Source organism: Pelophylax lessonae, assembly GCF_965119305.1.
Source record: "Pelophylax lessonae genome assembly, chromosome: 9".
NCBI lineage: Eukaryota > Metazoa > Chordata > Amphibia > Anura > Ranidae > Pelophylax > Pelophylax lessonae.
In genome coordinates, this window is record NC_138776.1 from 7,786,969 (window position 1) to 8,073,825 (window position 286,857).

General features: G+C 47.5%; 2 protein-coding genes across 2 annotated transcripts; both read left to right on the plus strand.

Annotated features, from left to right (window-relative positions):
* Nucleotides 1–24,646: 24,646 nt before the first annotated feature.
* On the plus strand, nt 24,647–25,726 carry LOC309563193 (C3a anaphylatoxin chemotactic receptor-like). The gene has a single exon (XM_082267556.1). The coding sequence runs from the start codon at nt 24,652–24,654 to the stop codon at nt 25,702–25,704; it is 1,053 nt and encodes a 350-aa protein (XP_082123682.1). The 5' UTR covers nt 24,647–24,651; the 3' UTR covers nt 25,705–25,726.
* A 52,265-nt stretch (nt 25,727–77,991) lies between these two features.
* LOC309564159 (uncharacterized protein) lies at nt 77,992–240,252 on the plus strand. The gene is made up of 18 exons (XM_082268787.1): nt 77,992–78,060; nt 85,028–85,174; nt 111,773–111,829; nt 116,797–116,855; nt 116,954–117,119; nt 122,819–122,925; nt 124,821–126,164; nt 148,672–148,816; nt 160,276–160,422; nt 174,175–174,405; nt 197,772–197,914; nt 199,600–199,727; nt 205,161–205,294; nt 210,512–218,077; nt 223,677–223,826; nt 229,125–229,211; nt 236,684–236,743; nt 240,020–240,252. The coding sequence occupies exons 2-18, from the start codon at nt 85,049–85,051 to the stop codon at nt 240,236–240,238; spliced, it is 10,869 nt and encodes a 3,622-aa protein (XP_082124913.1). The 5' UTR covers nt 77,992–78,060; nt 85,028–85,048; the 3' UTR covers nt 240,239–240,252.
* The last annotated feature ends 46,605 nt before the right edge of the window (nt 240,253–286,857 follow it).

Here is a 286,857-nt window from a genome sequence, read left to right on the forward strand (position 1 = left end):
GGTGAGTCTCCCTAATGGGGGCACAGACAGCAATAAACCTGGCAGGGGGTCTAATCCATCTCATAAAAATAGTTTTGCCTTTAGTTTATACTTTAACCCCTTCCTGCTGACCGCACACTTATATGAGGCCTCACTGAAGTGGGCTTTTCCAGTGAGGCCACATATATATGCGTATCTCCCTTTGTGCTGGGAGCATGCCGCGCAGCACGGGTGAAGGGGGAGGGTGAAGGTACTGGAAAAATAAATGGTAATAACAGTATAATTTGTTGGGTAAAAGAAGGAGAAATCGATCAAAGAAGGAGGGAAAGGAAGAAGGAAGGAGATAAAATAAAATTGATTATTGATTGAGGGAACCCGGTTCTACCGCATCTATTGTATCTCATAAATCCTCACCAATGTATTTATTTATAATGTTTGAATTGTGCGGAAGCGTGCGACCACAAAGTCCTGTGGTTTGGAGGTGTCACGAAAGAAATCAGGCCGTGCCTTCCAAAAACTCAGACTGCCGAAAGGGAAGTTTTATACTGTCGGGGAAAACTTTATGACCAACCAGTGCCGTAACATTGCAGTATGAAAAAAAAAAATGCTGTTCTTTACAAACGAAGAATTAGGGAAGGAAGATTTGCTGAAAAATAATTGAAGAAACCATTATACAGAACAGGGAGAAGAAAGGACTTTTTAGGCACCATAATACAGGAAAACATAATTAACCACTTGCCGACCAGCCGCCGTACATATACTGTGGCAGGTCAGTATCTTACGGTGCGCTCGTGGGGGCGCGCACGTACCCATTCACCAGAGAGGAAGCTGATCTGCAGGGCCGGCGGCCACGATTGCCGTCGGGCACCCGCGATGGAGACAGAACGGCAGACCGCTGTTCTGTTAGTAATGAACACAGAGCTCCTCCTATTTAGGATCACAGGTCTCTGTGTTGATTTCATAAGCCCACCCCCACACACAGTTAGAAAGCACCCCCTTTAGTTTCCTTTTCCCCCACAAATAGAGCTTTCTTGCGGTGGTATTTGATCACCTCTGCGATTTTTATTTTTTGCGCTATAAATTTTTCAATTCTGAAAAAAAAAACAATATTTCTCACATTCTGCTATATGACATTTCCAATAAAAAAAAAAAATTAGAAATCAAAGTGTTTTCATCATTTTAGGCCAATTTGTTTTCCGCTATATATTTTTGGTAAAAAAAAATCCAAATATGCGTATTTTGATTGGTTTGCACAAAAGTTATCGCGTCTACTAACTACAGGAAAGATTTATGTCATTTTTATTTATTTATATTTTTAATAGTAATGGCAGCGATTTGCGATTTTTAGCGGGACTGCGACATTGCGGCGGACAGATCGGACATTTTTGACACTTTTGGGGTTACCAGTGACATTACTGCAGTAATCAGTGCTATATATATGCACTGTTACTTTAAAGATGACACTGGTAGGAAAGGGGTCAACATTGTGGGTGATGAAGGGGTTAAATGTAAGCCTAGGGGAGTGATTTTAACTGTGGGGGGCGTGGCTTGTGAAATGACCATAGAGACATGTGTTCCTATATAGAAGGATCACAGGCACTCTGTGATCATTCCAGGGAGAAGAACGATCAGCTGTGTTTACAACATCCGACCGTCCTTCTCTCTCAGCGGGGATCAATCGCGGATGTCAGGCGGCAATCGGAGCTACATGACCTGTACATCGGCTTCCCTGCTGCACAGTGGGGGAGGGAGCACCCTGCAGAGGTGCGTGTTCGCCCCCTAGCTGCCTGCTTGCACTGTCACTGTAATAATGTCGCTGGCAGGGAAGGGGTTAACCCAGGGGAGATCAAAGGGTTAAATGTGTGCCTAGGGGGTGTTTTCTAACTGTAAGTGGAGATGGGCTTGTGGAATCAACACAGAGACCTGTGTTCCTAAATAGGAGGAGCTCTGTGTTGACAACTGAGAGAACAACGGTCTGCTGTGTTTACAACAGCAGACCGCCATTCTCTCTCCACGGGAAGCGATCGCGGGTGCCCGGCGTAAATCGCAGCCACCGGCCCCGTGGATCGGCTTCCCCGCTGGCGAGTGCGCCTCCAGCAGCGTGCGCCCCCAGGATCGCTCACTCGAACTGCCATACAGGTACGGCGATTCGTGTGAACCTGACAACCTGCCGCAGTATATCGATGGCGGCTGGTTGGCAAATGGTTAATGTGGAGAAATGTAAGGTCATGCACTTGGGGGCTAAAAACAAACGCAAACTAGGGGGAGAACCTCTGGGGGAAATCAAGGATGGAGAAAGATCTGGGGGTCCTAGTTGAAAACGGACTGAGCGAGCAATAGCATGAAATCGAGTCCGCAGAAACTGGCTGAAGCATTTTGAGGTCCTGCCTCTTTCTTCCAGAAGAATAGGCAGGACCTCGAAACGCGTCAAAGGGTTTCTGTGAACTTTTTTTATCCATGATGTGATACATTGGGCACTACAGCCACTCCAATGTGATATTCCTGCATCAAGCACTTGTTTGTGAGTACCTTTCTTATACAATAATAAACCTTTTCTACTAAGGATAATGCACTAGGCCGGTGCGCCAGACATCCCTAGTCTTGTGAGGGCAGCAAGGTGGCATTCATCTGATTTAGCCTGGAGGGAGATCCTAGAGTAGAACCTCTTTGGGGCCGAAATTCAAGCGCAGAAGAATTGTGTGGTGTCTTTTTTTGAGCAATGGCATGCAATGTCAAGCTGCAGCTACTAAAGCTGGCAGAATATCGGTATGCAAAAAAAGGGGATATACCCTAGATCGGGGGTTTCTCAATTAGGGTCCCGTGAAAACCTAGGGTTCCTCCTGAGTTTGCTAGGGGTTCCTCCTGAGGTTGCTAGGGGTTCCTCCTGAGGTTGCTAAGGGTTCTGCCTCTCAGATAGGTTCCCAATGACACCATTGTTCCTTTTAGCTATCTGTAAGGGGGTAATTCTTCCCAATGGTGACAAGAGTAAGGAGCATTCTTCCCACTGACTGTCACACTAATGTGTCATGAGTTGTAGATTTTTAATTTTTAGCAGGGGTTCCCCGAGACCAGAAATTTATTTCAAGGGTTCCTCTTTGTTGAAATGGTTGAGAAAGGCTGACCTAGAGATACAACGATAATGGTTCGGTCACATCTGGAGTATTCCATCCAGTTCTGGTCACCAGTCCTCAGAAGGGAGGCGCTGGAGCTGAGGAGAGTCCAAAGAAGGGCAACAAAACTAATTTGGAGGAGCTTAATTAATGAGGAAAGACTACAAAATACTAAATTTATTATCGCTGGAGAAGAGACGCTTGAGAGGGGATATGATAGCGATTTACAAATACCTCAATGGTGATCCCTGTGTAGGGAGGAAGCTATTCCATCTCAGGGAGTGTAAGAGGACACAGGGCCACACAATGAGATAGGAGAAGAAGCGGTTTAACCACTTCCCACAAATCGACGTACCTGTACCTGTGCCTTTGTACCTGTCCCTGTACCTGTGCCTGTATACCTTTACCTGTACCTGTGCCTTTGTACCTGTCCCTGTACCTGTGCCTGTGTACCTGTACCTGTGCCTTTGTACCTGTCCCTGTACCTGTGCCTGTATAGCTTTACCTGTACCTGTGCCTTTGTACCTGTCCCTGTACCTGTGCCTGTGTACCTGTACCTGTGCCTGTGTACCTGTCCCTGTACCTGTACCTGTGCCTGTGTACCTGTATCTGTACCTGTACCTGTGCCTGTGTACCTGTCCCTGTACCTGTGCCTGTATACCTTTACCTGTACCTGTGCCTTTGTACCTGTCCCTGTACCTGTGCCTGTGTACCTGTCCCTGTACCTGTACCTGTGCCTGTGTACCTGTCCCTGTACTTGTACCTGTGCCTGTGTACGTGTCCCTGTACCTTTCCTTGTCCCTGTACCTGTACCTTTCCTTGTCCCTATCCCTGTCCCTGTACCTGTCCCTGTTGCTGTACCTGTACCTTTCCTTGTCCCTGTCCATGTACCTGTACCTGTCCCTGTACCTGCTCGGTACCTGTCCCTGTACCTGTATCTGTCCCTGTACCTTTCCTTGGCCCTGGCCCTGTACCTGTCCCTGCCCCGGTACCTGTACCTGTCCCTGTACCTTTCCCTGTACCTTTATCTGTCATTGTCCCTGTACCTGTCCCTGTCCCTGTATCTGTCTCTGCCCCTGTTCCTTTCCCTGTTCCTGTACCTGTACCTGTATCTGTCCCTGTCCCTGCACCCGTCCCTGTCTGTCGGCTCAGAGAAGTGGTTGTAGACGGATGATAGGCAGCAGCGGGTATCACCCCTGTACCGTTTTTTAGAGCTAGCGGTCGGCTTTCAGGAGATTACAGCCGATCCAGCTCAGCAGCCGTTTAGCCGTTATCCCAGCAAGCGGGAGGGGACACCTTCTGCGGCTCTGCCCAGGTCTCCCGTCCCACAGGGAGACCCGAACCACCAGCATGTCCGCCGGCTGGTTGGAGTCCCGAACAAAGCTGGATTAGGCTTCGATCGGGTCTCCAATCATGTAACCCAAAAGCGACGTCAAGGCGTCATGATGTCATGATGACACTTCCGGTTTACATGCATGTTGACATGAGTCTTTTATATTAGCTTTTCCACTTTGTTTTGTGTGCATTTCTGGATTTGTTATATACGGTATCTCACAAAAGTAAGTACACCCCTCAAATTTTTGTAAATATTTTATTCTACCTTTTCATGTGACAACACTGAAGAAATGACACTTTGCTACAACGTAAAGTAGTGAGTGTACAGCTTGTATAACAGTGTAAATTTGCTGTCCCCTCAAAATAACTCAACACACAGCCATTATTGTCTAAACCTCTGGCAACAAAAGTGAGTACACCTGTCAGAGAATTCCTGTGAGACGTCTGGCGCATGGATATGCGCATGCGCAGGGTATTTCCACAAAAATGACTAACAGGCGTATGCATGCGCGTGAGAATTTGCGAACGCCAATGCGCATGCGCACACACTCAATTACTCTTGGCGCCAGACGGGCTATTTAAAGGGTGCTCATTCCCATTTCCTTTGCTGACTGATCTCCAGCTGTACCCTGTGTCCTGATGTTTCCTGTATGCTTTCCCCGTTGCTGACCTGGCGTGTTCTGGACCTGACCTTGGATTCAGCTTCTGCCTTTCTGTTAACCTTGACCCGGCTCCGTTCCTGACTTTGGCCCTGCACATGACTTGGTACCTCGCTGCCCGCCTGTTGATGACCCCGGCTATTCCTGAGACTGACTCTGTTCCTGCCTCTGATCCTGGCTCTCAGAGCTACTCGAGTGCTTGCCTGGCTGTCTGCTGCACCAGCCTCATACACTGCTGTAAGTTCCAGCCTCCGGAATCCTGACAAGCTGCCTATCCAGAACCATCATATCTACAGAGAATAGCGCACACATGCAAAAGAAATGACTAACAAATATATAAAGGCAATCAATGAATAAAAATGGGGATTTAGTCCCACCATATGGCCATATCATGCTCAAGCCCACCACTACGTCAAAGTACCCCATTGTCAGTGGGTCCTACTGACAAAATGGGTACTTTGATGTAGTGGTGGGCTTGAGCACGATATGGCCATATGGTGGGACTAAATCCCCATTTTTATTCATTGATTGCCTTTATATATTTGTTAGTCATTTCTTTTGCATGTGTGCGCTATTCTCTGTAGATATGTATGTTACTTGGTTTTTATAGCTGCACCAGCTTTAGAATTGCATGTTCAGAACCATCAGCATAAGAAGAGTGCCCCTTTAGTCTGGACCAGTCCCCCGAACATAACTACTGTTCCTGTTTCTCTGGTTTCACAGCCTCCTCTGAGTTGCATTTAGTGATGGACGAACATCGGCCGGGGCGGTTCGCGAACATCAGCCGCAAATTTTCTCAAAAGTCCGCGAACCGCAAGTTCGCGGCGGGCCCCATTGACTTTAATGGGAGGCGAACTTTAAAAACCTTTAGGTCATATTTGCAGCCACAAAAGACGTACTAGCTGTACACAAATAGTCCCAGCACATGGACAATGTCATAACAGAAGTATTGCAATTGGAAAAGTTGCCCTAATTTTTTTTTTTTTTTTTTTACAGCAAAAATTTATTTTTTTTTTTTCTTAAATCAGCCAGAACTGACAGCAGCCGGTAAATACATGTCTAATACATATAGGGTCCATTCACACATCTGTAAAATGGGTCCGCATCCATTCCACAATTTGGCGGAACCTTTACAGACCCATTGTTTTTCATTTCCAGTCTGAAAAATGAGGCATTCACAGGATAAAGAAGTAAGTGTCGGCCTGTATAGGCCCCAAAAAATTAGCCCACATGGATTTAACTGACAGCTAAGAACGTAATATTTGATGGCTGGAGGTACATTAGGCATTCACAGGATACAGAAGTAAGTGTCGCCCATTCCAGGCCCCAAAAATTAGTCCACATGGGTTTACCTGACCGCTAAGAACGTTGTATTCTGTGGTTGAAGGTACATTAGGCATTCACAGGATACAGAAATAAGTGTCGGCCAGTATAGGCTCCAAAAATGAGCCCACATGGGTTTAACTGACAGCAAAGAACGTAGTATTTGGTGGCTGAAGGTACATTAGGCATTCACAGAAAAAATAATTGTCGGCCCTTAAAGGCCCCAAAAATTTGCCATTCAATGGACATGAAATGCCTTTTATGCCGCTGTATGTAGCGAAGCCAAGGACCAGGAATTGCTGTGGGTGGATGGCGGTCTGTCGGATATTTGCGGCCTGGCATGAGGAATTTCAATGAAACATGGTCTACTGGTCACATGTGTTGAATTCCTCAGAGATCCATGCCTCATTAATTTTTATAAATCTGAGGTAGTCTACACTGTCATGAGCTCGGCAAGCGCGCTTATCGGTCACGATCCCCCCTGCTGTGCTGAACGTCCTTTCGGACAGGACACTGGACGGGGGGCAAGCCAACATTTCCATTGCAAATTGTGCAAGCTCTGGCCAGAGGTCAAGCCTGCCCACCCAGTAGTCCAGGGGTTCATCACTCCTCAGAGCGTCCACATCGGCCGTTAACCCGATGTTGTCGTACACCTGTCTGTCTAAGCGTTCCTTGTTGCTGGATCCGGAGTACAGCTGTCGATGGTTCGGCTGAAAGAAGGATCTCATATCTGAAGTGACTGTAACGTTCATGCGTTTTTGTTAATGGATGGATTTTCAGCTGCAGAATTATCACACTCAGTAGCCTTGTAGAGATACTGTTGAATAAACCTATCCAACTCTCAGGACTTCATCACGGTGTACAGCCTGTTATGCAATATACATATACTCAATCAGATGTTTAGTGGAGGGATAGAACATATGAGAATGTATAGATGAGAGACAGGTTTGTATGGTGATTACTAGGAGTAGTATTTAGGAGAGTTGCAGGTGATGGTAAAGCAGATAGGTTCTGATGTCTAGTATAGTGCAGATGGTAAGAGGACACAGATGGAGTATACTTAGACAGAGTAACCTAGTGCAAGGATAGTTGAAGGTAGTCCCAAGAGCTAACAGTCTATGCAGATGGTATGGAATAGATAGATAGATAGTCCAGGTAATTGCAGTAGATGACAGTAGGAGATTGGTTAGTAAGGAATCCCCTGTGGGGTACTTATCACTTAGATAGGTTAGTAGTAATAATGTCCATAGAGAGAGAGGTGATCCCGTAGCGAGATACGGATCAGCGGCGAGGTTCCGGCGTCAGTTCAGCAAAGGCAATGTCAGCAGCTCCGACTTCACAGGAGAAGGTGCGGTGAACATGTGGTTTGAACGAGCCATGAGTGAGAGAAAGCCGGCGATTGAAATAGCCGCTCATAGCGGCGCTCGGCAATGATGTCATCCGGTCTTAAAGGTATATGCGTCTCTTGTGTAACAAGATGGGACGCAATTAGCAAAGGAGAAATATGGAACAAGGGTACCAGAGGTACCAGAACATTACAGTGACCAAGACATCTTCAAACCGCCCTCTTCTTGCAGGCGCTGTTGGATTGCTACCCGCAACTGTCTCTGTGTGACTGGAAATTCCTCTGCCAGCGCACGCAAACGCAGAATGCAGCATTTCCCGCAGCAAGGCCTGGAAGCGCTACATTCTGACCGCCCTCTGTGATTGTGGTAACATTTCCACCATTTTTTGTTTGTACCGGGGGTCTAAGTATGTTGCCACCCAGTACTGGTCCTTGGCCTTTATGTATTTTATACGGGGGTCCCCCTTAAAACACTGGAGCATGAAGGCCCCCATTCGCACTAAACTGGAAGCAGTGTAGTGGTCTGCTTCCAGCTCATCATCCAGGATAATGTCGTCCTCGTTCTCCTCCCCCCATCCACGGATAACACCAGTTATCCCAGAAAGGTTTAAAGCATGCTCTTCTTGCTCCTCCTCACCCCCCCCCCCCCCCAGCACCATCCTCCTCTGACTCCTCTTCAGACTCCTGCTGTTGATTTGTCTCAGATGGAGTAGCACCCACTGGGAATTCATCCAACATTGCAACTTCCTCATCTTCCTGCTCCTGCTCCTCGACGGCTTGATCAATGACACGACGCAATGCACGCTCCAGAAAGAAGGCGTAAGGTATGATGTCACTTATGGTGCCCTGGCTGTGACTGACCAGTTTGGTGATCTCATCGAATGGCCGCAGAAGTCTGCATGCCTCCCCGCATGAGCAGCCACTGGCGAGGTGAAAAAAACCCAAGCTCCCCAGAACGTGTCCTGCCGCAGAGTTCGTACAGGTAGTCGTTAACTGCACGTTTCTGCTGGAGCAGCCTATCAAGCATATGCAACGTTGAGTTCCCTCGCGTCGGGCAGTCACAAATAAGACGCCTGACGGGCAGGTTGTATCACCGCTGAATGTCAGCAAGGCGAGCCATGGCTGTGTAAGATCTTCGGAAATGGCCCGAGATTTTCCTGGCCTGCCGCAAGACGTCCTGGACCCCAGGGTATTTGGCAATGAATCGCTGCACCACCAAGTTCAGGACGTGTGCCATGCATGGCACATGTGTTATTTTGCCCTGTTTCAGCACGCTCAGCAGATTGGCACCGTTGTCGCACACCACTTTACCAACTGTCAAATTCAGCAGTGTAAGCCACTGATCTGCCTGTGAACGCAAAGCTGAAAGGAGTGCAGGACCAGTGTGGCTCTTGGCTTCCAGGCACAACAGACGCAGCACAGCATGGCGACGTCTCACCTGGCATGTGGAATAGGTTCTGGGGATCTTGGGCAGCGCAGTGGAAGAGATGGTAGCAGCGGAAAAGGAGGAGTCAGCCGAGGAGGAGAGGGAGGATGGAGGAGGAGGAGGAGGAGAAGAAGAGGCAGGCCTGCTTGCAATCTGTGGCGGTACAACTAAATCTACAGGGGTGCCACGGGTTACATGCTTGACGGCCGTCAGAAGGTTCACCCAGTAGGCAGTAAAAGTGCTATACCTTCCCTGCCCGTGTTTGCTAGACCATGTGTCTGTGGTCAGATGCATCTTGGCACCAACACTGTGTGCCAGAGATATTTTCACTTGCCGCTAAACATGGCCATACAGCTCTGGAATGCCCTTCTGCAAGAAATATTTCCTGCCTGGGACCTTCCATTCTGGTGTTCCAATGGCCACAAATTTACGAAAGGCCTCCGAGCCCACCAGTTGATATGGCAGTAGTTGGCGGGCTATCAGTTCCGACAAGCCAGCAGTCAAACGTTGGGCAAGAGGGTTATCCGGCGTCATCATTTTTTTCCGCTCCAACATTTGGACCACAGAAGCCTGCCTTTTTCCAGAACAACGTGACAACGGCATCATGGAAGGTGGAGTGGAGGGCAAATGTGAGGAGAGAGGAGAAGGAGAAGGGGCTGGACGGTGAGAGCCTGGAGTGTGGCTTTGTGGGTTCTGATGGTGTTGCTCCCACTGGGCTCGGTGATGGAAGTTTAGGTGCCTTCTTAAGGCGGTTGTCCCTAGGTGAGTGTTGGGCTTACCGAGACTTATGCGTTGATTGCGAAGGCTGCAGATGGCAACACTGGCTTCGCATCGCAAACGTCTTGTGATGGATCGGAAAATAATTCCAGTGACTCAAGCGGAGGGTATGTGGTGGTGTCTTTGGGGGTGCACACAGCAGAGAGTGAAGAGGGTGCAGATAGAGAGGATGAGGAGGGTGCAGAAGAGGAAGGCTGAGTGAGCCACTCAACCAAGTCCGGTGCGTCCTTTGACGTATTTGCACATGGCTTTTGAAACTTCAGTTTGGCTCCGGCCTACTGCTCCTGCCCTACCCCTACCACCCCTGCGTAAGTGTCTGCCTCTTCCTCTGCCTGTCATGTTTTTTAATTACCCTGTGACAAAAGTCTCTAGAAAATAGCAGTATATCTGGAAAAAGGTAGGTAACACCCCACTTCAATCTGTGGTATTGGGGGGCCACAGGTTTATCACACTAGTTCTACAAATAATTGGCCAGTAACTGTTGTCACTGTGTGTAGCACAGTTAACACAGCAAAAGAGACCAAATTTTTGCAGGACTAAAATACAATCTTAGAAAAGTATACTGTTAAATAACACCTCACTTCAATCTGTGGTATTGGGGGGGGGGGGCACAGGTTTATCACACCAGTTCTACAAATAATTGGCCAGTAACTGTTGTCCCTGTGTGTAGCACAGTTAACACAGCAGGAGAGGCCAAATTTTTGCAGGACTAAAATACTCTCTTAGAAAAGTATACTGTTAAATAACACCCCACTTCAATATGTGGTATTGGGGGGCCACTGGTTTATCACACCAATTGTTCAAAAAATTGGCCAGGGAGTTTGGCACTGTGTGTATCAGACTTAACTCAGCAAAAGAGTCAATATTGTTGCAGGACAAGAAATACACTTATGAAAGTATACTCAGATAACACCCCACTTCAATATGTGGTATTAGGGGGGGGGGGGACTGGTTTATCATATCACACCAGTTGTTCAAAAAATTGGCCAGGGAGTTTGGCACTGTGTGTATCAGACTTAACTCAGAAAAAGAGGCAATATTATTGCAGGACACAAATACACTTGTAAAAGTATACTCAGATAACACCCCGCTTCAATCTGTGGTATTGGGGGGCCACAGGTTTATTACACCAGTTCTACAAATAATTGGCCAGTAACCGTCGTCACTGTGTGTAGCACAGTTAACACAGCGAGAGGCCAAATTTTTGCAGGACTAAAATACACTCTTAGAAACGTATACTGTTAAATAACACCCCACTTCAATATGTGGTATTGCGGGGCCACTGGTAGGGATGATCGAACTTTTGAAAAGTTTGGTTCGGCCAGAACACCCGAACTGCCCGAAAGTTCGGGTCCGAATTCCAGAACCCCATTGAAATCAATGGGACCCGAACTTCGGTAATCAAAAAACACAATTTTGAAGCCCTAAAACCCAAAAAATGCCCCTAAAATATAACCTATATGTGTGTATGTGTATATATATATATATATATATGTGTGTGTGTGTGTGTATATATAACCCTATACAGAAGTTCAGATGTCATGCCTGCCTCCAAAGACGCCCAAAAAATGCCCAATAAACGCCTGAAACAAAAACGCCCAGGTGTGTTGTTTCAGGCGTTTTTTGGGCATTTTTTGGGCGTCTTTGGAGGCAGGCATGACATCTGAACTTCTGTATAGGGGTATATATACACACACACACACATATATATATATATATACACACATATAGGTGTGAAAGGAGGGTAACACCATCCCTGCAAATAATTTCAGTAGCGCAGGGATAAGGTTCCACTCCTTTTACACCTATATGTGTGTATGTGTATATATACATATATGTGTGTGTGTATATATACCCCTACACAGAAGTTCAGATGTCATGCCTGCCTCCAAAGACGTCCACAAAAAAAGCCCAATAAACGCCTGAAACAAAAACGTCCAGGTGTGAAAGGAGCGGAGCCCTATCCCTGCTCTACTAATAATTCTAAGAAAAATGATCTTTTTCTTTGTGCGGTCACCCTGACATGGATTAGTTCGGTCACCCTGGCATAGCAGTCAGAGTCAGTTCACCCTAAACTACACTACGGTCACCCTGAAACTTAACATTTTCCCTACAGAAACTAGATTATTGAATCTAACTATAGTGGTATATAGTACCCTAACTACACTAGATATCCCTTTCCTCACACTAATAATTGCTAAATGACACTTTTGCAGCAGGAGTAACAGAACTGCTTCCACTCTCTTCCACAGCCCCTGTATTACAGTGCTAGAGATTTGACGGGCTATGTTATATACTGGGGGGCGTATTCACTACTGATTGGCCTCTGGACCCCCTAGTCACTCCAATCACATTCCTAGCATCCTCCTGCCCCCTCAATTGGCTTTTACTCACGTTTCTGGTCCAATCACGGGCTTTTAAAGCCCAGTTCCTGTCCCATTGCCTTTTTGGCGGTTCTGGTTGCCGAATTCCGAACTTTTACCGCAAAAAGTTCGGAATTCGGCAGAATTTCGAACAGTCAATGTTCGGGTAGAAGCGATGGTCGACCCGAACCGTTCGATCATCCCTAGCCACTGGTCTATCACTCCAGTTGTTCAAAAAAATGGCCAGGGAGTGTGCCAATGTGTGTATCAGACCTAACTCAGCAAAAGAGGCAATATTGTTGCAGGACACAAATACACTTGAAAAAGTATACTCAGATCACACCCCACTTCAATATGTGGTATTGGGGGCCACTGGTCTATCACACCAGTTGTTCAAAAAATTTACCTGGGAGTTTAGCACTGTGTGTACCAGACTTAATTCAGCAAAAGAGGCAATATTGTTGCAGGACACAAATACACTTGAAAAAGTATACTCAGATAACACCCCGCTTCAATATGTGGTATTGGGGGGGCTACAGGTTTATTACACCAGTTCTACAAATAATTGGCCAGTACACTCTTAGAAAAGTATACTGTTAAATAACACCCCACTTCAATATGTGGTATTGGGGGGCCACCTGTCACGATGCTGCACAGTGCACAATAATACTACTAATCCACCATAATATGCTTTCTACAAAGTATATTATACTGTGGATTACCCCCCTTCCCCCCCCCCCCCCTCTATATAGTGCACTGCACAACAATACCAAAAAAACTGCAGCCCTTTAAATTACTTTTGTGGACATTAACAGAGCGATTTGTGTCAGTGCTGCCGATCTCTAACTGTCCCTAAAGCACCGACTGGATACCTGCCCCTAACCTGAAAAGATACTGTAGTAGACCTATACTGAAATACCAGCCCTGAAAAGGACTTTTGTGGATCTTCACAGAGCTATTTGTGTCTGGTAATCTCTCCCTGACGAGCACAGCAGACCTTTCCCTACGCTGGCAAAAAGCAGAATGTGAAATGGCCGACAGCTCAGGCCTATTTATAGGGTAGGGGGACTGTCCATGTGCTGAAATGTTTCAATTGGCTGTCCTGTTCTACCTGATGGATGTGTTATGGGTCAAAGTTCTTCACAATGTAAAAGAATATGGCAGCCGCGAACAACGCCATGTGTTTGCATGATCGGCGGACAGCGAACGAGCAAAGTTCGCCGCGAACCGACCACCGGGCGAACCGCAAGGCCATCTCTAGTTGCATTCCCTGCTGCTGGTTCTGCAATCAACACCCACAGGCACTCGTGTCCCTCCTGTCCCTTGGCACCCTCTGTCTCATGCTCAGTGGGGCCTGAGCAGGAGATATATGAGAGGCTGACCTCGTCAATTCAGTCTCCTCTCAGGTACGTGATAACACCCCTAAGTGAAAATGTCCAAATTGGGTCCAATTAGCCATTTTTCCTCCCCGGTGTCTTGTGACTCGTTAGTGTTACAAGGTCTCAGGTGTGAATGGGGAGCAGGTGTGTTAAATTTGGTGTTATCGCTCTCACTCCCTCATACTGGTCACTGGAAGTTCAACATGGCACCTCATGGCAAAGAACTCTCTGAGGATCTGAAAAAAAGAATTGTTGCTCTACATAAAGATGGCCTAGGCTATAAGAAGATTGCCAAGACCCTGAAACTGAGCTACAGCACGGTGGCCAAGACCATACAGCGGTTTAACAGGACAGGTTCCACTCAGAACAGGCCTCACCATGGTCGACCAAAGAAGTTGAGTGCACATGCTCAGCATCATACCCAGAGGTTGCCTTTGGGAAATTGCTGCAGAGGTTGAAGGGGTGGGGGGTCAGTCTGTCAGTGCTGATGGGGGCCACCCCTGCTCATAGGATAGTCAGTGGACGGGTGTCAGCAGAGCAAGAGAGAGGATACTAGGGAGAGTGTCCTAAAGATAACTAATTGGTCACCAAGTCATCTTAAAGATAAGAGACCCCGTTCCTTTTCATCCAGAGCGGCAGGATGAATCAGCAGCCTGGCTGGTCCATACCCATTGTAAAGCAGAGAAGATCGGAGTCCTCAGCCACTGTGAATAGTTAAAGTTGGAGTATCCCACTATTTCCTTTTCCTATCCCCATTCTACAATAAACAACAAAAACAACCAAATACCACTGGACTGATTATTGGAGTGTGAGCCAAGGAGAATTAAGAACGTGTCTTTACTCATAGTCGTGTGCTGGTAACCGGGGGGACCCATGGAGTGAATATCAAGCAGTTCTCACGGGGGGGGGGGGGGCAGTGTTACAATAACGACCCCAAACACATCTCCAAGACAACCACTGCCTTGCTAAAAAAGCTGAGGGTAAAGGTGATGGACTGGCCAAGCATGTCTCCAGACCTGAACCCTATTAAGCATCTGTGGGGCATCCTCAAACAGAAGGTGGAGAAACGCAAGGTCTCTAACATCCACCAGTTCCTTGATGTCATCATGGAGGAGTGGAAGAAGACCCCAGTGGCAACCTGTGAAGCTCTGGTGAACTCCATGCCCAAGAGGGTTGGGTTAAGGCAGTGCTGTAAAATAATGGTGGCCACACAAAATATTGACACTTTGTGTCCAATTTGGACATTGTCACTTATGGGTGTACTCACTTTTGTTGCCCGCAGTGGCGGCTGGTGCTCAAATTTTTTTTTTTTTGGGGGGGGGGGGGGGGGCGCAAAAAGAAAAATGTAATAGGTATTGCTTGACGGCAAAAAATGCGCTAAAAAATTGCGTGAATTTGAGGTCATGGTACAGGCATGGCACAGGTGATGGTACAGGAGATGGTATAGGCATGGCACAGGTCATGGTAAGGGCATGGCACAGGTCATGGTACAGGCATGGCACAGATGATGGTATAGGCATGGCACAGGTGATGGTATAGGCATGGCACAGGTGATGGTACAGGCATGGCACAGGTCATGGTACAGGAGATGGTATAGGCATGGCACAGGTCTTGGCACAGGTGGTGGTACAGGCAAGGCACAGATGATGGTATAGGCATGGCCCAGGTCATGGTACAGGCATGGCACAGGTCATGGTACAGGCATGTCACAGGCATGGTAAGGGCATGGCACAGGTGATGGTACAGGCATGTCACAGGTGATGGTATAGGCATGTCACAGGTCATGGTAAGGGCATGTCACAGGTCATGGCACAGGTCATGACACAAGCATGGCACAGGTCATGGTACAGGCATGTCACAGGTCATGGTAAGGGCATGGCACAGGTCATGGAAAGGGCATGGCACAGGTCATGGCACAGGCATGTCACAGGTCATGTCACAGGACATGGCACAGGCATGTCACAGGTCATGGCACAGGTCATGAAACAGGCATGTCACAGGTCATGTCACAGGTCATGTCACAGGTCATGGCACAGGTCATGGTACAGGCATGTCACAGGTCATGGCACCGGTATGTCACAGGCATGTCACAGGTCATGTCACAGGCATGTCACAGGCATGTCACAGGTCATGTCACAGGTCATGTCACAAGACATGGTACAGGCATGTCACAGGTCATGTCACAGAAATGTCACAGGTCATGCCACAGACATGTCACAGGTCATGGCACAGTCATGTCACAGGTCATGTCACAGGTCATGGTACAGACATGTCACAGGTCATGTCACAGGTCATGTCACAGGCATGTCACAGGTCATGTCACAGCTCATGGTACAGGCATGCCACAGGTCATGTCACAGGCATGTCACAGGTCATGGCACAGGCATGTCACAGGTCATGGCACAGGCATGTCACAGGTCATGGTACAGGCATGTCACAGGTCATGTCACAGGACATGGTACAGGCATGTCACAGGTCATGTCACAGGCCTGTCACAGGCATGTCACAGGTCATGTTACAGGTCATGTCACAGGCATGTCACATGACATGGCACAGGCATGTCACAGGTCATGGCACAGGCATGTCACAGGTCATGTCACAGGTCATGTCACAGGCATGTCACAGGTCATGTCACAGGTCATGGTACAGGCATGTCACAGGTCATGTCACAGGTCATGTCACAGGTAATGTCACAGGTCATGGTCCAGGCATGTCACAGGTAATGCATAAGGCATGTCACAGGTCATTTCACAGGCATGTCACAGGTATGTCACAGGTCATGTCACAGGTCATGGCTTCGCTGCAGCGGCTTCAATCACTTACCTGCTCTCCTGGGTTGGCTCGCCGACTCGACCGTGACAGTCACTCTCTCTGCCTGCGAGATGTCCACGGCGGCTGCTCCTCTCCTCGAGTCCTCTTCGTGCTGACAGCGGCGGGAACCAGCGGGAAGGTGAGCGGCTTCTCCTCTCCTCAAGACTCCTCTTCGTTCTGCGGCGGCGGGAAGGTGACCGGGCGGTGACTGTGAGTGACTGATGCACGCACTGGCACCCCCCAACCACATCAGCAGGGATGTCCTGAATCATGATTGGTCCAGGCTGGACCAATCATAAGCCAGGACAGGACTAGTGGGGAGTGTCGGGGCGCATTTCTTGCGCCCCGGTGACACCCAGAACGGCCGCCAATCGGCGCCTCTGCCTGGGCCCATGTGGGATGCCAAACCCCCCCCCATAGCCGGCAATGAGTCCGTCGCCCCGTAGTGGACAAAATGGTAATTTTTTTTTTTTTTCTTTGAAGAGGATTTTTTTTTTTTTAATGATTGGGGGGGCCCCTGCACCCCCTATCGGCCGGCCGCCACTGGTTGCCAGCGGTTTAGACATTAATGGCTGTGTGTTGAGTTATTTTGAGGGGACAGCAAATTTACACTGTTAGGCTCCTTTCACACGGCCGCTCCGTGTGTCCGCAAATAATCCAATCCGTTTGCGGATGATTTGCGGACATAATGTAAGTGAATGGCACTGCGGGTGTCAGCGGAATACCACCCGCTGACACCCGATTTTCCTCCATTCAGTTCTGTTCCGTTTTTACAAATGGAACAGAATCCATTTTTTCTTCCGTGTAAAACACGGAAAGGAAGGAAAATCGGATGTCAGCGGTGTCATCCGCTGACATCCGCAATGCCATAGACTTACATTATGTCCGCATATCATCCGCAAACGGATGGGATGATATGCGGGCACACGGAGCGGATGACAGAAATGTCATCCGCTCCGTGGTAAAAAAAAAAAAAAGTCCCGCAGCGGACCTTTCACACGGAGCGGCCATGTGAAAGGAGCCTAATACAAGCTGTACACTCACTACTTTACATTGTAGCAAAGTGTCATTTCTTCAGTGTTGTCACATGAAAAGATAGAATAAAGTATTTACAAAAATTGTTAGGGGTGTACTTACTTTTGTGAGAAGCTGTATGTATATATATATATAGTTTTTTTATATTTGAAGATTTTTGATTAATGTACTTATTATTATTATTATTATTATTATATTAATAAATACATACGATTTATGAAATCTTCTTTGCTGGCTTTTAATGTGGACCTCCGGTCGGGGTCCTTGTGATCGGGGGATGGAGAGCTTCCCTATGTGTGAAAGATTTTGCTGTAGTTATTACAAGTAAAAGAGGAAGGAAGTTGGTAGAAGATTCCCTGCAGTGATATTGAGTCACTGACAGTCGTCCTCTGAATCTCCGATACGGTGCCTGTTCTGCAAATCTCCTCTACAGCCACCACCACCCCTGGGACCACCACCACCACCCGGCACCACCACCCCCGGCACCACCACCACCACCCCCGGCACCACCACCATCCCTGGGACCACCACCATCCCCGGCACCACCACCACCCCTGGGACCACCACCACCAACCCCAGGGACCACCACCACCCCCGGAACCACCACCAACCCCAGGGACAGAGAGGTAAGACTTGCTGCTTAATGGGCCAAGCCGACCACAAATGATATCTGGATTGATGGTTGAACGTCGGTTGGTAGAATCATCTTGTGGCTTCTAAATCTCTGCCTGATCTCAGTGGTAGGGAGTCTCCACAGAGCTAGCCAGCTGTACATTTCCACTAAGTGGAGTCTTCCTTCTCCTGCTGCAAAATAAAAATCTAATAGAGAGAGAGAATCCTTCTTTGTAATGGGCAGAAGAGGTGGACAGGGTTGGGAATGTGAGGTGCGCAGATCTTCTAGTACAAGATATACAGAAGATGACCTTAGGCTGCTGACATGTATGAAAAATAGACATGTGCAATCTTAGACGTGCGCACAGAGCACCCCCAAATCACCCCATTTGCATTAGCATTATCCTGGGGTGGCACCAGGTAGGTGGTTGGGGGTGCTAGTGGTCAGTGTAAATGCCCCCATTATATTAAAGAATAGGTTCAACCCTAGGAACACGTTACACCCGTATTTAGTGTGTAACGTACTTTGCTCCTAATCAACTGCCTCCCACCACCAGAGCCTCCTCCCTGTGACAGCAGGGGGGCACTCAGATGTGTTGGGGGTTTGGGGTGCACACCCTAATGCAATAGGCTGTGCACACCTATGAGTGTGATTTTTTTCGTAACAAATCGAAATTCGAACAGAATTTGCATGATTTGTAGATTCGGATGTATCCGAAACACAATATTAAAAGATTACAAGAAATCCGAAATAAATTATATGAAAAACAACAAATTGAATTGTTTCTTTCGGATGACAGGATGCGATAGTTTGTGTCATCTGTTAATGTTTGAAGCATCTGAAACAGTATAACGACATATCTGAATTGATTCGGATCCATTCGTTTTTATTCCAGTGAATATTCTAATAGGATTCTTTTTGTATTGGGGGTTGAATGTGAGAGACGATTTGTTTAACCACTTGAAGACCAGGCTTATTCTGACACATTTAAGATGTGTATTTTGCTAGAAAATTACTTAGAACCCCCAAACAATATATATTTATTTTTAGCAGAAACCCTGGTGAATAAAATGGCGATCGTTGCAATTTTTTATATCACACGGTATTTGCGCAGCAGTTTTTTATTTTTCGAGGAGACGCCGGGGGACTGAGGAGAAGCCGCCGCTGCAGGTAAGTCTCTCTGCATTAAAGGGGGCATGGCACGCTGGTCACTGCATTGATGGGGGCACGCTGGTCACTCTGCATTGAAAGGGGGCACCCTGGTCACTGCGTTGATGGGGGCACGTTGGTCTTTCTGCATTGAAAGGGGGCAAGCTGGTCACTCTCTCTGCATTAAAAGGGGGCATGCTGGTCTCTCTGCATTGAAAGGGGGCACGCTGGTCTCTCTGCATTGAAAGGGGGCATGCTGGTCTCTCTGCATTGAAAGGGGGCACGCTGTGGTCACTCTGCATTGAAAGGGGGCATGCTGGTCTCTCTGCGTTGAAAGGGGGCACGCTGGTCACTCTCTCTGCATTGAAAGGGGGCACGCTGGTCTCTCTGCATTGAAAGGGGGCACGCTGTGGTCACTCTGCATTGAAAGGGGGCAGGCTGGTCTCTCTGCATTGAAAGGGGGCAGGCTGGTCTCTCTGCATTGAAAGGGGGCACGCTGGTCTCTCTGCATTGAAAGGGGGCACACTGTGATCACTCTGCATTGAAAGGGGCACGCTGGTCACTCTGCATTTAAAGGGGGCACGCTGGTCACTCTGCATTGAAGGGGGCACGTTGTGGTAATCCTGCATTGAAAGGGGGCACGCTGGTCTCTCTGCATTGAAAGGGGGCACACTGATCACTCTGCATTGAAAGGGGGCACACTGGTCTGTCTGCATTGAAAGGGGGCACGCTGGTCCCTCTGCATTGAAAGGGGGCACGCTGGTCACTCTGCATTGAAAGGGGGTACGCTGGTCACTCTGCATTGAAAGGGGGCATGCTGGTCACTCTGCATTGAAAGGGGGCATGCTGGTCTCTCTGCATTGAAAGGGGGCACGCTGGTCACTCTGCATTGAAAGGGAGCATGCTGGCCACTCTGCATTGAAAGGGGGCACGCTGGTCACTCTGCATTGAAAGGGGGCACGCTGGTCACTCTGCGTTGAAAGGGGGCACCCTGGTCACTGCGTTGATGGGGGCACGTTGGTCTTTCTGCATTGAAAGGGGGCAAGCTGGTCACTCTCTCTGCATTAAAAGGGGGCATGCTGGTCTCTCTGCATTGAAAGGGGGCACGCTGGTCTCTCTGCATTGAAAGGGGGCATGCTGGTCTCTCTGCATTGAAAGGGGGCACGCTGTGGTCACTCTGCATTGAAAGGGGGCATGGTGGTCTCTCTGCGTTGAAAGGGGGCACGCTGGTCACTCTCTCTGCATTGAAAGGGGGCACGCTGGTCTCTCTGCATTGAAAGGGGGCACGCTGTGGTCACTCTGCATTGAAAGGGGGCAGGCTGGTCTCTCTGCATTGAAAGGGGGCAGGCTGGTCTCTCTGCATTGAAAGGGGGCACGCTGGTCTCTCTGCATTGAAAGGGGGCACACTGTGATCACTCTGCATTGAAAGGGGCACGCTGGTCACTCTGCATTGAAAGGGGGCACGCTGGTCACTCTGCATTGAAGGGGGCACGTTGTGGTAATCCTGCATTGAAAGGGGGCACGCTGGTCTCTCTGCATTGAAAGGGGGCACACTGATCACTCTGCATTGAAAGGGGGCACACTGGTCTGTCTGCATTGAAAGGGGGCACGCTGGTCCCTCTGCATTGAAAGGGGGCACGCTGGTCACTCTGCATTGAAAGGGGGTACGCTGGTCACTCTGCATTGAAAGGGGGTACGCTGGTCACTCTGCATTGAAAGGGGGCATGCTGGTCACTCTGCATTGAAAGGGGGCATGCTGGTCTCTCTGCATTGAAAGGGGGCACGCTGGTCACTCTGCATTGAAAGGGAGCATGCTGGCCACTCTGCATTGAAAGGGGGCACGCTGGTCACTCTGCATTGAAAGGGGGCACGCTGGTCACTCTGCATTGAAAGGGGGCACGCTGGTCTCTGCATTGATGGGGGCACGCTGGTCTCTCTGCATTGAAAGGGGCACACTATACCTTGATTACTGAAGGCCCCTTTCACACCTTTGTGACCTCAAAGTCACAATTTTTTACAGCGTTTTTGCCGCAAAGCAATGCCTATTACATTTTTCTGTTTGCCCCCCTCCCCCCCCCCCAAAAAAAAATTTTGAGCACCAGGCTTATTCTGACGCTTTAAAAATGTGTATTTTGCTAGAAAATTACTTAGAACCCCCAAACATTATATATATATATATATGTATATATTTTTTTTTTAGCAGAGACCCTGGTGAATAAAATGGCGATTGTTGCAATTTTTTATGTCACATGGTATTTGCGCAGCAGTTGTTCAAATGCAATTTTTTGGTAAAAAATAGACTTTAATGGATTTTAATTCAAAAAAACAAAAAAAAAAAAAAATACATAACCCAATGTTGTGGTAGAATATAAGGCGGGGTTCACACCTGTGTGTTTTTTTCTGCTTTTTGCAGAAACGCACTACAGCCCACTGAACATGGTTTCCTATGGGACACGTTCACATCTATGCTTATTTCAGCCGCTGCGTTTTTGGAAAGGGTCAGGGACTTTTGTAAATGCAAAACAGTGCATTTTGGTTCAATAGACTTCAATGGAGAAGCTGCAGAAAAGAATGTAATGTGTTTTTCCTGCAATTTTCCCACAATTTTGCAGTGATTTATGTGTTGTTTTAATCTGCCCAACAACAACTTGGCCAAAAAAAAAAATGCAAAATGCACTAAACAACTAAAACACGTGTGCAAAAAAACACAAAACTTTTGATTTTATGTTTTTTGGTATTGTTTTTCTATGTAATTATTAAAAATGAAAAAAGAGAAATTAAAAAAAAAAAAAAAACACAGAAAAAATAGATGAAAAACAAACTGCATAGGTGTGACCCAGGCCTGAAAGATGATGTCACACCGAGTATATAGACGCCTAACGCTCCAATCACACCTCTGCGTGTTGCTTTTCAGTGTTTCTGTAGTGCTTTTTTTGCTGTGCTTTCCAGGTTTTTTTTTTTGTACAGTGATTTTGCCCCCCGATTTTATTTACTGCGATTTGCGTTTGGCGTTCCTTATGTTTCTTTTTTTTGGGAAAATTTGTTGTTAGGCAGATTTAACCACTTCTGGACTGGAAGATTCCCCCCCCCCCCCCCTTAATGACCAAGCCATTTTTTGCGATTCGGCACTGCGTTACTTTAACTGACAATTGCACAGTTGTGTGACGCTGTACCCAAATAAAATTGGTGTCCTTTTTTTTTTTCACAAATAGAAACATTTTTAGGTGGTATTTGATCACCTCTACAATTTTTTTTTTTTTTTGGGTTATAAACAAAAAAAGAGCGACAATTCTGAAAAAAAACAAAAAACAAAAAAAAAAAAAAATATTTTTTACTTTCTGCTATATAACATTCCCAATAATAATAAAAAAAATTATGGTGGTCCTTTTTGAAACCATGAATCGTGGTTCCTTCTCTGGTCACAGTTTCTTTGGTAGTGTCCGAACTGTTTGCACCGATGGCACTGTACCTGGCTTTCCTGTTGGAAGCGTGGTGTTGGGGGATTGCAGGTACCTGGGCTTCGGGTTGGTGTCACTGGTCCTGGAGCAGGCCTTACAGAGGGTTGCTCCATTTTTCTGGAGTCAATATACACATCAGCCAGACGAGCTGCTTCGGGTAAGGTGAGCGGTCGCCGATCCTGAATCCATATCTGTATCTCCGGCTGCAGGGTGGTTGAAAAAATGTTCCAATAGAAACAGCTGTAACACATCCTCTCCTGATATGGCTTGACAACCGGTAATCCAGAGGGAGGCTGTTCTGTAAAGACGGCAGGCCCACTCGGTGTAGGAATCCCCGCTGTGCTTTTTGGACTCCCGGAACCGTCTCCTATACGCCTCGGGGGTGGCTGAGTACCGGGCAAGCAAAGCCTCCTTGACTGCTGGGTAGAGGTGAATCTCCTCATCAGGTATAGCTCTAAAGGCTTCGGCAGCTCTACCTGTTAATTTCCCGGCCAGTATGGTGACCCATTCGTCCGTGGGTACTTTGTGTAAGGCACGTTGTCTTTCAAAGTCGGCTAAGTAGCCATCTATTTCCCCCTCCGATTCCTGGAAGCTCTTAAAGGCTGCGAAGGGTACCTTTTTCCGTTCTGTTGGGGCTGGAGTATTCTCCACAGTTGGGCTCACTGGTCTCTGGATCTCCGCCATGCGCAACTGGTATTGTCGTTTCTCCCGGTTCTCAGCGATATCGGCGTTCATCACCTGGGAAATGATGTCTGCAGGAGGATTGGGTCCATACAACGCCAACCGCATACCCACAGTCCGCATCAACTCATCCTCCAGGTTTGGGGCTACTGCTCCAGTCACACCGTCGTTTCAGTCCATTTCTTTCAGCTCGGCCAGTAGTTCCTTTTTGGTACGGTTATTTGCTGGTCGGCCACGGTTCTCCAACAAATCTTTCAAGGTTGACCGCTTCAACTTTCCGTAGCGATTCTCCATCTGCTCATTCCATTCTCGGAACCAGTTGTAGCATCTCCTCTAGGGGAAAAGAACCATCCCACCACTTGCCACCAGTGTAACGGAGCTCCAATACCCAGCCTAGGTATCTCCGCTGTATCATCCTTGGAGCTGAGGAAGTGCTACAATATCCATGGCAAAATCGCCCCCCCCAGTAACTGGACGACACACAGTTCTGGGAGTCAAACTAGAATAAGTTTATTTACTGAAAACACAAACACAAGGGAACTACAATCTAGGAAAACCCCTCCCTCTTCGAGCCATCCCACACACAAAGCTGAACATCCCATAATAACCTACTCTAGCCAGACAGGAACAATAGAACAATAGACTGCAGGTATTTAACAATAACAAACCCCCACCCATCTCCTGAGGGACACTGCTCCCTCACTCTTCCAACACAAACCACACTCTTAGTGTCCATTCTGCTACACCGATCCTAGCACAGGTGCCTTCCCCCCTCTACCATATCACCTTTTCTAGCACAGCCCCCTCCCCCCAAATCCTGTTTCCCCTCCCAACACAAATCCCCCCAAATCACCACTCCTAGCACACCTTTTCAAAATTCCCCTCCTAGAGCCATTCTTACCCCCTGCCGCCCCCCCCCCCAATTACCTTGTCGAGCCCCCACTTTACATGACACTACAGTGCCCAGGGCAGCTTCCCCTCCTGCCCCTGTAGAAATACTGTATAGGACAGATCCGTATTGAAAGTGGACATTGCAGCGGGGGGCAGTTTGTATTCATTTTTTAAACCTCCAGAGGGCCCTGTAGTAGGACTTTATGAGTGAGTGAAGACTATGACTAGGGGTCATTCAGTTTCTCAGTGACTCTGTCTGCTTTGCTCCACAGCAATCAACTTCAATCTTTCTTTTTAATCTTTTACAGGATTTCAGGATGATGAATGAGACCGAGGACTCAGCGTCTGACCCAGAGCAAATCAACCCTCCAGTGTTTACCATCATTGCCATGGTGGTCACCTTTCTTGTGGGAGTCCCCGGGAACTTGATGGTAATTTGGATCACCTCTTGGAATATGAAACGGACGGTGAACAGCATCTGGTTTTGGAACCTTGCTCTGGCCGATGTCACCTGCTGTCTTTTTCTTCCATTGTCCATTGCTCAGTTCTTCTACCATGAATGGCTGTACGGCCCGGCTCTCTGCAAAGTTGTACCTGTCATCGTCCACCTTACCATGTTTGCTAGTGTCTTCACCCTGGTGGCCATTAGTGTTGACCGATGCCTTCTGGTTGTCCAACCTGTGTGGGCTCAAAATAGGCGCAACCTACGAATGGCATGGGTCTTATGCTTGGTTATTTGGATGTTGTCCTTCTTGCTGTGTCTACCTGTTCTAATGCACCGAAAGACGTTCTCACATGAGAACAATACTTATTGTAATTATGATATTGATGAGGACTCACAGATGAATGTTGAACATGTGGATAACACCACAGACCTGGACAATGATTTATCCCATTCAAACCATTCTTTCACTTTTGATCCATATCACGATTTGAATGTTAAAATTACCTACACACGCATGATTTTTGGTTTTCTGATCCCTCTCTTAATTGTTTCCACCAGCTACAGCCTACTGGCTTCTAAGATTAAAAATACCCGACTTTTCAAGGTCAGCAGGAAAACCACCAAAGTGGCTCTAGGCATCGTGGTTGCGTTTTTTGTCACATGGGCCCCCTACCACATAATAGGCGTGTTCACGCTATACATCGATTATCAGTATTTGGAAAGACTGGATGGTCTATCAGTGGCCTTGGCCTACTTGAACAGCTGTATCAACCCGATACTCTACGTCTTCATGGGGAAGGATATGAAGAGCAGGGTGCAACAGTCCGTTCGCAGGCTCATGCAAAATGCCCTCAGTGAAGAGCTTTCTAGAAGTACTGAGCGCACCAGGAGCAAACTCACAACGGAAGACAGCCAGGCTCTCTGAGCTCAATTACCAATGGAAATTTTACCACTTTAGCTGATTTCTTATTTGTAGCGCTCACCCCTGTAGGTGCCGCTGGTTTGCCTCAGGTTATTTTCCCAAAATGCTGCAACAGCACACATCCGCATCCACTCTTCTGGCTCAATGGACAGTCTAGGGCAGTGATGGTGAACCTTGGCACCCCAGATGTTTTGGAACTACATTTCCCATGATGCTCATGCACTCTGCCGTGTAGGTGAGCATCATGGGAAATGTAGTTCCAAAACATCTGGGGTGCCAAGGTTCGCCATCACTGGTCTAGGGGTTGCCTTTTTTTAAATGTATTTCTGAATAGCTTGGGTAGGGCGTAGGGAGCTGTGGGATACTCCGCAAACACAGAACAGCAATCAGAGGACTCTCTCCACTTCATCGCTACTGCTTAGGACAATCCTTCTAGCAATATTCCCCGGATAATGGACAGCACTGGGGCACCATCAGAAATGTCCCAGGCCAGGCAAGCACTAGTTTGGATGCACAAGGGATAGCAGGTGCAACAGTCCTTGGGTCCAGGGCTGGGACAAGGGTTGGGCAGGAGGGGCAGTTGGCCTGAGCACTGTGGTATCATGTAAGTTGGGGGGAGGGGATTTACTTGTGTTGGAAGGGAGCATTTGGGGGGCAGCAAGGGGTAAGTATTGTTCTAGGTGGGGAAATTTGGGGGGTTGCTAAGAGTGATGATTTAGGGGCATTTGTGTTGGGAGGGGGAAGAAGATTTGGGAAGGAGAAGGGATTTGGGGGTAATTTGTGCTGGGAGGGGGGATTTGGGGGAATTTGTGCTGGGAGGGGGGATTTGGGGGTAATTTGTGCTGGGAGGGGGTATGTGGAGTGAGGGGGAGAAGATGTGTACTAGGAGGGGAAATTTTAGGGGTAGAGGACTTGTGCTGGGGGGGGGGGGTGTATTTCAGCAGATGGGCAGATTTTTATTTGGAAGAGGGGGAATTTATGCTTAGGAGGTAAGCATGCAGATCAGTGCTCAGTGTTTTTGTGGGGGGATTTTTGCTAACACAAATGCTCATACATCTTGGGTGGGGGGCGTAGTTTGGCTTGTTCGCCCCGGGCTCTAGATGACCTTGTTCCGGCACTGCTTAGGTCTGTACTCACAATGTCCCTGGATATTTGTATGCCTCCTTCAAATATCAGCCAAATATTTCTCCAACAAACCCTGCAGACTGAATCTTCAATGAAAAAGCTTTTCTTAGCTCTTGAGATTCTTAGCATAACAGTACCCCCCCCCCCCCAGCTTTTCCACAGCTGGGACCTCAATGAACATTGACCTTTGGCTGGGGGCTGCCTAGAAGGGCAGCAGTCTTCAGACTGGGAACTTCTACTCCTGGACAAGACAAAGTCTGCCTCAGGCTCACAACTATTTATACACTTTCCCAGCCACCTTCTAGGCACCCCCTCCCAGGGCTGGATGACATAAATATTTAAACAGCTGATTTGCCTCCTCCAAACTCACTATGTTCTGGAATCCTTTCAAAGGCAGGGGAAAGCAAACAAACCAGAGCCCAGAACAGCCTAAAGCAATCACACACTGCTCCACCAATTACAATGAAACCAACAAGAACTAATTTTACCCAGCTTTCCTAGCTACATATCTAGAAGGGTGCTATGCATCTGAAAACACCCCTTGCCGACCCTGTGCAGACTGATGTTTGTGCAGAAGCTGGAGGGAGTGCAGATTATTATATTATTAGCAGAGCTACATTGGATAAGCCATTATGAAATCGTAATCTGACCATCTTTGAAGTTTTGTGGCGTTGGATGAGGTTCAGTTATAACGGTCATATGGATTTCACCATGAAGACTTTCCATTTTCTTGGTCTTGCCAATATTTTTTTTTTCTGGAACTCTGCCTGACCTCCTCCTAACTACCTAAGAAACTTGCAGATAGGACACATTCCCATTCCAATAACCAGTGTAGACGCCACCATTATATTGGCACTTTTCCACTGCAAGTACCGGCTCGGCTCCACTCGGCCCTGCTTGGCTCTGTTTGTTTTTCCACTGCATGGTACGGTGTTGGAACGGTTCGGTACAGTTTGGTACGGTTTGCTTTTCCACTGAAGTAAAGTGGGTGGGATAACAACGATTCTATGACCAATCAGTGGCTAGTAGTGACAAACAGTCAATGCTGCATGCAAAGGTTTGTGGGATATGGTACCGGTACGGCCCTCTTGGAACCACAACTGAGGTGGTACTGTTTAAGCGAGTCGTACCGTTCAGTTCCATGCAGTGGAAAAGCGCCCCGTACCGTACCAAATCATTCCAACACCGTACCATGCGGTACCATGCAGTGGAAAAGCACATAAGCGAGCCGAACCGTTCGGTTCCATGCAGTGGAAAAGCACAAAAGCGAGCCGACCCGTTGGGTTCCATGCAGTGGAAAAGCGCCATATGACTGCCGTGAAATTGTAACCAGCCTGCACTGGGCGAAGGCTTAAAGGAAGATTGCCAATGAGCACATGTAGTGGATTTTACTGTGACTGCAGGGCTGTTCTTAGCAACCACGGGGCCCCATACAACCAATCCAACAGCCCCCCCAAAAAAGCAAAGTTTCTATGCTTCAGTTATGAATGGGGCTGGTAAATGTAACATATTTACCGAACCCTTTCCCCACTCTCCATCCTGAAGGATCATATTGTGTGCTTGCAGCTGCCAGTGGCATAACTCCCAACATTTTCAATGAGGGACAACTATTAGCAAAAGTATCTAGGCATAGGACACACCCCTTGCCACGCCCTCCTAAAAGAGAATAATAATAATTAATAATAATAATAATAATAATTAATAATTAAAAAAAAAAGATAAGATATATCCTCAAGTGCTTTTTTTCCACTATTATTCCTTTATATTGGCTTTTGAAATTTACAAATGCCGCAATGTAGAAATTGGAGGAAAGGTTTAGCGCTGGGAAACACTTTTTGAAAGATAAATAGTGCATTTTATATACAACTCTATAGATCAGATCAAAATGGGGGACCGATGAGGAGGAAAGAGGGACAGAGGGACTTTGTTCCAAATCTGGGACAGTCCCTTGAAATCCGGGACAGTTGGGAGCTATGCGGTGGTAAGGAGAGGAGGGAGGTTGGTGCACTGCGGGGTAGGGGGCACACAGGGGGGCCTGGGCAGCAGGGGTAAATGTATGGTGCACAGGGAGGGTAATGGGTGTGAGGGGGGTGGGGAACTAATTACTGGAACAGATCCCCTGTATGGCTCTCTCTGCAGTAGCTGAAAGCTGGCAGGAGGGAGAAGAGAAGCATCCATCTTTTAGCTGCAGCAGAGAAAGCTTTACAGGGGATCGGTTCCAGTAATTTCCTCCCTGCAATGCCGATCACCCTCCCTGCCCACATACGATTCACCCGGTTGACTGGGCCCCTCGCCCACATCTGATTCATCCAGTTGACTGGGCCCCTCCTGCTGGCCTGGGCCCTGTACAGGTGGACTGGTGGTACCCCCTTGTGACCTGGATATTTGGATGCCTCCTTTCAATATCAGCCAGACAGTTCTTCAGTGAACCATGCAAACTGAATCTTCAGTGAAATCTCTTTTCTTAGTTTCCAAGATTCTTAGTATAACAGCACCCCCCCCCCCCAGCTCTTTCACAGCTGGGACCTCATTGAACTTAGAATTTCAGCTGGGGCTGCCTAGATGGGCAGCAGCTCTTCAGGCTAGGAACTTCTCCTCCTGGACAAGAACAGGTCTGCCTCAGGCTCCAAACTATTTATACACTCTCCCAGACACCTTCTGGGCACTCTCTCCCAGGGCTGAGATGAGAAGAATCTGGGTTCCAGTAATTGCCCCCCTGATGTGCTGCCCACCCTCCCTGCCCACATCTGATTTACCCAGTTGCCTAGGCCCCTCCTGCTAGCCTTGGCCCCGTACAGGAGGACTGGTGATACCCCCTTGTGACAGAATCGCTTGGCACCCGGATTAGGTGCTTCTGCCAAACAGTGCCTCCTGCCCTCCAAACAGCCCCAGAGCTAATACCAGCCCTGTCGCCCCAAGCATTGTACGCAGACAATATGTTGAGGTAAACTCCAAAAGAAAGACTCTTTATTAAAATTGAGACACATATTTTATATCCTACAGGAGGACATTCCCCCTCTGGAGGATATTAGCATGACAATGCAAACGTCAAACACCAACCCAAAAAAAAAAAATTAACAGTGACCTTAATTAAACAGTGATCCAATTAACAAACATATAACATCCTACAATAGTTTGGTAGCAAGGTGAAGTGGACACAATACTAGCAGACAGACAGAAACAATAGGTGACCAAATTAACAATGAGAATTCACACCTAGGAGGTGCGCAATGGGAAAGACACAAATTTGTGTATTCTGTCCACTAGACAAGTCATCAGAAGACAAACAATGTCCCAGCAGTCTGATAACGTGGAATTCAGTTATCTTCATAGATTTCTTGTGGAATCTTGTTGATAAATGTAGCACTTCCCCCTCAAGGACTGCCAGATATACACTTTTCGGGACCCCCTGAGTTACCAACAGCAACCTTGACATGAACAGTGTCTCACTCTTTCCTCCTTGGCTTGCTCCAATAATCTGTCCAGGGGTATTTGGTTGTTTTGTGTTTTATTATAAATTAGGGATAGGAGAAGGGAATAGTGGGATTCTCCAAATTAACTATGCACAATATTGGAGGACTTCTATCTTCATATACAGCCAGGCTGTTGATTCACCCTGCCACTAAAGGTGAATTTGGGTTAAGTCTCTTTCCTCAGATGACTTGGTGAACTATAGATTATCTTCCAGACACCCGTCCACTAAATATACTACTCCTGGGGTGGCCCCTCTCAGGTCAGGCCCCTTGACACAAGTCCCTGTACTCACGATACTGTTTTTCCAGGGTCTCCAGTGTCTCCCCTTTAGTCAGCTCTCCTGGACCTCTGGATTCAGCTCTGGCCCTCAGGACGACCTCCTGTGACCATGTGCCACTGCTACAGAGGAGGAGGTAGCCACCCCCCTCCCTCCAGGACTCTGCTCTCCAGCCAAAGACCCTGAATGATACTTGGTTCTCTGTTCTCTAAAAGGGGCGGTACTGGGAGGTGGGTAGGAAGTGGGACCAAGGTATGTGCTTGGGGGGTGGGTAGGGGGCGGAGACAAGGGGGGAGTTCCTGCACCTACTCTCTGAAAAAAAAAGCCCTGGCCACCATATTCCCTCTGACCATTAAGCTGTACAAGATTATTATTACACCTTTCCATCCACTCTAGAAGGGAAGCTTTATTGTCCTAATCCAAGCCTCGTTCTCAGCTTCAATTACATTGTTGTTTATCATTAGGGAATGATCTGCTCTCTCCATGGGCCATAATCAGTGGATAGGAATCTTGCCCCTAGTCCTCTCCAAAAGCTCCTGTCCTGGTTAGGTCTTATCCACAACCCATGGGACCGTGTTGGTTTCTGGATGACATGAAACTGCAAGCATGCTGCAAAATACAAATCTAGGATGCCAATCTTTACTTTCTCGTAGAGCTCCAGGTGCTGCTTGGGTGTGCGTTCGATAGCATGTCCATCACTGAATACTGTGGTTCCTGCAGCTAGTCCCTACATCAGTACAGAACATAGGAATTGGCAGGAGGATCCCCAGTCGCTGGCGTAAGACACGCTATCCAAAATACCCTTAAGCAGGCCTTTTTCTTTCTCCAAGAATAGGTGCAGGTACTCCCTCTTCTGAGTCACCCCTTGTCTCCACCCCCTACCCACTTACGAGCACTGTCCTTTGGTTCCACCCACTACCCACCTCCCAGTACCCCCCCCCACCCACTTCCAAACGCTGTCCTTTGGTTCCACCCACTACCCACCTCCCAGTACCCCCCCCCACCCACTTCCAAACGCTGTCCTTAGGTTCCACCCACTACCCACCTCCCAGTACCCCCCCCCCACCCACTTCCAAACGCTGTCCTTTGGTTCCACCCACTATCTACCTCCCAGTACCCCCCCCCCCACACCCATCCACTTCCAAACGCTGTCCTTAGGTTCCACCCACTATCCACCTCCCAGTACCCCCCCCCCCACCCACTTCCAAATGCTGTCCTTAGGTTCCACCCACTATTTACCTCCCAGTACCCCCCCCCCCACCATCCACTTCCAAACGGTGTCCTTAGGTTCCACCCACTATCCACTTCCCAGTACCCCCCCCCCACCCACCCACTTCCAAACACTGTCCTTTGGTTCCACCCACTATCCACCTCTTAGTACCCCCTCCACCCACCCACTTCCAAACACTGTCCTTTGGTTCCACCCACTATGCACGTCCCAGTACCCACACCCCCCCCCCCACCCACCCACTTCCAAATGCTGTCCTTAGGTTCCACCCACTATCCACCTCCCAGTACCCCCCCCCCCACCCACCAACTTCCAAACACTGTCCTTTGGTTCCACCCACTATCCACCTCCCAGTACCCCCCCCCCACCCACCCACTTCCAAACGCTGTCCTTTGGTTCCACCCACTACCCACCTCCCAGTACCCCCCCACCCACCCACTTCCAAACTCTGTCCTTAGGTTCCACCCACTATCCACCTCCCAGTACCCCCCCCCCCACCCACTTCCAAACGCTGTCCTTAGGTTCTACCCACTATCCACCTCCCAGTACCCCCTTTTAGAGTATACAGAACCAAATATCATGTTGTGGTTCTAGTTAATTTGTATAGAATTTGTTAATGATAATTAGAAAATCTGTAAAATAGATTCCCCTGGAATCAGCAGCAATAGACCCCCCCAACAATAGATCCCCCCAAGCAACAATAAATCTTCCCCTGCAACAAGAGAAAAAAACTGTAAAATAGATCCCCTGCAATCAGCAACAATAGCCCCCCAGCAACAATAACTCTTCCCCTGCAACAATCGCCCCCTCCCCCAATAAATCCTCCCCTGCAACAATAGACCCCCCCCAAACACAAAAGCCCCCCAGAAACAATAGTTCCCCCAAGCAACGATAAATCTTTTTTAGCGCCGCAGTTTTTACAACAATAAATCCTCCACTGCAACAGTAGCCTCCTCCCCCCCCCCCCCCCCACCACAACAAAATGCCCTCCAGCAACAATAGACCCACCCCAGCAACAATAGATGCCCTAGCAGAAAGCATCAATAGGCCCTACAGCTCACCCCACTGACCCCAGCACCCTTTTGCAATTGCATACATTTAGTCTGGAGGTGCCGGAACTGCGTTCCCCCGCTTTCCCGCTGAAAAAAAGCCCTGCCCTTAAGTGTAGAAAAGCAGCAACACCTGGATTGGAGTCATTGCCCACCAGAAAAGTGAGCAGTTATCTTCTTGTTTTGCAGGGGCTTGCCATTTTATTTAGTCCAGAAAGCAACCAGGGTTGCTCCAAAGATACCATTAACTGTGATTGAAAGCACATGGACTAAATAAAAGTAGACATTTATCTGAAATGAGTTCATGAAATGGTTTGATATATTTCAGATTTTGGTAGATGATGTCTTTCTGGGACCCAAGTGGTAAAATCTGTTTGCTTGAATTGCCAGGTCTGCAGACTTTCCATGGCCATAAGGCCCCCATTCGTGCTGGGTGTTTAGTCCTGGTGCATGGGGCTCTGGCGTGAAGGGCACAGGTGCAACATCCAGCCCTCACTGCTGGCAGCCGGTCAAGCCTGTCTGTGTTGCTCCTGGACAGGGCTGGATGGGGCATCTAGTGGTATGAATGTTTAGGTCAGTATGCTCTGAGGGATCAAAAGTCCCTGGGCACTTACTGCCTGGAAAATACACTATATTGTCAAAAGTATTGGGACGCCTGCCTTTACACACACATGAACTTTAATGGCATCCCAGTCTTAGTCCGTAGGGTTCAATATTGAGTTGGCACACCCTTTGCAGCTATAACAGCTTCATCTCTTCTGGGAAGGCTGTCCACAAGGTTTAGGAGTGTGTCTATGGGAATGTTTCACCATTCTTCCAGAAGGACATTTGTGAGGTCAGGCACTGATTGTTGGATGAGAAGGCCTGGCTCACAGTCTCTGCTATAATTCATCCCAAAGATGTTCTATCGGGTTGAGGTCAGGACTCTGGGCAGGCCAGTCAAGTTCCTCCACCCCAAACTCAATCATCCATGTCTTTATGGACCTTGCTTTGTGCACTGGTCCAAATCATTTGGTGGCATTTTGGACAATTTCATGCTCCCAACTTTTCTGGGAACAGTTTTGGGATGGCTCTTTACTGTTCCAACATAACTGTGCACCAGTGCACAAAGCAAGGTCCTTAAAGACATGGATGAGCAAGTATGGGGTGGAGGAACTTGACTGGCCTGCACAGAGCCACATTGAGGGGCCAATGGACGGGGCCATGTATTGTAAAATCATGGATGAGAACCTTATTACTCAGCCAGAGCACTGAAGATGGCCTGGGTCGTGAATGAGTCTTCCAGCTTGACAATGACCTAAAATATACCAAAGGAGTGGCTCAAGAAGAAGCACATTAAAGTAATGGAGTCTCCAGACCTTAATCCTTTAGAAAATGTATGGAGGGAGCTGAAACTTCAAGTTGCCAAGCGACAGCCAAGAAACCTTAAGGATTTAGAGAAGATCTGTAAAGAAGAGTGGACCAAAATCCCTCCTGAGATGTCTGCAAACCTGGTCACCAACTACAAGAAACTTCTTTCCTCTGTGCTTCCAACAAGGGTTTCTCCACCAACTACTAAGTCATGTTTTGCTTGGGGATCAAATACTTATTTTACTCACTGAACTGCAACTCCATTTATAACATTTGTATCATGTGATTTTTCTGGATTTTGGTTGATATTCTGTCTCTATCATATAAAATACACCCATGATAAAAATTATACACCCGCCATTTCTTTGTAAGTGGGCAAACTTATACAATCTTCAGAGGATCAAATCATTATTTGCCCACTGTAGGTAGTGTTTGTGCATGCTTGTTGTATATATATATATATATATATATCTGTCACTCTTGTACTGTATTCCTATAATTGTAATAGTTTGTATTACAGCATTTTGTATACTAAAAGCACATTAATACACTTCAGAGGTTTTATTGCTTCCTTGGATTTACTGCAAAGATCCTTAAAGTAGAACTATATGCAAAACGTTTTTTAGATTTTTGGATAGATTAACCCCTGTCAGATTTTCCTTGGGAATTCAAGTTTGTGCTCCCAGCACAGAGACTGGGGTCCCACTGTGAACTCCGACCCCGTACTAACAATCGGGACCTGGGACTGTCGGTTCCAGGTCACCTGATCGCTGTGAAAGCCTCTGATTGGCTACAAAAGTGATCAGTCACTGTGAGCCCGCCCCTGTATTTACTTCCTCTTCTGAATGAAGTAAAAGATACATTGTATCTTCCTCTTCTTGCAGGAGAGGAAATGTAAACACACCGAAGTATGCAAAAAAAAAAAAAATCAAATAAATATAAAAATATATAAAAAATAATAAGGAATAAAATAAGATTAAGGTTTGCCAGGGTTAGTGTTAACCCTGTCACAGTGCAGAACTCGATTTTGGGTCACCTGATCGCTGTGGTAGCCTCTGATTGGCTACAAACTGATCAGTCACTGTGAGCCCGCCCCTTTACTTACTTCCTCTTCTGAATGAAGAAAAAGATACATTGTATCTTCCTATTTTTTAAGGAGAGGAAATGTAAACATACCAAAGTATGCAAAAAAATAAAAAATAAAATAAAAACAAAATAAATATATAAAAAATAATAAAGAATAAAATAAGATTAAGGTATGCCAGGGCTAGTGTTAACCCTGTCACAGTGCGGAACTCGATTTTGGGTCACCTGATCGCTGTGGTATCCTCTGATTGGCTACAAAAGTGATCAGTCACTGTGAGCCCGCCCCTGTATTTATTTCCTATTTCCTATTTGGAATGAAGAAAAAGATAGATTGTATCTTCCTCTTCTTGCAGGAGAGGAAATGTAAACATACCAAAGTATGCAAAAAAAAAATCAAATAAAAATAAAAAAATATATAAAAAATAATAAAGAATAAAATAAGATTAAGGTTTGCCAGGGTTAATATTAACCCTGTCACAGTGCGGAATTCGATTCTGAGTCGCCTGATCGCTGTGGTAGCCTCTGATTGGCTACAAAAGTGATCAGTCACTGTGAGCCCGCCCGTTTAGGCTCCATGTACACGGGACGTTGTAAACGGCCGTTTAGGAGCAGTTGGGCGTTTTTTTCAGAAGCCCCTGAACCCACCTACATGTTATCTTATGTGTCCATGTACACAGGGTCGTTTACAGTCAGTTACAGGCAGTTGAGTTCAGGGATGTTTATTGGAACGCAATTATTTGCATTCGAATGTGTGTTTCCCAGCGTTTCAAATGCAAAAACGGGGCCGAACGCGGCCGAGCGTGATGAAGTATGTTCAGCCACGTTATACGTTTTTTTTTCTTCCATTCAAAATCAATGGTTCCCTATGGGAGCCTATTGATTTGAATGGAAGGCGCACCGCAAGTCGGATCAGGATGATATGACTTGCGGTGCGACTTGCGCTGCGAATATCGTGAGGGGGAACTCCACACCAAAAATGGAAAAAAAAACTGCGTGGGTGTCCCCCCCAGGTTCCAAACCAGGCCCTTCGGGTCTGGTATGGAATTTGAGGCTAGACCCACGCCGAAAAAACAGTGTGGGGTCCCCCCCAAAATCCAGACCCTTATCCGAGCATGCAGCCCGGTAGGGCAGGAAGGGGGAGGGGACGAGCGAGCGGCCCCACCCCCCCTGGACCATACCAGGCCACATGCCCTCAACATGGGGGGGTGTTGGTGCTTTGGGGCAGGGGGAGCTCTGCACCCCCCACCCCAAAGCACCTTGCCCCCATGTTGATGAGGGCAAGGGCCTCATCCCCACAACCCTGGCCGGTGGTTGTGGGGGTCTGCGGGCAGGGGGCTTCTCAGTATCTGGAAGCCCCCTTTAACAAGGGTGGCCCCCCAGATCCCGGACCCCCTCCCTATGTGAATGGGTATGGGGTACACTGAAACCTTACCCATTCAACCCATAAAAGGCAGTGTATGTAAATAACGACAAGAGACGTTTTGGAAAGTTTATTAAAAATCTTCATCCGGTCTTCTCCACTCTGGTCTTCTCCCTCTCCGCTCTTCTTGTCTTCTGCTCTTCTCCCCCTCCGCTCTTCTGCTCTTCTGCTCTTTTGCTGTCCGCTCTTCTGCTGTCCGCTCTTCTGTTCTTTTGCTGTCCGCTCTTCTGCTGTCCGCTCTTCTGCTGTCCGCTCTTCTGTTCTTTTGCTGTCCGCTCTTCTGCTCTTTTGCTGTCCGCTCTTCTGCTCTTTTGCCCTTGGCTCTTCTTCTTCCTCCGGTCCTCCTCAGACGATGTCTCCGGTGATTATGCCGGTCTCCGGTCTCTGCGGCTTGTTATATAGCCATTGTGGGCATGGCCGCCAGGTGACGTCATCAGGAGACCCCGCCCCCTCATGTCACAGATTACGTTTTTTCGGCGTGGGTCTACCCTCAAATTCCATACCAGACCCGATGGGCCTGGTTTGGAACCTGGGGGGACTCCCACGCAGTTTTTTTCCCATTTTTGGCGTGGAGTTCCCCCTCAAGATTCTCACAGCGCAAGTCGCGTGCACCTTCCATTCAAATTAATAGGCTCCCATAGGGAACCATTGATTTTGAATGGAGGCAGAAAAAACGCTGCTAAAAGCAACGTGGCCAAATGTGCAATAACGCCAATGGAAAAAGCTACCGAAAGCACGTTTAACAGCTGCTTTTTACCGGCGTCAGAACTGGCTTTTCAGTCCCGTGTACATGGAGCCATTTGCTTCCTCTTCTGAATGAAGAAAAATATACATTGTATCTTCCTCTTCTTGCAGGAGAGGAAATGTAAACATACTAAAGTGTGCAAAAAAAAAAAAAATTAATAAATAAATATAAAAAATACATTGTATCTTCCTCTTCTTCCAGGAGGGGAAATGTAAACATACCAAAATGTGCAAAAAAAATAAAAAATGAAATAAAAATAAAAAAATATCTAAAAAATAATAAAGAATAAAATAAGATCAAGGTTTCCCAGGGTTAGTGGCGGTTCACACCGGTGCAATGCGGGAACCTTGCGAATACCCTGCGGGCTCCCGCATCGCATCCGACTCGCAGGCAGTTCACACTGCCATATGCGAATCGCTGGGGGTGTCAATACAAAGTTAATGACACCCCCAGATTAGTTTGCATATTATAATTATATATATAGTTATATATTATTAGTATCGTGCAAACTGTCAATTCGGATAGGAATTTTATTCCAAGGGTGTGAAGACCCATGCGATCCGATTCTGGTGCGGACCTAAAAAAGGGTCCTGTACGACTTTGGTCAGAATGCGATGCAAATTCAGGCCATACAATATGATTTGCAGAGCAGTGCGGTGCGAATCACATGCCATGTCCTCCATCGCACCAGTATGAACTTAGGGTCAAGATCGGGGGTCAAAGGTCAAGGTTCTGATCTCAGCACAGAGTCTGGGGTCTCGCCGTCAGCCCCTTACTAACGATCGGGACCCGGAACTCGATTCTGGGTCCCCTGATTGCTATGGTAGCCTGTGATTGGCTATCACAGTGATCAGTCACTGTTAAGCCCGCCCCCATGTTCTCTCTCTCTCTGTGAATAGAGGAGAAAGATACATTGTATCTCTCTCTTTCTCCTTGCAGGGCGAAAAAAAGTGTGTGAAAAGAAAAAATAATAATGATAAATAAAAAAATAAAACAATCCCTAGACTAAGGTTTGAGCTAGGTCAGTGTTTGGGCCAAGGTCAGGGTCAATATTTTTTTGGGGGACAAGATTTTTTTAGATTTTTTTTTTTAATTAGTATCAGTGTCAATTAGTGTCAATGTGTTTTAGGTAGGATAAAAAAAAATGTGCACTATTGTTTCTGGGCTGTGCTATGGGTACAAACAACAAATAACATAAACATATGTAGTAAGGTTGTTCTTTGGTGGAAGAGTATGGTAGTAGCAAGAAATATACAGCTACATATTTAAAAAATTATTTTTCTTTCTTTCCTTTTTTTTTTTTTACAATTTTGAGACATTTTTCCTTTCATAGTAAAAAAAAAAAAAAAAAAATCAGGAAATATCTGTTACCATTTACCACCAAATGAAAGCCCAATTTGTCCAATAAAAAAAAAAAAAACTGTATAATAATTCAATTGAATGCACAAAGAAGTTTTGACAATATGTACAGCCCATGTTTACTAACACGTCAAATTTGCAAAATTGTGCTTAGGTAAATGATTTGTTTTAAAAGAAATTATTAAAAAAAAAGATTTGGTTTATCCTTAGGCGTGAAGGGATTAACCACTTAAGCCCCGGAAGATTTTACCCCCTTCCTGACCAGGGCCTATTTTGCGATTCGGCACTGCGTGACTTTAACGGACAATTGCGTGGTCATGCGACGCTGTACCTAAACGAATTTGACATCTTTTTTTCCCCACAAACAGAGCTTTCTTTTGGTGGTATTTGATCACCTGTGCGATTTTTTGATCATGTGCTATAAACAAAATAAGAGCGTCAATTTTGCAAAAATAACAATATTTTTCACATTTTTTATATGAAATTCCCCCAAAAAAAAATGTAAAAATCAAAGATTTTTTAACATTTTAGGCCAAGTTGTTTTATGCTACATATGTTTGGTAAAAAAAATCACAAAAAGCATATTTTGATTGGTTTGCGCAAAAGTTATTGCGTTTACTAACTACGGGAAAGATTTTTGTCATTTTTGTTGTTTTTTTTTTAACGAGTAATGGCGGCGATCTGCGATTTTTTTTGCGGGAATGCGACATTGCGGCGGACAGATCGGACCCTTGACTGACATTTTTGACACTTTTGGGGGTACCAGTGACATTACTACAGTAATCAGTGCTATACATATGCACTGTTACTGTAAAAATTACACTGGCAGTGAAGCAGTTAACTTTATTGGAGAGGGAGGGGTTACGTGTGTCCTAGGGGCGTGTTTCTAACTGTGATTGGCTGTGGCTACTGGTGTAAGAACAGAGATCAACGGTCCTACATAGTAGAACCTTGTGATCTCCATTCTTACACAGGGAGGATGACAGGCGGCTTTGTTTACATTAGCCGCCTGCCTTTCTTCCGGTGTAACAGAAGATTGCGAGTGCCCGGCGGACACCGGGTCCGCTGGGCACACGCGCGGGGGAGTACGTGACCGCGCGGGAGCGCGCCTCCGGCGGCGCGCGCCCGCTCCCTAGAGCCTCACAGGCTAGCAACATAGCCCTATGTCGCTTTGCCTGTGAGGGGCTGACCACCGACGTAAATCGTCGTGCGGCAGTCGGCAAGCGGTTAAGGTGCTTGAAAAATAAAATAAAGAAAATAAGCGATAATAACTGTTTATTTTGTTGGGTAAAAGATGGAGACATTGAACAAAGAAGGAGGGAAAGGAAGAAGAAAGTAGATAAAATAAAAGAAATAAAAAAAAAAGATGAGGTTGAGGGAACCCGATTCTACCACATCTATTGTATCTCATAAATCCTCACCAGCGTATTTATTTATAATGTTTGAATTGTGCGGAAGTGTGCGACCACAAAGACCTGTGGTTTGGAGGTGTCACAATTGAAGTCACAAATACCTGAAATCAGGCCGTGCCTTCCAAAAACTGCCAAAAGGGAAGTTTATTCTGTCGGGGAAAACTTTATGGCCAGCGCCGAAGCATTGCAGTATAAAAAAAAAATGCTGTCCTTTACAAACGAAGAATTAGGAAGGAAAAAAAGTTTTGCTGAAAAAAAAATTGAAGAAACCATTACACAGAACAGGGAGAAGAAAGAACTCCCCTAATAGGACTTTTTAGGCACCATAATACCGGAAAACATTATTAACCACTATAAGACCGGGCCTATTTCTGACACTTGTTGTTTATGAGTTAAAATCAGTATTTTTTGCTAGTAAATTACTTAGAACCCCCAAACATTTTATATTATATATATATATATATATATATATATATATATATATATATATATATATATATATATATATATATATAATATATATTTTTTTTTTTACCAGAGACCCTAGAGAATAAAATGGAGATTGTTGCAATATGTTTTAACACACTGTATTTGCTGTATCAGCGGTTTTACAAACACAATTTTTTTGGAAAAAATACAATTTTTTAATTAAAAAATGAGAAAATACAGGAAAACATTATTAACCACTATAGGACCGGCCTATTTCTGACACTTGTTGTTTATGAGTTAAAATCAGTATTTTTTGATAGTAAATAAGTTAGAACCCCTAAACATTATATATATATATATTTTTTTTTTTTTTTTTTTTTTTTTTTTTAGCAGAGACTCTAGAGAATAAAATGGAGATTGTTGCAATTTTTTTTATCACACTGTGTTTGTGCAGCAGTCTTACAAACGCAATTTTTTTTGGAAAAAATAAAAAAATTTTAATTAAAAAATAAGAAAACAGTAAAGTTAGCCCAATTTTTTTCTAGAATTAAAAAGGAAAAAAGTTTTGCTGAAAAGAAAATTGAAGAAACCATTACACAGAACAGGGAGAAGAAAGAACTCCCGTAATAGGACTTTTTAGGCACCATAAAACAGGAAAATATTATCAACCACTATAGGTCCGGGCCTATTTCTGACACTTGTTGTTTACGAGTTAAAATCAGTATTTTTTCCTAGTAAATAACTTAGAACCCCTAAACATTATATATATATATATTTTTTTTTTTTTTAGCAGAGACCCTAGAGAATAAAATGGAGATTGTTGCAATTTTTTTTTTTTATCACACTGTATTTGCGCAGCGGTCTTACAAACGCAATTTTTTTTTGGGAAAAAATAAAAACATTTTAATTAAAAATAAGAAAACAGTAAAGTTAGGCCAATGTTTTTCTAGAATTAAAAAGGAAAAGAAAATTGAAGAAACCATTATACAGAACAGGGAGAAGAAAGAACTCCCGTAATAGGACTTTTTAGGCACCATAATACCGGAAAACATTATTAACCACTATAGGACCGAGCCTATTTCTGACACTTGTTGTTGATATGGAAACCCAAAAACTCAAGGGGTTTCAGTAATGCCGATCCACAGGATGGATAGAAAATAGAACCACCATCCGTCTGTTTTTGGCAGACAGGATCAGATGGCGGCAGATTACTGCTCCATAGAGGAGACTGCTGAAGCCGAATTAAAGAAAAAAATTATTTTACAAGCATGCAAGGAGAGCAACAAGCAATACAGAGTATTGTGTAAAAAAATGGCTGTTCTTCTGACTAAGGATTTTCTATTACAATTTATACATTCTAAAGTGGGTGGAACCTAGCTAACTAATTTCTTCTGAAGTCCCATCTGGTGACATTTTGGAGTCTTTTGGTATGCGGACGCCATTCACATAGATGTGTGACTTCCAGTTTCGTTAATTGAACAAATCTTCAAAGACTTGAGATAGCAATCTTGCAAATGATGGGCTGGGCAACTGGTGTGAAACTGGCGGTCTCAAGAACAAGAAATACAGGATGTTAGACAATCAGCTTTATTACAAATATTTTGTGGAAATTATTTTATTTCTGTTTATAACTAAAATGGCTGTTCCCTTTTCCCCATCATTGTTTACGAGTTAAAATCAGTATTTTTTGCTAGTAAATTACTTAGAACCCCCAAACATTATATATATATATTTTTTTTTTTACCAGAGACCCTAGAGAATATGTTGCAATATTTTTTAACACACTGTATTTGCGGTATCAGCGGTCTTACAAATGCAAATTTTATTGGAAACAATACTATTTTTTAAATTAAAAAATAAGAAAACAGTAAAGTTAGCCCAATTGTTTTCTAGAATTAAAAAGGAAAAAAAAGGTTTTGCTGAAAAAAATATAAGAAAACCATTATACAGAACAGGGAGAAGAAAGAACTCCCGTAATAGGACTTTTTAGGCACCATAATACCGGAAAACATTATTAATCACTATAGGACCGGCCCTATTTCTGACACTTGTTGTTTACAAGTTAAAATTAGTGATGTACCGAACAGTTCCCGGCGAACTTAGCATGTTCGCGTTCGCCGCTGCGGACGAACATATGCGATGTTCGGTCCGCCTCCTATACATCATCATTGAGGCCAACTTTGACCCTGAACCTCACAATCAGCAGACACATTCCAGGCCAATCAGCATACCTCCCTCCCACACCCTCCCACCTCCTATAAATAAGCAAGGGCAACATCCATCTTAGATCATTTCTGTGTTACTGAGAGCAGGGAAAGTGCTGGTGCTGCTGCTGCTGTTATAGCTAGGGACAATTCCCGGTCTTGTTAGCCAGTGTTCTTGGTACACTCCTGCTGTAAGGACAGCACCCCAAAAAGCCCTTCCTAGGGCTGGTATTTGAGGTTTTTTTTGGATATATATATATATATATATATATATATTGTCCCCAAAAGCCCCTTTGAGGGCTGGTATTTGAGTATTTTTTATATATATATATATCTATTGTGCACTGCAGTTACCTGCCCGCTGTGTGTGAGAGGCCCCAGACCTACCACAGACTGTACTGTGTGCACACCACACTCATTTCGGGTGGCACAGGCACAGTACCTGGCATTTTAAAAAATATTTTTTTTTTTCCTGTCATAATTGCAGTGAGTGCTGTGTCAGGTCCACAGAGTGCACTGTACCCACTGCAGTGCACTGCCCACCACTGATATATATACGGTGGCACAGCATCTTGTTGCAAATTGAAAAAAAAAAATATTTTTTATTATTGCAGTTGCCTGGGCTGCCAGTGACTGTCAGGTCCACAGCGTGTACTGTGCCCACTGCAGTGCCACTGCCCACCCACCACTGATATATACGGTGGCAGGCATGACTTTTTTTGGATTAGTATCTGGGGGGTCTAAAAAGCGTACCTGTGAAGTTTCAGCTCTGCAGCATGTCCAGAACCAGAAAAAAAAGATCATATAGGTATAAAAGGGGTTCCCACCATCCCTGCTCTACTGAAAAATTATCTTTTTTTCTGGTTCTGGACATGCTACAGAGCTGAAACTTCACAGGTACACTTTTTAGACCCCCTAGACACCAAATCACACAAAAAAAGTTCTTAAAAATTGTCATTTTTGATAGAGAGCCAATTATTGGAAAAATTTAAAAAAAAAAATGTCTTTGGATTTATTGTCTGGGGGGTCTAAAAAGTGTACCTGTGAAGTTTCAGCTCTGCAGCATGTCCAGAACCAGAAAAAAAAATAGAATTAGGGTTAGGGCTAGGGTTAGGGTTAGGGTTAGGGCTAGGGTTAGGGTCAGGGCTAAGGTTAGGGTTATTTTTAGTGCTTAGGGTTAGAGTTAGAGGAGTAGGGGTAGGGCTACTAACTCTAACCCTAAGTATCTCACCGTAACCCTAACCCTATCCCCTAACACTAAACCTAACCCTAACCCTCTAACCATAACCCTAACCCTCTAACCTTAACCCTAACCCTCTAAGCCTAGCCATAAAAATAACCCAAACCCTAACCCTAACCCTAGCCCTAACCCTAATTCTATTTTTTTCTGGTTCTGGACATGCTACAGAGCTGAAACTTCCCAGGTACACTTTTTAGACCCCCCCAGATGCCAAATCCAAAGAAATGTTTTTTTTTTTTTCCAATAATTGGCTCTCTATCAAAAAATTACAATTTTTAAGAACTTTTTTTTGTGTGATTCAGTGTATAGGGGGTCTAAAAAGTGTACCTGTGAAGTTTCAGCTCTGTAGTATGTCCAGAACCAGAAAAAAAATTAGAATTAGGGTTAGGGCTGGGGTTAGGGTTAGGGCTAGGGTTAGGGCTAGGGTTAGGGTTAGGGTCAGGGCTAAGATTAGGGTTATTTTTAGTGCTTAGGGTTAGACGGTTAGGGTTAGAGGCGTAGGGGTAGGGTTACTAACTCTAACCCTAAGTATCTCACCGTAACCCTAACCCTAGCCCCTAACACTAAACCTAACCCTAACCCTTAAAGCCCAGTTCCTGTCCCATTTTGGTCGGTTCTGGTCTGTTTGCGGTTGTTTGCGGTGCGTTAAACGGGGAGTTTGGTATGTCACTGTGAAGCGGGCGTAACCCTTACACTACCTGATCGATACAACATCATACCTGATCGTATACACACACTGGATGTTTTAAAGCACGTTATTCCAAACAATTTAGGAATGTTAGGTGATTTATGCCCTTTATGGAATAAAACCCGACTCTGCGTCAACTATGTAATTTTCCATGGGAGTTTTGTCATGGATCCCCCTCCGGCATGCCACAGTCCAGGTGTTTGTCCCCTTGAAACAACTTTTCCATCACTATTGTGGCCAGAAAGAGTCCCTGTGGGTTTTAAAATTCGCCTGCCTATTGAAGTCTGTGGGGGTTCGCAATGTTCGCCGGTTCGCGAACATTCGCGGAGGTTCGCGTTCGCCGTTCGCGAACGGCAAATTTTAGGTTCGCGACATCACTAGTTAAAATCAGTATTTTTTGCTAGAAAATTACTTAGAACCCCCAAACATTATGTATATATATATATATTTGTTTGTTTTTTAGCAGAGACCCTAGAGAATAAAATGGAGATTGTTGCAATATTTTTTATTACACTGTATTTGCGCAGCAGTCTTACAAACGCAATTTTTTTTTTAAATAAAACATTTTGAATTAAAAAATAAGAAAACAGTAAAGTTAGCCCAATTGTTTTCTAGAATTAAAAAGGAAAAAAAGTTTTGCTGAAAAAAATTTAAGGAAACCATTATACAGAACAGGGAGAAGAAAGAACTCCCGTAATAGGACTTTTTAGGCACCATAATACCGGAAAAAATTATTAACCACTATAGGACCGAGCCTATTTCTGACACTTGTTGTTTACGAGTTAAAATTAGTATTTTTTGCTAGTAAATAACTCAGAACCCCTAAACAATATATATATATATATATATATTTTTTTTTTACCAGAGACCCTAGACCTGTGATGGTGAACCTTGGCACCCCAGATGTTTTGGAACTACATTTCCCATGATGCTCATGCACTCTGCAGTGTAGGTGAGCATCATGGGAAATGTAGTTCCAAAACATCTGGGGTGCCAAGGTTCACCATTACTGCCCTAGAGAATAAAATGGAGATTGTTGCAATATTTTTTTTTTCCACTGTATTTGTGCAGCGGTCTTACAAACCCAATTTTTTTTTTTGGAAAAAATAAACATTTTTGAATTAAAAAATAAGAAAACAGTAAAGTTAGCCCAATTGTTTTCTAGAATTAAAAAGGAAAAAAAGTTTTGCTGAAAAAAATTTAAGAAAACCATTATATAGAACAGGGAGAAGAAAGAACTCCCGTAATAGGACTTTTTAGGCACCATAATACCGGAAAACATTATTAACCACTATAGGACCGGCCCTATTTCTAACACTTGTTGTTTATGAGTTAAAATCTGTATTTTTTGCTAGTAAATTACTTAGAACCCCCAAACATTATATATATATAGATAGATATGTATATCTATATATATTTACGGTAGATATATATATATATATATATATATATATATAGATATATACATATAGATAGATAGATATAGATATATATATATATATATATATAAAGAAAAAAGAGGGGGAGGAAAAGTGGGACTTTATATGAGGTCAGTGCTTTCTATAGTATTAAATCGAAGGAGATGGTATATAAAATATAAGTTTATATTACTACAGGATGAGAGACAGTCATGTAGCATATATAAATAAATATAAATAAATAAATGACCAATAAAGTACAGACATGGATAAGGAAATAGGGATACATATCAAACCATGTATGGGTACAATTCATAGAAATAAATATAGTATCAGATAAGACATGTCATATAATGTACATATCCATGACATAATACATGATAAATATACAGATCAACAATACATATGGAAAAAAAGAAAAGGTCTACATAGCCCTAAAGTCGTTGCTCCTTTCCATAGATAATTCATGATCCGTGTCCTGATCCAAATGAATACTGCATAGCTCTACGCGTTTCGTGGAAATCGCATCCACTCTTCAGGAGCTTTATAAAAACTGAGAGTAGAGACTAGTTAGTCAAAAATCTCACCTAGAAGTAACAAATACACCGATACTTTCCAAAATTTCATATCAACAAAACTGGAAGTCGAATCCTTACATAGCGAATGGAAAAAAGTATTAACAAATGTCAACCAGAAAATTACTAGGAAAAATCTGGGATTCAATATGCAGATGAAGATATTATCCATTGCAGGGATGCACAGGTGGGTATACGCCTGATCCGGGGCTGAGGCGGGTGTGCGCCACATGGTCCAAAGGAGGAGAAAAGGGACAAATTGACCGGGAAGAGAATGGATAGTGAGTAGGTGATTAAGGCTGTATTCACATGTCAGCGTATTGATCGCGGGCAGAATCGCCGCGATTCCGCCCGCGATCCGGAAATCATTGCAAATCGCGGGACGCCTGTGCGTTGCCCGTGATTTGCAATAGCACCCCAAACGCTGTGCGATGTTGCCGCGATCTCCGCCTGCCGAATTGCGGTAACATCGCGCAAAAAAAAATTGCGCCCAAAAAAGTACAAGAGCTTCTTTGGAGCGTAATGCGTCCGGCGATTTCTTTTTGCGCGATGTTACCGCGATTCGGCAGGCAGAAATCGCGGCAACATCGCACAGCGTTTGGGGTGCTATTGCAAATCACGGGCAACGCACAGGCGTCCCGCGATTTGCAATGATTTCCGGATCGCGGGCGGAATCGCGGCGATTCTGCCCGCGATCAATACGCTGACATGTGAATGCAGCCTAAAACCCTTATTTTATCACGTGTTCTGTTCAGAAAGAATAAAGATAAATAAAAATATTATATTATGATGAAGAATTTGTTTACATTATATATTCATAATTAGTGAATAATGAACACGTGTAAAGGAAACCAATTAAAGGGGAGAGAGATAACACACAAGAACATATGTGATCCAATTATGATGAGATAATGGGGAATAAATGAGTCAAGAGGGACTTGGTGCAAAAAAACATATGTGAGCCATAAAAAGTATATATATATCTTTTTTTTTTTTTTTTTTTTTTTTTAGCAGAGACCCTAGAGAATAAAATGGAGATTGTTGCAATATTTTTTTATTACACTGTATTTGCGCAGTTAAAACGCAATTTTTTTTGAAAAAAAAATACAATTTTTTAAATTTAAGAATAAGAAACCAGTAAAGGTAGTCCAATTGTTTTATATAATGTGAAAGATAATGTTACGCCATGTAAATACATACCCAACATGTCATGCTTTAAATTGCGCACGCTCGTGGAATGGCGACAAATATTGGTACCCAAAAATCTCCATAGGCGACACTTTAGAGATTTCTACAGGTTACCAGCTTAGCGTTACAGAGGAGGTCTAGGGCTAAAATGATTGCTCTCGCTCTAACAATCGTAGTGATACCTCACATGTGTGGTTTGAACACCGTTTACATATGTGGGCGCGACTTGCGTATGCGTTCGCTTCTACGCACGAGCTCGGAAGGGACGGAGCGCTTTAATTTTTTTTTCTTAGTTATCTTACCTTTTATTTATTTATTTTTTGTTCCCTTTTACTCCTTTTACAAGGAATATATTTAATCTTTATTTTATATTTATATTTATTATATTTATATTTATTATATACATTATATAATAATTATATTTATTATGAATATGGGGTTTGGTGCCTCAGGTCAAAATTTCTTTCGGGATGATGGCTAAACAGAACTAAAAAGTTCTTTGGGAACCACACACCTATACAATTATATTTATTATTAAACATCCCTTGCAATAGAAATAAGCAGGATAGGTCCTCTTTAATGTGAGATCCGGGGTCAAAAAGACCTCACACCTCACATCTACACTAAAAAGTAAAAAAAAAAAAAGTCATTTTTTTTCATCATGAAGAAAAATGTGCCCTTTAATTCTGTTGGGGGGAAGGGACGTATGAGGTCACTCCGGTCCTCCAAGGCCATAGAGTGGAGTGGAGGGCCAGACTTCCTGCCTGAGAGGACAGCGGACCGAATCGTTTTTTCCACTACCAAGGGCTCCGGTAAGTGGGGAAAACGACCAGGAAGCGACAGGAGGGGGGGGGGCACCTCTCACACCGCCAATAAATGTGATCCTGCGGCGAATCCGCCCCTGGGACCACCTTTATGTTAAAGCGGACTGCCCGCCGTTTAAAAAAATACCGGGGGTAATGGCTGCTATCTGCTATCTGCTGCCATAACTCCGGCATTTATCGTCAAAGTACCGACATAAATATGCGGCGGGCGGTCCGTACGTGGTTAAGCAAAACTATTTTTTTTGTATAAAATACTACAATATTTATTTGTTCATAATCAATCATTAAAAAGTATAAAAAAAAAACCACTTTATTTTAACCCCGTGGTTCAAATCAAGAAATTCCAGGATTCACAACCATTGCCACAATTCAATAGGAAAAGTCTATACAATATATACTCTGTAGATATTTAACCACTTCAGCTCTGGAACATATATATGTATAAATACAGTATATATATATATTTTTTTAGCAGAGACCCTAGAGAATAAAATAGCGAAATCGTTGCAGTTTTTTTTATTTCATACTGTATTTGCGCAGCAGTTTTTTTTTAACACAAATTTTTGGGGAAAAAATACACTTTAACCACTTCTGGATCAGAAAGGATTTGATCCCCTTTTTTTTTTGGTGGCCCATACGAGGAACTGTACTACGGCAGGCAGCCACTCCTGCGCGAATCGCCGTCGTTGTACGTCGGTCGCAAGCTGATGAAAAAACTTTGATTTTTATTTATTTTTTTTTTTTATTGGAAATGTCATATAGCAGAAAGTGAGAAATATTTGTTTTTTTTTGTCGCTATTTTTATATTTTATATTATAAAAAATGTATAGGTCTCATTTAAGGGGGCGTGGCTGGGGGGGTCCTATGGTGTCAAGTGTGTGGAGGGAACCAGGTGAGGAGTACAAAGACAAGTGTGTCTTCCTCCAGTCAAGCATGGTGGTGGGAGTGTCATGGTCTGGGGCTGCATGAGTGCTGCCTGCACTGGGGAGCTACAGTTCATTGAGGGAACCATGAATGCCAACATGTACTGTGACACACTAAAGCAGAGCATGATCCCCTCCCTTCAGAGACTGGGTCGCAGGGCAGTATTCCAACATAACGACCCCAAACACCTCCAAGATGACCACTGCCTTGCTAAAGAAGCTGAGGGTAAAGGTGATGGACTGGCCAAGCATGTCTCCAGACCTAAACCCTATTGAGGCTCTGTGGGACATCCTCAAATGGAAGGTGGAGGAGCGCAAGGTCTCTAACATCCACCAGCTCTGTGATGTCATCATGGAGGAGTGGAAGAGGACTCCAGTGACAACCTGTGAAGCTCTGGTGAACTCCATGCCCAAGAGGGTTAAGGCAGTGCTGGAAAATAATGGTGGCCACACAAAATATTGACACTTTGGGCCCAATTTGGACATTGTCACTTAAGGGTGTACTCACTTTTGTTGCCAGAGATTTGGACATTAACCACTTTACCACCAGAGGATTTTGCTGTCTTACGTCCAGGCCACTTTTTGCGATTCGGCGCTGTGCAAATTTAACTGACAATTGCGCGGTCGTGCAACGCCGTACCCAAACGAAATGTATGTCCTTTTTTTCCCCCAAACAGAGCTTTTTTTTGGTGGTATTTGATCACCTGTGCGATTTTTACTTTTTGCGCTATTAACAAATAAATAGCGTAAATTTTGAAAAAATAACAATATTTTTCACATTTTTTTTTTTTTCCATAAAGAATCTTTATTTTTATTAAAAGATATAGAACAAAGGGTAAACAAAGTGTGTTACAGAAAATTTTCAAGAATACACGTTAACATTTTAGCATTGTCAATAAGAGAATAAACACTGGTGATATCGCATGTCACACTCAAAAGAGGGAAAACAAAGATAAAAACATATGAGCAAACACACTACTCTGACCGTTACACAGGGTCAATTACTAAACGCATGAACCCAACCGGGGATCAAACTACAACATACGTACAAGATGATAACCAGCCTTGATGAAATTACGATTATAGTATAAAGACAATGTGCATTAAAACGGCAAAATAGCATAGAAACAATCACCCAATTTTTTAAGGCATTCTTAAAAGTAGCGAGGTTTGGCCAGGTTAAGGTGTAATGTGTTTTAATTTGCTAACGGATCCATATCATAGTACGGGGTTCCAGCAGAGGCAGTACACCGTCAGCTTAGATGGGGAATGAGATTCGAGTGTGACATCGAAGGGAGCTTATAGTTGAGAGGATAGAAAGAGAGAGAGTAGGGACAGGGGGTTAGGCAAAGGGATGGCAGCAGGGACCTCCACTTCCCCAGGGGTGAGGTCATTGTACAAGTTGTTAAGAACCAGTTGGTCGTTAGTAGGTAGCTTTTAGGAGGTGGCCATAACTGAGGTGTAAGTCACAGATCGTTTGAAGCTGGACCAGCCCTGCCACTTAGTGGCAAAGTCTGAGTATGAATCGTGAGCGATGCTAATCAGCATTTCCATTTGCTCAATATGGTTCAACCTGTTGAACCATTCCTTGATGGAAGGGATCGTGGGTGATCTCCAATGACACGGAATGCATAATTTGGCTGCTGTCACCATGTACATGGCCAGTGACTTTCTATAGCTGTGTCGACGGGAAGGTACCCAGTGCAGTAAGTATTGTGCCGGTGAGAATTCCATGTCTCTTGAGGTGGTTTCTTTGATCAGATCATGAACTTTCGTCCAAAAAGGTCGTAGAGCCGAACACGACCACCAAATGTGTAGCATAGTTCCCTGTTCTATGTTGCAGCACCAGCAGGTATTCGGGACGGTGGGGCAAAATTTATGCAGACAATCTGGGGTTTGGTACCATCTAGTAAGGATTTTGTATCCATTCTCCTGAATCGCAACGCTCATTGAAGCTCTTTGAATGTTTTGGCAGACAGAGGACCATTCCAACTCAGTGAGGGAAAGATCCAGATCCCTAGACCAGGCCTGGACAAAGGATGAGGCAGAGAGCGGGGGAGGAGATAGCAATATGCGATACAAAGCCGAAATTACTTGTCTCTGAGGACCAGTTTTTTCACACAGGGCTTCGATCTCAGTTGGAGACCTCGTCCAATCAGACAAGGTTCGTCGGTGAGTCAAAAAATGGCGAATCTGGAAGAATATCCATAGCTGAATGGAATGGGGTTGGAGATTTTGGTTGAGAGCTTCCCAGGACAGGGGAGAGCCCTTGTGGAAAAAGTGTTTAGCTAGGACTCTTTCGTAAGGCCAGATATCATAAAGGAAGGAACTTGACATCCCTAGAGCGAAAGCAGGGTTCAAGCGAATAGAAGTCATGGGACCAGATGCTAAATGTATTTCCTTGGCTTTGCGCCACGCGCTGTGCAACTTTAATGGGGGGGCTATTAGAGGAGGACTTCTCAGATCTTCCTCTACAACTGAGTATGGGAGCCAGGATAGAACTTGTAAGGGGATGGTCGAAAAAGCATTTTCCAGTTTAATGACTGCTTTGATGGACGAATGAATGTTCCAGTCGACAAGTCTACTCAATATACATGCTTTATAATAAGTATGTAGGTCAGGAAGACCTAAGCCACCGCTCTCTTTGGGAGCCGTGATTTGGAGGTATCTGATCCGGGGCCTCTTGTCCCCCCAGACAAATTTCTGAGAACACGACTTGAAGGAAGTGAAAAATGAGTTTGGGAGCTGCATTGGGATTGTTTGGAGTAGGTATAGGAATTTCGGTAGGATTGACATCTTAAGGAGAGAGGCACAACCAAACCATGATACCTGCAGTGAGCTCCAAGAGCGGAGGGTGGCATTGGCGGAATTTAGGATTGGTTGGTAATTTAATCTATAAATAACGAATTGGTAACTTAATCTGTAAAGGTCCGAGAGGTTACGGGGGATGAGGATCCCGAGATAGGGTATGGACTCAGAGGCCCATTTAAATGGAAAGTTTGAGACACACCGTTCGACTTCCGTCTGGGAGAGGGATACGTTCAGGGCAAAGGATTTGGCGTAATTAATTTGTAAATATGAAAGGGATTTAAAAAACTCTAGGTCATGAAGCAAGATTGGGAGAGAAATGTGGGGTTGGGACAAAAAAAGTAACATATAGTCCGCAAATGCGGCAATCTTGTGAGAAGAGCACGCAATTTCAACCCCCTTGATGTCCGTGTTGGCACGTGTCATGTTAAGAAAAGGTTCTATCGATAGAATTAATAAAATTGGGGAGAGGGGGCACCCCTGACGGGTGCCATTGGATAGTTTGAAGGCGTCCGATAGGTGACCATTGACTCTGACCCTGGCAGTCTGGTTTGTATAAAGGGCTCGAATAGAGGAGAGCATACGAGGCATAATGCCTAAAGACTCCAGGGTAGATAAAAGATAGTCCCAGGCCACTCTATCGAACGCCTTCTCGGCATCTAAGGAGAGAAAGAAGCCTGGAACACCACGAGAGGTAAGCCAGTGATTGTAACGCTCCTGCATTTTATGTATGATGTGGATTTACAGCGGCAGAAATATTCCACTTCAGTAGTCATGTAGAGAAACGCTGAGACACCAATCCCAACTCCCAAGACTCATCATGTGTGGATGATCTCAATTCAGCAAGTAAATACACACACTCAATAAGATGTTCCTAGAGTGACTTATGTATATAGTAACACAGTGATGATAGGCTGAAGAGACAGGTTGGGTAGAGATGGTAGATGACAGACACTTGAAAGGAAATGTTCTTGAAAGTAAGATAGTAGCAGATGGGATGCAGATAGGTTAGCAATCATGTATGGTAGCAGATGATAGAGTAGCAGGTGAACATACAGGAGAGACCAACCCAGTGCAAGAGCAGATGGTAGTAGGCTCAAGAGCTAGCAATTTTAGATAATGCAGATGTAATAATAGTCCTTAGTCTGCAGAGCTAGATAGTGTAAGCTTTAGTATGAAGGTTATAGAGGTTTCCCCTGTGGGGTACTTATCACTAGTAGCAATGTAGCAGAGGAGAGGTTCGGCAAGAGCGGATGATCCGGTAGCGGGATACAGGGATCAGCGCAGCGTGGTTCCGACAGCGAGGTATGCTTGCAAGCATGAGAGCTTCAAGACAGGTTAGCATCAAGGCACAAAGCAGGTTGAACGAACACATGTGAGTCTTAAAGGTGTATGCGCACCTTACCAAAAGAGAATGGTGGGGCGCATACACTTAGGAAAAGAGTAATTAGGGTACCCAAAGGTACCAGAACATTACAGTGATGGATGTTTAAAGCTCTCGTGGTGTTGTCCCTAGCCTCTCTCCCGGGCACAAAGCCAACCTGATCAAGAGAGACCATTGAGGGTAAATGTGGGAGGAGGCGATTAGCGAGGATCTTGGCGAAGATCTTGACATCAACATTCAAGAGTGATATTGGGCGAGAGTTCCCAACCTGGGCAGGGTCCTTACCCTCCTTAGGGATCACCGTAATATGGACTTCCAACAAGGAGGAAGAGTGGTAAGGGGAGTCTGCCAGAGTTCGAAATGCTCGAAGGAACTGCGGTTTAAGGGTTTCCGAGAACATACGGTAATATTACAGGGAAAATCCGTCTGGGCCGGGACATTTCCCAGGTTTCATTTCTTTAATTACTCTGTCGAATTCTTCTTCCGATAAGGGCGCCTCTAGAATCGAGGCATCTGACAGTGAACGAGGGGAGGGACAATAGGTGTCTAAGAAAGATTTCATTGTCTCTTTCCGGAGAGAAGGCATCGTGGGACGATGGAACGAGGGTTGTAGATTGTATAGCGCGTGGTAAAAGGATTCAAATTGTTTGGCTATGGCTTCATTCGAACAGTGTTTCGTGCCTACGTTGTCTTTTATAAAATGGACATTGGTGGATGTTTTCTGTGCCTGTACCAATCTGGCCCGGAGACGGCGACATTTTCACATTTTTTTATATGAAATTCCCCCCCCCCCCCCCAAAAAATGTAAAAATCAAAATTTTTTTAAATTTTTGGCCAATTTGTTTTCTGCTACCTATGTTTGGTAAAAAAAAAAAAAACACAATAAGCATATTTTGATTGGTTTGCGCAAAAGTTATTGCGTTTACTAACTAAGGGAAAGATTTCTGTAATTTTTGGTGTTTTTTTTTTTACCGAGTAATGGCGGCGATCTGCGATTTTTTTTGCGGGACTGCGACATTGCGGCGGACAGATCGGTCGGACCCTTGACTGACATTTTTGACACTTTTGGGGGTACCAGTGACATTACTGCAGTAATAAGTGCTATAAATATGCACTGTTACTGTAAAAATGACACTGGCAGGGAAGGGGTTAATTTTATTGGAGAGGGAGGGGTTAATGTATGCCTGGTGCTTACTGACGTGTGTGGGGGGAGGGGACTGAGTGACACAGGGACAGATCGCAGGTTCAGCTATGCTGAACCCTGCAATCTGTCACTGTTTGTCACTTAGGAGATCCGCCCGCTCTGTTTACACAAGCGGGCGGATCTCCAAACTCGATTCCCCGACGATTGGGGCAGAGCAGCGGCGATCGCCGCCGCTCCTCCCCTGGCCCGACTCCCGCTGTGACTGAATACAGCGGGAGCGAGCCTCCGGCGGCACGCAAACACCGCCCACAAGGGGAGGAGTCCAGCGTCTACGCCGCTGGACGGGAACGAGCCACTGGGCCGCAGTAGAGGCACAGTGAGCGGAGGTAAAGTGGTTAATGGCTGTGTGTTGATTTTACACTGTTATACAAGCTGTGCACTCACTACTTTACATTGTAGCAAAGTGTAATTTCTTCAGTGTTGTCACATGAAAAGATAAAATAAAATATTTACAAAAATGTGAGGGGTGTACTTACTTTTGTGAGATACTGTGTATATATATATATATATATATACACCCACTACACTTTGCCTTTATTCGGGTTTCAGAACAACAACTGAACACGGTGAATAGCGTAAAACTAGAATCTAGCCATGGGTTTTAGACTGCCAAAACTGAAGTAAGGCTGCATCAGATAACTTTGTGGCCGGCACTGGACATGGAGGACTCCTCTATATGAAAACTAAAACTGCGGTTAAAAAAAGTAAATGAGGAAGGAAGTTGGGAAATATAAGGCTGCACTGTAACAAAATAAAAATAAAATCTGCAACTAATTAATCATAATTATGGATGTGACTAACAATAAAGACAGCGCTTGCAATAAAAATATGCAAAAATAATCATAAAATACATTGAATAATGGGCATAAATGAGTGTGAAAAATTGTATACAATAAATAAATTGATTGATGACAGAAAGTGCGCTGGTGCTTGAAAAATTAACCCATAAATTGTGCAATATCTCTAAAAATTGCAATCAGTGCTGTAAAAGTCCACACAAAGTGCAATGTCCTTAATATAAAGTGCTTAGAGTGCTTCAAAGGTGCTGGGGTGCTTCAAACAAAACAGCCAGTGCGGGTGCTTCACTCCCCTACTGCGTCCCCACTCATCAGAGAAGAAGGACCCTCAGCTACTTCAGTCTGAGGGTCAAATGAGCTTGAAACTGATATGAAACAAACAAGATCCCCTTGATGGTAGTGCTCTGTTCCTATGATCACTTAGTGCCGAATCATGAGCAGCTCAAAGAGAACAAATAGCCCACATAGTGAAGTCCATAATATTAATTGACCCATATTCATAAAACTTACAGAATTTCCACATGAAAAGCGCATGTAGAAAAAACGGCTTGCAGGACCGGAGTGCAGCTCTTCTGGGAGCACCGGCTCGCGTGCGTTCCACGGATGCCAGGAAGTGACGTCAATGGCCATGGCGTAATCGGAAATACGTCTACGCGTTTCGCCCCACCTACCAGGCCGTCATCAATAGACATAATTTCCGGTTACCAACTCGATAGATATATACCGGCACTGGAGATGGAGGACTCCTCTATATGGAAACTAAAACTGCGATTAAAGCGGAGTTCCGGCCTCGGGGATGAAATTTAGATAAAAATACCCCCGGGACAGTCAGGGCTAGTACATTCCATAATGGATAGCCTCTGAACTGTCCTAGGTCACACTTACCTTTTAGAAGAAATACTTACCTTGAAAATTTTCTCTCCAGCGCTGTCATCTCGGGTGTGGGCAGCTGAAGCCAGCGCGTCCTCTTCTGCGTCCTCTTCCGTGTCCTCCTCGTTCCAGAATGCCCTGCACCGGCCCCGCCGTCACTTCCGGGGCAGGTGCGTCATCCCTGCACAGCTTCTGGGTATGTTTAGCAGGGAATGCCGCACCTGCACCGGAACGGACAAGCGGGGCCGGTGCAGGCGCATTGACTCCTGAGAGCGATGACGTTCAGCTCCCAGGAGTCATCACAAGCCGAAACAGACGGCGCAGGCCGTGGCCAAAGAGGGAGGAAGTAGAAGGAAGGTGAGTATATTTTCTTAAAAAACAAGGTAAGTAAAGAAAAAAAAAATTCGGGAGTATCCATTTGTTTTTTAGGGCACTTACAGCTAGCGCATAGGCCAAAGTTGTTTTTGAGCCCGGAACTCAGCTTTAATAAAAGTAAATGAGGAAGGAAGTTGGGAAATAGAAGGCTGCACTGTAACAAAATAAAAATAAAATCTATAATAAAATCTGCAACCCCAACTATGAACTATGAAATAATTATTATTCATAATTATGGATGTGTCTTGTTTCAGCCCTGATGAAAGGGGGTTGTTGGCTCCTGAAAGGCGTTGGATACTTTTTTATCTTCCTGTTGTCACATTGTTTTCAACAATAAATGATTATGGACTCTTTACCACTTTGCCGCTGCTCACTAGAGCTCTACTGCGGCAAAGTGGCTCGATAACGTCTGACGACGTAGACCTACATCGCTAGACATTGCCCTCTCTCGGCGGCGCGCGCGCGCCGCCGGAAGCTCGCTCCCGCTGTATTCAGTCACAGCAGGAGTCGGGCCAGGGGAGGAGTGGCGGTGATCACCGCTGCTCTTCCCCGATCGTCAGGGAATCGAGTGTGGAGATCCTCTCGCTTGTGTAAACAAAGCGGGCGGATCTCCTAAGTGACAGGCAGGGTCAGATTGCAGGGTTCAGCATAGCTCAACCTGCGATCTGTCCTTGTGTCACACAACCCCCTCCCCCACACACGTTAGTAAGCACCAGGCATACATTAGCCCCTTGATCACCAATAAAAATTAACCCCTTCCCTGCCAGTGTCATTATTACAGTAACAGTGCATATGTATAGCACTGATTACTGCAGTAATGTCACTGGTACGCCCAAAAGTGTCAAAAATGTCAGTCAAGGGTCCGATCTGTCCGCCGCAATGTCGCAGTCCTGCAAATAAAATCGCAGATCACCGCCATTACTCGTTAAAAAAAAAAACACCAAAAACAACAGAAATCTTTCCCTTAGTTAGTAAACGCAATAACTTTTGCGCAAACCAATCAAAATACGCTTATTGCGATTTTCTTTTACCAAAAAAATGTAGCAGAAAACCAATTGGCCTAAAATGATAAAAAATTTTGATTTTTACATTTTTTTGGGGGGGAATTTCATATAAAAAAATTTGAAAAATATTGTTATTTTTTCAAACTTTACGCTTTTTTTTGTTTATAGCGCAAAAAGTAAAAATCGCACAGGTGTTCAAATACCACCAAAAGAAAGCTCTGTTTGGTTACGGCGTTGCATGACCGCGCAATTGTCAGTTAAAGTCGCACAGTGCCGAATCGCAAAAAGTGGCCTGGACGTAAGACAGCAAAATCCTCCGGTGGTAAAGTGGTTAAAGAGGAAGTAAACTTCCCTGGTTTGGTTGTACCTATGTCAGCCTTCTCAGCGGTGTGCGGGCGCCGCAGGAGGGCTTCGTTCTAAGGTAAGTGCAGTATTTCATAATGAGCTAGTAGGCGATGCACACCAGCTCATAATGCCTTTGTCTTATTTTATCAAAGGTGGGAACAACAACATTTATAATGAAGGTATACTGGACAGACACCAAAATATCCAGTGAACATTTAAAATGAACAGACACACCAAGAGCAGTTTTGAAAAAAAAGCATAAAACAAAACTTTACTGGAAATCAAAGAAGATAAAAGTTCTTTACACATAAAATTTACCATAAAAATGATCGAAAATAGCACGACTTAAACATGCACTCCTATTCCCAATATCCCAAAATATCAAATAATACTCAACTCTGGTAGTTGAATGTCAACAGCTTACACTGGATAGCTGGAGGAACAGGACAATAAGAAATCCTGGCTGCATGCTTGGTCTTTCCACAGCTCCAAAAAACAGCCTATTCCTCATGCTATGGACTCTTTTTATAGTCCTGTATACCAGAGACCACCCACAGGATGTAATCATTCCTCTTGGCTGCTCACAGGTTGATTTGTGAGTGAGGCCAGCAACACATGGTTGCACTCCCCCCCCCCCCCCCCACAACCACATGGTCAATTGGATATGCAGCAGCCATCTTTACACACGGCGTCAAAGCTCACTAAACCATCTGTGGGTGAGAGATATTATTACACATGTATGGGAACATTGGTCATGAATCAGTTAAAAAAAAATCCATAACTGATACACTTGCAGGTTTTTTTTTTTCTATTGTTTCCCCCAGGGTTTACAACCTTTTTAAGGCAAATTTCTGGTGCACTGTTGTTGATTTCCCAAGGAGTTTACCATTGATCCTTGGGTAGAGTGGTCAAGGTTACAACATCAAGCCCAACCAATAGCTCCTATTTGACAAATGAAAAAGCCAAGTCTATCGCCTCCCCAGCCAACTCACCCTCTCACAGTGCTCTCCTCCCCAGCCAACTCACCCTCTCACAGTGCTCTCCTCCTCAGACAACTCACCCTCTCACAGTGCTCTCCTCCCCAGCCAACTCACCCTCTCACAGTGCTCTCCTCCTCAGACAACTCACCCTCTCACAGTGCTCTCCTCCCCAGCCAACTCACCCTCTCACAGTGCTCTCCTCCCCAGCCAACTCACCCTCTCACAGTGCTCTCCTCCTCAGACAACTCACCCTCTCACAGTGCTCTCCTCCCCAGCCAACTCACCCTCTCACAGTGCTCTCCTCCCCAGCCAACTCACCCTCTCACAGTGCTCTCCTCCTCAGACAACTCACCCTCTCACAGTGCTCTCCTCCCCAGCCAACTCACCCTCTCACAGTGCTCTCCTCCCCAGCCAACTCACCCTCTCACAGTGCTCTCCTCCCCAGCCAACTCACCCTCTCACAGTGCTCTCCTCCCCAGCCAACTCACCCTCTCACAGTGCTCTCCTCCCCAGCCAACTCACCCTCTCACAGTGCTCTCCTCCCCAGCCAACTCACCCTCTCACAGTGCTCTCCTCCCCAGCCTACTCACCCTCTCACAGTGCTCTCCTCCCCAGCCTACTCACCCTCTCACAGTGCTCTCCTCCTCAGACAACTCACCCTCTCACAGTGCTCTCCTCCTCAGCCTACTCACCCTCTCACAGTGCTCTAGTTCCCAGCCAATTCACCCTCTCACAGTGCTCTCCTCCCCAGCCTACTCACCCTCTCACAGTGCTCTAGTTCCCAGCCAATTCACCCTCTCACAGTGCTCTCCTCCCAAGCCTACTCACCCTCTCACAGTGCTCTCCTCCTCAGACAACTCACCATCTCACAGTTCACCCCTCCCCAGCCAACTCACCCTCTTACAGTGCTCTCCTCCTCAGCAAATCACCCTCTTACAGTGCTCTCCTCCTCAGACAACTCACCCTCTCACAGTGCTCTCGTTCCCAGCCAATTCACCCTCTCACAGTGCTCTCCTCCCCAGCCTACTCACCCTCTCACAGTGCTCTCCTCCTCAGATAACTCACCCTCTCACAGTGCACCCCTCCCCAGCCAACTCACCATCTCACAGTTTACCCCTCCCAAGCCAAATCACCATCTCACAGTTCACCCCTCCCCAGCCAACTCACCCTCTTACAGTGCTCTCCTCCTCAGCCAAATCACCCTCTCCTAGTGCACCCCTCCTCTCACAGTGCTTTCCTCTCCAGCCATCTCACCCTCTCACAGTGCTCTCCCCCTCAGCTAACTCACCCTCTCCTAGTGCACCCCTCCCCAGCCACCTCACCCTCTCACAGTGCCCCCTTCCCGAGCCAACTCACCCTCTCACAGTGCTCTCCTCCCCAGCCAACTCATTCTCTCACAGTGCACCAGTCCCAGCCAACTTACCCTCTAACAGTGCATTCCTCCTCAGCCATCTCACCCTCTCACAGTGCATCCCTCCTCAGCCAACTCCCCCTCTTATAGTGCACCCTTCCCCAGCCAACTCACCCTCTCACAGTACACCCCTCCTGAGCCAACTCACCCTATCACAGTGCACCCCTCCCAGCCAACTCATTCTCTCACAGTGCACCCCTCCCAGCCAACTCACCCTCTCACAGTGCATTTCTCCACAGCTAACTCACCCTCTTATAGTGCACCCCTCCCAGCCAACTCACCCTCTCACAGGACACTCTTTAGATAACTTGCTCCCCCAGTCACAGGTCATCTATCGCCAGTCACAATCTTCTTACAGAGCATCCCTCTAGACATCCAGCATCAACTTGCCCTCCATCGTTCCCACTCCACCGTCCAATCCACAAATGTCTCCTCTGCTGCCTGTCTCCACCTCTACATTCAAACTGTTCTCCACTTTAAAAATGAGCTTTACTCCACTAATGTACCCGGCAATACAGTGAGGGGAAAAAAGTATTTGATCCCCTGCTGATTTTGTACATTTGCCCCCTGTCAAAGAAATGATCAGTCTATAATTTTCAGATCACAAGGCTAATACCTTTGTAACCAGCAGCAGCTTGATACATTCACTTATCTATAGTTATACATACTTTTTTTAATATCCTAGAGCGGGTATTTATAGACTTTTTAGTTTTTATCATTTTAATGGTCGGTTTATTTTAACAGTGAGAGACAGAATAAACACACAAATATCAGGAAAAACGCATTTCAAAAAACGTATAAATTGATTTGCATGTTGATAAGTGAAATACTGTAAGTATTTGACCCCTTCGCAAAACCTGACTTAGTAGTTGGTGGAGAAACCCTTGTAGGCAATCACAGAGGTCAGACGTTTCTTGTAGTTGGCCTCCAGGTTTGCGCACATCTCAGGAAGGATTTAGTCCCACTCCTCTTTGCAGATCCTCTCCAAGCCATTAAGGTTTGGAGGCTAACGTTTGGTAACCCGAATCTTCAGCTCCCTCCACATATTTTCTATGGGATTAAGATTTGGAGACTGGCTAGGCCACTCTAGGAGGACCTTAATGTGTTTCTTATTGAGCCACTCCTTTGTTGCCTTGGCCGTGTGTTTTGGGTCATTGTCATGCTGGAAGACCCATCCATGACCCATTTTCAATGCCCTGTATGAGGGAAAGAGGTTCTCATCCAAGATTTGATGGTACATGGCCCTGTCCATTGTCCCTTTGATGCGGTGAAGTTGTCCAGTCCACTTAGTAGAAAAACACCCCCAAAGCATAATGTTTCCAACTCCATGTTTGTACATGTGCTTTCTTGGGAAGGGGGACCTTGCGGGCACTGCAGGATTTCAGTCCTTCACAGCATAGTGTGTTAAATTGTTTTCTTGGTGACTATGATCCCAGCTGCCTTGAGATCATTGACTCTGTGTAGTTCTGGGCTGATTCCTCACCGTTCTCATGATCATTGAAACTCCACGAGGTGAGAACTTCCATGGAGCCCCAGACCGAGGGAGACTGACAGTTATTTTGTTATTTGCAAATAATCGCACCAACTGTTTTCACCCTCTCACCAAGCTGCTTGGCGATTGTCTTGTAGCCCATCCCAGCCTTGTGTAGGTCTACAACAGGGGTCCTCAAACTATGGCCCTCCAGTTGCTCAGGAACTACAATTCCCATCATGCCTAGTCATGGTTGTATTAGTCGGAGTTTTACAATGCCTCATGGGACGTGTAGTTCCTTAACAGCTGGAGGGCCGTAGTTTGAGAATCCCTGATCTACAATCTTGTCCCTCACATCCTTAGACAGCTCTTTGGTCTTGGCTAGTGTTGAGCGAACACGGACTGTATTATTCGGGTTCGTACCGGATAATTGGATTTTTGTTACCCGGACACGGACCCGAAAACTTTACTGTATGTTCGGGTTTAAAATCCGTGTTCGGTAATTTTATTTCCAGTTTTGTATATAATGGCGCGCTTTTAATGGCGGGCTTTCAACAGCCAATCAACAAGCGTTTAACTGGTGTGCGCCATCACAGCCATGCCTACTAATGTATTAGGAGCTGTGATTGGCCATCTGAAGCATGTGACCCATGTCTTTATAATTTCGAGAGACACAGCGCGCTGCGTCATTCTGCTGTAGTGTAGGGAGAGAGCACACATCATACGTGCTGGCTGCTGCTGATTAGGGACAGACAGGGAAAAATTGTGCCCTAAAAGAATGCAGGGACAGGTCGGAGTGTAGGCAGGGAAAGATATTTGAGCATTTTAGGGACAGGCTGGAGAGATTAGGCAGGGACAGATAGGAGACACAGGACAGAACAATCATCCATTAGCGATCTACATCGATTTTGCTGTGTGGGGGGTGGTGCAGTGAACGATCTTTTTGCCCTCACTTGAGCCCACTGAGGAGGAGGAGGAGGGAGAAACAAATATATTTTTATCAGTCTGTTGTGTGCAGCGTTCAGCTATATTTTACTACAGAGTGCTGTTCTAATCTGCTATTTAAAAATTAAAAATTTAAAGGGGAATTTTTTTTAAGAGCACTTGCCATGCTCTTAACTACATTTTGCTGCCATTTGCAGCACTCTAGCCCTTTCCATTGTTTTTTTAGAGCCATTTTAGTGCCTGAAAGTTCGGGTCCCCATTGACTTCAATGGGGTTCGGTGTCCGGGTAAAGTTCGAAAAAAGTCCGGGACACGGACCCAGACTTTTTTTTCACATCCAGTTGTCCGCTCAACTCTAGTCTTGGCCATGGTGGAGAGATTGGAATCTGATTGATTGCTTCTGTGGACAGGTGTCTTTTATACAGTGTGGCAGGGCACATGGATCCGTGGTCGACGGAAGATACGTGTCACCGAGGTTCCTGGCCTCGGTGAGATAAGAGCCGGTAATTCTGTGTCAGCAGCAGCTAGTGCTGTTTGACATTTTTTTATTTTAGTGTGGCTGCAAAGCCGAATCCGGGCCGGCTCTTATTGGGAGCAGTTAAGGTATGGGTGGGTGGCTGCTCCCCACGCTCCAGGCCAGGTCTTGCCTGGGGTTTATAAGGCAGACAGTCTAACAGGTGTTTGAGAATTATCTCCATACACCAGAAGGCTGTGGAAGTGAGTGCTGAGGCTGGAAAAGTTACAAGCAGGTGAACTGACCCATTGCTGTGTGTGAACAGCACCAAAGATACACAGGTGAATGGACTTGTTGCTGTGTTTAAAACCTGCCTTAAAAGACTGTCGTTTTCCTTTTTGTTGGGTGTGAGTTAAACACCAAGAAAGACTGTTACTTTTGTGTTCCTGAAGTGTAAATAAAACACTCCTGATTTACTTGAAGAACCATCTGTTTTGCCTCTATACTGCACCCGCAAATCCTACCTACCAGAGCAAATCCCCACATTTGGTGCTCGGATGCGGGCAAGCGCAGTGAGGCTGGCGTAAGACGCCAAAATATTTTTGATCTGCTGAACGTGACTGTATATGTCCTATATTAAGCCTGCTAAGCTGCAGCCACAGGAAAAGATGGAGGAGTTGATAAGGCAGCTTACCCAGGCCAGTTTAGGACAACAGCAGGCCATAGAGCTACAGCGGGAGACTAACCTGCAACAGCAGAAAAGACATGAGGAGGCTATGCGTGCACAGCAGGAGACTAATCAACGGCTGCTGCAACATGTGTTGGCGTTGGAAAAGTCTGGGGTGTCTCGGGGAGTGCATGATGCCCGGAAAGCGGTCCGTGCAGCGATACCCAAGATGGCTCCCACGGATGACGTCGAGACGTACCTCGCCATATTTGAAAAAGTGGCGGTCTGGGAGAAGCTACCCCGTGACCAGTGGGCTGAGGTGGTCGCTCCCTTCCTGGCATCCGGACCCCAGCAGGTGTTTTTCGATTTGACAGATGACCAAGCTGCCGACTACCCGACCGTAAAAGGTGAGATCCTGGCGAGACTGGGCGTAAATGTCTTAGTCCGCGCTCAGCGAGTGCATCAGTGGGGCTACAAAGCGGCCGAACCGGCCAGGCCACAATATTACGATTTACTGCACAGATTGCAAAAATGGCTGCAGCCTGATCTGTTAAAGCCCACTGATATGCTGGACCGCTTATTGGCTGACATGTTTTGGAGGGCCTTGCCTTATCCCCTCCAGCACTGGATCGGCCAGGCTTCTCCTGACAATGCTCTGGATATGGTTGACCTGGTGGAGCGCTATGAGGCCACCAAGAACTTACAGGGATGTACAGGGGGGAGGGGGCCAGTCAAACCCCGGAAATCTCCGCCACAGACCCAACGCTTGGTGGCAATGAGACACACTCAAGACGTACTCCCTGAACGCCCGGCCCCAATAGTCTGCTGGCGGTGTCAGGAGCCAGGTCACGTGAGGGCTGAGTGTCCCCAACAGGACGAGCCTATGGAGACTAACTATGGACACCGCCACTCGTTGTATGCACGAAAGCTATGCGCCACAGGCACTGGTGAGGTGATAGACAGTAACCATCTGTGTCAGGTGGAAGTGGGAGACACTTTGGCGGTGGCTCTGCTGGACTCAGGAAGTCTGGTGTCCCTGGTGAGAACGGCGTTAATACGGCCTGCTGAATATACCGGCCGCAGAGTCGGGGTCGTATGTATTCATGGAGACTTAAAGGACTATCCCACAGCGCTGGTAACTTTGTCTACAGCGGCCGGCAAATGGACCCATGAGGTGGCTGTCGCTACCAAGTTGCCACATGAACTAATAATCGGAAGGGACTTTCCAGGTTTTCCGGCACTGTGGCCTACGGTTAAAGGGTCTGACAAGCCTGAGACAGGGACAACCCTAGCAGAATGGCCTGGTTCCAGTGTGAGGCCAGAGCCCTGGGAGCCTGAGTCCGAAGGGCCCTCGGTAGGGGTGACCACAGCTTCTGTGATAGAGGGGGACACGACCCCACTAAATGTAATGGTGGGAGACGTGGAGGACTTGCCATCCGGCCCTGAGTTGGCAGACCTCAATGTCTCCGGGGAAAATTTCGGGACTGCACAACACCGGGATACGTCCCTAAGCAGGGCCTGGGAAAATGTTGTAATCATTAATGGTAAACCAAAAAACCCTGGGGCTGAATTGATGTTTCCACGTTTTATTGTTCAACAGGAAATGTTATATCGAGTGAATCAAATCCGGGGTGAACTGGTTGAACAGTTGGTGGTGCCCATAGCGTACCGCAAGCTTGTTATGGAGCTTGCCCACCAACATGTTCTTGGGGGACACTTGGGGTGGCAGAAAACACAGGACCGCATACTACAGAGGTTTTATTGGCCCGGTGTGTTCAGAGAAGTGGAAGAGTATTGTAAGTCATGTCCGGTCTGTCAGATAACTAGCCCCCAGCCCCATTTCCGTAGTCCCCTGATACCTCTCCCGATAATTGAGGTCCCATTTGAACGAATCGCTATGGATCTAATCGGCCCTGTTCCAAAATCTGCCAGGGGTCACCAACATATTCTAGTCATCCTTGACTACGCCACTCGCTACCCGGAGGCGATACCCCTGCGACATACATCCGTCAAACTTATAGCTAAGGAGTTAATGGAAATGTTTTCCCGGGTGGGACTGCCTAAAGAGCTCCTGACTGACCAAGGGACACCGTTTATGTCCAAGGTTATGAGAGAACTCTGTAAGCTGCTCCACATAAAACAATTACGTACATCCGTCTACCATCCCCAGACAGATGGCCTGGTCGAGAGATTTAACCAAACATTAAAAAACATGTTAAAAAGAGTAGTTTCCAGGGATGGTAAGGACTGGGACCTGCTTCTACCCTATCTGATGTTTGCAGTGCGAGAAGTACCTCAGGCTTCCACGGGGTTCTCGCCCTTCGAACTGTTATATGGTAGGCATCCTCGCGGGTTGTTGGATATAGCCAAAGAGGCCTGGGAACAACAACCCACCCCCTACAAAAGTGTTGTTGACTATGTCACCCAGATGCAGGAACGGATGGAAAAGGTGATGCCCTTGGTCCGGGAACACATGGAGGCAGCCCAACGAGCCCAGAGTAGGATCTACAATCGACAGGCTAGGGTCCGGAACTTTAACCCGGGTGATCGGGTAGTGGTACTAGTACCAACAGTAGATAGCAAGTTCCTAGCTAGGTGGCAAGGTCCCTATGAGGTGCTCGAAAAGATAGGAGAAGTAAATTACAAAGTACACCAGCCAGGGCGGCGGAAGCCGGAGCAGGTGTACCACGTAAATTTACTAAAGCCGTGGAAAGATAGGGACTTGTCCGAGAACGACAGCCCCCAGCCAGGGTTTCTAGGTGAAAAGGGTCCAGCCCCTCCTCTGGAAGCCTGTGAAGCAGTAACCTTGGTAAAAGCTGCAGATAGCCTGTCCTCCAAACAGGTCCAGGAAGTCAGGGAGTTCATTAGTCGGAACACAGATGTGTTCTCAGACCTCCCTGGACGCACATCTCTAATCCTACATGATATCGTCACTGAGCCCCGGGTCAAGGTCCGGGTAAAGCCATATCGGGTACCCGAGGCTCGGCGACATGCTATTGAGGAAGAAGTACAACTCATGTTAAAACTCGATGTTATTGAAGAGTCTAAAAGTGAATGGGCCAGTCCTATAGTCTTAGTACCCAAACCAGATGGGACGTTGCGGTTCTGCAACGATTTTCGTAAGCTAAACGAGGTCTCCAAGTTTGACGCGTACCCTATGCCCCGAGTAGACGAGCTGATTGAGAAATTAGGCCAAGCCCGATATTTTTCAGTGCTAGACCTCACCAAAGGGTACTGGCAAGTACCCTTAACGGAGTCTGCCAAGGAAAAAACGGCTTTTGTTACTCCTCAGGGCCTATATCATTATAAGGTGTTACCCTTTGGCCTGCATGGCGCCCCTGCCACCTTCCAAAGACTAATGGACATAGTGTTGCGACCTCATCGTCAGTACGCCTCGGCTTACCTGGACGATGTCGTCATCCACAGCCGGGATTGGGAAAGTCATCTGCCCAAAGTGCAGGCGGTAGTGGATGCCCTTAGGAAGGCCGGGTTGACCGCTAATCCAAAAAAGTGTTCAATAGGATTAGAAGAGACTAAATACCTGGGGTATGTGGTTGGGCGAGGAGTCATCAAACCCCAAGTAAACAAAATAGAAGCCATACGTAGTTGGCCCCGACCAGTCACCACTAAGCAGGTCAGATCATTCCTGGGAATGCTGGGATATTATATGAGGTTCATTCCCCATTTTGCCACCTTAGCTGCTCCACTGACAGGGCTACTAAAGGGACGAAAGTCCGTCATGATTCACTGGAATGATAAGGCGGAAGAGGCCTTTTCCGCTTTGAAGTCGGCACTATGTGGGTCCCCAGTCTTGGTCACCCCAGACTTCAAGAAGGGATTTATAGTACAGACCGATGCCTCGGAAGTAGGTCTAGGGGCTGTACTATCACAGGAGGTCAATGGGGAGGAGCATCCTGTCGTGTACCTCAGCCGGAAGCTCACCCCAGCAGAGACCCGATACAGTATAGTGGAGAGAGAGTGCCTGGCTATCAAATGGGCACTCGAGTCTCTTCGCTATTATCTGTTGGGGAGGAAATTTCGTCTGGTGACCGACCATTCCCCTCTCCAATGGATGAGCCAGGCCAAGGAGAGAAATGCCCGGGTCACCAGATGGTTCCTGTCCCTTCAGAACTTCAAGTTCTCAGTGGAACACAGGGCAGGCCGCCTACAGGGAAATGCGGATGCCCTGTCTCGCGCACACTGTATGACATGTGTTCACCCCCTGAGGGTTGAACAAAGGGGGGAGGTATGTGGCAGGGCACATGGATCCGTGGTCAACGGAAGATACGTGTCACCGAGGTTCCTGGCCTCGGTGAGATAAGAGCCGGTAATTCTGTGTCAGCAGCAGCTGGTGCTGTTTGACATTTTTTTATTTTAGTGTGGCTGCAAAGCCGAATCCGGGCCGGCTCTTATTGGGAGCAGTTAAGGTATGGGTGGGTGGCTGCTCCCCACGCTCCAGGCCAGGTCTTGCCTGGGGTTTATAAGGCAGACAGTCTAACAGGTGTTTGAGAATTATCTCCATACACCAGAAGGCTGTGGAAGTCAGTGCTGAGGCTGGAAAAGTTACAAGCAGGTGAACTGATCCTTTGCTGTGTGTGAACAGCACCAAAGATACACAGGTGAATGGACTGGTTGCTGTGTTTAAAACCTGCCTTAAAAGACTGTCGTTTTCCTTTTTGTTGGGTGTGAGTTAAACACCAAGAAAGAATGTTACTTTTGTGTTCCTGAAGTGTAAATAAAACACCCCTGATTTACTTGAAGAACCATCTGTTTTGCCTCTATACTGCACCCGCAAATCCTACCTACCAGAGCAAATCCCCACAACAGGTAACATAGTAAAAAAAAGAAAAAAAACATTTGTGATCATTTAGGGGGCAGAAACTAGGAGTTAAGGCCCGTACACACGTACCGATCGTCGGCATACAAACGTCGGTGGACGAAGGATCTGCCGATTGTACGCGTGTTAGTATGGTGCCTCCGACAGATGTCTGCACACAATCCGCGGACAAAAGTCTTTCTTGCAAACATGAAAATTTTTGTATGCCGACACCAGAACGGACGATTGTTCGCCTGTCAGTACACAATTCGGCCGACAGACCGCAGATTTGCAAGACTGGGCATGCTCAGAAAATAGAAAACACAGGGAAAGTTAACCATTACATGACATCACTTCTGCAGTCGGCGGACAAAATTCTTGTGCTGTCCTTGTGCTGTCTTTGCACTTTTCAGCAGACACCGACATCCCGGGGAGAAAAGAGGAACATTTGTAAGCCGACCATCGGTACGTGTGTACGGGGCTTTACACCTACCCGGTTCTACCCTAACCATTTCATTACCGGCACGTAGTTAACCTTCCCCCACCATACTCCCATACCCTTCCCCTTTATCCCTCCCTCATGATTACCCATTTAGACCGATTGTGGACATTCTTTATCCATGAACAGATTTAAAAATAAAAGGGGGGAGGGGAGCTCGGGGTAGCAGCAAACAAATGCCCATGTAGGGCTCATTCCATTTCTCATCCAATGTCACAATTCTTTGAATTTTTTAAGCAAACGAGACTTTGAATGTAGTTCCTGGCAGGACTTTAGTTCCTCTTGTTGTTACACAAGCCTCTTGTATTTAAACAATATCTACTTATCCCAGATTTCAGGCTTACATTACAGAGAGCTCTTTATCTATCAATCGGCTTTGTTAAGGATCCGGAACAAGATCTCCCTGTGTTACCCATCAGGAACTGGACTCAAACCTTCCCCGGTAATACTTTTACCGTATTTAAAAATGATTAATATCAGTGGTGACCCTGAGCGTACCGTCCATATACAACGGCTAGTGTTCACTATCTTGGTCATGGAGGTCACCCTTTTCGTCACCATAAGGATGAAATGGCTGGTGAACACCATTTGGTTTTGGGACCGTGCTGTGGCCAACATCCCCTGCTGTCCTTATATCCCGTTGTCCATTGTCCCATTGTCTACCTGCCATGGTCCACCTCAACCTTCTCTCCAGTGTCTTCACCTTGGTGGCCATTAGTGTTGACCTCTGTGTTCTGGTTGTCCAACCTTTGTGGGCCAAAAAACAATCTACTTATCCCAGATTTCAGCCTTACATTACAGAGAGCTCTTTATCTATCAATCAGCTTTGCTAAGGATCTGGAACAAGATCTACCTGTTTTGCCCATCAGGAACTGGACTCAGACTTAAGTCTTTGCATATGCTGTATTTAAAGATGACGAATATCAGTGGTGACCCTGAGTGTACCGTCCATATACAACAACCGTCCATAAACAATATACATGTTGCCCATCAGGAACTGGACTCAAACTTTCCCCTTTGCCTTTACTGTATTTAAAGATGATGAATATCAGTGGTGACCCTGAACGTACCGTCCATATACAATGACTAGTGTTCACTATCTTGGTCATGGAGGTCACCCTCCTTGTGGGAATATTCTGGGGCTTTGGGTCACCAGCATGAAGATGAAATGGCTGGTGAACACCATTTGGTTTTGGTTGCTGTGGCCGACATCACCTGTTGTCCTTCTCTCCCGTTGTCCAATGTCCCGTTGTCTACCTGCCGTGGTCCACCTCAACATGTTCTCCAGTGTCTTCACCTTGGTGGCCATAAGTGTTGACTTATGCGTTCTGGTTGTCCAACCTTTGTGGGCCAAAAAAACAATCTACTTATCCCAGATTTTAACCTTACATTACAGAGAGCTCTTTATCTATCAATCAGCTTTGTTAAGGATCTGGAACAAGATCTCCCTGTGTTGCCCATCAGGAACTGGACCTAGATTTTAGTCTTTGCCGTATTTAAAGATGACGAATATCAAGTGGTGACCCTGAGCATACCTTCCATATACAACGACCGTCCATATACAATATACATGTTGCCCATCAGGAATTCGACTCAGACTTTGCTCTTTGCCTTTACCGTATTTAAAGATGATGAATATCAGTGGTGACCCTGAGCGTACCGTCCATATACAACGACTAGTGTTCACTATCTTGGTCATGGCGGTCACCCTCCTTGTTTGAATATTCTGGGGCTTTGGGTCACCAGCATGAAGATGAAATTGCTGGTGAACACCATTTGGTTTTGGGACCTTGCTGTGGTCGATGTCACCTGCTGTCATTCTCTCCCGTTGTCCATTGCTCAGTGCATTTACGATGAATGCTTCTTTGGCCCTCTGTAAAGTTCTACCTACCGTGGTCCACCTCAACATGCTCTCCAGTGTCTTCACCTTGGTGGCCATAAGTGTTGACCTCTGCGTTCTGGTTGTCCAACCTTTGTGGGCCAAAAAAACAATCTACTTATCCCAGATTTCAGCCTTACATTAGAGAGCTCTTTATCTATCAATCGGCTTTGCTAAGGATCCGGAACAAGATCTACCTGTGTTGCCCATCAGGAACTGGACCTAGATTTTAGTCTTTGCCTTTGCCGTATTTAAAGATGACGAATATCAAGTGGTGACCCTGAGCATACCTTCCATATACAACGACCGTCCATATACAATATACATGTTGCCCATCAGGAATTCGACTCAGACTTTGCTCTTTGCCTTTACCGTATTTAAAGATGATGAATATCAGTGGTGACCCTGAGCGTACCGTCCATATACAACGACTAGTGTTCACTATCTTGGTCATGGCGGTCACCCTCCTTGTTTGAATATTCTGGGGCTTTGGGTCACCAGCATGAAGATGAAATTGCTGGTGAACACCATTTGGTTTTGGGACCTTGCTGTGGTCGATGTCACCTGCTGTCCTTCTCTCCCGTTGTCCATTGCTCTGTGCATTTACGATGAATGCTTCTTTGGCCCTCTGTAAAGTTCTACCTACCGTGGTCCACCTCAACATGCTCTCCAGTGTCTTCACCTTGGTGGCCATAAGTGTTGACCTCTGCGTTCTGGTTGTCCAACCTTTGTGGGCCAAAAAAACAATCTACTTATCCCAGATTTCAGCCTTACATTAGAGAGCTCTTTATCTATCAATCGGCTTTGCTAAGGATCCGGAACAAGATCTACCTGTGTTGCCCATCAGGAACTGGACCTAGATTTTAGTCTTTGCCTTTGCCGTATTTAAAGATGACGAATATCAAGTGGTGACCCTGAGCATACCTTCCATATACAACGACCGTCCATATACAATATACATGTTGCCCATCAGGAATTCGACTCAGACTTTGCTCTTTGCCTTTACCGTATTTAAAGATGATGAATATCAGTGGTGACCCTGAGCGTACCGTCCATATACAACGACTAGTGTTCACTATCTTGGTCATGGCGGTCACCCTCCTTGTTTGAATATTCTGGGGCTTTGGGTCACCAGCATGAAGATGAAATTGCTGGTGAACACCATTTGGTTTTGGGACCTTGCTGTGGTCGATGTCACCTGCTGTCCTTCTCTCCCGTTGTCCATTGCTCTGTGCATTTACGATGAATGCTTCTTTGGCCCTCTGTAAAGTTCTACCTGCCGTGGTCCACCTCAACATCCTCTCCAGTGTCCTTACCTTGGTGGCCTTTAGTGTTGACCTCTGCGTTCTGGTTGTCCAATCTTTGTGGGCCCAAAAAACAATCTACTTATCCCAGATTTCAGCCTTACATAACAGAGAGCTCTTTATCTATCAATCAGCTTTGTTAAGGATCCGGAAAAAGATCTACCCTGTGTTGCCCATCAGGAACTGGACTCAGACTTTCCCCTTTGCCTTTACCGTATTTAAAAATGATGAATATCAGTGGTGACCCTGAGCGTTCCGTTCATATACAACGACTATTGTTCACTATCTTGGTCATGGAGGTCACCTTCCTTGTGGGAATATTCTGGGGCTTTGGGTCACCAGCATGAAGATGAAATGGCTGGTGAACACCATTTGGTTTTGAGACCTTGCTGTGGCCAACATCACCTGATGTCCTTCTCTCCCGTTGTCTACCTGCCATGGTCCACCTCAACCTGCTCTCCAGTGTCTTCACCTTGGTGGCCATTAGTGTTGACCTCTGCGTTCTGGTTGTCCAACCTTTGTGGGCCAAAAAACAATCTACATATCCCAGATTTCAGCCTTACATTACAGAGAGCTCTTTATCTATCATTCGGCTTTGTTGAGGATCCGGAACAAGATCTCCCTGTGTTGCCCATCAGGAACTGGACTCAAACTTTTGTCTTTGCCATTGCCGTATTTAAAGATGATGAATATCAGTGGTGACCCTGAGTGTACCTTCCATATACAACGACCGCCCATATATAATATACATGTTGCCCATCAGGAATTGGACTCAGACTTTGCTCTTTGCCTTTACCGTATTTAAAGATGATGAATATCAGTGGTGACCCTGAGCGTACCGTCCATATACAACGACTAGTGTTCACTATCTTGGTCATGGCGGTCACCCTCCTTGTTTGAATATTCTGGGGCTTTGGGTCACCAGCATGAAGATGAAATTGCTGGTGAACACCATTTGGTTTTGGGACCTTGCTGTGGTCGATGTCACCTGCTGTCCTTCTCTCCCGTTGTCCATTGCTCAGTGCATTTACGATGAATGCTTCTTTGGCCCTCTGTAAAGTTCTACCTGCCGTGGTCCACCTCAACATGTTCTCCAGTGTCTTCACCTTGGTGGCCATTAGTGTTGACCTCTGCGTTCTGGTTGTCCAACCTTTGTGGGCCAAAAAAACAATCTACTTATCCCAGATTTCAGCCTTACATTACAGAGAGCTCTTTATCTATCAATCGGCTTTGTTAAGGATCCGGGACAAGATCTCCCTGTGTTGCCCATCAGGAACTGGACTCAAACTTTACCCCTTTACCGTATTTAAAGATGATGAATATCAGTGGTGGCCCTGAGCGTACCGTCCATATACAATGACTAGTGTTCACTATCTTAGTGGTTCACTATCTTGGTCATGAAGGTCACCCTCCTTGTGGGAATGTTCTGGGGCTTTGGGTCACCAGTATGATGATGAACTGGCTGGTGAACACCATTTGGTTTTGGGACCTTGCTGTGGCCGACATCACCTGCTGTCCTTCTCTCCCGTTGTCCATTGTCCCATTGTCTACCTGCTGTGGTCCACCTCACCATGTTCTCCAGTGTCTTCACCTTGGTGGCCATTAGTGTTGACCTCTGTGTTCTGGTTATCCAACCTTTGTGGGGGCCAAAAAACAATCTACTTAGTCCAGATTTCAGCCTTACATTACAGAGAGCTCTTTATCTATCATTCGGGATCAAGGATCCGGAACAAGATCTACCTGTGTTGCCCATCAGGAACTGGACTCAAATTTTCCCCTTTGTCTTTACCGTATTTAAAGATGATGAATATCAGTGGTGACCCTGAGCGTAACATCCATATACAATGACTAGTGTTCACTATCTTTGTCATGAAGGTCACCCTCCTTGTGGGAATATTCTGAGGCTTTGGGTCACCAGTATGATGATGAACTGGCTGGTGAACACAATTTAGTTTTGGGACCTTGCCGTGGTCGATGTCACCTGCTGTCCTTCTCTCCCGTTGTCATTTGTCCCATTGTCTACCTGCCGTGGTCCATCTGAACATGTTCTCCAGTGTCTTCACCTTGGTGGCCATTAGTGTTGACCTCTGAGTTCCGGTTGTCCAACCTTTGTGGGCCAAAAATAATTGTTCCCTGTAGATGGCACTGATTTTATGTGTGGTTATATGGAGGTTGTCCTTCTCAATGTGCCGTAGACATGTGCAGAACAAAAACATTTCATTTCGTTTCCTTTCAGTTCCTTATTTACATAAATTTGTTTAATTTATTTTCGGAATTTGTTTTGTTCATTCGAATAGGAATCGATTCAAATTTTTCAAATTCCATTCAAATTCATTCTATTCTAATATAGAATTTTGGAAGATGTTTATAATCTTATTCTATTCTACTGTTTTTTTCTATTCTATTTTTTTATTTTCTATTCTGTTCTTTTCTTTTCTATTAAATTCTATTCTTTTCTATTAAAATTTATTCTATTCGAAATTTGAATTTATTCTATTCAAAATTCGAAAAACAATTCTATTGTTATATTCTATGTTATTCTATTCTTTTCTTTTGTTTGTTCTATTCTTTTCTGCTATATTCTATTCTTTTTTGTTCCATTCTAATTTATTCTATTAGAAATTAGAATATCAGAATATAGTTATATAATTTCTATTTTATTATATTTTTTTTCTATTCTTTTCCTTTATTTTCTATTCTATTTTATTCTCTTGAAAAATTCGAATTTGCTTTGAAAACAATTTTGATTCGTTATTTTGGATTTGTTTAAATTCATTACTATTGTAATTTGGAAATTCGGATACATCAGAATTTCCAAATACCGAAAAATTAGTTCATAAGTCATCAGTTGTTAAGGATGTGGCGGCCGGCTTCCATCATTTTTTGACTGATCCGAATTCGAATAGTTACGAAAATTTGGAATCTGGTACAAAATGAATATACAAAAGGAAATTAAATGAATTTCAATTAAATTTTCTACTATTTTATTCAGAGATTTGGATACATCTGAATCTCCGAATAGCTAAAAATGCCATTCGGACCGAAACGAATCGCACATAGCTAGCAGTGAAAGCCTAAAGTATTTTACCAGCGGCGTCCTTAACCAATACTGTAAATAGTGGATGGCCAACGGTGTCCAGGAAAATATATGGTTGTTAAGGTATGTAGTGTAAAGTATGTAGACATAGGACACACCCCCTGCCACACCCTCTTAAAGGAGAAATGTTCTTTTTTATCACTTCTATTCCTTTATATTGACTTTAGACATTTACAAGTGCAATTTGACCCCCCCCCCCCACCCCCACTCCCAAATTTGAAGAAATGAGCGATCTGGTTCTGTACTGCCCATTGCGTCACCCTCTGCTACTTCGCCACCCCGTGTTACTGCCCACTGCACAAAGGGGGACTACAAGTCCCAGCATGGAGAGTACAGAGGACTACAAGTCCCAGCATGGAGAGTACAGAGGAGGACTACAAGTCCCAGCATGGAGAGTACAGAGGAGGACTACAAGTCCCAGCATGGAGAGTACAGAGGAGGACTACAAGTCCCAGCATGGAGAGTACAGACGAGGACTGCAAGTCCCAGCATGGAGAGTACAGAGGAGGACTACAAGTCCCAGCATGGAGAGTACAGAGGAGGACTACAAGTCCTAGCATGGAGAGTACAGAGGAGAACTACAAGTCCCAGCATGGAGAGTACAGAGGAGGACTACAAGTCCCAGCATGGAGAGTACAGAGGAGGACTACAAGTCCCAGCATGGAGAGTACAGAGGAGGACTACAAGTCCCAGCATGGAGAGTACAGAGGAGAACTACAAGTCCCAGCATGGAGAGTACAGAGGAGGACTACAAGTCCCAGCATGGAGAGTACAGAGGACTACAAGTCCCAGCATGGAGAGTACAGAGGGGGACTACAAGTCCCAGCATGGAGTGTACAGAGGAGAACTACAAGTCCCAGCATGGAGAGTACAGAGGAGGACTACAAGTCCCAGCATGGAGAGTACAGAGGACTACAAGTCCCAGCATGGAGAGTACAGAGGGGGACTACAAGTCCCAGCATGGAGAGTACAGAGGAGGACTACAAGTCCCAGCATGGAGAGCACAGAGGACTACAAGTCCCAGCATGGAGAGTACAGAGGAGGACTACAAGTCCCAGCATGGAGAGTACAGAGGAGGACTACAAGTCCCAGCATGGAGAGTACAGAGGAGGACTACAAGTCCCAGCATGGAGAGTACAGAGGAGAACTACAAGTCCCAGCATGGAGAGTACAGAGGAGGACTACAAGTCCCAGCATGGAGAGTACAGAGGACTACAAGTCCCAGCATGGAGAGTACAGAGGGGGACTACAAGTCCCAGCATGGAGTGTACAGAGGAGAACTACAAGTCCCAGCATGGAGAGTACAGAGGAGGACTACAAGTCCCAGCATGGAGAGTACAGAGGACTACAAGTCCCAGCATGGAGAGTACAGAGGGGGACTACAAGTCCCAGCATGGAGAGTACAGAGGAGGACTACAAGTCCCAGCATGGAGAGTACAGAGGAGGACTACAAGTCCCAGCATGGAGAGTACAGAGGAGGACTAAAAGTCCCAGCATGGAGAGTACAGAGGAGAACTACAAGTCCCAGCATGGAGAGTACAGAGGAGGACTACAAGTCCCAGCATGGAGAGTACAGAGGAGGACTACAAGTCCTAGCATGGAGAGTACAGAGGAGGACTACAAGTCCTAGCATGGAGAGTACAGAGGAGGACTACAAGTCCCAGCATGGAGAGTACAGAGGAGGACTACAAGTCCCAGCATGGAGAGTACAGAGGAGGACTACAAGTCCCAGCATGGAGAGTACAGAGGAGGACTACAAGTCCCAGCATGGAGAGTACAGAGGAGGACTACAAGTCCCAGCATGGAGAGTAAGGAGGGGGCGGGGCGTTGTGTAAGGAGGGGGCGGAGCGGTCTCTGGCAGAGGAGAGACAACGGTTCGGGATGATGCCCCGCCCCCTGGTGACAGCTCTGGTCGTTAGGGGGCGGAGCGATGTGTTGTTAGGGGGATGCGGGGGTCATGTGACTGCGGGGCAGGAAGTGGTTGGTCCGGAGAGGTGAGAGGTCACCGGGGTCCGAACCGGGAGATTCAAGATGAGGTGAGAGAGAGAGAAGAGAGGAGAGGAGACCCTGAGGGGGGGGGAGACGGAGAAGAGACCCTGACAGGGGGGGGGGGAGACGAAGAAGAGACCCTGACAGGGGGGGGGGACGGAGAAGAGACCCTGAGGGGGGGGGGGAGACAGAGAAGAGACCCTGAGGGGGGGGAGAGACGGAGAAGAGACCCTGAGGGGGGGGGGGGGACAGAGAAGAGACCCTGACAGGGGGGGGGGGAGATGGAGAAGAGACCCTGACAGGGGGGGGAGACGGAGAAGAGACCCTGAGGGGGGGGAGAGAGAGGAGACCCTGAGGGGGGGGCGAGACGGAGAAGAGACCCTGAGGGGGGGGGGGGGACAGAGAAGAGACCCTGACAGGGGGGGGGGAGATGGAGAAGAGACCCTGACAGGGGGGGGGAGACGAAGAAGAGACCCTGACAGGGGGGGAGACGGAGAAGAGACCCTGACAGGGGGGGGGGGGACGGAGAAGAGACCCTGAGGGGGGGGGAGACAGAGAAGAGACCCTGAGGGGGGGGGGGACGGAGAAGAGACCCTGAGGGGGGGGGGAGACGGAGAAGAGACCCTGACAGGGGGGGGGAGACGGAGAAGAGACCCTGACAGGGGGGGGGAGATGGAGAAGAGACCCTGACAGGGGGGGGGACGGAGAAGAGACCCTGACAGGGGGGGAGACGGAGAAGAGACCCTGACAGGGGGGGGGGGAGACGGAGAAGAGACCCTGAGGGGGGGGGGACGGAGAAGAGACCCTGAGGGGGGGGGGGGAGACGGAGAAGAGACCCTGACAGGGGGGGAGACGGAGAAGAGACCCTGACAGGGGGGGGAGGAGAAGAGACCCTGAGGGGGGGGAGAGAGAGGAGACCCTGAGGGGGGGGTGAGACGGAGAAGAGACCCTGAGGGGGGGGGGGACAGAGAAGAGACCCTGACAGGGGGGGGGGAGATGGAGAAGAGACCCTGACAGGGGGGGGGAGACGAAGAAGAGACCCTGACAGGGGGGGAGACGGAGAAGAGACCCTGACAGGGGGGGGGGGACGGAGAAGAGACCCTGAGGGGGGGGGAGACAGAGAAGAGACCCTGAGGGGGGGGGGACGGAGAAGAGACCCTGAGGGGGGGGGAGACGGAGAAGAGACCCTGACAGGGGGGGGGAGATGGAGAAGAGACCCTGACAGGGGGGGGGACGGAGAAGAGACCCTGACAGGGGGGGAGACGGAGAAGAGACCCTGACAGGGGGGGGGGAGACGGAGAAGAGACCCTGAGGGGGGGGGGACGGAGAAGAGACCCTGAGGGGGGGGGGGAGACGGAGAAGAGACCCTGACAGGGGGGGAGACGGAGAAGAGACCCTGACAGGGGGGGGAGGAGAAGAGACCCTGAGGGGGGGGAGAGAGAGGAGACCCTGAGGGGGGGGTGAGACGGAGAAGAGACCCTGAGGGGGGGGGGGGACAGAGAAGAGACCCTGACAGGGGGGGGGGAGATGGAGAAGAGACCCTGACAGGGGGGGGGAGACGAAGAAGAGACCCTGACAGGGGGGGAGACGGAGAAGAGACCCTGACAGGGGGGGGGGGACGGAGAAGAGACCCTGAGGGGGGGGGAGACAGAGAAGAGACCCTGAGGGGGGGGGGGACGGAGAAGAGACCCTGAGGGGGGGGGAGACGGAGAAGAGACCCTGACAGGGGGGGGGAGATGGAGAAGAGACCCTGACAGGGGGGGGGACGGAGAAGAGACCCTGACAGGGGGGGAGACGGAGAAGAGACCCTGACAGGGGGGGGGGAGACGGAGAAGAGACCCTGAGGGGGGGGGGACGGAGAAGAGACCCTGAGGGGGGGGGGGAGACGGAGAAGAGACCCTGAGGGGGGGGGGGAGACGGAGAAGAGACCCTGACAGGGGGGGAGACGGAGAAGAGACCCTGACAGGGGGGGGAGGAGAAGAGACCCTGAGGGGGGGGAGAGAGAGGAGACCCTGAGGGGGGGGCGAGACGGAGAAGAGACCCTGAGGGGGGGGGAGACGGAGAAGAGACCCTGACAGGGGGGGGAGACGGAGAAGAGACCCTGAGGGGGGGGGGGGGACAGAGAAGAGACCCTGACAGGGGGGGGAGACGGAGAAGAGACCCTGACAGGGGGGGGGGACGGAGAAGAGACCCTGACAGGGGGGGGGGGACGGAGAAGAGACCCTGACAGGGGGGGAGACGGAGAAGAGACCCTGAGGGGGGGGGAGATGGAGAAGAGACCCTGACAGGGGGGGGAGACGGAGAAGAGACCCTGAGGGGGGGGGGACGGAGAAGAGACCCTGAGGGGGGGGGGGACGGAGAAGAGACCCTGAGGGGGGGGGGGGACGGAGAAGAGACCCTGAGGGGGGGGGGAGACAGAGAAGAGACCCTGACAGGGGGGGAGACGGAGAAGAGAACCTGACAGGGGGGGGGAGACGGAGAAGAGACCCTGACAGGGGGGGAGACGGAGAAGAGACCCTGACAGGGGGGGGGACGGAGAAGAGACCCTGAGGGGGGGGGGAGACGGAGAAGAGACCCTGAGGGGGGGGGGAGACGGAGAAGAGACCCTGAGGGGGGGGGGAGACGGAGAAGAGACCCTGAGGGGGGGGACGGAGAAGAGACCCTGACAGGGGGGGGGAGATGGAGAAGAGACCCTGACAGGGGGGGGGAGACGGAGAAGAGACCCTGAGGGGGGGGGGAGACGGAGAAGAGACCCTGAGGGGGGGGGGGAGACGGAGAAGAGACCCTGAGGGGGGGGGGACGGAGAAGAGACCCTGACAGGGGGGGGGAGATGGAGAAGAGACCCTGACAGGGGGGGAGACGAAGAAGAGACCCTGACAGGGGGGGAGACGGAGAAGAGACCCTGACAGGGGGGGGGACGGAGAAGAGACCCTGAGGGGGGGGGGAGACGGAGAAGAGACCCTGAGGGGGGGGGAGACGGAGAAGAGACCCTGAGGGGGGGGGGAGAAGAGACCCTGAGGGGGGGGGAGACGGAGAAGAGACCCTGAGGGGGGGGGAGACGGAGAAGAGACCCTGACGGGGGGGAGACGGAGAAGAGACCCTGACAGGGGGGGGGAGATGGAGAAGAGACCCTGACAGGGGGGGGGGACGGAGAAGAGACCCTGACAGGGGGGGAGACGGAGAAGAGACCCTGAGGGGGGGGCGAGACGGAGAAGAGACCCTGAGGGGGGGGGAGACGGAGAAGAGACCCTGACAGGGGGGGAGACGGAGAAGAGACCCTGAGGGGGGGGGGAGACGGAGAAGAGACCCTGACAGGGGGGGGGGACGGAGAAGAGACCCTGACAGGGGGGGGGAGACGGAGAAGAGACCCTGAGGGGGGGGGGACGGAGAAGAGACCCTGAGGGGGGGGGGGACGGAGAAGAGACCCTGAGGGGGGGGGGGACAGAGAAGAGACCCTGACAGGGGGGGGAGACGGAGAAGAGACCCTGACAGGGGGGGGAGACGGAGAAGAGACCCTGACAGGGGGGGGAGACGGAGAAGAGACCCTGACAGGGGGGGGAGACGGAGAAGAGACCCTGACAGGGGGGGGGACGGAGAAGAGACCCTGAGGGGGGGGAGAAGAGACCCTGAGGGGGGGGGAGACGGAGAAGAGACCCTGACAGGGGGGGGACGGAGAAGAGACCCTGACAGGGGGGGGGAACGGAGAAGAGACCCTGACAGGGGGGGGGGAGATGGAGAAGAGACCCTGACAGGGGGGGAGACGGAGAAGAGACCCTGAGGGGGGGGGGGAGATAGAGGGAGAAGAGACCCTGAGGGGGGGGGAGATAGAGGGAGAAGAGGCCCTGAGGGGGGGGGGGAGATGGAGAAGAGGCCCTGAGGGGGGGGGGGAGATGGAGAAGAGGCCCTGAGGGGGGGGGGAGATTGAGAAGAGACCCTGAGGGGGAGGAGATGGAGAAGAGACCCTGAGGGGGAGGAGATGGAGAAGAGACCCTGAGGGGGGGGGGAGACGGAGAAGAGACCCTGACAGGGGGGGGGAGACGGAGAAGAGACCCTGAGGGGGGGCTGGAGACGGAGAAGAGACCCTGAGGGGGGGCTGGAGACGGAGAAGAGACCCTGACGGGGGGGGGGGACGGAGAAGAGACCCTGACGGGGGGGGGGGGAGACGGAGAAGAGACCCTGAGGGGGAGGGGAGACGGAGAAGAGACCCTGAGGGGGGGGTGGAGACGGAGAAGAGACCCTGAGGGGGGGGTGGAGACGGAGAAGAGACCCTGACAGGGGGGGGAGACGGAGAAGAGACTCTGACAGGGGGGGTGGAGACGGAGAAGAGACCCTGACAGGGGGGGGGAGACGGAGAAGAGACCCTGAGGGGGGGTAGGAGAGGAGACGCTGGGGAGAGGGAGGGAGACTGGCCGTGGGGGGGGGGGAGAGGAGCCCCGGGGGGAGGGGGTAGAGATTGATATTACTCTCTCTTTAGGAATATACACAGCTGTGTCCTCGGCTGTTTGTGATTGGATGGGATATGATTGGATATGAGCGGGGAATCCTTCCTATGAAGTCACACCTCATTGTTTACATAATAAAAGTCATGTGATTGTCAGGTGGGGGAGGAGTTAGCGGTCACATGACTGTCCAATAATAACTCTGAGTCCTGTATTGTTTGTTACACTAATCAATACTTTTACCAAATAAACAATGTAATGTATTGATAAATAATGGAAGAAAAGTAAAACAATCGTCTGCTTCCCTTTATTACCCCCTAATTTATATGTGGGGGGACTTCCAAGACCCAAATCCCACCCCTCTGCTACCGGCTTATCGCTGAGCGGCCGATGTTTGTGCTGAGAGCGCTCAGTGCTGAGTTCCCAGCGCAGAGTCCGGCCTGTCAGACACTGCAAATTGATAACCAGTGGGGACCGGCTTCCAATCTGCCTGCATCCAACTACAGAGGATGCCAGGTGACAATATCTGGCTGCAACCTAGCAACAGAGGATGCCAGATGGCAATAGCCATCTGCATCCTAGCAACGGACGATGCTGTGTGACAATAGCCGGCTCCATCCTAGCAACAGAGGAGGCCAGGTGACAATAGCTGGCTGCGTCCTAGCAACAGACAATGCTGTGTGACAATAGCCGGCTGCATCCTAGCAACGGAGGGTGCCAGGTGAAAATAGCCAGCTGCGTCCTAGCAACGGAGGATGCCAGGTGACAATAGCCATCTGTGTCCTATCAATGGAGGATGCCAGGTGACAATAGCTGGCTGCCTTCTAGCAACAGACAATGCTGTGTGACAATAGCCGGCTGCATCCTAGCAACGAAGGATGCCAGGTAGCAATAGCCAGCTGCATCCTAGCAACAGAGGATGCCAGGTAACAATAGCCAGCTGCATCCTAGCAACGGAGGATGCCAGGTGACAATAGGCAGCTGCGTCCTTGCAACAGAGGATGCTGTGTGACAATAGCCAGCTGCATCCTAGCAATGAAGGATGCCAGGTGACAATAGCTGGCTGCATCCTAGCAGCAGAGGATGCCAGATGGCAATAGCCATCTGCATCCTAGCAACGGACGATGCTGTGTGACAATAGCCATCTGCATCCTAGCAACGGACGATGCTGTGTGACAATAGCCAGCTGCATCCTAGCAACAAAGGATGCCAGGTGACAATAGGCAGCTGCATCCTAGCAACGGAGGATGCCAGGTGACAATAAGCAGCTGCGTCCTAGCAACGGAGGGTGCCAGGTGACAAAAGCCAGCTGCATCCTAGCAACAGAGGATGCTGTGTGACAATAGCCGGCTCCATCCTAGCCATGAAGGATGCCAGGTGACAATAGCTGGCTGCATACTAGCAACAGAGGATGCCAGATGGCAATAGCCATCTGCGACCTAGCAATGGACGATGCTTTGTGACAATAGCCGGCTCCATCCTAGCAACAGTGGAGGACTGGTGACAATAGCTGGCTGAGTCCTAGCAAGGAAGGATGCCAGGTGTCAGTAGCCGGCTGCGTCCTAGCAACAGACAATGTTGTGTGACAATAGCCGGCTGTGTCCTAGGAACAGAGGATGCCAGGTGACAATAGCCGGCTGCGTCTTGGCAACAGAGGATGCCAGGTGATAATAGCCAGCTGCGTCCTACCAACAGAGGATGCCAGCTGCATCCTATCAACGGAGGATGCCAGGTGATCATTTTTGGCTTTCGAGCGTCCTAGCAACAGAGGATGCTTTGTGACAATAACTAGCTGAGTTCTAGCAGCAGAGGATGCCAAGGGACAATAACCAGCTGCGTGCCCACAGCGGAGGATGCCAGGTGACAAAAGCCGGCTGCATCCTAGCAACGGAGGGTGCCAGGTGATAATAGCCAGCTGCATCCTAGCAACGGAGGGTGCCTGGTGATAATAGCCAGCTGCATCCTAGCAACGGAGGGTGCCAGGTGACAAAAGCCGGCTGCATTCTAGCAACGGAGGATGCACTCATCCTAGCTATGGAGAGTGCTGGACTGCAATAGGCATCCTAGCAGAGGACATACTAGGTGGCAGTAGTTGCCGGCATCCTTACTAACAATATCCTGCATTACACTGCCCTTGTATGCATGTAAACACGGCTGAATGACGCACTTCTCATGCAGGATTTTGCTGCCAGCTTCTGCCTTGCATACAAGTTGCTTCATTTTCACATGGCTGTGCGTGTCCCCTATGGTGTAATGAGCCGTCCTTGTCTATTGGTTTATTGTATTTAATTTTCCCATGTAAAGAGGGCCTCATATATGTAAAGAGGGCCTCATATATGTAAAGAGGGCCTCATATATGTAAAGAAGGCTCCATATTCATGGATATACCCGTCAGTTCTAGATGTACAGAAGGTCGCAGGGTGTGATAGGATAATTTGCATGTCACCCTGTAAAAGGAGGCGGAGTTATCCCCTTGTTGTTGGTTTTTATCAGTGGAAGTGGTGACACACTAATAGATTTTTAGGTAATGCACGTCATGGTTTATCATTTATTTTGCTTTCATGTCTCCTCTTAGGTACAGGCGGATGGAACCAACATGGACATGACAATGACACAGGGGGTGGAGCTTGGACGGGATTGGTTGGCTCTGCAGAGGGAGCTGCAGAACTCTCTGGAAGCCCAGAAGAGGCAGGCAGTGCTGGTGGAGAAGCTGCAGGCAAAGGTGACTTTTGTGAGAGTGCGTATGCCGGAGGGTCCAGTATGTGTGTGCTAGGGTGCAGGGGCTCCCAGCAGGTGAACGCCTGACCTCCAAATATGGCGGCTCCCCCAGCTTGAGTATGGCGGCTCCCCCCCAGCTTGAGTATGGCGGCTCCCCCAGCTTGAGTATGGCGGATCTCCCCCAGCTTGAGTATGGCGGATCTCCCCCAGCTTGAGTATGGCGGCTCCCCCCCAGCTTGAGTATGGCGGCTCCCCCCCAGCTTGAGTATGGCGGCTCCCCCCCAGCTTGAGTATGGCGGCTCCCCCCCAGCTTGAGTATGGCGGATCCCCCCCAGCTTGAGTATGGCGGATCTCCCCCAGCTTGAGTATGGCGGATCTCCCCCAGCTTGAGTATGGCGGATCTCCCCCAGCTTGAGTATGGCGGATCTCCCCCAGCTTGAGTATGGCGGATCTCCCCCAGCTTGAGTATGGCGGATCTCCCCCAGCTTGAGTATGGCGGCTCCCCCCCAGCTTGAGTATGGCGGCTCCCCCCCAGCTTGAGTATGGCGGATCTCCCCCAGCTTGAGTATGGCGGATGTCCCCCAGCTTGAGTATGGCGGATGTCCCCCAGCTTGAGTATGGCGGATGTCCCCCAGCTTGAGTATGGCGGATGTCCCCCAGCTTGAGTATGGCGGATGTCCCCCAGCTTGAGTGTGGCGGCTCCCCCAGCTTGAGTGTGGCGGCTCCCCCAGCTTGAGTGTGGCGGCTCCCCCCCAGCTTGAGTATGGCGGATCTCCCCCAGCTTGAGTGTGGCGGATCTCCCCCAGCTTGAGTATGGCGGATCTCCCCCAGCTTGAGTATGGCGGATCTCCCCCAGCTTGAGTATGGCGGCTCCCCCAGCTTGAGTATGGCGGATCTCCCCCAGCTTGAGTATGGCGGATCTCCCCCAGCTTGAGTATGGCGGATCTCCCCCAGCTTGAGTATGGCGGATCTCCCCCAGCTTGAGTATGGCGGCTCCCCCAGCTTGAGTGTGGCGGATCTCCCCCAGCTTGAGTGTGGCGGATCTCCCCCAGCTTGAGTATGGCGGATCTCCCCCAGCTTGAGTATGGCGGATCTCCCCCAGCTTGAGTATGGCGGCTCCCCCCCAGCTTGAGTATGGCGGCTCCCCCCCAGCTTGAGTATGGCGGATCTCCCCCAGCTTGAGTATGGCGGATCTCCCCCAGCTTGAGTATGGCGGATGTCCCCCAGCTTGAGTATGGCGGATGTCCCCCAGCTTGAGTATGGCGGATGTCCCCCAGCTTGAGTATGGCGGATGTCCCCCAGCTTGAGTATGGCGGATGTCCCCCAGCTTGAGTATGGCGGATGTCCCCCAGCTTGAGTGTGGCGGCTCCCCCAGCTTGAGTGTGGCGGCTCCCCCAGCTTGAGTGTGGCGGCTCCCCCCCAGCTTGAGTGTGGCGGATCTCCCCCAGCTTGAGTGTGGCGGATCTCCCCCAGCTTGAGTATGGCGGATCTCCCCCAGCTTGAGTATGGCGGATCTCCCCCAGCTTGAGTATGGCGGCTCCCCCAGCTTGAGTATGGCGGATCTCCCCCAGCTTGAGTATGGCGGATCTCCCCCAGCTTGAGTATGGCGGATCTCCCCCAGCTTGAGTATGGCGGATCTCCCCCAGCTTGAGTATGGCGGCTCCCCCAGCTTGAGTGTGGCGGATCTCCCCCAGCTTGAGTGTGGCGGATCTCCCCCAGCTTGAGTGTGGCGGATCTCCCCCAGCTTGAGTATGGCGGATCTCCCCCAGCTTGAGTATGGCGGATCTCCCCCAGCTTGAGTATGGCGGATCTCCCCCAGCTTGAGTATGGCGGATCTCCCCCAGCTTGAGTATGGCGGATCTCCCCCAGCTTGAGTATGGCGGATCTCCCCCAGCTTGAGTATGGCGGATCTCCCCCAGCTTGAGTATGGCGGATCTCCCCCAGCTTGAGTATGGCGGATCTCCCCCAGCTTGAGTATGGCGGATCTCCCCCAGCTTGAGTATGGCGGATCTCCCCCAGCTTGAGTATGGCGGATCTCCCCCAGCTTGAGTGTGGCGGCACTCCCCCAGCTTGAGTATGGCGGATCTCCCCCAGCTTGAGTATGGCGGATCTCCCCCAGCTTGAGTGTGGCGGATCTCCCCCAGCTTGAGTGTGGCGGATCTCCCCCAGCTTGAGTGTGGCGGATCTCCCCCAGCTTGAGTGTGGCGGATCTCCCCCAGCTTGAGTGTGGCGGATCTCCCCCAGCTTGAGTGTGGCGGATCTCCCCCAGCTTGAGTGTGGCGGATCTCCCCCAGCTTGAGTGTGGCGGATCTCCCATCGTGTTTTGGGAGGTCCATCAGGGGGTGGAGCTTGATCTTGATTGGCTGGCTGTGCAGAGGGAGCTTCAGAACTCTCTGGAAGCCCAGAAGAGGCAGGCGGTGCTGGTGGAGAACCTGCAGGCAAAGGTAACTTTTGTGAGAGTGCGTATGCCGGAGGGTCCAGTATGTGTGTGCTAGGGTGCAGGGGCTCCCAGCAGGTGAACGCCTGACCTCCAAATATGGCGGCTCCCCCAGCTTGAGTATGGCGGATCTCCCCCAGCTTGAGTATGGCGGATCTCCCCCAGCTTGAGTATGGCGGATCTCCCCCAGCTTGAGTATGGCGGCTCCCCCAGCTTGAGTATGACGGCTCCCCCCCAGCTTGAGTATGGCGGATCTCCCCCAGCTTGAGCGTGGCGGATCTCCCCCAGCTTGAGCGTGGCGGCTCCCCCAGCTTGAGCGTGGCGGCTCCCCCAGCTTGAGTGTGGCGGCTCCCCCAGCTTGAGTATGGCGGATCTCCCCCAGCTTGAGTATGGCGGCTCCCCCAGCTTGAGTATGACGGCTCCCCCCCAGCTTGAGTGTGGCGGATCTCCCCCAGCTTGAGTGTGGCGGATCTCCCCCAGCTTGAGTGTGGCGGATCTCCCCCAGCTTGAGTGTGGCGGATCTCCCCCAGCTTGAGTGTGGCGGATCTCCCCCAGCTTGAGTGTGGCGGATCTCCCCCAGCTTGAGTATGGCGGATCTCCCCCAGCTTGAGTATGGCGGATCTCCCCCAGCTTGAGTATGGCGGATCTCCCCCAGCTTGAGTATGGCGGATCTCCCCCAGCTTGAGTATGGCGGATCTCCCCCAGCTTGAGTATGGCGGATCTCCCCCAGCTTGAGTATGGCGGATCTCCCCCAGCTTGAGTATGGCGGATCTCCCCCAGCTTGAGTATGGCGGATCTCCCCCAGCTTGAGTATGGCGGATCTCCCCCAGCTTGAGTATGGCGGATCTCCCCCAGCTTGAGTATGGCGGATCTCCCCCAGCTTGAGTGTGGCGGCTCCCCCAGCTTGAGTGTGGCGGATCTCCCCCAGCTTGAGTATGGCGGATCTCCCCCAGCTTGAGTATGGCGGCACTCCCAGCTTGAGCATGGCGGCTCCCCCAGCTTGAGCGTGGCGGCTCCCCCTGCTTGAGTATATCGGCTCCCCCCCAGCTTGAGCGTGGCGGATCTCCCCCAGCTTGAGTATGGCGGGTCCCCCAGCTTGAGTATGGCGGGTCCCCCAGCTTGAGTATGGCGGGTCCCCCAGCTTGAGTATGGCGGGTCCCCCAGCTTGAGTATGGCGGGTCCCCCAGCTTGAGTATGGCGGCTCCCCCCCAGCTTGAGCGTGGCGGATCTCCCCCAGCTTGAGCTTGGCGGCTCCCCCAGCTTGAGCGTGGCGGATCTCCCCCAGCTTGAGCGTGGCGGATCTCCCCCAGCTTGAGCGTGGCGGATCTCCCCCAGCTTGAGTGTGGCGGATCTCCCCCAGCTTGAGTATGGCGGATCTCCCCCAGCTTGAGTGTGGCGGATCTCCCCCAGCTTGAGTGTGGCGGATCTCCCCCAGCTTGAGTGTGGCGGATCTCCCCCAGCTTGAGTGTGGCGGATCTCCCCCAGCTTGAGTGTGGCGGATCTCCCCCAGCTTGAGTGTGGCGGATCTCCCCCAGCTTGAGTGTGGCGGATCTCCCCCAGCTTGAGTGTGGCGGATCTCCCCCAGCTTGAGTGTGGCGGATCTCCCCCAGCTTGAGTGTGGCGGATCTCCCCCAGCTTGAGCGTGGCGGATCTCCCCCAGCTTGAGCGTGGCGGATCTCCCCCAGCTTGAGCGTGGCGGATCTCCCCCAGCTTGAGCGTGGCGGATCTCCCCCAGCTTGAGCGTGGCGGATCTCCCCCAGCTTGAGCGTGGCGGATCTCCCCCAGCTTGAGCGTGGCGGATCTCCCCCAGCTTGAGCGTGGCGGATCTCCCCCAGCTTGAGTGTGGCGGCTCCCCCAGCGTGTTTTGGGAGGTCCATCAGGGGGTGGAGCTTGGTCTTGATTGGCTGGCTGTGCAGAGGGAGCTGCAGAACTCTCTGGAAGCCCAGAAGAGGCAGGCGGTGCTGGTGGAGAACCTGCAGGCAAAGGTGACTTTTGTGAGAGCGTGTTTTGTGTATAGAGCGTGTTTTGTGTATAGAGCGTGTTTTGTGTATAGAGCGTGTTTGTGTATAGAGCGTGTTTTGTGTATAGAGCGTGTTTTGTGTATAGAGCGTGTTTGTGTATAGAGCGTGTTTTGTGTATAGAGAGTGTTTGTGTATAGAGCGTGTTTTGTGTATAGAGCGTGTTTGTGTATAGAGCGTGGTTTGTGTATAGAGCGTGTTTTGTGTATAGAGCGTGTTTTGTGTATAGAGCGTGTTTGTGTATAGAGCGTGTTTTGTGTATAGAGAGTGTTTGTGTATAGAGAGTGTTTGTGTATAGAGCGTGTTTTGTGTATAGAGCGTGTTTTGTGTATAGAGCGTGTTTGTGTATAGAGCGTGTTTGTGTATAGAGCGTGTTTTGTGTATAGAGCGTGTTTTGTGTATAGAGCGTGTTTGTGTATAGAGCGTGTTTGTGTATAGAGCGTGTTTTGTGTATAGAGTGTGTTTTGTGTATAGAGCGTGTTTTGTGTATAGAGCGTGTTTTGTGTATAGAGCGTGTTTTGTGTATAGAGAGTGTTTGTGTATAGAGCGTGTTTTGTGTATAGAGCGTGTTTTGTGTATAGAGCGTGTTTGTGTATAGAGCGTGTTTGTGTATAGAGCGTGTTTTGTGTATAGAGCGTGTTTTGTGTATAGAGCGTGTTTGTGTATAGAGCGTGTTTGTGTATAGAGCGTGTTTTGTGTATAGAGTGTGTTTTGTGTATAGAGCGTGTTTTGTGTATAGAGCGTGTTTTGTGTATAGAGAGTGTTTGTGTATAGAGAGTGTTTGTGTATAGAGCGTGTTTTGTGTATAGAGAGTGTTTGTGTATAGAGGGTGTTTGTGTATAGAGAGTGTTTTGTGTATAGAGAGTGTTTTGTGTATAGAGAGTGTTTGTGTATAGAGCGTGTTTTGTGTATAGAGTGTGTTTGTGTATAGAGAGTGTTTGTGTATAGAGAGTGTTTGTGTATAGAGAGTGTTTTGTGTATAGAGCGTGTTTTGTGTATAGAGCGTGTTTGTGTATAGAGAGTGTTTGTGTATAGAGCGTGTTTTGTGTATAGAGTGTGTTTGTGTATAGAGAGTGTTTGTGTATAGAGAGTGTTTGTGTATAGAGAGTGTTTTGTGTATAGAGCGTGTTTTGTGTATAGAGAGTGTTTTGTGTATAGAGCGTGTTTTGTGTATAGAGCGTGTTTGTGTATAGAGCGTGTTTTGTGTATAGAGTGTGTTTGTGTATAGAGAGTGTTGTTTTGTGTATAGAGGGTGTTTTGTGTATAGAGTGTGTTTGTGTATAGAGAGTGTTGTTTTGTGTATAGAGTGTGTTTGTGTATAGAGAGTGTTGTTTTGTGTATAGAGCGTGTTTGTGTATAGAGAGTGTTTGTGTATAGAGAGTGTTTGTGTATAGAGAGTGTTTTGTGTATAGAGCGTGTTTTGTGTATAGAGAGTGTTTTGTGTATAGAGCGTGTTTTGTGTATAGAGCGTGTTTGTGTATAGAGAGTGTTTGTGTATAGAGCGTGTTTTGTGTATAGAGTGTGTTTGTGTATAGAGTGTGTTTTGTGTATAGAGCGTGTTTTGTGTATAGAGCGTGTTTTGTGTATAGAGCGTGTTTTGTGTATAGAGCGTGTTTGTGTATAGAGCGTGGTTTGTGTATAGAGCGTGTTTTGTGTATAGAGCGTGTTTTGTGTATAGAGCGTGTTTGTGTATAGAGCGTGTTTTGTGTATAGAGAGTGTTTGTGTATAGAGAGTGTTTGTGTATAGAGCGTGTTTTGTGTATAGAGCGTGTTTGTGTATAGAGCGTGTTTGTGTATAGAGCGTGTTTTGTGTATAGAGCGTGTTTTGTGTATAGAGCGTGTTTGTGTATAGAGCGTGTTTGTGTATAGAGCGTGTTTTGTGTATAGAGCGTGTTTTGTGTATAGAGCGTGTTTGTGTATAGAGCGTGTTTGTGTATAGAGAGTGTTTTGTGTATAGAGAGTGTTTGTGTATAGAGAGTGTTTGTGTATAGAGGGTGTTTGTGTATAGAGCGTGTTTTGTGTATAGAGAGTGTTTTGTGTATAGAGAGTGTTTGTGTATAGAGCGTGTTTTGTGTATAGAGTGTGTTTGTGTATAGAGAGTGTTTGTGTATAGAGAGTGTTTGTGTATAGAGAGTGTTTTGTGTATAGAGCGTGTTTTGTGTATAGAGAGTGTTTTGTGTATAGAGCGTGTTTTGTGTATAGAGCGTGTTTGTGTATAGAGAGTGTTTGTGTATAGAGCGTGTTTTGTGTATAGAGTGTGTTTGTGTATAGAGTGTGTTTTGTGTATAGAGCGTGTTTTGTGTATAGAGCGTGTTTTGTGTATAGAGCGTGTTTTGTGTATAGAGCGTGTTTTGTGTATAGAGCGTGTTTTGTGTATAGAGCGTGTTTGTGTATAGAGCGTGGTTTGTGTATAGAGCGTGTTTTGTGTATAGAGCGTGTTTTGTGTATAGAGCGTGTTTGTGTATAGAGCGTGTTTTGTGTATAGAGAGTGTTTGTGTATAGAGAGTGTTTGTGTATAGAGCGTGTTTTGTGTATAGAGCGTGTTTTGTGTATAGAGCGTGTTTGTGTATAGAGCGTGTTTGTGTATAGAGCGTGTTTTGTGTATAGAGCGTGTTTTGTGTATAGAGCGTGTTTGTGTATAGAGCGTGTTTGTGTATAGAGCGTGTTTTGTGTATAGAGTGTGTTTTGTGTATAGAGCGTGTTTTGTGTATAGAGCGTGTTTTGTGTATAGAGAGTGTTTGTGTATAGAGAGTGTTTGTGTATAGAGAGTGTTTGTGTATAGAGGGTGTTTGTGTATAGAGCGTGTTTTGTGTATAGAGAGTGTTTGTGTATAGAGCGTGTTTTGTGTATAGAGTGTGTTTGTGTATAGAGAGTGTTTGTGTATAGAGAGTGTTTGTGTATAGAGAGTGTTTTGTGTATAGAGCGTGTTTTGTGTATAGAGCGTGTTTTGTGTATAGAGCGTGTTTGTGTATAGAGAGTGTTTGTGTATAGAGCGTGTTTTGTGTATAGAGTGTGTTTGTGTATAGAGAGTGTTTGTGTATAGAGAGTGTTTTGTGTATAGAGCGTGGTTTGTGTATAGAGAGTGTTTTGTGTATAGAGCGTGTTTTGTGTATAGAGCGTGTTTTGTGTATAGAGCGTGTTTTGTGTATAGAGTGTGTTTGTGTATAGAGAGTGTTGTTTTGTGTATAGAGAGTGTTGTTTTGTGTATAGAGCGTGTTTTGTGTATAGAGCGTGTTTTGTGTATAGAGCGTGTTTTTGTATAGAGCGTGTTTTGTGTATAGAGCGTGTTTTGTGTATAGAGCGTGTTTGTGTATAGAGCGTGTTTGTGTATAGAGCGTGTTTTGTGTATAGAGAGTGTTTGTGTATAGAGCGTGTTTTGTGTATAGAGCGTGTTTTGTGTATAGAGCGTGTTTTGTGTATAGAGCGTGTTTTGTGTATAGAGCGTGTTTTGTGTATAGAGCGTGTTTTGTGTATAGAGCGTGTTTGTGTATAGAGAGTGTTGTTTTGTGTATAGAGGGTGTGGGACCTCCCAGTGTGTGGGTGTGAATTATTATCTTGCCTAATCTGAAGTGTGAAATTTACTTTTCTTAGAAAAGGAACAGGAGAGCAAAACAAGATTAATATTATCTGTACATCGAAACTGTTTCACATAATCCTCAGTGTATCCGTTCATCAGAGTGTACATTTCATATACAGAGGGGGAAATGATTTGACCCCTGCAGATTCTGTAAGTTTGCCCACTTACAAAGAAATGGCGGGTCTATCATTTTTATCATCTGTGTATTTTATATGATAGAGACAGAATATCAACCAAAATCCAGAAAAAACACATGATACAAATGTTATAAATGGAGTTGCAGTTCAGTGAGTAAAATAAGTATTTGATCCCCTTAGTAGTTGGTGGAGAAACCCCTGTTGGCAATCAGAGGTCAGACGTTTCTTGTAGTTGGAGGTTTGCAGACATCTCAGGAGGGATTTTGTCCACTCTTCTTCACAGATCTTCTATAAATCCTTAAGATTTCTTGGCAACTCGAAGTTTCAGCTCCCTCAATACATTTTCTATAGGATTTATATCTGGAGACTGCCTAGGCCACTCCATGACCTTTAAAGTGGAGTTCCACCCATTTTAGTAACTTTAGATCTATGTAATCCCCTTTAAAACTACTTTTACCAATGGAAACTTTTTTTTTTTTTTGCTAGGAAATACCTTTTTTTCTTCTATTCAGCCTCTCCTCACTTCCGGGTCCGGCCGCTGATCGGCGATTACGTCTTTCGGCGATTTGCAAGGGCTGCTGGGATGTATCTCATGGGATGAAATCTCGCATTATTACACAGGTGTCCTGAGCTGTACTCGGATGTAATGGATTGAGTCCGTGCTCCGCCCCGCCTCCGCCCCGCCTCCTCTCAGTGAGCTGTACTCGGATGTATTGGATTGAGTCCGTGCTCCGCCCCGCCTCCGCCCCGCCTCCTCTCAGTGAGCTGTACTCGGATGTATTGGATTGAGTCCGTGCTCCGCCCCGCCTCCTCTCAGTGAGCTGTACTCGGATGTAATGGATTGAGTCTGTGCTCCGCCCCGCCTCCTCTCAGTGAGCTCTACGGGATATAATGCTTTCAGTCCTCGCTCACTGAGAGGAGGCGGGGCGGAGCACAGACTCAATCCATTACATCCGAGTACAGCTCACTGAGAGGAGGGGGGGCGGAGCACGGACTCAATCCAATACATCCGAGTACAGCTCACTGAGAGGAGGCGGGGCGGAGGCGGGGCGGAGCACGGACTCAATCCAATACATCCGAGTACAGCTCACTGAGAGGAGGCGGGGCGGAGGGGGGGGGCGGAGCACGGACTCAATCCAATACATCCGAGTACAGTTCACTGAGAGGAGGCGGGGCGGAGCATGGACTCAATCCAATACATCCGAGTACAGCTCACTGAGAGGAGGGGGGGCGGAGCACGGACTCAATCCAATACATCCGAGTACAGCTCACTGAGAGGAGGCGGGGCGGAGCACGGACTCAATCCAATACATCCGAGTACAGCTCACTGAGAGGAGGGGGGGCGGAGCACGGACTCAATCCAATACATCCGAGTACAGCTCACTGAGAGGAGGCGGGGCGGAGCACGGACTCAATCCAATACATCCGAGTACAGCTCACTGAGAGGAGGCGGGGCGGAGCACGGACTCAATCCAATACATCCGAGTACAGTTCACTGAGAGGAGGCGGGGCGGAGCACGGACTCAATCCAATACATCCGAGTACAGCTCACTGAGAGGAGGGGGGGCGGAGCACGGACTCAATCCAATACATCCGAGTACAGCTCACTGAGAGGAGGCGGGGCGGAGCACGGACTCAATCCAATACATCCGAGTACAGCTCACTAAGAGGAGGCGGGGCAGAGGGGGGGCGGAGCACGGACTCAATCCAATACATCCGAGTACAGCTCACTGAGAGGAGGCGGGGCGGAGCACGGACTCAATCCAATACATCCGAGTACAGCTCACTGAGAGGAGGCGGGGCGGAGGCGGGGCGGAGCACGGACTCAATCCAATACATCCGAGTACAGCTCACTGAGAGGAGGCGGGGCGGAGGCGGGGCGGAGCACGGACTCAATCCAATACATCAGAGTACAGCTCACTGAGAGGAGGCGGGGCGGAGGCGGGGCGGAGCACGGACTCAATCCAATACATCCGAGTACAGCTCACTGAGAGGAGGCGTGACATTACTACAGTAATCAGTGCTATAAATATGCACTGTTACTGTAATAATGACACTGGCAGGGAAGGGGTTAACACTGTGGGTGATCAAGGGGTTAAATGTGAGCCTAGGGGAGTGATTCTAACTGTATGGGGGAGGGACTTGTGAAATGACCATAGAGACATGTGTTCCTATATAGAAGGATCATAGGAGCTCTGTGATCATTCCAGAGAGAAGAACGGTCAGCTGTGTTTACAACATCCGACCGTCCTTCTTTCTCAGCGGGGAGCGATCGCGGGTGTTGGGTGGCAATCAGAGCCGCTTGCCCCGTGCATCGGAGTTTCCGCTGACAAATGGCGGCGGGAGCGCGAGCGTACCGGCAGTGCGCGCTCACCCCCTAGCAGCAGGCGCGCGTCCGACGTATACCTACATAGTTTCGCGCCGGAGGGCCTCCCTGCTGCAGTATTACTGCGGCGGGCGGTCGGTAAGTGGTTAAATAAAACACTTCCTGGAAAATGTCCATACAAACATTAATACAATTTCCACAGCAGCTCATTGGCTCTTTCCTGTGATTGGTATTGCGCTGTGTCCCAGGGACAAGGCGCCCCACCTATTCCTGGGCTGCTTGCCCCGTTCTGAAGGATGTCATATAATTGTCCACTCAGAATGGTAAAGCCACTGCCTGGCAATCAATCTGCTATAGGCCTGGAGAGGAAGGTGTTAAAAACGACAGACTTTCTGACTGGATCACCGGATGAAAATAAAAGAAAGCCTTTTGACGCTGTAAGCAAAACGCCCAACGCTCAAAAAAGTACATGAGCTTCTTTTTGGGCAGATTACAGGCGTTTTCCATTGGTATGTATTCAATCAAAAAACGCCTGCACAAAAAACGCCTGTAAATCGCGGTAAAAAAAACGCGCGAAAACGCTACGCTCAGGTGTGAATGTAGCCTAAAGTGCACCGGTGCTACATATAAACTAGAATCGTTGATACTATGAGTGCAATCGTGCTACATCCAAATCGTATTCATTTATAAAGACAATGCAATAGTTATCAATAAGAGCCGAGTGCTCCAATATAAGGTGCAAAATTATAACAAAAACAAATGTCCACAATGTGACAATTCAATAAATTGCCAAAATGATAAATAAATGTATTAAAGTGGAGTTCCGGCCTATTTTGCAACTTTAGTGATTCCTGGAGCGCTCGCTATGCTGATCAACAATTGGGCATTTTTTTTCGGGGGTCCCTTACCTTATTTTCAGGGAATTTTTGATTGTACTTCCTCCTTCTCCCCCCCACCGACATCACTTCCGCCTTTTGCATTGCATCCTGGGAGCTGTTTGTCACCACTCCCAGGAGGCTGGAATCAGGAAGAACTCCCGGAACACTCCCTGGAATCAGGAAGAACTCCCAGAACACTCCCTGGAATCAGGAAGAACTCCCAGAACATTCCCTGGAATCAGGAAGAACTCCCGGAACACTCCATGGAATCAGGAAGAACTCCCAGAACATTCCCTGGAATCAGGAAGAACTCCCAGAACACTCCCTGGAATCAGGAAGAACTCCCAGAACACTCCCTGGAATCAGGAAGAACTCCCAGAACACTCCCTGGAATCAGGAAGAACTCCCAGAACACTCCCTGGAATCAGGAAGAACTCCCAGAACACTCCCTGGAATCAGGAAGAACTCCCAGAACACTCCTTGGAATCAGGAAGAACTCCCAGAACACTCCCTGGAATCAGGAAGAACTCCCAGAACACTCCTTGGAATCAGGAAGAACTCCCAGAACACTCCCTGGAATCAGGAAGAACTCCCAGAACACTCCCTGGAATCAGGAAGAACTCCCAGAACACTCCCTGGAATCAGGAAGAACTCCCGGAACACTCCCTGGAATCAGGGAGAACTCCCGGAACACTCCCTGGAATCAGGAAGAACTCCCAGAACACTCCCTGGAATCAGGAAGAACTCCCGGAACACTCCCTGGAATCAGGAAGAACTCCCGGAACACTCCCTGGAATCAGGAAGAACTCCCGGAACACCCCCTGGAATCAGGAAGAACTCCCTGAACACTCCCTGGAATCAGGAAGAACTCCCGGAACACTCCCTGGAATCAGGAAGAACTCCCGGAACACTCCCTGGAATCAGGAAGAACTCCCGGAACACTCCCTGGAATCAGGAAGAACTCCCGGAACACTCCCTGGAATCAGGAAGAACTCCCGGAACACTCCCTGGAATCAGGAAGAACTCCCAGAACACTCCCTGGAATCAGGAAGAAGGACACAGCAGATTACACTGCGGCTTCAGATGCCCACATCCAAGATGGCTGCGCCCAGACAGTGTTTTTAAAAGTAAGACTAAAATCCAATCCTGTACACCTTGTAACTATGAGAATAGCGGTTCTGCAAAGGGTGATGGATTAGTATTATAGGGGTATTTTTAGTTAAAAAAAGGTATTTGAGGCCGAAACTCCGCTTTAAGTCCAATATCGGGTGCAGAAGTGCTCAGAAAGGTGCTGTTGCCAAAAGTGCTATAGGTGCTCCACACGGTGCAAAGTGCCTGGAATCCCCTAAGGCAGTGGTCCTCAACCCTGGCCTACAGAGCCCACTAACAAGCCAGATTTTCAAGATAACTGAAATACATCCCAGGTGATATCATTTTCTGCTCAGTGATTGCAGTACTCTAGTCTGCATCTCCCCAAGGTAATACCTAAAATCTGGCCTGATAGTGGGCCCTGAGGACCACTGCCCTAAGGGAATCCACTCACCAGAGCCGATGGGTCAAAGGACCCATCCGTGCATCCCACGGACTGCAGGAAGTGACGTCCTGTGTTTTTTCCCGTTTACCGGACGTGTGTCCACGGTTTTCGCCCGCCTACAAGGGGCGTTTTCAAAGACCTGAGGTCTTTGAAAACGCCCCTTGCAGGCAGGCGAAACGCGTCAACGCAGTTCCGGTAAACGGCAAACCACACAACGTCGTTTCCTGGAGTCCATGGAAAGCACGCCGGCCTCGTTCCCCGAAGGATTATGTGATCGCCTTTTTATGTGGATCTGTGTCTTTTTTACATGATACCCTTTCCTTCCATCATTTTACCTTTCAATAAATAAACTATTTATGCGAGCTTCACCTTGTAGATTTCAATATTTTATTCAGAATACAACACAGATGACAAATTAAATGTTTAAACTGAGAAAATGTATCATTGTAAGGGAAAAATAAGTTGATTTTAAATTTCATGGCATCAACACATCTCAGAAAAGTTGGGACAAGGCCATGTTTACCACTGTGTGGCCTCCCCCCTTCTTTTTATAACAGTCTGCAAACGTCTGGGGACTGAGGAGAAGTTGCCCAAGTTTAGGAATAGGAATGTTCCCCATTCTTGTCTAATACAGGCTTCTAGTTGCTCAACTGTCTTAGGTCTTCTTTGTCGCATCTTCCTCTTTATGATGCGCCAAATGTTTTCTATGGGTGAAAGGTCTGGACTGCAGGCTGGCCATTTCAGCACCCGGATCCTTCTACGCAGCCATGATGTTGTAATTGATGCAGTATGTGGTCTGGCATTGTCATGTTGGAAAACGCAAGGTCTTCCCTCAAAGAGACGACGTCTGGATGGGAGCATATGTTGTTCTAGAACTTGGATATACCTTTCAGCATTGGTGGGGCCTTTCCAGATGTGTAAGCTGCCCATGCCACACGCACTCATGCAACCCCATACCATCAGAGATGCCGGCTTCTGAAGCGCTGATTACAACTTGGGTTGTCCTTGTCCTCTTTAGTCCGGATGACATGGCGTCCCAGTTTTCCAAAAAGAACTTCAAATTTTGATTCGTCTGACCACAGAACAGTTTTCCACTTTGCCACAGACCATTATAAATGAGCCTTGGCCCAGAGAACATGCCTGCGCTTCTGGATCATGTTTAGATATGGCTTCTTTTTTGGCCTATAGAGTGTTAGCTGGCAACGGTGAATGGCACGGTGGATTGTGTTCACCGACAATGTTTTCTGGAAGTATTCCTGAGCCCATGTTGTGATTTCCATTACAGTACCATTCCTGTATGTGATGCAGTGCCGTCTAAGGGCCCGAAGATCACCGCCATCCAGTATGGTTTTCCGGCCTTGACCCTTACACACAGACATTGTTCCAAATTCTCTGAATCTTTGGATGATATTATGCACTGTAGATGATGAGAACTTCAAACTCTTTGCAATTTTTCTCTGAGAAACTCCTTTCTGATATTGCTCCACTATTTTTCGCCACAGCATTGGAGGAATTGGTGATCCTCTGCCCATCCTGACTTCTGAGAGACACTGCCACCCTGAGAGGCTCTTTTTATACCCAATCATGTTGCCAATTGACCTAATAAGTTGCAAATTGGTCCTCCAGCTGTTCCTTATATGTACATTTAACTTTTCCGGCCTCTTATTGCTACCTGTCCCAACTTTTTTGGAATGTGTAGCTCTCATGGAATCCAAAATGAGCCAATATTTGGCTGACATTTCAAAAAGTCTCACTTTCAATATTTAACCACTTAAGCCCTGGAGGATTTGGCTGCTAAAAGACCAGGGGTTTTTTTGCGATTTTTTTTTTTTTTTTTTTTTTTTTTTTTTTTTTTTTTTTTACTACATGACTTTAACGGACAATTGCGCGGTTGTGCGACGCTGTACCTAAACAAATTTGACGTCCTTTTTTTCCCACAAACAGAGCTTTCTTTTGGTGGTATTTGATCACCTGTGCGATTTTTATTTTTTGCGCTATAAACAAAAAAAGAGCGTCAATTTTTCAAAAATAACAATATTTTTTGAAATATTGGGGAATTATATGAAATTCCCCAAAAAAATGTAAAAATCAAAATTTTTTAACATTTTCGGCCAATTTGTTTTATGCTACATATGATTGGTAAAAAAAATCGCAAAAAGCGTATTTTGATTGGTTTGCGCAAAAGTTATCGCGTTTACTAACAAAGGGAAAGATTTTTGTCATTTTTGGTGTTTTTTTTTTTTAACGCGTAATGGTGGCGATCTGCGTTTTTTTTTTTTTTTGCGGTACTGCGGCATTGCGGTGGACAGATCGGACCCTTGACTGACATTTTTGACACTTTTGGGGTTACCAGTGACATTACTGCAGTAATCAGTGCTATACATATGCACTGTTACTGTAAAAATGACACTGGCAGGGAAGGGGTTAACAGTATTGGAGAGGGAGGAGTTAAGTGTGTCCTAGGGGCGTGTTTCTAACTGTAAAGGGACATGGCTATTGGTGTAAAAACAGAGATCAACGGTCCTACATAGTAGAACCGTCTGATCTTCATTTTTACACCAGGGAGAATAGCAGGCGGCTTGTTTACATAAGCCGCTCCGCATTTCTCCCTTCACCGGAGCGATCGTGAGTGACCGGACGATCGGGTCCGCCGGTCACACGCACTGACTTGTCAGTGAACGAGCCCGGGCGGGCGCGCGCCCGCCCGCAATTGGCTCACAAGTCAGTGACAGGCGAGTGACGTACCCCTACGTCACTCTGCCTGGCCGGGGCTGGCCGCCGCAGTATATAGTCGTGCGGCGGTCGGCAACCGGTTAATATGTTATCTATTAGGGCTGAACGATAGTCGATGTGATATCGACTATCGTGGTGTGGGTGTGGGCGATAGTCACATCGCCGAAGATACGATGTAAGGCATAGGCAGGGAGAAGTCGGGATGACTCACAGTGGTTGTAGCAGAACACAGCCCGACATCCGTCCCACACATTCAGTCTGCCTGCCTGCAGCTAGCCTAATTCTCCAGCTGATGGTAATATGATCCTAGAGTGAGGAGCTCAGCTCCTCCCTGTAACCAATCAGCGGCTCCCAGCACACTGACACTGAAGAACTGGAAACAAGCTTGTATTGTAACAGTTCAGAGTGAAGAGTCGAGTCAGTTCAGTCGAGTCAGTTCACTGAGTAGTTCAGTACACCGTCCAACGCGTGGGACTGGACGGATGTCATGTCAGACTGTGTTCTTCTACCTCCTGCCACCACTGTGAGTCCCGACTGTGCCTAATCCACACTGACTGTCACTGTCAATCCCTACAATAACGTTAACCCTGGCCTGCCCTGGCTGTATGGTGCAATCTGCAATTATAATCAGAAGAAGGCTGCGCTGCTGCAATACTTCCATGATTTCCTCTCAAAATCGCAATATATATCGAAAATAAATAAAAAATATCGCAATGTACTTTTTTTCCAATATCGTGCAGCCCTATTATCTATATTATATTGTGAATAAAATATAAGATTATGAGATTTGTAAAATAGTCCATTCCTTTTTTACTCACAATTTGTACAGCGTCCCAACTTTTTTTGGATTTGGGTTTGTATTTAGCACCTTTGCACTTTATGGTTAATATTGCATACACTCCTTTCCATCGACCGCCTCAACACAGACTTTACGGCCCCTTCTGCGGCCAACGCCTTTCACACCAAATGGAACATTTTCCTCAACCATAGGTCTAAAACTCTGGACTCCCCCCCCCCCCCCCCCCCCCCTGATACCTTCACTTTCCAGGTACATGACCCCCCCCCCCCCCCACTGGTGCAACCCCCACTATGCCATCTCATGCCCAGGACTAGGGCATGGGTATCTGACCCCCCCTTCACCCTATCTCTCCTCCTCCTGCTCGTAGCAGGTGGGCTTCCTGCCCCAAGTTCCCCCTATGTACTGTTGTTTATTTTGACTCCATGTATCTGCAGATGCTTGTTACATGTTTTGTTAAAGTTGAAAATTTTAAATAATAAAAAAAAAAAATATTGCATGTACATTTGATATTTTATTTTTATATACATTATTGCAAGCGCTGTTTTTCTGTACATCTAGAGATCAGTTGTGTGTTTTTTCTGCTTTGATGATAAGGAAGTTCAGCAAATTCTTCAGTTATTTTGGTCCTTCTGGTAACTGAAGACCTCATCTGGGTGTGAGCCCTGATAGAAATCTTGAGGTTTAGTAGACGTGTCGGATGATTGTACAGTTTCTGCATTGTCAGACAATGGCCATCAGCTGTACATCTACAGTGAATATAAAAAGTCTACACACCCCCTGTTCATATGTCAGATTTCTGTGATGTAAAAGGAGACAAAGATAAAATCATTACAGAACTTTTTCCACTTTTAATGTGACTTATAAATGGTTATTCAAACTGTTTGTTTGAAAAACAAACTAAAATCTTTTTAGTTGGAGGGAAGTAAAAAAAAAAAAAAAAAATGTGATTGCATAAGTGTGCACATCCTCTTAGAATTGGAGATATAGCTGAGTTCAGAATAAGGTCCCTTTCACACTTGCGGGGACCATTCAGATCCACCTGTCAGTTTTTCAGACAGATCTGAACGGATGCCCCATGCATCTCTATGGGGCATCGGATGTCAGTGGAGACATGTCCGCTGACATCCGATCCGTCAAATCTGGACGGATGGAAACACGGATCGGATGAGAACAGACAGGCGGTCCATTCTCATCCGATTCCCCCATAGAGGACAGCGGGGACCTGACGGCTCCGTCTCCGCACAGAGACAGAGCTGCCATCCACCTGCTCAGCTGGGGATCGGCGGTTCGATCCCCAGCTGAGAAAAATGCAGTCCGCCGACCAGAGATGTATAGTAACGAAGTAGAACTACTTAAGTACTGTACTTAAGTACCGAAATGCGGTATCTGTACTTTCCTAGAGTAGAATTTTTTTCTCCTACTTCTACTTTTACTTCACTACATTTTTTCGATGATTTCGATACTTCTACTCAAGTATTTTTTTTTTGTGCTGCATAGTTACTCGTTACTTTTAAAAAAAATTACCACTGCCAGAACAGTAGATGGCAGGTTGCATAAAGCTCAAAAAAATGTGTATAATGTCATTTGTAAATCAGCGCATAGGAAAATAAAGGCTGTGTATAATAAAAGCTGCTATACCAAATCTTTCCAATAAAAAGAAAATATGAAACAAACAAATAAATGGTGCTACAGCGCTTAAAGTGCATCAAGAAACTACTAACAAACGCAGGTTAATCATTTGAATAAATCATTTGAAATAATAAAAACAATATGATGTTCATACTTTTGACTTCTTTCTTTAATAACTACATAACACAGTACTTGTACTTCTACTTTCAGTACTTGAGTAGAAATTTTTTTTCAAAACTACTGGTACTTTTTACTTTTAGTACTTAAGTAGCAAATTTTTTTGAAAAAACTACTTGCAATACTTAAGTAAAAAAAATGTTGAATACTTTAGTACTTCTACTTAAGTAACCTTTTCTGCGAGCACTTCCACTTCTACTCAAGTAATTTTTTGATCGAGCACTTGTACTTTTACTCAAGTAGAAATTTCGAGTACTTTATACAAGTCTGCCGCCGACTGACTACCGTGTGTGAAAGGGGACATAAGCAATCACATTCATACTCATGTTAAATAGGAGTCAGTACACACCTGCCATCATTTAAAGTGTCTCTGATTACCCCCAAATATAGTTCAGCTGTTCTAGTAGGTCTTTCCTGACCTTTTCTTAGTAGCATTCCTACAGCAAAAGCCGTGGTCCTCAGAGAGCTTCCAAAGCATCAGAGGGATCTCATTGGTAAAAAGTATCAGTCAGGAGAAGGGTATAAGGCATTAGATATACCATGGAACACAGGGAAGACAGTCCTCCATCGAGTGGGGAAAATATGGCACAACAGTGACATCATTAAGAACTGGATGTCCCTCCAAAATTGATGAAAAGACGAGAAGAAAACTGGTCAGGGAGGCTTCCTAGATGCCATGGCATTAGATATACCATGGAACACGGACGACAGTCCTCATTCAGTGGGGAAAATATGGCACAACAGCGACATCACCAAGAACTGGACGTCCCTCCAAAATTGAAGAAAACTGGTCAGGGAGGCTTCCTAGATGCCATGGAACACAGGGAAGACAGTCCTCATCAAGTGGACTATTCTCCCTGGAGAAGAGACGCCTGAGGGGGGACATGATAGCAATTTATAAATATCTCAATGGGGATCTCGGCATAGAAAAACAGCTATTCAGTCAAAGGGATTGCACGAGCACTCGAGGGCATACAATGGGATTAGAGGAGAAGCGTTTTTAACCTCAGGCAACGCAGGGGGTTCTTTACTGTTAGGGCTACAAGATTGTGGAATTCTCTACCACAAGAGGTGGTTTCTGCGGGAAGTATGGTGGCTTTCAAAAGACTCTTAGACGTACATCTCAAGGATCAGAACATTCAGGGGTATGAGAGATGATTACAGCCACACACACCTACACAGGTTGAACTGGATGGACTATGGTCTTTATTCAACCTCACCTACTATGTAACTATGTAAGTGGGGAAAATATGGCACAACAGTGACGACATTAAGAACTGGACGTCCCTCCAAAATTGATGAAAAGACGAGAAGACTGGTCAGAGAGGCTTCCTAGATGCCATGGAACACAGGGAAGACAGTCCTCATCAAATGGACTATTCTCCCTGGAGAAGAGACGCCTGAGGGGGGACATGATAGCAATTTATAAATATCTCAATGGGTATCTCGGCATAGAAAAACAGCTATTCAGTCAAAGGGATTGCACGAGGACTCGAGGGCATACAATGCGATTAGAGGAGAAGCGTTTTAGGGAGGATTCCTAGATGCCATGGCATTAGATATACCATGGAACACAGGGAAGACAGTCCTCCATCAAGTGGGGAAAATATGGCACAACAGTGACATCACCAAGAACTGGATGTTCCTTTCAAAATTGAGGAAAAGACGAGAAGAAAACTGGTCAGGGAGGTTTCCTAGATACATTACATACGCTACATTTTGCAAAAACACACCTGAAGTCTCCCAGAAGCATGTGGGAAAATGTGTTCTGGTTTGATGAAACCAAGGTGGAACTTTTTGGCCATAATTCCAAAAGATTTGTTTGGCGCAAAAACAGCACTGCACATCACCAAAAGAACACCATACCCACTGTGAAGCCTGGTGGTGGCAGCATCATGCTTTTGGGGCTGTTTTTCTTCAGCTTTGAGGCCCCGTTCACATAGGGGCGACGCTACCTCAGAGCGGCCGCCACGGACTTCATAACATTGAAGTCTATGGCGGTCGCCTCCTGGTTGCCCCAAAGAAGCTCCGGACCGTTTTTCTAAGTCGGAGCGACTTGTGTCGCTCCTATTAGAACATGTCCGCAGCTTCCCTATGGGAGGCGACCTGTGAGGCGACCAGGTCGCCTCACAGGTCGCCTTAGTGTGAACCGGGACTCAAGGTGGAGGGAATTATGAACAGTTCCAAATATCAATCAATATTGAAACAAAACTTTCAGGCTTCTGCTAGAAAGCTGAACACGAAGAGGAACTTCATCTTTCAGCATGACAACGACCCAAAGCATTCATCCAAACCAACAAAGAAATGGCCAAGCCAGAAGAAGATTCTGGAAGTTTTGGAATGGCCCAGCCAGTGCCCAGACCTGAATCCCATTAAAAATCTGTGGGGTGATGTGAAGAGGGCGGTGCACAGGAGATGCCCCTGCAATCTGACAGATTTAGAGTTTTTGCAAAGAAGAGCTGGCAAATATTTCCAAGCCAAGATGTGCCATGCTGATAGACTCATCCCCAAAAATACTGAGTGCTGTACTAACATCAAAAGGTGCTTCAACAAAGTATTAGTTTAAGGGTGTGCACACTTTTGCAACCATATTTTATTTTTTTATTTTTACTTCCCTCCCACCTAAAAGATTTCAGTTTGTTCAATTGCGTTGTACAGTTTATAGGTCACAATAAAGGTGGAAAAAGTTCTGAAAATGATTTATCTTTGTTTCATTTTTTTTTTACATTGCAGAAACCTGACATTCTAACGGGTGTGTAGACCTCAGGGTCGACTGACAAGGGATCGAAGCCCTTCAGGGGCCTCCTCTGGAGGATGCAAGCAAACTTGGTCCGGCAAGTCAAGAGCAGGCTACTAAAGACTTGTGTACAAGGCCCCTTCAGCATGTAGGTGCACCCCCACCCGAGGCTGGGGTGGGGGGAACGTCTTTGCTGGTTCCCGGTACATGACAAGTGGGTCCACGAGGTCATACAGTCTGGCTACAACATCGTTTGTTCTTACCCTCCGGAAAGGTTCTTCCTTCCAACGTGCGACTGTCCCTGGTCCGCTTACAGGCTCTTTTTGGGGAGGCGCAAGACCTTTTACTTCAAAAGGCGATTGTCCTGGTTCCGACTTCGGAATGTTTTCAGGGGTTTTACTCAAACCTGTTTACAGTCTCCAGGAAGCAAGGCAAGGTGCGTCCAATTCTGGACCTCAAGGCGCTGAATTGCTTTGTGCAGGTGCACTTCAGAATGGAATCCATTCTTAGGGTGGTGGCTTCCCTGCATCAGGGGGATTTAATTGCCTCCATCGACATCAAGGGTGCTTACCTTCACATTCCAAAATGTGTCAGTCACCAGCGCTTCCTTCACTTTACCATCGGAGAGGAGCATTCCCAGTTTGTGGTGTTACCCTTTGGTCTCGCCTCTACACCTGGGGTCTTCACGAAGGTGTTGGTCCCGGTGCTAGCATTGTTACGTCAGCGGGGGATAGCGGTCCTGGGCTACTTGGACGACCTTCTTCTGTGAGCAGAGTCTCCTACTGCGCTGATGGAAAACCTGGTAATCCCCATACGGACCCTGAAGGATTTCAGGTGGATTCTGAGTCTTCAGAAGTCTACCTTCCATAAAGCTAGATTATCTGGGTCCGACTCTGGACTCGGCCTTAGCCAGAGTACTCTTTCCTCTGGACTAAAGCCCCGTACAAACGCACAGATTGTTGGCCGTAAATTGTTGGCCAACGTCCGATCTGCCGATTGTAGGCTTGTTAGTATGATGCTTCCGACAACCAACTGCGAATTTTCGGCCGAAAAAAATCTGGTGTGCAGGCTATAAAATTTTTGTTGGCCAACAAAGAACGGCCGATTGTTCCTCAGTCAGTACAGATTTCGGCAGACAAAAATCAGATGAGCAAGACTGGGCATGCTCAGAGAAGAAAAAACACACTGAAAGTCAACCAGAACATGACATCACTTCTGAAGTTGGCTTTTGTTGGCCAACAAAAGTCCAGTGCAAGTCTAGAGCACATTTCAACCAACAAACAACACTGGACAAAAGTTGGCCGATCAGTTGGCCAACAATCTGTGCGTGTGTACGGGGCTAAACTCCAGAAACTGTGGGCTGCAATTCCTCTCCCCTACTGTCCAGCAGATGGTCATCCTTCCGGACTTGCATGCGCGTGCTAGGCCTGATGGTTTCGACCTTTTGAGGCGGTCCCATTTGCACACAGTTCCATACGAGGTCCCTGCAAAGGGAGATTTTGATTTAATGGGACAAGAAGCCGCAGTCTCTGGACAACCAAATCCAGCTGAGCCGGGGTAGAAAAGGGTCCCTGATCTGGTGGCTTCATTCTCCAGCAGGGCAAATCCTTCCTCCCCTTGTATTGGACGGTGGTCACCACCACAGGTCGTCTCCAAGGACGTCCAGTGCGCATTCAATCAGACAATGCCACCTAAGACAATCACCAAGAGGGCACAAAAAGTGTCCTGACGGCTCTGGAGGTTGCCAGCGCGAGGCGAGGAAAGCCGATAACTGGCAATTCCCTATTTACTTGTGATCAGCTGTAATTGGACACCACCATTTACATGGGTATAAAGCCGCATCATCTTTATTGAGATCGTGGATGCGGGCGTGCAAGCGTAGCTAGAGTGGGACGACGTTATCCAAGAACAGGAGAGTCGCTCCCGGTGCTGTCATTTGTCTATGCAGCGGGCAAGAGGTGGTTAACCACTTCTGGACGGGAAGGATTTGCCCCCTTAATGACCAGGCCATATTTTTGCGATTCGGCACTGCGTTACTTTAACGGACAATTGCGCGGTCGTGTGACGCTGTACCCAAATAAAATTGATGTTCTTTTTTACCTACCAACAGAGCTTTCTTTTGGCGGTATTTGATCACCTGTACGATTTTTTTTTTTTTTTTTTGCGCTATAAACAAAAAAAGAGCGACAATTCTGGAAAAAAAACAATATTTTTCACATTCTTCTATATAACTTTCCAAATTAATCAAAATGTTTTAACACTTTCGGCCAACTTGTTTTCTGCCACGTATTTTTGGTAAAAAAAAAAAAAAAATCGCAATTAGCGTATTTTGATTGGTTTGCGCAAAAGTTATCACGTCTACAAACTACGGGAAAGATTTATGTCATTTTTATCGTGTTTTTTTTTCTTTTACTAGTAATGGCAACGATCTGCAATTTTTAGCGGGACTGCGACATTGCGGCAGACAGATCGGACCCCTAACTGACATTTTTGACACTTTTGGGGGGGACCAGTGACATTACTACAGTAATCAGTGCTAAAAATATGCACTGTCACTGTACTAATGACACTGGCAGGGAAGGGGTTAACACTGTGTGTGATCAAGGGGTTAAATGTGAGCCTAGGGGAGTGATTCTAATTGTATGGGGGAGGGGCTTGTGAAATGACCATAGAGACCTGTGTTCCTATATAGAAGGATCACAGGCGCTCTGTGATCTTTCCATGGAGAAGAACTGTCAGCTGTGTTTTACAACATCCGACCGTCCTTCTCTCTCGGCGGGGACCAATCGCGGGTGTCAGGAGGCTCTGCCTGCCCCGTGCATTGGAGTACCCGCTGTCGAGTGGGGGCGGGAGCCGTGCCGCTGAGCACGGGAGCATGCGCTCTTTTCCTAGCTGCAGGAGCGCAACCAACGTAGACCTATGTCGGTTCGCCAGGGTGGGGGGGGCTGCCTGCTGCAGTAAAACTGCGGCGGGGGGGGTTCTTAAGTGGTTAAAGAAGAGCTCCGGTCTAAATATTAAAAGCAGCTACAAATACCGTAGCTAACAGACATTTACCAGCCCAGGGATCCAGCATTGCCTCCAACCGTGCCAGTTCTTTGCTGGTCTTCAGGTCCCCAGCGCCGCCATCTTGGATGTGGGAAGCCAGCTGTGACTTCCTGCTGTTTCACAGCTGAATCCCCACTGCGTGTGTACAAGCCGAGCTGTACTTTCTGAATGATCCCGCAGTCTCCTGGGACCTGTGTCTGAGGAGGATGTGGGTGGGGGTGAACTTCCATTCTGCTTACTTGGCATATACCGTGCTTCCTGTGAACTACCAAGAAATCGTCTACAAGAGAATTGGCAAACTTTCTGTGAACTTGCAGTCTAACCTGATTAAAAAAAGTATTTTTTTTCCAGTATTCAGATCCCAATTAGTACCTTTATTGAAAACTGGCTTCAGGGGCGTGTCCAGAGGATGGTGTTAAAGCGGAGTTCCGGCCTCCAAATCGAAAAAATCAATTTTGGGCCATCTTGCTGAGTGCAACCTGAAAAAGAAATGGATACTGCCGATTTTTTCTTTTTTTTTTTTTTTGGTCACTTACCTTATTATAGAAGAAAATCTACTCCCCTTCCTTCCTCTTCCTCCCTCTGTGGCCGCGGCCCACGCCGTCTCTTCTGGTTTGCAATGACTCCTGGGGGTAACCTGGGCAGGCCATTGTATCGCTGACGCACGGAAGGTTACCCCTGTCCTATTGTTCAGGGGGTGTATACTACCTATATTGCACTGTTTGGAATGTAACGAGAGTGCCTGCCTCATAATGACAGTGGGCTAGATGAAGTAGTCATTGTTACCATTGGTGCAGAGTATGAAAACATGCAGAACCTAAGTGGGATGTCCCAACAAAAGTTTGCTTCTTGCGGTTAGTGGGTTAGACTAAGTTGTTGTTACCACTGATGTAAAGCTTGAGGGATCCCCTAACAAAAAATAAATCGGAGGTGAACTAGGACACCCTGAATATGAAAACGAACATAGTCCTGATATACACATATGGATACTGCAGCATTATCCTCTCTATCGTAGCCATCCTGATTGGTTGGTTCGTCAGTCTGCCTACTCGTCATGATCTCGATCGCAGTGGGAAATATCGGTCTGTCTTGGTCTCTCTGGCCCTGAGGAAGCCTTGTGTGAAACGCGTCGGCTTGCTGGGGACCCTTAGACCGTGCTACATCAGAGACCATACCATCATCTGATACCAAGTATCGGCATTCCCATATGGGAATATATTTCTACACATGCCTTTTTCTTTTAGATGTTATTAATGGGATATATGTCTTCTGATGTTTATTTTTTTATTATGTTTTCAATAAAGATATATTTTGTATTATTGTGTGGTACCGATGATCCTCCTCCTCCCACTGGCATTCAAAGCACCATCTTTTTTTTTTTCTCTTTTTTTTTTTTTTTTGTTTATTATATGCATTTAGGGGTATGGGCCATATATCACGGTAATTTGCTATTACTACTGGTGTTCAAACAACACGTGAGGTATTGCCGCAATCGATTGAGTGAGAGAAATAAATTCTAGCGCTAGACTTCCTCTGTAACTGTAAACTGGTAACCTGTGGAGATTTTTAAGTACCAAAGTTTGTCGCCATTCCACCAGCTTGCACAATCTTGAAGCATGGCATGTTGGGTATCTATTTACTTGGCGTAACATTATCTTTAACATTATAGAAAAAATTGGACTAACTTTACTGTTTTCCTATTTTTTAATTTAAAAAAGTGTATTTTTTCCCAAAAAATTGCATTTGTAAGACCGCTGTGAAAATACAGAGTGATAAAAAGTATTGCAACGATCTCCATTTTATTGTCTAGGGTCTCTGCTAAAAAAAAAAAAAAAAAAAGTAATTTCGTAGCAAAAAATACTGTTTTTTTAAAGCAGAGTTCCTCCCACATTTTTCTCTCTTCGGATTGAAGCACTACTATATCTCCTTACAATGAATTTGCAATTTATTTATTTTTTTTTTTTGTTCACTAACGTTATTAAGGCGTCTATTTAGGAAGACTTCCTCCTTCAGAGGCCGCGGCGCCGTACCTCATTTCCGGTTTTGCATTGGCTCCTGGGAGATGTGTCATCAATCCCAGGAGGCAATGGGCATCGCTGGCTCATAGCATCGCGTTATTATCAAACAAGCTATCGCGCTGATCGCAACACGCCGCGCATGCGCGAGATTACCAGGTGCATTCTGGGTAGCCAGCTTGCATGGAATACAGGAAGAGGGACACAGCGGCTTCAGATGCCCACCGCTGTGTGGAAGAACCACTCAAAGTAAGAAAAACATGCTGCACAAATACACAAATTCACAAAAAATTACAGTTTTATATCTTTGTTTGAAGCCTGAAATGTGGCAAAAGGTCGCAAAGTTCAAGGGGGCCGAATACTTTCGCAAGGCACTGTACATAATGCATCATACAGAATCTGGATAAAGGAATACAGAAAGTTTGTGAGATTTCCTTATAATCCATCCATAATGGTGTCAATTGGGTGAAGCCTTCATAAGACATTTTTGTATTTTATAAAATCTGATGTTCAGTATATATTCATGTAAAATAATTCCATGCTGGTGTCCCTTCTCTTAGGTCATCCAGTACAGGGACCGTTACCAGGACCTGCAGCAGAGCCAGGAACAGAGCCAGGTGAGAAGCCGCTTTCTAAGAGAGCCTGGAAAAGCCGGCCTCTGGAGGAGTCTAAGGTTGGCTGTAAACCGCGGAGAGCAAGAGAATGTGTCGGCGTGATCCAACCTCCCACAAGGCTGTTAGAGGGCCCATATACATGCATGCTGGGCTTGTCTGAGTGCACAGGTTCACAGAGAGGAGCGGACAAACCGCCAGATCTGCAAAGACATTGAAATTTCCTTTTATTCAGTTCGATCGTAACCCCTTGGCGCCCAGCATACGCAAATATGCGGCCCCACTGGACTAGGCTTTTTTTTTTTCCTTGGGGCCGCGTTTTTGCATTTCTGTCTTTGTGCTAGGAGCGTCCTGCATGGGCAGAGCCCCGGGGTCCTATACTAACAATCGGGACCCAGAACTCCCGATTCCTGGTCACCTGATAGCTGTGGTAGCCTCTAATTGGCTATCATAGTGATCAGTCATTGTGAAGCCCGCCCCTGTGTTTTTCTCTCTCTATGAATGGAGGCGAGAGATCTTTCTCTTCTCCTTGCACAGAAAAATAAAAAACTGTGTAATAAAAATAAAAAATTGAACAAAAAAAAAATGCCTAGATGAAGGTTTGATGTAGGTCAGTGACAGGGTTAGTGTTTGGGTCAGGATTTTTTTTTTTTTTTTTGAGTAGAAAGATAGGTAAATACCCCAACACCTGCGTGAATGTAAAATAACCAAATAGCATAATAAAATAAAAAAGGCTAAAGAAATAAACCAGGAAAAATGAGCCGCGCTCTCAATGAATAAGTGTTTCCAACAAATTGGACATTACTGTCCATAAATATGAGAATTTAACCTGTAAAGTGGCAAGTGAAAAAAAAAGTGCTAAAAAGTCCCACAAAGCCGATTTAGAAACATATATTGCAGTCCTATAAACATTCGGTTTCATCCAAACGCCCAAGTAAACAAAATCACCCTGGACCTGGGGTGTCTTTTCTCCACCATCGTTCATATGTGCATCCCACTCACCAGAATGTATTGACCCCCCCCATTACAGGTAGTTAAAGGCAGGGTGGTTGGAAGTTTCCACTTGAAGAGAAGCATTCCAGGGAGGACTGTCACTGGTGATATTCCTCTGTATCGAAGTACTCATGGAAGCCATGCAGAGGTAAAAGAGAAGCCTCTCATTGTGCAGTATACACAGATATTTATTAAAAAATGTTTAAAAACACACTTACAATAGGTAAGTAATCCAAAGCATGCAAAAAAAAACCAGGGGATTCCGTAATGCACTCCACCTGCGTTCCAGAAAAGCGGAAATGGTGTGTCTCACTTAGTCCCAGGCAACGCGTTTCATCATTGTGCATCTGACGTCAACAAGCAAACGTAGGTCTCTGTTCACCTCCAATAGTGGAATCCCATCAAAAAATGTATGTGTGTGTGTGTGTGTGTATAATATATATGGGATAGACCGATTATTGGCAAGGCCGATATGCACCTTCCCCCGATGTATTGGCCCCGGAACTGGCCGATATTGCCAATATTTTCGTGATGTCATTCTGCCTTCTTATGCCGCCTCCCTCGCCTTGGACAGCCTAGTCTGGAGTCGGGAGTCTCGCAGGAGTGTATCACAGCCATACACCCACCCACAGCAGCCCGGTGCCAGCCAGCCACCCACATCCACAGGCCCTGTACCAGCCACCCGCAGGCCCTGTACCAGCCAGCCACCCACAGGCCCTGTACCTGCCATCCACAGGCACTGTACCAGCCACCCAGCCACCCACAGGCACTGTGCCAGCCAGCCACCCACAGGCCCTGTACCAGCCAGCCACCCACAGGCCCTGTACCAGCCAGCCACCCACCCACCACAGGGAGCCAGCCAGACACCCACCCACCGACCACAGGGTGCCAAACAGCCAGCCATTCACCACTGGGTGCCAGACAGCCAGCCACCCACAGGCCCTGTACCAGCCAGCCACATGCACTGTACCAGCCAGCCGCCCGAAGCCCCTGTGCCAGCCAGCCACCCACCATAGGGTGCCAGCCATCCACCCACCACAGGGTGCCAGTCAGCCACCCACCCACCACAGGGTACAGGTGTGACCGCTCCAGGTGAGGTACGATTCAGGTGCAGGTCGGATCCGTCATCCAGTAAGCTGATCAAGTATAGAAAAAAGTGACCGCACTCCGAAGATTCAAATCAAAATGATTTGAATCTTCGGAGTGCGGTCACGTTTTACTATACTTGATCAACCCACCACAGGGTGCCAGCCAGCCATCCACCACAGGGTGCCAGCCAGCCATCCACCACAGGGTGCCAGCCAGCCATCCACCACAGGGTGCCAGCCAGCCATCCACCACAGGGTGCCAGCCAGCCATCCACCACAGGGTGCCAGCCAGCCACCCACCACAGGGTACCAGCAAGCCAGCCATTAAGCATTAAACAAAAATGAACATGTTTAGTACCAGATTTGTGTCCAAAATTGTCTTTATTTGTCAAAACTTTAAATGTACAAAATATTACCGATATGCTGTGACCAAAATATCGGTATCGGCCCTGGAAAAAAAACATATTCTATCCATAATATGTGTGTGTGTGTATATGTATATGTATATATATATATATATATATATATATATATACACATACACATATACATACACACACAATCTGTGCAAAATATGTGTCCTTCAATAAGTGAAAAAAATAACTCTCAAAAAACAATCCTCTTTAAATTTGTAAGAGGTATCCCCAGGGTAGGGTCCGCCTCCATGTCCTTAAATATCCTCTGTGCTCAAACAACCTCCACCAGGTGTGCTCTCACCTCACTTGTTACTGTTCATTCATAACCCACTTGTGTTCCTATTAATCCGGACTGTGATCTGTCCTCCTCGGTGTGCTTGGTGGCAGTTATCCTCAGTTGGCGTTTTTCCTCCTCCCCTCCCTTCTGTTTACCAGTATGTAAACAAGACTACTATAGATCAGGGTCTTCAAACTATGGCCCTCCAGTTGTTCAGGAACTACAATTCCCATCATGCCTAGTCATGTCTGTGAATGTCAGAGTTTTACAAGGCCTCATGGGATGTGAAGTTCTGCAACAGCTGGAGGGCCGTAGTTTGAGGATCCCTGCTAGAGATAGTGCTTTATCCCTTATATCAATTATTTGTGGTTATCCCTTATATCAATTATTTGTGGTTATCCCTTATATCAATTATTTGTGTTTTAAACGCTAACAAAAATACACACCAAATATATCCGACTTTTATATTAAATGTATTGATACCGTGCAATGTTGCTTGCTGAGAAGCTGCACTAACAGTACAGGATTAAGCATCGTGACTTCATCCAAGCCCCTCCCCTTAACAGTTTAACACTGGGCACGTGACTTCATCAGGGGGATTTTACACCTATTTTACACTTTATGTTTTTATTTGTTATAGTTTTATTTAGTTTTTGATTTATTCCACGGCACAGGAGTATTTAACACACAGGCAAACCACGTAGCAGCTCACAATTATTAAAATACATTGTGACTCTCTTATTCAGCCACACTGACTGTACAGAATAGAGCACCATGGCGTCATCCCAGCCCCCCTCCTAACGTTTTGTCACAGGGCACATGACTTCATCAGGGGGATTTTACACCTATTTTACACTTTATTTTTTATTTTTTGTCATTTTTTATTTTTTTCCAGGGTACAGGAGTATTTAACACATTGTGATCCTCTTATTCAGCCGCACTGACCGTACAGGATCGAGCATCGTCACGTCATCCAAGCCCCACCCCTACGTGTTTCATCACAGGGCACATGACTTCGTCAGGGGGTTTTACACCTATTTTTTCATTTATATTATGGTTTTATGAAGTTTTTTTTTTTATATATTCCATGGTAACGGAGTATTTAACGTACAGGCAAACCACATAGCGGCTTGCAAGGAATAACATACATTGTGACCCTCTTATTCAGCCGCACTGACCGTACAGGATCGAGCATCGTCACGTCATCCAAGCCCCACCCCTACGTGTTTCATCACAGGGCACATGACTTCGTCAGGGGATTTTACACCTATTTTTTCATTTATATTATGGTTTTATGAAGTTTTTTTTTTATATATTCCATGGTAACGGAGTATTTAACGTACAGGCAAACCACATAGCGGCTTGCAAGGAATAACATACATTGTGACCCTCTTATTCAGCCGCACTGACTATACAGAATCAAGCTTCGTGACGTCATCAAAGTCCCGCCCATATGCATTTCGTCACAGGGCACATACCTTCATCAGGGAGATTTTACACTTTTATTTTTTGTTTATTTTATGGTTTTTATGTAGCTTTTGATTGATTTGTTCCATGGCACAGGAGTATTTGACACACAGGAAAAACACGGAGTATTTAACGTACAGGCAAACCACATAGCGGCTTGCAAGGAATAACATACATTGTAACCCTCTTATTCTGCCGCACTGACTATACAGGATCAAGCGTTGTGATGTCATCAAAGTCCCGTCCCTACGCATTTCGTCACAGGGCACATGCCTTCATCAGGGAGATTTTACACTTTATTTTTTGTTTATTTTATGGTTTTTATGTAGCTTTTGATTGATGTTTTCCATGGCACAGGAGTATTTAACACACAGGAAAAACACATAGCAGCTTGCAAGGAATAGAATACATTGTGACTAGGGCTGCACCGATATGGGTATTGGTGCCAATATCAAGTATTCTCACCAATGCTCGTACTTGTGAAAATGCTCCCAATGCCAAAACTGATACTTGCAATAATTCAAAATGAATGGGCGCAAATCGCACTGCAGAGAATCACATGTGATTTGAACAGGAATGGGGCGTGATTCCTGTCCGAAAATTGGCTGCCATGAAACCGGTCCCTCTGGCCAAAAAGGTTGGGAACTGCTGCTGTAAAGGAATAATAATGTGTTTGTAGTTACGGAAATGCAAAAAAAAAATAATAATCAGACGATTTGTTTTCTCTCACAGAGCCGAGGAAAATTAGAGTTGGAAAAAGCTCTGCAGAGGTTGGAGGAGGAGCAGCAAAGGTGAGTGAATGGCAGATACGTTGATGATTTATAATTTAAGGCAATAGGTCATAAAAGACTGCAAAGACAATCCGGGTTCATCTCTTTTCTATGTACAGATGTGTGAAGTTTGCCGCCACAAATTCACTGCTGAGAGAGGACCTGGAACACACGCAGGAAGCCAACAGTTTGCTGGGAGAAGATCTACAGAAGCTGACAGCTGATTGGTCAGGAGCCATACAGGAACTGGAGAGAAAGAAAAAAGAATGGGAGCTGGAGAAGGGGGTAAGAGGCTGAGTATGGGGCAGTGGGGTGGGGTGGTGGGGGGGGGGGGGGGTTTGCAGGGGGCTAGGCAGTCTGAGATGGAGATAAAGGTAAAGAGGAACTTCACCAGAACTGTAAAAATAAAATTAGGACACCGCTAAAACTCTTGAAAAAAATGCCAAATATAAAAATACATGTTTACTGTAAGGCTCCATTCACATTAGAGGCGTCTCAGATCGCAGGGCAGAATTGCTGCGATTCTACCCTGCGATCCCGAACCATTGCAAGCCGCGGGACCCCTGTGCAATTCCCATGACTTGCAATGGCACCCCAAAAGCGGCGCGATTTTGCTGCGATTGTCGCCCGGCGTACCGCAGTAAAATCGCGCGCACAGAATCGCGGGACGCCTGTCGCCCAAAAGAAGTTCTTGTACTTTTTTTGGGCGACAGGTGTCCCATAATTCTGTTTGCGTGATTTTTCTGCGATCCGGCGGGCAACAATCGCAGCAAAATCGTGCCGCGTTTGGGGTGCCATTGCAAGTAGCTGGAATCACAAAGGGCGTCCCGTGACTTGCAATGGTTCGGGATTGCGGGTAGAATCGCGGGAATTCTGTCCTGTGATCTGAGACGCCTATATGTGAATGGAGGTCTCTGTGTTCATGCAGCAAGCCCACCCCCCCCCTCCCCCGCAGTTAGAAAGCAGCCCCTAGGGACAAATTTAACCCTTTCGTCACCCCTGGTGTTAACCTCTTCCCTGCCAGTGTCATTAGTACAGTAACAGTGCCTATTTTTTAGCACTAATCACTGTATTAGTGTCACTTTTGCTGAAAAAGTGATATCAGTGTCCGATTTGTCCGCTGCAATATTGTAGTCCCGCTATAAGTCGCTGATCGCCACCATTACTAGTAAAAATAAATAAATTAAAATTCCATAAATATATCCCATAGCTTTAGGACCCTTTTTGCGCAAAACAATCAATATACGCTGCTTGGGATTTTTTTTTTCACCAAAAATATGCAGCAGAATACATATCGGCCTAAATTGTTGAAGAAATTTGATTTATTCTTTTATTTTTTTTATTGGATGTTTTATAGCCGAATGTAAAAATATTGTTTTTTTTTTTTTTAAATTGTCGCTCTTTTTTTGTTTTATAGCGCAAAAAATAAAAATCGCACAGGTGATGAAATACCACCAAAAGAAAGCTCTACTTGTGGGGAAAAAAAAGAACATAAATTTTTTTTGGGTACAGCGTTGCATGACCGCGCAATTGTCAGTTAAAATAACGCAGTGCCGTATCGCAAAAAATGGCCTGATCACAAAGGGGTAAATCTTCCCGGAGGGCAAGTGGGTAAAAAAAAAGAAAAAAATTCACAATTCTTATTTTATTTACTTTTTTACATACTGTCACCTGTAAAGTACAGCATTATCATATAACTGATGTGGTGACCGTATGTGTAAAAAATAAAAATAAAATAAATAAATAAAATTTATTTCTTTCAATTTTTTTATTCTATTTTTTTCTCTCTTTTTTTTTTTTAACACACTGTGACCAGAGCAATACAGTGTTACCATAGTAACATTGTACTACTGTCACATACCTGGCCGGAGTGTTTTCCTTGAATGTAGAACACCCCTGAAGGTGATAACAGGAGGTGCTACGCCCAAGGAAACACGGGTTGTCAGCTGAAGTGCTGAGGAGATGTTCATTGGATGAGCAGGATGCACTGCAGGGCAGGAGTCCCTTTGAAGTTCTAGGCGATACTTGACAGTAGGGAAAGCCAGGAGCAGAGTCAGGAGCCAGGCCAATAGTCATGCATGGGAGATTAGCCAGGAGCAGAGTCAGAAGCCATGCATGGGAGATTAGCCAGGTGCAGAGTCAGAAGCCAGGCATGGGAGATTAGCCAGGAGCAGAGTCAGAAGCCAGGCATGGGAGATTAGCCAGGAGCAGAGTCAGAAGCCAGGCATGGGAGATTAGCCAGGTGCAGAGTCAGAAGCCAGGCATGGGAGATTAGCCAGGTGCAGAGTCAGAAGCCAGGCATGGGAGATTAGCCAGGAGCAGAGTCAGAAGCCAGGCATGGGAGATTAGCCAGGAGCAGAGTCAGAAGCCAGGCATGGGAGATTAGCCAGGAGCAGAGTCAGAAGCCATGCATGGGAGATTAGCCAGGAGCAGAGTCAGAAGCCAGGCATGGCAGATTAGCCAGAAGCAGAGTCAGAAGCCAGGTATGGGAGATTAGCCAGGAGCAGAGTCAGAAGCCAGGCATGGGAGATTAGCCAGGAGCAGAGTCAGAAGCCAGGTATGGGAGATTAGCCAGGAGCAGAGTCAGAAGCCAGGCATGGGAGATTAGCCAGAAGCAGAGTCAGAAGCCAGGCATGGGAGATTAGCCAGGAGCAGAGTCAGAAGCCAGGCATGGGAGATTAGCCAGGAGCAGAGTCAGAAGCCAGGCATGGGAGATTAGCCAGGAGCAGAGTCAGAAGCCAGGCATAGGAGATTAGCCAGGAGCAGAGTCAGAAGCCAGGTATGGGAGATTAGCCAGGAGCAGAGTCAGAAGCCAGGCATGGGAGATTAGCCAGGAGCAGAGTCAGAAGCCAGGCATGGGAGATTAGCCAGGAGCAGAGTCAGAAGCCAGGCATGGGAGATTAGCCAGAAGCAGAGTCAGAAGCCAGGCATGGGAGATTAGCCAGGAGCAGAGTCAGAAGCCAGGCATGGGAGATTAGCCAGGAGCAGAGTCAGAAGCCAGGCATGGGAGATTAGCCAGGAGCAGAGTCAGAAGCCAGGCATGGGAGATTAGCCAGGAGCAGAGTCAGGAGCCAGGCCAGTAGTCATGCATGGGAGATTAGCCAGGAGCAGAGTCAGAAGCCAGGCATGGCAGATTAGCCAGAAGCAGAGTCAGAAGCCAGGTATGGGAGATTAGCCAGGAGCAGAGTCAGAAGCCAGGCATGGGAGATTAGCCAGGAGCAGAGTCAGAAGCCAGGTATGGGAGATTAGCCAGGAGCAGAGTCAGAAGCCAGGCATGGGAGATTAGCCAGAAGCAGAGTCAGAAGCCAGGCATGGGAGATTAGCCAGGAGCAGAGTCAGAAGCCAGGCATGGGAGATTAGCCAGGAGCAGAGTCAGAAGCCAGGTATGGGAGATTAGCCAGGAGCAGAGTCAGAAGCCAGGCATGGGAGATTAGCCAAGAGCAGAGTCAGAAGCCAGGCATGGGAGATTAGCCAGGAGCAGAGTCAGAAGCCAGGCATGGGAGATTAGCCAGGAGCAGAGTCAGAAGCCAGGCATGGGAGATTAGCCAGGAGCAGAGTCAGAAGCCAGGCATGGGAGATTAGCCAGGAGCAGAGTCAGAAGCCAGGCATGGGAGATTAGCCAGGAGCAGAGTCAGAAGCCAGGCATGGGAGATTAGCCAGGAGCAGAGTCAAAAGCCAGGCATGGGAGATTAGCCAGGAGCAGAGTCAGAAGCCAGGCATGGGAGATTAGCCAGGAGCAGAGTCAGAAGCCAGGCATGGGAGATTAGCCAGGAGCAGAGTCAGAAGCCAGGTATGGGAGATTAGCCAGGAGCAGAGTCAGAAGCCAGGTATGGGAGATTAGCCAGGAGCAGAGTCAGAAGCCAGGCATGGGAGATTAGCCAGGAGCAGTCAGAAGCCAGGCATGGGAGATTAGCCAGGAGCAGAAGCAAGAATCAAAATCAGGAGCAAGCCGGGGGGCAGACACAGGAGATGAGGCAGCAGCGGAGTCAGGAGAGCAGGCCGAGGTCATACACAGGCAATCATGCAAAGCAAAATAAATTATAATCATTTTTTTTGATCTTTTTTTCTTTTATTTATTTATTTTTTTTTTTTTTCTTATACATTTTTTTTTTCTGTACATACTAGGATTGCCTATGAATTTCACTGCTATAAGCAAACATTTTTACTGAATGACATATTGTGTGTAGACACTGTGTATTGTCCTGATTAACTATGATTGGCCACAGATGATCACGTGTTACAGATGGGCTGTGATTGGCCCCGTCAGAACAGAAAAAAAATTATAATAATTTTTTTCATTTTTTTTGATCATTTTTTTTTCTTTTATTTATTATTATTTATTTTTTTATTTATTTATTTATTTTACATTTTGTTTTATTTTCTTTACACACTGTGACCAGAGCAATACCGTATTACCAATGTAACACTGTACTACTCTGGGGGGTTGATCAGGATTTTTTTTTTTTTTTGTTTTACATGCTAGGATTGCTTATAGCAATGAATTTCTATAAGCAAATATTTTTACTGAATGACATTGACACTGTGTATTGTTGTGATTAACTGTGATTGGCCACAGCAGATCACATGTTACAGATGGGCTGTGATTGACCCTGTCGGTACCATGTGATTGCTGTGACCAATGACAGCTAGCAGCACAATTATCTTCAATGGATGGCATGAAAGGAAGCCATTCATTGTTAACAGTTGTCATCTGTTCTGCTGTGATTGGTCCCAGAGATCCCATGGTACCAGCAGTGGGCCAGGCCTGGAATGGCGAAAGTCCCGCCCAGCTGTCATTTGACTATAGGCCAGGCGGGAATTGAGTTCAGGAGGGCAGTATTCTCGATATGAAGCTCAGATCAAGAACAGGGTGACATGACCTCCAACAGGGTGACATGACCTCCAACAGGGTGACATGACCTCCAACAGGGTGACATGACCTCCAACAGGGTGACATGACCTCCAACAGGGTGACATGACCTCCAACTAGCAGAAGGAAAGTTCAAAACTAATCCTATAAAGTATTATTTTATTGAATTTATTGAAAGACTTCCAACAACAGAGGTAGTGAGTCAGGAAGTGGATTCAGATATGCCTGGGACAATCCTAGATCTATACTCAGAAAAAAGAAAAAAAATAATAAATATATATATAAATTAGTAAATTTGCTGTCCCCTCAAAATACCTCAACACACAGCCATTAATGTCTAAACTGCTGGCAACAAAAGTGAGTACACCCCTAAGTGAAAATGTCCAAATTGGGCCCAAAGTGTCAATATTTTGTGTGGCCACCATTATTTTCCAGCACTGCCTTAACCCTCTTGGGCATGGAGTTCACCAGAGCTTCACAGGTTGTCACTGGAGTCCTCTTCCCCTCCTCCATGATGACATCACAGAGCTGGTGGATGTTAGAGACCTTGCGCTCCTCCACCTTCCATTTGAGGATGCCCCACAGATGCTCAATAGGGTTTAGGTCTGGAGTCATGCTTGGCCAGTCCATCACCTTTACCCTCAGCTTCTTTAGCAAGGCAGTGATTGTCTTGGAGGTGTGTTTGGGGTCGTTGGTGTCAGATTGCTCGCTCCACTATCGCAGGCCCACTATAAGTCGCTGATCACCGCCATTAGTAGTATTAAAAAAAAAACAAATAAATAAAATTCCAGTATATACCTGATAGTTTGTTGGTGATAACCAATCAATATACCGTACTCTTATTGGAATTTTTTTTTTTTCACCAAAGACTACTTTTTAGCCTAAATTCATTAAGAATTTTTTTTTTTTTTTTATATAATAAACAGTAAAAACCCCAGTGGTGATCAAATACCACCAAAAGAAAGCTCTATTTGTGTGAAAAAATAATGATATAAATTTAATTTGGGTGCAGTGCCCAGTATTGAAGGGGTTAATTAGATAATTTTAGTTTTGGTTCTATATAATATTTCTTGGGGGTCGGAGCGGTGTTGTGACTGTTGTGTGTTGGGTACAGATGTATATCAGCCGTATACAAGGGGAGCACTCCCGCCTGCTGCATCTGTGGACCGAGGTCGTCTCATTTCATCGCCTTTTTCGGGAACTGAAAACTGCAACAGAAAGGTAACGGTGCAGAAATCAGTGAAGCGTGCAGTGAGTGTGAATTTAAATCTTTCTTTGTAATGTTTCTGGAAGTTTCGGTATGATATTTCGGTACATTGTTGCACACGTTGGTTATTAAGCAGATTTAATTCCTAACTTCCTATCAGCAGATCTTCAAAGCTGAAGTTTAATCCGCTTTCTATTTTTTGCTTTCCCCGGTTTCTTCCCTTTATTAATACGCTGATGACATTTTATATAAAATCTTTCCATTTTCATTGCCGTCCTTATTTTGGACATAGTGATGTAATTACTGGGTCTCTGTAATTCTTTAGGCCAGGGCTCTCCAAGCTTTTTACTTTGAGGGCCACATTGTATATTTTACACACATTCATGGGCAGAAAAAAAATCACATATTCATATTAAATCCACAGCAGTGAAATAGAAAATAATTTGACAGGCTGTACAGTAGGTTCGCATCAGTGTCTCCCCATAAATCTTTGTCCCTATCTGTTTCCCCACACGTTGTGTCCCCATCAGAGTCTCCCGAAAATTGGTGTCTACATCAAGGCACCCCCACATTTGTCCCCATCAGGGACCTTATATACGTGTTCCCATCAAGACCCCCCCCACACATGTGTCTGCATTACAGCCCTTCCTGCTCACACGTGTCCCTATAGGGCCCCACCTGCGTGCAGGTGTCCCCATTAGGGCCCCCCCTGCATGCACGTGTCCCTATCAGGGCCCCCCCCCCCCGCATGCACGTGTCCCCATCAGGGCTCCCCCCTTTGCATGCACGTGTCCCCATCAGGGCTCCCCCCTTTGCATGCACGTGTCCCCATCAGGGCTCCCCCCTTTGCATGCACGTGTCCCCATCAGGGCTCCCCCATTTGCATGCACGTGTCCCCATCAGGACTCCCCCCTTTGCATGCACGTGTCTCCATCAGGACTCCCCCCTTTGCATGCACGTGTCTCCATCAGGGCTCCCCCTCCCTGCACGCACGTGTACCCCATTGTTGGTGTCAGTGGTAGGAATAGTGCCCCATTGTTGGTGTCAGTGGGAGGAATAGTACCCCATCATTGGTGCCAGTGAGAGGAATAGTGCCCCATTGTTGGTGTCAGTGGCAAGAATAGTGATCCATTGTTGGTGTCAGTGGGAGGAATAGTACCCCATTGTTTGTGTCAGTGGGGAGGAATAGTGCCCCATTGTTGGTGTCAGTGGGAGGAATAGTGCCCATCATTGGTGTCAGTGGGAGGAATAGTGCCCCATCATTGGTGTCAGTGGGAGGAATAGTGCCCCATCATTGGTGTCAGTGGGAGGAATAGTGCCCATCATTGGTATCAGTGGGAGGAATAGTGCCCCATCATTGGTGTCAGTGGGAGGAATAGTGCCCCATCATTGGTGTCAGTGGGAGGAATAGTGCCCCATCATTGGTGCCAGTGAGAGGAATAGTGCCCCATCATTGGTGCCAGTGAGAGGAATAGTGCCCCATCATTGGTGTCAGTGAGAAGAATAGTGCCCCATTGTTGGTGTCAGTGGGAGGAATAGTACCCCATTGTTGGTGTCAGTGGGAGGAATAGTGCCCCATCATTGGTGTCAGTGGGAGGAATAGTGACCCATTGTTGGCATCAGTGGGAGGAATAGTGCCCCATCATTGGTGTCAGTGGGAGGAATAGTGACCCATTGTTGGCGTCAGTGGGAGGAATAGTGCCCCAAGTGCTGGATAAAGGCAAACAAAGGGCCACATCTGGCCTGTGGGCCGCAGTTTGGGGACCCCTGCTCTAGTGTGTTCCACATCTTCTGTAAGATTCACAGTGAGGACACATCCTGCCACTAGGCCTACACATCAGGAACTATTGTGTTTAGACTTTTTTTGTTGATCCGATGCTGTGACTTATCTGTGATTTTTTCTTGACAGAGATTTATCTGCCCTGCACGCTGATTGGACAAAATGTTCCTGCCTCCTGCAAACCTCATGTTCCTCCTTCATCTCATGGAGGCTGCAGGAGCCGCACAGAGGGCCAGAACCTCCAAACTATCTCCTAGTTCGATGGAACCATGGAGTGAAGTCGGTGGAAGAAGCAGAGCAGGAGTATACTACAGATACGGAAATGGAAACAAAGGATGTTGAGTCATCATTCGAGACTTCTAGACCCAAATGGCAATCTACAAGATTAGAAATGGAGTCTTCTGAACACCGTATGGACAGGTCACATGTGGAGACCTTGGAAAATGAGCTAACGTCACTTAGATCCCAACTCAAGACTGCAGAACGGGAGGCGAGCTTGCTGAGGTCAAACTCAGAGACTTCAGGAGGGGAAGTGGACTTGCTAAGATCACAACTGGAGGCCTCAGGACAGGAAGTGGACTTGCTGAGATCACAACTGGAGGCCTCAGGACAGGAAGTGGACGTGCTGAGATCACAACTGGAGGCCTCAGGACAGGAAGTGGACTTGCTGAGATCACAACTGGAGACCTCAGGACAGGAAGTGGACTTGCTGAGATCACAACTGGAGGCCTCAGGACAGGAAGTGTCTGTGCTGGAGACACAACTGGAGGCCTCAGGACAGGAAGTGTCTGTGCTGAAGACGCAACTGGAGACCTCAGAACAAGAGTCAAGCTTAATGAGGTCCCAGCTAGAAAACGTTAATGAGGAAACTAGCTTGATGAGGGCACAACTTGAAGAAGCAGACCTGGAGATAAGCAAGATGCGGTCACACCTTGATACAAGTGAAGAAGAAATAAGCTTGATGAGGGCAAAACTTGAAGACGCAAAACAGGAAGCAAGCTCATTGAGGTCAAAGCTGGAAAAAAAACAAGAACCAGAGGCTCGATCGCACAGAATGAGCTCATCGATGGCACAGGACGGGAGCCAGGATGAAGAGATGAAACTATTACAGTTCGCTATTGAAAAAGAAGAGTTAGATTCCCTAAAGTCACAGTTGGATCTATCAAAGCTGGAAGTTAAGTCACTGACATCCCTAGCTGAAGCATCGGAACAGGAAGTAAGTTCACTGAGGTCCCGCCTTGAGGTGTCGGAGCAGGAAGTGAATTTGCTGAAGGTGAAACTTGAGTCCTCTGTACATAAATTGGAGTCAAGCAAGCTCCATACTGATGAGCTAGAGCAGGAATTGCTTTCCGTCCGGTCGCAGTTGGATGACTGCTCTCTGGAGGCGGAGTCTCTTAGGTCACGTCTGAAGGAGCGGGAAGTGGAGGTGACGTCTCGCTTACATCACATGGCGCAAGAGCTGCGAGAAAGCCAGTAAGTACTGCAATGAACTACAGTTATATTTTACTATTCCGCTGTATTTACTGTTTATCTTTTTCTGTAGCGTTTGCCTACTTGTTACTTTTTATGTGCAGAAATCATTCATTTGATCCTGGAAAGGATGATAAAACCTAATTTAGCATTCTATAAATTGACATGAGAATTAAAAGGATTGTAAACCTTTTTTTTTATTGCTCAAAAATAAACATTTTATATTTATCTGCTCTGTGTAATGGTTTTACACATCGCAGCCCTGATCCTCCTCTTCTTGGGTCCCCCGCCGACACTCTTGGCTCCTCCCCTTAGCTGAGTGCCCCTATAGCAATTGTTAAAGAAATTATGAATGTTTCATAATTATCATATGTATTCTAATCATTTATGCTTAAATATACATATATAAAGTTTCCTAGAACTGCAATTTCAGCAGATTCTGCTAATAATTTAAACAGTGGCTACTGCATATCCTGTCATATGTTCTTTGTTAAAGTTTTCACATTTACAAAGACTTACTACATCGCCTGACTCCGTATATCCTGTCCAGATGTTTTTAGATGAAGAAGAATACAATAGACTACTATTCAACCCCCCCCTCCTTAGGATTATTAAAGGTGGTATAGGCCATCAATCATTGTCCAAAGGAAGGGGGGGGGGGGGGTTTCAATCTTAACGGTGTCCAAAATATATATAAGGCTAGGAGCCAGGTATGCAAACCAGACGGGTCATAGTAGCTAACAGCAGTGTGTCAGTATAACCTGTCTCCTCGTATACGAGTATTAAACCTCTTTCCTTGTAATCAGCTTGTGGTCTAAAGGTGATTTCCCTTACAGCAATCCGCTTGCTATGAGGACCCAAGCCAACTTTGTGTCCATAGACACACAGAGCACGGCTCGGCCCCACCCTACAGCTTCCTTCTCACTGGCTATGATACTGCTGTGCCTGAGCCAATGAGGAGGGTGAGGGCCAAGAAAGCTGCTGCTCTTGTGAATATCACTGGATCAAGATCAAGCTCAGTTAAAGGGATTGTAAAGGCAGAAGGTGCATTCTGTGCATTAAGATAAAAAAACCTGTGTGCAGCAGCCCCCCCCTAATACTTACCTGAGCCCATCTTTATCCAGTGATGTTGCAGGAGTTTCTCAGCTGGCTTGGACTTCCATCCTCATTGGCTGAGACACAAGCGCTGTGTGATTGGCTCCCGCAACTGTCAATCAAAGTCAGTCAACCAATCAGGAGAGAGAGAGGAGGCAGGCCCAGGTCACAACTCCATGTCTGAATAGACACAGGGAGCTGTGACTCGGCTTGGGTGCCCCCATAGCAAGCTGCTTTCTGTGGGGGCATTTAACAGAAGGGAGGGGCCAGGAGCACAGAACAGGGTGCCGAGAAGAGGAGGATCCGGGCTGCTCTGTGCAAAACCAACTGCACAGAGGAGGGAAGTGTAACATGTCTGTTATTTATAAAGACAAAGGAGTAGGTAAAGAAAATAGAATATTGAACCCACTCACCCAGCGCTAACACAAATAAATCAATATAAATAATAGCAGCTGCTATAAAGTAAATGGAAATATATAAAAAAGGTGTAAATGTTGTTCACAGGATATGAACACTTCTCACACTAGCAACGCTTATGTGGTCAAATGTCCTCCAAATGACTGAGAATTACCATATACATGCACATAGGTAATGGAATAAATAATAAAGTTCATAATAGTTCTGATGCAAGCAGACTCTTCACCACTGTGCAAACGTAATATTGTATATCAAGTAGTGCAGCGCTATGAACATCAAGATTAATTGTGCTTAAAGGAAAAATAAACAAATGCAATATAATAATAAAATAGTATGCATCAAATCATGAGTCCATTCAGCATATGGAGATGCAAAGAGTCCAATCAAAGAATGAAGATCCCAAGGTGTGGAAAGCAGAATGGAAAACATGCACCCGTGCAGATAGAAAAGGTGGCAATACGTGGGCCTCCAAATTAATGGAAGGGCCACTTAGAGCATAAGATGTTAACTTCTATGGGATGGACTTTCTCCTCTGCACGAACAGACCAGGCTTAGAATTCATCTATCCCCCACTCGCTCATAGATCCAGATATGACTCCAGTATATATGGCAGTATGTAAAGGATAAAGGAAAACATAGTGTACTCCCGTATGATAAGAAATGCAGCTTTATTAAAAGTTCTACTTACACAGTAGTTGATAGACACAAGCGACTGAGTATAAAAAGCGGCGTCCCGCTATGGTGAGCACAAAGCCGGCATCCTGGGGGCGTGACAAGCGCGATGTTCAGAACCTCCCGACCGGTTTCGTCAGAGTGACGTCGTCAGGGGCGTGGTTACCGGACATCGCGGTCACGCCTAACATATACCCCATACAGTGATCACATCCGGAACTTCGTCCAATCACGGACGAGAAAGGACGGAAGTGACGCATCCGATATCTGGCCGTTGAGGGTGGAAGTGTGTTAAACAAGGCAGCAATCGAGGAGGACATAAAGCTCAGAACAAGCAACTAATCCACCATCCTCAACTGTACTAATCGTATAAAAGGACTAAAACCACTTAAGCAGTGATGTGAAATGTAAACTTAATAAACGTATAAAAAAGCGGGACTATGTAGATATAATAGCTACCGGTATTATGAAGCGCCATCTAGTGGCCAAACGGTATATTGTCCCTGGAGAAAATGTTAAAAGAAAAAAAACAAAGGCCAGAAAACGAATTGCAGCACTTTTCCCTTTAACATATGACCCCTAAACATGTCCTAACAGTAATCTCTAACAGGCCAGCAGAGGGACCATAAAAGTCATAGTTAAAAACACCACATATTAGTAGATAAAAACCATAAACAGAAAATAAAGAAAAAATCCATAATGGTGCATAAGTGATATTGAATGGGATAGAACATAACTGTGCCTTTCCCGTCTCGGCAACACTAACTGTTATTAATGAAACAGTTAATGTCCCATTCAACATTAAGGCCATGGGGGACATAGGTTTTCAAAATGTAAATCCATCGCGTCTCGGCGCGAGATAGTTCCCTTTTTGCGTTCGCCCCTCGCCAGTTTGGAGTGAACTTATCAAATGCTACAAATAACGTATTGCGAGGGTCTTTGTGTCGACAGTGGTCAAAATGTTTTGACACACTGTGGCCAGGAAACCCTTTGCGAATATTGGCCACGTGTTCTCCCATGCGAATTTGCATATTTCTCAGGGTTCATCCGATATACTGCTTCCCACATTTGCATTGAAGTAAATAAACAACGTTTTGTGTTGAACAGGTGATGAAGGAATTAATCGGGTATTCTCTCCCAGTGACATGGGACCTGATTTTCTCAATCTTCCTACCTTTGAACACATTTAGAGCGCAGATATTGCATCTCTTGCAGGGATAAAACCCTTTTAACTCAGGGAGAAACATGGGCCTCTCCGGTTTTTCAATGACGTTGTGGGCCACTTGATGTCGTAGTGATGGAGCACCTCTAAAGATGACATTAGGTCGGTCTGGAAGAGCCGGACCTAATACTCTGTCGTTCTTAATAACAGACCAATATTTTTGCATAATTTTCTTAACCTCATAATGCTGTGTGCTAAAGGAGGTAACAAAACAATTTTTGAATGATTGATTATCATTGGTTCTGGTGCGTGGGGCTAGTAGGTCAGATCTATTCATATCGTAATATTGGCCGGACCACCTTCACCACACCAGAGTGAGTCCCCCGTAGTAATGCACACTCACCAGAACTTAGGACAAATGGAGCCTTCAACCATGTGAATAGGTGTCCCGCATCACAGGAGATGAGTACTGTTGGTCAATAGGGAATCCTCCAATAACCACCAAACAAGATTCTCCAAAACGCCCATAAGCTCCATTAAAGGTATGTATGCATAGAAGGCAGAAAGAAGGGACCCATAGGTTAATATAGTTCAAAATCATCCAAATCTTTCAGGGTCAGATCTTTAACCACTTTGCCGCTGCTCACTAGAGCTGTACTACGTCGGCAGACACTCCCACCTCTCGGCGGCGCGCACGCGGCGCCGGAGGCTCGCTCCCGCTGTATTCGGTCACAGTCGGGCCAGGGGAGGAGCAGCGGCGATCGCCGCTGCTCTTCCCCGATCGTCGGGGAATCGAGTTTGGAGATCCGCCCGCTTGTGTAAACAGAGCGGGCGGATCTCCTAAGTGACAGGCAGGGTCAGATTGCAGTGTTCAGCATAGCTCAACCTGCGATCTATGCCTGTGTCACACAGTCCCCTCCTCCCATACACGTCAGTAAGCACCAGGCATACATTAACCCCTCCCTCTCCAATAAAATTAACCCCTTCCCTGCCAGTGTCATTTTTACAGTGACAGTGCATATATATAGCACTGATTACTGCAGTAATGTCACTGGTACCCCCAAAAGTGTCAAAAATGTCAGTCAAGAGTTCGATCTGTCTGCCGCAATGTCGCAGTCGCGCAAAAAAAATCGCAGATCGCCACCAAGACTCGTTAAAAAAAAAACACCAAAAACTACAGAAATCTTTCTCTTAGTTAGTAAACGCAATAACTTTTGTGCAAACCAATCAAAATACGCTTATTGTGATTTTTTTTTTTTACCAAACATAGGTAGCAGAAAACAAATTGGCCAAAATAGATAAAACATTTTGATTTTTACATTTTTTTTGGGGGGGGGGGGGGGGAATTTCATATAAAAAAATGTAAAAAATATTGTTATTTCTTCAAAATTGTCGCTCTTTTTTTGTTTATAGCGCAAAAAGTAAAAATCGCACAGGTGATCAAATACCACCAAAAGAAAGCTCTGTTTGTGGGGGAAAAAAAGGACGTCCATTTCGTTGGGGTACAGCGTCGCACGACCGCGCAATTGTCCGTTAAAGTCACGCAGTGCCGAATCGCAAAAAGTGGCCCAGACGTAAGACAGCAAAATCCTCCGGTGGTAAAGTGGTTAAAAAAAAAAAAAACTTGGCTCCTAACTTTTTTAGCTGGCTCCTAGATTTCAGGAAAATTTGTCAAGCCTTGGCGTAATATAGTTCAAAATCATCCAAATATTTCAGGGTCAGATCTTTAAACACACTAGTTGATGGGGGTCACTGGGCCTTCTTTCTGCAGTGCTTCAACCTTGTTTCTTTTCACATGTGGTGTTTGGCTTCTCCGTTTCACATGTGGTGTTTGGTGAACAGAGAAGCCAAACACCACATGTGAAAAGAAGCAAGGTTGAAGCACTGCAGAAAGAAGGCCCAGTGACCCCCATCAACTAGTGTGTTTAAAGATCTGACCCTGGGAGGGCGTGGTGGAGTGATGACGGTGTGAGGAGGTGCTCTGTGTGAGCTCCACGCTGCTGCCTCCCTGAGTACACCTGTGTGGCCGGATCCGGTCATGCTTGCCGGTCGGTAACCTCCGAGGGATGCCTGCAAGAGCTCGGGGAAGCTGCCGCCAATCACGGGTGCAAACCCGTAGCCAGGAAAGGTCCACAGCGGGGGAGATAGGGCGCTATTTCCCCGGCGTCGGCAAGGTGATAACCGGAGTGTCAGGCGGCGCTAAGAGCGGTGTCACGGAGCTGCAGATCCCGGAGTTGCTGGGGAGTGTCAGCGTCGCTGAAGGAGAGGAGATAAACGAAGCGGTACAACAGCTGGTGGAAGGGGAGACTACCGGTACTAGGAACACTCCCAGCGTGGAACAGAGGATCCAGGAAACCAAGGATACCCGAGAGAAGGAGAGGGAGGTAGCCCAGGGGGTAGAAAAGGATTATAAGGCGCTGGGAATGCAATTACCCGCAGAGTCCACAATGGAGGAGTCCACAATGCGGAGTCCAGGGGAGACGCAACGGAGTGACACCCCAACATCCCTACAGGAGGATAAGGGGCTTGCAGACCCAAAATCAGATATTTTGATATTGCTTAAAGCACTCCCAACGAAATTGGATATTGAAAATATGATGGCAAAGATGGAGGAGACTCACCGGCGGGAGATGAAGGAACTACGTAAGGATATTGGTGATATCTCAGACAAGGTGGATAAAGGTGCAGAGACAGTAATATCCCTAACAGGCAGAGTAGAGGAGATTGAAAAAAAATACAAGGGCCAGGGGGATATGCTGGCTTCTATGCAATTAAGAATGGAGGATATGGAAGACCGGAGCCGCCGGAATAACTTGAGGGTAAGAGGACTGCCTGAACAGGTAAAAAGGGACCAACTTCAAGAGGCGGTAAGAGATATACTCCTTAAAGTAATAGACTCTAGTCGTGATGATAGCATAATATTGGACAGGGTCCATAGAACCCCGGGGCCCAAAGCAGGAGACTCTGATAGAGTAAGGGACGTAATATGTCGGGTCCACTATTTTTCCCAGAGGGAAGAAATATTGAGGAAGGTATGGCTCAAGGGTCCTATTGATTATATGGGAGCTAAGATAAAGATATTACCGGACTTGTCTGGAGCCACACTGACCCGTAGAGCTATGCTGAGACCGATACTGGAGAAAGCTAAGGAGTTGGGTTTTACATACCATTGGGGATATCCGCTAATGGTAACATTTCATAGAGAGTCCACGTATTTCACTTTGAGATCCAAGATGGACCTGCAGGGGTTATTTGAATACTTGGGCATTAAGGAATTATATGTTTCGGATTGGAGAGCTGTTTTGCCCCAGTATTTGGACAGGAATATTAACAGGAGAGAGACAGGAAAACACAGAGTCTGAAGAGGAATCACCAAGATTCTGAGAGAATATAACTCCTGGATGGACACGATTTGACTTATTTTTATATTATTATATTTTTTTTTTTTTTTTTGGGCCCCCTTTTTTGCCCCCCCCCCCTTTTTTTAATGAAATTTTGGGTTGCTTAAGTACCCCTCGCTCCCCCTTTTTCTTTTTTTTTTTTTTTGTTGAGCAAGCAAGGAGGGGAGGAGGTCTGACAGGGGAATAAGGGGGGTGGAGAGGTGGGTTCGGGGGAGAGGTAATTATGGCTCCCCTTTTTTTTTTTTTTTTTTGTTGTGGGTTTGTTACCTCCTTTGGAGAGAAGATTTCTCCATGCTTTTTTTTTTTTCTTTTTTCTCTCTTTTCTTCCTTATTCTCTCTCCCTTTAGGGGAAGATATGAGAGAATTTTGGGGTGCTCTCTGGACATAATTAGAGCCAGATAGACCTTGTATTAATTATCAATTAATTATTACCCCCCTCAGACATCCTCCCCCCTACCTGGGTATAGTTGAGAGATTGGTTAAGTAGAAGGAGAGAGGAGATGTATAATACACAGCACATTTAATATACACGCAGTTGGAATATTTTTAGGCCATATGGCCCTGTTTTTTATATATATTTTTTTTTTTTTTTTTTTCTCTTCCTTCCCCGTTCTCTTATTTTATTTTAAGAGATATGAGGAACGTATCACTTAAGCACTTAAAAATTGTTAGGGATGTTTATCTTGCTCCCCTGGGGGCAGGAAACAACATCCCCCTGGCACCCTCCCATATGTGGGGGTTGATATATTTTTATTTTTATTTATTTATTTATTTTATTTTTTTTTTTTTTATTATTCCTATTCACCAATTTATTCACTTTTTGTCTTGGTGTTATTTGCTCTTTTTGATAGAGGTCACAATATTTTTTTTTTTTTTTTTTTCTGGCACTAACAATGGATGGTTTGGTTGAGATTTTCAACAGTAGGCACTTGGGTAATAGGGGGTGTGTGATAACCCCCCCCCTTTTTTTTTTCCTTTTTTGCTCTCCTCTCCTTTCTACTTATCTACATGTCGTTGAATGTTCTAGGTGGACCTAAGGAGTTGAAGATAATTAATTGTTGTAGGGTGAGGGGGATGGAGAGTGGGACGGAGAGTGGGAGGGAGAGAGAAATACGTCACAGAGAATATCTGAGATAGGAAGATGTTCATTAATGTGGAGGTAACACCATATCATTAAAGGAGACCAATTAATAGGAGTTGTGTGATAAGGGTAGTGAATGAATAAATAACAATGGAGTACTGGATCCGACCAGACAAGGGGGGCAGTGAGCTGATTCTCGCTCCGTGCATTGCCTCACCACGGACCTTTTTGTAGGTGAACGCAAGACACGCTAAGGAGCGTGAGGGGCGTTTGATATAACAAGGTGTTATTAGTAGGGTGGGAAGGGAGGGTGGTGGGGTGGGGGATTTTGGTTTTGTGGGGTTTTTTTTTTTTTTTTCTTTTCTCCTCCTCTTAACTCTGGATATAAAATATAAATCTAAATGGCGACTATAAAATGTATAACACTAAACACAAGAGGTCTGAACATACCTGAGAAAAGACACATGTTACTAAATGATTTAAAAGGGTCCCAAATAGATATAGCATTAGTACAGGAGACACATTTTAAAGAAACCAAAGTACCCATACTTAGAAATAAAAACTTTCCATGGGTGTACCATTCGACAAATAAAGAGGTAAAATCAAAAGGGGTATCCATCCTCTTAGCCAAGAGAATGCCATGGTCTTTACAAGATATACAGACAGATACTGAGGGGAGGTACATCTTTATTAAGGGAACAATAGGAGAGGTGAAGGTAACGTTGGCAAATATATACGCCCCCAACCAGAAACAGGTGAGCTTTCTTACGAAGGTCTTAAATAAACTGGCAGACTTTACAGAGGGACAACTGATTCTGGGAGGAGACATAAATATCCCTTTAAACCCCCTGATAGACACTTCATCAGGATGCTCCTCAGTCCCTTTGAGTAGTAGTAAGCAAATAAGTCAAGAACTATATAAACACCAACTTGTGGACGTATGGCGCCTTACCCACTCCGGGGAAAAAGATTATACATATTTTTCATCAGTACATAAACTATACACAAGAATAGATTATTTCTTTATCCCTCATAGACAACTACAAGCAATTAAAAAAGTTGAGATTGGGAACATCACATGGTCAGACCACGCACCAGTCACTTTAGAGTATTCACTTTCGGAATCCCTGGCCCTTGGGGGAAGGTTCTGGAGATTGAATGAGAGCCTCTTACAGACACCTGAGATCCTCAGGGACGTAACAGAGGAACTAAAATTTTACTTTCAAACAAATGAAAATCCAGGGGGAGATATAGGGGTCCTATGGGAGGCACATAAAGTTGTGATTAGGGGAGTACTAATTAAACATGGGTCGAGAGTAAAAAAGGAGAGGATGGAAAGATTAGAAACGTTATTCAAAACTTTACACGAGAAGGAGGGTGCCCATAAAAAAGATATAACACTAAAAAACGAGAAAGAAGTGGGGGGCATAAGAAAAGAGATTAATGATCTGTTAGGTTATAAAGCAAAAGCCTCACTACAAAGAAGCCGAAAAATAGGATATGAATCAGGAGATAAGTGTGGGAAATTGTTAGCCAAAGCGGTTAAGGAGATGAAACAGACTACATATATCCCCCAAATATTGTCTCCTAAGGGCAATAAGATAGCGATACCTAGACAGATCGCCCAGGTATTTGGAGATTATTATTCGAGCTTATATAACTTGACAGATAACTTAACAACTTTATCAGAAATGGAAGAATACGTAGCCTCTGCCCAGATGCCAAAACTATCGGAGGAAGCAGGCAAGGAACTGGACCTACCTATAGAATTGACGGAGATATTACAAGCCTTAAATATGATGAAGATTGGGAGGGCGCCGGGACCGGACGGCTTTACCCTCCAGTATTATAAGGTATTTTTCCCGATAGTTGGCCCGTATCTATTAAAATTATTTAACGGGGTGGGGCAAGGATCAAGTTTTTGTAGAGATACTCAACGAGCACACATTACAGTTCTCCCTAAAGAAGATAAAGATTTAATGTTATGTGGGAGTTATAGGCCAATATCTCTCCTTAATACGGACTTAAAAATTTTTACGAAGATATTAGCAACCCGTCTGAATCATTATATACAATCATTGATACACTTGGATCAGGTGGGCTTTATAAATAATAGAGAAGGGAGAGATAATACCACCAAAGTATTGGATTTGTTACTGGAAATTGATAAATCTCAAAAACCATGTGTCTTCCTAGGTACCGACGCAGAAAAAGCGTTCGATCGCGTGAACTGGAAATTTATGACAGCGACATTGAAACATATCGGGCTGGGAGAGATTATGATACAGAGAATCCTTTCTATATACGCTGACCCAACAGCCCAAGTGAAAGTAAATGGGATTCTATCGGACCCTTTTAAGATTAAAAACGGTACGAGACAGGGATGCCCCCTATCCCCTATCCTTTTTGTACTGTCCCTAGAACCAGTCTTATGTAAAGTAAGACAAAATTTGAATATTAAAGGGGTACAAATGGGAAAGGAACAGTACAAAATTTCGGCGTATGCAGACGATTTGATATTTACATTAACAAACCCGACAATATCCCTACCTAATTTAATTAAGGAATTTGAACAATACGAGTCCATGTCAAATTTAAAAATAAATTTCAATAAGTCAGAAGCAATGGGGATAAGATTGCCTAGAAGTGCACTACAAGTATTGAAACAAAATTTTAAATTTAAATGGGCAGATAAGGCAATAAAATACTTGGGAACGTATATACCGGCCAACCCTGATTTGGTATACGAATTGAATTTCAAACCTCTTTTGAATACAATTGGCTCTAAATTAGAAAAATGGAAGACGGGCTTATTCTCTTGGCTGGGGAGATGCAATCTTATTAAGATGTCTATCTTACCCAGATTCTTATATTTACTCCAGACATTGCCAGTAAAGATTCCGATAGGATATTTCAAACAGATAAACTCAATATTTATAAAATTTATATGGGCAAATAAGAAGCCGAGGATTTCAAGACAATTACTTACATTGCCAAAAAAATATGGAGGTACAGCGATACCAGATATTCAAAAATACTATTATGCCTCACATGTCAGGAGGCAAATAGACTGGTGCCGCCAGGGGGAATCAAAGCTATGGGTGAAAATAGAACAAACTAATACAAAGGTACCATTATCTAGGGCATTATGGTGTTATGAGAGTTTACCGACAGAATTAAAAGCACACCAATTAATTGGGACAACTTTAAGAATATGCTCTCAAATATGTTTTCAAAAGGACCTTACTTCACATGACTCTCCTCTATATCCTATAATAGGGAACCCGAGATTCACCATGGGAATGGAAGCACAGCCATTTAGGAATCTAGATAAAGCAGGATGCTTTCAGGCATCCCACTTTGTGAGAAATAATAAATGGCCGACAATGGAGATATTAATGGAGGAGGAAGGGGAATTTAGACTTCCCTTTTGGAATGCACTCCAACTTTCTCACTTTTTGGGATCTATCCCCAATCCAAAGAAGTATAACCGTCAGCTTACAATGCTGGAAGAATATTGTAGTGAGTCAGAGAATATATCCCATATGTTAGCAAAAATATATTCCTTGATAAATACCCCTAAAGCAGGACACCATTTATCTTATATTGAGAGATGGGAAAGGGAATTATCTTGTACCTTCTCCACAGAGCAGAGACAACAGATGGTTGATCTTGCTTTTAAATCATCTATATGTACTAAATATCAGGAATTAAATTTCAAAATCTTGACAAGGTGGTACTATACACCATATAAACTACATAAAATAGCAATAAATAATTCGGACAGATGTTGGAGATGCTCGGTGGAAGAGGGTACATTAATACATATTTTTTGGTCATGCCCTAAACTATCAAATTATTGGGGGAAGGTCAGAGAGATAATGCAAAAGTTTTCAGAATTTGAGATCCCGGAAAACCCTGGGTTCTTTCTTTTACAACTTAGCGGGATACCAGGGAAGAAATACAGGAGATCGTTACTATGCCATATGGCAAACGCTGCCCGAGCCTGTATCCCCCTGGGGTGGAAAAAGCAGGAACCCCCAACAATTAATTGCTGGATAGGTAAAATAGAAGAAATAAATAGAATGGAGGATCTGGTTCTGACAGGTCAACATAAGAGGGAAAAATATTTAGAAACATGGGGAGTATGGAACAGGTTTTTAGTAATGAACCAGGGGATGGACAGACCGGATCAGGATATATTGGATGTCGGAGAGATTTAGTAAATCAAGAAACAATACGGAGATGGGGGAGGAGGAAACTTATGTGTTTTTGTTTTCCCATTTATTTATTTTTTTTTTTTTTTTATTTTTTATTTTTTTTTGTTTTGGGTGGGGTTGATTTGAGTTAGAAAAGAAAGGGAAGGAGATGAATAGCTATTTAACACATAGGATAGCTGGGAGATATGGGAAGCAAGAATGTGAGGGGTGTATTGATCCTATGTCTTCTTGTTATGATGAATTTGTTATCCTACCCGAAAACTTCAATAAAAATTATATTTGGAAAAAAAAAATAAAGATCTGACCCTGAAATATTTGGATGATTTTGAACTATATTACGCCAGGGCTTGACAAATTTTCCTGAAATCTAGGAGCCAGCTAACAAACAACCAAGCTTTATTTCCAAAAAAAATAACATACTAAATTTACACATAAAAACGACTAGAACCCCACTCTCCTCTATAGGGCAATCAGATGGAAACAGACTGTCTGTCTGTTTCCATCCGATGCCATCTGATCCGATCCACAGGATGGATAGAAAATAGAACCACCATCCGTCTGTTTTTGGCAGACAGGATCAGATGGCGGCAGATTACCGCTCCATAGAGGAGAATGAAGGGTCCGAACAGGTCTGCCTGGAAAAACTGACAGGCGAACCTGATCAGACAGCCCATGTGAAAGGGGCCTTCGGCTGTGGCATGGCGATGAGGAAAAAAAAAAAAAAAAAAAATTATATTATTATATAACTAGACATTAAGCCTGTTAAATTAACGGACGCTAGAACATATGTGGTCAAACATTTGTAAAAACAGACTTAGCAGTAAGTCCACGCCAGCGCGCGCCCGCGCACACCCACCACTTCATCAGTTTTGCCCGACTGCCCGAAGTCTCTGCGCTCCAAGTCCCAACGGCTGTCCATGGGGCACATGCGCAGTAGCGCAATCCCACGGACACAGGGACACTGGACGCAGAGACACTTGGACTTTATATGTATAGATTATTTAGTATACAGAACAGAAGGAGAATATATATATATATATATATATATATATATATATATAATTTTTTTTTTTTTTTAATTCTTCCATTTATATATAAAAAATATATAATATATATTTATTTATTTTTTAATACTAATATTTCATATTTGGTTTTTAATATGTATCTTTAGCATTTCGTTATATTTTGTATTTCTTAATTTCTTATTTTTTTTTATTATTATTATTATTTAGTATACTTAGAACAGATTACACGGCCGCTGTCCTGTCGGAAAATGCCTCCCCGCCTCCTCTCAGTCAGCTGTTTGCTATAATTATTTTTCCTGCACTGTCTCCCGTCGAAAAATGCATCTGACGGACTGCGCACGCGCAATAATGACGTCAACCCCAGCTGAGCGGAGCAGTCAGCTGGAGTGACCTCATTTACCATGCATGCGCAGTCCGTCAGATGCATTTTTCGATGGGAGGCATTATCTGACAGGACACCGGCCGCCCGAAGTCTCTGCGCTCCAAGTCCCAACGGCTGTCTGTGGGCCACATGCGCAGTAGAGCAATCCCACGGACACAGGGACTGGACGCAGAGACACTTGGACTCTATATGTATAGATATATACAGTGTTTCCCCAAAAATAAGACCGGGTCTTATATTAATTTTGGCTACAAAAAACACACTAGGGCTTATTTTAAGGGGGTGTCTTATGTATTTACGGTACGTACAATAATTTACATTAATTCAAAAACAGTCATGTCACCATGACGCTCCTAAAGTGGTTACATAGTTACATAGTTACATAGTAGGTGAGGTTGAATAAAGACAATAGTCCATCCAGTTCAACCTGTGTAGGTGTGTGTGGCTGTAATCATCTCACATACCCCTGAATGTTCTGATCCTTGAGATGTAAGTCTAAGAGTCTTTTGAAAGCCACCATACTACCCGCAGAAACCACCTCTTGTGGTAGAGAATTCCACAATCTTGTAGCCCTAACAGTAAAGAACCCCCCACGTTGCCTGAGGTTAAAACGCTTCTCCTCTAATCGCATTGTATGCCCCCGAGTCCTGGTTGTAACCCTAGCAAAAAAAAAATCCTGGTCCTTTAGGGCATGATAGACAGCACAGTGTACTGTGTCATTTACCCCTCTCTTTGTTCTAAAAAACCTGGAATAAAACAATAAAATGTTTTTTTTTTTAATTTCCTGTGTCCCCTGTCTTCCATGTCAGCTCAGGAGTCAGCATTAGGACATTCTATAATCCCAAAAATAAACCTTGGTCAAAATCAGTTTTGTAAAAAGATTTTAGCATGTGCAGTGTGTCTCCTTTTGTATATTTATAGTGGAAAATACCCTATTTACAGCGCCGTTGGGCGCTCACATGAAGCACCAGAACTCTTCTTCCCAGCTTTGAGCACTGCAGAGTTAGGGGCCGCTGACGTCAACCGGGAGGAGAGCAGAAGATCTACGGCAGGTCATGTGAGCACCCAGCGGCACTGTAAATAAGGTATATTCCACAATAATGTTACAAAAGGAGACACTGCATATTATATAATCTTTTTACAAAATGGATTGCATGTTTTTACAACGACTTTAACTAGGGCTTATTTTTGGTGTAGGGCTTATATTGCAGCCATCCTCAAAATTAAAGCTAGGTCTTATTTTCAGGGTAGGGCTTATTTTCAGGGAAACGGGGTATATACACACACACACATCTCTGACAGGAGTTCTAATTCTCCCACACTTTATTCAAAAACATATATATAATAATGTAGCGACAGTGGATCAGACGGGATACAATCTGCTTGTACAAGCTCTGCTCCATCTCCTGACATGGATGTAGAACCCATTATACAGTGTATGGGGGAAGGAGGGGATTGTAGTGTATGGGGGGGGAGAGGGAGGGGATTGTAGTGTATGGGGGGAGCGGGAGGGAATTGTAGTGTATGGGGGAGGGAGGGGATTATAGTGTATGGGGGAGGGAGGGGATTGTAGTGTATGGGGGAGGGGCTCTACAGTGTATGGGGGAGGGAGGGGATTGTAGCGTGGGGGGGGGGGAAGGGATTGTAGTGTGTTGGGGGGAGGGGATTGTAGTGTATGGGGAGGGGATTGTAGTGTATGGGGAAGGGAGGGGATTGTACTGTATGGGGAGGAAGGGGATTGTAGTGTGGGGGGGGAGGGGATTGTAGTGTATGGGGGGAGAGGGGATTGTAGTGTATGGGGGAGGGAGGGGATTCTAGTGTATGGGGGGGAAGGAGGGGATTGTAGTGTGTTGGGGAAGGGAGGGGATTGTAGTGTATGGGGGGACGGAGGGAGGGAGGGGATTGTAGTGTATGGGGGGACGGAGGGGATTATAGTGTATGGGGGGATGGAGGGGATTGTAGTGTATGGGGGAGGGGTTTTACAGGGGATGGGGGAGGGGTTCTACAGTGTATGGGGGAGGGAGGGGATTGAAGCGTGGGGGGGAGGGAGGGGATTGTAGTGGGGGGGGATTATAGTGTGTTGGGGAGGGGAGGGGATTGTAGTGTATGGGGAGGGCATTGTAGTGTATGGGGAAGAGAGGGGATTGTAGTGTGGGGGGGAGGGATTGTAGTGTGGGGGGGGGGGAGAGGGGATTGTAGTGTATGGGGGAGGGAGGGGATTGTAGTGTATGGGGGAGGGAGGGGATTGTAGTGTGGGGGGGGATTGTAGTGTATGGGGGGGGATTGAAGCGTGGGGGGAGGGAAGGGATTGTAGTTTGTTGGGGAAGGGAGGGGATTGTAGTGTATGGGGGGGACGGAGGGGATTGTAGTGTATGGGGGGGGATTATAGTGTATGGGGGAGGGGATTGAAGCGTGGGGGGAGGGAGGGGATTGTAGTGGGGGGGAAGGAGGGGATTATAGTGTATGGGGGAGGGAGGGGATTGTAGTATGGGGGGGAGGGGATTGTAGTGTATGAGGGAGGGGATTGTAGTGTATGGGGGAGGGAGGGGATTGTAGTGTATGGGGGAGGGAGGGGATTGTAGTGTATATGGGGGAGGGAGGGGATTGTAGTGTATGGAGGGGAGGGGATTGTAGTGTATGTGGGAGGGAGGGGATTGTAGTGTATGGAGGGGAGGGGATTGTAGTGTATGGGGGGGATTGAACGATAAATGTTGGGTTGGAGATTGGTGTGGGGGAAGGGAGATGTGAGGGCAGGAAATCAGAGAGGAGGGGAGCTCCTCACACACACAGAACAGTGGATCATCCAATAGGAAAAGACCCCCAAATCCACCACCACCTCCCCTCCCGGGAAAATTGCTGTCACGGGCGAACCAAAGGTGCTGGAGACCCCAACGTTGTATCGTAGGTAGCCATGATGCTCCCCTACAGCTGATAAAAATGTGGGGTCTTGGGGATGAAAAGGCGCGGAGCAGTGACCCCGAGAACCGGGCCGTGACCTAACCGCGAGGTGACCAGGTTTAACATTGGAGTCTATAGCGGGGGGAGGCCCGGTTCTCGGGGTCACTGCTCCGCGCCCTTTCATCCCCGAAACCCCAAATTTTTATCAGCTGTAGGGGAGTGTCTTGGCCACCTGCGATACAATGTTGGGGTCTCCAGCACCTTTGGTTCTCTCGTGACACAGGGGCGGACGCAGGGACACTTAGGTTTTATTAATATAGATATATCTTTTTTTTTTTTTTATAATAATTGAAAAAAAATAGAAAAATACATTTTTTTTATCATTGAAAAAAGAAAAATTAATAATTAAAAGAGAAAAAAAAGAAAATTTATTATTTTTTTTAATAAATTAAAAAAATAAATTAATAATAATTATTAATAATAATAATAATAACCACACTCCCTGTCCACTTACCTTTTAAGCAAAGGTAAATGGACAGGGAGATGAAGCCTGCAAAAACTTCCCTCTCATCTCCTCTTGGGGAAGGAGATGGGCAGGCATTGAGGACAGGCAGGGGAAACGGCCATTAGTTACTGCTTGTCAAACTCCCGGCTACCACAAGAGGGTGCCAGTTCCCCGTTCTCTCGCTGAAGAAGGCCGAAAAGCCGCGGCCTCAATTTTCGCACGGCGCAGAAGTCCGTGCACTCGGTGAGTGGTTGGGGGGGGGGGTGCAAAAGGGACAGGACACCTCCTGCAGTGTACCCCAGGCGCCAAATCGCTAATTCTAGTCGCCAATGCAACCTGGCGCCCGGGGTTTGTCGAGCCCTGTATTATGCTATGGGTCCCTTCTTTCTGCCTTCTATGCATACATGCCTTTTAATGGAGCTTATGGGCGTTTTGGAGAATCTTTACCAGTAGTAATGTCGCTGGTCCCCCCAAAAGTGTCAAAAATGTCAGTTATATGTTCTATAGCAGAATGTGAAAAAAAAATAAAAAATATATATATAATTTTTTGAGAATTGTCGCTCTTTTTGTGTTTATAGCGCAGAAAATAAAAATCGCACAGGTGATCAAATACCACCAAAAGAAAGCTCTGTTTGTGGGAAAAAAAGGACGTCAATTTATGGGTACAGCGTCACACGACAATTGTGCATCGTGCAATTGTCCATTTAAAGTAACGCAGTGCCGAATTGCAAAAAATGGCCTGGTCATTAAGGGGGTAGAAAAAAAAAAGAGACTTTACAATCACTTTAAGTATGAGGTGAGGCTGGGGGGGGGGGGGGGGGTTCATGCAGAAGGTAGTTTTGCATGCATTCTCTGCATTAAGGTAAAAAAAAAATGTTGAAAATTTTGAAAAAACTTTAACGGCTTCCCGCCCGCTATATAGTAAAATGACGGATGGGCGTCAGCGCTCTAGTTCTGGAGGGACGTCATATGACGTCCTCCCACTCTCACAGGGTGGGGTTTAGCGGTGTACCTTGTCCCTGGGAATACAGTGCATCACCGATCCTGGTATAGACATAACATTTTACCATGTGATCAGCTGTATCCAATCACACTGCAAACAGGAAATGCAAGTTATCGGCATTCCTCTCCTCACACTGACAGCATGTGAGGAGAGGAGAGCCGGTAAGCAGCATTCCTCAGTGGGAACATCTGATTATTAGTGCTGCCCCAATAGTTCCCACCAGTGCTGCCAATCAGTGCCCATCAGTGATGCCTGTCAGTGCCCTTTAGGGCCTCCTCATCAGTGCCTATACCTGCCGCCTTTCAGTGTCCATACGTGCTGCCTATCAGTGCCCATTAATGCTGCATATCAGTGCTGCATGTTAGTGCCGCCTATAAGTGCCCATCAATGCTGCATATCAGTGCTGCATACTAGTGCCGCCTCATTAGTGCCCATCAGTGCCAACTAATTAGTGCCCATCAGTGCCGCCTCAGTGCCACCTATCAGTGCCCATCAATGCTGCATATCAAAGTTATTGTTTAGCAAAAAATGAAAAACCCAGCTGGAATTGCATATCAGCAAAGAAAGATCTATCTGTCTCAGTAAATAACAATTTAGTTTGGGTTCATTGTTGCATGACCACACAATTGCCATTCAACGTGTGACAGCGCTGAAAGCTGAAAATTGGCCTGGGCAGGAAGGGGGTGAAAGTGCCCGGTATTGAAGGGGTTAAAGAACTGATCTCTGGGAGCTGTGCCCAAACAAAAGGTAGTTAGAGGCCTGAGGACGAGTTGGCAATCATGCCTGAGGCCTCCCTGCATCTGATCTTTTTCCTGTTACTTACTTTGCCTTGCTCTGCACTGTGCCTTTATGAGAAGGCGGCCATCTTGATAGGGGCAGGGCTTTGTTTCCTTATGTCCGAGCCCCCTGCAAGTTTTTTTTTTTTTAGCATAGCATTTGCTGTCAGCACTTGGGGCAAGGCAAGCAATTTGCGCCCCCTAACCCTAACTTACTTATAGCAGAGCGGCTAGTCAATAACTCGAATGTAACGCCGTTACCTCAGGGTTATAGGCTGGCCAGAAAGAATGTCATTAAAAACTCATTATTATGCCGAATGCATCGTCACTGCTGAATATAAAAATACCCTCATCTGCCTATTGCTGCTTAAGGGTGGCTATTGGTGGGTGGCAAAAACATCTCTTCTGCACAGCCACTTTCTTCCTACATGTGTGTCCCCGGGGGTGACTCCATTGCTCTGGTGGGTTTCTGGTCACCATGAAGTACTGGAGCCCAGCTGTACATAAAGGGTGGTAATTGTTGATGGTACACAGGGCTTTATCAGGGGGCATATAAGGATTCTTCTAAAGCATATCCACCTGTCTGATCTCCCCTACTCCACCTCCCAGCACACTGTAAACTTTCCAAGGAGTGCCGGCTCAGCGTATCACAGCATGGACACAGGAGCACACAGCCCAGGCAGCCCTCCTGCTCCATCCTCCACCAGAAAACCTCCCGCTAAGAGTACTCACAGTCTGCCCGGTCCCCCTCCACTTTACTCTTCACCGCTGTTTGACCTCCCCCCGCCCACCCCTCCCGCACTGTGTAGGCGGGCTCTGGGTGGAGGAAGTGAGTGGCGATTTTGGCTCTGAGGAAGAGGGTCCTCCCTCGAAACAAGTAAGCCACATCAGGTTTTGAGGACGCCATCACGCTATCCAGCAGTAGAGAAGTGTCCTGGAAGCGAGCGGTGCCCATTTCTTTTATGCTTGTTCATATGCTACGTTTGTGAGTATATTGTACGCTACCCTTCTTTGATTTTAATAAACTTTTAAGTGGTAATGCACAAGATCGATGCGTCCTTCTCTTGTTTTCTTGTAGTGCCTTTTGGATACCCTTGGTCCTGAGGGGGGCAGCAAGACCACTTCATTTGTGTCATAAAACCGCCTAGAAGATTCACCTTCCCGCATACCACTTGTGCACAGGAGAGATATTGTTGTTTTCTGGGGGGAGGAAGGCCAGTTTGGCGGTGATGCGGGATGGGAAGCAGAAGAGAACAGCCGTTCATCCTCGGACTTTGCACAGGCATTGGGGAGGAGGGGACAGCAGCCATCTGAGAAGAGGAGGCTGGCCCCTCCCCTCCCATGTCACAGCTGGACATCAGACTAGGTCTGCACGCCTCCGGGGAAACCACAGAGACCAGGTGGGGGGCAGAGAGAAGGATCAGCTGCCCAGCACTCTGAGCTGCATGTCCGGGGCGTCGGGAGTTGCAGTGAGTGGGCTAGCAGTGGCCCAGGCGTCAGGACGCGGTTTCTGGTTGCTATGGTGACCTGGCACCTGGGGTTTGTCGAGCCCTCGACTATGTGGTACCCCTACAAGGAATCCCTTCTTAAGAAGTGGACTGCTAACCGGTGGTGGACCCTTCGGTTTCCAGATTGAACAAGGCAATCATAATTCCGGTTGAAGAGTCCCTGGCCTTTAAGGATCCTGCTGACAGGAAAGTGGAGGCTGTGGCCCGCAATATATACACTCTGGCTGGTTCATCACTGAGGCCGGTTAGCACCATTGCCCTGGTGTCGCAAACTCTGACCGATGTGGGCTAAGCTTTTACGCCGTGACCTGGAGGGAGAACAGCTCTCCCCTGTCTTTGCTTAGCTAGCAGGCCAGCTGGTCCAGGGGCTGCAGTTTATCTGTGATGCAGTTCCCCTAGTGGCTTGGCTCACTGTTTTGGGAGTGGTCCTTCGGCATTTCTTTTGGCTCAATTGCTGGTCTGTGGATCAGACTTCTAAAAGGCCTTGACTGATCTTCCCTTTCAAGGAGATTGCTTGTTTGGAGCTACCCTGGATGACATCATAAAAGGTCTCCGAGGGGAAGAGTACCTTTCTTCAACAGGCTACTAAGAGCAAGGAACCTCGTCGCAGACGTGGGCCTTCCTTTTCGGCTCGTAAGAAGTTTTTTCGTCCCTCAGGGTCGACTGACAAGGGCTCAAAGCCTTTCAGGGCCTCCTCTGGAGGATCAAAACTACCCTGGTCTGGCAAGCCGAGAGCGGGTTCCTCTAGACCCGTGGACAAGGCTTCCTCACCAAAAAGGTGCACCCTCACCCGTATCAGGGATGGTCGGATGTCTTCAGTGGTTTCCGGAACCGTGGACTTCCCTGGTACAAGACGTAACTTAAAGTCATTCAGTCCGGCTACAAGATCGACTTTCGTTCTTGTCCACCGGCAAGGTTCTTTCCTTCCAACTTGCGCCTGTCCCCGGACCGCTTACAGGGTCTGTTTGGGGCTGTAAAGACCTGTTACATCAAGGGGTGATTGTCCCGGTTCTGACTTCGAAATGTTATCAGGGTTTTTACTCAAACCTGTTTACAGTTCCCAGGAAGGAAGGCAAGGTGCGTCCAGTCCTGGATCTCAAGGCGCTGAACTGCTTTGTGCGGGTGCAGAAGTTCAGAATTGAGTCTTTTCGCACAATAAAGGCATCCCTGCATCAGGGAGATTTCCTCGCCTCTATCGACATCAAGGATGCTTACCTTCACATTCTGACATGTACCAGTCACCAGCGCTTTGCCGCGGGAGAGGAGCATTATCAGTTTGTGGTGTTACCCTTTGGTCTCACCTTTGCTCCTCTGGTCTTCACAAAAGTGTTAACCCCGGTGCTAGCTTTGCTACACCAATGGGGGATCGCGGTACTGGGCTACTTGGACGATCTCATTATGCGAGCGGAGTCTCCTTCTGCTTTGTTGGAAAACCTGGAGGTGTCCCCCCCCCCCCCCTGCCTCCCCCACATCATTACACCACCAGCCTGGACCATTACCCCCCTCCTCCCCCACACCATTACACTGTAGTAATGTCACTGGTCCCCCCAAAAGTGTCAAAAATGTCAGGGGTCCGATTACTAGTAAAAAAACCCCTAAAAAACAATAAAAATGACATAAATATTTCCCGTAGTTAGTAGAAGCGATAACTTTTGCGCAAACCAATCAAAATACGCTTATTGCTTTTTTTTTTTTTTTTTTTTTTACCAAAAATATGTAGCAGAACTCAAATTGGCCTAAAATGTTAACAAAATTTTGATTTTTTAATTTTTTTTTTTTTTTTTATTGGGAATGTTATATAGCAGAATGTGAAAAATATATATATATATATATATATTTTTTTTTCAGAATTGTCGCTCTTTTTTTGTTTTATAGCACAAAAAAAAAACAAAAAAAATCGCAGAGGTGATCAAATACCACCAAAAGAAAGCTCTATTTGTGGGAAAAAAAGGACGTCCATTTTATTTGGGTACAGCGTCTCACAACCGCGCAATTTTCAGTTAAATTAATGCAGTGCTGAATCGTAAAATAGGGACTGGTCATTAGGGGGGCAAATCCTTCCGGTCCAGAAGTGGATGACGGTCCTCCCCATACAGAGAGAATGTAAATTACATAGAGAGTGTTTAGTATCCCTTTAATTCCCTTGTTTTTGGAATGGAACGTCCAGTAAGTATGAGTGTGATGGTCGAGTGTCTGCAAACATTCGCCCTTCCAGTGTACGTAGTATAGATATCTCCAAACCGTTATTTTGCAACAAGTTGAAAATCAATAGTTGTTGGCCATGTAGACATCTAGTCCTAGAGGTTTGCTGTTTGTAAAGCTTCATGTCTGTAACGCTTCTTTCTTTTCTTTCTCGTATTTAAAGCCAACAATCGCTTGATGCTGTTGCGTCAGACCGCTCGGATCTTCTCCACGATGTTGTGTTGTTGCGTGAAGAGCTGCTTCGCACTCGTCTGGAGTTTGACCTGTCCCGTGATGAAAACTCAGGTCTACAGAATGCTCTTCACAAGGTAGCCTAACCAAAGGAGAGTATCCTTCTTCAGATCCCTAAGTCTGATCATGCATGTGGTGTAGCACCAACCTAGGTTACAGCAGCTGCTGGGTACATTTAGTTTGACTCCTCTGTAATCAATGGAGTAAGGGGTTGATTGCTTAGGGCTGCTCAGTTGTTCTGCTACTCCCCCCCCCCCCCCCCCACTGTCTTCTAGAGACTTCTTCAAGAATAGTGGGACGAAGAGCCCGACACAGGCAGCCTGAATATTTATGGAGCTCCAGTTAATTCCTGGAGAGGTGTGCCCAGAAGGTGAGGGGAGAGTCCATAGAGCAGCTGCTGGGTACATTTACTTTGGCTCCTTGGTAATCAATGGAGCAGTGGTTGATTTCTTAGGGCTGCTCAGTTGTTCTGCTACTCTCCCCCCCCCCCCCTGTCTTCTAGAGACTTCTTGAAGTATAGTGGGACGAAGAGCCAGACAGGCAGCCTGAATATTTATGGAGCTCCAGCTAATTCCTGGAGAGGTGTGCCCAGAAGGTGGGGGGGGGGAGAGGCCATAAATCCATAGAGCAGCTGCTGGGTACATTTAGTTTGGCTCCTCTGTAATCAATGGAGCAGGGGTTGATTGCTTAGGGCTGCTTAGTTGTTCTGCTACTCCCCCCCACTGTCTTCTGGAGACTTCTTGAAGTATAGTGGGACGAAGAGCCAGACAGGCAGCCTGTATTCCTGGAAAGGCTTGCCCAGAAGGTGGGGGGAGAGTCCATAAGTCCATAGAGCAGCTGCCGGGTACATTTAGTTTGGCTCCTCTATAATCAATGGAGCAGGAGTTGATTGCTTAGGGATGCTCAGTTCTGCTACTCTCCCCTGTCTTCTAGAGACTTCTTGAAGTATAGTGGGACAAAGAGCCGGAGTGGCAGCCTGAATATTTTTGGAGCTCCAGCTAATTCCTGGAGAGGCGTGCCCAGAAGGTGCGGGGGGGGGGGTAGTCCTTAAGTCCATAGTGCAGCTGCTGGGCACATCTAGTTTGGCTCCTCTGTAATCAATGAAGCAGGGGTTGATTGCTTAGGGCTGCTTAGTTGTTCTGCTACTCCCCCCACTGTCTTCTAGAGACTTCTTGACGTATAGTGGGACGAAGAGCCAGACAGGCAGCCTGAATATTTATGGAGCTCCAGCTAATTCCTAGAGAGGTGTGCCCAGAAGGTGGAGGGAGAGCCCATAAGTAGTCTGAGGCTTGGCAGCAGAGTCCCTGGTTCTAGTCCTACAGGAGGAGACCCCTGTGCTAGGGGCAGAGAATGCTAAAAGTGAAGACATCCAGGTCCTAGCTAGGCTTAGCTGCTTGGCCTACTGAAGAGCTTTCTTCAGAGACTGAGCTGAGCCAGGAGGGCATTGGAGGGAGGAAGTTCAACCATCTTGGGATTAATTCCCCCCCCCCCCTCCTTTTTCAGAGGAGTTGTGCAAAACAGCCAGGAGCAGTGCAATACTGGGAGAGTGCAGTGCAGCCAGAGGTTGTGCAATACAGCCCTAAATTATGTACAGAACGGCCAGAAATCAAGTAGTCCTCCACTCCAAGTTGTTCAGATCTACAGTTCCAGGGTATCCCATACTCCCCATCCCCATCTAAGTTACTGTTCAAATAAAAAAAAAAAAAACCCTAGACTGATCTTTTGAGCCAGAGGAAGGGCTCTTTCACATGGGCGATCCGATCAGATCCGCCTGTCAGTTTTTTAGGCGGATCTGATCGGATCCTCCATGCAGCTCTATGGAGCAGCGGATGTCAGCGGAGACACCTCTGACACCAGCTGCCATCCATATCCGATCCTGTCCGTGAAATCTGGACGGATGGAAACCCTATTTTTCCATCTGTTCAGGGATTGGATCGGATCGGATGAGAGCGGACAGGCGGTCCAAACTACCATCAGCTCCTGAGAGCTACACTTGCATAGGGATCATCAGAAAATATTACTGATTTTTAGGGTATTCTCGCTATCTTTGCCCATTGTGATTTCAAGAGCCTTTGAGAAATGTTGCTGGGATGGAATTTTTTTTTATTTTGTTTTTTATTACTACTTTCTTTAAATTTAAATTTTTACACTGTTTTTTTCTTTCATTATTTATTTATTTTTTGGATCAACTTTATTACAGGGAATGAACAACCTGCATGAGAGGTACTCTTTTTATAGAGAGGCATGGGATCTATTAGACATCTGATCTGATCAAAGCATCTGATTAAACAGAGATAGGTTTGATTAGATGCTTTCACAAGCCGGAAGCGGCTTATAAGCAACAAACCGAATCGGGAAGTGACAAAATGATCATCACTTACGGTTTCATAGACCATAAAGATTATGGGGGAACAACCGTTCCTCCCTCATCTCTATGGTAAGCCAGCTTCAGTCCTGGGCTCCCTGGTAGAACGGAAAAACCCAGAAAATGGGGGAAGGTGGTGGCGGTGGGAACCACCTTCTCCACATGTAAAGGCGATCCAGCGGCTATTTAGAACCTTTTATTTTAAGCCAGAAGACGTATAGGTTTTGTGTCATATATGGCAAGTGGTTAAAGTAGAAATTCAGGCAAAACCTAGCTAATGCTAAAGCTGCTCTGTGCCACATTCTAAACCTAATCTATCTTTACCCTGTAAAGCAAAAATCGCTGTACTTGCCTATTTTGCATCCTATCCGGTCCAAGCATCAGCTGTCAGCGGCTCTATGGATGAGGTCACTTCCCAGCTATTTCACAGCCGTTGTCGGTCCTCTCCTGCACACAGCGCCCGCCGCTGGAGACCGGACCAGATCGGCTGCAGAATAGATAAGTATAGCGATTTTTGCTTTACAGGGTTATATAGATTAGGTTCAGAATGTGGCAGATACAGGGTGGATTTGATTTAAATGAAGTCGGTATTAATCACAATTTAAATCACTGGTAAAAGGGCTTGGTTTAAATCAACTCAATTTGACGAACACAGCTCCAGATCTTCTTGACCCGTGAGCTTATGCTGCCCCCTACAGGAGTAGGACACTAGTTGGAAAAAAGGTTGACTATGCCTATAGGGCAGTCCCAGGAGGTAAAGTCCCACTTCCTGCTATAGGTCTTCAGTTTTTTTCTGCCTAGTCAGTAGTAAGGACCTAGTTCCTTGGTGAAATCTCTGCTCCTAGCATTTTTTCCTTTTTAAACAGAAGTTTTTTTTCTTTTATTATTTTCTGTTCCTGTGAGAACTACAATCAACTGCCTGACTGGGCGGCGGAATAGATATTCTAGATCCTTACGGTCTTCCCAGTCTGGCCAGTGAGTGCGACCTGACCTTGGCTTCGCACTTGGTTGACCGAAACATGGCCCCACTGGACAGGGGCTGGCCGGCGAGTTAAACGCCACACGAGGTCGCATAGCCCTGATCTCAGCCCTGGACCCGCAGCACCCCCTTTCCAAGATGGTGTGGTAGTCTGCCTAGAGCAGTGCTCGCCCGGTCCCAAGGTGTGATGAGTAGTGTCCCCCCTGCCTTCTGGTTAGGGGGAATTCGTGGCCTCTTGTTGATATCAAGGATGCTTACCTTCATATCCCAATATATGTCAGGCATCCGCTTTTCCTTCGCTTTGCCATGGGCGAGGAGCACTATCAATTTGTGGCGTTACCCTTTGGTTTCACCTCAGCAGCTCCTTGGGTGTTCACAAAAGTTTTGGCCCTGGTGTTAGTATTGCTAAGGCAGAAGGGGATTGCGGTACTGGGGTACTTAGATGACCTTCTGCAAGCAGAGTCTCCGAATACCTTAAAAAAAAGCCTGGACATTTCAGTGCAAACTCTACAAGAGTTTGGATGGAAACTGAATTTTCAAAAATCTGTTCTGGTCCCATCCACCAAGCTGGACTATATAGGCCTGACCCTGGACAAGGCCTCAGCCCTGGTGTTAATCTTGGAGATAAAACTCCAGAAGTTGCGGGATGCGATATGGCTCCTGTTGTCCAGCCGGCAGTCATCTCTCAGGACTTGTATGCAAGTGCTGGACTTGATGGTCTCCACCTTCAAGGCGGTTCCGTTTGCTCAGTTCCATACCAGATCTCTGCAAAAGGAGATTCTTGCCAAATGGAAGAAGAGCCCACAGTCTCTAGACAATCTGATCCTGTTGTGCTGGGGTACGAGGGGATCTCTGATCTGGTGGGTTCGCTCTCCGGCGCTTCGACAGGGTAAATCCTTTCTCCCTCAGTACTGGACGGTGGTCACCATAGATGCCAGCCTGTCTGGGTGGGGTCGTGTCTTGGGCACAGATTGTGCTCAGGGGGTTTGGACTCTGAAGGAGTCCAGCCTGCCAATCAACATCCTGGAAATTCGGGCGATCAGGTTTTGCCTGACCCAATGGACGGTTTGTCTGCAGGGGCGCCCGGTAAGGATTCAATCGGACAGTGCCACGACCGTGGCATATGTCAATCATCAAGGGGGCACAAAAAGTGTCCTAGCGACCAGGGAAGTAGCTGGCATTCTAAGGTAGGTAGAATGGTTTGTTCCAGCCATCACTGCTGTGCATATTCCAGGGGTAGAAAATTGGCAGGCGGACTACCTCAGTCGGCAGAAGTTGGATTACGGAGAATGGTCTCTCCACCCGGAGAGGTTTCATCAACTGTGTCTCCGGTGGTGGACTCCCGATGTGGACCTGTTGGCCTCCCTTCTCAACAGGAAAGTAGCAGAGGTTCGTAGCAAGGTCTCTGGATCCTCTGGCCTACGCCACAGGTGCTCTGGTGGGTCCTTGGGGCCAGTATCATCTGATGTACGCATTCCCCCGATAACTCTTCTGTCAAGACTCCTGCGAAGAATCGAAGCAGAAGGGGTTCTGGTCATCCTAGGGCAGTGATGGCGAACCTTGGCACCACAGATGTTTTGGAACTACATTTCCCATGATGCTCAACCACACTGCAGAGTGCATAAGCATCATGGGAAATGTAGTTCCAAAACATCTGGGGTGCCAAGGTTCTCCATCACTGTCATTGGGGATCTGGACTGGCCTTGCAGGTCATGGTACACAGACCTAGTATGGTTGGCCACCGATGTCCCTTGGAGACTTCCTCTAAGAGAAGATCTGTTAGCTCATAAACTGGTCTTCCAACCTGCTTTACAGTCGCTGGCTTTAACGGCTTGGCTGTTGAAAGCCAGGTGTTGAAGGATAGAGGGGTTTCTGAATCAGTGATTCCTACGCTGTTAAAAGCTAGAAAATCGACTTCTAGGAAGATGTATCATAGAGTCTGGAGGGCGTACATTGCTTGGTGTGAGTCTCGGGGGGGTCTTCCCCTGTTCCTTTATGGTGTTTCGTGTTTTGGAGTTTCCCAAAAGAGGTGTAGACCAGCGTTTGGCCTTGGGTACCATCAAAGGCCAGATTTCGGCCCTGGTGATTTTCCTTTCAGTGCCCGTTGGCCACAAATTCCTGGGTTAATATCTTTGTTCAGGGGGCCTGCCACCCAGCTCCCCCCTGGTGGGATCTCCGTTACCTCTGTGGAACCTCAATTTGGTGCTGTTGGTTCTTCAGAAACTGCCTTTTGAAAATATTGGTGAGGTTTCTCTGCTTACTCTGTCACAGAAGGTAGCCTTCTTGGTGACTATTACTTCTGCGCGCAGGGTGTCATAGTTGGCTGCGTTGTCTTGTCGTTTACCCTTATCTGGTGGTTCACAGAGACAAAGCTTCGTCCCTACCAGTCGTTCCTTCCTAAAGTCGTCTCTGGTTTCCATTTAGATGAAGACATTGTGTTGCCTTCCTTGTGGCCTAAGCATCCTAAAGAGATTGCCTTACATTCTTTGGATGTGGTTCAGGTAATCAGGGTGTACTGAGTCATTCCGAAAATCGGATTCTCTTTTTGTCCTTACGGATGGACCCCATAAGGGGCTGGCCGAGTCTGCTGTGACCATTTCTAGATGAATCAGGCAGACGGTGGTGCAGGCCTATTCCATTAAGGGTCAGGATCCTCCTTTCCCTGTTAAGGCGCACTCTACGACGGTGCTTGGAGGGATAGACCGATATGTTTTTTTCAGGGCCAATACCGATGCTGATATTTTGGCCAAAGTGGCCGATATGGGCCGATATTTTGTACATTTAAAGTTTTCAGAAATAAAAACAGTTTGACACAAATCTGGTACTGAACATGTTAATGTTAACATTTTTTAACATTAAAGGCTCGTTCTTCACACCTTATCTGCATGAAAACTGATAGGAAAACCGCAGAGTTTTCACTTGCAGGTGCATCAGTTTCATTATGTGAACGAACGAGTCCTAGAAGAGCAGACAACTGTAGACATAGACAACTGTGAAAAATAAAGTGCTGGGAAAATAATAACTAAAGGCTTCCCAAAACAAAATTTACATAAATTGCTGCAGTAGTGCCCTCACTGTCTGCAATGATTAAATCTAGTGGCTGCAGTGCAAAAGACAGTGGACAGGACACCAGTACTACTCACTTTCAATACTCCCAGTTAAGTAGAACAATATTATAGTGCAGAAAGCAGAACGTTTCAGCATGTTCACCAGTTAAAATGCTTCTGTTTTTTTTTTTTCATATATTGCTGCCACTTCACTAAAAACACGCTCAACTGAGAAAGCAGAAAGGTATCTTCTACCATAGGAAGCAAGTCTTTTGTAGCGTGCCTCATTTTATTACCACCACTGAAGAGGATCACCACTTCTTCTGTCAATTACTGGTTCATCATCCCGGGGTCATTATTGCAGATTCAGAAGAATCCTCCACATTAGGCCCCAATAAAACACTGAATATGGCATCTATTCGACCACGATGAAGTTTCTCTTCTGTCCGTTGTCTTTTTGGACATTTTTCTCTTTTTGCAGTATCCTGCTCTTCCAGATGGCTGGCTGGCACCCTGTGGTGGGTGGCTGGCTTGCACCCTGTGATGAGTGACTGGCTAGCTGGTGCCCTGTGGTGGATGGCTGGCACCCTGTGGTGGTGGGTGGCTGGCACCCTGTGGTGGTGGGTGGCTGGCTGTCTGGCACTCTGTGGTGGGTGGCTGCTTGTCTGGCACTCTGTGGTGGGTGGCTGCTTGTCTGGCACTCTGTGGTGGGTGGCTGCTCGTCTGTCACCCTGTGGTGGGTGGGTGGCTCGCTGTCACCCTGTGGTGGGTGGGTGGCTAGCTGGCACCCTGTGGTGTGTAGCTGGCTGGCTTGCTTGAAGCCTGTGGTGGGTGACTGGCTGGCTGGCACCCTGTGGTGGGTGGCTGGCTTGCAACCTGTGATGAGTGACTGGCTAGCTGGTGCCCTGTGGTGGGTGGCTGGCACCCTGTGGTGGTGGGTGGCTGGCTTGCTGGCACCCTGTGGTGGTAGGTGGCTGGCTTGCTGGCACCCTGTGGTGGTAGGTGGCTGGCTTGCTGGCATCCTGTGGTGGTAGGTTGCTGGCTTGCTAGCACCCTGTGGTGGGTGGCTGGCTTGCTGGCACCCTGTGGTGGCTGGCTGGCTTGCTGGCACCCTGTGGTGGCTGGCTGGCGCCCTGTGGTGGATGGCTGGCTGGCACCCTGTGGTGGATGGCTGGCTGGCACCCTGTGGTGGGTGGCTGGCTGTCTGGCACTCTGTGGTGGATGGCTGCTTGTCTGGCACTCTGTGGTGGGTGGCTGCTCGTCTGTCACCCTGTGGTAGGTGGGTGGCTGGCTGTCACCCTGTGGTGGGTGGGTGGCTAGCTGGCACCCTGTGGTGGGTAGCTGGCTGGCTTGCTTGAAGCCTGTGGTGGGTGACTGGCTGGCTGGCACCCTGTGGTGGGTGGCTGGCTTGCACCCTGTGATGAGTGACTGGCTAGCTGGTGCCCTGTGGTGGGTGGCTGGCACCCTGTGGTGGTGGGTGGCTGGCTTGCTGGCACCCTGTGGTGGTAGGTGGCTGGCTTGCTGGCACCCTGTGGTGGTAGGTGGCTGGCTTGCTGGCACCCTGTGGTGGTAGGTGGCTGGCTTGCTGGCATCCTGTGGTGGTAGGTTGCTGGCTTGCTAGCACCCTGTGGTGGGTGGCTGGCTTGCTGGCACCCTGTGGTGGCTGGCTGGCACCCTGTGGTGGCTGGCTGGCGCCCTGTGGTGGATGGCTGGCTGGCACCCTGTGGTGGATGGCTGGCTGGCACCCTGTGGTGGGTGGCTGGCTGTCTGGCACTCTGTGGTGGGTGGCTGCTTGTCTGGCACTCTGTGGTGGGTGGCTGCTCGGCTGTCACCCTGTGGTGGGTGGGTGGGTGGCTGGCTGTCACCCTGTGGTGGGTGGGTGGCTAGCTGGCACCCTGTGGTGGGTAGCTGGCTGGCTTGCTTGAAGCCTGTGGTGGGTGACTGGCTGGCTGGCACCCTGTGGTGGGTGACTGGCTGGCTGGCACCCTGTGGTGGGTGGGTGGCTGGCTGGCACCCTGTAGTGGGTGGCTGGCCCTCTGGCACCCTGTGGTGGGTTGCTGGCTGGCTGTCTGGCACCCTGTGGTGGGTGGCTGGCTGTCTGGCACCCTGTGGTGGGTGGGTGGCTGGCTGGCTGGGACAGGGGCTTTGGGTGGGTGGCTGGCTGGTACAGTGCCTGTGGATGGCTGGTACAGTGCCTGTGGGTGGCTGGCTGGCACCGGGCTGCTGTATGTGGGGGTATGGCTGTCTTATACACTCCCGAGAGAATCCTGACTCCAGATAATGCTGTCCAAGGCGAGGGAAGGGGCCTAAGAAGGCAGAAGGTTAAGCCCAGTGCGCGGAGGCGCATGGCGCAACATACCCAATGGCGTGACGACAGTATCGGTAATTTTGGCAAGTTCCAGGGCCGATACCGATATATTGGGAAATGTGAATATCGGCCCTCCGATAATCGGCTTTGCCGATAATCGGTTGCTCCCTAGCGCTTAGTGCCTCTTAGGCCTTCCATCAGGCTTTTCAGGTGAGCTCCAGTTGTTCCTGGTTGGTTATGTTTAGCCTTTGGGAAGTGTTTTGTGTGTTTTCTTGCTGTGGTCTTCCCACCCCCATGTTGACACTTCTTTGGGACGTCCCAAGGGTCAAGAAGATCTGGAGCTGCGTCCGTCAATGAATGAAAGCGAAAACTGGATTTTTGTCTTACATTAAAATCCCTTTCTCTGATGTTCATTGACGGACACAGCACCCGCCCCTCTATTGAGTTGGGTTTTATGTTCTTCTGACACTGCTTGTTACAAAACTGAAGACCTATAGCAGGAAGTGGGAGTATACCCCCTGGGACTGCCCTAAGGGCGTAGTCAAACTTTTTTTCTGCCTAGTGTCCTACTCCTGTAGGGGGCAACATAAACCCAAGGGTCAAGAAGATCTGGAGCTGTAAGTCTACGTCGGTCGCGCGCGAGAAGCTAGGGGGCGAGCCCGCGCCACCCTCCCGCTGCCACTCGACAGCAGGTAAGCCGATGCATGTGTCAGGCGGCTCCGATTGCCACCTTACACCCGCGATCGCTCTCCGCTGAGCGAGAAGAACGGTCCGCTGTGTTAACACAGCGGACCGTTCTCCCTAGAATGGTCATAGAACGCCTGTGATCCTTCTATATAGGATCACCGGTCTCTATGGTCATTATAGAAGGATCACAGGCGCTCTGTGATCATTCCAGAGAGAACAATGGTCAGCTGTGTTTACAACAGTTGACCGTTCTTCTCTCCCAGCGGGGAGCGATCGCGGGTATCGGGCGGCAATCGGAGCTGCCTGCCCCGTGCATCGGAGTCCCTGCTGCCGAGTGGGGAAGTGACTGCCGTATACCTACGAAGTTTTGCGCAGGAGGGCCCCCAAGTAAAACATGACTTAGTAGTTGGTGGAGAAACCCTTGTTGGAAGCACAGAGATCAGATGTTTCTTGTAGTTGGTGACCAGGTTTCCACACATCTCAGGAGGGATTTTGGCCCACTCCTCTTTACAGATCTTCTCTAAATCCTTAGGGTTTCTTGGCTGTCGCTTGGCAACTCGAAGTTTCAGCTCCTCCATAAATTTTCTATAGGATTAAGGTCTGGAGACTGTCATGACATCACTTCTGGTTACTGAAGCCTTAAAGGCGCCAAATTTTTAAAAAAATGATCGCATTCAAAGCGCCCAAACTTGGTGTTTTTAATACTTTGAAGTGCAGAGAAGAAGTTGGGGTTATAGATCCCCCGATCCCTAAATAAAGAGTACCTGTCACTGCCTATTAGCGATCGACCGATTATCGGCAAAGCCGATATATCGAGCGCCGATCTGCACTTTCCCCGATATATCGGAACCGGCCCCGGAGGTTACCGATATTGCAGATATTTCGAGGGCCAATATGTACATTCCCTGATATATCGGAATCGGCTCCGGAGGTTACTGATATTGCTGATATTTCAGGAAAGTGCTGTACCGGAGTGATACCTGCAGCTAGAGGCATCACCCTGGTACCGGCGTCCATAGCCAACGGGTGGCTGTCTTGTAATGACAACTGATGCGGCTGAGAATCCGCTCGGCTGTCATTACAAGGAGCGAGAGGGGACACCCCCTCCCGCCGCCTTATGCGGCTCGCCCGGGTCTTCCGTCCCACCGGGAGACCCGGGCAACCAGCCTGCACGGCTGCTGAAGACCCGATCAAAGCCGCATTCGGCTCTGATCGGTTCTCCATGCCAAAACCTGGAAGTGATGTCATGAGTAACATCACTTCCGGGTAGTCGGCGCCAGATTCAAAAAAATTACAGCATTCAAAACAGCCAAACTAGGCGTTTTGAATGCTTTTAAGTGCAGAGGAGGGGTTTGGGGTCTTTTAAACCCCCCAGATCCCTCCACAAGAGTACCTGTCAAAAAAAAAAAAATTTTTTTAAATGTACAAAAATATCGGCCCATATCGGCATTGGCCAAAATATCGGTAACGAAAAACCGATGTTGGTCAATCACTACTGCCTATTACTGTCACATGGGATGTTTACATTTCTTGTGACAGCAATTAAAGTGATCAAAAAAAATGTAAATTTACAGTGTAAAAAAAAAAAAAAATAGAATAAAATAAATAGGAGAAAAATAAAAAATTAAAGCGCTCCATCCCTCTGTGCTCGGGCGCAGAAGTGAACGTATCCCGCAAATGTAAACCGTGTTCAAACCACACGTGAGGTATCGCCGAGATTGTGAGAGCGATCATTCTAGCACTAGACCTCCTCTGTAACCTCTGTATGGAGGTTTTTAAGTACCGTAGTTTGTCGCCATTCCATGAGCATGCGCAATTTTAAAGCATGACATGTTGGGTATCTATTTACTCAGCGTAACATTATCTTTCACATTATACAAAAAAATTGGGATAACTTTACGGGTTTGTTTTTCCTAATTTATTTCTTCCAACAAAAATTGCATTCAAATGACCTCTGCGCAAATACAGTGTGACATAATACTGTACAAAGATCGCCATTTTATTCTCTAAGGTCTCTGCTGAAAAAAATATATATAATGTTTGGGGGTTAGAAATAATTTTCTAGCAAAAAATACTGATTTTGTAAGCAACAAGTGTCAGAAAAAGGCTTAGGCATGAAGGGGTTAAATGACTTTTTTTGTATTGTTCAGGCAGAAAAGAGGATCGCTGAGCTACTTGTAGAACAAAACCATCAGAAGAAAGATTTGGAGGATCTTCAAGATGCCGTGACCAAGATGGGAGACCTAAATCAAGCGTTGTCATTGGATAAAGTGGAACTGAACAACTTGCTGCAACAAGTAAATAATCCCAAACCATTCATTCACTGCAATAAAATGTTAGTTAACCTCCCTGGCAGTATTCCTGAGTGTGGCTCGGGGTTAATTTTCATTTCCAAAAGTGGTAATCCCCGAGCCACACTCAGGATTACCCCAGAATCACACTCATCTTCCCCTGCGATTCCACGCTGTCCTCCCGCCGTCCTCCCCCGCCGTCCTCCCCCGCCGTCCTCCCCCGCCGTCCTCCCCCGCCGTCTTTCCCCGCCGTCCTCTCCCGCCGTCCTCCCCTGCCGTCCTCCCCTGCCGTCCTCCCCTGCCGTCCTCCCCCGCCGTCCTCCCCCGCCGTCCTCTCCCCCTGTCCTCCCCTGCCGTCCTCCCCTGCCGTCCTCCCCCGCCGTCCTCCCCCGCCGTCCTCTCCCGCCGTCCTCTCCCGGCCGTCCTCCCCCGCCGTCCTCTCCCGGCCGTCCTCTCCCGGCCGTCCTCTCCCGCCATCCTCCCCCGCCATTTTCTCGCTCTGTGCTCAGCCGATGCCGGCACCTGTGTTCTGGTTCCCTTCCCTGTGAGCGTTGTGACGCAGGGGGTGGAACCGGCGGCAAATTCAAAAATATAAATACACCAAATGAGATGATACAAAGCTGTGATCCTAACAGATTACACTGTATCATCCCATTTCACCACAGGATTTCACCTGGTGACTTTTCCAGTGCCCTGCCTGTGCTTTTCCAGTTCTTTGTGCCTGGAAAATTGAGAACGACCATGGCGTCCAAAAAGTGTTTTTTGTGCAAAAACGCTTTTAGACGAACTGGAAAACAGCGACAGTGAAACGGAGTTACTTGAAGATCTGAGCGATAGCGATTGGTGGGAAAATTCGTCATCAGGTATGGAAAGTGACGACAGCGACGATTCTGATGTCTCTTTCTGGCATATCGCTCCGTTGGAAATTCTGAAGAATCATTTGATATTCTTCCCAAATTCCACAACTATGTGCCAGAAAGAGACATCAGAATCGTCGCTGTCCTCACTTTCCGTACCTGATGCTGAATTTTCCCACAAATCTAAAAGCGCTTTTGCACAAAAGAAAAGATTTTTGGATGCCATGGTCATTCTCTATTTTCCAGGCACAAAGAACTGGAAAAGCACAGGCAGGGCACTGGAAAAGTCACCTGGTGAAATCCTGTGGTGAGATGGGATGATACAGTGTAATCCTATCACAGCTTTCTATCATCTCATTTGGTGTATTTACATTTTTGAAATTGCCGCCGGTTCCACCCCCCTGCGTCGCAACGCTTGCAGGCAAGGGAACCGGAAGACAGGTGCTGGCATTGGCCGAGCACACAGCGGGAGGATGGCGGGGGATCGCAGGGGAATGTGAGTTTTCAAATATAAAACAACAGATTTCCATGCAAAACAATGTACCGCTTTTAGCGCAGAAATCCTGACCTAATCAGACCGCCAAGGAGGTTAAGTAAGCTCTGGAGCTGAGGCTGTTTGTCTTCTAGGTCTTCTGGCAAGGTCCAAAGGCGCAGGTGCGGGCCCACGGCTGGCATGAGGAAGCGAGCCAGGGCCACCACTATTTTTCCTCAGGCCGGGTCCAGAGGTGCAGTTGCAGGACTGCGGACCACGACTGAAGAAATAGGGTGGAGAGGCGACGCAAAAATCTCCACCCCTCCCCCTCCCCCACCACCACCACCTTCACCGTATGCATGGGCAGGGCAAAGGGGGTGGAGTCAGAGGAAAAGCCAAGGGGGCAGCAAAATGAGGTTTCGCCTAAGTTGTCAAAAATCCTTGCACCAGCCCTGACCGGTTCACACTATAGCGATGTCAGATATCACATGATTCGCACCGCACTGTTTTTACAAATCACATGCGATGTCTTTGCGATGTAAATTCTATGGCTGAATTCGCCAAAGGACCCTTTTTTTTTTAAGTCGGCACCAGAATTGGATTGCATGGGTGTTCACACCTATGTAATCCAATTCATGTCCGAACTGACAGTTCACATTGCGATATGCAAACCAATTTGAATGGGTTCGAACGTGGCAGTGTGAATTGCCTGCGAGTCAGGTGCAATGCGGGAACCCGCAGTGGATTCGCAGGGTATCCCGCATTGCATCAATGTGAACCGGCACTAAACCACGCACTATTACCACATCACATTCATACACTGATCAGCCTTACCACATCACATTCATACACTGATCAGCCTTACCACATCACATACATACACTGAACAGCCTTACCACATTGCATACATACATTGATCAGCCTTACCACATCACATACAAACACTGATCAGCCTTACCACATCACATACATACACTGATCAGCCTTACCACATCACATACATACACTGATCAGCCAAAACATTATGACCACTGACAGGTACAGTGAATTACATTGATTATCTGGTGACAATGGCATCTGAAAGGGGGTGAGATATATTAGGCAGCAAGTGAACATGTTGTCCCTGAAGTTAATGTGTTGAAAGCTGAAAAAATGGGCAAGTGTAAGGATTTGAGCGACTTTGCCAAATTGTAATGTGTAGACAACGGGGTCAGAGCTACTCCAAAACTGCACCTCTTTTGCGATTTTCCCAGTCTGCAGTGGTCAGGACCTACCAAAAGTGCTCCAAGGAAGGAGAACCGGTGACAGCGTCATGGGTGGCCAAGGCTCATTGATGGAGGTAGGGGGAGGGGCTCATTGATGGAGGTGGGGTAGGGAAGACTGATTAATGGAGGTGGGGAGGGGAAGACTCATTGATGGAGGTGGGGAGGGGAAGGCTCATTGATGGAGGTGGGGAGGGGAAGGCTCATTGATGGAGGTGGGGAGGGGAAGGCTCATTGATGGAAATGCGGAGGGAAGACTCATTGATGGAGGTGGGGAGGGGAAGGCTCACTGATGGAGGTGGGGAGGGAAGGATCATTGATGGAGGTGGGGAGGGGAAGGCTCATTGATGGAGGTGGGGAGGGGAAGGCTCATTGATGGGGAGGGAAGGCTCATTGATGGAGGTGGGGAGGGAAGACTCATTGATGGAGGTTGGGAGGGAAGGCTCATTGATGGAGGTTGGGAGGGAAGGCTCATTGATGGAGGTGGGGAGGGAAGGCTCATTGATGGAGGTGGGGAGGGGAAGGCTCATTGATGGAGGTGGGGAGGGGAAGGCTCATTGATGGAGGGGGGAGGGGAAGGCTCATTGATGGAGGTGGGGAGGGGAAGGCTCATTGAATGAGATGGGGAGGGAAGACTCATTGATGGAGGTGGGGAGGGGAAGGCTCACTGATGGAGGTGGGCAGGGAAGACTCATTGATGGAAGTGGGCAGGGAAGACTCATTGATGGAGGTGGGGAGGGAAGACTCATTGATGGAGGTGGGGAGGGAAGACTCATTGATGGAGGTGGGCAGGGAAGGCTTATTGATGAAGAAGGGGCAGGTAAGACTCATTGATGGAGCTGGGGAGGGAAGACCCATTGATGGAGGTGGGCAGGGAAGGCTTATTGATGGAGGTGGGCAGGGAAGACTCATTGATGGAGGTGGGGAGGGAAGACTCATTGATGGAGGTGGGGAGGGAAGACTCATTAATGGAGGTGGGCAGGGAAGGCTTATTGATGGAGGTGGGCAGGAAAGACTCATTGATGGAGGTGGGCAGGGAAGACCCATTGATGGAGGTGGGCAGGGAAGATTCATTGATGGAGGTGGGGAGGGGAAGACTCATTGATGGAGGTGGGGAGGGGAAGACTCATTGATGGAGGTGGGGAGGGGAAGGCTCATTGATGGAGGTGGGGAGGGGAAGAATCATTGATGGAGGTGGGGAGGGGAAGAATCATTGATGGAGGTGGGGAGGGAAGACTCATTGATGGAGGTGGGCAGAGAAGACTCATTGATGGAGGTGGGCAGGGAAGACTCATTGATGGCGGTGGTCAGGGAAGACTCATTGATGGAGGTGGGGAGGGAAGACTCATTGATGGAGGTGGGCAGGGAAGACTCATTGATGGAGGTGGGGAGGGAAGACTCATTGATGGAGGTGGGGAGGGGAAGACTTATTGATGGAGGTGGGCAGGGAAGACTTGATGGAGGTGGGCAGGGAAGATTCATTTATGGAGGTGGGGAGGGAAGACTCATTGATGGAGGTGGGGAGGGGAAGACTCATTGATGGAGGTGGGCAGGGAAGGCTTATTGATGGAGAAGGGGCAGGTAAGACTCATTGATGGAGCTGGGGAGGGAAGACTCATTGATGGAGGTGGGCAGGGAAGGCTTATTGATGGAGGTAGGCAGGGAAGATTCATTGATGGAGGTGGGGAGGGAAGACTCATTGATGGAGGTGGGGAGGGGAAGACTCATTGATGGAGGTGGGGAGGGGAAGACTCATTGATGGAGGTGGGGAGGGGAAGACTCATTGATGGAGGTGGGGAGGGGAAGACTCATTGATGGAGGTGGGGAGGGGAAGACTCATTGATGGAGGTGGGGAGGGAAGACTCATTGATGGAGGTGGGGAGGGAAGACTCATTGATGGAGGTGGGCAGAGAAGACTCATTGATGGAGGTGGGCAGGGAAGACTCATTGATGGAGGTGGGGAGGGAAGACTCATTGATGGAGGTGGGGAGGGAAGACTCATTGATGGAGGTGGGCAGGGAAGACTCATTGATGGAGGTGGGGAGGGAAGACTTGATGGAGGTGAATTCGCCAAAGGACCCTTTTTTTTTTAAGTCGGCACCAGAATTGGATTGCATGGGTGTTCACACCTATGTGATCCAATTCATGTCCGAACTGACAGTTCACATTGCGATATGCAAACCAATTTGAATGGGTTCGAACGTGGCAGTGTGAATTGCCTGCGAGTCAGGTGCTATGCGGGAACCCGCAGTGGATTCGCAGGGTATCCCGCATTGCATCAATGTGAACCGGCACTAAACCACGCACTATTACCACATCACATTCATACACTGATCAGCCTTACCACATCACATTCATACACTGATCAGCCTTACCACATCACATACATACACTGAACAGCCTTACCACATTGCATACATACATTGATCAGCCTTACCACATCACATACAAACACTGATCAGCCTTACCACATCACATACATACACCGATCAGCCTTACCACATCACATACATACACTGATCAGCCAAAACATTATGACCACTGACAGGTACAGTGAATTACATTGATTATCTGGTGACAATGGCATCTGAAAGGGGGTGAGATATATTAGGCAGCAAGTGAACATGTTGTCCCTGAAGTTAATGTGTTGAAAGCTGAAAAAATGGGCAAGTGTAAGGATTTGAGCGACTTTGCCAAATTGTAATGTGTAGACAACGGGGTCAGAGCTACTCCAAAACTGCACCTCTTTTGCGATTTTCCCAGTCTGCAGTGGTCAGGACCTACCAAAAGTGCTCCAAGGAAGGAGAACCGGTGACAGCGTCATGGGTGGCCAAGGCTCATTGATGGAGGTAGGGGGAGGGGCTCATTGATGGAGGTGGGGTAGGGAAGACTGATTAATGGAGGTGGGGAGGGGAAGACTCATTGATGTAGGTGGGGAGGGATGACTCATTGATGGAGGTGGGGAGGGATGACTCATTGATGGAGGTGGGGAGAGAAGGCTCATTGATGGAGGTTGGGAGGGAAGGCTCATTGATGGAGGTGGGGAGGGAAGGCTCATTGATGGAGGTGGGGAGGGGAAGGCTCATTGATGGAGGTGGGGAGGGGAAGGCTCATTGAAGGAGATGGGGAGGGAAGACTCATTGATGGAGGTGGGGAGGGGAAGGCTCACTGATGGAGGTGGGCAGGGAAGACTCATTGATGGAAGTGGGCAGGGAAGACTCTTGATGGAGGTGGGGAGGGAAGACTCATTGATGGAGGTGGGGAGGGAAGACTCATTGATGGAGGTGGGCAGGGAAGGCTTATTGATGGAGAAGGGGCAGGTAAGACTCATTGATGGAGGTGGGGAGGGAAGACTCATTGATGGAGTTGGGGAGGGAAGACTCATTGATGGAGGTGGGCAGGGAAGGCTTATTGATGGAGGTGGGCAGGGAAGACTCATTGATGGAGGTGGGCAGGGAAGACTCATTGATGGAGGTGGGGAGGGAAGACTCATTGATGGAGGTGGGGAGGGAAGACTCATTGATGGAGGTGGGCAGGGAAGGCTTATTGATGGAGGTGGGCAGGGAAGACTCATTGATGGAGGTGGGCAGGGAAGACTCATTGATGGAGGTGGGCAGGGAAGATTCATTGATGGAGGTGGGGAGGGAAGACTCATTGATGGAGGTGGGGAGGGAAGACTCATTGATGGAGGTGGGCAGAGAAGACTCATTGATGGAGGTGGGCAGGGAAGACTCATTGATGGCGGTGGTCAGGGAAGACTCATTGATGGAGGTGGGGAGGGAAGACTCATTGATGGAGGTGGGCAGGGAAGACTCATTGATGGAAGTGGGCAGGGAAGACTCATTGATGGTGGTGGTCAGGGAAGACTCATTGATGGAGGTGGGGAGGGAAGACTCATTGATGGAGGTGGGCAGGGAAGACTCATTGATGAAGGTGGGGAGGGAAGACTCATTGATGGAGGTGGGGAGGGGAAGACTCACTGATGGAGGTGGGGAGGGAAGACTCATTGATGGAGGTGGGGAGGGGAAGACTCATTGATGGAGGTGGGGAGGGGAAGACTCATTGATGGAGGTGGGGAGGGGAAGACTCATTGATGGAGGTGGGGAGGGAAGACTCATTGATGGAGGTGGGCAGAGAAGACTCATTGATGGAGGTGGGCAGGGAAGACTCATTGATGGCGGTGGTCAGGGAAGACTCATTGATGGAGGTGGGGAGGGAAGACTCATTGATGGAGGTGGGCAGGGAAGACTCATTGATGGAGGTGGGCAGGGAAGACTCATTGATGGAGGTGGGGAGGGAAGACTCATTGATGGAGGTGGGGAGGGGAAGACTCATTGATTGAGGTGGGGAGGGAAGACTCATTGATGGAGGTGGGCAGGGAAGACTTGATGGAGGTGGGGAGGGGAAGACTCATTGATGGAGGTGGGCAGGGAAGACTCATTGATGGAGGTGGGCAGAGAAGACTCATTGATGGAGGTGGGCAGGGAAGACTCATTGATGGCGGTGGTCAGGGAAGACTCATTGATGGAGGTGGGGAGGGAAGACTCATTGATGGAGGTGGGCAGGGAAGACTCATTGATGGAGGTGGGCAGGGAAGACTCATTGATGGAGGTGGGGAGGGGAAGACTCATTGATGGAGGTGGGGAGGGGAAGACTCATTGATGGAGGTGGGCAGGGAAGACTCATTGATGGAGGTGGGGAGGGAAGGCTCACTGATGGAGGTGGGGAGGGGAAGACTCATTGATGGAGGTGGGCAGGGAAGACTCATTGATAGAAGTGGGCAGGGAAGACTCATTGATGGAGGTGGGGAGGGAAGACTCATTGATGGAGGTGGGGAGGGAAGACTCATTGATGGAGGTGGGCAGGGAAGGCTTATTGATGGAGAAGGGGCAGGTAAGACTCATTGATGAAGGTGGGGAGGGAAGACTCATTGATGGAGGTGGGGAGGGGAAGACTCATTGATGGAGGTGGGGAGGGAAGACTCATTGATGGAGGTGGGGAGGGGAAGACTCATTGATGGAGGTGGGGAGGGGAAGACTCATTGATGGAGGTGGGGAGGGAAGACTCATTGATGGAGGTGGGCAGAGAAGACTCATTGATGGAGGTGGGCAGGGAAGACTCATTGATGGCGGTGGTCAGGGAAGACTCATTGATGGAGGTGGGGAGGGAAGACTCATTGATGAAGGTGGGGAGGGAAGACTCATTGATGGAGGTGGGGAGGGGAAGACTCATTGATGGAGGTGGGGAGGGGAAGACTCATTGATGGAGGTGGGGAGGGAAGACTCATTGATGGAGGTGGGGAGGGGAAGACTCATTGATGGAGGTGGGGAGGGGAAGACTCATTGATGGAGGTGGGGAGGGAAGACTCATTGATGGAGGTGGGCAGGGAAGACTCATTGATGGCGGTGGTCAGGGAAGACTCATTGATGGAGGTGGGCAGGGAAGACTCATTGATGGAGGTGGGCAGGGAAGACTCATTGATGGAGGTGGGGAGGGAAGACTCATTGATGGAGGTGGGGAGGGGAAGACTCATTGATGGAGGTGGGGAGGGAAGACTCATTGATGGAGGTGGGCAGGGAAGACTTGATGGAGGTGGGGAGGGGAAGACTCATTGATGGAGGTGGGCAGGGAAGACTCATTGATGGAGGTGGGCAGAGAAGACTCATTGATGGAGGTGGGCAGGGAAGACTCATTGATGGCGGTGGTCAGGGAAGACTCATTGATGGAGGTGGGGAGGGAAGACTCATTGATGGAGGTGGGCAGGGAAGACTCATTGATGGAGGTGGGCAGGGAAGACTCATTGATGGAGGTGGGGAGGGGAAGACTCATTGATGGAGGTGGGGAGGGGAAGACTCATTGATGGAGGTGGGCAGGGAAGACTCATTGATGGAGGTGGGGAGGGAAGGCTCACTGATGGAGGTGGGGAGGGGAAGACTCATTGATGGAGGTGGGCAGGGAAGACTCATTGATGGAGGTGGGGAGGGGAAGGCTCACTGATGGAGGTGGGCAGGGAAGACTCATTGATGGAAGTGGGCAGGGAAGACTCTTGATGGAGGTGGGGAGGGAAGACTCATTGATGGAGGTGGGGAGGGAAGACTCATTGATGGAGGTGGGCAGGGAAGGCTTATTGATGGAGAAGGGGCAGGTAAGACTCATTGATGGAGGTGGGGAGGGAAGACTCATTGATGGAGTTGGGGAGGGAAGACTCATTGATGGAGGTGGGCAGGGAAGGCTTATTGATGGAGGTGGGCAGGGAAGGCTTATTGATGGAGGTGGGCAGGGAAGACTCATTGATGGAGGTGGGCAGGGAAGACTCATTGATGGAGGTGGGGAGGGAAGACTCATTGATGGAGGTGGGGAGGGAAGACTCATTGATGGAGGTGGGCAGGGAAGGCTTATTGATGGAGGTGGGCAGGGAAGACTCATTGATGGAGGTGGGCAGGGAAGATTCATTGATGGAGGTGGGGAGGGAAGACTCATTGATGGAGGTGGGGAGGGAAGACTCATTGATGGAGGTGGGCAGGGAAGACTCATTGATGGAGGTGGGCAGAGAAGACTCATTGATGGAGGTGGGCAGGGAAGACTCATTGATGGCGGTGGTCAGGGAAGACTCATTGATGGAGGTGGGGAGGGAAGACTCATTGATGGAGGTGGGCAGGGAAGACTCATTGATGGAGGTGGGCAGGGAAGACTCATTGATGGAGGTGGGGAGGGGAAGACTCATTGATGGAGGTGGGCAGGGAAGACTCATTGATGGAGGTGGGGAGGGAAGGCTCACTGATGGAGGTGGGGAGGGGAAGACTCATTGATGGAGGTGGGCAGGGAAGACTCATTGATAGAAGTGGGCAGGGAAGACTCATTGATGGAGGTGGGGAGGGAAGACTCATTGATGGAGGTGGGGAGGGAAGACTCATTGATGGAGGTGGGCAGGGAAGGCTTATTGATGGAGAAGGGGCAGGTAAGACTCATTGATGGAGGTGGGGAGGGAAGACTCATTGATGGAGGTGGGGAGGGAAGACTCATTGATGGAGGTGGGCAGGGAAGGCTTATTGATGGAGGTGGGCAGGGAAGACTCATTGATGGAGGTGGGCAGGGAAGACTCATTGATGGAGGTGGGGAGGGAAGACACATTGATGGAGGTGGGGAGGGAAGACTCATTGATGGAGGTGGGCAGGGAAGGCTTATTGATGGAGGTGGGCAGGGAAGACTCATTGATGGAGGTGGGCAGGGAAGACTCATTGATGAGGGTGGGCAGGGAAGATTCATTGATGGAGGTGGGGAGGGAAGACTCATTGATGGAGGTGGGGAGGGGAAGACTCATTGATGGAGGTGGGGAGGGGAAGACTCATTGATGGAGGTGGGGAGGGAAGACTCATTGATGGAGGTGGGCAGGGAAGACTCATTGATGGCGGTGGTCAGGGAAGACTCATTGATGGAGGTGGGGAGGGAAGACTCATTGATGGAGGTGGGCAGGGAAGACTCATTGATGGAGGTGGGGAGGGAAGACTCATTGATGGAGGTGGGGAGGGGAAGACTCATTGATGGAGGTGGGCAGGGAAGACTTGATGGAGGTGGGCAGGGAAGATTCATTTATGGAGGTGGGGAGGGAAGACTCATTGATGGAGGTGGGGAGGGGAAGACTCATTGATGGAGGTGGGGAGGGGAAGACTCATTGATGGAGGTGGGGAGGGGAAGACTCATTGATGGAGGTGGGGAGGGGAAGACTCATTGATGGAGGTGGGGAGGGGAAGACTCATTGATGGAGGTGGGCAGGGAAGGCTCATTGATGGAGGTGGGGAGGGGAAGACTCATTGATGGAGGTGGGCAGGGAAGACTCATTGATGAAGGTGGGGAGGGAAGACTCATTGATGGAGGTGGGGAGGGAAGGCTTATTGATGGAGAAGGGGCAGGTAAGACTCATTGATGGAGGTGGGGAGGGAAGACTCATTGATGGAGGTGGGGAGGGAAGACTCATTGATGGAGGTGGGCAGGGAAGTCTTATTGATGGAGGTGGGCAGGGAAGACTTATTGATGGAGGTGGGCAGGGAAGACTCATTGATGGAGGTGGGGAGGGAAGACACATTGATGGAGGTGGGCAGGGAAGGCTTATTGATGGAGGTGGGCAGGGAAGACTCATTGATGGAGGTGGGCAGGGAAGACTCATTGATGGAGGTGGGCAGGGAAGATTCATTGATGGAGGTGGGGAGGGAAGACTCATTGATGGAGGTGGGGAGGGGAAGACTCATTGATGGAGGTGGGGAGGGGAAGACTCATTGATGGAGGTGGGGAGGGAAGACTCATTGATGGAGGTGGGCAGAGAAGACTCATTGATGGAGGTGGGCAGGGAAGACTCATTGATGGAGGTGAGCAGGGAAGACTCATTGATGGAGGTGGGGAGGGAAGACTCATTGATGGAGGTGGGGAGGGATGACTCATTGATGGAGGTGGGAAGGGAAGACTCATTGATGGAGGTGGGGAGGGATGACTCATTGATGGAGGTGGGGAGGGAAGACTCATTGATGGAGGTGGGGAGGGGAAGACTCATTGATGGAGGTGGGGAGGGAAGACTCATTGATGGAGGTGGGCAGGGAAGACTCATTGATGGAGGTGGGCAGGGAAGGCTTATTGATGGAGGTGGGGAGGGAAGACTCATTGATGGAGGTGGGGAGGGGAAGACACATTGATGGAGGTGGGGAGGGAAGACTTATTGATGGAGGTGGGCAGGGAAGACTCATTGATGGAGGTGGGGTTGGAAGACTCATTGATGGAGGTGGGGAGGGAAGACTCATTGATGGAGGTGGGCAGGGAAGACTTATTGATGGAGGTGGGCAGGGAAGATTCATTTATGGAGGTGGGGAGGGAAGACTCATTGATGGAGGTGGGGAGGGTAAGACTCATTGATGGAGGTGGGGAGGGGAAGACTCATTGATGGAGGTGGGGAGGGGAAGACTCATTGATGGAGGTGGGCAGGGAAGACTCATTGATGGAGGTGGGGAGGGAAGGCTCATTGATGGAGGTGGGGAGGGGAAGACTCATTGATGGAGGTGGGGAGGGGAAGACTCATTGATGGAGGTGGGCAGGGAAGACTCATTGATGGAGGTGGGGAGGGAAGACTCATTGATGGAGGTGGGGAGAGAAGGGAAGACTCATTGATGGAGGTGGGCAGGGAAGACTCATTGATGGAGGTGGGGAGGGAAGACTCATTGATGGAGGTGGGCAGGGAAGATTAATTGATGGAGGTGGGCAGGGAAGACTCATAGCTTGCTATGTGGGCACCTCAGCAGAGTCACAGTTCGGTGTGTCCATTCAAACACAGAGCTGTGGCCCGGCCCCACCCCCTTTCTATTTTCATTGGCTGACTGACTTTTATTGACAGCAACAGGAGCCAATGGTGCTGTGCTGCTGTCTCCGCCAATGAAGAGGGGAGTCCCAGATAGCCGAGACATTCCTACCACATCGCTGGAGCTAGAGGGGCCTCAGGTAAGTATTAGGGGGGCTGCTGCACACAGAAGGATTTTTATCCTAATACATAGAAAACCTTCTGACTTTACAACCCAATTGAGGCCCCTTTCACACTTGAGTAACTTGTCCTGTGACTTGGGACTGCAGAATTGCATGACAAGCCGTACTCCATGATTTCCAATGAGTACCGTTCACATCTGTGTGAATTCAAATCACAATGACTTCAAAGTAGTCCCTGCACTACTTTTGGGCCAATTTTAATGCGTTTTGATGTCCGTAGACATAGGCATTGCTTCAAGTCCAGTCAAAATCGCGTGACTTTTAGGTCGCATTAGTGTGAAAGGGGCCTTTAAAGTGGAGTTCTACCCAAAAGTGGAACTTCCGCTCATTTGCTCCCCCCCCCTCAGGTGCCACATTTGGCACCTTTCAGGGGGGAGGGGGGAATAGGTACCTGTTTTTGACAGGTACCCTTCCCTACTTCCAGGAGACGGCGCCGCGGCACTGTCCCTCGGAAGTTTTGCCCCCTCCTCCTTCCCCCCGCCGCTGAGCCAATCCGAATGTGCAGCGCGCTTCTCACATGTGCAGTAGGGACTCGCCGGTGAAGCCGCAAGGCTTCAGTGCCGGGTTCCCTTACCGGCAATGGCAGCGGCAGCATCCGACAGCTGATGGAAACATCGGCTGTGGTGCCGACATCGCTGGACTTCAGGACAGGTAAGTGTCCTAATATTAAAAGTCAGCAGCTACAGTATGTGTACAGTGTGTGTAGCTGCTGACTTTTAATTTTTGGAGGGGGGGCGGAACTCCGCTTTAACCACTTGCTGACCACTCAAGTTGCTGCTACTGCAACAGAGCGGCTCGGCTGGGTCCAGCAACGTAGAGCTATTTTGCTGGATTCCCCCTGTCTCCGTGGCACGCGCGCGCCGCCGGAGGCCCACTCCCGCTGTATTCAGACACAGCGGGAGACGGGCCGGGGGAGGAGAGGCGGTGATCACCGTCTCTCCCCTCCCCAATCGTCGGGGAAAGAGTGAGGAAATCCGCCCGCTTGTGTAAACAAAGAAGGCGGATCTTCTCTGTGACAGGCAGGGACAGATCACAGGATTCAGCATAGCTGACCCTGCGATCTGTGTCTGTGTCACACATTTAACCCCTTGATCACCAACAGTGTTAACCCCTTCCCTGCCAGTGTCATTATTACAGTAACAGTGCATATTTTTAGCACTGATTACTGTAGTAATGTCACTGGTCCCCCCCTGTAGTAATGTCACTGGTCCCCCCCAAAAGTGTCAAAAATGTCAGGGGTCCGATCTGTCCGCCGCAATGTCGCAGTCCCGCAAAAAAAATCGCAGATCGCCGCCATTGCTAGTAAAAATAAACCATAAAAATTACATAAATCTTTCCCGTAGTTAGTAAACGTGATAACTTTTGTGCAAACCAAACAAAATACACATATTGTGATTTTTTTTTTTTAACAAAAATATGTAGCAGAATACAAATTGGCCTGAAATGTTAAAAAATGTTGATTTGTAAATTTTTTTGGGAATGTTATATATCAGAATATGAAAAATATTGTTTTTTTTTTTCAAAATTGTTGCTCTTTTTTAAAAAAAATAAAAATCACACAGGTGATCAAATACCACCAAAAGAAAGCTCGATTTCATTTTTTATGTGTGCTGCGGTGTTCATTATGCATTGCTTTCCTTCACAGAAGGAGGAGGAGGCGGAGTCCATGAGGGAGACTTTGCGGGATTCGGAGAGAGAGCGAATGACGGCCCGTCAGCACCTGCAGGTGTGTGAGATCGAGCGCGAGCAACAGAAAGCCGAGATCACCAAGAGACAGATCCGGCTGCAAGACGCCGAGATGGTCAGAGAGCGCCTGGAGACTGAACTGAGACACATGGAGGCGGAGAGGGACAGGCTACAGGCTGAGCTCAGACAGGTGATTGGTGGCATCGCCATTATAGAGAATCGCATCCAGCGACTTCTGCTCTGCTAGGAAATCTTATTAGCTCAATAGTAATACATAAAATAGTGGTCTTAAATTCATTTTGGCACCAAAAGACACAGTAGGGCTTATTTTCAGGATAGGTCTTATCTCCCTCCCTGCCTGTCAGGATACCCCTGTGTGAACCTAGTTTAGTGTTTGTAAAATGCTAGAATCCACTTTATGACTGTTTTATATAATGTCCAGTGTGTGTTTCTGTAATCTAATAGTGTGAAATACCTTCGGTACAGCGCCGCTCAGCTAACCTCCCGCTCTGCTCTCCTCTCCTTCTCTTCTCATAGTTCAATAGGGGATCTCAGAGCGTGTCACAGAAGCACCGAGCATTACAGAATAATAGTGTGAAATATCTTTGATACAGCACCGCTCAGCTAATCTCCTGCTCTGCTCTCCTCTCCTTCTCTTTTCATAGCTGTCAATACGGGATCCCAGCCCCTCCCCTCAGAGCGGGTCACAGAAGCGCCGACTATTATATTATAATAGTATGAAATACCTTTGGTACAGCGGCGCTCAGCTAATCTCCCGCTCTGCTCTCCTCTCCTTCCCTTCTCATAGCTCAATAGGGGATCTCAGCCCCTCAGAGCGGGTCACAGAAGCGCCGACTATTCTATTATAATAGTGTGAAATACCTTCGGTACAGTGGCGCTCAGCTAATCTCCTGCTCTGCTCTTCTCTTCTTCTCTTCTACTAGCTTAATAAGGGATCTCAAAAAAAAAAATAGGGTATCTTAGCCCCTCCCCTCAGAACGGGTCACAGAAGCGCCGAGCATTATATTATAATAGTATGAAATACCTTCAGTACAGCACCGCTCAGCTAACCTCCCGCTCTGCTCTCCTCTCCTTCTCTTCTCATAGCTCAATAGGGGATCTCAGCCCCTCCCCTCAGAGCGGGTCACAGAAGCGCCGAGCATTGTATTATAATAGTGTGAAATACCTTCGGTACAGCGGCGCTCAGCTGATTTCCCGCTGCTCTTCCTTCTCTTCTGCCCCGCTGACAGCTGGGGATTAGGGAAGCACCGAGCGGCGCTGTACCGAAGGTATTTCACACTATTATAATATAATGATCGGACCCGTTCTGAGCACTGCAGAGGGGAGGGGCTGAGATCCCCCAATGACAGCTAAGAGAAGAGAAGAAGAGCAGAGCGGGGAATCGGCTGAGCGCTGAGTGCTTTGGGTACAGCGTCGCACGACCGCACAATAGTCAGTTAAAATCACTCAGTGCCGAATCGCAAAAAATGGCCTGGTCATTAAGCGGGGTAAATCTTCCAGGGCTGAAGTGTTTAAGGTAGATATTATGGCAAAAAACATATTTCTTATTTTATTTTCATTATAGTAAGTAGCTCAGGGACAGGACTCAGAAGGGCAAGACATTAGAATGGACACACACATGACATAGACTCTCACAGTCACAGTGACAGCAGTGTGCAGCAGTACAGATCATAGACACGCCCCCTCCTTAGTCACAGTGACAGCAGTGTGCAGCAGCACAGATCAAAGACACGCCCCCTCCTGAGTCACAGTGACAGCAGTGTGCAGCAGCACAGATCACAGACATGCCCCCTCCTTAGTCACAGTGACAGCAGTGTGCAGCAGCACAGATCACAGACACGCCCCCTCGTGAGTCACAGTGACAGCAGTGTGCAGCAGCACAGATCAAAGACACTCCCCCTCCTGAGTCACAGTGACAGCAGTGTGCAGCAGCACAGATCAAAGACACGCCCCCTCCTGAGTCACAGTGACAGCAGTGTGCAGCAGCATAGATCAAAGACACGCCCCCTCCTGAGTCACAGTGACAGCAGTGTGCAGCAGCACAGATCACAGACACGCCCCCTCCTGAGTCACAGTGACAGCAGTGTGCAGCAGCACAGATCAAAGACACGCCCCCTCCTGAGTCACAGTGACAGCAGTGTGCAGCAGCACAGATCAAAGACACGCCCCCTCCTGAGTCACAGTGACAGCAGTGTGCAGCAGCACAGATCAAAGACACGCCCCCTCCTGAGTCACAGTGACAGCAGTGTGCAGCAGCACAGATCACAGACACTCCCCCTCCTGAGTCACAGTGACATCAGTGTGCAGCAGCACAGATCACAGACACGCCCCCTCCTAAGTCACAGTGACAGCAGTGTGCAGCAGCACAGATCACAGACACTCCCCCTCCTGAGTCACAGTGACATCAGTGTGCAGCAGCACAGATCACAGACACGCCCACTCCTGAGTCACAGTGACAGCAGTGTGCAGCAGCACAGATCACAGACACTCCCCCTCCTGAGTCACAGTGACATCTGTGTGCAGCAGCACAGATCACAGACACGCCCCCTCCTGAGTCACAGTGACAGCAGTGTGCAGCAGCACAGATCACAGACACTCCCCCTCCTGAGTCACAGTGACATCAGTGTGCAGCAGCACAGATCACAGACACGCCCACTCCTGAGTCACAGTGACAGCAGTGTGCAGCAGCACAGATCAAAGACACTCCCCCTCCTGAGTCACAGTGACATCAGTGTGCAGCAGCACAGATCACAGACACGCCCCCCTGCTGAGTCACAGTGACAACAGTGTGCAGCAGCACAGATCACAGACACGCCCACTCCTGAATCACAGTGACATCAGTGTGCAGCAGCACAGATCACAGACACGCCCACTCCTGAGTCACAGTGACAGCAGTGTGCAGCAGCACAGATCACAGACACTCCCCCTCCTGAGTCACAGTGACATCAGTGTGCAGCAGCACAGATCACAGACACGCCCCCTCCTGAGTCACAGTGACAGCAGTGTGCAGCAGCACAGATCACAGACACTCCCCCTCCTGAGTCACAGTGACATCAGTGTGCAGCAGCACAGATCACAGACACGCCCACTCCTGAGTCACAGTGACAGCAGTGTGCAGCAGCACAGATCAAAGACACTCCCCCTCCTGAGTCACAGTGACATCAGTGTGCAGCAGCACAGATCACAGACACGCCCCCCTGCTGAGTCACAGTGACAACAGTGTGCAGCAGCACAGATCACAGACACGCCCACTCCTGAATCACAGTGACATCAGTGTGCAGCAGCACAGATCCCAGACACGCCCCCTCCTGAGTCACAGTGACATCAGTGTGCAGCAGCACAGATCAGACACGCCCCCCTACTGAGTCACAGTGACAACAGTGTGCAGCAGCGCAGATCGCAGACACGCCCCCCTGCTGAGTCACAGTGACAGTCTCTCTACGCCAGGTGGTCCCTTAAAGTGGTTGTAAAGGTTTTTCACCTTAATCCATTTTATGCATTAAAGCGGACCTTCAGTCATTTTTTCATCTTTCCATCTATTAAATATTCTGCTTGTTGATTTAACTTTGGATAGCAAAACATTTTTCTTTCTGCCAGTAAATACCTTACACAGCCCACTTCCTATTTCTTGTCTGGTAATTATTATTATTATTATTATACAGGATTTATATAGCGCCAACAGTTTGCGCAGCGCTTTACAATATGAGGGAAGACAATACAGTTACAATACAATTGAATACAGGAGGAATCCGAGGGCCCTGCTCATTAGAGCTTACAGCCTAGAAGGGAGGGTCAAGTGAAGCAAAAGGCAATAACTGGGGGGGATGGGCTGACAGAGAAAATGGATGTACGGTTGTTAGGTGTGGGTAGGATAGGCTTCTCGGAAGAGGAGGGTTTTCAGGGATCGTCTAAAAGCTAATAGAGTGGGAGATAATCAGACAGATTGGGGTAAGGAGTTCCATAGGATTGGAGAGGCTCTGGTAAAGTCCTGGAGGCGAGTATGGGAGGAGGTGACAAGGGAGCGAGAGAGCAGGAGGTTTTGAGAGGAATGAAGAGAACGATTAGGTTGGTATTTTGAGACTAGGCTAGTGATGTAGCTAGGGGCTAAATTGTGGATGGCTTTGTAAGATGATGTTAATATTTTGAATTTAATTCGTTGGGTGAGCGGAAGCCAGTGAAGGGATTGGCATAGAAGGGTGGAGGACACTGAATGGAAGCCAGTGAATGAATTGGCAGAGAAGGGTGGAGGACACTGAATGGAAGCCAGTGGAGGGATTGGCAGAGAAGGGTGGAGGACACTGAATGGAAGCCAGTGAAGGGATTGACAGAGAAGGGTGGAGGACACTGAATGGAAGCCAGTTGATGGATTGGCAGAGAAGGGTGGAGGACACTGAACGGAACCCAGTGGAGGGATTGGCAGAGAAGGATGGAGGACACTGAACGGAACCCAGTGGAGGGATTGGCAGAGAAGGGTGGAGGACACTGAACGGAAGCCAGTGGAGGGATTGGCAGAGAAGGATGGAGGACACTGAACGGAAGCCAGTGGAGGGATTGGCAGAGAAGGATGGAGGACACTGAACGGAATCCAGTGGAGGGATTGGCAGAGAAGGATGGAGGACACTGAATGGAGGTCAGTGAAGGGATTGGCAGAGAAGGGTGGAGGACACTGAACGGAAGCCAGTGGAGGGATTGGCAGAGAGGGGTGGAGGACACTGAACGGAAGTTAGTGAAGGGATTGGCAGAGAAGGGTGGAGGACACTGAACGGAACCCAGTGGAGGGATTGGCAGAGAAGGATGGAGGACACTGAACAGAAGCCAGTGGAGGGATTGGCAGAGAAGGATGGAGGACACTGAACGGAATCCAGTGGAGGGATTGGCAGAGAAGGATGGAGGACACTGAACAGAAGCCAGTGAAGGGATTGGCAGAGAAGGGTGGAGGACACTGAACGGAAGCCAGTGGAGGGATTGGCAGAGAAGGATGGAGGACACTGAACAGAAGCCAGTGGAGGGATTGGCAGAGAAGGGTGGAGGACACTGAACGGAAGCCAGTGGAGGGATTGGCAGAGAAGGATGGAGGACACTGAACGGAAGCCAGTGAAGGGATTGGCAGAGAAGGGTGGAGGACACTGAACGGAAGCCAGTGAAGGGATTGGCAGAGAGGGATGGAGGACACTGAACGGAATCCAGTGGAGGGATTGGCAGAGAAGGATGGAGGACACTGAACGGAAGCCAGTGGAGGGTTGGCAGAGAGGGGTGGAGGACACTGAACGGAAGCCAATGAAGGGATTGGCAGAGAAGGGTGGCGGACACTGAACGGAAGCCAGTGGAGGGATTGGCAGAGAAGGATGGAGGACACTGAATGGAATCCAGTGGAGGGATTGGCAGAGAAGGATGGAGGACACTGAATGGAAGCCAGTGGAGGGTTGGCAGAGAGGGGTGGAGGACACTGAATGGAAGCCAGTGGAGGGATTGGCAGAGAAGGGTGGGGAGGACACTGAATGGAAGCCAGTGGAGGGATTGGCAGAGAAGGATGGAGGACACTGAACGGAGCCCAGTGGAGGGATTGGCAGAGAAGGATGGAGGACACTGAATGGAACCCAGTGGAGGGTTGGCAGAGAGGGGTGGAGGACACTGAATGGAAGCCAGTGGAGGGATTGGCAGAGAAGGGTGGGGAGGACACTGAACGGAAGCCAGTGGAGGAATTGGCAGAGAAGGATGGAGGACACTGAATGGAACCCAGTGGAGGGTTGGCAGAGAGGGGTGGAGGACACTGAATGGAAGCCAGTGGAGGGATTGGCAGAGAAGGGTGGGGAGGACACTGAACGGAAGCCAGTGGAGGAATTGGCAGAGAAGGGTGGAGGACACTGAACGGAGCCCAGTGGAGGGATTGGCAGAGAAGGATGGAGGACACTGAACGGAGCCCAGTGGAGGGATTGGCAGAGAAGGATGGAGGACACTGAATGGAACCCAGTGGAGGGTTGGCAGAGAGGGGTGGAGGACACTGAATGGAAGCCAGTGGAGGGATTGGCAGAGAAGGGTGGGGAGGACACTGAACGGAAGCCAGTGGAGGAATTGGCAGAGAAGGGTGGAGGACACTGAACGGAAGCCAGTGGAGGGATTGGCAGAGAAGGGTGGAGGACACTGAATGGAAGCCAGTGGAGGGATTGGCAGAGAAGGATGGAGGACACTGAATGGAAGCCAGTGGAGAGATTGGCAGAGAAGGGTGGAGGACACTGAACGGAATCCAGTGGAGGGATTGGCAGAGAAGGATGGAGGACACTGAATGGAAGCCAGTGAAGGGATTGGCAGAGAGGGATGGAGGACACTGAACGGAATCCAGTGGAGGGATTGGCAGAGAAGGATGGAGGACACTGAACGGAAGCCAGTGGAGGGTTGGCAGAGAGGGGTGGAGGACACTGAATGGAAGCCAGTGGAGGGATTGGCAGAGAAGATTGGGGAGGACACTGAATGGAAGCCAGTGGAGGGATTGGCAGAGAAGGATGGAGGACACTGAATGGAAGCCAGTGGAGCGATTGGCAGAGAAGGATGGAGGACACTGAATGGAAGCCAGTGAAGGGATTGGCAGAGAAGGATGGAGGACACTGAATGGAAGCCAGTGGAGGGATTGTCAGAGAAGGGTGGAGGACACTGAACGGAAGCCAGTGGAGGGATTGGCAGAGAAGGGTGGAGGACACTGAATGGAAGCCATTCGAGGGATTGGCAGAGAAGGATGGAGGACACTGAACGGAATCCAGTGGAGGGATTGGCAGAGAAGGATGGAGGACACTGAACGGAAGCCAGTGGAGGGTTGGCAGAGAGGGGTGGAGGACACTGAATGGAAGCCAGTGGAGGGATTGGCAGAGAAGGCTGGGGAGGACACTGAATGGAAGCCAGTGAAGGGATTGGCAGAGAAGGCTGGGGAGGACACTGAATGGAAACCAGTGGAGGGATTGGCAGAGAAGGATGGAGGACACTGAATGGAAGCCAGTGGAGGGATTGGCACAAAGGGGTGGAGGACACTGAACGGAAGCCAGTGGAGGAATTGGCAGAGAAGGGTGGAGGACACTGAACGGAACCCAGTGGAGGGATTGGCAGAGAAGGATGGAGGACACTGAATGGAACCCAGTGGAGGGAATGGCAGAGAGGGGTGGAGGACACTGAATGGAAGCCAGTGGAGGAATTGGCAGAGAGGGGTGGAGGAAACTGAATGGAAGCCAGTGGAGGGATTGGCAGAGAAGGGTGGAGGACACTGAATGGAAGCCAGTGAATGAATTGGCAGAGAAGGGTGGAGGACACTGAATGGAAGCCAGTGGAGGGATTGGCAGAGAAGGGTGGAGGACACTGAATGGAAGCCAGTGAAGGGATTGACAGAGAAGGGTGGAGGACACTGAATGGAAGCCAGTTGATGGATTGGCAGAGAAGGGTGGAGGACACTGAACGGAACCCAGTGGAGGGATTGGCAGAGAAGGATGGAGGACACTGAACGGAACCCAGTGGAGGGATTGGCAGAGAAGGGTGGAGGACACTGAACGGAAGCCAGTGGAGGGATTGGCAGAGAAGGATGGAGGACACTGAACGGAAGCCAGTGGAGGGATTGGCAGAGAAGGATGGAGGACACTGAACGGAATCCAGTGGAGGGATTGGCAGAGAAGGATGGAGGACACTGAATGGAGGTCAGTGAAGGGATTGGCAGAGAAGGGTGGAGGACACTGAACGGAAGCCAGTGGAGGGATTGGCAGAGAGGGGTGGAGGACACTGAACGGAAGTTAGTGAAGGGATTGGCAGAGAAGGGTGGAGGACACTGAACGGAACCCAGTGGAGGGATTGGCAGAGAAGGATGGAGGACACTGAACAGAAGCCAGTGGAGGGATTGGCAGAGAAGGATGGAGGACACTGAACGGAATCCAGTGGAGGGATTGGCAGAGAAGGATGGAGGACACTGAACAGAAGCCAGTGAAGGGATTGGCAGAGAAGGGTGGAGGACACTGAACGGAAGCCAGTGGAGGGATTGGCAGAGAAGGATGGAGGACACTGAACAGAAGCCAGTGGAGGGATTGGCAGAGAAGGGTGGAGGACACTGAACGGAAGCCAGTGGAGGGATTGGCAGAGAAGGATGGAGGACACTGAACGGAAGCCAGTGAAGGGATTGGCAGAGAAGGGTGGAGGACACTGAACGGAAGCCAGTGAAGGGATTGGCAGAGAGGGATGGAGGACACTGAACGGAATCCAGTGGAGGGATTGGCAGAGAAGGATGGAGGACACTGAACGGAAGCCAGTGGAGGGTTGGCAGAGAGGGGTGGAGGACACTGAACGGAAGCCAATGAAGGGATTGGCAGAGAAGGGTGGCGGACACTGAACGGAAGCCAGTGGAGGGATTGGCAGAGAAGGATGGAGGACACTGAATGGAATCCAGTGGAGGGATTGGCAGAGAAGGATGGAGGACACTGAATGGAAGCCAGTGGAGGGTTGGCAGAGAGGGGTGGAGGACACTGAATGGAAGCCAGTGGAGGGATTGGCAGAGAAGGGTGGGGAGGACACTGAATGGAAGCCAGTGGAGGGATTGGCAGAGAAGGATGGAGGACACTGAACGGAGCCCAGTGGAGGGATTGGCAGAGAAGGATGGAGGACACTGAATGGAACCCAGTGGAGGGTTGGCAGAGAGGGGTGGAGGACACTGAATGGAAGCCAGTGGAGGGATTGGCAGAGAAGGGTGGGGAGGACACTGAACGGAAGCCAGTGGAGGAATTGGCAGAGAAGGATGGAGGACACTGAATGGAACCCAGTGGAGGGTTGGCAGAGAGGGGTGGAGGACACTGAATGGAAGCCAGTGGAGGGATTGGCAGAGAAGGGTGGGGAGGACACTGAACGGAAGCCAGTGGAGGAATTGGCAGAGAAGGGTGGAGGACACTGAACGGAGCCCAGTGGAGGGATTGGCAGAGAAGGATGGAGGACACTGAACGGAGCCCAGTGGAGGGATTGGCAGAGAAGGATGGAGGACACTGAATGGAACCCAGTGGAGGGTTGGCAGAGAGGGGTGGAGGACACTGAATGGAAGCCAGTGGAGGGATTGGCAGAGAAGGGTGGGGAGGACACTGAACGGAAGCCAGTGGAGGAATTGGCAGAGAAGGGTGGAGGACACTGAACGGAAGCCAGTGGAGGGATTGGCAGAGAAGGGTGGAGGACACTGAATGGAAGCCAGTGGAGGGATTGGCAGAGAAGGATGGAGGACACTGAATGGAAGCCAGTGGAGAGATTGGCAGAGAAGGGTGGAGGACACTGAACGGAATCCAGTGGAGGGATTGGCAGAGAAGGATGGAGGACACTGAATGGAAGCCAGTGAAGGGATTGGCAGAGAGGGATGGAGGACACTGAACGGAATCCAGTGGAGGGATTGGCAGAGAAGGATGGAGGACACTGAACGGAAGCCAGTGGAGGGTTGGCAGAGAGGGGTGGAGGACACTGAATGGAAGCCAGTGGAGGGATTGGCAGAGAAGATTGGGGAGGACACTGAATGGAAGCCAGTGGAGGGATTGGCAGAGAAGGATGGAGGACACTGAATGGAAGCCAGTGGAGCGATTGGCAGAGAAGGATGGAGGACACTGAATGGAAGCCAGTGAAGGGATTGGCAGAGAAGGATGGAGGACACTGAATGGAAGCCAGTGGAGGGATTGTCAGAGAAGGGTGGAGGACACTGAACGGAAGCCAGTGGAGGGATTGGCAGAGAAGGGTGGAGGACACTGAATGGAAGCCATTCGAGGGATTGGCAGAGAAGGATGGAGGACACTGAACGGAATCCAGTGGAGGGATTGGCAGAGAAGGATGGAGGACACTGAACGGAAGCCAGTGGAGGGTTGGCAGAGAGGGGTGGAGGACACTGAATGGAAGCCAGTGGAGGGATTGGCAGAGAAGGCTGGGGAGGACACTGAATGGAAGCCAGTGAAGGGATTGGCAGAGAAGGCTGGGGAGGACACTGAATGGAAACCAGTGGAGGGATTGGCAGAGAAGGATGGAGGACACTGAATGGAAGCCAGTGGAGGGATTGGCACAAAGGGGTGGAGGACACTGAACGGAAGCCAGTGGAGGAATTGGCAGAGAAGGGTGGAGGACACTGAACGGAACCCAGTGGAGGGATTGGCAGAGAAGGATGGAGGACACTGAATGGAACCCAGTGGAGGGAATGGCAGAGAGGGGTGGAGGACACTGAATGGAAGCCAGTGGAGGAATTGGCAGAGAGGGGTGGAGGAAACTGAATGGAAGCCAGTGGAGGGATTGGCAGAGAAGGGTGGAGGACACTGAATGGAAGCCAGTGAATGAATTGGCAGAGAAGGGTGGAGGACACTGAATGGAAGCCAGTGGAGGGATTGGCAGAGAAGGGTGGAGGACACTGAATGGAAGCCAGTGAAGGGATTGACAGAGAAGGGTGGAGGACACTGAATGGAAGCCAGTTGATGGATTGGCAGAGAAGGGTGGAGGACACTGAACGGAACCCAGTGGAGGGATTGGCAGAGAAGGATGGAGGACACTGAACGGAACCCAGTGGAGGGATTGGCAGAGAAGGGTGGAGGACACTGAACGGAAGCCAGTGGAGGGATTGGCAGAGAAGGATGGAGGACACTGAACGGAAGCCAGTGGAGGGATTGGCAGAGAAGGATGGAGGACACTGAACGGAATCCAGTGGAGGGATTGGCAGAGAAGGATGGAGGACACTGAATGGAGGTCAGTGAAGGGATTGGCAGAGAAGGGTGGAGGACACTGAACGGAAGCCAGTGGAGGGATTGGCAGAGAGGGGTGGAGGACACTGAACGGAAGTTAGTGAAGGGATTGGCAGAGAAGGGTGGAGGACACTGAACGGAACCCAGTGGAGGGATTGGCAGAGAAGGATGGAGGACACTGAACAGAAGCCAGTGGAGGGATTGGCAGAGAAGGATGGAGGACACTGAACGGAATCCAGTGGAGGGATTGGCAGAGAAGGATGGAGGACACTGAACAGAAGCCAGTGAAGGGATTGGCAGAGAAGGGTGGAGGACACTGAACGGAAGCCAGTGGAGGGATTGGCAGAGAAGGATGGAGGACACTGAACAGAAGCCAGTGGAGGGATTGGCAGAGAAGGGTGGAGGACACTGAACGGAAGCCAGTGGAGGGATTGGCAGAGAAGGATGGAGGACACTGAACGGAAGCCAGTGAAGGGATTGGCAGAGAAGGGTGGAGGACACTGAACGGAAGCCAGTGAAGGGATTGGCAGAGAGGGATGGAGGACACTGAACGGAATCCAGTGGAGGGATTGGCAGAGAAGGATGGAGGACACTGAACGGAAGCCAGTGGAGGGTTGGCAGAGAGGGGTGGAGGACACTGAACGGAAGCCAATGAAGGGATTGGCAGAGAAGGGTGGCGGACACTGAACGGAAGCCAGTGGAGGGATTGGCAGAGAAGGATGGAGGACACTGAATGGAATCCAGTGGAGGGATTGGCAGAGAAGGATGGAGGACACTGAATGGAAGCCAGTGGAGGGTTGGCAGAGAGGGGTGGAGGACACTGAATGGAAGCCAGTGGAGGGATTGGCAGAGAAGGGTGGGGAGGACACTGAATGGAAGCCAGTGGAGGGATTGGCAGAGAAGGATGGAGGACACTGAACGGAGCCCAGTGGAGGGATTGGCAGAGAAGGATGGAGGACACTGAATGGAACCCAGTGGAGGGTTGGCAGAGAGGGGTGGAGGACACTGAATGGAAGCCAGTGGAGGGATTGGCAGAGAAGGGTGGGGAGGACACTGAACGGAAGCCAGTGGAGGAATTGGCAGAGAAGGATGGAGGACACTGAATGGAACCCAGTGGAGGGTTGGCAGAGAGGGGTGGAGGACACTGAATGGAAGCCAGTGGAGGGATTGGCAGAGAAGGGTGGGGAGGACACTGAACGGAAGCCAGTGGAGGAATTGGCAGAGAAGGGTGGAGGACACTGAACGGAGCCCAGTGGAGGGATTGGCAGAGAAGGATGGAGGACACTGAACGGAGCCCAGTGGAGGGATTGGCAGAGAAGGATGGAGGACACTGAATGGAACCCAGTGGAGGGTTGGCAGAGAGGGGTGGAGGACACTGAATGGAAGCCAGTGGAGGGATTGGCAGAGAAGGGTGGGGAGGACACTGAACGGAAGCCAGTGGAGGAATTGGCAGAGAAGGGTGGAGGACACTGAACGGAAGCCAGTGGAGGGATTGGCAGAGAAGGGTGGAGGACACTGAATGGAAGCCAGTGGAGGGATTGGCAGAGAAGGATGGAGGACACTGAATGGAAGCCAGTGGAGAGATTGGCAGAGAAGGGTGGAGGACACTGAACGGAATCCAGTGGAGGGATTGGCAGAGAAGGATGGAGGACACTGAATGGAAGCCAGTGAAGGGATTGGCAGAGAGGGATGGAGGACACTGAACGGAATCCAGTGGAGGGATTGGCAGAGAAGGATGGAGGACACTGAACGGAAGCCAGTGGAGGGTTGGCAGAGAGGGGTGGAGGACACTGAATGGAAGCCAGTGGAGGGATTGGCAGAGAAGATTGGGGAGGACACTGAATGGAAGCCAGTGGAGGGATTGGCAGAGAAGGATGGAGGACACTGAATGGAAGCCAGTGGAGCGATTGGCAGAGAAGGATGGAGGACACTGAATGGAAGCCAGTGAAGGGATTGGCAGAGAAGGATGGAGGACACTGAATGGAAGCCAGTGGAGGGATTGTCAGAGAAGGGTGGAGGACACTGAACGGAAGCCAGTGGAGGGATTGGCAGAGAAGGGTGGAGGACACTGAATGGAAGCCATTCGAGGGATTGGCAGAGAAGGATGGAGGACACTGAACGGAATCCAGTGGAGGGATTGGCAGAGAAGGATGGAGGACACTGAACGGAAGCCAGTGGAGGGTTGGCAGAGAGGGGTGGAGGACACTGAATGGAAGCCAGTGGAGGGATTGGCAGAGAAGGCTGGGGAGGACACTGAATGGAAGCCAGTGAAGGGATTGGCAGAGAAGGCTGGGGAGGACACTGAATGGAAACCAGTGGAGGGATTGGCAGAGAAGGATGGAGGACACTGAATGGAAGCCAGTGGAGGGATTGGCACAAAGGGGTGGAGGACACTGAACGGAAGCCAGTGGAGGAATTGGCAGAGAAGGGTGGAGGACACTGAACGGAACCCAGTGGAGGGATTGGCAGAGAAGGATGGAGGACACTGAATGGAACCCAGTGGAGGGAATGGCAGAGAGGGGTGGAGGACACTGAATGGAAGCCAGTGGAGGAATTGGCAGAGAGGGGTGGAGGAAACTGAATGGAAGCCAGTGGAGGGATTGGCAGAGAAGGGTGGAGGACACTGAATGGAAGCCAGTGAATGAATTGGCAGAGAAGGGTGGAGGACACTGAATGGAAGCCAGTGGAGGGATTGGCAGAGAAGGGTGGAGGACACTGAATGGAAGCCAGTGAAGGGATTGACAGAGAAGGGTGGAGGACACTGAATGGAAGCCAGTTGATGGATTGGCAGAGAAGGGTGGAGGACACTGAACGGAACCCAGTGGAGGGATTGGCAGAGAAGGATGGAGGACACTGAACGGAACCCAGTGGAGGGATTGGCAGAGAAGGGTGGAGGACACTGAACGGAAGCCAGTGGAGGGATTGGCAGAGAAGGATGGAGGACACTGAACGGAAGCCAGTGGAGGGATTGGCAGAGAAGGATGGAGGACACTGAACGGAATCCAGTGGAGGGATTGGCAGAGAAGGATGGAGGACACTGAATGGAGGTCAGTGAAGGGATTGGCAGAGAAGGGTGGAGGACACTGAACGGAAGCCAGTGGAGGGATTGGCAGAGAGGGGTGGAGGACACTGAACGGAAGTTAGTGAAGGGATTGGCAGAGAAGGGTGGAGGACACTGAACGGAACCCAGTGGAGGGATTGGCAGAGAAGGATGGAGGACACTGAACAGAAGCCAGTGGAGGGATTGGCAGAGAAGGATGGAGGACACTGAACGGAATCCAGTGGAGGGATTGGCAGAGAAGGATGGAGGACACTGAACAGAAGCCAGTGAAGGGATTGGCAGAGAAGGGTGGAGGACACTGAACGGAAGCCAGTGGAGGGATTGGCAGAGAAGGATGGAGGACACTGAACAGAAGCCAGTGGAGGGATTGGCAGAGAAGGGTGGAGGACACTGAACGGAAGCCAGTGGAGGGATTGGCAGAGAAGGATGGAGGACACTGAACGGAAGCCAGTGAAGGGATTGGCAGAGAAGGGTGGAGGACACTGAACGGAAGCCAGTGAAGGGATTGGCAGAGAGGGATGGAGGACACTGAACGGAATCCAGTGGAGGGATTGGCAGAGAAGGATGGAGGACACTGAACGGAAGCCAGTGGAGGGTTGGCAGAGAGGGGTGGAGGACACTGAACGGAAGCCAATGAAGGGATTGGCAGAGAAGGGTGGCGGACACTGAACGGAAGCCAGTGGAGGGATTGGCAGAGAAGGATGGAGGACACTGAATGGAATCCAGTGGAGGGATTGGCAGAGAAGGATGGAGGACACTGAATGGAAGCCAGTGGAGGGTTGGCAGAGAGGGGTGGAGGACACTGAATGGAAGCCAGTGGAGGGATTGGCAGAGAAGGGTGGGGAGGACACTGAATGGAAGCCAGTGGAGGGATTGGCAGAGAAGGATGGAGGACACTGAACGGAGCCCAGTGGAGGGATTGGCAGAGAAGGATGGAGGACACTGAATGGAACCCAGTGGAGGGTTGGCAGAGAGGGGTGGAGGACACTGAATGGAAGCCAGTGGAGGGATTGGCAGAGAAGGGTGGGGAGGACACTGAACGGAAGCCAGTGGAGGAATTGGCAGAGAAGGATGGAGGACACTGAATGGAACCCAGTGGAGGGTTGGCAGAGAGGGGTGGAGGACACTGAATGGAAGCCAGTGGAGGGATTGGCAGAGAAGGGTGGGGAGGACACTGAACGGAAGCCAGTGGAGGAATTGGCAGAGAAGGGTGGAGGACACTGAACGGAGCCCAGTGGAGGGATTGGCAGAGAAGGATGGAGGACACTGAACGGAGCCCAGTGGAGGGATTGGCAGAGAAGGATGGAGGACACTGAATGGAACCCAGTGGAGGGTTGGCAGAGAGGGGTGGAGGACACTGAATGGAAGCCAGTGGAGGGATTGGCAGAGAAGGGTGGGGAGGACACTGAACGGAAGCCAGTGGAGGAATTGGCAGAGAAGGGTGGAGGACACTGAACGGAAGCCAGTGGAGGGATTGGCAGAGAAGGGTGGAGGACACTGAATGGAAGCCAGTGGAGGGATTGGCAGAGAAGGATGGAGGACACTGAATGGAAGCCAGTGGAGAGATTGGCAGAGAAGGGTGGAGGACACTGAACGGAATCCAGTGGAGGGATTGGCAGAGAAGGATGGAGGACACTGAATGGAAGCCAGTGAAGGGATTGGCAGAGAGGGATGGAGGACACTGAACGGAATCCAGTGGAGGGATTGGCAGAGAAGGATGGAGGACACTGAACGGAAGCCAGTGGAGGGTTGGCAGAGAGGGGTGGAGGACACTGAATGGAAGCCAGTGGAGGGATTGGCAGAGAAGATTGGGGAGGACACTGAATGGAAGCCAGTGGAGGGATTGGCAGAGAAGGATGGAGGACACTGAATGGAAGCCAGTGGAGCGATTGGCAGAGAAGGATGGAGGACACTGAATGGAAGCCAGTGAAGGGATTGGCAGAGAAGGGTGGAGGACACTGAACGGAAGCCAGTGGAGGGATTGGCAGAGAAGGGTGGAGGACACTGAATGGAAGCCATTCGAGGGATTGGCAGAGAAGGATGGAGGACACTGAACGGAATCCAGTGGAGGGATTGGCAGAGAAGGATGGAGGACACTGAACGGAAGCCAGTGGAGGGTTGGCAGAGAGGGGTGGAGGACACTGAATGGAAGCCAGTGGAGGGATTGGCAGAGAAGGCTGGGGAGGACACTGAATGGAAGCCAGTGAAGGGATTGGCAGAGAAGGCTGGGGAGGACACTGAATGGAAACCAGTGGAGGGATTGGCAGAGAAGGATGGAGGACACTGAATGGAAGCCAGTGGAGGGATTGGCACAAAGGGGTGGAGGACACTGAACGGAAGCCAGTGGAGGAATTGGCAGAGAAGGGTGGAGGACACTGAACGGAACCCAGTGGAGGGATTGGCAGAGAAGGATGGAGGACACTGAATGGAACCCAGTGGAGGGAATGGCAGAGAGGGGTGGAGGACACTGAATGGAAGCCAGTGGAGGAATTGGCAGAGAGGGGTGGAGGAAACTGAATGGAAGCCAGTGGAGGAATTGGCAGAGAGGGGTGGAGGACACTGAACAAAAGCCAGTGGAGGGAATGGCAGAGAAGGGTGGAGGACACTGAATGGAAGCCAGTGGAGGGATTGGCAGAGAAGGGTGGAGGACACTGAATGGAAGCCAGTGGAGGGATTGGCAGAGAAGGATGGAGGACACTGAATGGAAGCCAGTGGAGGGTTGGCAGAGAGGGGTGGAGGAAACTGAATGGAAGCCAGTGGAGGAATTGGCAGAGAGGGGTGGAGGACACTGAACAAAAGCCAGTAGAGGGAATGGCAGAGAAGGATGGAGGACACTGAATGGAAGCCAGTGGAGGGAATGGCAGAGAGGGGTGGAGGACACTGAACAAAAGCCAGTGGAGGGAATGGCAGAGAAGGGTGGAGGACACTGAATGGAAGCCAGTGGAGGGATTGGCAGAGAAGGGTGGAGGACACTGAATGGAAGCCAGTGGAGGGATTGGCAGAGAGGAGCAGCGGACACTGAGCGATCGGTAAGGTGGATGAGTCTGGCAGCAGCGTTCATGATGGATTGAAGGGGGAGGAGCCTATGTAGAGGTAAGCCAATGAGAAGGGAATTGCAGAAGTCGAGGCGTGAGATGACCAGGGAGTGAACTAGGAGCTTTGTTGTGTCATTGGTTAGAAAGGGGCGTATTTTGGAGATGTTGCGGAGGTTGAGGCGGCAAGATTTGGACAGCGATTGGATGTGGGGCTTGAAGGAGAGTTCAGAGTCCAGGACTACACCTAGGACCTTGGCATGCAGGGATGGGCTCATAGTAATGCCATTGATTTTGACAGAGAGATCCGGGGAAGGGGCACATGGTGGAGCAAAGATTATTAGCTCGGTTTTGGATAGATTGAGTTTGAGGAAGTGGTGTGACATCCAGACTGATATATCCGATAGTAAATTAGTGATACATGCAGAGACTGAGGGAGAGAGCTGAGGGGTGGATGGATATATTGGTATCGTCAGTGTAGGGATGGTAGTACCTGGTGGAGGTAGCTGCATATATGACAGGGAAATCCAAGGACTCATGGGGTGACCAATCAGCTGAATGGGACAAGAGGAGATGCTGAAGCTGTATGTGTGTGGGAAGAGGTCTCGCATTTCACATGCCGGTGAAGGATCCTGTGCTGGAGTAGGGTCCTGTAGATGCCAGATGTGGCCGTCCGGGTTCACCAGATTGACGGACCGCCAGAGTGCCAGGAGAGTGCAGTGTAGCCCACGGTTGGAGCCACGCACGTCCCCCATAAATGATGTCAAGGGTCTGGTGGAAGTGGAAGCATGTGTCGGCGATGTAAGGGCAGCAAAGGAGTGTAACGTTGGGCCGACCTCGTCGTGGATGGGAGAATAAGGGAAAGCCAGCTAGGACAGCTACATGTTTCGGGGCCAGGTCCCTTCTTCAGGTGGAAGCATCTCTTCTTGTCCAGTTCAACTGATTGGTTACCCCAGTGGTCCTGGGATTTACCTGTCATACAGGCAGTTACCTCCCCCAGGTACTCTCTCTGCTGGCCCAGTGTTGGTGTCCACAGTTGGCTCGTACTTTGCGTGGTATGCTCAATAAACTGTTAATGTTTCATTTTTGAAGAAACTGATGTTTTAGTTTTGCTCTGGTACAGCACTTTATCCCCCATTGTTGTTTGCTTGGCCTTCATGATGCTGTTCGTTCACCAAGGTTCTCCAACAAACCTATGAGGGCTTCACAGAACAGCTGCATTTATACCGAGATTACATTACACGCAGGTGGACTCTTATTTACTAACTAGGTGACTTCTGAAGACAATTGGTTCCACTAGATTTTAGGTAGGGGTATCAGAGTAAAGGGGGGGTGAATACAAATGCAGCCACACTTTTCACAGATTTATTTGTATAATTTTCCTTCCACTTCACAATTATGGCCACTTTGTGTCGGTCTATCACATAAAATCCCAATAAAATACATTTACGTTTTTGGTTGTAACATGACAAAATGTGGAAAATTTCAGGGGGTGTGAATACTTTTTCAAGACACTGTAATAAAAAAAAAAAAAAATAAATAAAATAAAAGCTTTACAAGCTCTTTCAGTCCACTCCAGTCCAAACAGTTCCGCTCCTCCCATCCCGCTGACCCGCACACCAGACTTCGGGTCTCTCTACTCCCTTGCACAATGACATGACATCACACGACACACTCAAGCACCGCCTCTGCCAGACACCCCCCCCCCCCCTCGGACGGTCTGGGCAGGCTCCAGATCGAAACTGTGCATGCGCAGTTCTGCGCTTGTGCGTCACAGCCATATTTTCTTACTGGCAACCTTTTCCTGTCCATGCCCATTTTTTACTGGCTGCCAGCAAACATATGGACGGTTGCTGTGGTTGGACAGCAAAGGGGCAGCAGAACACCAATGAGGTCATCCCTGTGCTGTCCCTTCCACTAAGTGTCTGACAGCACTCCCAGTCTGAGTGTGGCTATGCAGGGTGTTACAGGAGGTGGATTCTGACTGTGTGCTGATGTCTTTGGAAAACCTGTTTCTCTATCGCTCATTGACAGACGTAGTCCTCGGTGATACAGCACCTTCGGGTTATGTTGCCTCCACAGGAGTAGGACTAGACAGGAAATAAAATGCTCTGGCCACACCCTAGGGGCAGTCCCAGAGGGTATATCCTCTCTCTCTCTGCCTCAGCAAATCAGTTTTTTTCTGTCTAGTCAGGAGTAAGGACCTAGATACCTTGCTGGGATCTTCGGTCCTGGCAGGATTTTTTTCTTAGAAAAGAATTTTTTAAGACCGCTTTTTTTCTCCAGTGTTCCTGTGAGATCTTCAAGCAAGAAAGCTGAACTGGGCGACGGGCTGGATGTTGAGATCCAGTGGTCACCCCAGTTCAGCCTACGAGCGCGTGCAGGCCATAGCTCCGCGCTGGGTCGGCCGCGACATAGTCCCACTGGACGGGGACTGACCCTGCGAGTTAAACGTCTCGCTGAAACGCCAAAGACCATGAGTCACGGCGCCCGTATTGGTCGACAGCCCTCCCACCCCGGTGGAGAGGGGTACTGTCAGGAGTTGGCGCCCGCCTGGTTCCGGTATGGTGAGTAGTATGTTCCCCCTTTCCCCCTGACGGGTCTTGTGGTGAACGCGGGCCCCTCTCTGTAATGGTAAGGATGGGTTCCCCTCTATCCTATAACATGTCACAGATCCCCCTAATTGAGTGTGATTTTTGTGTACAAGAAGCCAGGAGGCTTGGTTTGGGAGCTGACAATCTAATTGTAAAGATGTGTAAATGATTGTAGTCAGTGGCAGTACTAGAACTTTACTGTGATAGTATAAGGTATCCTACCTGTCAGTAGCCACAGGGCGATGTCTATACATGTATACTGCATTCCAGATCATTCCTCCAGCTAAGCAGCGGACCGCATACGGCCCGCTAGGGTCCGGTACCTCCGACCACGCTGACCACCATGAGGGTGAAGGGTTGTGAGGCCGAGATCCTTCTGCAGACATGCCGCTATTCTGTGCAGGCCGCTGCCATTGTCTGGTAGATCGCACGAGGCCGCCATTTTGGTGTAGCCTCGTGTCTCCAGCATGGGGGCGGCCATGTTTGAGGTGACTCAAACACCTCATGGAGCCAGGGGGAGGAGCCGGCAGGCGTGTTAAGGGGTGGAGCCGCCTCTTTTACCCAGGAAATAGGGCCAAAGACTTCCTGTCTGTAACAAGACAAGCACTGAGCAAGCTGATGAAAACTTCTGTGCATCAGGGATGAGCCTTGGGGTCTGTCTCTCTCTCTGTGGGGTCCAAAAAGGCAGGTAACACTGAGGGGCGCTGTTGCGACTGGGGGACACAAAAAAAAAAAAAAAGTTTTTTTTTTTACTTTGTCATTTTTTGTCGCTGGCAAGTGTCTTGTATAATCATTGACCCTGCCGCATAGGTATCCCCACCTGATCCCCTCAAGGTGGCCGCAGGACCCTCCAGTACCCCACTTGTTTTTAATGCATTATCGGCAATTTTGGAGTCTTTGGTATCCCGGGTGGAGGTGGCCTGTCAGGGACGGGGGTCAAGTAGCAACCCCCGCCTACCCCTATTGTTTATCAGATACTTCAGATACGGATTCGGAACTGGTCAATGCAGTTGCAGGTCCCTCTTAGGGGGCTGTTGTCTCAGGTAATATCTCCTCAGCAATGAGGAGCACGTTTCTGCCTCCGCCATAGCACAAGAGTGGTGGATGCACTAGTTGTGTCCGTCCGGGAAACCTTTAGTCTTGAGGTTACACCGGCAGAGGTAGCTGAGACTGAGATTCCTTTTTGGTACTTGTTAGCCTACCAAAAGGGCGAAGGATTTTCCTTTACCCAAATGGGGTCGTTTTGAAACGAACCCCTGTTATTTCCAAACGCATGGCTAGGTGCTATCCGTTTGAGGAATTCCTCTTTATAGGATAGACGGTACCACCTGCTGTCTTGCCACAGACTGTTAGGATAAAAAGACCTCGTAACTAACGAGGACCTTCCTTTTCTGCTCATATAGAGTTGTTCGTTCCGCGAGGGCGGGCGATAAGGCGAAACCCTCCAAAGCCCCTTTAGAGGGGTTTCAAAGGGCGCTGGTCGGGTAAACAAAGAGTCCGGCTCAGCCAAGCCTGAAGAATATAGCCTGATGCGCCCCTACCCATCTCTGGGGTGGGGGGGGGATGTCTTCACCGGTTTCTGGAGGACACAGGATCGAGTTTCGATCACTTCCACCGGTGCGATTCTGCCCTTCTAACATTGAATGGTTTCAGGGGTTCTATTCGAACCTATTCACAATGCCCAGGAAAGAGGGCAAGGTGCGTCCAAATCTGGACTTGGGAAGAAATAGAGTCCATCCGTACAGTGGTGGCCTCCCTGCATAAAAGAGATTTCCTGGCGTCCATAGACATATAGGATGCCTATCTTTATATCCCCATCATCGCAGGACATCAGCGTTTTTTCGCTTTCCCAAAGATCATCCCTGGTTCCCACCAGGAGACTGAACTATCTGGGCCTAAGGTTGGATACATCCTGGGCAAGAGAGTTTCTCCTTGCTGGGAAACTCCAGAAGGTTCAGTCAACGATTCGGATGTTGCTGTCCGTCAATTGGCTGGGACTGATGGTGGCCTTCTTAGAGGCAGTACCGTATACCCAGTCTCATACCCGAATTCTCCTGAAGGAGATTCTTTTTTAATGGAATCAGAATTCCGATTCCCTGGACAATCGGATCCGGTTGAGCGAGCGGACCAGGAAGTCTCCGATGCTCAACCAGGGGAAGTCATTTCTTCCGATAGTATCCAGATTACCAATAAGGGTATCGGAATTGAGAGCGATCAGATTTTGTCTGATTTACTGGATCGAGCAGCTCTAGAGCAGCCCGATTCGGATCCAATCGCATATGGCCTCTTCATCCAGAGGTTTTTTCCCTAGCCGTCCCTTCATTGGGACATCCCGGATGTGGATCTGTTGGCACCTTGGCCTAACAGGAAGGTGCGGAGGTTTGTAGCTCGCGCCACGATCCTCTAGCGGACGCAGCAGAAACGCTGATCGCCCCGTGGGGGCAGTATCAGCTACGGCATGCCTTCCATCCTCTCAAGTTGCTGTGGGAACTTCTTCGCAGGATAGAGGTGGAGGAAATTCCAGTTATTCTGGAAATTCTGGATTGACCTCGTCAAGCCTGGTACGCCGACTTGGCGAGGCTAGTCGCGGACGCTCCTTGGAGACTTCCTCTCAGGGAGGATTTGCGGTCTCAGGGACTGATCTTCCATCTTGCTTTACAGTCGCTGGCTTAATGGCCTGGCCATTGAGACCCAGGTACTGAAGGACAAGGGAGTGTCAGCTTCAGTTATTCCTACCTCCAGTTAAAGCAAGGAAAGCTACTTCCAGCACATGGAAGTCTTATATTGCATGGTGTGAATCTATTGGATTTTCCCCACATACCTATTCGGTGACCCGAATTTTGGTCTGTCTGCAACAAGGGGTTGAGCAGAAACTATCCTTGAGCACGATCAAGGGTCAGGTTTTCGGCGTTAGCAATCTTCTTTCAAGAAACCTTTGGCTAATCATTCCTTGGTGCGGAATTTCATCCAGGGGGTGCGACATCTGGCTCCGCCAGTGCGCGCACCCTTACCGCCTGGTATCTTAATTTTAGTGTGGTCGGTTCTTCAGAAACTTCTCTTTGAAGATATTAGGGAGATTCCCTTGCTTACATTCCCAGAAGGTGGCCTTCTTGGTGGCCATTACTTCTCTACGCAGGGTGTCAGAACTGGCCGCATTATCCTGTCGTTCCCCAGATCTGGTGGTTCATAGGGATAAGGTGGTTCTTCTTCCGAATCCATCCTTCCTTCCTAAAGTGGTTTTCGTAAGACGGACTCACTTTTTGTGATCACGGATAGCCCTTGAAGGGGGTTGCCTGTGTCTGCCGCGACCATATCTACATGGATCAGTCAGACGGTGGTACATGCTTATTCTATTAAGGGTTGGAATCCTCCGTTCCCTGTTAGGGCGCACTTCACTCGAGCGCTCAGTACTTCCTGGGCCTTTCGCCATCAGGCGTCAGTGGTCCAGGTATGTAAAGCGGCCACCTGGTCGTCGGTACATACCTTTACAAAATTTTATAAAATTGATGTGATGGCATCGGCGGATGCCTCATTTGGCCGCAAGGTTTTGCAGGCAGCAATTTGAGGAGACCGGTGGTCTACCTCGAGGGTTTTTTTCTGTTTGAAAATTTTTTTGTTGAGTCTCATCATTAAGGATGAGCATTGTAAACTTCTAGTTGGCACCGGTTGGGCCTTCTAGATTTGGATTTGATTTCCATTTTCCCACCCCTCATTTGTGATACTGCTCTGGGACTTCCCGAAGGTGCTGTATCACCGAGGACTACGTCTGTCAATGAGCGATAGAGAAAAATGGATTTTTGTAAAATCTTACCGTAAAATCCTTTTCTCTTAGCTCATTGACAGACGTAGTACCCGCCCCTCTGTTTTTTTGAGTTGGGTTGGGTTAAATTCTCTAAAGACTGCTTTTATGACATAACTGATTTGCTGAGGCAGAGAGAGAGAGAGGATATACCCTCTGGGACTGCCCCTAGGGTGTGGCCAGAGCATTTTATTTCCTGTCTAGTCCTACTCCTGTGGAGGCAACATAACCCGAAGATGCTGTATCACCGAGGACTACGTCTGTCAATGAGCTAAGAGAAAAGGATTTTACGGTAAGATTTTACAAAAATCCATTTTTTTTGATTTTCCCCCAATAGGAGAGAGACCGCTTGGAGACGGAGCGGGGGAGATTGCATCAGGATGCTGAGACTCTGAATGGGGAGAAGTCTACACTCAGTCTACAGCTGGAAGTTACAGCCAGAGAGTGTCAGGACCTGAAGGAGAAGCTCAGTGATGTCCAGTGAGTGACCGTCCCCTCTGCCTTCATTAACCACTTTACCACCGGAGGATTTTGCTGTCTTCCGTCCAGGCCACTTTTTGCGATTCGGCACTGTGCGACTTCAACTGACAATTGCGCGGTCGTGCGACACCGTGCCCAAACGAAATTTACGTCCTTTTTTTCCCACAAACAGAGCTTTCTTTTGCTGGTATTTGATCACCTGTGCGATTTTTACTTTTTGCGCTATAAACAAAAAAAGAGCGTTTATTTTGAAAAAATAACAATATTTTTAACATTTTTTTATATGAAATTCCCCCCAAAAAAGATGTAAAAACCAATTTTTTTAAAAATTTTTGGCCAATTTGTTTTCTGCTACCTATGTTTGGTAAAAAAAATCGCAATAAGCGTATTTTGATTGGTTTGCGCAAAAGTTATTGCGTTTACTAACGAAGGGAAAGATTTCTGTCATTTTTGGTGTTTTTTTTTTTTAACGCGTAATGGCGGCGATCTGCGATTTTTTTTTTGCGGGACTCTGACATTGCGGCGGACAGATCGGACCCTTGACTGACATTTTTGACACTTTTGGGGGCACCAGTGACATTACTACAGTAATCAGTGCTATACATATGCACTGTTACTGTAAAAATGACACTGGCAGGGAAGGGGTTAATTTTTATTGGTGATCAAGGGGCTAATGTATGCCTGGTGCTTACTGACGTGTAGGGGGGGAGGTGACTGAGTGAGTCATGGACAGATCAGATGTCCAGCTATGCTGAACAGTCCGATCTGTCACTCCCTGTCACTATGGAGATCTGCCCGCTCTGTTTACACACAGCGGGCGGATCTCCAGACTCGATCCCCGACGATCGGGTAAGAGCAGCGGTGATCGCCGCTGCTCCTCCCCTGGCCCGACTCCCGCTGTGAATGAAAACAGCGGGAGCGAGCCTCTGGCGGCGCGCAAGCGCCGCCCAGAAGGGGGAGTGTCTGACGACGTAGTACTACGTCGTCAGACGATAACGAGCCACTCTGCCGCAGTAATATTACTGTGAGCGGTTGTAAAGTGGTTAAGTAGAACCCCAAACTAGGTGATATCCGACTCGTGTAATGGTCTGTTCACATATGATACCTCTGTGGGCACCATTTTCAGGTGGAAGGTCCTGTGGGCAGCTTCTTAGTAGGTTTTTTTGCCCTCAGTGGGCACCATTTTCAGGTGGAAGGTCCTATCATGTGGCCAGGCTGTGGAAAAGTCTCTCACATGTGGTATCGCCATACCCAGGAGGAGGAGCAGAATATATTTTGGGGTGTAATTACAAGTATGGGTATGCTGTGTGTGAGAAATAAATTGTTAATATGACCAAAAAATCCCATCTTCAAAAAACTCACCATGTCACTAAATACCTTGGATTGTCTACTTTCCAAAAAGGGGTCATTTGGGGGGTATTTGTACTGTCCTGACATTTCAGAGCGTCAAGAATAGAGATTGGCCATCAGTACATCAGATGTGATCAATTATCAATCATAGTTTGTAGACTCTATAACTTTCAGTGCCAGTTCACACTTCAGCGATGTCAGACATCGCATGTGTCTGACAAATCACAAAGTAATTGTCATTCAAAGTGTAAGAGCGCTGAATATTGGTGTGGGCCGGAAGGGAGGGGGGTGTATATGTGGCCGGTATTGAAGTGGTTGTATGTATTTTCTCTTAGGTCAGTGAAGGAGTCTCTGGAGAGCGTTGTCTTTACGGCTCAGGAACTGAACTCTCAGTTGGAGATTAGGTGCAGCCAGCTGGAGATGGAGGTTAGAATGGTCACTCAGGCCAAGAAGACGGTGCAAGGTGAGCGCAGTACATTGTGCAGCCACTAGGCGGGGGGGGGGATTAGAGTGTGCACAGCAAACCTGTAACAATAGTAAAGTATTTATAAAGATATTTATTTGGTTATCTGAATGTTAACGGTTTACCAGTTGCAGATGTGTAGACTCTACTGCCCCAATTTTTCACCAGGTTCATTTACTGCTATGTTGTGAATAGCCTGATTGGCCTGTAGTGTGAAAAGCCAGGGGATCCAATTATACACACAGCTGAATGACTTGGAGGTACACTCCCCTTTTCTCCAGACACAGGACTTGGCTGGCATCTCATTCTTTATATGTACAGTGCCTTGCGAAAGTATTCAGCCCCCTTGAACTTTTTGACCTTTTGCCACATTTCAGGCTTCAAACATAAAGATATAAAACTGTAATTTTTTGTGAAGAATTAACAACAAGTGGGACACAATCATGAAGTGGAACGAAATTTATTGGATTTTTCAAACTTTGTTAACAAATAAAAAACTGAAAAATTGGGCGTGCAAAATTATTCAGCCCCTTTACTTTCAGTGCAGCAAACTCTCTCCAGAAGTTCAGTGAGGATCTCTGAATGATCCAATGTTGACCTAAATGACTAATGATGATAAATAGAATCCACCTGTGTGTAATCAAGTCTCTGTATAAATGTACCTGCACTGTGATAGTCTCAGAGGTCAGTTTAAAGTGCAGAGAGCATCATGAAGAACAAGGAACACACCAGGCAGGTCCGAGATACTGTTGTGGAGAAGTTTAAAGCCAGATTTGGATACAAAAAGATTTCCCGAGCTTTAAACATCCCAAGGAGCACTGTGCAAGCGATAATATTGAAATGGAAGGAGTATCAGACCACTGCAAATCTACGAAGACCTGGCCGTCCCTCTAAACTTTCAGCTCATACAAGGAGAAGACTGATCAGAGATGCAGCCAAGAGGCCCATGATCACTCTGGATGAACTGCAGAGATCTACAGCTGAGGTGGGAGACTCTGTCCATAGGACAACAATCAGTCGTATACTGCACAAATCTGGCCTTTATGGAAGAGTGGCAAGAAGAAAGCCATTTCTTAAAGATATCCATAAAAAGTGTTGTTTAAAGTTTGCCACAAGCCACCTGGGAGACACCAAACATGTGGAAGAAGGGGCTCTGCTCAGATGAAACCCAAATCAAACTTTTTGGCAACAATGCAAAACGTTATGTTTGGCGTAAAAACAACACAGCTCATCATCCTGAACACACCATCCTCACTGTGAAACATGGTGGTGGCAGCATCATGGTTTGGGCCTGCTTTTCTTCAGCAGGGACAGGGAAGATGATTAAAATTGATGGGAAGATGGATGGAGCCAAATACAGGACCATTCTGTAAGAAAACCTGATGGAGTCTGCAAAAGACCTGAGACTGGGACGGAGATTTGTCTTCCAACAAGATAATGATCCAAAACATAAAGCAAAATCTACAATGGAATGGTTCACAAATAAACATATCCAGGTGTTAGAATGGCCAAGTCAAAGTCCAGACCTGAATCCAATCGAGAATCTGTGGAAAGAACTGAAAACTGCTGTTCACAAACGCTCTCCATCCAACCTCACTGAGCTCGAGCTGTTTTGCAAGGAGGAATGGGCAAAAATGTGCAAAACTGATAGAGACATACCCCAAGCGACTTACAGCTGTAATCACAGCAAAAGGTGGCGCTACAAAGTATTAACTTAAGGGGGGTGAATAATTTTGCACGCCCAATTTTCTCAGTTTTTTATTTGTTAAAGTTTGAAATATCCAATAAATTCCGTTCCACTTCATGATTGTGTCCCACTTGTTGTTGATTCTTCACAAAAAATTACAGTTTTATATCTTTATGTTTGAAGCTTGAAATGTGGCAAAAGGTCGCAAATTTCAAGGGGGCCGAATACTTTCGCAAGGCACTGTAGTCAGAACAGGCTGTCGGGCTCAGGAGGAAGGCAGATAATCCGTGACAGAGGAGGAAGGCAGATAATCCGTGACAGAGGAGGAAGGCAGATAATCCGTGACAGAGGAGGAAGGCAGATAATCCGTGACAGAGGAGGAAGGCAGATAATCCGTGACGGAGGAGGAAAGCAGATAATCCGTGACAGAGGAGGAAGGCAGATAATCCGTGACAGAGGAGGAAAGCAGATAATCTGTGACAGAGGAGGAAGGCAGATAATCCGTGACAGAGGAGGAAGGGGAGGGCTCTGAAATGCAAACACAGTCCGTGTTTACATTTGTGATCTCTGATTGGCTATTCCAGCGATCACAAGGCACAGTTGGATTGATTCTATGCATTTTGCCTCTGATCTGAGCTGTCTAATGACAGTTCCATCCCAGGCATTCAATGGGGGCACCGGCCGCACCTGCCTATTTTTACTATACTATAGTATTTAAGTGGTTATAGTGTGTATGTATATATGTGTGTATGTGTGTGTATATATATATATATATATATATATATATATATATATATATATATATATATATATATATATGGTCACACTTTTTTAAAAAGTTGCTTTGGCTCTGTTTTTGTTTTTTTTTTGTTAGTGATATTAAAGGTTCATAAGAACCCATACACAAGGGCTAAAAAGGAAAAATATACAGTGTGTCACAAAAGTAAGTACACCCCTCACATATTTGTAAATATAATCTTTTCATGTGACAACACTGAAGAAATGACACTTTGCTACAATGTAAAGTAGTGAGTGTACAGCTTGTATAACAGTGTAAATTTGCTGTCCCCTCAAAATAACTCAACACACAGCCATTAATGTCTAAACCGCTGGCAACAAAAGTGAGTACACCCCTAAGTGACAATGTCCAAATTGGGCCCAAAGTGTCAATATTTTGTGTGGCCGCCATTATTTTCCAGCACTGCCTTAACCCTCTTGGGCATGGAGTTCACCAGAGCTTCACAGGTTGTCACTGGAGTCCTCTTCCCCTCCTCCATGATGACATCACAGAGCTGGTGAATGTTAGAGACCTTCCCCTCCTCCACCTTCTGTTTGAGGATGTCCCACAGATGCTCAATAGGGTTTAGGTCTGGAGACATGCTTGGCCCGTCCATCACCTTTACCCTCAGCTTCTTTAGCGAGGCAGTGGTAGTCTTGGAGGTGTTTGGGGTCATTATCATTGTTGGAATACTGCCCTGCGGCCCAGTCTCTGAAGGGAGGGGATCATGCTCTGCTTCAGTATGTCACAGTACATGTTGGCATTCATGGTTCCCTCAATGAACTGTAGCTTCCCAGTGCCGGCAGCACTCATGCAGCCCCAGACCATGACACTCCCATCACCATGCTGGATTGTAGGCAGGACACACTTGGCTTTGTACTCCTCACCTGGTTGCTGCCACACACACTTGACACCATCTGAACCAAATAAGTTTATCTTGGTCTCATCAGAGCACAGGAGATGGTTCCAGTAATCCATGTCCTTAGTCTGCTTGTCTTCAGCAAACTATTTGCAGGCTTTCTTGTGCATCATCTTTAGAAGAGGCTTCCTTCTGGGACGACAGCCATGCAGACCAATTTGATGCAATGTGCGGTGTATGGTCTGAGCACTGACAGGCTGACCCCTCCCCCACCCCTTCAACCTCTGCAGCAATGCTGGCAGCACTCATACGTCTATTTCCCAAAGACTACCTCTGGATATGACGCTGAGCACGGCACTCAACTTCTTTGGTTGACAATGGCGAGGCCGTTCTGAGTGGAACCTGTCCTGTTAAACAGCTGTATGGTCTTGGCCACCGTGCTGCAGCTCAGTTTCAAGGTCTTGGCAATCTTCTTATAGCCTAGGCCATCTTTATGTAAAGCAACAATCCTTTTTTTCAGATCCTCAGAGAGATCTGTGTCATGAGGTGCCATGTTGAACTCCCAGTGACCAGTATGAGAGAGTGAGAGCGATAACACCAAATGTAACACACCTGCTCCCCATTCACACCTGAGACCTTGTAACACTAACGAGTCACATGACACCGGGGAGGGAAAATGGCTAATTGGGCCCAATTTGGACATTGTCACTTAGGGGTGTACTCACTTTTGTTGCCAGCGGTTTAGACATTAATGGCTGTGTGTTGAGTTATTTTGAGGGGACAGTAAATTTACACTGTTATACAAGCTGTACACTCACTACTTTACATTGTAACAAAGTGTCATTTCTTCAGTGTTGTCACATGAAAAGATAGAATAAAATATTTACACAAATGTGAGGGGTGTACTTACTTTTGTGAGATACTGTATGTGAAACAAGACAGTCCAAAGGAAACAAATCCTTCCACGATTCACTTGCTCCACCAGTGTCCCCACAATCACAATTCGTAGTGCTTCCACCACCAGGTGACACCAAATATTAAAGCCTCTTTGCGGATTCTGTGGACCATCATATAGTTTGGTCAAATGCGTGTTACATCTCCTTGTGAAGGGAAGCTCCAAAGCACCGATTACCGGTAAACTTATACTGGGGGACATAATGACAATGTAACTAAAAATACATCCTAAAGAAACGTCCTTATAAATATTAATAACATTTCCACAACAGCACTCGCACAGGTGCCCCCATGGAAAGCGGCTCTCTGTGGGGGCACCCAATGAAAAGGAGGAGCCAGGAGTGCTCCCTGGCCCTGTGAGGGCACCCCTGAAGAGGAGGTTCGGGGCTGCTCTGTGCATTACACAGAGGAGGGAAGTGTAACATGTTTGTTATTTTTATTTAAAAAAAATCTAAACCTTTACAACCCCTCTAGGTACTGCAGTTTGTGGCCATTCCACGAGCGTGCGCAATTTTTTGCGACGTTAACATCATTTTTCACATTATACAAAAAAAATTGCAATTAAAAGACTGCTGCTGCGCAAATACAGTGTGACATGAAATATTGCAACAATCACCATTTTATTCTCTGGGGGTTCTGCTGAAAAAAAAAACATTTATGTTTGGGGTTTCGAAGTATTTTCTAGCAAAAAATACTGATTTTAACTTGTAAACATCAAGAGTCAGAAAAAGGCTTAGGCACGAAGGGGTGAAACTGTTCCCAGTAATGCCCGGTTCACATTGGGCCGATTTGACGTCATATCGCCAAATTGGAGCCTATTGCCGGCAATGACACCGTCTGACTTTGCGACACCGCACCAATACCAAAAAGTAGTTTCTGTACTAGTTTTGCCGACTTCGGGGGGGGTGGGGCGATTTCCATAGACATTTGTGCAGGAACCCATGTCTGTCAAATCGCCCATCGAAGTCGGACTGAAATGCCGGTTTGAAATTCGATTTCAAACCCGTCCTCAGTGTGAACCTGGGCTCAAAGTTGACTGATGTGATGACAAACGCTGTGTATAGTAAATTGATTGTTCTGATGGGCTTTTTTCAGAAACCTAGCAGAAACTTTACAATTTTAGATGTGATCTTACCGGGGTTCTTGTGTTTGCAGATGAAGTTACTCTGCTACATGCCGAACAGGAGTCATCCCAGAAGAGCATTCTTCATCTGTCCCAGAAGCTGTCTGACCTGGATGAGGAGTACCAAATAGAGAGGGCCAGAGGAGAGCAACTCAAATACATCCATGTAAGTAAGAAACGGCCAGGCAGGGCCACATTTTAGGCTCACCAAAGAAATGAGCTTTGTCTCCCCCCCACCAGCTATTATCATCATGCAGCAGGTGTCGGTCCCCCAGCTGGGTTCATGTCAGCTCCATTCACTTGGTGTTTCGAAAAATTCAACTCAAGAGTCCATACATAATCAGCAGAGTATTCTAAAAAAAATCAACCAGTCCCAGTTACATCAGAAAGCTTAAAGGGGTTGTGAAGTCAGAAGGTTTTTTTATCTTACTGCATTCTATGTATTAAGATAAAAAGCCTTCTGTGTGCATAATACCTACCTGAGCCCCCTCTCCATCAATCGATATCCACGAGTGCCTCACCCCTCCTGATAGGCTGAGGCACAGCAGCGGCCTGATTGGCTCCCGTCAATCAATCTCAGCCAATCATGAGAGGGAGGGGGCAGGGCCGAACGTCAGCTCCGTGTCTGAGTGGATATACGGAGCTGCAGCCTTCGGAAAACAGCGGTTCACAGATCGTGGTAAAGGGACAATCACAGCGGCCCTTTACTATGTGATCAACTGTGTCCAATCACAGCTGATCACGGTGTAAACAGAATTTGGAAATCCTGACAGGGGACATGCACACAGATAATCAGGGCACGGTCGGTGCCTATCCGTGCCCCATCATCAGTGCAACCTCCTCAGTGTACATCAGGGAACCTGAAAAATTACTTTTCTCTTTCGTTCATTGACAGACACAGCGCTTCAAAAATCATAACTAGTGGGTTATATTACCTCCTCCAGTAGTAGGACTAGGCAGAACAAAAAACAACTGGCTATGCCCATGGGCCGTCCTTAGCTGGTATATAACCCCCCCCCCCCCTCCCCTCTGTTCTCTAGGTAATCAGTTTTATTCTGTCTTGTTAGGAGTAAGGACCTAGGCTCCCGGCTGGGATCTCTGGTCCTAGCAATTTTCTGCTTCCTTACATCTTTTTTGTTTTTTCTCTCGGGAGATCTACAATAATTTGCCGGGCTGGACGATGAGCTGGATAATCTAGATCCAGTGGTCCCCCCAGCCCAGATAGTGAGCACGTGCAGACCGCAGCTACGCGCTAGTTTGGCCGCAACATAGCCTCACAGTTAAATGAGTTAAACGTCTCACTGGGTCGTATGAGACCAGGCTTGGGTCTGCGTCACAGTAGTCCTTTGGCCGACAGCTCCCCTACTTCGGTGGCAAGGAGTTCTGTCTGGAGCATTACTCGCACCATGGAAGGGTAAGTACAGTGCCCCCTCCCCTTTTTGGTGTTTTTTTTTGGGGTGGACGCGGGTAACCTCCAAGGACAGTCGGACCTGTCTGCAGGTTCCCTCCTCCCATCCTTAAATCCCTCACCTGAGCTGGACTTCCCCCACTCCCTTTCCCCCTTGTCTGGACCTAGAGTCTTGTGGGGGTCCAAGGGCAGAGAATGCAGCAGAGACCCCTGGGGTCTCCCCCGCCATACCCACTCTGTAAGGGTTCTAGGATGGTGTATGGTCCCACCTTGTTAGTCTGGAGGAGTCCCATTCTAGGAGACCCCTAGGTGCATGCCCTGCTGTTTGCAGTGTGGGTATAGTGCAGGTGGGTCCCAGTGCAGAGTGCACAGCAGAGTCTCCCCTAAATGTGTGTCCTACCTTCATGAGGGGTTCCCTTGCAGAGGGGGCAGGAAAGATCCTGGCTGCATGCTTCAGTGTTTGTAACTGATGGTGGCTATTCTCCCTTAGTCTGGCTGGTCGCCGATTGACGGCCGTGTTTGTGTAGTCGGATGATGCCACGGGGGCTATTTTCCCTTAGTTTGGGAGATGCTGGAGACAACTGAAGCCTCGTGGGGATGCCGAAGCTCCTCTTCTTTCTCTTCCTCCTTAGTTTCCTCTTCCTGTGCCTGGGACATATGAACAGGGATAGCATCTATGATGATGCTGGGTTCGACTTCTCGGCGCTCCTCCGGTTGGTAGGGTGAGTCTTTGTGGGTCCCTGTTATCTCTCTCTCTCTGCTGATAGGTATCCTGAGCCTTGAAGGGATCCTTTAGTGGTGCTAAAAGATCGTTTTTTGTACTGCAAAGTCTTCCTTTCCTTATGGAGCCTCAGGGTCACATCTCCCCCACTGACCCTCTCATGGAGGTGGCAGGTCCCTCGGAACCTCAGCTTCCCATGGTTGCACTGACGGCAGTCCTCCAGTCCGTAGTGTCCCGGGCGGAAGTGGCATGTGGGCAAAAGCCCAGGAGGAAGCGTCCTGCTCAGACTAACTCATGTAAATCTAAGCCTGATGCTGCCGTGGACACGGCCCATCCAGGGGGATTTAATATCACACCCCCTGATCGATCCGATAGTGAGGATGATTCCTCCATGGTCGCAGCAGCTGGTAGACACACTTCTCACTGCAGTGCGTGAGACTTTAAAAATGGAAGATACGGCTGATGTAGCCACGGACATGGCTGTGTCATTTGGTACACACAAGTCACATCGTACTCCAAAGGTGTTTCCTTATGTGCCTTATTTTGACAGGTTTTCCTGTAAGGAATGGGAACAACCAAAATGACCCCTTGTGGTCCCCAAACATTTTGCTTTACATTTAGATTGTGCCTTCATTCAGGGGGTTCGACATGTGGTTCCACCTGTATGGTCTATTTTGCCATCATGGGATTTAAATTTAGTGTTTTCGGTTCTCCATTTGAGAATATTCAGGCGATTCCCTTGCCTGCATTATCCCCGAAGGTGATGTTCTTGGTGGCTATTACCTCGGCCTGCAGGGTATTGAAATTAGCGGCATAAACCATGTTGCAGTCCCTATTTAGTGGTCCATAGGGATAAGGTGGTTCTTCGTCCCTGTCCATCATTCCTGCCAAAAGCTGTCTCTGACTTCCATTTGAATGAGGACATTGTGTTGCCTTCCTTGTGTCCCAAGCCAGCTCATCCCAGGGAATTTTCTTTGCAAGAAATGGGCACTTTTGGGACTTTATGTGAGAACTGGCGAGCACTGCTCTGTGTCTCCATCCCTGTAAATAGTCAATTGAAAAGCAAGGGGGATAAATGAAGGTGTGTGAAAAAGGGAATTTTCTTTGCATACCCTGGGTGTTTCTGGCAGCTGCTGAGTCCTTTCGGAGGTCAGATTTGCTTTTTCGTGGTTGCGGACGGACCAAGAAAAGAGCTGGCTGCTTCTTCGACTACCATCTCCAGATGGATCAGACAGACGGTGACTCAGGCCTATTCCATTAAAGGTCAAGTTCCACCTTTCCCTGTCACGGCACATTTTACTTGGGCGCTGAGCGCTTCTTGGGCCTTCCGTCATCCGGCTTCATTGTCGCAAGTTTGCAAGGCGGCCACTTGGTCGTCAGTGCATACCTTCACAAAATTCTATAAGGTAGATACTTTAGCATCTGCGGATGCTTCATTTGGCCGCAAAGTTTTGCAAGCTGCTGTTTAAGAGGGGCTGTCCCCCTCTGTTTTTTTAAAACTTTTATTTCTCAGATGGGACTCCTATGACCTGGTTACGGCTCCTGTGTCCTGGTTAAGGGCTCTTCTGTTTAGATTTGGGTTATTTTTCCCACCCCTAATTTTCCTTTTGGCACTGCTTTTGGACTGCCCTGGTTATGTTTTATGGAGACTGTGTCCGTCTATGAACGAAAGAGAAATTTTGATTATTTTACTTACCGTAAAATCAATTTTTCTGAGTTTGATGGACACAGCACCCACCCCTCTATGGAGCTCTGATACTTCTGATACTGCTTGCTACTAAGCTGATTACCTAGAGCAGAGAGGGGGGGTTATATACCAGCTGGGGACGGCCCATGGGCGTAGCCAGGTGTTTTTTGTTCTGCCTATTCCTACTCCTGGAGGAGGCAATATAACCCAGTAGTTATGATTTATGGAGCGCTGTGTCCGTCGATTTAAAGCGGAGTTCCGGTCTCAAAATCTACATAATCGATTTTGGGCCATCCGCTTGCTCTTGGTCACCTGAAAAACAAATGGATAGTTACGATTTTTTTTTTTTTTTTTACTTGCCTTGTTATTGAAGAAAATATACTCACCTTTCTTCCACTTCCTCCCTCTGCGGCCGCGGCCCGCGCCGTAACTTCCTCTTTGCATTGATTCATGGGAGCTGAACGTCATCGCTCCCAGGAATCAATGCGCCTGCACCGGCCCCGCTCGTCACTTCCCGTGCGGGCACCTCATTTCTTGCTAAACCGCTTCTGGGCATGCCCAGAAGCTGTGGAGGGATGACGTGCCCGCACCGGAAGTGACGAGCGGGGCCGGTGCAGGCGCATTCTGGGAGAAGAGGACACGGAAGAGGATGCAGAAGAGGACGCGCTGATTTCAGCTGCCCACATCCAAGATGGCAGCGCTGAAGAAGAAATTTTCAAGGTAAGTATTTCTTCTAAAAGCTAAGTGTGACCCAGGACAGTACAGAGGCTATTCATTGTGGAATGTACTAGCCCTGACTGTCCCGGGGGTATGTTTAGATAAAATTCACCCCCGAGGCCGGAGCTCCGCTTTAACTCAGAGAAATGGATTTTACGGTAAGTACAAAAATCCCATTTTTGTCATAAGGGAGTATTTGGTTCATTATCTGTATTCATTGACGAAGAGATGGGGGAACAGACTGATTCCACGTAAGTGCGATGGCTTATGGGCCAGAAATAATGTTTCCCAAATTAAAATTCTGGTGTACCTAGGCCATTGTTCCTCATCCAATATACCCAACAGGCAAATCCGTGGGGTACATGGCACAGGGACAGAAAGGATATTAGACAGTAGTGCTGTCACTTGTTGCCAATTTCTATCTATTACAGGACATGACCACATCACATGTGCAAAATCAGCCCGTTGGTAGGTACATCTCATACATGCAGAAGTTGGTATAGGATGCATGGTATGTAACCGTACTGGGGTAAGATAGGACTGTTGGAACATGTGGAGTTGAATACATTTATTGTTAATAGCCGGTGAGACAAATACATGAGAAGAGCATGCCTCATCCCAGTCTTCGTACCGCAAATCAGGTATAGGAACTATTTGTTTTTTTTGTTCGAATTACAATTACAGAGCCATTATCCACATACAGAAATAGAAGGGACAATGTCAATTAAACAGTTTGTATTTAGTATCACTTTAAGGTTGTCATATGCAGCTCACATTTTGGCTGATTTATGCCGACATTTGAGCCATAGGTACAATGTAGTTTTGTTTTACGCTGTCCTCTGTCTTTCAGAAAGAATTGGACACAGTGAAAAGGCTTCTAGAAGAAGAACAGTCCAGACGACTGGCTGCTGAAGAGCAAGCTAAGAAATTAGAAGAGGAGAAACAGGCCAAGCTTGAAAGAGTCAAGGACTCCCTGAGACATCTGGAGGCCGAAGCCTCTGAGCTCAGAGAGACTCTTAAAAAGACTCAGTGCGATAAAGAGAATGCCTTGGAAGCCTTGGAGCGCCAACAATTTCAAAAGAACGAACGGGACTTCGAAATGGAAATTTTGAAACAGACTTTAACGCAGTGTCAGGAAGAAAAAAAGAGCGCTCTCACTGCATTGTCTGATTATGCCGTCACATTAGAAGAGAGGGACAAGCAGATCAGTGAGCTTAGAGAAAATATTCAAGAGTGCACTGACGAGAAGCAGAATGCTTTGACTTCGGTATCAGAGCTCCATGTGGCTGTGCAAGAAAGAGATCGTGAAATCAAGATACTAAAAGAAACTGTGCTACTGATCCAGCAAGAGAAAGAGACAGCTGCCAGAACCTTACAGGAACAAATTCAAAGTACTAAGAAGACAGAAGAGCGACTGTCTGTTCTAGCAAAAAGCCTGGAAGAGTGTGAAAGTCTGAAGGAGAGTGCGCTGAGAGCGAAAGAAAGATGCCATATGCTTGTCGCAGAGAGAGACCAACAAATTAACACTTTGAATGAGAGTCTTAGACTCTCTGACGTAGAAAGGGAGAGACTTTTGGAGCAACTTACTGTTGAGACTTTAGAGTCATCCCAGAAGCATTCCTCTCTATTACAACGTCTCCAGCAATGCCAAGTAGAACGAGAAGCTACGGTCAATGCTCTAGGAGAGCGCAATAAAGAAATTAAGGACTTAAGAGACCGCATAAAAGAGCAACAGATTGAAACAGAGAACCTGAGAAAGGAATTAGTTCAGCAAACTCAGTCTTTAGAAGAAAGGGACTCGCTGATTGAGTCTCTACGATTAAGACTTGTAGAGTGTGAATCTGAGAAGGATGCTCTGGTGCTTTCAATAAGACAGTTTGAACAGAATCTGCAATCATTAAAGGAGACCCTTCAAGAGTGCTTTGAGGACAAGGAGAGATACTTCAACTTATTGCAGTCTCAGAATGAGAAGGTACAAGACAGAAACCAAGAAATAGAATTGCTGAAAGAGGGTGTCTTGTCTGCCCAAAAGGAAAAGGAGATACTTCTACATGAGCAGGAGTCACAAAAAAGCTCCTGGAAAGAAAGGGATGCAGCTTATGCATCTCTGCAAGAGATTCTGCTGGAGAACCAACAGACAATGGAAAACCAGGTGCTGATTATCGAACAGCAAAAAAAGGATATTATGTCCTTGAAAGGGAGCTTAGAAGGATACCAGAAAGAAAAGTCCAATGCACAGACAACAATTGTGAGTTTGGAATCTCAGATAGCTTCCATCCAAAGAGAGGCTAGGGTGGAAGAACAACGACTGAGAGAAGAAAAAATGGAGAAAATTCAAACCCTGCAAAAGAAAGAGGAGGATATTGAATTGTTGGAGAAACAAGCCCAAAAAGATCGTAGGGATCAAAACGAGAAACTGGAGGAACTTTTACAAACTGTCAGCGAGAAGGAGAATGAAATGCAAAGTAAACTTTCTGAAGCTCGCCAAGAGAGAGAAAAATTGGAAGAACGGATGGAAAAAGACATCCAGTATTTGAAAGAGAAAAATATAGAATATGTTCAAATCTTGAAGGAGAAGGAGGAACAACTTGAAGCATTGGAGGAAGAAGCGCAACGAGAGCGCAGAAGTCAAAATGAGAAGCTGGAAGAGCTTACACAAACTATCAGAGATAAGGAGAAACTCTCAAAGGAAATGCAAAATTTTAAAAGGGAAAATGAAGAGTTGCAAAGCAAACTTTCCGAAACGCTGCAAGGGAGAGAACAATTGGAAGAACAGATGGAAAAAGACATCCAGTATTTAAAAGAGAAAAATATGGAATATGTTCAGAACCTAAAGGAGAAAGAGGAAGAACTTGAATCATTGGAGAGAGAAGCCCAAAGAATGCGCAGAAGTCAAAATGAGAAGCTGGAAGAGCTTACACAAACTATCAAAGAGAAGGAGAAACTCTTAAAGGAAATTCAAAATCTTCAGAGAGAGAATGAAGAGTTGCAAAGCAATTTTTCTAAAACTCTGCAAGAGAGAGAAAAATTGGAAGAACAAATGGAAAACGACATCAAGCATTTGAGAGAGAAGGTAATCGAACATGTTCAGACCCTGAAGAAGAAAAAGGAAGAACTTGAAGCATTGGAGGAACAAACCCAAAGAATGCGCAGAGGTCAAAACGAAAAGTTGGAAGAGCTTACACAAACTGTCAAAGAGAAGGAGAAAATTGCAAAGGAAATGCAAAATCTTCAGAGAGAAAACAAAGAGTTGCAAAGTAAACTTTCTAAAGGTCTCCAAGAAAGAGAAAAAATGGAAGAACAGATGGAAAAAGACATCCAGTATTTGAAAGAGAAAAATATGGAATATGTTCAGAACCTCAAGGAGAAAGAGGAAGAACTTGATGCGTTGGAGGAAGAAGCCCAAAGAATGCACAGAAGTCAGAATGAGAAGCTGGAAGAGCTTACACAAACTATCAAAGAGAAGGAGAAACTCTCAAAGGAAATGCAAAATCTTCGAAGGGAAAATGAAGAGTTGCAAAGCAAACTTTCCGAAACTCTGCGAGGGAGAGAACAATTGGAAGAACGGATGGAAAAAGACATCCAGTATTTAAAAGAGAAAAATATGGAATATGTTCAGAACCTAAAGGAGAAAGAGGAAGAACTGGAATCATTGGAGAGAGAAGCCCAAAGAATGCGCAGAAGTCAAAATGAGAAGCTGGAAGAGCTTACACAAACCATCAAAGAGAAGGAGAAACTCTCAAAGGAAATGCAAAATCTTCAAAGGGAAAATGAAGAGTTGCAAAACAAACTTTCCGAAACTCTGCAAGGGAGAGAAAAATTGGAAGAATGGATGGAAAAAGACATCCAGTATTTGAAAGAGAAAAATATAGAATATTTTCAAATCTTAAAGGAGAAAGAGGAACAACTTGAAGCCTTGGAGGAAGAAACGCAGCGAGAGCGCCGAAGTCAAAATGAGAAGCTGGAAGAGCTTACACAAACTATCAAAGAGAAGGAAAAACTCTTAAAGGAAATTCAAAATCTTCAGAGTGAGAATGAAGATTTGCAAAGCAATTTTTCTAAAACTCTGCAAGAGAGAGAACAAATGGAAAATGACATCAAGCATTTGAGAGAGAGAGTAATGGAACATGTTCAGACCCTGAAGCAGAAAAAGGAAGAACTTAAAGCATTGGAGGAACAAGTCCAAAGAATGCGCAGAGGTCAAAATGAAAAGCTGGAAGAGCTTACACAAACTATCAATGAGAAGGAGAAAATTGCAAAGGAAATGCAAAATCTTCAGAGGGAAAATGAAGAGTTGCAAAGCAAACTTTCCGTAACTCTGCAAGAGAGAGAAAAATTAGAAGAACAGATGGAAAAAGACATTCAGTATTTAAATGAGAAAAATATGAAATATGTTCAGAACCTAAAGGAGAAAGAGGAAGAACTTGAAGCATTGGAGGAACAAGTCCAAAGAATGCATAGAGGTCAAAGCGAGAAGCTGGAAGAGCTTACACAAACCATCAAAGAGAAACAAAAACTCTCAAAAGAAATGCAAAATCTTCAGGGAGAAAACAAAGCGTTGCAAAGCAAACTTTCAGATACTCTGGAAGAGAGAGAAAAATTGGAAGAACGAACCGAGAGAGAAATCCTGTCTTTGCGAGAGAGGGAGCAAGAACTTTTGCAGTTGATTCTGAAGAAGGAGGTTGAGTCGGGGGAAAAGAGATTGCAGTTTGAAAGAGAAAACGGTGTCTTGGCAGAAAACATCAAAGAACTTTTGCAACTCTTAAAAGAAAAAGACATTCAAAAAGAACAAAATGAGGAATATATAGTAGAACTAAAGAGCGAAATAAAAAAGGTTCAGCATGTTCTACAGGAGAAAGAGGGAGAGATAGGAAAGGAAAAGATCCAGAACAGTAGAGATGTCATGACACTAAAACAAAGAATAGCGGAACTTTCCCAAGCACTGACTCAGAGGGATATTCAAGATGAAGAGAAAGAAGGGCACATAAATGCTCTGAAAAAGCGAATAGGGAAACTTACCCAGGATCTAGCCGATAAGGAGAGTGTTGCAACAAAAGCAGAAGAGGACAAGAAAGTAGTGGAGGAATGGATCAGTGAGCTTTCTATGTCCTTTATTGGGCAGATGTCAGAAGAACAGGATGGAGGCCGATCTCTAACAAAGAAATTAGAATTACTTCAGAAAGCATTAAAAGAAATGGAATGGCAAAAAGAAGTAGAGAATAGGGAGAGAGGCAAATTGATAGAAAGACTTTCACATTTGTCTCAGGCTTTCAAAGACAAGAAACAAGAGCTAGACCAGGCAGAGGGCAATATGAGAGCTTTGAAGGAAACTATGGAAAGACTTGTAACAAAAGAAGAAGAAGTAAAACATAGGGAACAACAGTATGAGCAAGAGAGGTTATCTTTGAAACAAACAGTGGCTGAGCTTTCCCAGGAATTAACGAATAAGAAGAGGGAGATGCAAGAGAGAGAACTTGATGTGAAATATCTGAGAGAACAGGTGGAAGAACTTAGACAATCTTTGATGGGCAGGGATCTGGACCTGAGCGAGATAGAAAAACACATGGAGGAAGACAAAACGGCCCTGAGTCAAAAAATATTGGAACTGTCTCAAGCTTTAAGAGAAAGGGACATACAAATAGAAGACAGAGAACTTCAGACACACCTTTTTAAAGCCAAGATAACAGAACTTGGACAAGAGTTGCTAAACAAAGAACAAGACATAAAGGAGAATGCAGAAAAAAATGAACAAGAAAGGATATTCTTAAAGCAGAGAATTACAGACCTTTCACAGTCTATAGCAGATATGAAACAAGATGTAGAGATGAAGAATGTTGAGATGACCTCACTAAGAGAAAAGGTTGAAGAGCTTGAAGAAAATGTCCTAGACAAAGAAACAAAACTGATGGAGAGGGAGACCAAGATGGCGGAAGATCAAAGATATAGACAGAGATTTACAGAACTTAACCAGTCTTTAATACAACAGAAAAAAGACGAGGAAGAGAGAGAGTTGATCATGAAAACACTGGAAGAAAATTTAGAAGAACTGAGGCAAGCTTTACTTGATAAGGAAGAGGAAGCGAAGGAAAAAGAGAGGCAATGTGAGGTAGAAAAGACTACGTTGCATGAGAAAATAACAGAACTTTCCTGGTCTCTAAGGCAGAAGAAGAGTGAAGTAGATGAAGTAAAGTTTGATATGATGTCTCTGAGAGACAAGGTCGAAGAACTCAGATTGGTCCTAGAAGAAAAAGATCAAGATATAAAGAAAGAGGAGGAAGAAAAGAGAACCTTAAAACAAAGGATAAGAGAAATTTCTCAAGCTCTCTCAGAAAAGGAGCAAGACTCAGCAGAAACCAAACTTGAGGTGAAATCCTTGAGAGAGAAAATTGGAGAACTTAGACAAGTCCTGGTAGACAAAGAGCAAGAGATGTTGGAAAAGAGGAGGCACGCCGAGGAGGAAAAGAAGTCCTTAAAGCAACTGGTGAGAGATGGTTCAGAAGCCCTCCTAAAGAAAGAGCAAGAAGTTGATCAAGCTAAAATAGAGATAACATCTCTCAGAGAGAAGATTGGAGAACTTAAGCTAACTCTGATTGCTAAGGAGCAAGACCTAGAAGAAGAGAGGAGACAGCATGAGGAAGAAAAGAGGTCTCTGCAGCAAAAAGCAAGGCACGTAACCCAAACTCTCCTTGAGGAGGAGGAAGAAAAGAGAACCTTAAAACAAAGGATAAGAGACATTTCTCAGGCTTTTTCGGAAAAGGAGCAAGACAGGGCAGAAACCAAACTTGAGGTGAAATCCTTGAGAGAGAAGATTGGAGAACTTCGACAAACCCTGGTAGACAAAGAGCAAGAGATGGAGGAAAAAAGGAAGCAGAGTGAGGAGGAAAAGAAGTCCTTAAAGCAGCGGGTGAGAGATGCTTCAGAAGCCCTTCTGAAAAAAGAGCAAGAAGTTGACCAAATAAAACTAGAGCTAACAACTCACAGAGAGAAGATTGGAGAACTTAGGCTAACTCTTACGGCTAAGGAGCAAGACGTAGAAGCAGAGAGGAGACAGCATGAGGAAGAAAAGAGGTCTCTGCAGCAGAAAGCAAAAGACGTTACCCAAGCTCTACTGAAGAAGGAGAGAGAGGCCAATCAGCATGAACAAGATGTCAAATCTCTCAGAGAAAAGGTTGGAGAACTCAAACATGTCATAGCAGAAAAGGCACGAGCGTTAGAACAGGAAATGATTCAGAATGAAGAAGACAAGGAGTCTCTACAGCAGCAACTGAATGACCTTTCTCAGGCTATTTTTGAGAAAAATCAAGTAGCTGAGGATTCAAAATGTGAAATAAAAGGCCTTCGAGATAATGTGGCAGAGCTTCAGCTGGTTCTGTTAAATAAAGAAAAGGAGGAACTTCTAAAAGAAGGGGATAGTGAAGAGGAAAGAAAAGCCTGGAGTCAGAGAGTAATGAAACTCTCACAGGCCTTACTGGAGAAAGACAGAGAAGCCGAAGATGCTAATAAGGAGATAAAGTCATTAGGAAATAAAATAGAAGAGCTGAGGCAAGCTCTAACAAATAAAGAGAAAGAGACTAAAGAGTTGTCAAAAAGGGTTGAACACGAGACTAATTCACTGAGGCAAAAAGTTGCAGAACTTTCTCAAACTCTAATAGACAAAGAGAGAGACTCTCAGAAGACTAAGAATGAAATAAAATCTATGACAGAAGCCAATGAAAAAATTGTACAGATCCTGAAAGATCGAGAACAGGAGCTCAAAGACAAAGAAAAATTTAGCGAGGAGGAAAAGTCCGAACTGAGATGTGAAATAGTGGAACTTTCCCAGGCTCTTGTGGAAAAGGAGAAAAGCGCAGAGGTAATGGAGCAGGAGTTAAGACTTAGGGGTGAGAAAACAGAAGCTCTTGGACAAGTCCTGTTAGATAAAGAGCAGGAAATGAACATGAAAGAGATAGAAAGACTGTACCTGAGACGGAAGGTGGTAGAGCTTTCTCAGACAAGATCCGAAAAAGAGAGGCAGGCAGAGGTGACCGATGTGGAGATGAAAGTGAAAATCGGAGAATTTCGACAAGTTCCAATAAACCAAGATCAACAAATGGAGCCAAAAGATGGACAAGAACAGTCAGAGACTGGCAAAGGAATGCAGTTTCTGGGTGGGAACAGAGCGAACCTGGACAACCAGCAAGAGGAAATCAAAGAACAAGGAATGAACATTCAATACACAAAAGAGGATATAAAAGTATATAAGATGGAGGAAGAAATTAAAGCTCTTTATCATGAAAGAGAAGAATCCAGTAGGAGAGAGATGATACTCAGACAGAAGCTTGAAAAGACAGAAACTGCTCTAAGAAAGATGGAGGCTGATGAGATCTCTCGGAGACAGAGCTCCCAGGAACTGGAGGCTGGGAAGCAAAATAGAAAGGTGAGATGACTGCATTTTGGTGCATATTAAAGTCATATTAAAATTGTTTTTTTTTTTATTTTGTACTTAAAATGAAAGAAGAAGTTTATACTTTAAGTGATATTAAAGGCTTGGCTTTTTTTTACCCCCCCCCCCCTAATGGTTTTGCACAGAGCAGCCCCGATCCTCCTCTTCTTGGGTTCCCTGTCGGCGCTCCTGGCCCCTCCCTCCTGCTGAGTGCCACCAGAGTAGGTGGCTTCATATGGGGGTTCATATGGGGGCACCCGAGCGGGCTCATTCCCAAGCCGCTGCGCTGTGAGTCTATTCACACACAGAGCTGTGGCTATACCCCGCCTCTTTTCTCTCCTAATAGGCTCACTGCCTATGATTGACAGCAGCAGGAGCTAATGCCGCCCGCTGCTGTCTCAGGCTCCCGTGCACATTGTTGGATCCTGATAGGGCTCAGATAAGTATTAGGGGGGCTGCTGCACAATTTTATCTTGATGCATAGAATGCACCTTCTGCCTTTAGAACCAAAAGGAGAAGCTCCGCTTATTTGCATCCTCGTTTCCCCTCCTCCACTACCACATTTGGCACTTTTTAGGGGGGAATGGTTACCTGGTTTTCAGAGGTACCCGCTTCCACTTCCATTCAGATGCACTGCAGTGTTCTGAGCCGGAAGTTCTGAGCCCTCCCCATCCTTCCCCCGCAGCCTTCTGGGACACATCACAGGTCCCAGAAGACTGCTGGACCATTCACAAAGTGCAGCAGGAAACTGTATGTTAAGCCGCAAGGCTATATATATATATATATATATATATATATATATATATATATATATATATATTATCTCACAAAAGTGAGTACACCCCCTTACATTTGTGTAAATATTTTATTCTATCTTTTCATGTGACAACACTGAAGAAATGACACTTTGCTACATGGTAAAGTAGTGAGTGTACAGCTTGTATAACAGTGTAAATTTTCTGTCCCCTCAAAATAACTCAACACACAGCTATTAATGTCTAAACTGCTGGCAACAAAAGTGAGTACACCCCTAAGTGACAATGTCCAAATTGGGCCCAATTAGCCATTTTCCCTCCCCAGGGTCATGTGACTCGTTAGTGTTACAAGGTCTCAGGTGTAAATGGGGGGCAGGTGTGTTACATTTGGTGTTATCGCTCTCACTCTCTCATACTGGTCACTGGAAGTTCAACATGGCACCTCATGGCACAGAACTCTCTGAGGGTCTGAAAAAAAGAATTGTTGCTCTACATAAAAATGGCCTAGACTATAAGAAGATTGCCAAAACCCTGAAACTGAGCTGCAGCACGGTGACCAAGACCATAAAGTGGTTAAACAGGAAAGGTTCCACTCAGAACAGGCCTCGCCATGGTCAACCAAAGAAGTTGAGTGCACGTGCTCCGCATCATATCCAGAGGTTGTCTTTGGGAAATAGAGGTATGAGTGCTGCCAGCATTGCTGCAGAGGTTGAAGGGGGTGGGGGGTCAGCCTGCCAGTGCTCAGACCAAACGCCGCACACTGCATCAAATTGGTCTGCATGGCTGTCGTCCCAGAAGGAAGCCTCTTCTAAAGATGATGCACAAGAAAGCCTGCAAATAGTTTGCTGAAGACAAGCAGACTAAGGACATGGATTACTGGAACCATGTCCTGTGGTCTGATGAGACCAAGATAAACTTATTTGGTTCAGATGGTGTCAGGCGTGTGTGGCGGCAACCAGGTGAGGAGTACAAAGACAAGTGTGTCTTCCTACAGTCAAGCATGGTGGTGGGAGTGTCATGGTCTGGGGCGGCATGAGTGCTACCGGCACTGGGGAGCTACAGTTCATTGAGGGAACCATGAATGCCAACATGTACTGTGACATACTGAAGCAGAGCATGATCCCCTCCCTTCGGAGACTGGGCCACAGGGCAGTATTCCAACATAACGACCCCAAACACACCTCCAAGACCACCTCTGCCTTGCTAAAGAAGCTGAGGGTAAAGGTGATGGACTGGCCAAGCATGTCTCCAGACCTAAACCCTATTGAACATCTGTGGGACATCCTCAAACGGAAGGTGGAGGAGTGCAAGGTCTCTAACATCCACCAGCTCTGTGATGTCATCATGGAGGAGGGGAAGAGGACTCCAGTGGCAACCTGTAAAGCTCTGGTGAACTCCATGCCCAAGAGGGTTAAGGCAGTGCTGGAAAATAATGGAGGCCACACAAAATATTCACACTTTGGGCCCAATATGGACGTTTCCACTAAGGAATGTACTCACTTTGCTGCCAGTGGTTTAGACATTAATGGCTGTGTGTTGAGTTATTTTGAGGGGACAGTAAATTTACACTGTTATACAAGCTGTACACTCACTACTTTACATTGTAGCAAAGTGTCATTTCTTCAGTGTTGTCACGTGAAAAGTTATATTAAAATATTTTTTTTTTAAATGTAAGGGATGTACTTACTTTTGTGAGGTACTGTATATACACACATACACAATCACATTATGTTGCTTTTCAGCCTGAAATGCAGACAGACACAGCTTTTGTTTTATCCAGCTGTATTTCTACCATAACATCCAAGTGAAAGATAGAACTTTAACATGTCAGAAAAAAATTAAAAAACAATCAAAAATAGAATCACAGAGTTTTGAGAAGTACCCCCCCCCCCCTTGTGTCAGTATTTTGTTGGACCCCCTTTTTGCTTTAATTCCAGCATTTAGTCTGTTGGGATTTATCTCTACTAACTTTGCACATCTAGACTTTGCAATATTTGCCCGCTCTTCTTTGCAGAACTGCTCAGGTTCAGTTACATTTGATGGTCCCTGCTTGTGGATTGCAGTCTTCAATCGTCCTCCAACCACTGTGTGCTCATTGGTGGACATTCCCTGCCTTCTCCTCCAACCACTGTGTGCTCATTGGTGGACATTCCCCGCCTTCTCCAACCACTGTGTTCTCATTGGTGGACATCACCCCCCCTTCTCCTCCAACCACTGTGTTCTCATTGGTGGACATCACCCCCCCCTTCTCCTCCAACCACTGTGTGCTCATTGGTGGACATTCCCCACCTTCTCCTCCAACCACTGTGTGCTCATTGGTGGACATTCCCCACCTTCTCCTCCAACCACTGTGTGCTCATTGGTGGACATTCCCCGCCTTCTCCAACCACTGTGTGCTCATTGGTGGACATCACCCCCCCTTCTCCTCCAACCACTGTGTTCTCATTGGTGGACATCACCCCCCCCCTTCTCCTCCAACCACTGTGTGCTCATTGGTGGACATTCCCCACTTTCTCCTCCAACCACTGTGTGCTCATTGGTGGACATCACCCCCCCTTCTCCTCCAACCACTGTGTGCTTATTGGTGGACATTCCCCGCCTTCTCTTCCAACCACTGTGTGCTCATTGGTGGACATTCCATGCCTTCTCCAGCCACTGTGTGCTCACTGGTGGACATTCCCCGCCTTCTCCTCCAACCACTGTGTGCTCATTGGTGGACATTCCCTGCCTTCTCCTCCAACCACTGTGTGCTCAATGGTGGACATTCCCCGCCTTCTCCTCCAACCACTGTGTGCTCATTGGTGGACATTCCCCACCTTCTCCTCCAACCACTGTGTGCTCATTGGTGGACATTCCCCACCTTCTCCTCCAACCACTGTGTGCTCAATGGTGGACATTCCCTGCCTTCTCCTCCAACCACTGTGTGCTCAATGGTGGACATTCCCTGGCTTCTCCTCCAACCACTGTGTGCTCATTGGTGGACATTCCCCACCTTCTCCAACCACTGTGTGCTCATTGGTGGACATTCCCTGCCTTCTCTTCCAACCACTGTGTGCTCAATGGTGGACATTCCCCGCCTTCTCCTCCAACCACTGTGTGCTCATTGGTGCACATTCCCCGCCTTCTCCTCCAACCACTGTGTGCTCATTGGTGGACATTCTCCGCCTTCTCCTCCAACCACTGTGTGCTCATTGGTGGACATTCCCCGCCTTCTCCTCCAACCACTGTGTGCTCATTGGTGGACATTCCCCGCCTTCTCCTCCAACCACTGTGTGCTCATTGGTGGACATTCCCCACCTTCTCCTCCAACCACTGTGTGCTCATTGGTGGACATTGCCCGCCTTCTCCTCCAACCACTGTGTGCTTATTGGTTGACATTCCCCGCCTTCTCCTCCAACCATTGTGTGCTCATTGGTGGACATTCCCCATCTTCTCCTCCAACCACTGTGTGCTCATTGGTGGACATTCCCCACCTTTTCCTCCAACCATTGTGTGCTAATTGGTGGACATTCCCCTTCTTCTCCTCCAACCACTGTGTGCTCATTGGTGGACATTCCCCACCTTTTCCTCCAACCATCGTGTGCTCATTGGTTGACATTCCCCATCTTCTCCTCCAACCACTGTGTGCTCATTGGTGGACATTCCCCACCTTTTCCTCCAACCATTGTGTGCTCATTGGTTGACATTCCCCGCCTTCTCCTCCAACCATTGTGTGCTCATTGGTTGACATTCCCCACCTTCTCCTCCAACCACTGTGTGCTCATTGGTGGACATTCCCCGCCTTCTCCAACCACTGTGTGCTCTTTGTTGCTGTGTGCTTTGGCTCATTGTCATGTTGGAAGGGAAACCTTCTTCCCATGGACAACTTTCTGCCAGCAGATTTTCCTCAAGAATTTGATGCTTTTTTGCCCCATCCATTTTTTCTTCTATCCTGACAAGTGTCCCAGTTCCTCCTGCGTAGAACCTCCCCCCCCCCCCCCCATAACAGGATATTACCACCCCCCCATAACAGGATATTACCCCCTCCATGCTTTACTATAGGAATGATGATGGTTGGATTTATGCCAAACATATCATTGTGGTGTGGAGGCCAAATCATTCCATTTTTTAGTCTCATCTGACCAGAAAACCTTTTTTCACGTGGACTCAGAATCTTCACGTTGCATTTTGGCAAAGCTCAGTGGTGACTACATGTGGCCTTTCTTGAGGAGTGGCTTTTTTCTTGCACCCCTCCCCCCCATACAATTTGAGAATTTGTGATATTGGTGTCACATGCACACAATGACCAGTCTTTGTCAGAGTTGCTGTAGGCCTCTTGGCCGCCTCTCTGACCAGTTTCCTCCTGGCTCTTTCATCCAGTTTGGAGTGACGTCCTGATCCAGGGAGGGTCTGTGTTGTACCAAATACCTTCCACTTCCTTATAATATTCTTTACTCTGCTTGTAGGCATTGATAAAGCCTTTGTATCCATCTCTTGACTTGTGCCTGTCCACAATTTTTTTCCTGGAGATCCCGGTGACAGCGCCTTGCCACCCATAGGTGATTGTTTGCTTCATTTGCACTACCAGGGACTGAAATGCTCCAGGAAAGCTCTTTCCATGCTGAGCTATTCAATGAGCACATCTGATCACTGTTAAGCCAAATGGCTTTGTGTGCCATTGGGAAGCTGATTGGTTAGCTACACCTGATTGAGTTTACAGGTCATTTTTAGGAGGGGGGGTTCAGTTGAAGAGGCCGTTCTATATATACTTACACTTAGACTTTAAAAACTTGATTACGATAATGACTTGTGAATGTATGTTGTCATACTGTTCTGAATACATTTCCTCTATGCTGCAGGGTTTGCCAACTGTCAACACAGAGCCTCCAACAAGTAGTGATAGTCTGCAGAAGAGGCTTGAGGTCCTCCATGAAACAATGGCTCGACTGGAGAATGATAAATCCTCCCTGGAGAATCGGAATCTCAAGCTGAGTGAGACTCTTCAGGAAGTGAGTATAAACTTCATCCATCGGTTCACTGGCCTGGTACACAATAGAGTGCATCCGGAAAGTATTCATAGCGCTTCACTTTTTCCACATTTTGTTATGTTACAGCCTTAGGCTTCATGTACACGGGACGTTAGAAAAAACGTGCTGCAAAGCTAGTTCTGATGCTGGGAAAAAGCAGCTTTCAGTAGCTTTTTCCATTGGTGTTATTGCACGTTTGGCCACGTTGCTTTTAGCAGCGTTTTTTCTGCCTCCATTCAAAATCAATGGTTCCCTATGGGAGCCTATTGATTTGAATGGAGCGACTTGCGCTGTGAGAATCTTGAGGGGGAAAAAAACTGCGTGGGGGTCCCCCCCAGGTTCCAAACCAGGCCCTTCAGGTCGGGTATGGAATTCGAGGGTAGACCCACGCCGAAAAAACGGCGTGGGGTTCCTCCCTAAAATCCATACCAGACCCTTATCCGAGCATGCAGCCCGGCAGGGCAGGAAGGGGACGAGCGAGCGCCGCCCCCCCCCCCGGACCATACCAGGCCACATGCCCTCAACATGGGGGGATGTTTGGTGCTTTGGGGCAGGGGGAGCTCTGTACCCCCCACCCCAAAACACCTTGCCCCCATGTTGATGAGGACAAGGGCCTCATCCCCACAACCCTGGCCGGTGGTTGTGGGGGTCTGCGGGCAGGGGGCTCATTGGAATCTGGAAGCCCCCTTTAACAAGGGTGGCCCCCCAGATCCCGGACCCCCTCCCTATGTGAATGGGTATTGGGTACACTGTACCCCTACCCATTCACCCCATAAAAGGCAGTGTATGTAAATAACGACAGGAGACGTTTTGGAGGGTTTATTAAAAATCTTCATCCGATCTTTTCTGCTCTGGTCTTCTCTTCTCCTCTCCACTCTCCTGGTCTTCTGCTCTTTTGCTGTCCGCTCTTCTGCTGTCCAATCTTCTGCTTTTTTGTTGTCTGCTCTTTTGCCCTCGGCTCTTCGGCTCTTCTTCCTCCGGTCCTGGTGCCTCCTGTTTCCACTGATCATCCTAGAGATGTTTCTACAACTTTTTCCACCTGTGGTAAATCCAGTTGATTGGACATGATTTGGAAATGCACACACCTGTCTATATAAGGTCCCACAGTTAACAGAGTGTGTCAGAGCACAAACCAAGCCATGAAGTCCAAGGAATTGTCTTTAGACCTCCGAGACAGGATTGTATGGAGGCACAGATCTGGGGAAGGGTACAGAAACATTTCTGCCGCATTGAAGATCCCAATGAGCACAGTGGCCTCCGTCATCCATAAATGGAAGAAGTTTGGAACCACCAGGACTCTTCCTAGAGTGGGCTGTCTGGCCAAACTGAGCGATCGGGGGAGGGGGGCCTTAGTCAGGGAGGTGACCAAGAATTGATGGTCACTCTGACAGAGCTCCAGCGTTTCTCTGTGGAGGGAAGAGAACCTTCCAGAAGAACAACCATCTCTGCAGCACTCCACCAATCAGGCCTGTATGGGTGTGGCCAGACGGAAGCCACTCCTCAGTAAAAGGCACATGACAGCCTGCCTGGAGTTTACCAAAAGGCACCTGAAGGACTCTCAGACCATGAGAAACAAAATTCTCTGCTCTGATGAAACAAAGATTGAACTCTTTTCCCTGAATGGCAAGCGTCATTTCTGGAGGAAACCAGGCACCGCTCATCACCTGGCCAATATCATCCCTACAGCGAAGCACGGTGGTTGTAGCATTATGCTGTGGGGATGTTTTTCAGCAGCAGGAACTGGGAGACTAGTCAGGATGGAAGGAAAGATGAATGCAGCAATTTACAGAGACATCCTTGATGAAAACCTTCTCCAGAGCGCTCTGGACCTCAGACTGGGGTGAAGGTTCATCTTCCAACAGGGCAACGACCCTAAGCACACAGCCAAGATAACAAAGGAGTGGCTATGGGACAACTCTGTGAATGTCCTTGAGTGGCCCAGCCAAAGCCCAGACTTGAACCCGATTGGACATCTCTGGAGAGATCTGAAAATGACTGTGCACCGACCCTCCCCCATCCAACCTGATGGAGCTTGAGAGGTCCTGCAAAGAAGAATGGGAGAAACTGCCCAAAAATAGGAGTGCCAAGCTTGTAGCATTTTTTACTTTTTTATTTTTAAAAAATTTGCAAAGATTTCAAACAATCTTCTCTCACGTTGTCATTATGGGGGATTGTTTGTAGAATTTTGAGGAAAATAATGAATTTAATCCATTTTGGAATAAGGCTGTAACATAACAAAATGTGGAAAAAGTGAAGCGCTGTGAATACTTTCCGGATGCTCTGTATGATAGAAGTAAGGTTAATACAAAAAAGGGCACATGTATAGGCCCACAGGCACAGCTGTTGTTAGAAATCATGGGGCTTCGTACAGCCTACCTGACAGGGCCCCCACTTGAAGATATCAAATTATATTTTCATAAAAAATACACTAAAATCAATATTAGTGCATGCAAAACACAACAAAATTCCTGCTAACACCGTTTACTATGCTTCAGTGATAAGTGTACACAGGAGTGATCAGTACTGATTGATCACTGTGTTCATTCAGGAAAGGAAGGGGACGGTAAATATGACCTATTTACCGGCCCCTTCCCCCACTCTCCATTCTGAAATATCCTCCCCCCCCCCCCCTCGTGTGCCCACAGCAGCGATTCCAGAGGGAGAAGAGAGGAGGGAAGCCAGTAGGCACTGCAGGGGAAATGGGCACATAGGGGGGGCCCAAACAACAGGGGTATGGGGGTTCAGATGCTAGAACCAATTCCTCTGCAGCGCAGTTGGAGGGAGAGAGAGGAGGAGAAGGCAGCAAGTGGAGGCAGAAGAGGCCGGTGTCTGCAATAAGGCAGTACAGCCGGCTCCCCTGCTCAGTAGGTGCCCGGGCCCCTCTTTTAAACTGATGGGGCCCAAGACCGATACAGGAGGGCCGGGCTGTACTGCCTTTATCAGCGGCCCTGCCCACAGGAACACTTTTTTGACCCCAAATCTCACATTAAAGAGGACCTGTCCTGCTTATTTCTATTACAAGGGATAAGTACTTTCCTTGTAATTGGAATAAAAGGGATTAAAAAAAAAATAAATAAATAAAGGGACAGTGTAAAAATAAAAAGTAAGATAAATAATAAAAAAATAATAATTTAGAGCGCCCCGTCCCTCTGAGCTCACGCACAGAAGCGAACGCATACGCAAGTCGCGCCCACATATGTAAACGACGTTCAAACCACATATGTGAGGTATCACCGCGATCGTTAGAATGAGAGCAATAATTCTAGCCCAAGACCTCCTCGTAACTCTAAACTGGTAACCTGTAGAAAATTTTAAAGCGTTGCCTATGGAGATTTTTAAGTACCGTAGTTTGTCGCCATTCCAGGAGCGTGCGCAATTTTAAAGCGTGACATGTTAGGTATCTATTTACTCAGCATAAGATCATCTTTCATAGTATACAAAAAAAGTTGGATAAAGTATGATAAGGCTTACCTATAGGTTAGGGATCGACCGATTATCGAAAAAGCCAATATAACGAGGGGCGATCTGCACTTTCCCCGATATATCGGAATCGGCCCCTGAGGTTACCGATTTTAACGATATTTTGGGAAAGTGCTTGTACCAGAGTGATGTCTGCAGCTAGAGGCATCACCCCAGTACCGGCGTCCATAGCTCATGGTCGGCTGTCTTGTTATGACAACCAATGTTGTCATTTCAAGGAGCGGGAGGGGACGTCCCCCCTCCCTCCCGCCACCTTCCGCGGCTCGCCCGGGGCTGCCATCCCTCCGGGAGACCCAGGCAACCAGCCTGCACGGCCACCGAAGACCCAAACAAAGCCGCATTCGGCTCTGATTGGGTCTCTATGTAAAAACCCGGAAGTGATGTCATGAGTCACATCACTTCCGGGTACTCGGCACCAAATTTAAAAAAATGACAGCATTCAAAACAGCCAAACTTGGCGTTTTGAATGCTTTTAAGTGCAGAGGAGGGGTTTGGGGTCTTTTAGACCCCCAGATCCCTCCACAAGAGTACCTGTCAAGTAAAAAAAAAAAAATTTTTTTTTTGAAACCTACAAAAATATCGGCCGATACGCGATGACCAAAATATCAGTATCGGCAATGAAAAAAACTATATCGGTCGATCACTACTATAGGTATTGTAAATATCTCCTAAACATCCCCTGTTTAGGAGATATTTACTTTGCATGCAGCCGGTGACATCACTGGCGCATGCGCTCTGAAGGAACAGCCGCCCGTGCTGTGAACGGCGACTCCCACGCACATGCGCGGGAGTGGCGTTATCGCGGCTCCGTCCAAACAGATGGCCGGAGCACGTGAACCTGGAAGGAAGACCGGGTATAGCTGGATGCTGTGTGAGCGGGCGGCGCTGCAGGGGCTTCATTTTAAGATAAGTATTTCATAATGAGCTAGGATGGGATGCATCCCAGCTCATTATGCCTTTGTCTTTCAGGTTTTTATTTTTTAAACATTTTTTGGGGAGGTTTACAACCTCTTTAAAGCAAGATATACAGTATAGTGCTTGTACGGTGTCATTTGTCCCTTTTGATGCTGTAATATACCTGGTTGATCCTGCCTGTTCCTGTCTCTCCCTTTGTGTGCTGACTGTGGTAATCATGGCTGCTGATCCATGATGCTGTCTTTAGTTTAGGTGCCACCAGCATCCCACAGTCTCCCCTCTGTCCCCCCTCTCCCCCTCCCTCCCTACCTGTCAGCTCGGGAGTGTGTGTGTGAGCCATCTTCTCCCGTCACTATGGCTGTAAAATCACTAATCCTAAATCCCGGGAGCCCCACTGTTACAGAAAGATATACTGTGCAGTAAAAATTATGCAGCAAAATATCTTTTCTCTTACGTCCTCTGACAGTCGCCGCCCACTCATTCAGTCTTCACCAATGGGTATTGACCTCTTATCCACAGGAGCAAGCTAAGACTGTAGGAGTGGGTGGCGACTGTCAGAGGACTCAGAGAAAGGAATTTTATGGTAAGATTTTACAAAAATTACGTTATTTCAGACCGCCGCTGTGCGCTCACATGACCTCCCGCCGCTTTCCCCCCAGCTGACGTCAATTGGGAATCTCAGCCCCTCCCACTGTAGTCCCCAGATTGGGGAAGGAGAGCACCCGGAGGTCACTATGGGCTGCAGGGTGGGATGAGGTCTGTTCAATATTGGAGCAAAATGCATTACCAATATGTCTTGTGGGCTGCTTTTAGAATTCCTGTGGTTTTTTTTGGGGGGGGGGGGGTCTGGAGTTTGCCTCTTATAACATATGTGATCTCACACAGGTGGAACGTGAGCGGAGGAGTCTTCGGAGGGAGTTAAACAGGATAAGCGGTCAGCCGTCACCCCGCTCTAAAGACAAGACACTGGAGGTCAGTGATTGGTTGCCGTTATGTCACATGACTGCTAATTATAGAGCGGCTCTTATAAAGCGTGCAAACTGTGTGTGAGAGGAAGTATCCGCTTTGTACAGATCTCTCTTGTTTTCTGATAGGGGAAGTATATTATCTCCAAGTACAGTTGTGTTCAAAAGTATTCAACCCCCACTGAAATTGATTGTTTTGGCCAGTTTGACATTGATTTTGATCATTCAGTCATCCTGCTTACAATTAAATCAAAGAGGCCGGTGTAGGTCAGACAAATCTAACATTTATAATGAAATAACCACAAATGTCTTTTCTGTGCTCACATCATTATCAGTTTTATTCAACCCCCAAGTGACATTCAATCTTAGTACTTAGTACAACATCCTTTTACAGTTATAACAGCTTTTAAACGTGCAGCATAGCTTGACACAAGTGTCTTGCAGCGATCTACGGGTATCTTCGTCCATTCGTCATGGGCAAAAGCCTCCAGTTCAGTCACATTCTTAGGCTTGTGCACTGCAACTGCTTTCTTTAAGTCCCACCAGAGGTTCTCAATCGGATTTAAGTCTGGTGACTGTGATGGCCACTCCAAAATGTTCCAACCTTTAATCTGCAACCATGCTCTAGTGGACTTGGAGGTATGATTGGGATCATTGTCCTGTTGAAAGGTTCAACGTCTCCCAAGCCTCAGGTTTGTGACGGACTGCATCACATTGTCATCCAATATCTTCTGGTACTGAAGAGAATTCATGGTACCTTGCACACGCTGAAGCTTCCCTGTACCTGCAGAAGCAAAACAGCCCCAAAGCATGATTGACCCCCCGCCATGCTTCACAGTAGGCAAGGTGTTCTTTTCTTCATAGGCCTTGTTCTTCCCCCAAACATAGCGTTGATCCATGGGCCCAAACAGTTCTAATTTTGTTTCATCAGTCCACAGAACACTATCCCAAAACTTCTGTGGTTTGTCCACATGACTTTTGGCATACTGCAGTCGGCTCTTCTTATTCTTTGGAGACAGCAAGGGGGTGCGCCTGGGAGTTCTGGCATGGAGGCCTTCATTACGCAGTGTGCGCTGTATTGTCTGAGCAGAAACTTCAGTACCCACATCTGACAAATCTTTTCTCAGTTCCTCAGCAGTCACACTGGGACTTTTCTCAACTCTACGCTTCAGGTAGCGCACAGCAGTCAAAGTCAGCATCTTCTTTCTGCCACGACCAGGTAGAGTTTCAACGGTGCCCTTTGCCTTGAATTTGCGAATGATGCTTCCTATGGTGTCTCTTGGTATGTTTAACATCTTTGCAATCTTCTTATAGCCATTGCCCTTCCTGTGAAGAGTAATCACCTCTTCTCTTGTCTTCCTGGACCATTCTCTTGACTTCACCATGTTTGTAACCACACCAGTAAATGTCTAGAAGGAGCCGAGTATCACAGTCATTTTAAAGCTGCCTAATTGGTGCTTATTAGGCTTTATTGCTGCTCCCTGACATCCACAGGTGTTTTCAATACCTGATTGAAAACACTTCAATGAACCTCTGTTCTTCAGAGTGGTAATCTTTAAGGGGTTGAATAATTGTGTCAATGAAGAATTCACAAAATAAACATTTACTACTGTATTACAAAACCAATTGATGTCATTTTAGTTGCATATGGTTCTTTAAGAAGTCCTTGTAGGATTTCATTCTGAATACAATTACAAATGTACACTAAATTCCCTAAAACCCTTTACAGCATTGGGGGTTGAATAATTTTGAATACAACTGTATACAAAAGGGAACCGATCTGTATGGACAAAATCTGATAAATACTGAAAGAAACAAAAAAAAGTTTTTAAAAGAAGAACATGATGACATGATCCTTAAAAAGAACAATCCAGCTTCACAAAGATGCTCTGGTTTCTGTAGAATAGTCGTTTAAATCCCTAAATATAACCAGAATTGGGGATTTTTCCATTTTATCAAAGCATGCATAGCTAATTGTATGACACTTATTTCATGGGGACCCTACAGACCTTATTTTTCTGGAATGGCATAGAGGTTATGATTTGGGGAAATCTAGCCATCAATAATGCTTCATAGAGCTGTCCCATCGAAGTATATCCACTCACCGGACACTTTATTAGGTACACCTTGCTAGTAGCGGGTTGGACCCCCTTTTGCCTTCATTCTTGGTGGCAGAGATACAACAAGGTGCGGGAAACTTTCCTCAGAGATTTTCCTCCATAGTGACATGATAACATCACGCAGTTGCTGCAGATTTGTCGGCTGCACATCCATGATGCCAATCTCCCGTTCCACCACATCCCAAAGGTGCTCTATTGGATGAGATGTGGGGAGTGTGGAGGCCATTGGAGGACAGTGACCTCATTGTCATGTCATGTTAGTGTAATGGCCCGGCTGGAGGAACTGAGGTGTGATTCTCATATGAATGAAGTGGATATGGTTGCAGCAGCTCGGTATTGAAAATCTAGGTTGTCTAAACTTTGTTGCACCATTATCTCTTCCATCACCTTCCCCCGCTCCCTAAGAAAACCCCCACAATGTACATTGTAGTCTCTTAACATCCATCCAACTTTTGACTTCTATATGTTTGGTGCTACAAGGCCTGGGTTATGTTATGGCCTAATTCCTTTGGGCCTTCTTCCCCCTTTCTTCACTGTTTACTTTCCTCCTCCGCTCTCCCCCTCCTCCTCCCCCTCCCCTCCTTCTCCCCCTCCCCTCCTCCTCCCCCCTCCTCCTCCCCCTCTCCTCCCCCTCCTCCTCCCCCTTATATTTTTCATTGCAAATTGCTCAGCCTCCTTACACTTGTCTGTAATGATATTTCATACTGCACAAATTACTCATGTTACAGTAAACCCCCCTCCATCGCGGGGGTTACGTTCCGGACCCACCCGCCGAAAGTGAAAACCCCCAAAATAGAAAAACCCTATTAAAATACACTTTAGGCGTGTTTTTTTTACTGTCACTGTACTTTTAAAAGCATTTTAAGGTCTTTAAACACACTTTTAAAACAATAGAAACTCATTTAAACACATAAAAGATACTGAGAGACAGAGCAAGAGCTATGGAAAACACAAAAATATTTAATTTTCAACGATTTAATTAGTAAAATAACATTACAGAAAAAAACGCAATATACCGGGACCGCAAAAACTGAACCGCGATGGAGCGGGGATTTACTGTATACTGTTATTCTTTTGTATTGTTTATTTTTATCTCAATAAACTCTACTTAAAAAAAAAAAAATTAAAGAAAAAGAAAATCTAGGTTGCAAGGCCCTCCATCTTTATACATAAAAAACGAAATACATAAAGCGCTCAGCTAAAACGGGTATAAGTCTCTGGTATAATTGATGGTAGGGGTGGTCAGTCCGAAAGTCTATGATAGACTAAAACAGGGGTGTCAAACTAAATTTAATCGCGGGCCGCATCAGCATTAGGATTGCCCTCAAAAGGGCCGGTTGTATCTGTAAGACTAGATGTCAAGAGCATCCCCTACCCTTACATAAGACGTCAAGAGCCTCTCCACCATCAGAAGTTGAGTCCTCCACCCTCCCTTACATCACAGTGCACCTCCCTTACCTTGTGGTGGTGCTGCTGGGAAGAAGCTGGAGGCATTGCTGGAAAGCAGAAAGTATAAGGTCTGGAGGAGGACTGGAGCTCTCCTGCAGCTACAGGAGAGGTGCGAGGGCCATATAAAAATGGCCTGGAGGGCCGGATTCGGCCCGCGGGCCTTGTGTTTGACACCTGTGGACTAAAAGCTGATGATGGTGGTGAGCTGTGTTGCACTCAATTAGGGCAGCTCTTCTCAGGAGTGAAGGCAAACTCTGGAGAGAATATAGAAGGAGAACAGAAAAGTGCCTCTAATATAGCACATAATAAAAAGGCAACTCACAGAGGTCAGTAAACATCAGGATTTAGGATAATGCAGTGATAAGGCTCCTCCTGGTGAACTGTACGTCCGTTGAACGCGATACATCAGCTGGGGGCATCGTGGTCTATGGGAGAAGATGATGCCGGCAATCTCCCGTTGACTTCTGGGTCGCAGGCGGAGGCCATGAAGGGACTCGCATCGCGGGGAAAGGGGTGTGACGTCACCAGGGAGCTGGGCAAACACTAAAAGTTTTAGGATAGACTAAAAGTGTTTGCCCACCGTTCACCAGGAGGAGCCATATCACTGCATTATCCTAAAGCCTGATGTCTACTGACCTCTATGAGTTGTCTACGCTCAGAGACGCTTTTCTGTTCTTATATATTCCATCTTTATACATGACTGTTTTAATATAAGTTTTTTTTATTTATATCCAGTATACAGTGAATCCGGAAAGTATTCACAGCGCTTCCCTTTTTCCACGTTTTGTTATGTTACAGCCTTATTCCAAAATGGATTCCATTCATTATTTTCCTCAAAATTCTACAAACAATCCCCCATAATGACAACGTGAGAGAAGTTTGAAATCTTTGCAAATTAAAAATAAAAAAAAAAAAAAAAAAAATCCCATGTACATAAGTATTCACACCCTTTGCCATGACACTCAGAATTGAGCTCAGGTGCATTCTGTTTCTACTGATCATCCTTGAGATGTTTCTACAACTTGATTGGAGTCCCACTGTGGTAATCTCAGTTGACTGCACAGGATTTGGATAAGTCCCACACCTGTCTATATAAGGTCCCAGAGTTAACAGGGCTTTTCAAAGCTAAAACCAAGCCATGAAGTCCAAGGAATTGTCTGTAGACCTCGGAGATAGGATTGTATGGAGGCACAGATCGGGGGAAGGGTACAGAAACATTTCTGCAGCATTGAAGGTCCCAATGAGCACAGTGGCCTCCATCATCCGTGAATGGAAGAAGTTTGAAACCACCAGGACACTTGCTAGAGCAGGCCGCCCGGCCAAACTAAGTGTTTTGGATAGAAGGCCCTTAGTCAGGGAGGTGACCAAGAACCCGATGGTCACTCTGACAGAGCTCCAGCGTTTCTCTGTGGAGAGAGGAGAACCTTTCTGAAGGACAACCATCTCTGCAGCACTCCACCAATCAGGCCTGTATGGTAGATTGGCCAGACAGAAGTCACTCCTCAGTAAAAGGCACATGACAGCCCACCTGGAATTTGCCAAAAGGCATCTGAAGGACTCTTGAAAATTCTCTGGTCTCATGAACAAAGATTGGCCTGAATGGCAAGCGTCATGTCTGGAGGAAACCAGGCACCGCTCATCACCTGACCAATACCATCCCTACAGTGAAGCATGGTGGTGGCAGCATCATGGTCTGGGGATGTTTTTTAGTGGCGGGAACTGGGAGACTAGTCAGGATTGAGGGAAAGATGAATACAGCAATGTACAGAGACATCCTTGATATAAACCTGCTCCAGAGCGCTCTGGACCTCAGACTGGGGCGAAGGTTCATCTTCCAACAGCACAACGACCCTAATCACACAGCCAAGATAACAAAGGAGTGGCTATGGGACAACTCTGTGAATGTCCTTGAGTGGCCCAGCCAGAGCCCAGACTTGAACCTGATTGAACATCTCTGGAGAGATATGAAAATGGCTGTGCACCGACCCTCCCCCATCCAACCTGATGGAGCTTGAGAGGTCCTGCAAAGAAGAATGGGAGAAACTGCCCAAAAATAGGAGTGCCAAGCTTGTAGCATCATACTCAAAAATACTTGAGGCTGCAATTGGTGCCAAAGGGGCTTCACCAAAGTATTGAGCAAAGGGTGTGAATACTTTTGTACATGGGATTTTTTTTCGTTTTTTATTTTTAATAAATTTGAAAAGATTTCAAACAAACGTCTTTCTCGTTGTCATTATGGGGGATTGTTTGTAGAATTTTGAGGAAAATAATAAATTTAATCCATTTTGGAATAAAGCTGTAACATAAAATGTGGAAGAATTGAAGCGCTGTGAATACTTTCCGGATTGACTGCAGAGTATATAGCTATAAATAACTAATGAGAATGCGTACCTGTATGCAAAACGGGAGAAGGTGAGGGAGATTCTGTTTTGACACCTTATTAGAAAAAAATAATGATTACATGCCAAGGCCCTATCCCTCAAAAAGTAAAGTAGGAAAAAGGGGAGGAGATTCCAACCCCTTTCTCTCCCTTTGGGGAGAAAGAGGGATGGAAACACTAAGAGGGATTTAAGAGGTGCCCGGCATAAATACACATGTAGACAATAATTATAAAAACAATACAATGTATTAATATCTCATCCTTAAAAGTCATTAACATTTATAAGTGCAATTACATTGTGTGCCTCTCTTGGCCAAAAAAGTAGTAGTTGGAGTGCATGTGGGTAATTCTGGATCTACATGTTTCGCCCAGAACTAGGGGCTTCCTCAGGATCCAAGCTATGAACCCAATGGAAGAAAAATATATTTCCAATATATTTAGGGAAATTTTTTTTAGAAATATATTAAATATGGCCAAAATTGTAGTATTTCAAATATATTTGGGAAAAATAAATGAAGAATGTTTTTTTTAAAATATATTTTTAAATATATTTTTCTTCCACGTGGGAATTAACACTAAAGATGTAAAAATATAATTATGAGAAACGTCATACAGATAAATATATGAATTCCAGCATCAATCTACACAGATCATAATATAATATCCATCACATTATAAAAAAAAAAAATTACCAGATAAAAATTACAATGAAAGTGGAAACTAGGAACAACCAACACAAAAAAATATATATTTATTATACATAAAAAAATACATTATAAATAAATCATGTGCGTGTGATGAATCATACGTTTATAATACTATAATATATATTATATATATATATATATATATATATATATATATATAATTTTTTTTTGTGTTGGTTGTTCCCAGTTTCCACTTCCATTGTATTTATCTGGTCATTTTGTTTTTTTATAATGTGATGGATATTATATTATGATCTGTGTAGATCGATACTGGAATTCATATATTGATCTGTATGATGTTTCTCATAATTATATTTTTACATCTCTAGTGGTGTTAATTCATATCTTGGATCCTGAGGAAGCCCCTAGTTCTGGGCGAAACGCGTAGCTCAGAAAGCGTACCTGTAGGTTACACTGTACGCCCGTGGAGGGCTGTGTGTACCTGCACGGGGATGCACAGGTGTTCCGCATACGGTCCCATTGGGGCAGCCCATGCCCCTGCACAGATATCACATTGGGAGTATCGGCTGTGTCCATGCAGCAGCTGTATCCCAACTGACAGCAATGGGACTGCCTGCAACACCTGTACATCCCTGTGTGGGTAAACATTCATTGGGTGCAGGTATACACGCCCCACATGAACGAGACCTTATATGTGAGCACCTAGTACATGAATTTTATACTCGGCACAAGACTTTGCAGAGGCACCTTGATACTGGTGTGCGACTTTCCCAGATATCTGCAAGGGATCGCACTCCATCACCTCTGCAAACAAATCTCTGAGTTGTATAAAGTCTGTAATCCTCTTATTTCTTTCCGTCAGCTCCATGATATCAGCGATTCCCCCACATACCAGCGGAGGGTGTCAGAGCTAGAGAGGCAGGTGAGTTACCTGGAGCACAGTGGGGTGGGCGGGGCCTATAGGGCTACAAGATACCAGGGGCCAATATGCTACTTGCTTGCTTGCCTGGATTTTTTTATGGAGGATCTTCACGGGATCGGAGCACCACAAACCGAAACCGCTATTTGATTCATTTTTAATATTCAGGCCCCTTTCACACTTGTGCGACTGCAAAGTCACATGACAAGTCGTACTCCACGATTTCCAATGCATACCGTCCATATCTGTGCGACTTAAAGTCGCAACGACTTCAAAAGTACTCCCTGCACTACTTTTGGGCTGATTTTAGTGCATTTTGAGGTCCATAGACATTGGCATTGCTTCAAGTGCTGTCAAAATCACAGCGAATTTGTGGGACTTTTAGGTCGCATAAGTGTGAAAGGGGCCTCAAAGCAAACTCCCCCATCCATCAATCCATGTCTCCATGCTTTATTTTGTTGAGAATTCACTTTGAAAAACACCCCCCCCCCCCCCCCTAGCATTTCTGGCCATGGCCATCTTGAGTAAGGGCAGATATTTATGTAGCATTGACTTCCTGCAATCTATCTGACCTTCGCTCAGGCATGCATGCAGGAGGGTGTGCAGGAAGTGTGCAGGAGGGTGTGCTTAGCTGAAAAAAAAACCCTCCTCCCCCTCCTGAAGACTCCTGGGATGTATGACATCATTGGCCTAGTCCAGAAACCAGGAAGTAACTAAGGAAATGAAGGAAAAAAGTGTAAAACAAGTAAATATAATCTACCCATTTTCCCAATACTTTTAGTATTTTTTTTAGCGCAAAAAATAAAAAAAAACTTAGAGGTGATCAAATACCACCAAAAAAATGATATAAATGTCATTCTGGTGCAGTGTTGCAATTCCCAGTTAACCGCTTCCATACCGCTGAACGTCATAAGACGTCCTGGGCTTTCAGTGGAGATAGCGGGATAACGGGTGCAGCTCCAGGCTTCATCAGATATCTTTTTTTTCTGCTGGCGAATCCTGCAAAGTAAAAAGAATCATAGCGGCAGTTTAGCCGCTTGATTGTTTTTACAGGCAGCGGGAGGGGACATCCCCCCCCCCCCGCCCTCCGGTGCGATCAACGAGCCAGAGAAGGAATCCGCCAGTGACAGAAGTTTACCATAGAGCTGACTGAGGACCAGATGGTCCCCAGAAATCTCTATAATTCTCGGAGGCCGGGCTGGAAAGCCTGAGATCGTTTTTTTTTTTTTTTTTGATATCTGGCTTTCCAGCCTAAAGGAGAGCTATGGGATGGCGAACCATGGCACCCCAGATGTTTTGCAACTACATTTCCCATTAAGGCTCCGCTACACTGCCAGAGTACATGAGCATCATGGGAAATGTAGTTCTAAAACATCTGGGGTGCTAAGGTTCCCCATCACTGCCCTAGGGTCTCTGCTAAAAAAAAAAAATATATATATATATATACAGTATCTAACAAAAGTGAGTACACCCTCACATTTGTGTAAATATTTTATTCTATCTTTTCATGTGACAACACTGAAGAAATGAGACTTTGCTACAATGTAAAGTAGTGAGTGTACAGCTTGTATAACAGTGTAAATTTGCTGTCCCCTCAAAATAACTCAACACACAGCCATTAATGTCTAAACCGCTGGAAACAAAAGTGAGTACACCCCTAAGTGACAATCTCCAAATTGGGCCCAATTAGCCATTTTCCCTCCCCGGTGTCATGTGACTCGTTAGTGTTACAAGGTCTCAGGTGTAAATGAGGAGCAGGCGTGTTAAATTTGGTGTTATCGCTCTCACTCTCTCATACTGGTCACTGGAAGTTCAACATGGGACCTCATGGCAAAGAACTCTCTGAGGATCTGAAAAAAAAAAGAATGGTTGCTCTACATAAAGATGGCCTAGGCTATAAGAAGATTGCCAAGACCCTGAAACTGAGCTGTAGCACGGTGGCCAAGACCATACAGTGGTTTAACAGGACAGGTTCCACTCAGAACAGACCTCACCATGGTCCACCAAAGAAGTTGAGTGCCCGTGCTCAGCGTCATATCCAGAGGTTGTCTTTGGGAAATAGAGGTATGAGTGCTGCCAGCATTGCTGCAGAGGTTGAAGGGGGTGGGGGGTCAGCCTGTCAGTGCTCAGACCATACGCCGCACACTGCATCAAATTGGTCTGCATGGCTGTCGTCCCAGAAGGAAGCCTCTTCTAAAGATGATGCACAAGAAAGCCCACAAACAGTTTGCTGAAGACAAGCAGACTAAGGACATGGATTACTGGAACCATGTCCTGTGCTCTGATGAGACCAAGATAAACTTATTTGGTTCAGATGGTGTCAGGCGTGTGTGGCGGCAACCAGGTGAGGAGTACAAAGACAAGTGTGTCTTCCTACAGCCAAGCATGGTGGTGGGAGTGTCATGGTCTGGGGCTGCATGAGTGCTGCCGACACTGGGGAGCTACAGTTCATTGAGGGAACCATGAATGCCAACATGTACTGTGACATACTGAAGCAGAGCATGATCCCCTCCCTTCAGAGACTGGGCCGCAGGGCAATATTCCAACATAAGGACCCCAAACACCTCCAAGACGACCACTGCCTGGCTAAAGAAGCTAATGGGTAAAGGTGATGGACTGGCCAAGCATGTCTCCAGACCTAAACCCTATTGAGCATCTTTGGGGCATCCTCAAACAGAAGGTGGAGGAGCGCAAGGTCTCTAACATCCACCAGCTCTGTGATGTCGTCATGGAGGAGGGGAAGAGGACTCCAGTGACAACCTGTGAAGCTCTGGTGAACTCCATGCCCAAGAGGGTTAAGGCAGTGCTGGAAAATAATGGCGGCCACACAAAATATTGAAGCTTTGTTCCCAATTTGGACATTGTCACTTAGGGGTGTACTCACTTTTGTTGCCAGTAGTTTAGACATTAATGGCTGTGTGTTGAGTTATTTTGAGGGGACAGTAAATTTACACTGTTATACAAGCTGTACACTCACTACTTTACATTGTAGCAAAGTGTCATTTCTTCAGTGTTGTCACATGAAAAGATAGAATAAAATATTTACAGAAATGTGAGATACTGTATAATGTTTGGAGGTCCTGAGTAATTTTCTAGCAAAAAAATTTTGATTTTTACATGTAGGAGAGGAATGCTGGAATTCACGCGGTATGGAAGTGGTTAAAGTACTGCAGTGCTGAATAGCAAAAACTGACCTGGTCCTAAAGTGTGGGGGGGGGGGGGTAAATCTTCCAGAGCTGAAGTGGATCTATAAAAAACATTTGTTCTGTCCATCCACAGGTCTCTCTACTGAAATCTCAGCTGGAAGCGGAGCGCAGTCACCGTTCCCGCTACATTCAGCGCTGTTCTCGCACTACAGATGATCTGCTTCATCTCCGATATGATTTGAACCGTTCGCTGGCTGCGGTGACCTCGGACACCCGAACTCAGGTACTGGAGAGAGAGACTCTGCGATTGGATGACACGCTGAGCCGCAGCCTCGGCCTCCCCTCTCTCTGAGCGGGACCAATAAGAATAGGGAATTGTCACTGCCACAGGTCAATGAACTCCATGGATCCTCGAACGTTTCCCATGGAGGAATGTTTACTCCGGACTGTTTACAAGGAGGACAAATCGATTGCGAAGACAAATCAGCGTTTATATCGCAGGGTCCAATAATATAACGTATCTGTTATTGATAAGCCATATGTAAAGTTAGGTCAGATGTTCATGTTTTAGGCTGTAGGTTTAGGGGTGTGTGTGTGATTGAGGTTCCTGGTTGAATGCCATGGCAGAGTGTTTTGTGGGGCACCAAATCCAGTTGGACTACCTAATATAGTGAACCTTGATCAAGTCTGGTGCATGGCATAGGGTAGAGGGGAAGGCAAGCTTCAGCCCTCCAGCTGTTGGGAAACTACAAGTCCCATGAGGCATTGCAAGCCTGACAGCCATGAGCATGACTCCCAAAGGCAGAGGCATGATGGGACTTGTAGTTCTGTAACAACATCTGGAGGGTCGCAGTTTGACACCTCTGGGGTAGAGGAAGGCAGGCTTCAACCCACCAGCTGTTGGGGAACTACAAATCCCATGAGGCATTGCAAGCTTGATAGCCATGAGCATGACTCCCAAAGGCAGGGGCATGATGGGACTTGTAATTCTGTAACATCTGAAGGGCCGCAGTTAGAGGAAGGCAAGCTTCAGCCCTCCAGCTAATGGGGGGATTTAAAAGTCCCATGAGGCATTGCAACTTGAGAGCCATGAGCATGACTCCCAAAGCCAGGGGCATGATGGGACTTGTAGTTCTGTAACATCTGGAGGGTCGCAGTTTGACACCCCTGGGGTAAAGGAAGGCAGGCTTCGACCCCCCAGCTGTTGGGAAACTACAAGTCCCATGAGGCACTGCAAGCCTGAGAGACATGAGCATGACTCCCAAAGCCAGGGGCATGATGGGAGTGTTATTTTCGCAACAACTGAAGGGCTACAGTTTGCCTCCTTGATGCAATCTCAAGATATTCAATGTTACTCTCTGCTGCGGATCTCTGGTGTATGCTGAACTACAAGTCCCATGGGGCATTGCAAGCCTGAGAGCCAAGAGCATGACTCCCAAAGGCAGAGGCATGATGGGGCTTGTAGTTCTGTAACATCTGGAGGGTCGCAGTTTGACACCCCTAGGGTAGAGGAAGGCAAGCCTCAGCCCCCCAGCTGTTGGGGAACTACAAGTCCCATGAGGCATTACAAGCCTGAGAGCCATGAGCATGACTCCCAAAGGCAGAGGCATGATGGGACTTGTAGTTCTGTAACATCTGGAGAGCTGTAGTCTGACACCCCCTGGGGTAGAGGAACGCAAGCCTCAGCCCCCCAGCTGTTGGGGAACTACAAGTCCCATCATGCCTCTGCCTTTAGGAGTTACAAGCATGACTCCCAAAGGCAGAGGCATGATGGGACTTGTAGTTCTGTAACCTCTTGAGGGCCGCAGTTTGACACCCTGGAAAGGCAAGCTTTGGCCCTCCAGCTGTTGGGTCCCATGAGCCATTGCAAGCCTGACAGCCATGAGCATGACTCCCAGAGGCATGATGGGACTTGTAGTTCTGTAACATCTGGAGGGCCGCAGTTTGACACCCCTTGGAAGGCAAGCTTCGGCCCCTCCAGCTGTTGGGTCCCATGAGCCATTGCAAGCCTGACAGCCATGAGCACGACTCCCAAAGGCAGAGGCATGATGGGAGTGTTATTTTCGCAACAACTGAAGGGCTACAGTTTGCCTACCTGATGCAAGAGCAAGATATCCAATGTTACTCTCTGCTGCGGATCTCTGGTGTATGCGGAACACTTGGACCCAGGTTCCGGCTCTCCCCTCAGCCGTAAATGACACTTCATATAAAGAAGAATGCAGGCCGCTCTGTGGAGTTCAGTCCCGTGATAAAACTTTGTTAAACCAGCGCCCCACACAAAGCTTCCTTTAGGCTTTCTAACTGATTATAGATGAAAATACCAGTCAAATTTTTAAGGAAGCACGTAGAGTCCTGATGCAGCAGATTGGATGCACTTTACATAGGAACTTACTAGATGGTGTCCTTTTAGAACACCTTATTACCACCTTTTTTAGGGATCGTTTACACCAACCCACCAGCGGCCGACCACCCATGTTCAGAGTGCAGCAGGGCAGCAGCTCAGTGTGGGACCAGGAAGCCATTTGAGGTCACTGTAGTTGCCGCGTTTCTACTGTGATTTCCAACTTCTAGGTGTGCTATATACAAAGGTCTATCATAGACTATATATATATATATATATATACCACAGGTGTGCTATATCCACAACTGGAATTCTTCTTTAATTAAATCTTTTTTTCTCAGTTAATACCCTTTGGCAGCACGGGCTTGGGACCGGCCATGACGGAGTTTTCTTCTTTAAAGTTGAACTCCAGCGTTTGATACACTTTCCAAGCTGGCCAAAAACAAACTATGTCCCTCACTAATGTGAGGCTGCTGGATGTGTGCTATAAACTGTATGTAGCTGAGGCCACTCATTGCTAGAATATATCGCTGTCTCTAAATGTTTGAGTGATCAGATCAGACTCTGCTGTGTCCCGGGTATAGGACAGGAAGTCTCGGCTCGCACCCGGAGCACAGTGCGGTAAGCCGTTTGTGGCCTCCGCTACATACAGTTTATACCGAACATCCAGCGGCCTCATGTTAGTTGGACCAGCTTGGCCCATGCAAACTATGTAAAGTGTAGCAAAAGCTGGAGTTCGGCTTTAACTTTACTGAAATTAGTGGGGGTGCAACAGTGACTTCAAGTGAGCTCTGGTGCATTGGACAACATTGTGGTGTCAACAGGGCACATAGAAAACCATTGTTTTCTCTGTGTGCCCTGGTGTTGAGCCTGCATTTATCTGTGCAGATCGGGGCAGCTGAGCTGGTGTGAACAAGCCCATAGAAGACCTGCGTCTTTAAAATGTATGAATGAAGTCTATGGGGCTCATTTACCGGAGAGCAGATGCCACTACCCCCCTCCCTCCCCCCCAATAAGTTTTTGGTTTTGTTTTTTTGTTTTTTTAACATTGCACAGGCTTCAGACTCCCAAAGCCAGCAAATGGCAATACACTTTAGAGCAGACCGCTGTGTTTCGAGTGTTGCACTGCATGAGAGAAGACAGTGTGTGTTGCAGTCAGGTAGTAAGTGGCACAGGGTCATGTCTTAGTGTCAGGGTATTTTTAGAAATAGATTCCCAATCGGGATGTATTTGGAAGTAGGTAGCAGTCAGGGTATATTTAGAAGTAAATGGCTGATCAGGGTATGTTGGGAAATAGGCCCCCTGATCAGGGTATGTTTGGAAATAGGCCCCCTGATCAGGGTATGTTTGGAAATAGGCCCCCTGATCAGGGTATGTTTGGAAATAGGCCCCCTGATCAGGGTATGTTTGGAAATAGGCCCCCTGATCAGGGTATGTTTGGCAAAAGGTTCCCAGTCAGGGTATGTCTGACAATAGGTTCAGTTTGGGTATATTTGGAAACAAGTGCCCGGTGAGGTGTGTTTTTGGGAATAGGTGCCCAGTTAGGGTATGTTTTGAAATATGTGCCTGGTCCGTCTGTTTGGAAACAGGTGGTCAGTCCAGGTTTGTTTGAAAATAGGTGCCCGGTCCGGGTTTGTTTGGAAATGGGTGCCTGGTCTGTCTGTTTGGAAATAGGTGTCTGGTCCGTCTGTTTGGAAATAGGTGCCCGGCCCGGGTTTGTTTGGAAATAGATGTCTGGTCTGGGTCTGTTTGGAAATAGGTGCCTGGCTTGGTTATGTTTGGAAATAGATGCCTGGTCCGTCTGTTTGGAAATGGGTGCCTTGTCTGGGTTTGTTTGGAAATAGGTGCCCGGTCCAGGTTTGTTTGGAAATAGGTGCCTGGTCCTGATTTGTTTGGAAATAGGTGCCTGGTCTGTCTGTTTGGAAATGGGTGCCTGGTCCGGGTATGTTTGGAAATAGGTGCCTGGTCCTGATTTGTTTGGAAATAGGTGCCTGGTCTGTCTGTTTGGAAATGGGTGCCTGGTCCGGGTATGTTTGGAAATGGGTGCCTGGTCCGGGTATGTTTGGAAATAGGTGCCTGGTCCGGGTTTGTTTGGAAATAGGTGCCTGGTCCGGGTATGTTTGGAAATAGGTGCCTGGTCCGGGTTTGTTTGGAAATAGGTGCCTGGTCCGGGTATGTTTGGAAATAGGTGCCTGGTCCGGGTTTGTTTGGAAATAGGTGCCTGGTCCGGGTATGTTTGGAAATAGGTGCCTGGTCCGGGTATGTTTGGAAATAGGTGCCTGGTCCGGGTTTGTTTGGAAATAGGTGCCTGGTCCGGGTATGTTTGGAAATAGGTGCCTGGTCCGGGTTTGTTTGGAAATAGGTGCCTGGTCCGGGTTTGTTTGGAAATAGGTGCCTGGTCCGGGTATGTTTGGAAATAGGTGCCTGGTCCGGGTTTGTTTGGAAATAGGTGCCTGGTCCGGGTTTGTTTGGAAATAGGTGCCTGGTCCGGGTTTGTTTGGAAATAGGTGCCTGGTCCGGGTATGTTTGGAAATAGGTGCCTGATCCGGGTATGTTTGGAAATAGGTGGCCGATCCGGGTTTATTTGGAAATGGCTGTCTAGTCTGGGTTTGTTTGGAAACAGTTGCCCGGTCAGGGTATGTTTGGAGGTAGGTATATGTATATGCGTGTGAGTATATGTAGTACAGAGCCATACTTTAGTGTCCTAGATAGATCCGGGTGGATCTCTGATTGCTCTTCTGAGGTCATATCAAAGTATGTTTAGTACAGGGTCAGAATAGGGTAAAGTTGCACATATACATGGTGACCAGAAGGGGGAGCACTTTGCCATGGAAGCCATGTTACAAGGAGAAGCTTCTTATCATTGATACTGCATGGAGATGCCTGTTACATGCTTAAACTTGTTGCTGCCATAGTGTCTATTCTCCCAGGAGAAGTAGGTTACTGCCGTAGAGGCTGTGCTCTAAGGAGAAGTGTGTTACTGCTATAGTTGCTATGCTCCAAGGAGAGGTTTGTTACTGCCATAGAGGCTATGCTTCAAGGAGAGGTTTGTTACTACCATAGAGGCTATGCTCCAAGGAAAGGTTTGTTACTACCAATAGAGGCTATGCTCCAAGGAGAGGTTTGTTACTACCATAGAGGCTATGCTCCAAAGAGATGTTTGTTACTACCATAGAGGCTATGCGCCAAAGAGAGGTTTGTTACTACCATAGAGGCTATGCTCCAAAGAGATGTTTGTTACTACCATAGAGGCTATGCGCCAAAGAGAGGTTTGTTACTACCATAGAGGCTATGCTCCAAGGAGAGGTTTGTTACTACCATAGAGGCTATGCTCCAAGGAGAGGTTTGTTACTACCATAGAGGCTATGCTCCATGGAGAAGTGTTACTGCTATAGATGCTATGCTCCAAGGAAACGCTTGTTTCTGCCATAGAGTCTATGCTCCAAGGTGTAAGGTTGTTACGTCCTAGAGGTTATGCTCCAAGGAGACGTGTTACTGCCATAGAGTCTATGCACCAAGGAGACGTGTTACTGCCATAGAGTCTATGCACCAAGGAGACGTGTTACTGCCATAGAGTCTATGCTCCAAGGAGACGCGTTACTGGCATAGAGTCTATGCTCAAAGGAGACGCGTTACTTCCATAGAGTCTATGCTCCAAGTAGATGTGTTACTGGCATAGTCTATGCTCAAAGGAGACGCGTTACTTCCATAGAGTCTATGCACCAAGGAGACGTGTTACTGGCATAGAGTCTATACTCCATAGAGACGTGTTACTGGCATAGAGTCTATGCTCCAAGGAGACGTGTTACTGCCATAGAGACTATGCTCCAAGGAGACGCGTTACTTCCATAGAGTCTATGCTCCAAGTAGATGTGTTACTGGCATAGAGTCTATGCTCCAAGGAGACGTGTTACTGCCATAGAGACTATGCTCCAAGGAGACGCGTTACTTCCATAGAGTCTATGCTCCAAGTAGATGTGTTACTGGCATAGAGTCTATGCTCCAAGGAGACGTGTTACTGCCATAGAGTCTATGCTCCAAGGAGACGTGTTACTGGCATAGAGTCTATGCTCCAAGGAGACGTGTTACTGGCATAGAGTCTATACTCCATAGAGACGTGTTACTGGCATAGAGTCTATGCTCCAAGGAGACGTGTTACTGCCATAGAGACTATGCTCCAAGGAGACGTGTTACTGGCATAGAGTCTATACTCCAAGGAGACGTGTTACTGGCATAGAGTCTATACTCCATAGAGACGTGTTACTGGCATAGAGTCTATGCTCCAAGGAGACGTGTTACTGTATTGAGACTATGCTCCAAGGAGACGTGTTACTGGCATAGAGTCTATGCTCCAAGGAGACATGTTACTGGCATAGAGTCTATGCTCCATAGAGACGTGTTACTGGCATAGAGTCTATGCTCCATAGAGACGTGTTACTGGCATAGAGTCTATGCTCCATAGAGACGTGTTACTGGCATAGAGTCTATGCTCCAAGGAGACGTGTTACTGCCATAGTCTATGCTCCAAGGAGACGTGTTACTGCCATAGTCTATGCTCCAAGGAGACGTGTTACTGCCATAGTCTATGCTCCAAGGAGACGTGTTACTGCCATAGAGGCTATGCTCCAAGGAGACGTGTTACTGCCATAGAGGCTATGCTCCAAGGAGACGTGTCTTTAGTTCAGTAGAATTCTTCCGCCCTCCGAAGGCCCCCTGAGGGCGGCACAGTAATCTTCTAGTGCTACAGAGGTAAATAGAACTAATAATGATTGTGAAGTGACCATTCCCTGTCTTTTGAGCATGCCATGTGTATGCAGCAGAGCCCAGATTTGGGTGATCAGTCCTAACCAGCTGCTCGCAGCACATGTGAGGCTCAATGTGTAAGGGGCTGTAACAGGCTCTCATCAATATTCCAGCCCCACCATTTCCGCCCAGCTTCACCTTTCCCGCCCCTTCCGCCCAGCTCCACCATTCCCGCCCCTTCCGCCCAGCTCCACCATTCCCGCCCCTTCCGCCCAACTCCACCATTCCCGCCCCTTCCGCCCAACTCCACCATTCCCGCCCCTTCCGCCCAACTCCACCATTCCCGCCCCTTCCGCCCAACTCCACCATTCCCGCCCCTTCCACCCAGCTCCGCCCCTTCCGCCCAGCTCCACCATTCCCGCCCCTTCCGCCCAGCTCCACCATTCCCGCCCCTTCCTCCCAGCTCCACCATTCCCGCCCCTTCCGCCCAACTCCACCATTCCCGCCCCTTCCACCCAGCTCCACCATTCCCGCTCCTTACGCCCAACTCCACCATTCCCGCCCCTTCCGCCCAGCTCCACCATTCCCGCCCCTTCCACCCAGCTCCACCATTCCCGCCCCTTCCGCCCAACTCCACCATTCCCGCCCCTTCCGCCCAACTCCACCATTCCCGCCCCTTCCGCCCAACTCCACCATTCCCGCCCCTTCCGCCCAACTCCACTATTTATAGAAGCTGTACTACACCTTCTATGAATGATACACGATCTATGAATGGAGGAAGGGAGACCTTTCAATCATCCGCCCATCCTCCATTCATAGAAATGCTACGACTTATATGAATGGAGGAGGAGGTTGGAAAGGGGTGGGCACTCTAGATGAGTCTGTAACAGCTCCTCAGTTCTGTTAACCCCCGCTGGTTATGGTGGGGGTGGGGTGGGAGGCATTGGAGAACGGAAGATTTCTAGTGAATTAGAAGATAGAAGTACAAGGGACACCTCACATTGGAGGTAAGTAATGTCTCTGTGTTTGATTTTATTTTTTTTAGGCTTTATGTACATTGCCCCCTGCTTTGTTACTACAACACAATGCGCAGCTGATGATGTCAATGGGGCCCTAACACCTTTTGTAGTTCAAACCCCTTCTTGTACCTTCAGCCTGTGGCCCCGTCAGGGTCCACTCTGTGAAAACGCATTATAAATGAATAGTAAGCATGCCCAGCACACGATGAAGAGCTTCTCTGGCCGATTTTGTGAATGCACTATAAAGATTTGCGCTCTGTGAGCTTAACTGCAATGGTGACAGAAGAGCGAGTGCGGAGTACAGGGTGAGAGCGGTGATGTGTCAGCTCAGGTCATACTAATACCGGCCATTTTATTTTATTTAAGTGTTTTATATATATATTTATATATATTTATTTTTTATAACAATCAGTATTCTGTACATAGTTCTCTACTGTATGTAAAACAATGGCAGAGGCAGCAAGGTGACTTCTTACCGGAGACGTCGTGTTATTCGCAGCTTCTTGCCTAATCTGTTTTTTTATGTAATGTTTTATTTGACAGAATATATTAATTTATAAACGTGTTGAGTCTTTTTTTTGCTTCAGATGTTAAAGTGATTGTAAATTATGTTTTTTTGGTTTTTTTTCATCTTAGGACAGCCAGCTTTAGGAGACCTTGGCTCCTCCCTTCTCAGGAAACAAAGCCCCATCCATACAGATTTAAGCCCCCTGTTAGCTGGTGCCCTTCAGTTCTGGTGTTTTCTCCAGTGGGGTAACACCGCCAGGAACCAAGGGCTGAAAGTCTAGGGGGCTGAGGCTGTGTTTTCTGGATAGGAGTAGCTAAGGCCTCTCTAATGGTGGCTAAAATCTGGGTAGGGACCCGGTTTACCTCTTGGCTGCCTAAAACGTCACAGCAGCTTCTCCTCAGCGGAGGTCTGAGGCTGTGGGGGTCTGCTCTTCACGCCTAAGGAGAGCCTTGCGGAGGTGCAGCCGGTCCTCCAGCACTTGCGGCTGGACCGGATGATGGGTGATGTCACTTCCGCTGATAGCCGTGACTTCCGGTTCCGGCCGCAGTAATGGAGAGCGGGCTGGACAAGGGCTGGTGCAAGCCATAAGTTGGGGGACAGCTACAGGCACAGGCTGCCACTATTACTGAGGGTTATATACTGCGCCAATCTCAATAGAGAGAAAACAAATAGGCATCTAGCACAAATCCTGAATAACAGATATAATGAAAAAGAGCAGTAGGTGCAGCGCTTATATATAGTGAACAGTTCATATAGTCCACAAACAGAAATGGAGTAAAGGAACAGAATAAGTTCAATTTCAGTCAAGATGTCAATCCAGGGGCCACCACCAGCAATCACCCAGGTGTTCAAGCCTCTTACCAGAAGTGACCGACCCCCCATAACAGAGGTCAGTCTAACGCATATAATAATAATAAATCTCTTGGATACTCCACACCAGCCACCACAGCAATCCTTGTCCTGTAGCCCGATAACCAGACCTCAGATCAGGGAGAAAAAGGAAACACTCCTCATGGTGCAGTATGTTAACAGGCAAGTTTATTAGACTTAAAAATGGGCCACTTACACAAAATAAGACAAATATTCGTTCAACTGGTAATCAGCAACGGCAATCAGCAGCAGCTCTGGAAACCAAAAAGATGGGCGCCCCCTGATGACGTCTATTCATGATGAAACATGTAGGCGGAGCTTGGCTGGCGTGACGCACAGTACACTAGAGGACACGGCGGCCATCTTTTTGGTTTCCAGAGCTGCTGCTGATTGCCATTGCTAATTACCAGTTGAACGAATATTCTTCTTATTTTGTGTAAGTGGCCCATTTTTAAGTCTAATAAACCAGTTTGTTAACATACTGCACCATGAGGAGTGTTTCCTTTTTCTCCCTGATCTGAGGTCTGGTTATCGGGCTACAGGACAAGGATTGCTGTGGTGGCTGGTGTGGAGTATCCAGGAGATTTATTATTATTATATGCACTAGACTGACCTCTGTTATGGGGGTCGGTCACTTCTGGTAAGAGGCTTGAACACCTGGGTGATTGCTGGTGGTGGCCCCTGGATTGACATCTTGACTGAAATTGAACTTCTACTGTTCCTTTACTCCATTTCTGTTTGTGGACTATATGAACTGTTCACTATATATAAGCGCTGCACCTACTAGGTAAAAATTAACCCTTGGAGGTGGAAGATTTTTTGGGAGCTATCCACACCACTTTAGGAATCCAGGAGGAGAAAAAGACTCTCTCTTCATGACCAAATGTACCGGGGCCTAGGCGAGCAAAGAACGAGGGTCTTCCTGGTACATGAAGTCCTGATGGAAGCGGTTAAAAAGGAATGGCAAGATCTTGAGAGGAAGCCTTTCTTTTCCAGAACCCTGAAAAGGAGATTTCCCTTTTCGGAGTAGGAAGCGTCAGTTTGAAACAAGTCACCAAAATTGGATGCGGCCTTCTCCCAGGTCTCAAGGCAGACAGACCTCGTCTTCGAGGATATTGGGCTGTCTCCCATGGACAAAAGGATGGATTCTCTCCTTAAAAAGACTTGGGATTCCTTGGCGAGCAAAGAACGAGGGTCTTCCTGGTACATGAAGTCCTGATGGAAGCGGTTAAAAAGGAATGGCAAGATCTTGAGAGGAAGCCTTTCTTTTCCAGAACCCTGAAAAGGAGATTTCCCTTTTCGGAGTAGGAAGCGTCAGTTTGAAACAAGTCACCAAAATTGGATGCGGCCTTCTCCCAGGTCTCAAGGCAGACAGACCTCGTCTTCGAGGATATTGGGCTGTCTCCCATGGACAAAAGGATGGATTCTCTCCTTAAAAAGACTTGGGATTCCTCGTTTGGAATCTTAAACCCGCCATGGCTATGACAGTAGTTGCCTGCAATTTGGAGTACTGGCAAACCCAGATTAAAGCGCACATTGAGGCTGGCACTTCGAAGGAGACGATCCTGTCTTCTTTCCCTATGCTACTACGGGGCGTGGCTTATTTTGCAGACGCATCAACTGAATCAGTACGTATATCCCCTAGCTCTTCGGCCTTAGCCAATTCAGAAAGGAGGGCTCTTTGGCTTAAGACTTGGCAGGGCGATAGCGGGTCCAAGATTCTTCGGCCTCCTGAACAGCCCAAGAACACACAATGACGAGCTGACCACGGTGGGAGGAAAACTGGGGACCTTCCTCCCACCGTGGGAAGCGGTCATCTCCAGTCAGTTCATTCTGGGGATCATAAGAAGGGGTTATTATTTGGAATTATCAAGCTCCCCTCCATGCAGGATGTTCATCACTGAATTACCAAAATGCACAGAAAGGGCTTCAACCTCACTCTCCTTCCTTAAAGAGCTGGAGGAACAGAGGGTTGTGGGGAAGGTACCACCAAAAAAGTTAGGCGGAGGGTTCTAGTCCCACGTTTTCGTAGTGCGGAAAACTTCAGGCAAGTACAGACTTATCCTGAACCTAAAGCCCTTAAAAGTCTCAATTGCGTACAAAAAACTCAGGATGGATTCGATATTCTCAATAAGGGCGATCATTCCTCCAAACTGCTTAATGGCCTCGATAGACCTGAGAGATGCCTACCTGCATTATCCCATATCGGAAGATTGTCAAAGGTTTCTCAGGTTGGCCATAAGGACGAAAGAGGGCACGATACAGCTACAATTTCAGGCCCTTCCTTTCGGACTGTCCTCTTCCCCCCGCGTTTTTACCAAGGTCATGGCAGAAACCTTGGCTTCTTTGCGGCTCAGAGGCATTTCAGTCATTGCCTACCTGGACGATCTGCTCCTGTTTGCCCCTTCTCAGGAACAGGTGTCCAGGGATCTACTGATGGCAAAGCGGTTCTTAGAGAGCCTGGGGGGGCTCCTGAATCTGGGAAAATCCATTCTGGTGCCCTCACAAAAGGGCTTCGAATTAGATTTTCACACTTCAAAAGGTCTTTCTTACTTTGGAAAAGAGTCAGAAGATAGACCGATTCATGTGCCTTTTACAAAGCAATCAATCTTGTTTCTGTAAGACAAGCCATGTCGCCACTGGGGCCGCAATCCCAGCGGTACAGTGGGTGGGGCTTCACTTCCGCCCTCTACAGCTGTTCATCTTGGCGGTATGGGACTGCACTCAGGGCTCTCAGGATTCCTTAGTGCATGTACCAGTACGTATAAAGAAATCCCTCTGGTGGTGAAGGATCTCAAACCTGTCTCAAGGTCTCTCTTGGGTCCCGTCAGTATCCAGAGTCGTCACTACAGATGCAAGTGGCATCTGTTTGCCTCTCTGCAAAATACAAAAACACGGCTTCTCCCTGAACAGATGGGACAGGGCTCTTGGAGTGGAAGCACTCGCTCAGAGTTGGCATTTCTCCAGATGCTATGCCTTTCCCCCCGTCGGTACTAATACCGGCGGTCCTGAGGAAGTTTAAGAAGAAGCCCACATTGGCCCAGGAGACCGTGGTTTTCGGTCCTGAAGGGTCTGGTAGTAGAACCTTCCTGGATTCTACCAGTTCGGGAGGACCTTCTTTTTCAGGGCCCAGGTTCTTGTCCCCAGGTGGAGCGCTGGAATCTCGCAGCCAGCCTGGCTTTTGAGGAAGAGTTGCTGAAAAGAAAAGGGTTTTCGGATCACTTAGCGGCGACTCTGCTTAGTAGCAGGAAAAAGGGAGCGCGGGCCATTTACCTTAAGACCTGGAAGCTTTTTAACAGCTGCTGTGCAGGAAGCTCCTTGGATATAGGTAACCCAGTGACAGTACTGGAATTTCTACAAAGTGGGGCAGATAAAGATTTAGCTGTCAGCACCCTTATGTTTCGGCAATTAGTGTCTTTTTAGAAGTCTCCTTAGCAGAAAACCCTTGGGTGATTTGTTTCTTTAAGGCCTTAGACAGAGAACCAGTGAGCAATCTCCCTTTTCCTATGTGGGATCTATCTACATGGTTCCTTCAGTATGTAGCACCTTACAAGGTAGGTGCTAGGCAAAGTCTAGTGGGCCTTCGCTGCCTAATAGCAGGGCCATTATTTTCAACTGGGCTGTCATATCTCCCAGGTGTTGCTATTGAGACTGGGGAGTCTCCCCACTGGCTCCATGAGAAGGGTTCTCATTGGGCAGGGGAGGAAACCCAATCAGTGGCTCATTCAGGCCTGTATCTACCCCAGAAAGGCAGATTCTGCCACACATGATTATGGGAGTGGTTATAAGTTTGAGGGGAGCGCATGACTCAGCGTCTTTGGGGAGAAGCAGTGTCCCAGGAGGGAGAGTACGGCTATCTCTCCTCCTGTCAGAAGGATCGGGTGTCTCGGGCGGCTTGCCTGAGGGTACAGAGAGAGCTGAGCTGAGCTGCAGAGAGGATCCGGTGTGCCGAGGACCAGCGGAGTTGAGGGGGCCCAGTTTCAGGAAAGCATTCCAAGTTTGTGAGTACTGTAACTGCCCCTGGGGGTCTGCCTAGCTGAGAGGAGACCGCTCAGGTGAAGGTACAAGGGATCCAGGAGCTAGCTAGCGGTAAAGGGGGTACCAGAGGACCCTGAAGTGTCAGAGGGGATGCCTAGTGAGAGGACTCTAAAGTGCATAGGGGGTGCCTAGTAGAGGACTGTGAAAGTATAGAGGGGGCGCCAGCGGTTGGGTCCTGAAGAGTTAATGTGTACATCGTGCAGTGTACAGTGTTGGGAGTTGCAGCAGCACAAGCAAGTTACAAGGAGCTACCTCAGTCAGTGAAGGGCTGGAGGGAGCTGTTCACAGGACTTTTGAGCTTAACAGAGTGTTAAGAGTCAAGTCTCACTACAGTCCAGGATCTTTCGAGTTAACCAGAGAGTTACAAGTCAAGTTCTAGCACAGTTCAGTAATAAAGCATTTTTCAAGCGTCAGTAAGCGTTGGTCGGCATCCAGCTGGCATCAAGACAGCGCTAACAGGCATTTTTCTGCAAAGTGTCCCAGAAGAGTATTCCACTCATTCCCTTCTCCCATCCCCATTATCAATTAAACAAAACAAACCAAAGATGCCGGAATGGTCATTGTCTCATCTCTTACACTTGGGTATTCAGCTTAAATGGGCTGACGGTGTCACCGGTAACAATGGCAGACCCACATTAGGCCCAATGCCTGGAAAACCTGCTACAAGTACATGGATGGTACAAAGGAATTTAGGAAGTCGAGTCCTCCTTTGTTCTATTTGCTGGCTCTAGTAAGGGTTCTAAAGCCTTTAAACATTCTTTAGCCAGATGGCTTAGGTTAGCCATTATCCAGGCCTATGTTTCAAGCAGGAAGGAGGTCCCGGTAGGTATCAAGGTACATTCTACTAGGGCTATGGCAACTTCTGAGGCGGAAAGGGCTGGTGCTACCCTGGAGCAGATCCTATCGGGCAGCAACCTGGTCCAGTTTTTCAACCTTCATCAAGCACTACAGGCTGGACCCGTTGTCTGCTAAAGGTCAAGCTTTGGGCACAAAGTCCTTCAAGCAGTGGTCCCACCCTAGGGGTTAGCACTCGCTTATCCTATCAGAGGGGAAAAATAGTTACCGTTACCGGTGATGTCTTTTCCAGGAGCCTTTCAGGACAGCACCGTTACCTACCCGAAGGTCTGGACATAAGACGGTCAGAAGATGGAGGTTGGTAAGATGTCTTTGTGTCTCCTCAGCTGGCTGGAGGTACTCTTGGAGAATGTGAATATGTTTTCATTTTATATACCATTCACAATATGATTTGAGACTATGAGGAGTAAAATTTATCTTGAAACTATTTTTACCCCTTTTCCCCCCTAAGGGTAAAACAAATCTTCATGCCTAAGCACCCCTCTAAGGGTAAAACAAATCTTCATGCCTAAGCACCCCCCTAAGGGTAAAACAAATCTTCATGCCTAAGCACCCCCCTGAAGCCCCGTACACACGTACCGATGGTCGGCATACAAATGTTCCTCTCTTCTCCCCGGGATGTCGGTGTCTGTTGAAAAGTGCAAAGACAGCACAAGGACAGCACAAGAATTTTGTCTGCAGACTTCAGCTGACTGCAGAAGTGATGTCATGTAATGGTTAACTTTCCCTGTGTTTTTAATTTTCTGAGCATGCCCAGTCTTGCAAATCTGCGGTCTGTCGGCCGAATTCTGTACTGACAGGCGAACAATCGTCCGTTCTGGTGTCCGCAGACAAAAATTTTCATGTTTGCACGAAAGACTTTTGTCCGCGGATTGTGTGCAGACATCTGTCGGAGGCACCATACTAACACGCGTACAATCGGCAGATCTTTCGTCCGCCGACGTTTGTATGCCGACGATCGGTACGTGTGTACGGGCCTTTAGGGTAAAACAAATCTTCATGCCTAAGCACAATTTTGCAACTTTGACATGTATTAGTAAAACCGTACATATCATCACTACTGTGCGCATCCAGGCCGATTATACCACATTTTTTTCAGGACAAAATGGTCTTTCATTTGGTGGTAAATGGCAATGGCTATCTCCTGATTTTTTTTATTATCAAAGGAAAACTGGCCCAAAATAGTAAAAAAAAAATATAAATTTTTTGTTAATTTAGCTGTATATTTCTTGTTACTACCATAACCTACCACCAAAAAAACAACCTAAAATAAATTCTCCTGCTCCTGACGATCACAGAAATACGTGTATGAAATTTGCTGTTTGTACCGGTAGTACAACCCAGAAACAATAGTGCGCAATTTAGCTTTTTTGTTATCCTACCGAAAACGCGCTGATACTAATAAAAAAAAATATAAATCCCGTCCAAAAAATACTGACCCTGACCCAAACACTAACCGAGCACTGACCTAAATCAAACTACCGTATATACTCGAGTATAAGCCGATTTTTTCCAGCATGTTTTTTATGCTGAAAAAGACCCCCCTCGGCTTATACTCGAGTCAGTCTCACTTACCTTTTCCCCAGTCAGTGCGCATGTGCTGCCGCTGCTCGGGAAAGCCCATACACGTTCGGCTATTCCCGGGCTGACGGCGCATGCGCGGTGACGTGTTGGCGCCGGGCGGTGATATTTTTAAATGTAAGGCGGAAAGGTAAGTGAGACTCCTCTGCCGCAGCCCCTGCATATCCTCAGGAGATTCAGTGCTGCGGGCATGGTACAGGAGATTCTCCTGTACCATGCCCGCAGCACTGCATCTCCTGTACCATCTGTGCCATGCCTGGACCATCTCCTGTACCATGCCTGTGCCAACTTCTGTACCATACCTGTAACATGCCCGCAGCCCCTGTTTTGGGTCTCGTGGTGGTCCAGTAGCTGCTGCATTTCCCACCCTAGACTTATACTCGAGTCAATACGTTTTCCCAGTTTTTTGGTGGTAAAATTAGGTGCCTTTGCTTATACTTGAGTATATATGGCAGTTATTTTTATTTTTTTTCTCTATATGCAAGGAAAGCGAGAGATACAACATATCTTTCCTCTCCATTTACAGGGAGAGAAAACACAGGGACGGGCTTCAGTGTGGTCAGAGGCTACCACAGCAATCAGGTGACCCGGAATCAGGGAGTTCTGTGTCCTGATCGTTAGTACGGGGCCTGGGGCTCTCTTGTGCTGGGAATGCGCGGTGCGGCACACTCCCAGCACAAAGGGAGAGACACAAATATGCGGTCCCATGGAAAAGAAAAGCCCATGGGGTCCCATATTTGCATACGCTCGGCACCAAGGGTTTAAAGAGTAATTCCACTTTCGTGGGGGGAAAAAAAATCAGCAAACAAAGAAAAAAAATGATTGCCTATACAATTGTGACACAAATCCTATTGTAATTGAATGTTATTAAAAATTCCCTTTCCTTTTCAATCTGCAGCTGTTGTAATTTTCTGAAAATGCAATGCAGTACAATATGGCCACCTGGAGGCGCTCTGTAAACAGAATGTAAACTGACCACACCCCAGAAACATAATTTTCTGCTTGTGTGATTGGCTCACCAATTTTCCCAGAAGTCTGCACTAAGATACAAGTCAGATTTCTGGCATCCCCTGAAACAACAATGTCATTTTTGGTGAGATTCTCCCAATAGGAACACGTCTAACGGGATGCAGGCCCAGTAGCTTTCCTCAGTGCTCTGCAGCTGCCACAGCTGATAGATAATGATGAAATCACTCACATTAGACCCACTCAGCACAGAGGAACAAACAATGATTGCTTCAGAATAACAAAAGGTAGGAATCTGCAACAAAGTTTGCTACATTCCCTGCAATGTACAGAGATCACCCAGAGGGGGATGTTTTTTTTCTCAACAAAAGTGGAGTTGCGCTTAAAGGTAAAAAAAAAAAATTAAGGTTTTAGAACAGTGTTTCTAAACTCCAGTCCTCAGGACTCACTAAATGGCCAAGAATTGTGTTGTTGGAAAAGACATGGACTTTAAACGGCACTAGGTAAGTAAAATATAACAATTTTATTGGTTTACAATTAACCACTTAAGCCCCGGAAGATTTTACCCCCTTCCTTACCAGGCACTATTTTGCGATTCGGCACTGCGCGACTTTAACGGACAATTACGCGGTCGTGCGACGCTGTACCCAAATGAAATTGACGTCCTTTTTTTCCCACAAACAGAGCTTTCTTATGGTGGTATTTGATCACCTGTGTGATTTTTACTTTTTGCGCTATAAACAAAAAAAGAGCGTCAATTTTGAAAAAAAATAACAATATTTTTCACATTTTTATATATGAAATTCCCCGAAAAAAATGTAAAAATCTAATTTTTTCATCATTTTCGGCCAATTTGTTTTCTGCTACATATGTTTGGTAAAAAAAAAAAAAAAAATAGCAATAAGCGTATTTTGATTGGTTTGCGCAAAAGTTATTGCGTTTACTAACAAAGGGAAAGATTTCTGTCATTTTTGGTGTTTTTTTTTTTTAACGAGTAATGGTGGCGATCTGCGATTTTTTTTTTTTTTTTGCGGGACTGCGACATTGCGGCGGACAGATCGGACCCCTGACTGACACTTTTGGGGGTACCAGTGACATTACTACAGTAATCAGTGCTATATATATGCACTGTTACTGTAATAATGACACTGGCAGGGAAGGGGTTAACTTTATTGGTGATCAAGGGGTTAAGTGTGTCCCTAGGGGCGTGCTAACTGTAAAGGGGTGTGGCTAGTGGTGTAACCACAGAGACATGCGATCCCACATAGCAGGACCGTATGATCTCTGTTGTCACACAGGGGAGAATGACAGACGGCTTTGTTTACATCAGCCGCCTGCCTTTCTCCCTCTCCACGGGGAGATTGTGAGTGACCGGCGGACATCGGGTACGCCGGTCACACGCGCGGATTGCTTAGGGAACGGGCGAGGGCGCGTGCTCGCCCCCCTAGAGCCTCATAGGCGAGCGACGTAGTCCTACGTCACTTTGCCTGTGAGGGGCTGACCGCCGCTGTAAATAGTCGTGTGGCGGTCGGCAAAAAAAAGGAAAGACATTAACAACATAAATCCTTCGCCTGGACAGAGGCGTTGATACATATGACCACCATCAAAAGGTATTGGTGTATGAATATACAAATAGTAATCACTGCAATAGTATGGGCATACGTCACATGAAAAAAGATCTCACAGATGATAGTAGGAATGTGTGTTGTCCTCCATCTAGATCGGTTGATGTGATATCAGATGTGCAGATATTTCATAGAGACAGAATGCTCAACATGTTTCGCTTCCCCATCCGGGGAAGGTGGAGACACAGTGACCAAACGCCTTGTTGGCAGAAATCTAGTCTACATACATGGCTGACCCCTTCTTGCTGGGCTGATTTACCGTTTATGTTCCCATACTGAACAAATATACGGTTTGACTCCACCTTCCCTGTCATTATATTATGGCTTTGCCCTTTACCTTGCTGATACTTCTTGGATATACTCAGAGAGCAATTGAACCAGTAGCGCCAGAAGAAGCTGTTTCAAGCGAAACACGTTGAGCATTCTGTCTCTATGAAATATCTGCACATCTGATATCACATCAACCGATCGAGATGGGAGGACAACACACATTCTTACTATCGTCTGTGAGATCTTTTTTGATGTGACGTATGCCCATACTATTGCAGTGATTACTATTTGTATATTCATATACCAATACCTTTTGATGGTGGTCATATGTATCAACGCCTCTGTCCAGGCGAAGGATTTATGTTGTTAATGTCTTCCCTTTTTTTTTTTTTAATTGTAAACCAATAAAATTGTTATATTTTACTTACCTAGTGCCGTTAAAGTCCATGTCTTTTCCAACAACACAATTCTTAGTCATTTAGGGTGTGGCACTTTATTACATTTTTTGCGCTCAGTAAACTTCTGTTAGCGCATATTAAATCACTAACAGGCCAGATTTGCAAGGAAACTGAAATACATCCCAGGTGATATCATTTGCTGCTCAGTGATTGCAGTACTCTAGTCTGCATCTTCCCAAAGTAACACCTTAAATCTGGCCTGTTATGGCGCTTTTCCACTGCATAGAACCGTACCGGCTCGGCACGCTTTTCCACTGCCGTACCGCATGGTATAGGGTCGGAACGGTTCGGTACGGTATAGGTTTGCTTTTCCACTGCATGGAACGGTACGGTACGGTACGGCCCTGAAAAAACAGTACCTACTCGATTGTGGTTCCAACAGGTACCAAACTGGTACCATATCCCACAATCCTTTGCATGCAGTCACTACTAGCCACTGATTGGTCAGAGAATCACACCCACCCCGTTGTTATCCCACCCACTTAACTTTAGTACTACTTTAGTGGAAAAGCAAACCTATACCGTACCGTACCAAACCGTTCCGACACTATACCGTGCGGTACCGCAGTGGAAAAGCAAACCGGGCCGAGTAGAGCCGAGCCGGTACTAGCCTGTACTTGCAGTGGAAAAGTGCCATTAGTGTGCCCTGAGGACCGGAGTTGAGAAACACTGCTTTAGACCCCTAGGACCTCGGTACCATTTGTCTGATTACTGAGCGTGCTGAGGTAGCCAATCTGAGGCTATCACAGAGATAACGTGACCTGGAATCGGGAGTTCCGGGTCCTAATCTTTAGTACAGGGCCTGGGGCTCTCTGTGAGACGCTGGGAATGCGCGGTTGCAGCACGCTCCCAGTACAAAGTTAGATACGTCCACAATTTTTGATCACTATCAGCCTTTCTAGAGTGTGGGTTTTGCCGTCGTCCCTGAGAAATTTTGTGTGTGGGTTGGTACCTCAGGCCAAGTTAAAGCGGAGTTCCACCCTGGAATACTTTTTTTAATAAAAATACCCCCGGGACAGTCAGGGCTAGTACATTCCACAATGGCTAGCCTCTGATCTGTCCTGGGTTGCACTTACCTTTTAGGAGAAATACCTACCTTGAAAAATTGTCCAGCGCTGCCATCTCAGGTGTGGGCAGCTTGAAGCCAGCGCGATCCTCTTCTGCATCCTCTTCCGTCTTCTTCGGTCCCACGATGCACTGCACCGGCCCCGCCGTCACTTCCGGTGCGTGTGCGTCATCCCTCCAGAAGCTGTTTTAGAAGGGAATGACGCGCGCGCACCGGAACTGACGTCGGGGCCGGTGCAGGCACAATGATTCCTGGGAGCGATGACGTTCAAAGCCAGGAAGTGACGAATCGCCGTGGCCGCCGAGGGGAGGAAGAAGGAAGTAAGGTAAGTATATTTTCTTCTATACGAGGTAAGTAAAAAAAATAAATAAAATTGCGATTATCCATTTGTTTTTCAGGTGACCCGGAGCAAGAAGATGGAGGTAAGTATAAATTTAGGGTGGAACTCCGCTTTAAGTGGGACTTTTAAGGCAAGTAATAGTCGTGCAGGTAATACCAGTATTACCTGCACAACTATTACTTGCCTTAAAAGTCCCACTTAACTTGGCCTGAGGTACCAACCCACACACAAAAGATATACGCAAATATGTGGCTCCATGGAAACAAGCCCAGTCCAGCGGGGGGGGGGGGGGGGGGGGCGTATATTTGTGTGAGGTTGGCGTCAAAGAGTTAGCCACACAGATTTTTGCTTTGCAATTTATACAAACTCTATGGACTTGGATGTATATTTTTCTCTATATAATAGCCCTGACTAAGGGGAGGCAATGAGCCTGAAACGCGTTGGCTCTACTTGTTTACTGTTATCTTCAATAAACAACTTTACAATTCATCCAGTGAGACTTTTTTTTTGGACAGGGGGCACTCCTCTCTGATCACACATTGGTATAGCAGGGCACCCTGGAAGGTAGGTAAGTCTGCCATAATTATTGGCCAGAGGCTAATTGACCCCCTGTGGCACGGTTCCACTTGAGAGCCTTGTCCCAAAAAAAAAAAGTGGTAGATTTGTAAATATTCATTACTGACCATTTAAAAAAAAAAAAACACTGACTTATCACCACAAATTTACACCATCAAGTTTTTTGGAGTTTATGGGATATAACAAGAGAGCATTTATGTAATAGCTTTGCCAATACAAGTGCCAGATAGTACAATAATGTATTTTTTCCACAACAAGATCGGTACGCCTAAAAGACATCCAACGGTGAAACCCAAAAAAAAAAAAATAATGGTGAAAAGACGACGGACAATCCAGCTGGTCTGGTAAGTGCTGTTCCTGGGATTTGCAGGTCCATTCAGAAGCTGGTGGGGGGGAGGCGCTGAGCGATCTCCACCAAGGTGGCTGTTATCGTCCAATAACACTTTGTGCTGTGCAATAGGTGTATGCTTTATAAATAATTCATCCAGGCCTTCCTCATCCCCCCGTGAGCACCTCGAAGGTCCTCCCCCACTGTAACGCCACAGTTCTTGGCACTGGGGGGGGCCCTACAAGGCCCGGTTTTCTTGTGGCACACAGATTGTTGTCCGCATGGGCATCACAGTGGAAGAGGTTGAAATGACTGTGCATGGGGGGAGGGAGAGGTGCTTCTCTTCATTCATTCTTCCCTCCTCGTCCATAGAGAGGGGCATTTTGTCCCTGATTGTCGGGCAAAGATATATAATCATATATATTTATTTATAGAATTATATATATATGTCTATACACGTGGAGGGCTTGCAGTTACCTCCTGTGGAAGCAGGGGGGAGGGGCAGAGGTTCTAAGCGATAGAGTCCCAGTCAAAGGTATCTTCGATTTCGTCGTTGTGCGGATGGCGCAGTGTCGGACGGGGTGGTGGGTACAGAGTCCGCTGGGGGTGGCGACCTGCGTAGACATAAAGCAATTAGCAAAATTGTGACCTCATATCCTAAAAGTTACAGCTGGACTAATTGACACAAAGGAGAATAAAGTGTAAGGGAGCCAACCGGGTGTTTAGATCCTGTCATACATGACAGGGGGCCTCCAATCTGCTGTCCTTGGGGATTCCTCCCACAGATCTAAAACGTTATTACTGACACCAAAGATGGGGCACCATTCCTCCCCACTGACGCCAGAGATAGGATACCATACACCAAGGACAGGGTACTCCCCCCCCCCCCCCACTGGTGCCCAACGACGGGGGCACCCTTCCTGCTACTGGTGCCCAATGACGGCACACTTCCTGCCACTGGCGCCAAATGACAGGGGGCACCCTTCCTGCCACTGGCGCCCAATGATATGGCACCCTTCCAGCCACTGGCGCCCAATGACGGGGGGCACCGTTCCTGCCACTGGCGCCCAATGACGGGGGGCCCCCTTCCTGCTACTGGTGCCCAATCATGGGCACACTTCCTGCCATTGGTGCCCAATGATATGGCACCCTTCCTGCCACTGGCGCCCAATGACAGGGGGGAGGGCACCCTTCCTGCCACTGGCGCCCAATGACGGGGGGGCACCCTTCCTGCCACTGGCGCCCAATGACGGGGGCACCCTTCCTGCTACTGGTGCCCAACGACGGGCACACTTCCTGCCATTGGCGCCCAATGATATGGCACCCTTCCTGCCATTGGCGCCCAATGACGGAGGGGCACCCTTGCTGCCACTGGCGCCCAATGACTGGGGCACCCTTGCTGCCACTGGCGCCCACCAATGGGGCACCCTTCCTGCCACTGGCGCCCAATGATATTGCACCCTTCCAGCCACTCACACCCAACGACAGGGGCCCCCTTCCTGCCAATGCAGCCCAATGATGGGGGCACCCTTCCTGCCACTGGCACCCAATGATGGGGGTCCCCTTCCTGCCACTGGCGCCCAATGATGGGAGCATCCTTCCTGCCACTGACGCCCAACAACGGGGCACCCTTCCTCCAACTGGTGTCCAATGACAGGGCACTATTCCTATCCCTAATACCCATTATGGGGCACCATTCCTCCTACAGACCACACTCAAGCCCACTTTAAGTCTGACAGACAGTAAACTGTTCCTTTGTTGAAAAAGTTCTGAGACCCACTAATGTTTTATGCATTAGGAAAAAAATATGGCTGGTCCTTAAATGGTGTCAACAGGGAAGTTAATGGTTTAGTCCACGCATTTGGACCTTGTTTCATCCATACACCAATATTTAGGGTGAAAAATGAAACATAATTGCATTGCGCCATTTATTACTAGTAAGGGTGGCGATCAGCGACTTCTAACAGGGCTGCAATATTGTTGCGGACAGTCTGACACTTTTTTGGGAACCAGTGATACCAATACAGTGATCAGTGCTAAAAATATGCACTGTCACTGTACTAATGACACTGGCTGGGAAGGGGGTTAAATATCCAGGGCGATCATAGGGTTACATGGTGTGCCTAGTCAGTGTTTTCTTACTGTGGGTAACACAGGATCCATGCCTTCCCTACTTACAGGAGAATAATCTGCCTTGTTTACATACAGTAGACTGCCATTCTGCCTGTCTACCGAATGATTGGTGGGTGCTGGCAGACATCGGCTCCGCTGTGAATTCGTGCCCACTACCTGGAAGTGCAGGATCACCTATATATACACACCTGATCCTGCGCACAGCAGTCATGTAGCAGTAAAACTGCTATAGGGTGGTCGCGAAGTGGTTAATATATTATACACGTGGACATACATAGCCTTGAAAAAGTATTCACACCCCTTGAAATTTCCCACATTTTCTCATGTTACACCCAAAATGTAAATATATTTTATTGGGATTTTATGTGATAGACCGACACAAAGTGGCCATAATTGTGAAGTGGAATTAAAATGATAAATGATACAAATAAATCTGTGAAAAGTGTGGCTGCATTTGTATTCACCCCCCTGAGTCAATACTTTGTAGAACCGCCTTTCCCTGCAATTCTAGCTGGAAGTCTTTTTGGGGATGTCTCTACCAGCTTTGCACATCTAGAGAGGACATTTCTGCCCATTCTTCGCTGCAGAATATCTCAAGCTCTGTCAGATTGGATAGAGAGCGTCTGTGAACAGCAATTTTCAAGTCTTGCCACAGATTCTCAATGTGATTTAGGTCTGGATTGTGACTGGGCCATTCTAACACATGAATATGCTTTGATGTAAACCAGGGTCGGCAACCTATGGCCCCCGGCTGCTAAATATCCGGCCCGTCAGTGCATGTGATGAATTCACATGCACCTTGGCCAGCGGACATTTTAAGTAAGAGCGGAGCAGGAAGCTGAATGAGAACACGGGAGAGACACGCAGCAGTGCTGATAAGACAGCGGGAGCTTCCGGAATTGACTTTCCAGGTGATTGGTTGCTAGGTGGTCCTAGCACCCAATCACCACCTTGTTAAAATGAAAATTTGACTTCAGAAGCTCCCGCTGACTTATCAGCACTGCTGTGTATCTCTCCCATGTTCACATTTGGCTCCATCCATCTTCCCATCAACTCTGACCAGCTTCCCTGTCCCTGCTGAAGAAAAGCATCCCCACACCATGATGCTGCCACCACCATGTTTCACGGTGGGGATGGTGTGTTCAGGGTGATGTGCAATGTTAGTTTTCCCCCACACATAGTGTTTTACTTTTAGGCCAAAAAGTTACATTTTGGTCTCATCTGAGCAGAGCTCCTTCTTCCACATGTTTGCTGTGTCCCCTTCTCCCAAACTGCAAACAGGACTTCTTATGTCTTTCTTCTTCTCACTCTTCCATAAAGGGCAGATTTGTGGAGCGCACGACTAATAGTTGTCCTGTGGACAGATTCTCCCACCTGAGCTGTGGATCTCTGCAGCTCCTCCAGAGTTCCCATGGGCCTCTTGGCTGCTTCTCTGATGAATGCTCTCCTTGCCCGGCCGGTCAGTTTAGGTGGACGGCCATGTCTTGGTAGGGGCCCGGCCGGTCAGTTTAGGTGGACGACCATGTCTTGGTAGGGGCCCGGCCGGTCAGTTTAGGTTGCAGTTGTGCCATACTCTTTCCATTTTCCCATGATGGATTGAACAGCGCTCTGTGAGATCTTCAAAGCTTGGGAGATTATTTTTATAACCTAACCCTGCTTTACACTTCTCCACAACTTTATCCCTGACCTGTTTGGTGTGTTCCTTGGCTTTCATGATGCTGTTTGTTCACTAAGGTTCTCTAACAAACCTCTGAGGACTTCACAGAACAGCTGTATTTATACTGAGATTAAATTACACACAGGTGGACTCTATTTACCAATTATGTGAATTCTGTAAGCAATTGGTTCCACTAGATCAGGCATCACTAAATGGCGGCCCAGGTCCGGCCCCAATCACTCTCCCACCTGGACCGCAGCAGTCATGCCATTTAGGAGCCTGTTATTCTCTCAGCTGCCACGCTTCCATCTTCACAGAGCTGACAGCGGGAAGCGAGAAAGTTCTGGAGGGAGGGCGGAAGCTGCCTGAGGTAGCCAGTGCTTGGTTGCTAAGATAAAGGATGGTCCAAGCAACCAATCACCAGCTTGAAGCTTCCATCCTCCATTCAGAGCTACTGTGCCTCCCATCTGTGTAATGTGGGGAAAATGTCATGAGGGAAGGAGGGAGGCGCTAAGTGGCAAGGTCGGAGTAGGGGGAAGCAGGGAGAGAGGCGCTGAGTGGCGAGGGCGGAGTAGGAGGAAGCAGAGAGAGAGGCGCGGAGTGGCGAGGGCAGAGTAGGAGGAAGCAGGGAGAGAGGCACTGAGTGGCGAGGGGAGGAGTAGGAGGAAGCAGGGAGAGAGGCGCTGAGTGGCGAGGGGAGGAGTAGGAGGAAGCAGAGAGAGAGGCGCTGAGTGGCGAGGGAGGAGTAGGAGGAAGCAGAGAGAGGTGGCGAGGGCAGAGAAGGAGGAAGCAGGGAGGGAGGCGCTGAGTGGCGAGGCAGGAGTAGGAGGAAGCAGGGAGAGTGGCGAGGGCGGAGTAGGGGGAAGCAGAGAGAGAGGCGCTGAGTGGCGAGGGAAGAGTAGGAGGAAGCAGAGAGAGAGGCGCTGAGTGGCGAGGGAGGAGTAGGAGGAAGCAGAGAGAGGTAGCGAGGGCAGAGAAGGAGGAAGCAGGGAGGGAGGCGCTGAGTGGCGAGGCAGGAGTAGGAGGAAGCCGGGAGAGTGGCGAGGGCGGAGTAGGAGGAAGCAGAGAGAGAGGCGCTGAGTGGCGAGGGCGGAGTAGGAGGAAGCAGAGAGAGAGGCGCTGAGTGGTGAGGGCGGAGTAGGAAGAAGCAGGGAAAGAGGCGCTGAGTGGCGAGGGCGGAGTAGGAGGAAGCAGGGAAAGAGGCGCTGAGTGGCGAGGACAGAGTAGGAGGAAGCAGGGAGAGAGGTGCTGAGTGGCAAGGTCGGAGTAGGAGGAAGCAGACAGAGAGGCGCTGAGTGGCAAGGGAGGAGTAGGAGGAAGCAGGGAGAGAGGTGGTGAGGGAGGAGTAGGAGGAAGCAGGGCGAGAGGCGCTGAGTGGCGAGGTCTGAGTAGGAGGAAAAAGCTGGAGTTTGTAAATATGTCACTATCTTCACAGCATAAGAAAACCGTGATCACCCTGAGGGTGGAGAGTTGGAGAAGCAGTGATCACTGCTGATTGACAGGAAATCGCTGTCTAAAGCCTACATCTGGTGTCTGCTGTGTGTGATTGAAGGCTGCAGGAGGCATTGAAAAGGATCAGAATGCTAATTGTCAGCTTTATCTTGTCTCAATCTTAAAGCGGAGTTCCAGGCACAAAATCGATCTTTTTATTTTGTGCCCGTCCGCTTGTTCTCCTTCACCTGAAACAGAATTGGATAGTTAGTTTTTTTTTTTTTTTGTACTCACCTTGTAATTGAAGATCGAATATACTCACCTATTCTTCACTTCCTCCCTCTGCGCCGCGGCTGCTCCGTCACTTACTGGCTTGCAATGATTCCTGGGAGCTGAACGTCATCGCTCCCAGGAATCAATGCGACGGCACCTGCCCCGCTCGTCACTTCCGGGGCGACGCCGCATTCCCTGCTAAACAGCTTCTGGGCATGCCCAGAAGCTGTGGAGGAATGCGGCGCCGCACCGGAAGTGACGAGAGGGGCCAATGCAGGCGCATTCTGGGAGAAGAGGATGCGGAAGAGGACGCAGAAGAGGATCGCGCCGGCTTCAGCTGCCCACAAGAGAAATGGCAACGCTGTGGAAGAAATTTTATAAGTGAGTATTTCTTCTTGCAGGTAAGTACGAACCGGGACAGATCAGAGGCTAGCCATTGTGGAATGTACTAGCCCTGACTGTCCCGGGGGTATGTTCACTGAAAAAAAATTTCTGTGCCCGGAACTCCACTTTAAGTGCAATCATTGTTTGCTGCCCCTTATTTTATGTTAAGGGGTACACTGATGAGCACAGCAAAATGTGTCCATCAGCATGCCACTTAACATAAAATGTACCCATCAGAGTGCCCCTTGACATAAAATAAGAGGCATGCTGATGGGCACATATTACGTTAGTGGGCTCACGCTGATGGACACATAGTTTGTTACGGTGGCACTTTGATGAGGACACCTGATGTAAGGTGGCACTTTGATGAGGACACCTGATGTAAGGTGGCACTTTGATGAGGACACCTGATGTAAGGTGGCACTTTGATGAGGACACCTGATGTAAGGTGGCACTTTGATGAGGACACCTGATGTAAGGTGGCACTTTGATGAGGACACCTGATGTAAGGTGGCACTTTGATGAGGACACCTGATGTAAGGTGGCACTTTGATGAGGACACCTGATGTAAGGTGGCACTTTGATGAGGACACCTGATGTAAGGTGGCACTTTGATGAGGACACCTGATGTAAGGTGGTACTTTGATGAGGACACCTGATGTAAGGTGGCACTTTGATGAGGACATCTGATGTAAGGGGGCACACTGATGGGAATACCTGATGTAAGCGGGGCACTATGATGGGGACACTGACGCACCTGATTTGATGGGGACAAATGATGTAAGGGGGGCACTCTGATAATGGCACCTAATGTAAGGGGGCATTCTGATGAAGAAACCTGATGTAAGCGGGCACTCTGATGGGAATACCTGATGTAAGGGGGCACTCTGACGGTGGCAACTGTTTTATGGCAGGGGCACCGTATGTAAGGGGGAACACTATTGGGGACATTTACAGAGTATTACCAGAGAAAACAGTAAGTGCCATAGCGTGTGGCTGCGGCAAGGAAAGTAGAAGCGTACAATCTTTCACGGCACATACTTGAGATTTGGACCTCGGCCAGAAGAAAATTTTGGTGACCGGAGCTTCTTGAATTTTAGATCACTACGCCTGCACTAGATTTTAGTTGGGGGCATCAGAGTATTTATTATTTTCCTTCCACTTCACAATTATGTGTCACTTTGTGTCGGTCTATCACATAAAATCTCAATAAAATACATTTACTTTTTGGTTGCAACATGAGAAAATGTGGAAAACGTCAAGGGGTGTGAATACTTTTTCATGGCACTGTACACGTTCCTTTACAGTTATAAAATAGATCTTCTATAAATATTTGGTATGGGGATGCAGTTTTAGTTTTTGTGCCTTTTTATATGGAGAATAAGGATTTTATAAAGGATACATTGTTTATTTTTTTGATCATTTCATTTCTATCAATGTACAAAGATGTATACACAGTCCTCTGGTCATTCTCCATACAGGTTTTAGGTTGGGTTTCCTCCAGATGGTCTATTGTACTGATAGACTTTGTGTTATGAGACCATCTGGATGAAGATTTGATGTGCTATGGGCAAAGTAGTCACACTGGCAACCCTTTAGCAAGTGAACATTTTAAGTAGGAGCTCTCACCTTGCTGGCTGTATGTTGGTGGTGCTTGGGTGTGGATCGGGTATCCAGGGGGTGCAGTGAAATTATGCCCGCAAGACACTGGCGTTGGCTGGTTTTGCCCATAGGAGGCCACTGGAGAAAGAGAACCATTTTCAGTGATTTAATAATTGTTCATAAAAATTGCATATTTCCTAGAAAGGGAACAACACATAACCATTGGTATCGATAGTAAGAGCTGCTTTAGCCCAGGCTCCATCCAGGGCATGCTCCCTACGCGTTACGCCCTCCCCATGGGGCTTGGTCATGGCTGCTCTTACCATCGTTAGCTATGGGTTTTGTTGGATGTGCGATATGAGAAGAAAAAGTTATGGTGGCGCTGCCTAAAGATAAAGTGTCATATGTGCAAAGAAAACAAATTGATAAAAACTGTATATAAAATGGATAACAAATGTTCCTATACAAAAAAATCAAATATAAATAGTGCCAATCAATTAAGGCCTAATATTAAATATATGTAAAACAGTGCTTAAAATCACAAAACCAATCATAAATCAATATAATCATCCAAAAACAAATACATTATATAGTCCAAAAGTGCAAAAATCTGTGCAAAAAAATTGTCCATAACTCCAAGAATCACTCCGTGCAGCTAGGTGCAATTGTGCTTCCCCCAATTGAACCGTACTCACCAGATGGAGGTACCCCTACAGTGGTCAGAGGTATGTAGCCAATAACCAAGGTCAGACTCTCCCAACAGCTAAGGCACCGATCGGCCCAGCTGGTATTTCAGCCCACATATATAAGAGGGTAGCTCCTATCCAGCTATATTAGGGGGTAGTCCTCAGCACTTGCAGTTCAAAACATTCAATGCTGCTGGCTCCTGTTCTCTGTGCCACTTCCCTGAACTTGTGGTCTTTACAGGAAAAGACCAGTAACCTATTTATGGTGCCTCTGACCACTGCAGGCTAACCAACTCAAGGGAGACTTCAATCTCCACTGTCAACTCTTTCCTGTAAAGAGTCGTCCTGTAGACGCATTGGTCGGGTGAGGTTGAGGAGCGTAGACGCAGCGGTCGGGTGAGGTTGAGGAGCGTAGACGCAGCGGTCGGGTGAGGTTGAGGAGTGTAGGACACAGTGGTCGGGTAAGGTTGAGGAGCGTAGACACAGTGGTCGGGTAAGGTTGCGGTGCGTAAATGCAGCGGTCGTGTAAGGTTGAGGAGTGTAGGACACAGTGGTCTGGTAAGGTTGAGGAGCGTAGACGCAGTGGTCGGGTAAGGCTGAGGAGCGTAGACGCAGCGGTCGGGTAAGGCTGAGGAGCGTAGACGCAGCGGTCGGGTAAGGTTGAGGAGCGTAGACGCAGCGGTCGGGTAAGGTTGAGGAGCGTATACGCAGCGGTCGGGTAAGGTTGAGGAGCGTAGAAGGAGTGGTCGGGTGAGGAGCGTAGACGCAGTGGTCGGGTAAGGCTGAGGAGCGTAGACACAGTGGTTGGGTAAGGTTGAGGAGCGTAGACGCAGCGGTCGGGTAAGGCTGAGGAGCGTAGACGCAGCGGTCGGGTAAGGCTGAGGAGCGTAGACGCAGCGGTCGGGTAAGGTTGAGGAGCGTAGACGCAGCGGTCGGGTAAGGTTGAGGAGCGTAGACGCAGCGGTCGGGTAAGGTTGAGGAGCGTAGACGCAGCGGTCGGGTAAGGTTGAGGAGCGTAGACGCAGCTGTCGGGTAAGGTTGAGGAGCGTAGACGCAGCGGTCGGGTAAGGTTGAGGAGCGTAGACGCAGCGGTCGGGTAAGGTTGAGGAGCGTAGACGCAGCGGTCGGGTAAGGCTGAGGAGCGTAGACGCAGTGGTCGGGTAAGGTTGAGGAGCGTAGACGCAGTGGTCGGGTAAGGCTGAGGAACGTAGACGCAGTGGTCGGGTAAGGCTGAGGAGCGTAGACGCAGCGGTCGGGTAAGGCTGAGGAGCGTAGACGCAGCGGTCGGGTAAGGTTGAGGAGCGTAGACGCAGCGGTCGGGTAAGGTTGAGGAGCGTAGACGCAGCGGTCGGGTAAGGTTGAGGAGCGTAGACGCAGCGGTCGGGTAAGGTTGAGGAGCGTAGACGCAGCGGTCGGGTAAGGTTGAGGAGCGTAGACGCAGCGGTCGGGTAAGGTTGAGGAGCGTTGACACAGTGGTCGGGTAAGGTTGCGGTGCGTAAATGCAGCGGTCGTGTAAGGTTGAGGAGTGTAGGACACAGTGGTCTGGTAAGGTTGAGGAGCATAGACGCAGTGGTCGGGTAAGGCTGAGGAGCGTAGACGCAGCGGTCGGGTAAGGTTGAGGAGCGTAGACGCAGCGGTCGGGTAAGGTTGAGGAGCGTAGACGCAGCGGTCGGGTAAGGTTGAGGAGCGTAGACGCAGCGGTTGGGTAAGGTTGAGGAGTGAAGACGCAGTGGTCGGCCAGCAGATGAAAGACACACCATGCTTCCATTCCACATGTCCAGCAGGGCCATCAGCACAGAACTGGCAGAAGCCAGTCGGACCCAGGTCCACCCATCTACTGTCCGGACAAGTCTGGTCAAAGTGGTCATCATGGAAGAATTGCAGTCAAAAAGCCAAACCTCCGACACGGAAACAAACCTAAGTGACTCAACTATGCAGGACAACATAGGAACTGGAGGGCAGAAAAATGGCAACAGGTGCTCTGAACTGATGAGTCACAATGTGAAATATTTGGCTGTAGCAGGAGGCAGTTTGTTGGTGGAAGGGCTGAAAAGTGGTACGATAATGAGTGTATGCGGCCAACTGTGAAGCATGGTGGAGGTTCCCTGCATGTTTGGGGCTACAGTTCTGCAAATAAAGTTGCAGATTTGGTCAGGATCAATAGTGTCCTCAATGCTGAGAAATCCAGGCAGATACTTCATCATGCCATACCATCAGGGAGGCGTGTGATTGGTCCCAAATGTTTTTCTGCAGCAGGACAACCACCCCAAAACATACAGCCAATGTCATTAAGGACTATCTTCAGTGTAAAGAAGAACAAGGAGTCCTGGAAGTGATTGGTTTGGCCCCCACAGAGCCCTGAGTTCACCTTTATGGGGTCTGTGTGGGATGACATGAAAAAGATAGAAGGATTGGAGGCAGCCGACATCCACAGAAGATCTGGGCTTAGTTCTCCAAGATGTACATAGAACAACCAACCTGCCGATTTCCTTCACCAACTGTGTGCAAGCCTGCCTAGAAGAAGGCAAAGGAGGGGGCATCCCAAATATTGATTGGACTTGGATTTCTCTTCTCCATTTACTTTAAATTTTGTTAATTGATAAAAATAAACTATATAGACTGTATAGGAACATTTGATACCTATTTTATTCACATTATATACAGTTTTTATCAATTTGTTTTCTTTGCACTTTATCCACCATACTTTTTTCTTCTCATATTGTCATACCCCCCCCCCCCCCCTAGGGGTATTTGAGGTAGGCAGCAGCCTTAATATCCCTTAGATATCCTAGCGTGGAATTTACACAAACCAATTTGTTGGAGGTGCGGCACCTTTTCTTTGCATACTTTGAGCTGAGACAAGCTCCTTTCCGGCGGTTGTTCACTGGACAAAGACGGACAGAAGCCTGGGACAGCACCCCATGTGTCTCACCAATTTATCCTAATCCATTACTAGAAATGAAGGCTAGTGCCAGACAAAGCTCATCTAGCATAATGTGAAAATCTGCCTATAGAAAAGGCAACCATCAGTCCTGCATGCAAACCTTATACTAGAGGTTATGTAACTGGGACAGGAAGCCTACTGTTTGCCAATCTAAAACTGGCCACACACCCCGATCTCCCACCCTCTTACCTGCCATGGTGTGTCCAGGCTTGGCTCCCTGAAGTGCACAGGAACTGCTGGTGGTGGGGGGCATGAGGGGTGATTGGCAGGATGAGGTCTGGCCATGTGCGGGTGGCATGAGACCTGTGTGGCTTAGCAGATGGGATAACGAGTCACACAGGCTGGCGATGTGGTGCTGGTCTAAGCTCCAGTTCTTTAGCTCGGCTTGCCGCAGGCTCTCCATGAGGTCTGGGGACCAAAGACAAAAAAAAAAAGTCTATGTTTCTTCTTATATTTAATTTCCTGCCCAGAGATGTGCAATGATTGTCACCAGGCAGGATTGGGTGACAACTTGAATACTACAAGGCTAAATCTGAGATGCCCTCAACCAAGGGATATTGGGGGACAGTCCACTGGCTGGGTCAGAACCTCCTGGATGATAGACTAAGCATATGTACCAAATACATATATGGTGACTATGTGCTGTTTCCTTTAAATGTAAGCAAAAATATCTCTGGAAAAGAGGCAATGGCTTCTGGGTAAATGCCACTTTCCAAGCAAGTCTGTATGGGATGACCACACAGTACCAGACAAACTCTGTTGGTTCTTCGAATAGAGATTCTGGCCTATGAAGTGCTCCTTATGGACAGTCAGATTATAATTTACACAGAAGTCTCTTGGGTGCATAGATCGGCCTTCAACTAGGGTTCCTCCAGTAGGGTGCCTGGGGTTCTTTAAGAGAATAACAGCTGAAACCAACAATCTTTTTAAAAAACAGAACTGCTGCCAGGTTGTCCCTCCCTGGGGAGAGGTCAATATTAGTTCTAATATACAGTATTGTGCTAACGCTTTAGGCAGGTGTAATAAAATACTGTTAAGAATGCTTTCAAAAATATACATTTTAATAGTTTATTTTTATCAATTTACAAAATACAAAGTAAGCGAACAGAAGAAAAATCCTTCTGGGAGAACTAAGCACAGATCTTCTGTGGATGTCGGCTGCCTCCAATTCTTCTGTGGATGTCGGCTGCCTCCAATTCTTCTGTGGATGTCGGCTGCCTCCAATTCTTCTGTCGATGTCGGCCCGCCTCCAATCCTTCTGTCGATGTCGGCTGCCTCCAATCCTTCTGTCGATGTCGGCTGCCTCCAATTATTCTGTCGATGTCGGCTGCCTCCAATTCTTCTGTCGATGTCGGCTGCCTCCAATCCTTCTCTTTTCATGTCATCCCACACAGACCCCATGATGGTGAGATCAGGGCTCTGTGGGGGCCAAACAATTACTTCCAGGACTCCTTGTTCTTCTTTACACTAAAGATAGTTCTTAATGACATTGGCTGTATGTTAAGGGTGGTTGTCCTGCTGCAGAATAAATTTGGGGCCAATCACAAGCCTCCCTGATGATATGGCATAATGGAGAAATATCTGCCTGTATTTCTCAGCATTGAGGGAATCATTGATCGGGCAACATTGAGGAGCATAGACACAGTGGTCGGGTAAAGGCTAAGGAGCGTGGACACAGTGGTCTGGTAACATTGAGGAGCAGAGACACAATGTTCTAGTAACGTTGAAGAGTTTAGACGCAGTGGTTAGGCAACATTGAGGAGCGTAGACGCAGTGGTCGCGCAACATTGAGGAGTGTAGACACAGTGGTCAGGTAACGTAGAGGAGTGTAGATGCAGTGGTTGGGCAACATTGAGGAGCGTAGACACAGTGGTCAGGTAACGAGGAGCGTAGACACAGTGGTCAGGTAACATTGAGGAGCGTAGACACAGTGGTCAGGTAACATTGAGGAGCGTGGACGCAGTAGTCGCGCAAAGTTGAGGAGCGTAGATGCAGTGGTCAGGCAACATTGAAAGGCGTAGACGCAGTGGTCAGGCAACGTTGGGAAGCGTAGACGCAGTGGTCGCGCAACATTGAAAAGCATAGACACAGTGATCGGGTAACGTTGAGGAGCGTAGATGCAGTGGTCTGATAACATTAAGGCGCTTAGACGCAGTGGTCGGGCAACATTGAGGAGCGTAGACACAGTGGTCGGGTAACATTGAGCAGCGTGGACGCAGTGGTCGCGCAAAGTTGAGGAGCGTAGACGCAGTGGTTGAGCAAAGTTGAGGAGCGTAGATGCAGTGGTCGGGTAACATTGAAGAGCGTAGATGCAGTGGTCGGGTAATGTTGAGGAGCATAGACGAAGTGGTCGGGTAACATTGAGGAGCGTAGATGCAGTGGTCGGGTAACATTTAGAAGCGTAGATGCAGTGGTTGGGTAAGGTTGAGGAGCGTAGATGCAGTGGTCGGGTAACATTGAAGAGCGTAGATGCAGTGGTCGGGTAAGGTTGAGGAGCGTAGACGAAGTGGTCGGGTAACATTGAGGAGCGTAGATGCAGTGGTCGGGTAACATTGAGGAGCGTAGATGCAGTGGTTGAGTAAGGTTGAGTAGCGTAGATGCAGTGGTCGGGTAAGGTTGAGGAGCGTAGATGCAGTGGTCGGGTAAGGTTGAGGAGCGTAGACGCAGTGGTCGGGCAAGGTTGAGGAGCGTAGACGCTGTGGTCGGGCAAGGTTGAGGAGCGTAGACGCAGTGGTCGGGCAAGGTTGAGGAATGTAGGATGCAGTGGTCGGGCAATGTTGAGGAGCGTAGACGCAGTGGTCGGGCAGCAGATGAAAGACACACCATGCTTCCCTTCCACATCGGAAGATGTCCAGTGCCATCAGCACAGAACTGGAGGAAACCAGTGGGACCCAGGTACACCCATCTTACTGTCAGGAGAAGTCTGGTCAAAGTGGTCTTCATGGAATAATTGCAGCCAAAAAGCCAAACCTCCGACATGGAAACAAGGCCAAGTGACTCAACTATGCAGGACAACATAGGGAACTGGAGGGCAAAAAAACAGGTGCTCTGGACTGATGAGTCACAATGTGAAATATTTGGCTGTAGCAGCAGGCAGTTTGTTGGGGGAAGGGCTGAAAAATGATAATGTATGCAGCCAACTGTGAAGCATGGTGGAGGTTCCTTGCACGTTTGGGGCTGCATTTCTTCAAATAGAGTTGGAGATTTGGGTCAGGATCAATGGGGTCCTCAATGCTGAGAAATACAGGCAGATACTTCATCATGCAATACCATCAGGGAGGCATGTGATTGGCCCCAAATTTTATTTTGTAGCAGGACAACCACCCCAAATGTACTCCCAATGTCATTAAGGACCATCTTCAATGTAAAGAAGTGATGGTTTAGCCCCCACAGAGCCTGAATTCACCGCCATGGAGTCTGCCTGGGATGAAATGAAGAGACAGAAGGATTATAGGCAGCCGACATCCACAGAAGATCTGTGCTTAGTTCTCCAAGTTGTACATAGAACAACCAACCTGCCGAGTTCCTTCACCAACTGTGTGCAAGCCTGCCTAGAAGAAGGCAAAGGAGGGGGCACCTCAAATATTGATTGGATTTGGATTTCTCTTCTCCATTTACTTTAAATTTTGTTAATTGAAAAATAAACGATTAAGGCTTTCTTTTGTTTACAGCATTAGCATCACCCCTGCCTAAGACTTTTGCACAGTCCTGTAGATCAGTGAAGCGACTGTTTTTCCCTCGAGTCCATCCAGGTTCACCCATAGAAATAAATGAGGCCCCCTACAAATGTTCTACATCAAGGAAGGCATCAGGAGTGTTCCTTTAGGGCCCATTTCTATCTACACATTACATGCGTTGCAATGCAGTGCGTTTTAACCACTTCTAGACTGGAAGGTTTTGCCCCCTTAATGACCAGGCCATTTTTTTGCGATTCGGCACTGCGTTACTTTAACTGACAATTGCGCAGTCGTGCGACGCTGTACCCAAATAAAATTGATGTTCTTTTTTTCCCCACAAATAGAGCTTTCTTTTGGTGGTTTATCTGTATTTAATACTTGACTGCATTCATCCCTGTTTGGGTAAATATTTTCCATAAGGGATTGTAGGCTCCTCCTCCCCGCTTAGACCGATTGATTATTTTCCATTTCACTATTCTAGATTTTGTGGCTCGGCTTAGGAGATTTAATTTTGGGTTTTTATTCAGGGTGTGCACATATATATATATATATATATATATATATATATATATATATATATATATATATATATATATATATATATATTTTAGTCTGCCACACATCTGAATCCTGAGTAAGCCCAAACTGTGGGCGAAACACGTCGATCCATCACACTGTGGGATGTGTTGCGTTATGTGATACACCTTTTATATGCTGTATTTTCATGTGTCATTTTATTATTCTAAGAAAATTGATATTTTATTAAATAATAATAAGGTATACCCCTGAGCCTGGGGGCAACATAAGGTATCTTCCCTGCCAGGGAAGGGGGGGGAATGTTTACTCACCACCAGAGGCCCCCCCCCCCGCACGATCGACTGAGCGCCACCCCCATGCAGCCTGCACACAAGGTCGCAGCCCCAGGTAGGCCCAAACAGTCCCCCACGAGGGAGGGAGGGTGCACAACAGGACAGAGGAAAACCCAGGAGTGTGAGGGTCCGACCATCCCAGGGAGGGGCCCGCATCCACCCCAAAATCCACCTACTGATTTGGATCAGAGGACCGTCAATGAACGATAGAGAAAATGAATATTACTTTATTAGACTCTGAAATGCCACTTTATAGGGTGGCATGATTGAAGTCAGCAACTTATGTCCTTTCTTACATTATAGACTTTTGACATCTAGACGATGAGGCTACTGCTAGGGGGACATCCCTATAGTCCCTGTGTCCGCTCGGGAGGCATACAATGATGACCCGGTGTACCCTATCAGTGTTTTCTTAAGTAATGAGCTTGGGGATAGTTTTGTTTACGTTTTTCTGGTTTATAAAAATTAAATATGACTATGAATGCTTATATGGATGTTATTGTATTTACACCTAATAGATGGTTATTATGTTCAGCAGAGTGTGAGTTCCTCCTCATTTTTGGGTCCCGAAGAAGCCACACATACGGCGAAACGTGTTGACCTACGGAGGTTACCCTTCTCTTTATAGACACCCCCGTTGGGAGGAAGTGACATATGATGTCGTTCTGGTCCTCCAAGACCATAGAGTGGAGTGGGGGCCAGCTTGTTCTCACTCGACTTCCTGCCTAGGAGGGGAGAGGACCAGATAGTTTTACCCGCTACCAAACGGCTCCGGTAAGCTTGGAAAACGACTGGGAAGAGGGGAGACACACCTCTCCCGCTGCCCATAAAAGTGATCTCGCAGTAAATCCACCGCTGGGACCACCCTTATGTTAAAGAGGACCGCCCGCCGTTTAAAAAAAAGAACCGGAGTCCTCTTACCTGTCTACTTTTATTTTGAAGTTTAGCTCTAGTTTTATTTACGTTTTTCTGGTTTATAAAAATGAAATACGTCTATGAATGCTTATTTGGATGTTATTGTACATACACCGAATGGATGGTTATTAGGTTCAGCAGAGTGTGAATTCCTCCTCATTTTTGGGTCCTGAAGAAGCCACACGTAGGGCGAAACACGTTGACCTACGGAGGTTACCCTTCTCTATAGACACCCCCAAGCTGGGGCTTTCCATGGTATTATCCCTACCTGGGATTAGGGGTCTAAATTGGCCCCTTGTGGTTTTCATATGTACTGATGTTGCTTCAATGTCATGTGATGATATTCACCAGATGTTTAGGAACTATATTTCCCATGATGCTCAATTACACTGCATGAGCATCATGGGAAATGTAGTTCCAAAACATCTGGGGTGCCAAGGTTCCCCATCTCTGTGGTAGAGGGTGTGATGTATTATGCAGTGACTCCTCTGAGTATTGGGAATCTCTCCATCGGCTGACCTGAGAATTGGGACAGGTCCACGGTGGACCAGTCAAGGTTACTGACGATCTTGAAGCTCTCCTTTAGCGAGTCGATGTTGGAAGGCCAGTCGCTGGGGAGACCTGGATGGATTAAAAAACAGAGCAATGTGAGACTTTTTACAACAAGTGCTAGTACCTCCCCCCCCCCCCCCGATCCTTACACAGCCAGATAGGAGACTCACCCAGAGGCATGCTGGGGGCAGCTGGCCGGGACATCTGCTGGGAGGGTAGGTAAGGCGGCTGCTGCTGGTGCTGGGCTTGATGGTGAGAAGACGAGGGGTTGCTGATGCTGGGGACATTGTGGGGGTGCAGGGAAGAGGACTCCCCCGAATTCTGCTGGTACATGCAGCAGCTGGAGGAAGGTGGTGGTGGCGGTGGTTGTACATCGGTGGGGAGAGGAGAGAGTCCTGAGGATAAAGAGAAGAAGAACAATCACATACTGGAGAGCAAACACCAATCTCCTACAGCTCACTAGGTTCTGATCTATGGGGGAACCCGGCCCTAGCTGACCCTGTGCAACCTCATCTACCGGTGCCGGCCACTTCAGTTTAAGATCTTCACAGGAATCCCCAGAATACCAATTCTAACCCTATATGGAAGTGATGTCACAGGAGCGTAGACAGGTGGGTATGAAACTGTGGCCCTTGGCTTGCCTTTATACTGTTCTTTGCGGCACTCTTCCTCCTAATATTTACCAATGATGGGGCACTATTCCTCCCACTGACACCAATGATGGAGCACTATTCCTCCCACTGACACCAATGATGGGGAACTATTCCTCCCACTGACACCAATGATGGGGCACTATTCCTCCCACTGACACCAATGATGGGGCACTATTCCTCCCACTGACACCAATGATGGGGCACTATTCCTCCCACTGACACCAATGATGGGGCACTATTCCTCCCACTGACACCAATGATGGGGCACTATTCCTCCCACTGACACCAATGATGGAGCACTATTCCTCCCACTGACACCAATGATGGGGAACTATTCCTCCCACTGACACCAATGATGGGGCACTATTCCTCCCACTGACACCAATGATGGGGCACTATTCCTCCCACTGATACCAATGATGGGGCACTATTCCTCCCACTGACACCAATGATGGGGCACTATTCCTCCCACTGATACCAATGATGGGGCACTATTCCTCCCACTGACACCAATGATGGGGCACTATTCCTCCCACTGACACCAATGATGGGACACTATTCCTCCCACTGACACCAATGATGGGGCACTATTCCTCCCACTGACACCAATGATGGGACACCATTCCTCCCACTGACACCAAGGATGGGACACCATTCCTCCCACTGATACCAATGATGGGACACTATTCCTCCCACTGACACCAAGGATGGGACACCATTCCTCCCACTGATACCAATGATGGGACACTATTCCTCCCACTGACACCAATGATGGGACACCATTCCTCCCACTGACACCAAGGATGGGACACTATTCCTCCCACTGACACCAATGATGGGACACTATTCCTCCCACTGACACCAATGATGGGACACCATTCCTCCCACTGACACCAAGGATGGGACACCCTTCCTCTCACTGATACCAATGATGGGACACTTTTTCCTCCTAGTAATTTCAATGGCGGAGTGTGGAATAAAGCGGAGGTGTTCTGGGAGTCGGTCCCGGGTAAAATCCAAGACTCCTCCACATTACCTGGCCGGTCACCTTCCTGCACTACCCTCCTCCATTCTCACCCTGTTTACCCTGCAATGTACGGTACAGGCTGCGGAAGGAACAGCTGAGGTCGGGGATTTCCGAGAAGGAGAATTTGTAGCAGTCGTTGTTGTTGTAGGGCGGGGCTCTCGAGTCTGGCGGTATGTGAGCCGGGGCAGCCTGCGGGGGCAGAAAGAGAAGAAATAAAAGAGTTAGGAAAGTATATTATATCTTCATTGATTGTAATATTGCACCATCTGTGCTTGATTAGCTGCAGTGGAGGGACCATTGGTGGTCTAATAGACCCCTCATGTATCTATAAAGAGAACCTGTCACCTGCCCAATGCCATCACTTAGAGGGCTTGTTAATTGGGGGAAAAAAAAACAAAAATTAATTTTATCAAGTCTGAAGTCAGCGCAGACCTCTAGCAGGAAATTCTAGAGCACTTCATGCTTCCCTCTGCTGACCAGCTTTATGGAGATGCTGATTTCATGTTCCAGCAGGACTTGGCACCGCCCACACTGCCAAACCTACCAATACCTGGTCACATGATCATGGGATCACTGTGCTTGATTTCCTGGCAAGAAAACCCTAAACCCCATAGAGAATCTGTGGGGGATTGTGAAGAGGAAGATGAGAGACATCAGACCTAACAATGCAGAGGAGCTGAAGGCCGCTATCAAACCAACCTGGGCTTCCATAACACCTCAGCAGTGCCACAGGCTGATCGCCTCCAAGCCACGCCGCATTGATGAGGGAATAAAAAAAAAGACACGCGGCCATTTACTAAAATTAGAAGAGAAGCAGTTTATACTTAACCCCTTCAATACCGGCCACTTTCACCCTCTTCCTGCCCAGGCCAATTTTCAGCTTTCAGTGCTGTCACACTTTGAATGACAATTGCGCGGTCATGTTACACTGTACCCGTATGACATTTTTTTTTATCATTTTTTTCACACAAATAGAGCTTTCTTTCGGTGGTATTTAATCACCGCTGGGTTTCTTTTTATTTCTTACAAAAAAAAAGAAAAAAGACAGAAAATTTTGGGAAAAAAAAGTTGTTTTTATTTTCTGTGAGTAAATTTTGAAAATAAATAATTTTTCTCTTTAACTGATGTGCGCTGATGAGGCTGCACTGATGGGCACTGATGAGGTGGTACTAATATGCCGCACTGATGGGCACTGATCGGTAGCACTGATGAGTACTGAGAGGCGGCACTGATAGGCTGCACTGATGAGGTGGTACTAATATGCCGCACTGATGGGCATTGATGAGGTGGTACTAATATGCCGCACTGATGGGCATTGATGAGGTGGTACTAATATGCCGCACTGATGGGCATTGATGAGGTGGTACTAATATGCCGCACTGATGGGCATTGATGAGGTGGTACTAATATGCCGCACTGATGGGCACTGATCGGTAGCACTGATGAGCACTGATGGGTACTGAGAGGCGGCACTGATAGGCTGCACTGATGGGCACTGATGAGGTGGTACTAATATGCCGCACTGATGGGCACAGATTGGTGGCACTGATGAGCAATGATGGGTACTGAGAAGTGGCACTTAAGGGTACTGATGAGGAGGTACTAATATGCCGCACTGATGAGGAGGTACTAATATGCCACACTGATGGGCACTGATGGTGGCACTGATAGGAGGCAATGATGGGTACTGAAAGGCGGCACAGATGAGCAGGCACTGATTGGCACTGTTTTTCTACTTTTCTGTAATCAGTGCCCTGATTACCTGTCCTGGTCTCCCCTGTGAGGAGGAGCCGCTGATTGGCTCTCCTCACTACACTCTGTGAGGCGAGGAGAGCCGATAAATGGCACTTCCTCATTTACATGTGACCGGCTGTGATTGGACACAGCTGATCACATGGGTAAAGAGCCGTGTCATTGACTCTTTACCAAGATCGGGGTCGCGCCGTGCCCTAGCAACACGGCGTGGCCACGATTGCCGCACTGCGCGCCCCCCGCATGCACGAGAGAGAGGCCGTTCTGGTGCACTGTCATATGACGTTGTCCCAGAACAATAGCTGCACCGCTCCGCTCACCAACTCAGACCATCCTCCATCCATCAGCCAAGCCGGTAAAGCCAGAGACTGTAAATCAGGATGGAAGATCGGTCCTTGGGACAGCAGATCTTCCCTGAGAGGAAGATTCCAAGGAACATCAGTGACCAACCACGCCAGATCGGCGTAGCAGGCCCGGCGAGGTCAGTCCGGAGCCACTAAGATGACCGGAATCCCTTCTGCCTCAAACCTGTGTAGAAGTCTTGGCAGAAGCTGGAGAGGAGGGAAGGTGTGAACCAGACGATACTGACCCCACGGGGGTCACCAGTGCATCTGTGGAGTCCGCCAGAGGATCCCGTGACCGAGCCACAAACCTCTGCACTCATCAGTGACCAGTGATAACAATATGCACTGTCACTGTACTGATGACACCGGCTAGGAAGGGGGTAAATGTGTTCCTATGTGTTATCTGTGTGTTTTACTAAGCGATGTCCCTGAAAGGAAAGGAAAAAAATCAGCCACATTGCTGCTGTCTGTAGATAGCTCTGTGTTGTTTACCAACACAACGCTCTGTTCTGTCATTCACTCAGGTGACCCCGCCCATAAATCATTGGGCAGGACCGCTGATTGGCTTGTGCTGCAGCGTACACATACGTGACCCCCCCCCCCCCCCCCCGTATACACTCACCGGCCACTTTATTAGGTACACCTGTTCAGTTGCTTGGTAACACAAATTGCTGATCAGCCAATCACATGGCAGCAAATCAATGCATTTAGGCATCTAGACGTGGTGAAGATGACTTGCTGTAGTTCAAATCAAGCATCAGAATGGGGAAGAAAGGGGATAACGGTCCAGGCTGGTGGTGGGGGTGTAATGGTGGGGGGGGGGGGTAATGGTTCAGGTTGGTGGTGTAATGGTGTGGGGGAGGGGGGGGGGAATGGTTCAGGCTGGTGGGGGTGTAATGGTGTGGGGAGGGGAGGGGGGGGGTAATGGTTCAGGCTGGTGGTGGTGGTGTAATGGTGTGGGGGAGGGGGGGGTAATGGTTCAGGCTGGTGGGGGTGTAATGGTGTGGGGGAGGGGGGGGTAATGGTTCAGGCTGGTGGGGGTGTAATGGTGTGGGGGAGGGGGGGGTAATGGTTCAGGCTGGTGGGGGTGTAATGGTGTGGGGAGGGGGGGGGGGTAATGGTTCAGGCTGGTGGTGGTGTAATGGTGTGGGGAGGAGGGGGGGGGGGGTAATGGTTCAGGCTGGTGGTGTAATCGTGTGGTGGAGGGGGGGGTCTTGGCACACTTTGGGCCCCTTTAGTGGTATAAACCCCACCCCCTCCCTGAGTAATGTTGCTGACCATGTCCATCCCTTTATGACTGCAGTGTCCCCATCTTCTGATGGCTCCTCCCATCTTCTGATGGCTCCTCCCAGCAGGATAATGCACCATGTCACAAAGCTCCAATCATCTCACCACTGGTTTCTTCACCATGACAATGAGGTCACTGTCCTCCAATGGCCTCCACACTCACCACATCTCATCCAATAGAGCACCTTTGGGATGTGGTGGAACGGGAGATTGGCATCATGGATGTGCAGCCGACAAATCTGCAGCAACTGAGTGATGTTATCATGTCACTATGGAGGAAAATCTCTGAGGAAAGTTTCCCGCACCTTGTTGTATCTCTGCCACCAAGAATGAAGGCAAAAGGGGGTCCAATCCGCTACCAGCAAGGTGCACCTAATAAAGTGTCCGGTGAGTGTATGGGGGGGGTGTATATGGTGATCCAGTGCAGCGGGGGGGGGGGTCACACTGTATCAGGCGGTCAGGAAGTGGTTAATTGAACAAATACAAAGTGTTCTCTGAATGGTGTCGGTGCCCAGCGGCTGACCTGTGAATGGCATCAAGGGAGCGCCCCCCTGTGGTCACTATGCAGCAGAGCAACCGCTTGGCACAAGACCCGGAAGACGGGGAGGATCAGGGTTGTAGTGGTATCTCCTGTAGTACGGGATGCTCATATTTACATCCAGAAATGTAACGAAGGTTCTTTCAGAAGACGCTCACTCACCTGGCTGTAGCTGGGGAGGGGGGAATTATTCTCCATGTGGTGTCCCTGTGGATTCTCTGTGGATACGGAAACATCGCTGGTGGTGCTCAGGGGGCTTTTATTCACTTCCTGTTCCGTGGAATCCTGGGAGAGCTGCAAGTGACACCCAGAGATCAACATTACACCCCAACAATACAGATCCCTATGACAGTCCATGCTACACAATGAAATAGAGCAACACGGGGACCCCCCCCCCCCCGACAATGAAGAAGAGCAACACGGGACCCCCCCACAATGAAGGAGAGAAACACAGGGACCCCCCCACAATGAAGGAGAGTAACACAGGGACCCCCCCACGAAGGAGAGTAACATGGAGACCCCCCCACAATGGAGAGTAACAAAGGGACCCCCCCACAATGAAGAAGAGCAACACGGGACCCCCCCCACAATGAAGGAGAGAAACACAGGGACCCCCCAAACCCCCCCTAGGGGTTATGATTGCTTCAGCCATAATCCAGGTAATCTGCTTGAAAACTGCAACATATATATATATATATATACACACACACACAACATATATATATATATATATACACACACACACAACATATATATATATATACACACACACACAACATATATATATATATACACACACACACAACATATATATATATATATATACACACACACAACATATATATATATATATACACACACACACAACATATATATATATATACACACACACACAACATATATATATATATACACACACACACAACATATATATATATATACACACACACACAACATATATATATATATATATACACACACACAACATATATATATATATATACACACACACACAACATATATATATATATACACACACACACAACATATATATATATATATATATACACACACACACACAACATATATATATATATATATACACACACACACAACATATATATATATATACACACACACACAACATATATATATATATACACACACACACAACATATATATATATATACACACACACACAACATATATATATATATACACACACACACAACATATATATATATATATATACACACACACAACATATATATATATATACACACACACACAACATATATATATATATATATACACACACACAACATATATATATATATATATACACACACACACAACATATATATATATATATATACACACACACAACATATATATATATATACACACACACACAACATATATATATATATACACACACACACAACATATATATATATATACACACACACACAACATATATATATATATATACACACACACACAACATATATATATATATATATACACACACACAACATATATATATATATACACACACACACAACATATATATATATATATACACACACACACAACATATATATATATATACACACACACACAACATATATATATATATATATACACACACACACAACATATATATATATATATATACACACACACAACATATATATATATATATACACACACACACAACATATATATATATATATATACACACACACAACATATATATATATATACACACACACACAACATATATATATATATACACACACACACAACATATATATATATATACACACACACACAACATATATATATATATACACACACACACAACATATATATATATACACACACACAACATATATATATATATACACACACACACAACATATATATATATATATACACACACACACAACATATATATATATATACACACACACACAACATATATATATATATATATATATATACACACACACACAACATATATATATATATATATACACACACACAACATATATATATATATATACACACACACACAACATATATATATATATACACACACACACAACATATATATATATATATATACACACACACACAACATATATATATATATATATACACACACACAACATATATATATATATATACACACACACACAACATATATATATATACACACACACAGTGCATCTCATAAAATTAGAATATCATTAAAAAGTTACATTTCAGTAATTAAATTCAAAAAGGTGAACTCCTATATTTTCTATAGATGTGTCAGTGAGAGATTCCCAAACATTTCTTTCTTTGAATTTTGATGATTTTGGCTCACAGCGAGTGACACCCCAAAATTCAGCATCCTAGAAAATTAGAATATTACAATAAGACCAATAAACTGGTTGCCAACCGCCTTCTTACTGCAGCAGTGCGGCCCTCCTGCGTGAGCTGACATCGGGCTACGTCCGTCGTGCGCCTGCAGCTAGGGGGCGAGCATGTGTCACCACCGGCGCGCTTCTGTCCTCACTCGGCAGCGGGGAAACCGATGCACAGGGCAGGTGGCTCCAATTGCCGCCTGACACCCGCGATCGCTCCCCGCTGAGAGAGAAGAACAGTCGGATGTT

Bases quoted from the DNA above. Each gene is read 5' to 3' on its own strand.
- LOC309564159 (XM_082268787.1), top strand. From the start codon at position 85,049: ATGGACATGACAATGACACAGGGGGTGGAGCTTGGACGGGATTGGTTG. The intron at 122,926-124,820 runs GTAACGGTGCAG...TTTTCTTGACAG, and splicing joins CTGAAAACTGCAACAGAAAG to AGATTTATCTGCCCTGCACG. The intron at 197,915-199,599 runs GTGAGTGACCGT...ATTTTCTCTTAG, and splicing joins GAGAAGCTCAGTGATGTCCA to GTCAGTGAAGGAGTCTCTGG.
- LOC309563193 (XM_082267556.1), top strand. From the start codon at position 24,652: ATGATGAATGAGACCGAGGACTCAGCGTCTGACCCAGAGCAAATCAAC.